The following is a 288,358-nucleotide window of genomic DNA, read 5'->3' on the forward strand; positions in this document are numbered from 1 at the left end:
TTGCCAGATTATAGCTGGACACCACTACACAATGATGGTTTCTAAACTCCACTAGGTTTTCAGTGACTCTTGACTAACTTGTTGCTCTAGCATCTCACACTGGTTATGCAAAATTTCCACCACTTTCCTAAAATCTTCCATCTCACTTCAGACCCTTCTATTGTCCATGTTAGCTTCCTTCAGTGGTTTGCTTCTTGCCTTCACCCGAAAAACCTCCTGTATCCGTTCCCAGCACCAATCATCCTCCAGTACTTTTTTTTTTTTTTTTTTTTTTTTTGAGACAAAGTCTCCTCTGTCGCCCAGGCTGGAGTGCATTGGCCCGATTGCGGCTCACTGCAACCTCTGCCTCCCGGGTTCAAGCGATTCTGCGATTCTCTCTGCCTCAGCCTTCCGAGTAGGTAGGATTACAGGCAGGTGCCACGACGCCCGGCTAATTTTGCATTTTTAGTAGAGACTGGGTTATACCACGTTGGCCAGGCCTGGTCTTGAACTCCCGACCTCAGGTAATCTGCCCGCCTCGGCCTCCCAAAGTGCTGGGATTACAGGCCCGAGTCACCCGAAGAATGCCTTTTTAGAGTATTTGGGCCGGGTGCAGTGGCTCAAGCCTGTAATCCCAGCACTTTGGGAGGCCAAGGCAGGCGGATCACCTGAGGTCGGGAGTTCGAGACCAGTCTGGCCAACGTGATGTAACCCCGTTTCTACTAAAAATGCAAATTTAGCCAAGCGTGGTGGCGCTCGCCTGTAATCCCAGCTATTCCGGAGGCTGAGGCAGGGAGAATCGCTTGAATCCGGGAGGTGGAGGTTGCAGTGAGCCGAGATCGCGCCATTGCACTCCAGCCTGGGCAAGAAGGGCGAAACTCCCTCTCAAAGAAAAAAAAAAGGTCACTCTTCCAGGCCTTAATTGCCTTCCCCCCTCCCTGCACCCCCGCAGCTCTTTGCTGCAGAAATATTGTTCTGGGAACCTTACTGGTTCCAACAGACGGGTGGACCTCCCTCCAGACTGTGAGCTAGTTCCTCAAAGGCAGGCATTCTTTTTTCTTTTCCTTCTCTCCTGAGCGCTCCTGCAGTTCCTGGGGCGTAGTAGGGGATGCACAAACGTTTGTGACCAGTGAAGTTCTTTACAAGGGTGAGATCTGGACGGGAGGACTCGAGCGAGGGTCTCGGCTTGCCAGGAGGCCGGGGCTCTCCGGGAATTGTGGAGTTCACCCGCGCACTCGAAGTGCCTTTGCGAAGTGAGCCACGGGAGGGAGGAGCGGTCCCCGAGCTGGGCGAGGCCTGGGGCCCAGTGCGTCCAGAGCGGAGGGTGACGGGAGCTGCCTGTGCTGGAGGAATCACTTTTTAGGCGCTTGTTTTGGACCATTGCACAAACCCGGGTGCAAACCCCAAGCTCACCAGCGTGAGTCAGCTGGGCCAGCAGCAGGGAGAGGGGAGGGTGGGCGAGGAGGGCGCCGCGCACCCCGAGGCCCGGGTGGGCGGTGGCAAGATCCTGGGGGCGGCTTTGGACAGCCCCGGCAGCGACCCCTTCCCCAGTCCGACAGGTGAGCGCCAGGCCAGCTGCGGGGTGGAGCCCGCTGTGCCCACCAGCCACCCTACCCGGTGCTACCACCACCGCGCAGGTAACTTCCCTCCTGGGCCTGTCCCAGACCCCCAGGGCCTTGGCGCCCGGGCCATCCCACGTCCCCAGGGCCTCTCTGCCCTGCACCCCCAAGCCTCGGTGCACTTGTGAGGCTGGGCTCCTTTGTCCCCTCTCTGATGGCGCCGGCTCCCTCCCCAGCGCTGAGTCCAGAGTCCGGCCGCCAGCCCCGCGCGTCCCGCACCCCGCGCTCGCAGACCTCGGCTGCCGGGTGTGGCGCGGGGACTGGGGAACGCTGGCCCGTGCCCAGTGCGGTCGGAGCCTGTCCCGCGCGTCCCCGGGACGCGCTTCTTCCCGCCCCCGCCCGCGCCAGCGCCCGCACCCGGATCCCCACTTCTCCCGGCCCTCGGGAACCCGAAGAGCCCTGAGATGGCGTTGGCGGAAGTGAAGCCCCAAGCGGGGGTCGGCGAGGCTGGTGATCAGCGCCGGTAACATGGCCTTTCTGTTCTCTCCCCGGTCCCAGTGCACCCCTTAAACAACAACCCCCGCGTTTTCCCCGTACTAGATGGTTAGGGCGCGTAGTGCCGAACTACGCTGCTGCTACAAAATAGCTTTTTGGGGGCAACATAAAAAAAAATTGTATGTATAGTTTATATTCAATAAAATGCCCCATTTTCAGTGTGCAAATCGACGGGATTTGACAAATTATACACTCCTGTAACCGTTATCCCAAGTGGACATTGACCATTTCCTTCACCCTGCAAAGTTCCCTGGTACCTCCTTCCTGTCAATCCGCCCCAGGCCCCTCATGCAACCCTGGTTCTGATTGTTATCATAGTTTAGCTTTGCCTGTTCTAGAACTTCATAGAACAAGATCATCAGGTAAGTACTCTTTTGTGTCTAACATTACTTTTTAAATGGCCATCACTGAGAAGGTGTCTCTGGGTGCTCCTGGTGCTTTTATTTGCTCTAGGCCTGCCTGGTCTAATGTGGGAGCCACTGGTCACATGTGGTTATTGAATACTGGAAATGTGGCAAAATCCTTACTGAGATGTGCTCTAAGTATAGGCACCTGATTTCTGAAAGTTCAGTACACAAAAAGGATGTAAAATATTTCACTAATAAATTCTTACATTGTGTGTTAAAAGTGATAACATTTTTGGCTACATTGGGTTAAATAACATATATTAACATGGACTTCATTTGATTCTTTTTACTTTTTTAATATGGCTACTAGAAACTTAAAATTACATACCTGGCTGTGTAATATTTTTTATTATATAGTGGAGACGGCACAGCTCTACACGGTGCTATTCTATAAACACTTGGTTCTGCTCACTGTATGTAAGAGTAAATGAAAAGCTTGTCTTGACACCAGAAACCATCCCCAATGGAGAAAGTGATCTAAAACAGGGCCAGCCTTTCCCTGCACCTTTGAAACTTTGTTAAAGTTACTTGTTTGCTTAAAAGAGGTAAAGGGCCGGGCATGGTAGCTCACGCCTGTAATCTCAACACTTTGGGAGGCTGAGGCAGGAGGATCACGAGGTCAAGATCGAGACCATCCTGGACAACATGGTGAAACCCCGTCTCTACTAAAAATACAAAAATTAGCTGGGAATGGTGGCACACACCTGTAGTCCCAGCTACTTGGGAGGCTGAGGCAGGAGAATTGCTTGAACCCAGGAGGCAGAGGTTGCAGTGAGCCCCAGATTGTGCCATTGCACTCCAGCCTGGTGACTGAACACAACTCCATCTCAAAACAACAACAACAACAACAAAGTAGAAAGAATTAGGTGTCTCCTTGGTATTAAGTTGCATTCTTACAAAAGGTCTCTAAAATATCCAATGTGCTTTAAAAAGGTATCTTGTGTTTTTGACAAAACAGAAAATGAGTAATTGCTTATGTAGGGGAGGAAAGAACTGATATCATAAGGGTCACGGCTGACAGCCTTAGACAAGAGACAGATTAACAAGAGAGAAGCATAACAATTTGTTGAATCGTAGGTTTATGTGACATGGAAGCCTTCAGAAATGAAAACCCCTTAAAGATGCAAGGGAAATGATCTGATTTTATGCTTGGAGTCCATGAAGCAGGGACGGATGAGCTGATGGAAATAGACGGAGTGGGGAAACCCAGCAAGGCTTGTCCACATTCTTCTTGGCCTCTGTGTTGTAGCTTTTCTTCCTCCCCGGTATGGGGTAGAACCTCTTTGGAATGAGGGTCTTCATTTCTTTATGGCCAGCTGTTGTATAGAAAGGTGGTTGAGAAGAAGGTTAGAGTCATATTTTTCGACTTTCTGGCTGGCTTTGCAGGGAAAGGGGTTCTAGTTTCTATGACTTGCCTTGGGGGAGTATGAGGGGTGACAGGCAGGAGGGCAGGAGAAGGTCAGAGAGAAACTTTGCTTCTGAGGCCTTCATTTTGGGGTTTTGTTTTCTTGAGCCCCAACACAGACAACCTAATCACCTAAATATATTAAGATATAACATGGTGTATCTTTGACCAAATAAAGATGGAATTTTTTTTTTTTTTTAGACAGAGTCTCACTCTGTTGCCAGGGTGGAGTGCAGTGTCGCAATCTTGGCTCACTGCAACCTCCACCTCCTGGGTTCAAGTGATTCTCCTGCCTCAGTCTCCCAAGTACCTGGGACTACAGGCAGGCGCCACCACGCCTGGCTAATTTTTGTATTTTTAGTAGAGACAAGATTTTACCATGTTGGCCAGGATGGTCTTGATCTCTTGACCTTGTGATCCACCCGCCTTGACCTCCCAAAATGTTGGGATTACAGGCGTGAGCCATTGCACCCGGCCATAAGATGGAAATCTTAATGGTGACTATTAACAGTTAGATCTTAATTTAAAAAAACATAGTCAGTAATATATTCAATGTTATAGTCTGCTCTCTCTTTTTCAGGTAACGTAAGCATTTTCTTTCTTTCTTCCTTTTTTTTTGAGACAGAGTTTTGCTTTGTTGCCCAGGTTGGAGGGCATTGGCACAACCTCCACCTCCCAGGTTCAAGCAATTCTTGTGCCTCAGCCTCCCGAGTAGCTGGGATTACAGGTGCACGCCACCACACCCGGCTGATCTTTTGTATTTTAGTAGAGATGGGGTTTCCCCATGTTGCCCAAGCTGGTCTTGAACTCTTGAGCTCAGGCAATCCGCCCGTCTCGGCCTCCCAAAGTGCTGGGATTACAGGCATGAGCCACTGTGCCCGGCCACATAAGCATTTTCTTTTTTCTTTACTCTTTTTTTTTGAGATGAAGTCTTGCTCTTGTTCCCCAGACTGGAGTGCAATGGTGCCATCTCGGCTCACTGCAACCTCTGCCTCCGGGGTTCAAGTGATTCTCCTGCCTCAGCCTCCCAAGTACCTGGGATTACAGGCACCTGCCACCATGCCTGGCTAATTTTTGTATTTTTGGTAGAGACAGGGTTTCACCATGTTGGCCAGGCTGAGGCCAGGTTTCACCATATTGGCCAACTGCCCGCCTCAGCCTCCCAAAGAAGCATTTTCTTATATAAAAAATTATTAGGCATAATGTGACTTCGCACGAATGTATGCCAGTTTTCTTCACCATACCTCTACAGCATTTTTCCATTTTGGTAACTTTTACAAAGAGAGTCATTTGAACAGTATGACAGTGCCAGAATAAGGTATAATTAAAGCACAGTTTATTTGCCCCTTAATCCTGCAGGAAAGGTGAAGTCCAGTGGGACATAGACCTTGTCTTTTTGTTTATCTCCATATCCCTAGGACTTGGAAATATGTCAAGCATGTAATAGATGTTCAAATAAACATTATATATGTAATATACGTATATATATAATTTATTTTTTTATTTATTTGAGATGGAGTCTCACTCTGTTGCCCAGGCTAGAGTGCAATGGTGTGATCTTGGCTCACTGCAACCTCCTGCTTCCAGTTTCAAGCGATTCTCCTGCCTCAGCCTCCCTAGTAGCTGAGACTACAGGTGCCCACGACCACGCCAAGCTACTTTTTGTATTTTTAGTAGAGATGGAGTTTCACCATGTTGGTCAGGCTGGTCTCGAACTCCTGACCTCAGTGATCCACCCACCTCGGCCTCCCAAAGTGCTGGGATTACAGGCGTGAGCCACCGCGCCCAGCCATGTATATATATTTTAAACATACGAGGCCTCGCTATGTTGCCCACAGTGGGCTTGAACTCCCAGGCTGAAGCATTCCTTCCGCCTCAGTCTCCCGGGCAGCTGGGATTAAAAGTGTGCACCACGACACCCAGTTTATCAATAAACATTTGTGAGCTTATTGACTGAATCATTATGTAGGCGGCACTGAAAAATGGTAATAGCTAAGCTTAATTTAGCATTTAGGCACTGTCTTTGTAAATCCCTGCTAACTCTCTAAGGTAGGTACTATCATCATCCGTAAATACTGTATGGTTTGTAAAAATTGAGGTTTTGAAGTGTTGAAGTATTTGCCGAGGATCACAGCTATAAGGGACAAGAGTCAGGATTTGAACCCAGGCTGTCTGATTCTCCTGGACAGGCACTTATCAAAATTGAACAAATCAGGCCGGGTGGCTCAGGCATGGTGGCTCACACCTGTAATCCCAGCACTTCAGAAGGCCTAGGCGGGCAGATCACCTGAGGTCGGGAGTTTGAGACCAACCTGGCCAACATGGTGAAATCCTGTCTCTACTAAAAATACAAAAATTAGCCAGGCATTGTGGTACACACCTGTAAACCCAGCTACTTGAGAGGCTGAGGCAGGAGAATCGCTTGAACCTGGGAGGCGGAGGTTTCAGTGAGCCGAGATTGCGCCACTGCACTCCAGCCTGGGTGACAGAGACTCTGCCTAAAAAAAAAAAAAAAAAGAAGAAGAAGAAATCAACAGTGGGATGAATAAGGTAGGGCTGTGAGGAAATTATCGCTGTAATGATTACCTGGGGCAGTAGAAGTGGAAAGAGGAATATTCAGATACATTTTGGATCTCCAGGAGGAGTGGTCTGGGTTTGGATTGAGGATGTTTTAAGTTATAAACATAGGTCAGATAGGCGGGTGCTCCGGTGGCTAGTGAAGATGTGCAATGGCATTGAATGTGATCAACTGTGTTGTGCAGAGAAAGGCAGGCCCAGGGACTTAGGGATGCTATCTGGGATGGAACATGTATATTTTGAATAGCTTCAGTTTACTCACCCTGACCATGGTCAGCTAGTTCAAATGGAATTCATAGCTCTGAAGTGCGATAACTTTAGTTAAGATAGTTGTTTTGAAAGGTAAACAGAGGAAACCACAAAATCAGAATGGGCATTCCTTTGAGGAGGACAGATAAGAAGTGGGTAACTGAAATTGTTCCTACCCAAATGCATTTGTGCTGAATTTCCAAGTACTTAAAAAAAAATTGTGAAATTACAAATGAAAGCGAGATTTATAGTTATTACCTTCTGTTAGTTACTGTCTCTCTCTCTCTCTCTCTCTCTCTTTTTTTTTTTTGGTACTGGGTCTCACCCTATCGTCCAGGCTGGAGTGCAGTGGTGTGATCTCAGCTCACTGCAACCTCCACCTCCCGGGTTCAAGTGATTCTCCTGCCTCAGCCTCCCATGCAGCTCGTGTAGCTGGGACCACAGGCACACACCACCATGCCCGGCTAATTTTTGTATTTTTAGTAGAGACATGGTTTTGCCACGTTGACCAGGCTGGTCTTGAACTCCTGACCTCAGGTGATCCACCCACCTTGGCCTCCCAAAGCACTGGGATTACAGGCTTGAGCTACCACACCCGGCCTCTTTAGACAGGATCTTGCTTTGTCACCCAGGCTGGAGTGCAGTGGCACAATCACTTGGCTTACTGCAGCCTCGATCTCCTGGGCTCAAGCAATCCTCCTGCCTCAGCCTCCCCAGTAGCTGGGACTACAGGTGTGTGCCACCACACCTGGCTAATTTTTTATTTTTCTTTTGTAGAGAGGGAGTCTCACTATGTTGACAAGGTTGGTGTCGAACTTCTGACCTCAAGAGAGCCTCCCGTTTCAGCCTTCCAAAGTGTTGGGATTACAGGTGTGAGCCACCATGCCTGGCATTATTTTTCTCTTTCTGTAACTGTAATTTTATATTAGTGGTCTTACTCAGTTGCCCATTTGCCTGCCATGAGTACATAGATAATACTGTTTATGGTCTACTTTCACATACATGGTGAAATTACAAGAGCAGAAGGCCCCTGTACACACTCAAGGGAAAAACAGTAGTACTCAAAGTAAAGAAGATCAAGAGTTATTGGGCTTCCTATAAAACAAAAGGGTTTGAATCAGACAGCAGCAGAAAAGTCAAATAAATTTTCCGTATGACTGTCAACTTAAAAAATCACAAGATCTATATATTTAGAAAGGAGACTTTCTTTTTTAAAACATTTTCTTTTCTTTTCTTTTTTTTTGGGACAGAGTCTCACTCTGTTGCCCAGGCTGGAGTGCAGTGGCATGATCTCAACTCACTGCAACCTCCGCCTCCCAGATTCAAGTGATTCTCCTGCCTCAGCCTCCCGAGTAGCTGGGATTACAGGTGCATACTACCACGCTTGGTAAATTTTTGTTTTTGTTTTTGTTTTTGTTTTTGAGACAGAGTTTTGCTCTTGTCACCCAGGCTGGAGTGCAATGGTGCGATCTCAGCTCACTGCAACCTCCGCCACCCAGGTTCAAGCAATTCTCCTGCCTCAGCCTCCCGAGTAGCTGGGATTATAAGTGCCCACAACCACGCCTGGCTAATTTTTGTATTTTTAGTAGAGATGGGATTTCACGATGTTTGCCAGGCTGGTCTCAAACTCCTGACCTCAGGTAATCCACCCGCCTTGGCCTCCCAAAGTGCTGGGATTACAGGCATGAGTCATTGAGCCCGGCCAAGATTTTTCTTACTTTCTCAGTCAGTCTCACTCTGTTGCCCAGGCTGGAGTACAGTGGCACGATCTGGGCTCACTGCAACCTCTGCCTCCCAGGTTCAAGTGATTCTCATGCTTCAGCCCCACAAGTAGCTGGGATTACAGGTGCCTGCCACCACACCTGGCTAATTTTTTTACAGGGTTTCACCACGTTGGCCAGGCTGGTCTCGAACTCCTGACCTTAAGTGATCCGCCTGCATTGGCCACCCAAAGTGCTGGGATTATAGGCTTGAGCCACTGTGCCTGGTGACTTTATTTCTTTTTTCTTTTCTTTTTCTTTTCTTTTTTTTTTTTGAGACAGAGTCTTGCTGTGTCACTCAGGCTGGAGTGCAGTGGCACCATCTCGGCTCACTGCAACTTCTGCCTCCTGGGTTCAAGCCGTTCTCCTGCCTCAGCCTCCCCAGTAGCTGGGATTACAGGCGTGCACCACCACGCCCAGCTAATTTTTGTATTTTTAGTAGAGACGGGGTTTCACCATGTTGGTCAGGCTCATCTCTAACTCCTGACCTTGTGATCCACCTGCCTCGGCCTCCCAAAGTGCTGGGATTACAGGGGTGAGCCACCGCGCCTGGCTTACTTTATTTCTTAAAAAGGGTTACAGCCTGCAAAGGGGCCATCCCACAGGCTGGGAAGCACACGTTTTAAAGAGACAGGGTCTCACTATGTTGCCTAGGCTGTTCTCAAACTTCTGGCCTCAAGTGACCCTCTTACCTTGGCCTCCCAAAACCAGAGGCAGTCACTCTGAAGGAGGAGGGTTCAGCTTTATGCTGAACAGGTTGACTAAACATACATATTCAACAGGTTACAGAAGGAGCTATGAATATTTATGAAGGTGGTCCTGACTCATGTGTATTGAATAAACATGCAAATAGCATATGACCCCTGTTCACTTTGGGGTGGAGACTTAACATTTAAATGAATTTCAGTTAAGCCCTATACATCAAAAGTTCTTTTCAGGACATGAAGGCACGCAAGTCCGCAGCCTCTGTAAACTGGCCAGAGCCAGTCTATGGTTGTGGTCTTATCAGGAGAAAGTTACTGAAATCAGTCTCTTGTCCAATAAATGTTGTAGTTTTGACTGGTGTAACAGGATTCAGACAGTCAGCATCTGTGAGCTAGATGAGTTGTAATTGTTTTAATATTGCTTATTTAAAAACAGTTTTTGTTTTTTATTTTTTTGAGACAGAGTCTCGCTCTGTCGCCCAGGCTGGAGTGCAGTGAGCCACTGCACCCAGCAAGACTTTTTTTTTTTTAAGAATAATTTTAGGTTCACAGAAAAACTAAGCGGAAAGTACAGAGTTCCCATACACCCTCTCCCCTACCGCTATGCCCAACCTCCTATTAACATCCCGCACTTGCAGAGTGGTACATTTATTATAATCAGTGAACCTACACTGACGCATCATTTTTGCCTAAGATTCATAGGTTTTCATTTTGTTTCGTTTTTTTGAGACGGAGTTTCGCTCTTGTTGCCCAGGCTGGAGTGCAATGGCATGATCTCGGCTCACCGCAACCTCCACCTCCCGAGTTCAAGCGATTCTCCTGCCTCAGCCCCCTCGAGTAGCTGGGATTACAGGCATGCACCACCACGCCTGGCTAATTTTGTATTTTTAGTAGAGACGGGGTTTCTCTATGTTGGCCAGGCTGGCCTCGACCTCCTGACCTCAGGTGATGTGCCCGCCTCGGCCTCCCAAAGTGCTGGGATTACAGGCGTGAGCCACCGCACCCAGCAGAAAGTCCGTAGTTTATTTACATCAGGGTTCACTCTTCCTGTTGTCCATTCTGTGGGTTTGGATAAATGTATAATGACATGTATCCGTCATTACAGTACTATACAGAATAGTTTCACTGCCCTAAAATTCCCTTGTATTCTGCCTATTCATCCCTCTCTCCCTCCTACCCGCTGACAACCACTGATCTTTTCACTGTCTCTCTAGTTTTGCCTTTTCCAAAGTGTCATATAGTTGAAGTCATACAGTATGTAGCTTTTTCAGATTGGCTTCTTTCACTTGGTAATATGCACTTGAGATTCCTCCATGTTTTTTCAAGGCTTGGTAGCCCATTTCTTTTTAACATCAAATTATATTCCTAGAGATTGCTGTTTTTTTCCCACTTTACAGATGAAGGAATAGGCACAGAAAAGATAAAGAACTTGCCCAAGGCCGGGCGTGATGGCTCACGCCTGTGATCCCAGCACTTTGGGAAGCCGAGGTGGGTGGTCACTTGAGACCAGGAGTTTGAGACCAGCCTGGCCAACATGGTGAAATCCCATCTCTACTAAAAATACAAAAATTAGCCCAGCATAGTGGTGCATGCCTATAATCCTAGCTACTTGGGAGGCTGAGGCATGAGAATCATTTGGACCGGGGAGGTGGAGGTTGCAGTGAGCCGAGATGGTGTCACTACATTCCAGCCTGGGCAACTGAGTGAGACCCTGTCTAAAAAAAAAAAGAAAAAATAAATAAAAAAAAAAAGAACTTGCCCAGGTACAGTTTGTACAGATCAGTCTGACACTGGAGTCTGAGCTCTTAAACATTTTAGCATGCCTGTGAATCCTAGAGAAATTTGGTTTATCATGATGAAGTTTGTTGCATTAGATAGAGTTGAGGTCTTTGGAAACCCAGGGCAACAGACCTAGGCACTTTGCTTGCAGAAGGTATCCACAGCTTTCTGTATAGTGACAATAATAAAAAGCCTAGAAGATAAGACTCTGTTTCAAAAAAAGTTCAAGTATTTAGTTTAGATAGAAAACTGCTGTGTGCTTTTGAAATTTTGGTGAGATGAAGCATGGTGGCTCACTTTTGTAATCACAGCATCTTGGGAGGCCAAGACAAGAGGACTGCTTGAGCCCAGGAGTCTGAGACCAGCCAGGGCATCATAGTAAGAACCTGTCTTTACAAAAATGTTTTAAGAATTAGCTGAGAGAGTTGGCACGTGCCTGTAGTCCCAGCTACTCCAGAGCCTGAGGCAAGAGGATTGCTTGAGCCCTGAAGTTCAAGGTTGCAGTGAGCTATGAACATGCCACTGCACTCCAGCCTGGGTGACCTAGTGAGACACTGTCTCTTAAAAAAAAAAAAAAATTCTGAGCTAGGGGCGGTGGCTCATGCCTGTTATCCCAGCACTTTGGGAGGCTGAGGCAGGTGGATCGGTTGAGCTCAGGAGTTGGAGACCAGCGTGGGCAACATGGTGAAACTCTGTCTCTACAAAAAAAACACAAAAATTAGCAGGATGTGGTGGTGCTCACCTACAGTCTCAGTTACTAGGATGCTGAGGTGGGAGGATCGCTTGAACCCAGCGAGCAGAGGTTACAGTGAGCCATGATTGCACCACTGCTCTCCAGTCTGGGAGACAGAGTGAGACTGTCTTAAAAAAAAAAAAGAAAAAAAAATTCTGGTTGAATGCACTGTCTGCTTTACTAGTTTCAAATATTTCTCTTTCCTTATCCATAATTTTATTGCCTTTCAGATTATATCTGGGTGTTGGCACCCAGCCACTATTCTGCCAATGAAGTACATCCTGGTCACGGGTGGGGTCATCTCAGGCATCGGTAAAGGGATCATTGCCAGCAGCATTGGGACGATTCTAAAATCATGTGGACTCCGAGTTACTGCCATCAAAATCGACCCCTATATTAACATCGATGCTGGCACTTTTTCACCTTATGAACATGGTACGAAAGAGAACCACTTCCCCCTTATAGCGCTAGGCTCAACTGCATTTTTTTCTTCCGCTTTGGGTAATTTCTTTAGGATGTAGTTCCAGATTTAGAGTGACTAGATTGCATGCTATGAATCCGTGAATTTTCTCATGGTCATTGACACATTGTTCATACCTCTGATGACATTCCAAATTAATCAACCCTTGTGGAAACATTGTACTTTTTGTACTATGGATTCTGTTTTATTTTTATCATAAAGGTAGTATGTTTCTCTTAACATTTCCCACTGCCTGTAGTAACTATTATTAATGGTGACATTTTGATGTATGAGTGTATTCTATTTATTTTTAAAATGGCTTTAGCCCTTACATGCTATTTAAAAAAAAGTTTTTATGAGGCCGGGCGCGGTGGTTTATGCCTGTAATCCCAACACTTTGGGAGGCCGAGGCGGGCAGATCACGAGGTCAGGAGATCGAGACCATCCTGGCTAATACGGTGAAACCCCGTCTCTACTAAAAATATAAAAAATTAGCTGGGTGGGCCGGGCGCGGTGGCTCAAGCCTGTAATCCCAGCACTTTGGGAGGCCGAGACAGGTGGATCACGAGGTCAGGAGATCGAGACCTGGCTAACACGGTGAAACCCCGTCTCTACTAAAAAAAAAAAATACAAAAAACTAGCCGGGCGAGGTGGCGGGCGCCTGTAGTCCCAGCTACTCGGGAGGCTGAGGCAGGAGAATGGCGTGAACCCGGGAGGCGGAGCTTGCAGTGAGCTGAGATCCGGCCACTGCACTCCAGCCTGGGCGACAGAGCGAGACTCCGTCTCAAAGAAAAAAAAAATTAGCTGGGTGTGGTGTCATGTGTCTGTAGTCCCAGCTACTCAGGAGGTTGAGGCAGGAGAATCACTTGAACCTGGCAGGCGGAGGTTGCAGTGAGCCAAGATCAAGCCATTGCATTCCAGCCTGGGCGACGGAGCGAGACTCTGTCTCAAAAAAACAAAACAAAACAAAACAAAAAACAAAACAACAACAAAAACCAACCAAAAAAACCTTTTTATATGCAAGCAAAAAAGAGCATAAATTGTAAGTGTACAGTTGGATGAATTTTCATTAAATGAACACACTGTGTAACCAGCCCCTGATCAAGAAACAGAAATGTTTGTGTCCCTTGCTATTCTGTCTTCTTGTTTTTGTTTTTTGAGACAGGGTCTCACTCTATCACCCAGGCTGGAGTGCAGTGACCAAGATCTCGGCTCAATGCAACCTCCCCCTCCTGGGCTCAAGTGATCTTCCTGTTTCAGTCCCCTGGGTAGCTGGGATTACGGGTACGCACCACCACGTCTGGCTAATTTTTGTATTTTTTTTTTAATAGAGCTGGGATTTTGCCACGTTACTCAGGCTGGTCTCGACCTCCTGGGCTCAAGCAATCCTCCTACCTCGGCCTCCCAAAGTGGTGGGATTACAGGCATGAGCCACGGCGCCCGGCCTTGAATATTTTGTTTTAAACTTCACTAACCGGAGAATAAAACAAACAAAAAGAGGGTATCTTATTGTTTTAGTTTAGATTTCTTTGATTTTGATTTTGTTTGTGAATGACTTATTCAAGTCTGTGGTAGATTGTATTTTTGCTTCAAAATATCACCCACCATCCCTCTGTGGAATACATTTCCCTGCCCTTTGACCTTGGAGTTTGGCCACGTAGGATAGTTAACTTGTCTTGGTTTGTTTGGAATGTTCCTGATTTTAAAACAGAAAGTCCCATGTCCTGGGAACCCGCTTAGTCCTGGGCAAACCAAGCAGGTTGGTCACTCTGGCCATGTGATTTGTTTTGTCCTATGGGATGTTAGGGAATATTAACATATGCCTTGTTGAAGCAGAAATGTCAAGTGCATCTGCGTGGTTTGGCTCAGTCTGTTTTGTGGTTCTGCCCTCCACCATGAGAACAGCTTGCTTTTCAGAGATTTCTCGTTCAGCCTTGGTCTTGGAATGAGAAGAAACAAGTGACTCACAAGTGACTCACAGCCCCCGTGTAACATGAGGGAGAAATAAATAAATGTTTTGTAAGTTGCAGAGATTTCGGGGTTGTTGTGCGGCACCATTGACTAATGCCATGTGTTACACTAAATTTTCTTTGGATTTTTTTTATGAATTTTTTTTTTTTTTTTTGAGACAGTCTCACTCTGTCATGCAGGTTGGAGTGCAGTGTGTGACCTCGGTTCACTGCAACCTCCGCCTCCCAGGTTCAAGTGATTCTCCTACCCAGCCTGGCAAACATGGTGAAACTCTGTCTCTATTAAAAAAAAATAATAATAGGCTGGGCGCAGTGGTTCACGCCTGTAATCCCAGCACTTTGGGAGGCCGTGGCAGGTAGATCACGAGGTCAGGAGATGGAGACCATCCTGGCCAACGTGGTAAAACCCTGTCTCTACTAAAAATACAAAAAAATTAGCTGGGTGTGGTGGTGGGCACCTGTAATCCCAGCTACTCAGGAGGCTGAGGCAGGAGAATGGCTTGAATCAGGGAGTTAGAGATTGCAGTGACCCAAGATCGCGCCACTGCACTCCAGCCTGGCGATAGAGTGAGACCCCATCTCAAACTAATAATAATAATAGTAATATAAAGATTAGCCAGGCATGGTGGTATATGTGTGTAATCCCAGCTACTTGGGAAGCTGAGACATGAGAATTGCTTGGATCCAGGAGGTGGAGGTTGCAGTAAGCTGAGATGGCGCCACCGTGCTCCAGCCCGGTTGACAGTGAGACTCTGTCTCAAAAAAAAAAAAAAAAAAAAAAAGAGGAAGAAAAAAAAGTATTGTGATATCAGTTTGCTTTTTTCCTTAAAATTAATTTTCTAGACCACAGTTATGTACCTTAGAATGGATAAGTAAATGAGGAGATAAAAGGTTTCTGATTAAGTTTGTAAGTTAGTCAACCTTCTTTTTTCCTGTGGACTTCTAGCAGTAGGAATAAATGATAGTTCCCTTAATAGAGGAAAGGTTTAATTCCCACAAGGTGGCTTTAGAAATATACAACTCTCAGTCAATGCCCTGAAGTGACAATAGAGATCTACAGACGTGTCTAGTAAAGTGGGTGCTTCTCATGTGATGAAGTCGGCACCTGTCTTTTATGACAGTGCATTGTGCACATAGCTTATGGCACACACAGGCTTTTTCCCTCACTTTCACCAAGTTGCCTTATGGGTTAGCTGTGGCCTTGCTTTGTCACCTACTGTCTAATTGTGGCTTCAACCAAGATGAGAATCAAGTAAAAGTTTCTTATCGCAATTCCAGAGTCCAGGATACTGATGCTTTGAAGTAAAATACTGTTTGTTTTTAAAATTGCTGTTTTCAAGTCCTTTTTTTGTGTGGCATATGTTGAGTTTGGAAAAGCTAAATCCTGAAGACAGAATTTCAGTAGATAAAAAACAAAAACCACAATGGAATACTATAAATAGAATTTTCTGATGCATTTTCTTGGATAGAATTGAATTATTTTCTCCACCAAAAAGGAGATGGTGATAGAATATGGCTTAGAAATACATCTTTTACCAACTTTTTAACAAAAATATATCCACCTTTGAAAAATCTACTGGAAGCAAAATTTTGATTTTTCCATTGCCTTTTTAATCCTAGGTGAAGTCTTCGTCTTAAATGATGGTGGAGAAGTTGATTTAGACCTTGGAAATTATGAAAGATTTTTGGATATTAATCTTTATAAAGACAACAATATCACCACGGGGAAGATATATCAGCATGTGATCAACAAAGAGAGGCGTGGCGATTACCTGGGGAAAACAGTGCAAGGTATTATATTCCACAGACATTATGGAGCCCTGTGTGCTGAATATCTTTGTGCTGCTCAAAAGTAGAACTGAAGGCCAGGCACGGTGGCTCACACCTGTAATTCCAGCACTTTGGGAGTCCAAGGCCAGCGGATCACCTGAGGTCAGGAGTTCGAGACCAGCCTGGCCAACATGGTGAAACCCCATCTCTACTAAAAACAAAAAATTAGTTGGGCGTGGTGGCGAATGCCTGTAATCCCAGCTATTTGGGAGGCTGAGGCAGGAGAATCATTCAAACCCAGGAGGCAGAGGTTGCAGTGAGCCAAGATCGTGCCACTGCACTCCAGCCTGGGCGAAAGAGTGAGACTCCGTCTCAAAAAACAAAAATAAAAACCCACATAGAACTGAAAATGTCACAGTCCCTGCGCTCTACAAGTTCTAATTCTTTTAAACTTGTTGCGTTTTTTTCTTTTCATTTTCCAAAAATGTCAGGGTGACTTGCCAGGTGACTTTCAGGTGACTGGGGAGGCCTAAAGCACATTCTTTTCTCATGAACATGGAATAAACTTTTGTATTAATACTTCTTTCTACAGTTGTCCCTCACATTACTGATGCTGTCCAGGAGTGGGTTATGAACCAAGCCAAGGTGCCGGTGGATGGTAATAAGGAAGAGCCCCAAATATGCGTTATTGAGGCAAGCACAGAACTTTCTTTATAAAATTATATCCTGCTGGGTCTTTGAGCATCTGATCTTCATTTATTTGACAAATACTTACACACACCCTCCTGAGTGCTGGACACTGGGCTAGGAGGTGGGTCACAGCAAGAAACAACATAGATGGCTTCTGTCTTTGTGGTCACAAGTGAGTGGGCAAGATGTGCAGTGATCTGCTTGTGGAGACTGATCAGCTGCTGATAAAGTCAATGTGAGGGCCTCTTCTGTGCTGGGGCCTGGGATGGGCACAGTCTGTACCCTTGGGGAACTTGCAGACAACCCTGTCCACACACGACAGACTGCACTCTAGTGCATGCTATTTGAAAAGTATTTCCGAAGTGCTTTGGAAGTGTAAAGAGACACTGGGTTAGGGAAGTCAGATGGTAGAGGTGATAAGTGATTAGTATCAGCTGTTTAAAGAAAGCAGCTAGTGGCTGGGCGAGGTGGCTGATGCCTGTAATCCCGGCATTTTCAGATGCCAAGGTGGGAGGATTGCTTGAGCCCATGAGTTTGAGATAGCCTGGACAACATGGCGAAAACCTGTCTCTACAGAAACTACAAAAATTAGCTAGGCATGGTGGTACGCACCTGTAGTCCCAGCTACTTGAGAATCTGAAATGGGAGGATCTTTTGAGCCCGGGAAGTTGAGGCTGCAGAGAGTCATGATTGCACCAGCATTTCAGCCTGGGCGATGGAGCCAGACCCTGTCTTAATTTAAAAAAAAAAAAAAAAAAAAAAAAGTAGTATTTGAACTTGCCGTTTGTTCACTTCCTTCACCTTGTTCCCTTCCTCTCCACTTGCAGAATGAGAATAACATCCATATCCTCCTCCTCTAAATGTCAGTTGGCTTAATTGCCCAGCGAAAGAGCAGAATAATGACCAATTTGGCTTTTAGAGTCAGGCTGCCTTGGTTCGTATTTCTGCAGTGACCCCTGAGCCATGTGTAGCTCAGTGATTAAGAGTCTGGAGGCAAACGGGCTGGGTTTGTAGCCTAGCAAGGTTACTTACAGGGAGGAGGGGGTGACCTTGGGCAAGTTTGCTCAACCTTTCTCTGCCTCTTTAACTCATTTACCTCATTTGTAACTCATTTAACTCGTTGTTTTGAAGATTAAATAAGTCTCTACACTTAGTGCTTAGAATGGTGTCACAGATATAGTAAGTGCTTAAAAATTATTAACTAGTATTCAGATGCCTGTATGACTTTTGGAAAATTCTCACAGTTTTAACGTCCTTATTTGTAATAATGTGGTAATAATATAATATTGTAATAATAAGATAATGACAGGATTGTTTGGGGATTAAATGCAATAATAAAGAGCACTTTGCAATGTCTGGCATTTAGGAAGTGCTCAGTAAATGTAAGTTAGCTATTATTATTGTCATCAATGTAAGTGTTAGCAGATATCATGATATGTAGAAGATCCATTTTGTTAATAGTAGAGCTGATAAAGTTACTGGTTATTTATTTATTTTTTATAGATAGGGTCTCGCTATGTTGCCTCGGGCTGGAGTGCAGTAGCTAGTCACAGGTTCGATCAAAGCCCACTGTAGCCTCAAACTTCTGAGCTCAACCAATCATCTTGCCTCAGTCTCCCAAGTAGCTGGGACTACAGGTGTACCACCACGCCTGGCAAATTTTTTTTTTTTTTTTAAACGGAGTTTTGCTCTTTTTGCCCAGGTTGGAGTGCAATGGCGCGATCTCGGCTCACCTCAACCTCCGCCTCCCGGGTTCAAGCGATTCTCCTGCCTCAGCCTCCCGAGTAGCTGGGATTACAGGCATGCGCCACCATGCCTGGCTAATTTTGTATTTTTAGTAGAGACGGGGTTTCTCCATGTTGGTCAGGCTGGTCTTGAACTCCCGACCTCAGGTGATCACCCGCCTCGGCCTCCCAAAGTCCTGGGATTACGGGCGTGAGCCACTGCGCCTGGCCAACCTGGCAAATTTCTAATTTTGTTTCTTATTCTACCTTTGGATTGACTTGTTTGCCTTCACAATGATTAATTTAGCACTTAATATGTACTAGCCCTGATGATAGCTGCTAGGGATGTGAGGTTGAGTGTGATCTGACTCCTGCTCTCCAGGACCTCATTGGCTGGATTTTAAATTTTATGGAAACAGGGAAACTGACAAACAGAACCCCTTCTCCATTATAACCCTGATGTTTATATTTGATTATTGGATACTAGTGGTCAACATCTTCTTTGGTTCATTGTAAATTGTGTTCAACAGCTGTGTCTGTGCACCATTTAAGCTTTTGAAGAAGGACTGCCAAAGCTGATTTTCAGTTTTAATCATAGAGGAGCTGTTGAAATGTCTTCAAAGCCATTTTATGAGTGAGACCTCAACTTCTCAGACCAGTGGAGCTGACAGGTTTTATTTATATTAGTACGAGTTATCTTGGCATGAACCTGAAATAAATGATGCTTGTCTTAAAGGAATAACATGTTTCTTTCTCTCTTCTTGTTTATTTTCCAAAAAAGAAGACTCAGCCAGGTGTGGTGGTGCAGGTCTGTAGTCCCAGCTACTTGGGAGGCTGAGGCGGGAGGATCACTTATACCCAGGAGTTTGAGGCCGCAGTGAGCCATGATCTCATCACTGCACTCCAGCCTGGGTGGCAGAGCGAGACACTGTCTCTAAAAAAAAAAAAAAAAAAAGAAAAAGACTCCTTTCATTAAAGACAGGCAAAAACAACTTTGCACATCTCATAAATTTGCTGCTGCTTCCATTTCAGCATAAAGTATTGTTATGGGTGATATTTTCCCTTTTATTTGGGGCAACAGTTAACTTCAAACTTTTCCAATAGTTATGTTGAAAGTTTCTGAACACAATAATGATGGTGACCTAGAGGTATGGTAATGGGAACTTCTGAATTAGCAGAGAGACTGTAGTACCACTGTTGACCACGTGAGGGCAGAAGCGGATAATGTTTAAAGTTGGCCTCCTTTTCGCATTCACTATTATTGACACCCCAGAGAACCCCCATCAAAACACAGGACGGAAGCATACGGTTTAGTTTAAGTGCAGACCTGTTTTTCCTTAGAGAAAATAAATGATTTTAAAAAATTAGATTTTGGTGCCTTGTATTTAGTGGGTACTTACACTCACTTCTTCACTCCTGCCAAGTTCCTGATTGCATGTGATGTTTTCATTTCGTTGAGTTGTTGTTGTTTTTTAAAGAGACAGTGTCTCACTCTGTCCCCTAGGCTGGAGTGCAGTGGCATGATCATGACTCACTGTAGCCTGGACTTCTCCAGGCTCAAGCAATCCTCCCACCTCAGCCTCCTGAGTGTCTGGGACCATGGGCGCTGTGCCACCATGCCCAGCTAATTTTTTATGTTTTTGTGGAGGCAAGGTCTCACTTTGTTGCCCATGCTGGTCTCAAACTCCTGGGCTCAAGTGATACGCCTGCCTCTCAAAGTGTTGGGGTTACAGGCATGAGCCACTGCACCCAGCCCTGGCTTTGGTTCTGTTGTAATTTTGGTAACAGGTGCTAGAACACCGTTACTTAGGGCTTATATTGAATTTCAGGACCTTTCTGTCCTGTCCTGACTACTAAAGTAAACCTCCAGTGCTGCCTGCAGGGTACTGGGCTCATGCCCTCATGGGGCTTACAGTCTAGTGGGGTAGAGAGCCAGGAAACAAAGACGGAAATGAAATAGAGGCAACTTGTGCTGAGTTCCTAGGATGCGTACAGTGCTGTGACAAGGGCTAGTGGGATGTAGGCTGCTTTAGGTGGGGGGGTGGGGTCAGAGTCCGCCCTCCAAGGAGGATGCATCTCTCTTGGACTGGAGGATAAAAAGAAGTTGCTGTAGATGAAGAAGGAGGGTAGGAGGCCTTGAGGGGCAGGAAGGAAGAGCATAGAGTACCCAAGAGGCCAGTGGGGAGGGGACCGGATGGCACTGGAGACTCAGTGCAAGGGCCAGGTCCTGAGAGCCTTTTGTTGGCTGCATTAAGGAGATTTGATGTTAGTTGTTTTTTTTTTTTTTGAGACGGAGTCTTGCTCTGTCATCTAGGCTGGAGTGCAATGGCATGATCTCGACTCACTGCAACCTGTGCCTCCCAGGTTCAAGCGATTCTCCTGCCTCAGCCTCCCGAGTAGCTGGGACTACTTGGGTGTGCGCCACCACATCCAGCTAATTTTTGTACTTTTATTAGAGAAGGGGTTTCACCATGTTGGCCAGGAAGGTCTCCATCTCCTGACCTGTGATCCGCCCGCCTCGGCCTCCCAAAATGCTGGGATAACAAGCATGAGCCACTGCACCTGGCCTCGTTGTTAGTTTTAATGAAGCAGTGGGCTACCGAAGAGTATACATGTGGTGAAATCTTTTATGAAATTTTATTTTTTATTTTTATATTTTTTCAGAGACAGGGTCTCGTTCTGTCACCTAGGCTGGAGTGCGGTGGCATGATCACCACTCACTGCAGCCTTGACCTCCTGGGCCCAAGTGATCCTCCTGCCTTGGCTACGAAAGCTCTGGGATCACAGGCGTGAGCCGACACACCCAGCCACAATTGAGTGATTTTGAATGTATTTATAAACCTCTGTGTAACCATCAAACTTTAGTTCTCATGCTCACTTTATTAAGAACTCTTTTTATTAGCTTGTGTACTGTGGGAGATGTGTGGTCATTTGTCTTTTTTTGTTTGCTTTCCATTCCCAGCTGGGAGGCACCATTGGAGACATCGAAGGAATGCCGTTTGTGGAAGCGTTTAGACAATTCCAGTTTAAGGCGAAGAGAGAGAATTTCTGTAATATCCATGTTAGCCTTGTCCCACAGGTGGGCTTTCCAGATAAGTATGTGGACAGCAACTTTGATAAGTTTTCTGGTGATATTCTATGTGTCCCGCATTTGAAAGTGGGGCACCGTTAATCATCAAGAGGAGCTAGTGTCCAGTGTGCTGACGGGACCCCATTTTTTTTCAGCTCAGTGCTACCGGAGAACAAAAAACCAAACCCACCCAAAACAGTGTCCGCGCGCTGAGGGGGTTAGGCCTGTCTCCAGATTTGGTGAGTTGAGGACAGTGGGTAAGTCTATCCCAAAGGTCTCTGGGAGCAGGCCCTTCACTTCTTTTTTTTTTTTTTTTTTTTTTTTTTTTGAGACAGAGTCTTGCTCTGTCACCAGGCTGGAGTGCAGTGGTGCAGTCTTGGCTCATTGCAACCTCCGCCTCCCGGGTTCAAACGATTCTCCTGTCTCAGCTTCCAGAGTATTTGGATTACAGGCACATGCCACCACACCTGGTATTTTTAGTAGAGACGGAGTTTTGTCATGTTGGCTAGGCTGGTCTCAAACCCCTGACCTCAGGTGATCTGCCTGCCTTGGCCTCCCAAAGTGCTTGGGATTACAGCCAAGAGCCACCATGCCTGGCTGCCCTTCACTTCTTTATCTTTATCATCATCTAAGTCCTTTCTCATTCTCAAACAGCTCCTATGACAATGAGGTTTTTCTGTCTGGGAGCTGGAAAAGGCTTATTCCCTTAGCCTCAAGTGTTGCTTCAATCCATTCTTCCCTAGGCTCTCATTTGATGGGCCACATTGATAGTTGGGCAAGTGTGATGTCCTATCATTTATATGATTCCTGGATTCTTTAGAATGAAGGTGAAATCTTGGGATTTTCCTGTAACCCTGCTATCAGTGATAACCCTGTGATGGGTTTTCAGTGCTCTTTTTTTCTTTTTGAGACAGGGTCTGGCTCTGTTGCCCAGGCTGGAGTGCAGTGTTGCGATCTTGGCTTACTGCAACCTCTGCCTCCTGGGCTGAAGCGATTCTCCCACCTCAGCCTCTTGAGTAGCTGATACTAGCGGTGTACACTACCACAGTGCACTAATTTTTGTGTGTGGTGTGTGTGTGTGTGTTTGTAGAGACAGGGTTTTGCTATGTTACCCAGGCAGGTCTCGAACTCCTGGGTTCAACCAATCCTCCTGGCTTGGCCTCCTAAAGTGCTGAGATTGCACCACGCCCAGCCCATTGCTCTTATTTTTAGTCTAAACAGTGATGTGTCCTTATAGCAGGTGATCCAGTCATCACCAATAGTCTCTGTCAGAGGTTGACAAATAACAGCCCACAAGTTGCGTGCCTGTTTTTGTAAATAAAGTTGTATTATCATACAGTCACGCCCATTCATTTACATATTGTCTGTAGCTGCTTTCACACTGCACCACGATTGAGGATCAGGACAGTGATTGTGTGACCTGCAAACCTAAAATATTTCCCATCTGGCCCTTTTGAGAAAAAGTTTGTTAACCTTGATCTAGCTCTTTTCTGATAGTTAATGAAGCAACACTTATGAGCCTGGACTCTTTTCACCAGAGACGTCTCGATGTTTCGAGTTCTTACTGATACACTTGTGCTGAATTTGATTATACTTATTTTAGTGCTCAGACCAATTTCTAATAGTCCAGTGGAATGTCCAAAGTGAACAAGTATATACTTGGCCAAGTTTCTTGTAAAAAGAAATGAATGTGGCATCCTGCTGAAAACGAATCCTGTTTGCTGACGCATAACTGGCTTTGACAGATTGTCTGCCGAAGTTCAACGCCCGTCGAGATGGCCGTGAAGGAGAAGATTTCTATGTTTTGTCACGTGAACCCTGAACAGGTTGGTGCTGCTCTTTAGATTTTATTGTCTGGCAGGCACTTCTGCTGATGCCAGTGTTTTGTGCCTCTTCAATGATCATCATACTACTTTTCACGACATTTATGCAAGCGCCGGGCACCCTGATCCAATCATGACTCCCTAGCCCTTAAATGAGATAGGATGCATGTTTCTTTGCATGATTACTCAACTTATGTCACAAAACCAGGGTGGGCTTTATTTCTTTTCTTGAGACAGAGTGAGGCTGGAGTGCAGTGGCACGATCTCAGCTCACTGCAACCTCTGCCTCCCAAGTTCAAGCAATTCTCTTATTTTAGCCTCCTGAGCAGCTGAAATTACAGGTGCCTGCCACCATGCCTGGATACTTTTTTTTTGTATTTTTAGTAGAGGTGGGTTTTCGCCATGTTGGCCAGGCTGGTCTCGAACTCCTGACCTCAGATGATCCACCCGCCTCGGCTTCCCATAGTGCTAGGATTACAGGCGTGAGCCACCGTGCCCAGCCTACCAGGGTGGGCGTTTAACTCACAGTCAAACCTCTAGAGAGAGAACCACATGAAGCCTACTTATCATCTCTTTATCTTGTCTTTCCTTCTGGGACACTTACTGCTTTCACTCATTTCTCCTCTCTACCTGTGGCAGCTTAAGTCACCCCAAGCACATTGGCATTCACACTAGCTCTTCTGACTCCATCAGTGGGCTCAGTTGACTTCATTGGTACAGAAACCCTACTGTGATTTGGGCTTAGGTTCTCTGCTCTGCAGGGCTTTCCATCTCAGTATTCTGATAATTCGCTTTTCTTTTTTCTTTCCTTCTCTGATCTCTGTCTCTTGATTCCAATAAGGCTTGGGTATAAGGGATTGGAGTTGCCTATAGTTTAAAGAGAGGGATATAAATGGCACACAGGAAAAGGGTGAGGTTTGGCAGAAATCTTTTCTTCAGATTATAACTCTGGGTTCTCTGAAGTCTAAAAACGATCACATTGAATTTTGGCATCTTGGAAAGCACTCTGATGGAGAGCCCCCGCCTGATGCCTCAGAGTCATTGCCAAAGTCTGAACTACTTTGAAAAATGTGATGGCAGATTGAAGGGACACTTCTGCATTTGTATGTTGTCATGCCATTTTGTTTGCATCCAATCTTTTTTTTTTTTTTGAGACAGAGTTTTGCTATTGTCACCCAGGATGGAATGCAGTGGTGTACTCTCAGCTCAGTGCAACCTCCACTTCCCGGGTTCAAGCGATTCTCCTGCCTCAGCCTCCTGAGTAGCTGGGATTATAGGTGTGTGCCACCATGACTGGCTAATTTTTGTATTTTTAGTAGAGACAGGGTTTCACCATGTTGGCCAGGCTGGTCTTGAACTCCTGACCTCAGATGATCCACCTGCCTCAGCCTCCAAAAGTGCTGGGATTACAGGCGTGAGCCACTACACCTGACCTGTCCAGTCGTTTTGTGTACACTTCTTCTTCTTCTTTTTTTTTTTTTTGAGATGGAGTCTTGCTCTGTTGCCCAGGCTGGTATGCAATGGTACGATCTCGACTCACTGCAACCTCCACCTCCTGGGTTCCAGCGATTCTCCTGCGTCAGCCTCTTGACTTGCTGGGATTATAGGCGCATGTCACCGTTTTTGTGTTTTTAATACAGGTGGGGTTTCACCATGTTGGTCAGGCTGGTCTCGAACTCCTGACTTCAGAGTTGGAGAAGTCAGAGTTGGAGATCTGCCCGCCTTGGCCTCCCATAGTGCTGGGATTAGTTTTCTAATTAAATGAAGCTAACCATGTGCAAATTCTGATGCTAGTTTTGGTTGCTGGGTTTTTGTGTGTATGTGTGTGTGTGTGTGCGCATGCGTGTGTGTGTGTGTGTGTGTGATATCAGTGTAAATAAACTGTCAGTCTCTCCTGAATTTTGTCTCATTCTTGTGGTGGCATATTTGAGTAGATCCATCTAAGTAAGGTGATTTCTCATCATCACTTAGGTCATATGTATCCATGATGTTTCTTCCACATATCGAGTTCCTGTGCTTTTGGAGGAACAAGGCATTGTCAAATATTTTAAGGAGAGATTGCACCTGCCCATTGGTGATTCTGCAAGTAATTTGCTTTTTAAGTGGAGAAATATGGCTGACAGGTAAGCGAAAGGAATTACTTGTATGATCTTTAACAATTCTTGAGTTTGGGAGTAGAAATAAGACCTACTTGAAAGGGTAAGCATGTGTATTTGGCATTTTGCATGTGCACATTTTGGTCTGGATATGTCTAAAGATGGAGCATACTGTTACGGTGCTTTGCTGTATTATTTGAAGATTTCTGGAGCCTTTGATTTTGTTATACATAAATCAAAGTGAATTAAAGGAATTTGAATTCTGGAAGGAATGTTTTTAACTCTGGAAGGATTTTGATTTATTTACTAGTTCATTTTTTAGTTTCTGAGTATTTTAAATGTTTTTGTTGTTGTTGTTGTTGTTTTGTTTTTTGTTTTTTGAGAGTCTCGCTCTGTCGCCCAGGCTGGAGTGCAGTGGCACGATCTCGGCTCACTGCAACCTCCACCTCCTGGGCTCAAGTCATCCTCCCACTTCAGCCTCCTGAGTAGCTGAGACTAGAGGCACGCACCATCACACCCGGCTAATTTTCTTTTTTTTTTTTTTGTAGAGACGGGATTTTTCCGTGTTACCCACACTGGTCTTGAACTCCTGGGCTCAAGTGATCTGCCCACCTTGGCCTCCCAAACTGCTGGGATTATAGGCATGAGCCACCATGCCTGGCCTTAAACAGTTTTAAATGTTGCAGGTTTTTTGTTTTGTTTTGCTTGTTTTTAAGATTTGGCTAACTTTTCCTAAAGGAAATCATTTTGAATGGGAACTTTTGGCTATGCTATTTTTGTTTCACCCTGCGTTCATTAACTATTCAGCATAATTATTAAAATTCCTGATGGATTCTAACTTTCAGACAACCATATTAATTTAAGCAAAGTTTCTCTAATTTGAAGTTATATGAAAATTAAGCTGTGTGCAGTGGCATTTACTTGTAGTCTCAGCTACTTGGGAGGCTGACGTGAGAGGATCACTTGAGCCCAGGAGTTGGAGGCCAGCCTGAGCAACATAGCGAGACCCTGTATCTTAAAAAAAAAAAAAAAAAAAAAAAAAAGGGGAAATTAAGTCTCTGTTACTTGTTTTCTTTCTTTCTTTCTTTCTTTCTTTTTTTTTTTTTTTAAGACAGAGTGTTACTGTGTCACCCAGGCTGGAGTGCAGTGGCGCAATCTCGGCTCACTACAACCTCTGCTTCCTGGGTTCAAGCAATTCTCCTGCCTCAGCCTCCTGAGTAGCTGGGATTACAGGCGCCCGCCACCACGCCCAGCTAATTTTTTGTATTTTTATTAGAGAAGGGGTTTCACCATGTCTGCCAGGCTGGTCTTGAACTTCTGACCTCAGGCGATTCGCCTGCCTAGGCCTCCCAAAGTGCTAGGATTACAGGTGTGAGCCACTGTGCCCAGCCCTGTTTTCTTTTACTAAATGTAGTTGAGATGGGACTTCTTGGGCAGCTTAGGTCATACAGCAGAGCCGGTAGGTGCAGCTGTTACAAATGTAGGTTCTAGATTCAGATCCTGACCTCTCCTCTTACCAGCTGTGTGAGTTTGGGTGATTACTTAACCTCTCTAGGCTTGTTTTCCCATCTGTATATAATAAAGGGATACCAGTGCCTACCTAGTGGCAATTATGAGAGGAAACCTGTAAAGACTTAACATTGAGTCACGTACTATAATGAGTATCAGTTGCTGATGTTGGTAACTATAATTAAAATGATGGTCACAAAATCACTGACCCTTGGTAGGTGACTAATCAGATTGACGTTCTCTTGCCCTTTCATTTACAATTTTAAAAAATGCTTTAGACTTTCTGGGGCAAGTGGAATCGGGAAAAAAGAGCAGTTTCTGAGCTTAGATCCTCTAAAACCCTTGTTAGAGTGCTTAAAGTGCCAGTCATTTCGTAGGAATTTTCTAAGTAGCTTGGGGCTGATACACTTTAGGCACTAGAAGTTTTAATATTTTAACTCTTTTTATTGGAAATAGCTCTAAATTATACTCTATGCGTTTATGCTTTTTTTCGTTTTCTTTCTTTTTTTTTTTTTTTTTTTTTTTTGACACAGAGTGTTGCTCTGTTGCTCAGGCTGGAGTGCAGTGGCACAGTCTTGGCTCACTGCAGCCTGAACCTCCTGGGCTCAAGTGATCCTCCCGCCTCAGCGTCCGCAATAGCTGGGACCACAGGTGCGCTCCACCACGCCCAACTAATTTTTGTATTTTTAGTAGAGACGGGGTTTTGCCATCTTGCTCAAGTGATCTTCCTGCCTCAGCCTCCTAAAGTGTTGGGATTACAGGCATGAGCCATGTGCCTGGCGCTTCTGTGCTTTTTAAAGCAAAATGTTTGGTCTTTGTATTAGCCTCCTGGGGGCTGCCATAACAATGATCACAAACTGGGTAGCTTAAAAAAACACCACAGGAATTTATTCTCTCATAGTCCTGGAGGTCAGAAGTGCAAAATCAATGCATTCACAGGGTTGGTTCCTTCTGGAGACTCTGCAGGAGAATCTCTGCCACACCCCTTCTCCTGGCTTCTGGTGGCTGCCAGCAATCAGTGGTGTTCCTTGGCTTGTGGCCGCATCACTCCAATCTTGTCCTCCATCTTTTATTTCTGTTATTTTTTTTTTTGAGACGGAGTCTCACTCTGTCACCCAGGCTGGAGTGCAGTGGTGCAACCAGGGCTTAATGCAACCTCGAACTTCTGGGGCTCAAGTGATCCTTCTGCTGTGTCGCCCAGGCTGGAGTGCAGTGGCGTGATCTTGGCTCACTGCAAGCTCCACCTCCCGGATTCATGCCATTCTCCTGCCTCAGCCTCCCAAGTAACTGGAACTACAGGCGCCTGCCACCATGCCCGGCTAATTTTTTTTTTTGTATTTTTTTTAGTAGAGACGGAGTTTCACCGTGTTAGCCAGGATGGTGTTGATCTCCTGACCTTGTGATCCACCTGCCTTGGCCTCCCAAAGTGCTGGGATTACAGGCATGAGCCACCATGCCCAGCCCTCTTCATCTCTCTTGAGACCCGACTGTTGGGGGCGGCCCTGCAAAGAGGACTCCCCTCCCCCTCCCACAGCAGCTTGAAGTAGTATCAGATGCCTGCCTCACATTCGGTGATGGCTGATGGCTGAGTGGGGCACATGAGGGAGACACTTGGTTGCTCTCGGAAGTATAGGTCCAAGGGGGAATGAGAGCTCCCTGGTAGGTGTGACCCAGTGGACTCACCTGTACCACCTGCTGCCCAGTGACTCCTCCCCTGGGAAGACCAGCCGTGAGTGAGTCGAAGGCGGAACCTGTGATACTGACCCCAGTGCTGCTTCCTTCCGGAGGCACAGCTGATGTATCTTCCGTCTGTGGAGGAGGGAGAAGAGGGTGAAGCCAAATCTGCTATGCTCAAATGTGGCTGTGCCTGCCTGCCTCTGACATCTCTGCTACTTGGTGTGCTGTCATCCTGCTTTCTGTTACCTGCATCCTGTTTTTTTTTTTTTTTGGAGACGAAGTCTGGCTCTGTTGCCCAGGCTGGAGTGCAGTGGCGTGATCTCAGCTCACTGCAACCTCTGCCTCCTGGGTTCAAGTGATTCTCCTTCCTCAGTCTCCTGAGTAGCTGGAGGCATGCACCACGACAGGCATGCACTACCATGCCAGGCTAATTTTTGTATTTTTAGTAGAGACAGAGTTTCACCATGTTGGCCAGACTGGTCTGGAACTCCTGATCTCAAGTGATCCACCCGCCTTGGCCTCCCAAAGTGTTGGGATTACAGGCGTGAGCCACCACACACGGCCTGTTACCTGCATACTGTATGGAGAGGTGGTGTGAGGTACAGACAGCTGTGGAACCTCCAGAACAACATAAAATGAAGTAGCGAGTTCAAGGGTTAGCAGTCTTGTCTCAGCTATTTTAGTCACCTTTCTAGAAAGTTACCTTCCCTATCAGTTTTGACTTCTTAGCTTCTTGTGCATTTTTCCTGCACACAGCCTGTTTGTGATCAAGTTTCTCTTGTACTCTTTACAGATGTGTGTGTGTGTGTGTGTGTGTGTGTGTGTGTGTTTGTGTGGAGATAGAGTCTCGCTCTGTGGCCCAGGCTGGAGGGCAGTGGCATGATCTCAGCTCACTGCAACCTCCGCCTCCCGGGTTCAAGCGATTCTCCTGCCTCAGCCTCCTGAGTAGCTGGGATTACAGGTGAGTACCACCATGCCCAGCTAATTTTTGTATTTTTGTATTTTTAGTAGAGACAGGGTTTCTCCATATTGGCCAGGCTGGTCTCGAACTCCTGACCTCAGGTGATCCACCTGCCTCGGCCTCTCAGAGTGCTGGGATTACAGGTGTGGGCCACCGTGCCCAGCCACTCTTTGCTGATGTTGATATTGAAGAGGGATATTCATCATCATGGTAATATTTTTCTAAGGTGTTTGGGGAATGGTTTGCTTCAAAGCCCTAAAACATCTTCAGCCCCAAGATGACATTTCCACGTACCTAATACCAGACCAGATATTTTTCATGTTCTTTGAACAGATTTCCTGACAAAAGCAACACTAAAAATTGTGTCTCTAATGGTAAAATGTGATTGAGTGTCTTCTGTAGAATGGAATTTTTCTCATAAAAATGATCTAAATGGCTAGTAATATTTTAAATCGTTCTCTTAGCACCATTCTTCAGGCATGCCATGAATAACCAGACTTTTGTGGGTCAGCTGGGAATGTAACCATTTTAAATGTAGACACTTCGAATGCATTTTCTCACACAATGTCACCTTACAAAGTTAATATTGGAATGTTTTCTATTGACACGCAGAATGCATTTTCTTATACAATGTCACCTTATTAACCAATGTAAGAACAGCTCGTATTTATGAGATTGGGATAGCTTTTCAATTTTTACTTTTAATGCTTTTAACTTTTTCTCTGATATACTTGAACTTTTATCTGTACCTGCTTATGTAAGCCAACGTTGGGATTTCTTTTTTGTTTTTTGAGACAGTGTCTCACTGTGTTGCCCAGGCTGGAGTGCAGTGGTGTGATCATAGCTCACTGCAGCCTTGACCTTCTGGGCTCAAGTGATCCTCCAACCTCAGCCTCCTGAATAGCTGGGACTATAGGCATGCCCCACCACGCCTGGCTAATTTTTGTATTTTTTGTAGAGACGGGGTCTAACTATGTTGCCCAGCCTGGTCTCAAACTCTTGGGCTTAAGTGATTCTCTCGCTTCAGCTTCTTGAGTAGCTGGGATTACAGCTGCTCCTAAGGTTTTAAAAAGTGCCTTGGAATAAGAGCAGCAGCTGCCATTGTTCTGTCTGTGATGTTCTGTTACATGCATATAACCTTTGAGTTTGTTTTCTTTCCCAGGTATGAAAGGTTACAGAAAATATGCTCCATAGCCCTGGTTGGCAAATACACCAAGCTCAGAGACTGCTACGCCTCTGTGTTCAAAGCCCTGGAACACTCAGCCCTGGCCATCAACCACAAGTTGAATCTGATGGTGAGTCCTGGCCTGGTCTTTTGGCTATCTCAGTAATTCATGCCAATAGCACATGTTCCAGAGGGGCAAGTTTTGTTAAAGGGTCCCTGAGATCATCTCCAGGACCTATGATTCACCAGAAGAACTCACAGGACTCAGCATATAGTTATACTCATAGCTAAGATTTATTATAGCCAGACAATGCAAAGCAAAATCAGCCAGGGAAAAATCGTGCAGGGTGAAGTCTGGGGTAACGAGGCGCAAGCTTCTAAGCGCCCTCCCCTGGTAGAGTCCAGTGAGTTGTGATAATACATGCAAACTGCCATCTACTAAGGAAGCTCATTGAAGACTTGAAGCCCAGGGTTTTTACTGGGGGCTGGTCACATACGCACCCTTTGCTTAACACTTCCCAAAATGCCAGCCTCCCAGAAGGAAAGCATGCAGCAGAAACTATGTTGTCTGTACAGACACTTTCAGCGCAGTGAGCTTCTCCTATCAGTTCTTGGAATGATGGGAACCCTCCCAAAGTCAGAGTTTCCAGAAGCCAGTCAAGGCTCAATCTTGTAGCAATCCTTTCCAAGGGCAGCAGCTAGGTTTGCTGTGTAAACGGTTTTCTTTTTTCCTTTTTTGAGACAGAGTCTCCCTCTGCCGCCCAGGCTGGCGTGCAGTGGCACGATCTCGGCCCACTGCAACCTCTGTCTTCACCGTTCAAGCAATTCTTGTGCCTCAGCCTCCTGAGTATCTGGGACTACAGGCTCCCGCCACCATGCCCAGCTGATTTTTGTATTTTTAATAGAGACAGGGTTTCACCATGTTGGCCAGCTGGTCTCGAACTCCTGATCTCAGGTGATCTGCCCGTCTTGGCCTCTCAAAGTGCTGGGATTACTGAAATGAGCCACTGAGCTTGGCCTGTGTAAACTGTTTTCTACATGTAGGTTTAAGGCACATTTCTGAAATTAGGCTTTGCACATTCAGATGAATGAGCATGCTTGTCATGCTCCTTCAAGTACGTCATAATTGGCTAACAAGAAAATAATAAGATATTTTTTTCCTTTAGCATTGGAACGGAATCTAGATTTTAAAAATACTATATTCCCCTCTCTAACTTGGAAGAATGATAGCTAGCAAACAGTGATTGTTTTGGAAACTCAGTATTGTGGAATAACAGAGGTGTAGTTATCTTATATAGCTTGAGTATATTCTTCCATATAAAAACGGATGTAGTACATGTTTAGAGTAAAACATTTAAACAAAGCATAAGCCAGGTGAAGTAGTTCACACCTGTAATCCCAGCCCTTCCAGAGGCTGAGCCAGGTGGGTTGCTTGAGCCCAGGAGTTGAAGACCAGCCTGGGCAACAATGGGAGACCTCATCTCTATAAAATCTTGAAAGTTAGCCAGGTGTGATGGCATGCACCTGTAGTCTCAGCTAATTGGGAGGCTGAGGCAGGAAGATTGCTTGAGCCCAGGAGTTTGATACTGCAGTGAGCTATAATTGCGCCACTGCGCTCCAGCCTGGGTGACAGATTGAGACCCTGTCTCCAAAAAACAAAGCAAAACAAAATAAAGCATAAGTCTAAAATGCAGAAAGCAGATTCCTCCTCCCTGATATCCCACTTGTTACCAGTTGGATACGTATGTTTATATATCTATCTCACATTTATATTTAATTATATTCAATATGAGTATATCATTTTTTAAGCAAGCCTTATCATCTTGACTTAAATGGCAAAAACTTTGTATAATGAGTAAAAAGATCCATTTATATGTTAAAGAAATTTAATGACTTCCACTTTGGCACCAGCTTAGACTTCCAGTTTGACCTAGCTGCTGTTTCTCTCTCTTCTTTTTAGCCTCCTTTCCTAATCACTTTAAAAAATTTTTATTTTATTATTTTTTAATTAATTAATTTTTTTTAGACGGAGTTTTCCTTTTGTTGCCCAGGCTGGAGTGCAGTGGCACAATCTCGGCTCACCGCAACCTCTGCCTCCTGGGTTCAAGTGATTCTTCTGCCTCAGCCACCCAAGTAGCTGGGATTACAGGTGTGCGCCACCACGCCCGGCTAATTTTTGTATTTTTATTAGAGACAGGGTTTCTTCATGTTGGCTAGGCTGGTCTGGAACTCCCGACCTCAGGTGATCCACCTGCCTTGGCCTCCCAAATTGTTGGGATATCGTGCCTGGCCTATTTTAAAATTTTTATAGAGATGGGGTCTTGCTATGTTGCCCAGGCTGGTCTTGAACTCCTCAAACAATTCCTCCTGCCTTGGCCTCCTAAAGTGCTACGATTACAGGCATGAGCCACCATGCCCGGCCCCTAATCACTTTTTATTTTTGGCTTTCTAAGGAATAGTTTACTTCCCATTCCTCCCACTACTTCAAGTTGCCTGCCCCGTTATATAAAAAAAGAAAACAGCAATGGGAAAATTGCCATGACATATATATTTTATAAAGCCTTTAAAAATTTGTATCATAAAGTTTATTTGGATAGTCTTTTTTTTCTTTTCTTTTCTTTTTTTTTTCTTTTTTCTTTTTTGAGACAGGGTCTTGCCCTGTTTCCCAGGGAGCAGTGCAGTGGTGCGATTTTGGCTCACTGCAACCTCCGCCTCCTGGGTTCAAGCAATTCTTGTGCCTTAGCCTCCCGAGTAGGTGGGATTACAGGTGCCTGCCACCACACCTAATTTTTGCATTTTCAGTAGAGACAGGGTTTCGCCATGTTGGCCAGGCTGGTCTTGAACTCCTGGCCTTAAGTGATCCACCTGCCTTGGCCTCCCAAAGTGCAGGGATTATAGACATGAACCACTGCGCTTGGCCAGGATAGTCATTTTTACAGAAGAAATACTAAACTAATATAGATAGAGAGGGACTGTTATATATATAGGAATTGGTGCACATGATGCTTCATCTGATAGGATTCATTGACATTAGCTTCTCCTAAGTACTATTTGAATTGTTGCCTTGTCATCTTCCTTCTAAGGTTGAGCTGCATCTGTCTATCTCTCCTGGTTTGCTGCAGCTGCAGCGGCTTCCAGGCTGGTTTCCAGCTGCCAATCTTCCCTGTCTTTGCCACACTCTACCAGAGTGATCTTTGTAAAATCTTTCTCGGTTCTCTTTGTTCCTGTCATCCCTTTACTTAAGATCTTTCAGTGGTGTCTCAGTCTGTTCAGGCTGCTGTAACAAAGTACCATAGATCAGGTGGCTTACAAACAACTGCCATTTCTCTCTCACAATTCTGGAGGCTGAAAGTCCAAGATTCGGGTGCCAGCATGTAACCGGGCTCTGGTGAGGGCCCTCTTCTGGGTGCAGAGGGCCAACCTCTGGTTATATCCCCATGTGGCAGAACGGGTGAGGGAGGTCTTTGGGGCCTCTTTTATAGGGGTACTAATCCTATTCCTATGTGCTCTGCCCTCTTGACCTAATCATCCCTCAAAGACCCCACCCACCTCCTAATACCATTTCTTTGGGAGTTGGGATTTCAACATAGGAATTTTGGGAGATCAGAGACATTCAAACCATTGCAAGTGCCTTCAAGTGTCAACTCTGTGTCATGGCTTCTCAGCCTCGTCCCTTGCCTTCCTCCAACTAATTAGGTCTGTCCTCTCGCTGGGTGGGGCTTTTTTTGAGGGTCCCAGAGTGGCTACCACTTTCTGTCTTTTTCCTCTGAGGTTTCATATAAGTGGCTCCTTTGCTAGATATTTCTTTTTATTTTTTATTTTTTATTTTTTGAGACGGAGTCTCGCTCTGTTGCCCAGGCTTGAGTGCAGTGACACAATCTAAGCTCACTGCAACCTCTGCCTCTTGGGTTCATGTGATTCTCCTGCTTCAGCCTCCCAAGTATCTGAGATTACAGGCACCCACCACCACGCCTAGCTAATTTTTATGTTTTTAGTGGAGACGGGGTTTTGCCATGTTGGCTAGGCTGGTCTTGAATTCCTAACCTCAGATGATCCGCCTGCCTCAGCCTCCCAAAGTGCTGGGATTACAGGTGTGAGCCAATGCGCCTGGCCTGCTGGAGATTTCATACCCTTCTCCCCTCCTCTGTTTGTCTCCTGCATGCCTTCCCTGCTGTGTCCCATCACACACATGCTTATCTTGCTTCTGCTCTCCTCTCGGCTGGCTTCTTGAATATTACCTCCCCAGAGCTCTTCCTTGATGTCGATCCTTCCTGTCTTTCCTCCAGTGTCCGGTTCTAGTGATCTCCTAGTTGCTTTTTTTTTTTTTTGAGACAGGGTCTCACTCTGTCACTCAGGCTGGAATGCAGTGTCAGAATCGGGGATCACTGCAACCTGGACCTCCCAGGCTCAAAGGATCCTTCTGCCTCAGCTTCCCAAGTAGCTGGGGCTACAGGCACGTGCCACCCCACGCAGTTAACCCCTAGTTACTTCTGCATCATTCTCTTCTTTGTCTGTCATAGCCATTATCATAGTATAGTATGGATGCCCATTTATCTGGTTTTGTAATCTTTCTGAAAGATGATAAGAGCTACAAAACACAGACTATGTTTTCTATCCCTAGTGCCCAGTACAGTGTTTGCATAATAAGTAATTATTGAATAATGTGTCATAGTATTAGATGGCTGTAGTATTTTTGAGTGTTTATTTTTCTTAAATACTCCTTTTATCTGTTGGATGTTTTTTAGTACATAGACTCCATTGATCTGGAGAAGATCACTGAAACCGAGGACCCTGTGAAATTTCACGAAGCTTGGCAGAAGCTATGCAAAGCTGAGTGAGTACCAGGGCCCATGCACACCAGTTAGGACAGGACCATTGTACTTTTTCTGTAATGATTCAGTCTACCCTAATTGCTAACTTTCATGCATTTTGGAAGGTAGTTTGGAGTACTTGTGGTCTTTGCAGGTGGTTGTGCCACAATCGTATGCGTTGATTGGAAATGTGCCATGTTAATGCTGGTGGCATGTGCATAGAAATGGTTTTATTTGGGGAGGATGGGGATACTGTACTGGAGGGAAAGTGTGCTGATTCTCCTGAAAGATGCAGAGATAAATCTTATGTATACAAAGTTAAAGTATAAGAATGACAGCTTTTTTTTCTCTCTCTCTTTTTAAAAAGTGAAAGCAAATTTATTAGGAAAGTAAAGGAATGAAAGAATGGCTACTCCACAAGCAGAGCAGCCCTGAGGGCTACTGGTTGCCCCTTTTGTGGTTATTTCTTGATTATATGCTAAACAAGGGATGGATTATACATGCCTCCCCCTTTTAGAGCTTATAGGGTAACTTCCTGATGTTGCCATGGCATTTGTAAACTGTCATGGCACTGGTGGGAGTGTAGCAGTGACGATGACCAGAGGTCACTCTCATTGCCATCTTGGTTTTGGTGGGTTTTGGCCGGCTTCTTTACTGCAACCTGTTTTATCAACGAAGTGTTTATGACCTGTATCTTGTGCTGACCTCCTATCTCATCCTGTGGCTTAGAATGCCTAACTATCTGGGAATGCAGCCTGGTAGGTCTCAGCCTTATTCTACCCAGCCGCTATTCAAGATGGAGTTGCTCTGGTTCAACATTTCCCCTCTCCCTTTTATAAGAGAACTCTTATTACTAAGGGTTGCAGAGGGACAAAGCTCCATCTTCTGTAACTTCTTTGTGTTGAATAGGGGCAATGACATTCCTCCCTAACTTAGAGTCTCTTGTATTTGGGGTAGAGAAGAGGTCAGTCAGAAAGCCTCAGATGGTGAGGGCCATTCACAACTCTGAGTTCCAACAAAAGGTGATATCTGGAAGATTAATAAATGTTTAATTTAAGAAAACATTGAGTAAGCTTATTCTGCATTCCTACACGAAGAGTACAATAGCAATATATTCCACAACAGTAAAGCAAAAAATTACCCCAAGTAAACTAAAGTAGAAGGCTTTCCGTGAACTGAGCAACTATTGGAACCAAACTGATATGCGGTTGCTAGCTGATTTCAGTACATGCCCAGAATTAGAATACTGATCCCAATTAGAATTAGAATTAGAATTAGAACACTGATCCCAATTTTTACATTACCCATCCCTCTTTTTTTTTTTCCCCCCGAGATGGAGTCTTGCTCTGTCTCCCATGCTAGAGTGCAGTGGCATGATCTCGGCTCACTGCAACCTCCGCCTCCCACGTTCAAGCAATTCTTCTGCCTCAGCCTCCCGAGTAGCTGGGATTACAGGCATACACTACCATTCCTGGCTAATTTTTGTATTCTTAGTAAAGATGGGTTTCACCATGTTGGCCAGGCTGGTCTTGAACTCTTGACCTTGTTATCCACCCTCCTTGGCCTCCCAAAGTGCTGGGATTACAGGCGTGAGCCACCACGCCCAGCCCTGCTCTTGTTTTTTTCTGAGCTGCAGTCACAGATCACTGATTGTTTCACAGGAATAAGCAGGGTCAGTCTAAATTGCAGAAAAAAACTTCAAAAACAACCAATGCATCTAGAATCTGTAATAATAACAGATAGACCATAGTTCTTGGAACATAATTTTTTCTCTCTCCAGTTTCCCATTTTTACTAAAGACAAATCATGGTAAGAACAGTTTGCTTTATTATACTTGGCCTGATTATTTCTATAAAGTGCAGCAAGAATAATTATTTTTCACATGAACTTTTAAAATTGGCTTTGATGGAACCTTATTCCATAAGGAATCTCAGATAAGACCTTTTTTAAAGCTAAGCCTAGCCATGGGTTTGTACCCTCAAATACCTATGAATTGGGTAAATTCCTCTCCTTTTGAGGTCCCAAGATAACTTGAGGCTCCTGGACCTGTCAGAAAGTGACATTCTTTAGTTACCACAGGTCAGAAACCCTGTATAGGGACTGTGTAGACAAGGTATGAGGCCAGTTTTCCCAAGGGGCTTGTATTGGCTTTATAATTCAAGTTTGATTCTTTACAGGAAAGCACACCATTCCAGTCAAAGCCTTGGTAATATAACCAGTTTCTCCCTCCAATTGTGTCCTGTTGCAAAATAAAAAAGATTCTTATTGCACTTATGCAAATAACTATATTGCCATAAGTTAAGAATAATCACAAATAGTTTCCAAATTCTGGACAAATCAAGTAGAAAGAAACAAATATGCTCCAAATTTTGTTCACAGGAGTATACTTTACTCAATTGTTATAAGCTGCATATAGCTGAAAAGAACAGTTTTCTTGACTCTGAAAAATAAAACAAAAAGGATCAGCAACATTTTAAGCAAAGTAAAAAATATTAATTTTTTATTAGTTCATTCCATGGAGCTAACTCCTGTTCTACTTGATAGTAATGAATATTTCAGCTCTCCATGAGAGTCCTGAAAAATTTTCCTCTATTCTGCTGTCACAATCTCCAAAGTGATCAGAAACCTACATTTAAGAACACCTGTTAGAGTTCTATAGTTGATTATTAACTACCTTCTGAAGAGTACCAAAACAATACAATTGTCTGTGGGTGACAAAATGTTTTAGGGAAGCCACTCTTAAAGCCACAATTGACTAGGAATTTGTTACATCTGTGGCTTACAACAATTTTACATAACAATGATAATTATTAATAACATACACTAAGTCATATTAGAATTATAGAAGTTTCTCATAATTTTGGAACACATACCAATAACATGTTTATACAAATACAGCCCAAAGAAAGCCAAACACTATTTCATATTTGACAGTGCTTTTTGTATAATTTTTATACCAAATATACCAAACTTCACCATTGCATTAGTGCATTAAATTGATGTCAAACCCAATTTTTAATAAAACCTTATAGATAAATCTATCCAATTTTAATTAGTTTGACCATAAGGTAAGATTTTTACAAACCTTCTATAATCCTTCACAAGTTTTTTTTTTTTTTTTTTTTTTTTTGAGACACAGTCTCTTGCTCTGTCACCCAGGCTAGAGTGCAGTGGTGTGATCTTGGTTCACTGCAACCTCCGCCTCCTGGGTCCAAGCAATTCTGCCTCAGCCTCCCGAGTAGCTGGGATTACAGGCACCTGCCATCATGCCTGACTAATTTTTTTCGTATTTTTGTAGAGATGGGGTTTCACCATGTTGGCCAGGCTGGTCTTGAACTCCTGACCTCAAGTGATTCGCCCACCTCAGCCTCCCAAAGTGCTGGGATTACAGACATGAACCACCACGCCCGGCTCCTTTATAAGTTTTTGTTAAAGAGCAGATCAGCGCTCTAAGAGAAACCTGTTGTGCTTTCATTTCAATGTTCAATTTATGGAAAACCTGAATATACGTTTAACTTCAGCCAATGTCCACACGCATAATTTCTTTTATAAGATTACTCTTTCACAAACCTTCTACAACTTGCTCAAACTTTCAGCTTTATCTTATCTAACTTAAAAGAATCCGTTAGCTGGATGCGGTGGCTCACGTCTGTAATCCCAGCACTTTGGGAGGCTGAGGTGGGTGGATCACCTGAGGTCAGGAGTTCGAGACCAGCCTGACTAACATGGTGAAACCTTGTCTCTACTAAAAATACAAAATTAGCCAGGTGTGGTGGTGCATGCCTGTAATCCCAGCTACTTGGGAGGCTGAGGCAGGAGAATCGTTTGAACCCAGGAGGTGGAGGTTGCAGTGAGCCGAGATTGCACCATTGCACTCCAGCCTGGGCAACAAGAGTGAAACTTCATCTGAAAACAAAAACACGAAGCAAAAAACAATCCTTTAACCTTTTATCTAGGCAAAAAAAAAAAAAAAAAAAAAATCCACATTTCCATGCCTTCTTATAATCTTTTACTAAAAACACATTTCATTTTCCTTATATAACTTGCATGTAAAACTGTTTCTTCAGTAGTCTCAATTACAGGTTACCCTGTTAACTCTCAGCAACTTTTACTTTTAGTGAAAAATCTGGTTAGTAAGCAATTTTAATTATGTACTAGGTATGGAGCCTAGGACACTAGATAAGGTCTGACCTTTTCTAGCATAGCTAGGGGGCATGACTTTCAACATGTCCCCAGGCCTTATCTAGAATCTAATGCTCCAAAGTAGGTAAATTGAACAATTTTCTTTTTTTTTTTTTTTTTTTTTGAGACGGAGTCTCGCTGTGTCACCCAGGCTGGAGTGCAGTGGAGCGATCTTGCTCACTGCAAGCTCCGCCTCCCGGGTTTATGCCATTCTCCTGCCTCAGCCTCCGAGTAGCTGGGACTACAGGCGCCCGCCACCTCGCCCGGCTAGTTTTTCGTATTTTTAGTAGAGACGGGGTTTCACCATGTTAGCCAGGATGGTCTCGATCTCCTGACCTCGTGATCCGCCCGTCTCGGCCTCCCAAAGTGCTGGGATTACAGGCTTGAGCCACCGCGCCCGGCAATTGAACAATTTTCAAAAGTCAAAGCAGTTTATGACCTTAAAGCATTGAGAAAACCTAATCTGACCTGCCTAATTTAGAACAAATGTCTTTATTTTCCCAATAATCTTTAAAACTGTTTTTATTACCCAAAGATTACTAAAGTTATGTGAACTAAAAGTCATTACAATTTTTACTTTTCTTACAAAATACTTGATTTAAGCCTTACTATTTTTAAACCAATTAAAGCTTTTTTTTTTTTTTTTTACATCACACATACAATACATATAAATGCACAGACAGAAAGAAGATCCAGTAGTTGTAAGCACCCAAATATCAATCAGAGAGGCTTATCCCCTAAACTAGGAATTGAACCCTGAACCCAGGTTGCCATTGTGATGGTGGAGACCAAGAGAAAGTACTGCCACATGGTTACAAGGTCAAGCTCCCAAGGACATGAAACAAGATGAGAGGGAACCCTTATCCAGTTTTTCTTCAGGGACCTACAGCAAAGTTTGTGATTGACCAGTTTGCTGGGATGGCTTGAACAGCAGGCTCACAGGGGTCCTAGGCCCACATCCTATCCTAAGATACCCCTCGTTATAACAGAACAATACGGAAAGACACACAAAGCACACCAGATTCACTGTAGCTTAAGAGTAGCCTCACAAATCCTTTTTACCATTAATCAAAACTTTACAGAGGAGATAAACAGTGATTTTTACCATTCATTCAACCAATTTGCACAGAGAGAAGCCAGAAGTCTGACTAGTAAAAAATTCTTAGCCTTTTGTCAGTATGCTAGGCTTCTGGGTTCCCTTTCCTTGAGCAGCCCTAGTGACCCGGCTGGCTGCACCACAGCCCTGGGGGCCAAGCTGCAACACAAAGGAAAATTATCTTTTCCTGTTCTGGCCAAAGCAAAATATGTGTGACAAAACGACATTAGCCAATCTCCCTAGCACCCAGTATCTTACTGGCAAGGCTCAAACTTGTCCCCGGTTGGGCCCCATCATCATTAATCCAACCTCTGACCAGGAATTTCAACTTGTCTCTGGGCAAGATGGTCGCCTTGAGCAATAGAAAAGATAAGAAAAGGAAAGGAGAGAGGGAGAAAAGCATTGCCCGCGGCATTTTGGGGAAGGCAAAGCGCTCAGGGAGTCCAGAAAGACACACCCATTGCAGCGACACTGAAAAGTTCAGGTGGCTGCTTGTCAGTCCGGAAGGGATCTTTTCCAGGAGTCTCATCAGCTCTCAAGTTTCCCCTTTTGGGGAGGAAAAAGCTCCCCATGTCCCATGGTCCTGTACATGCCTAGTTCTGTCACCCATAACTATCAGCAAAGAGTGCAAGGCAGAATAATCCAAAGAGAATAGCAGTTAACATCCCATAGTGCCAAACCCATTCTTAGCAGAGAGGGACTTTACTGAGGAAAAGTCCCTTTACTGACTCTAACCTTCCTAAGTTGTACCTCGAACCCAAGGTCAGTCAAGCATCCTTGCCTTTTATTGAGAGGAGCCTTTAACCCTCTCTGTCTTAGGAGAGACTCTAACTCTGCTAAATTGGGCCTCTAACCCAATCCCATCCTTTACCTGGGTATATGCACCCCACTTACCCAAAGTCAGCCAACTGGTGCACACAGATGATTTTCCTTTGGGTACGGAGTCTCTTCAGTGTTGTTCCTTCCGTGTTTCGCTCGAAAGATGTTACTGGAGGCCGGGCATGGTGGCTCATGCCTGTAATCCCAGCACTTTGGGAGGCTGAGGTGGGCGGATTGCCTGAGCTTAGGAGTTCGAGGCCAGCATGGGTAACATGGTGAAACCCCATCTCTACTAAAATACAAAAGATTAGCTGGGCGTGGTGGTGTGCGCCTGTAATCCCAGCTACTCGGGAGGCTGAGGCAGGAGAATTGCTGGAACCCAGGAGGCGGAGGTTGGAGAGGGCTGAGATCGCGCCACTGCACTCCAGTCTGGGTGACAAGAGCAAGACTCTGTCTCAAAAAAAAAAAAGAAAAGAAAGATGTAACTGGACCCTACCACGTACTCAGTATTGTTCCTTCTGTGGTCGCTAGAAAGATGTTACCAGAAAGGGGTCCCAATCCAGACCCCAAGAGAGGGTTCTTGGCTCTCGCTAAAGAAAGAATTCAGGGTGAGTCCATAGAGTAAAGTGAAAGCAAGTTTATTAGGAAAGTAAAGAAATAAAGAATAGCTACTCCATTGACAGAGCAGCCCTTTCTCTCTTGATTATATTTTCTTTTCCACATGTCTTAGATTTTAGGTTTTATTTTGCAAGTAATTGACAGAACTCTTGGGGGCAGCATTGCATCATGAGGTTAGCATGATCCTCCTGGGTTTTCTGTTGAACTGTGTTGCTGTTGTGTTTGCCTAGGTCGCTAAAGTCTTCTAGCCAAGAAATTTTCATTTGCCACTACTTAATTAGCATTTGAAATCTTAGGCTGATTTTTCCAATTTAACTCTTTCTGATGATGTAAGAGATCTTAACATTTTTATAATAGTGCTTTAAAAGAACCTTAACCTATTTTCATTCAGTTTCTTTTCCCAGTGCCATTCTTAATTGAATTGGGTTTCCCAGTTAGTAGGCTCTGATGCCACAAAGACTTATCATACAATATATATTGAGGTCAGTTGTGAGAAATTGTCACAATTTCTTCATAACATTGGGAAGATTTCAGAAAAAAAGTTCAGGGTGTGAAGTCGTATGATTGATTCTGAAAATAGAGCTTGAGCATAGTCACTAGTGATTGGAGCAAGCGTTGCATGAATGGCTGAAAACACTAGTTAAAAAAAAATAATGGATAGTCAAGTTTACCCTCATTTTGTGTTGATTTCAGTGGTATTCTTGTGCCTGGAGGCTTCGGAATCAGAGGAACATTGGGAAAACTCCAGGCGATTTCTTGGGCAAGGACAAAGAAGATTCCTTTTCTGGGTAAAACTCATGTTTATTGACCCTGACTATGAGTTTATTAGATTTTTGACACCTAGGTGGGGTAACACTAAAGGTTTGTTATCATAAAGGTGTGAACTCGGATTTGAAAGTTCAGGTGCCAAATAGTCTGCTATAGGGTCAACAAACTATATTCTAAATTTGGCCCACAGCCTGTTTTTATAAATAAAGCTTTATTGGAACACAGCCACACCAATTTATTTATATATTGTCTATGGCTGCTTTTGTGGTCCAACGTCAGAGCTTCAGACCCTACAGCCTAGAAGATTTACTATCTGAAAGCGGCTAGAATCTTTACTATCTGACCATTTACAGAAAATGTTTCTCACCCTAGGAGAACATGCTGCTATTCTGGCTGGGTAGCAGAGGCTGGGAGGAGGCTCCATCTGCAACTGTGCTTATCTTCTCCAATTCCCACCTCAATCTCCAGAGTAGCTGGGACTACAGGTGCACACCACTGTGCCTGGCTAATTTGTGTGTGTGTGTGTGTGTGTGTGTGTGTGTGTGTTTTAGAAATGGGGTCTTGCTATGTTGCCCAGGCTGGTCTCAAACTCCTGGGCTCAAGCAATCTGCCTGCTTCAGACTCCCAAAGTGCTGGGATTACAGGCTTGAGCCACTGTGCCCGGCTGAGTTGAGCCTTTTTAATACTTTTTTTCAAATTGTGAAGTATGGCTTCTGTACCAGGGAAACCAGAGGAAATGAGACCTTGACGCGGGAGAGGCAGCCCTGTAGCTGGGGACTCAGGCAGGAGGGGGAGTGTGGAGAGGCTGTGTTTCCCACTGTGCAGTGGACGGCTGGGTGGGTTTATGAGCCGATTGGACAGGCTTTTAGTGCCAGCAGACCATTTATTTCCCCCCATTACCTGCTCTTTGATTAGCTTCTTAGACTCTCTCCTCTTAGGATCCATTTTCAAAATAGAAGCCTGGAGTAGTTACCTGGATACCTTGTTTTCTTTTACTGGTCTAAGCTCATCGGGAGCCATTGTTTTCTTTTGAAGTTTCTGTCTAAATGTGGGTAATGTTCCTCAGATTATTTTAATGGTATGGAATGGTTTGCAGGTCTTTAGCTTTTCCTCTAGCATAGCATCTCTTTATGTCCCAGCCATATGGAACTTTCTGAAATCCCCCTCACCGCCACCCCCACCCCCCAGCATTCAGCTGTTTCCTGCTTATTGACTTCTGTTCTGGCGTCCCTGATATATTGATTGCTCCCTTCTTTGTTTCCCCTGTGTACTTCTTATGTATCTATTGGAGGAGCATCTGGGATGCTCTTTGGCATGTGTTTAGTGGAGAGAATTGGTGGACTGCAGTGAAGGCAGAGCTGGGTCTGGGAGCATCCCTGTGGCAACAGGCTTGGGCGACACAGGTCTGCCTGTCTTCATCACCGAGCACTCTGTTCAGTCCCATTGCGTGTCTCCTTCCCTGCTGCCCACCATGCTCAAGCCCACTGTGGAGTCTCCACCCCCCACCCCCCACTGCTGCTTTTCCTTACAGTGAAGGTTATGGGGCTGTCCTGCAGGTTAGCAGCCTGACGTCCAGTAGGCGCTTACCCTCTGGCCAATCCTGTGTTTGTGGCTGTGAAGTCACCATGAGAAGGAGTGGGAAATCTTAGCCCAGGAAACTCCCTCCGAGTTGGGGTGTTAGATGTTCTCTGAAGGAATCAGGCACTGCAGCCCACTGAGATGCCTCAACTCAGGGACAAATCTAGAAAGTGACAGATTTGTCTCAGGGACTCTTTCTTTCCTTCCTTCTTCTTTCCTTCCTCCTTCCTTCCCTTCCCTTCCTTCCTTCCTTCCTTCCTTCCTTCCTTCCTTCCTTCCTTCCTTCCTTCCTTCCTTCCTTCCCTCTCTTTCTTTCTTTCCCCCTTCCTCTTCCCCTTCCCCTTCTCCTTCCTTCTTCCTTCCTTCCTTCCTTCCTTCCTTCCTTCCTTCCTTCCTTCCTTCCTTCCTTCCTTCTTCCCTTCTTCATTCCTTCCCTCCTTCCCTCCTTCTTCTCTCTCTCTCTCTCTTTTTTTTTTTTTTTTGAGACAGAGTTTCACCCTGTTGCCCAGGCTGAAGTCCAGGCTGGAGCACAATCTCTGCTCACTGCAAGCTCTGCCTCCTGGGTTCATGCCATTCCCCTGCCTCAGCCTCCCCAGTAACTGGGACTACAGGCGCCCACCACCACGCCCGGCTAATTTTTTTGTATTTTTTTTTTTTTTTTTGGTAGAGACAGGGTTTCACTGTGTTAGCCAGGATGGTCTCGATCTCCTGACCTTGTGATCCGCCCACCTCGGCCTCCCAAAGTGCTGGGATTACAGGCGTGAGCCACTGCACCTGGCCCCTCCTTCCTCTCTTTCTCTTTTTCTTCTCTTTCTCTCCTTCCTTCCTTCTCACCCAGGCTGGAGTACAATGGTGCAATCTCAGCTCACTGCAACCTCTGCCTCCTGGGCTCAAGTGATTCTCCTGCCTCAGCCTCCCAAGTAGCTGGGATTACAGGTGCACGCCACCACACCTGGCTAATTTTTGTATTTTTAGTAGAGGCATGGTTTCACCATGTTGGCCAGGTTGGTCTCGAACTCCTGACCTCAAGTAATCTGTCCACCTTGGCTTTCCAAAGTGCTGAGATTACAGGCTTGAGCCATTGTGCCCGGTTGACTCTGCACTTTTCTGACCTTGTGTTCCTTCTTTGTCAACTTTGGGACTTAGGTGGCTTCTTAATAGTCTAAGCCCCTGCCCTGCTCTCTGCCAGGGATTGTTCTGAGGGGACAGCAGGGATCAAAACAGGCAGAGTCTTGCTCTCTGGGACTCTGCATTCTAGATAGGGGAGGCAGGCAGCCAACAAATGAACAAAAAATATGAACAAATACAAAGTGAGTTCATTTGCTTTGCATATGTGCTTTTTAAAATAGGAGTTTGTCTTGGGATGCAACTAGCAGTGATAGAGTTTGCAAGAAACTGCCTTAACTTGAAAGGTAAGTTTGAGGTTTGCTAATGACCATTTATTTTAAAAATTTTCTCTCTTCAAATATTTTTCAGCATTATTGGTGAATTACTGAACTCTTTTCTTAATCTTCAGATGCTGATTCCACAGAATTTAGGCCAAATGCCTCAGTTCCTCTGGTAAGTGGCTTGTTTATCTTTCTGGGTCCAGTCATTGTCACTTGGGTCCTGGCTCTTGCCTAAATTCATAAGGGGCTATTGGCTGGGCGCCGTGGCTCACGCCTGTAATGCCAGCACTTTGGGAAATCAAGGCAGGCGGATCACTTGAGGTTAGGAGTTCGAGACTAGCCTGGTCAACATGGTGAAACCCCGATCTCTACTAAAAATGCAAAAATTAACTGGGTGTGGTGGCAGATGCCTGTAATCTCAGCTACTCGGGAGGCTGAGGCAGGAGAATCGCTGGAACCCGGGAGGTGGAGGTTGCGGTGAGCTGAGATCGTGCCACTGCACTCCAGCCTGGGTGACAGAGTGAGACTCCCTCTCAAAAAAAAGGGGGGGATCTATTATTTTTTCTTTATAGCACCAGAACATTTTAAATTATATTATTCTTATATTAAATTCCTTTGTTCTTGATAGTCCATCTTCTCAGCTATGCTTTAAAGACAGTCACAATCCTGGACTGATTTCTCTTTGTCGCAGCTTTCAAGCTTAATGTTTAGGAAAGGATTAAATTGACTGTGACAACAATTTATAACATCTACTATAAATAAATGAGCTGTCCTGTCTCCAGACTCATCGCCAGTCTGCCTATTTTCCACACTGGTGGTCATCTGTCTTTCTAAAACAAAAGTGACAGTGATTCTGCTGCCAGTCCTCATCTTCCATCAGTTTCTTTTCCCTTAAAATATTCAGTCCAGGATTCTGGGCTGGGTCCCAAAGCCATTGTGCTCTGTCACCTGCTGCTTTGCTGATTCATCCCATGGCATCCTGATTCCTCCCAGGCTTTGAGGTTTTTTCTGTTTTGTGTTTTTTTGAGGCAAGGTCTCACTCTGTCACACAGGCTGGAATGCAGTGGCATGATCGCAGCTCACTGAATCCTAGACCTCCTGGGGTCAAACAATCTTCCCACCTCATTTTTTGATTTTTTTTTTGTAGAGACAAGGTCTCACTATGTTGCCCAGGCTACATGCTTTGAGTTTTACGTTTGGACAGTCTGAACTAGTTTTCAGATGCAGTCTGAGGTTTCCCATACCTGAGATGTCCACCTGCCTAAAATCCCTTTCCCCCTGGAATCTCAATGAAACCAATGAAGAATTTAATTAACAACAACTCAGGCCGGGCGTGGTGGCTCACGCCTGTAATCCCAGCACTTTGGGAGGCCGAGACGGGCAGATCACGAGGTCAGGAGATCGAGACCATCCTGGCTAACACGGTGAAACCCCGTCTCTACTACAAAAATACAAAAAACCTAGCCGGGCGAGGTGGCGGGTGCCTGTAATCCCAGCTACTCGGGAGGCTGAGGCAGGAGAATGGCGTAAACCCGGGAGGCGGAGCTTGCAGTGAGCCGAGATCCGGCCACTGCACTCCAGCCTGGGTGACAGAGCGAGATTCCGTCTCAAAAAAAAAAAAAAACAAAAAAACAAAAAATAACTCAGTTACCAACAACTTCCTATTCACCTGAGGAAGGCTTTCCTGACCTCTTTTCTTTACCTGCCTCTGCCCTCTGCCCCATGCTACTGTGCTCACCACTAACAGAGTGAGCTCTGCAAGATGATGGTTGGCCTTCAGTCAGGCTGTTTGCCAGCCACCCATGCACACCCAATCGTGTACCTGCTGCTGGGCACCTCCTTCTAATGGAGCTCGCGCCTCACAATCGTGATTGTTTTTTTTAAACAGCTTTATTGAGATATAATTCATATACCACAAAATTTAGCCATTGAAACTACATCATCCGGCCAGACATGGTGGCTCACGCCTGCAATCCCAGCACTTTGGGAGGCCTAGATGGGTCGATCACTTGAGGTGAGGTCAGGAGTTCGAGACTAGCCTGGCCAACAAGTTAAAGCACCATCTCTACTAAAAATACAAAAAATTAGCCGGGTGTGGTGGTGCATGCCTGTAATCCCAGCTGCTAGGGAGGCTGAGACAGGAAAATTGCTTGAACCCGGGAGGCGTAGGTTGCAGTGAGCTGAGATTGTGCCATTGCACTCCAGCCTGGGCAACAGAATGAGACTTTTTCTCAAAAAACAAACAAAAAAACTGTATAATCCAATGTTTTTTAAGCATATTCACAGATCTGTGCCACTCTCATTACAAGCAATTTTGGGCCATTTTCATTACTCCAGAAAGAAATCCCACACACCTTAGCTGACACCCCCAAACCTCCTATCCCCACCAGCCCCAGGCAACCATTAGTCTACCTTCTGTCTTTATAGATTTGCCTATTTGAATCATTTCATGTAAATGGAATCATCCAATATGTAGCCTTTTGTGACTGATTGCTTTTACTTAGGATAATGTTTTCAAGGTCTGTCTATGTTGTAACATGTATCAGTACTTTGTTTCTTTTTATTGCTGATTAATATTTCATTATATGGACATGCAACATTTTATTTATCCATTGATGAACATCTGCATTGTTTCTACTTTTTGGCATTGTGAGTAATGCTGCTGTGAACATTCATGTGAAAATTTTTGTGTGGACATATGTTTTCATTTCACCAGGAGTGGAATTGCTGGGTCATATGGTAATTCTGTGTTTAACCCTTTGAGGAACTGCAGGACTATTTTCCAAAGTGGCTGCAACATTTTAATTTCCTGCCAACAATGTATGATGGTCCTAATTTGTCCATATCCTTGTGAATATTTGTTATTTCTGTCTTTTTGATGATAGCCATCCTAGTAGATGTGAAGTGGTATCTCATTGTGGCTTTGATTTGCAGTTGCCTGATGGCTAAGGATGTTGAGCATCTTTTCATGTGTTTATTGGCCACTTGTATGTCTTCTCTGGAGAAACGTCCATTCACATCCTTTGTCTATTTTAAAATTGGGATATTTGTATTTTTATTATTGAATTGTAACGGTTCTTTATATATTCTAGATATAAGTTCCTTATACATAATCTGTGCTATCGACATTTGGGGACACATTATTCTTTGTTGTGTGCGGGAGCTTCTGCCCACTAGGTGCCAGTATCACTCCCTCACCCCTGCCCAATTGTGACACTAAAAGTACCTCCAGATATTGTCAAATGTCTCTTGGGGACAGGAGCAGAATCACCCTGATTGAGAACCACTGATTTAGAGAAATCTAGTTCTATTTCTGTCCCCTGTAGCCTGTTCACTCCCTTCCCTTATGGCAAGCATTCATTCTTTTTTTCTTGGTTTATCTTCCCATTTTTTAGATATAAGTAAAGCTGTATGTCTTTGTAATCCACTGCCCTTCTTAGGGAGGTGGTAGCATACTCTGCACAGTTTTGTCCTGCCTTGTATTTTTCGCTTAACACTATATGCTGGAGATCACCCCATGGAAGCACATAGAAGCATTCTCCACTCTTTTTTTATAGCTTGTAACTCTAACCATAATGAACCATAACTTACCAGCCAGATGGTACTTTTAACTCTTATGCTCAGAAGGCCTAATGCCAATGAAGGGTTCCTTATGAGCCTTTAATATAAACATATTTCCTGACTAATAGCTGAAATGGTTGTGCCAGGAAAACTATGGGTTTTCTTTTCTAAGATACACTTTGGGATAGGAAGCGATTTTACCAGTAGGTGCCACTGTTAGATAGTGTTGGCAAGGTTAATTCTTTGATGATTATTCTTTACTGGGGGTATGTGTATGTGCATTAAAACATTTTTACACACGGCTGGGCGCAGTGGCTCACGCCTGTAATTAGCATTTTGGGAGGCCAAGGCAGGTAGATCGCAAGGTCAGGAGATCAAGATCATCCTGGCTAACACGGTGAAACCCTGTCTCTACTAAAAATACAAAGAAATTAGCCAGGCATGGTGGCACGCGCCTGTAGTCCCAGCTACTCGGAAGGCTGAGGCAGAAGAATGGCGTGAACCCGGGAGACGAGCTTCCAGTGAGCCGAGATCGCGCCACTGCACTCCAGCCTGGGCTACAGAGCGAGACTCCACCTCAAAAAAAAAAAAAGAAAAAAAAAATGTTATACACAGGGTAAAGAAGTTAAGCCCTGCGGAAAAGGGACAGAACTCTCTCTCCTTTGCCACCACCTCCCTTCAGTTCCCTTCCCCAGTGGCAAGTACTTTGATCCATTTCTTTCTTTCTTTTTTTCTTTTTAAAGAGATGGGCCGTCTCACTATGTTACCCAGGCTGGATATTCACAGGTTTGATCATAGCACACAACAGCCTCGAACTCCTGAGCTCAAGTTATTTTCCCACCTCAACTTCCCAAGTAGCTGGAACTACAGGAGCTCAGCTGATGCATTTCTTTAGTTATTTCAGAGATTTGTGTGTGTGTGTGTGTGTACCCACTTAGCCACACACGTATGAATATGTATTCCCTTTAAAAAAAAATCTTGACTGGGTGCAGTGTCTCATGCCTGTAATCCCTGTACTTTGGGAGGCTGAGGCGGGAGGACTGCTTGAGTCTTGGAGTTCAAGAGCAGCCTGGGAAACATAGTTACACCTTGCCTCTACAATAAATACATAAAATTAGCTGTGCATGGTGGCATGCACCTATAATCCTAGCTACTCGGAAGACTGAGGTGGGAGGATCACTTGAGCCCGGGAGGTTGAGCTGCAGTGAGCTGTGGTCGCGCCGCTACACTCCAGCCTGGGTGACAGAGCGAGACCCTGTCTCAAAACAAAACCAAACAAAACAACTTTGTAGCATGGTCCAGACACTGTTCCCACCTTGCTTTATCTACTGATCACTCCACATCAATGTGCAGGGATATCTTTGGTGTGCTTGCCCTGCTGTATGCTATATGGCTGCATCTTTATTTATTTAACCAGTCTCATATTTAGTTTGTGTCCATTATTTTGCTCTTTAAATTATGCTGCAAATTAGTATCCATGTACATATACCCTTGCACCCATGCGTGAACACATCTGCAGTGATAAATTCCTAGAAGGGGAGTTGCTAAGTCAGAGGATATGTGCATTTTACATTTTGATGGATCCTATACACATAAATGAGATGAGAACAATAAAAGCTAATTGCTATTGAACATCTTTATGGCCTGCAATCAGTTTGTTGGAGAAAAATAGCCTTAAGAGCCAGCTTTTGTATCGATGTCAGAAGTCTTATTAAAAAAAAAGACTAAGGAGATAGAATCATAAGGCAGCAAGCACCATGAAGCCTGCAGAGTTACTTAAGCTTGAACAAATAACAGTTACTTTGTGGGAATTGGTCATTCTGACTCTTCTAGCTAGGAAAGTAAACAGTTTGGAAGCCAGGAGCCTTCTATAGGGAATATTTACTCCTAAAATCTGTTCAGGGGCCATCATAACCCTCCTTTGGCATGCATGATTAGTGCTATGGCTGATTATGAAATCAGTAGAGACACTGGCATCCAGAACAGATCCAAGAGAAGGTGTCTCTTACACACATAAAAAGAGAAACAGATTTTTCCTTAAGGGTTAAGGTAGACTCTTTCTGCGTCTCAGAGTGCCCAGGAGAGAATGAGTAAAATTTATTTTATTGTGTCATTTCTCTGCTCAATCCACAAGGTGAAATTGAAGGCTCTGGGACTTTGCAGAATACTTAAGGTTCTATAGCAACTCTGGTTTTTTGCCCTGCCTCAGAGTAGTCTCAGCTGCCTTCTAGATGGTACCTAACCAGGAGCGTAGCTGTTGTTGACTTACATTCTAACTCTCTATCAGTCACATGGCTGCTGCTGACATCCTTGACCTTGAATTTGGCTTCAGATCTCTCCAGTTCATCTGTAGGGTAGTTCACAGCATTTTGGACCTTGTGTTTTGAATATTTTCAGGTTTTGAGGCATATATATATATATGAACAATCTCTGTCTAATGTGTAGGCATGTGAATATGCTTAACTCTAAGCATTTCTTTTCTGTTTGTTGAAAAAGGTAACTAAAAAATCTGAATTTACATAAGATATTACACCCTGAAGACAGAATTCATGTTCCACCTTCAGAAGACATCAACACACACATGCACACTTGGATGGTGGTATTGGAAAGGAACAGGGAGAAATTCAAAGCATTTTAACAAGATGCAAATGGATATTTGAGATTTCGGTATTTGATATTATTTCAATTTTCATTATTTATCATAGGTATGACGTCATTTATCCCTTTTTGATCCAGGAATTTTCAGGGTTAAGTGAATTTTACATCTACCATCGTAGATTTGTGAAACAGTCACATAATTAAAAGCTGATTTGGGTGAAAGTTGATTTTTGTTATACATTAAGTATAATTAATTAATGTATAACATTTTCCTGCCTTTAGTTGAAGCCCTGTTTAAAATATTTTCCTCATCTATATTATTTTTCAACAACTTCATATGGAATGGAAATTAAGAGGTGTTGAAAAAAACCCAGACGGCCCACTTAGAGTTATCTTTTAGGCAATTTTGATTACTTTGAGGATTTGTTTGCATTTAGAGTGTTGAAGTAAGCATCTCCTGACTATTAAAAAGATCATATAGAAATCACTTGGAGGTTAGTTAGGGCTAAAAAACGTTTTTTCCACAAAAGCAGTCATTAGGAATACAGCTATAGGCCAGGTGTGGTGACTCACACCAGTAATCCCAGCACTTTGGGAGGCTGAGGCTGGTGGCTTGCCTGCGGTCAGGAGTTTGAGACCAGCCTGGCCAACACAGTGAAACCCTGTCTCTACTAAAAATACAAAAAATTAGCTGGGTGTGGTGGCGGGTGCCTATAATCCCAGCTACTGGGAGGCTAAGGTAGAAGAATCACTTGAAACCAGGAGGCAGAGGTTGCAGTGAGCCGAGATCGTGCCATTGCACTCCAGCCTGGGCAACAAGAGTGAAATGCTCTCTCAAAAAAAAAAAAAGAAAAAAAATACAGCTATAATATGGGTTAAATAGCTTGTTACAGATCACTCTGGGAGCCTAATACTCCTCTGATACTGCCTCTGTGGGGATAGCAGGTTTAGAGTTGACATCAGAGTGTTGGCTGAGGTAACTTTTTTCTACTCAGAGAAAGAAAAGTTCTTGCCTGGGCACGGTGGCTCACACCTGTAATCTAAGCACTTTGGGCAGCCAAGGTAGGAGCATCGCTTAAGCCCAGGAGTTCAAGACCAGCCTGGTCAACATGGCGATACCTCATGTCTACAAAAAAATAAAAAAGTAATCCTGGCACTTTGGGAGGCTGAGGCAGGTGGATCACGAGGTCAGGAGATTGAGACCATCCTGGCCAACATAGTGAAACCCTGTGTCTACTAAAATACAAAAAAATTAGCCGGGCATGGTGGCATGTGCCTGTAGTCCCAGCTGCCTGTAGTCCCAGCTGCTCAGGAGGCTGAGGCAGGGGAATTGCGTGAACCCGGGAGGTGGAGGTTGTAGGGAGCTGAGATCGTGTGACTGCACTCCAGCCTGGTGACAGAGCAAGACTCCGTCTCAAAAAATAATAAATAAATAATAAAAAATAAATTTAAAAGTTAACTGGGCATGGTGGTGTGCACCTGTAGTTCCAGCTACTCAGGATGCTGAGATGGGAGGATCACCTGAACCTGAGGTCGAGGCTGCAGTGAGCCATGATCATGCCACTGCACTCTAGCCTGGGTGACAGAGTACGACTCTGTCTTAAAAAAAAAAGAAAGAAAGAAAGAAAGAAAAATTCTCCTGAAAGGGAACCCTTGCAAACTCTTGGTGGGAATGTAAATTGGCATTGCTATTATGGAAAATAGTGTGGAGGTGCCTCAAAAAATTAAAAATAGAACTACCATATGATCCACCTACCCCACTACTGGGTATCCAAAACATACCAAAAGATATGAAACTAGTATGTTCAAGAGATATCTGCACTCATGTTTGTTGCAGCATTATTCATAATAACCAAGATACATAATCAATCTAAGTGTTCATAAAGAAAATGGAAAATGTGGGGTGTGTACTACTTAGCTTCAAAAAAGAAGGAAATTCTGCCATTTGCAACAACATGGATGACCCTGGAGGACATTATGTTAATAACCCAGGCACAGAAGGACAAATACTGTATAATCTCACTTATATGTGGCATCTAAAACAATCAAAGTAGAAGCCGAGGGTAGAGTGATATTACCGGGGTGAAACGGGAGTGGGAAAAATGGGGAGATGTTGGTCAAAGGGCACAAACTTGCAGTTATATTAATGTACAGCATGAGGACCATAGTTAATAATACTGTAATCCCAGCACTTTGGGAGGCTGAAATTTGCTAAGAGAGTAGATCTTCATTGCCCTCATCACACACACACAACGGTAACTATGTGAAGTGATGAATATGTTAGCTTGCTTCTGGTAATCCTCCCACAGTGTATACATAGATGAAAATACCTTGTTGTACACCTTGAATATATACAATTTTTTTTGTTTGTTTTTGGTCATTCTGTGACTCCTACACCTTCTTACTCCCTTTGTGACCTTGGGTGGACTCAGTATGGCGACCAAAGACTTTCATGATCTGAAGCGGGTGTGCCCTCTTCATTCCTCATACTTGACATTCCACCCCAAACATGGTGTGCGCGTTCTCTGAATGGCCTTGCATTTGGCATGATGTGTTTGCTCGGGCTATTTTCCCTCTCTCTGAATGCCCACTGCTGCCCCTTTCCTGCATGCTCCCCTCAAGGTTCTGTCTACAAAGTGCAGTTGAAATGCTACTTTTCTGAGGAATCCTTCCCCTGACCTGGTCCCAGACTTACTGACTTAGAATCTCAGAGGTCTGGAAATTTGTATCTCTCATGGCATCTCGTATAGTGCCTTGCCCATAATAGGTACTTTATATATGTTGGAATTGAAATAGATAATGTATATTAACTCTGCGAGGGGCTAATTGATACCTAGAACGAACCTAGGCTAAAATGAGAAGCTAGCATGAGCTAGGTATTAGAACCGAACAAAACACACACCGCAAATAATAAAAACCCAAACCATAGACTAACGTTGGTTAGGAATGAAGATGTGAAAAATCTCAAATAAAATATTAGAACATCCAATTTAACAGCATTAAAGAATGATCATGACTGGGTAGTATGTTTATCCTGGAATTAAATTAACACATTATATTGATTGAACAAAAGAGAGAAACCGTGTAGCGTCATACATGCTCAATATCAAAACCTGGTGCCCGTAGTCTCACAATGAACTAGGAAGAGACCAGTGCTTCTTGAAGAAGAAGAAGAGTATCTTTCACAAAGCAATAGCTGACAGTCAACTTCATGGTGAAATAGTAAGGGATTCTTATTACAACCAGCAACAGATAAAAAATGTGCACCATCATGAACAAAACAGTTGTTAAAATGAGACCAGCAAATGCTCTCTGGGGAGTGAAGCTGGCATTCTCCTTCCTGCCTGTAGAGTTATGAATCCATACAACCTTTTGGGAAATCAGTTAGGTGGTCTGTTTGACAAACCATACAAACATCCATACCCTCTGACTCAGACATTTACTTCTCAGAAATTCTCCTAAGGAAATCGGAAATGTTGACAGAAATATGAATAGGTACTCATTACATTTAGAAGAATTAGCAATGACAACAGTCTACTCATCATAACATTTGGAAGAATCGGAAATGACAACAATCTAAATGCCCCACAATGGGGAAATAGTTAAGACTATTATGGGGTATCTGTATAGTGGAATGTAATGAGTCATTAGAAATATTTAAGAGTTTTAGTACCATGAGAATGCTCTTGTGTTGAGTTAGAATGATACAAATTGTATTTAAATGGTCCCTCAACTGTTTATAAAAATCTCCTCTGTTTCTTGGTGAGTTAGAAATCACTTTTTTTTTTTTTTGAGATAGAGTCTTGCTCTGTCACCCAGACTGGACTGGAGTGCAATGGCACAATCTTGGCTCACTGCAACCTCCACCTCCTGGGCTCAGGTAATCCTCCTGCCTCAGCCTCCCGAGTAACTGGGATTGTAGGTGTGCGCCACTATGCCTGGCTAATTTTTGTATTTTTTGTAGAGTTTCGTCATGTTGCCCAGGCTAGTCTTGAACTATTAGACTCAAGCGATCCACCTGCCTTGGCCTCCCAAAGTGGTGGGATTACAGGCGTGAGCCACTGCGCCTAGCCACTTTTCTATTTTTCTAGTTAGCTTTCTAAATGTTTGAAATGGCTTCCAATGAATTTCATTTTATTATTAGGGGAAACTTCCATACTTATTTTCTTTCTTCCCAAATCTCCACAAGTATACTCTCCTCCCAAAATTTAGATAGTTGTATTTTTCAGATGGTTCCAAATAAGAGTGCTGAGAGGCTAATCACAAAGAGCAGCAGCCAGAACAGCCAGAGATTTACAAAGTGTTCTCTTACCATTGAACATTTTCATTTATTCTTTTTTTTTTTTTTTTTTTTTTTTTTGAGACGGAGTCTGGCTCAGTCGCCCAGGCTGGAGTGCAGTGGTGCGATCTCGGCTCACTGCAAGCTCCGCCTCCCGGGTTCACGCCATTCTCCTGCCTCAGCCTCCCGGGTAGCCGGGACTACAGGCGCCCGCCACCTCGCCCGGCTAATTTTTTGCATTTTCAGTAGAGACGGGGTTTCACCGTGTTAGCCAGGATGGTCTCGATCTCCTGACCTCGTGATCCGCCCGCCTCGGCCTCCCAAAGTGCTGGGATTACAGGCGTGAGCCACCGCGCCCGGCTTCATTTATTCTTTTTGATAGGACACACATCCATATGACTCAGAAATCAAAATGTCCAAGAGTTTGTCAAGTGAGTAGTAGCTCTCTCATTCCTGCCCCCGCCATCTGCCCAGTCCTCTTGAAGTACGTAACCAATGATAATAGTTTCTACTGTGCACTTGCAGAGATCTTCCAGGAAATCTCAAGCACCTTGCCTTCCAAGTCACTATATACCAGCTACTCATCTTGTGCGCAATTCACTTTGGTCACCCTGTCCCCACCACCCCTGTGCTTACATCAACCGCGACTTCTCTCTCTCTGAGCTCAAACACCCCAGAGAGAAGCCTGGCCCTGCCCAGCCTTTTATGGGTAGATGAGGTGGGAGTGTGGGTATGTGCTCCTCTGCCCACTTCAGAGAGTCATCCAGCTTCTGGAAAAATGACAGCAGCCAACTTGACAGAAGAACCCAGCATACACATTCAAGTTCATTGGATTAAAAAAAAAAAAAAAAAAAAAAAGGCCAGGCATGGTGGCTCATGCCTGTAATCCCAGCACTTTGGGAGATGAAGGTGGGTGGATTGCTTGAGCCTACGAGTTTGAGACCAGCCTGGGCGACACAGGGAGACCCCTGTCTCTACAAAAAGTAAAAAAATAAAAATTAGCCAGGCATAGTAGCACATGCCTGTAGTCCCAGCTACTTGGGAGACTGAGGTGGGAGGATCCCTTGAGCCCAGGAGGTCAAGACTGCAGTGAGCCCTGAAAATGCCAATGCACTCCAGCCTGGGCTACTGAGCAAGACCCTATCAAAAAAACAGAAACAAACAAAAAACAAAAAACAAAACCGAAAACAACAACAACAAAAAGCAAAAAAACACAAACAATCCCTAAAACTGAAAATAAGTCAAAGGCAGTACTTTGCAGGCAGTGATTTTCAGTTTGAGGGTAGGGCTGTATAGCGGAAATGATCCGATATGTTTCTGATGTCAACTACAGGAAGTGTATAGTGTGGCAGTCTGGGCTCTAGAGAGTGAGGTAAAAATAATAAACGGCTTGAAGAACATTGTTCAAAAGCATATCATGTCACTCCCAAGGGGGTTACAATTGGGTTTTTGGTGGGGAGGGCAGCAGTGGGGTTAAAAAAAACTTCATGTCTAAAGCACAGATATGCATACAGCACATAAACAGATGCACAAGGCATCTCTGGAGTTAAAATTTCCTGGAGGGTGGCGATTAGAAACAAGTGTTTAACAAGGCTCCTTAGGAGGGTGATAATGGCTTAAGAAAGGTTGAGAGAGGCTGGGTGTGACCTGTAATCCTAGCACTTTGGGAGGCTGAGGCTGGCAGATCACCTGAGGTCAGGAGTTTGAGACCAGCCTGGCCAACATAGTAAAACCCTGTCTCTGCTAAAAGTACAAAAATTAGCTGGGTGTGGGGGCACACGCCTATAATCCCAGTTACTTGGGAGGCTGAGAGGCAGGAGAATTGCTTGAGCCCAGGAAGCGGAAGTTGCAGTGAGCCAAGATCATACCACTGCACTCCAGCCTGGGCGATAGAGCAAGACTCTGTCTCAAAAAAAAAAAAAAAGAAAATAAGAAAGGTTGAGAGAGACCGTTCAAAGGCAATGGGACCCAATACTGATACTTTAATACTTCATGGGTGTTTTGTGGAGGAGAGTTGCGAGGATAAAGAAGAAATAAAAATCTAGCTTCTGGGGCACTGCTGTGACCAGGCTATTGGGGTCAGCTTGAGCCATTGGTAACTTGGACAAACTTGAAGTTAACATTTGAACTCTTATCTGGTAAGGGGTAGCAGAAAGTTCCCTTCCCTCCTCTGCGCTTCGTGCCTCCATATTCCCCACTGTCGTCACTTCACCCCCTGCATCCCCCAGCTGGACACAAAAAGTGGAACTTGAACTTGAGGGCTGGCTGTTTTGTCAGGATACAGGATGCCAAGAGTTGAGAGGGCCCAAGGTCTTCCTGTGATCTTTTATATTACACGTCACATGCCAGAACCACAGCGTTAGGCTGGTAGACGCGAGGCCACCCGGTCAGTGATGAGTGGGGCCGCCTCTAGGTCCTGTGTTCCTTCTGTAGGGTCATTCATTAAGAAAGCACAGTGAGGTCTGGGAGATAGCATGATATCAAGTGTCTGTTTGTGAAGTGTTTTTCTCACTCGCTGGTGGATAGTGTGAGATCACGATCTCAAATTGGAGATGACCCGAGCACTGAGGAGTTAAGGAAGGAGAGCAAGCAACAGGGTGATTCTGGAAGAAAAGTGGAGCAAGGGAGTTGGTTTGGCATTTCTGGATTCTTTTCAGGTCTCCCACACCATCTTTGTAGTTTTGGGCAGGATCACAGAGCTATCTTGGCCCTCACATTTCTTTCTTTCTTTTTTTTTTTTAAGACGGGGTCTCCCTCTGTGGTCCAGGCTGGAGTGCAATGGTGTGATCATGGCTCACTGCAACCTTGACCTCCGGGGTTCAAGTGTTCTTCCTGCCTCAGCCTCCCTCTCTCTCTCTCTTTTAAATCTATAGAATTAGTTGAATCAGACTAAGGTCACTTTCAAGTCTATTATGTTATGAGGGTCAGTACTTAACAAAGTAAGGTATGTCTAATAATTTCTTTATTAATAATAACTGACCCTCACAGCCAGATCATTATAATTGCAAAGAATTAAACCAGAGACTTTGGGGGATTCCACATAGGATAAAACCACAGCACAGGCGCTCTTCCTTCAGTGCTCAGGGCTCTATTTTGTTTTCTCCTTCACTGGGATATCTTTTTTACTAATACTTGGAATTCTTCAAAACTAACTTCTCCATCTCCATTCTTGTCCAGTTCTTGAAAGAGATCATCTAGGGTGTTTGGACCCTGTTTTAGATAAAAAAAAGAATGGGACAGGGGAGGGGAGAAAAAATGAATCAGTTACTGCTACACATTCTCAGAAATCAGAGGCCTTGGGTCTGTGTGCGAAGGCGGCAGCCCAGGTTTCCAGTGACATGCATCTAATAGCTAACAGAGGGAGACCAGCTCTAGCTGTCATGTTGCTCTGTGTCATAGAACTGGCTACCTTCCCCCCCGCCCATATCACACATTTATTATTTTAATACAATGTGTATTTTAATACAGTTGTTTTCTTGTGTAATCTTGGGTCTTTTTCTTTATGCCTCTAAAAACATTCTTCTGAGAAGGGATCTTTGGGCTTCACTGGATTGCCCATGGTGCACAAACAGTTGAGGACCCCTGCCCCAAGGTTTTCCTGGGAGCTGGGTTTGTCTCCTGCTCCAGGGCTAGGGCTGACATATTACATGAGGCAGCAGGCTGGGAGGGCTCCTTCTATAATCCTTTCGACCATGCTATGAGGGAGATCTACTTTACAGGTGGGGAAACAGGCTCAGAGATAGCCGGTCACTTGCTTGAGCGTCCACAGCTGGTTAGCAGAGGGGTTGGGGTCCACACATTGACTCCAGAGCTCAACCCCTTAACTAACCACTGCCCAGTTTTTCCCAAACGCTGAGTTATGCAAAATGACTTTGGCTCAATGCTTCCCATGCTTTAGCATGCATCAGAATCACACGATAGGCGTGCTGGCCTTAGCAAATACAGATTGCCAGCCCCACCTCCAGAGTTTCTGACTCACTAGGCCTGGGGTGGGGCCTGAGAATCTGTACACAAGGTCTTGCTCTGTCACCCAGGCTGGAGTGCAGTGGCATGATCACAGCTCACTGCAGCTTCCACCTCTTGGGCTCAGATGATCCTCCTGCCTCAGCCTCCCAAGTAGTTGGGACTAAAGGCATGCACCATCACACCCGGCTAATTTTTGAAAATTTTTAGTAGAGACAAGGTCTTGCTATGTTGTCCAGGCTGGAGAATCTATAGTTTCAACAGCTTCCCAGGTGGTGCCAATGCTGTTGCTCTGGGACCACACTTGGAGAACCACTGCTTGAGATGTCATGTGAGATCGTGTGCAGGCTTTTTGACTACTGAACTTCCTGCACTGTCTTAAGCGGACTTAATTTTTGTCTCTACCATAAAACTCTAACCTTAAAGCCATTACTACTTGGATTTTCAGGTAGGAGTCTATCTGTGCAAAATACTACTTAGAAAACCGATTGAAATAACAGTTCAGTTTGTCAGTTTCAAATTAGACTATATTACGTATATGTATATATAAATTGTGGTAAAAAACACATAACATTGAATTTATGCTCTTAATCATTTTTAAGCATACAGCCCAGTAGTGCTAAGTAGATTCACAATTAGGTGCAACACATCTCTATGGAAGATCTGTTTTAACCCCTAAGATTCCTACAAAAACACTCAGCACTTTGCTTTGATTACAAGACCAAACTGTAAGTTACTTATTCAGCCTTTGATTTATGAATATGAAACACTGTTTTCCTGAAGCCTTTACTAGATTCTAAACCATACATGGTGATGATATATGTAAACAGAGTATGGTGGAAAACCTTAGTAATGGAAACCTTATGGAAATATAATCAGGTACATGTAAGTACACTTTCAGAACTTACCATTTGTCTTCCTACCTTGTTCCAGATTATGTCTTATGTACTTTTTGTAGGAAGGACATAAAGTATAGAAAAAGTTACTTATATTACCTTTTGAGTTAACTTGTTTGAGTACATGGCCTAGGCTTTCCTGTTAGATGATTATTTTTCTTCCTTTTAGAAAAAAATAAAGGGTTTTTAAAAAATTTAAAATGTCTCACTAACTTGTTTTGCTTTTTAATTAAAAAGTCCATTTTTCTGCTAGTGATTTTAACTGTTTTTACAAGTTCTTCTATATTTCAGCTATAAGAAAATGAGAAAATATCAGATTATAGGGTCATTGAATTCAGCTTTTTTTCTTTTTAGTATTAAAAACAGAAGTCTTTCCAATTGTCATATTGGCAGAAGGGACATTTCTGGTTAAAATCTGGAGAGCTGGTTAAAATATTTGAAGAAATGTTCTCTCCTGAAGTTAGAGCTAAATAGTGACTGAGTCATAAAAACAATTGCATATCATTTCTGTTGTGAAGATGGCTTTTAATTGCAAAATGACAATGACTTTCTCCTTTGAGTCCCCTGCTTGACTAGACCCGACCTTGGGCTTCCCTCTCTGTCCTTGTATCTGACCACCCTTAATATCTGATCACCTGGCCTGCCTTCAGCTAGAATCCTATCAAGGCAATTTCACCAGAAACTCCTTATCCTGGGTATTTCCCTGGTAATTTTCCATCCATTGGACCCCCATCCTGTTCCATGATCATAAACCCCCACTTGTCCATTTAGGAGTTGAGCCCAATCTCTCTCCCCATGGCAAGAACCTATTTCAGTATGGATCGCCATGGCCCTCCTGGAGTGAGTTGCCTTACCATCTTTAGCAAATGTACTCAGTCAGTTTTTTCTTTAGCAAAAGGAAAGTACTGTATATTGGAGAGAGGAGGATCAGCTCTTCTCTCCACTCTGTTGCCTTGAATACATTTTGATTTTGACAACTCTGGGGCGATTTTGATGTGAAACTTTATGGCCCAGGAAATTTAGTCCTTTCTTGAAAGTTGTTTAGAAATGCATGGTTGCCTCATTAACACAAATTTAAGTGATGAACACAAATTTAAATGCTTTTGAAATATAAATGAGTGCTGACAAGGCAATTTGTCAGTGGGTTTTCCTAACAGACTGCTAAGTAAATGTTGGTCTTGTTGAGGGGTTTTACATATAAAAATGAAGCCCATCCAAGGCCAGCTAACACTATTTTTGCAATCCTCTTTGTTTTCCTAAAGCCTGGCACAGAATTACTGAATCCTTGCTGAAGGCCTTAGTGGGTTTGCTTGGTGACTTGTGGGTCTTCCAGGCATAATTTGGCATTGCTTCCGTTTACCATGGCTAGTCCTGCAGAGTCCTGTGCTGAGGCTGCGGGAGGGATAGAAGGCTTGGCCCTTGTTTTCTGAGAGCTTGCCTTCTGAAATGTGGCCTGACTTAAGGGGAAGAAAGCCCACCTGCACGTGTCCTCCCTCAAGCGATGGTCCCTATAAAGCTTTACCAGAGTCCTTTCCCCTCCCTCCCCTCCCACCATCAGTCCCATTAAGCGGGCTCTGCGGATGGCCACTTACTTTGAGTAAACTGGGGAATTCAGCCTGAATTAATAGCTTCAGTTCATCCTTTGACAACTGGTCTGGATCACCTTCTTTGGCTGCATATTTTTCAAAAATCCTCTTCAGTTCCTCAGGAGACCTTTTAGTACTCATTCTGGTGCCCTATAAATTGGGAAGAAAATAAAACTTACCAAAAAGCTGAAGCAGAGTTTTGTGCTGAGGGTTGTCAGCAGGATTTTAGTGCCATTGGGCCATTTCCTTGGCATAAATGGGGAAGAATAAGGAAAAGAGGACGTTGGGGTGGGAATGACATCAGTAACTGCCAACATGTTTTAAAAATAAGCATCTTAGGCCGGGTATGGTAGCTCATGCCTGTAATCCCAGCACTTTGGGAGGCCGAGGAGGGTGGATCGCTTGAGGTCAGGAGTTCGAGACCGTGGAAGCCTGGCCAACATGGTGAGACCCTGTCTCTATACCAAAATTAGCCGGGTGTGGTGGCACGTGCCTGTAGTCCCAACTACTTGGAAGACTGAGGCAGGAGAATCGCTTGAACCCGGGAGGCAGAGGTTGCAGTGAGTGCGATGCCAGTGCACTCCAGCCTGGGCGACAGAGCGAGCCTCCGTCGCAAAAAAAAAACAACAACAACAACAAAAAAAAACATCTTAAATAGTATGTTGAATGTCTGTTCTTAGAGTATATCTGTTAGGAGATGGGGGGATGGTCCCTGGAGCCAAAGATTTTCATTAGCAATTAATGGCATTCTTCACTTTTTATGTACCTGATCTGTACTCTGCAGGCTGTGGTCTTCAAGAATACTTGACCACAGCTTCTAGCTTCTAAATTACAGGGAATATCTTCAGATGGCATAAACTCACCTTCTCCCCAGACCATTATCTTTCACACAATTCTGAAAGGAAGCAGAGTATTAATGCAAACAGAAGGAGCTCTAGGTAGTACCAAAATCACACTAACCTGGTCGCCCAATAGTGAAACAGCTAGAAGAATCAAAGAGGAGTTTGAAAAGCTGAGCAGAATCGTGAGACTTATATAGTCTTTACAGGCACACCACCCTGATTATGAAAATATCCTTTTGTTGGCCATTTAAGGGTAATTATTAATGGTTTTTGACACCCAGGCTTAAGACTGCATGAACTCCATCCATAATTAAGGGCAAGATCCAATAAAGGTCCATCTCAACGGTTGCTTCATGGTTCAGAGTCCTAAGTGTCAGCTTGAATTTTTTTCCCCTGAGATTATGTTTTCCCTCCAATGTATAATTATGATATTTGCTCACAGTTCACATTTCATAAAGCTTAGATATAGAGGATTATTTTCAATTTAGTTGCATATTTAGACTTTAAAAAATAACTTTCTTCATATCCAAAAAAAAAAAATGCTGCCCTGTTCAGTAGCTCATGCCTGTAATCCCAGCACTTTGGGAGGCTGAGGCAGGAGGATGGCTTGAGGTGAGGAGTTTGATACCAGCCTGGTCAACATAGCAAGACCTCATCTCTACTGAAAAATTTAAAAAATCAGCCAGGTGTGGTGGTACATGCCTGTAGTCCCAGCTACTGTAGAGGCTGAGGTGAGAGGATTCCTTGAGCCTGGGAGGTTGAGGCAAGAGTGAGCCATGATTGTGCCACTGCACTCCAGCCTGAGTGACAGAGTGAGATCCTGTCTGTAAAAAAGAAAAAATGCTGTCATAGAAGGACAATATTACATAGTTTAAAAAGTTACAGTATGGCCGTTGAAGTCCTTCTGATGTCTTTACATATTAGCAGTTTAAATATTTGAATACATGACTGAATGAATGGAAGTATTGCTTCAGAAGCAGGTTTAAGAAGTGGAAAGAAGATACTCAGTACTTTGTGGTTTTATTTTGCAAATCAAAATATTGAGTAACATGGTCATTTTTTCAGTTCTTTTATTATTTGTTGGTCCCATGTCTGCTTTTTATTTCTCATTATCCTTTTCCTTACCAAATATATTTTGTTACCATTCGAAAAACTTGTGAGAACACTTGACTTACTCTTGTTCAATTGGAAATACTTCAAACTTTTTGGAACTGCCGTGATTTAAAATTGCCAAGGAAATTGATTTCTACTGGAAAGAGTTCCATGAAATAAGTAGGACATTTCCAAGGGACATTGATCTAATGCTGATTGTAACTCACAGGAAGGGGTTCCAGGTGGATTTTAAGAGCACTTTACAGCTTTGAAACACTTGTACACTTCCACACTTAAATAATTTTCTCTGACTCTGCCTTATATCACCTACAAACTGAGGACTGAACTATTGGGACTGTATTGCTCCCTGATGTTTCTCAGCTCTAAAATTCTAGGGCCTTATTTACATTGGAGAACAAATGGGAAATCTAATAGAATTCCTTAAAAGCTTCCCGCCAATCTTGAGCATTTATCATTCCATGCGTCTTTGCTGTCTTGTATATATTCTTCTTGTTTTTATTACGGATTCTTTGACTCTGCTATGTACCAATATAGAATATGTATTAACTCACTGGTTGGAGTAAAGACAGGCGTTTTATTTTTAGTTATAAGATTTTACACAAAAATATTCTGATTTTGGCAATGCATTTTAATCAAGATTTTAGAAAATTGCCAGTGTTTTTACACATATGTTCTGTTTTCCTGGGAGGAAGTAGGCTTTTGTGCTTAATCATAACAAGAACTATCTTTTTTTTAACATCTTTTAAAAAATATTTCAAATCTACAGAAAAGTGGCAAGAATAGTGCAATGAACGCCAGTCTGCCATTCAACTAGATTCACTAATTGCTAACATCTCCACATTTGCTTTCTCTTTCTCTGGACAGACACTTTCCTCCGCCCCTGAGTCATTTGAGAATGAATTACAAACATCCAGATGCTTCCCCCCTAAACACCTCAGCATCTGTCTCCTAAGGACGAAGACATTCTCCTATGTAACCACAATGCCATTATCGTAGCCCGTGTCAAATCTCCCCAGTTGTTGAATAGCATCTTAAATCATCTTTTCTCTCAAATTACCACTTGTGAGCTAAAATCAAATGGGGCGATTATTACATTTCTTGCATCTGGTTTTTTTGTTTGTTTTTTTGAGGCCGCTTCACTGTGTCACTCAGGTTGGAGTGCAGTGGTGCAAACACAGCTCACTGCAGCCTCAACCTCCCTGGGCTCAGGTGATCCTCCTACGTCAGCCTTCCAAGTAGCTGGGACTACAGGCATGCACCACCACGCCCAGATAATTTTTTTTTTTTTTTGTATTTCTTGTAGAGAAATACAACATGGGTTTTGCCGTGTTGCCCAGGATGGTCTCCAACTCCTGGGCTCAAATGATCTGCCCGCCTCAGTCTCCCAAAGTGCTGGGATTATAGGCGTGAGCCACTGCATCTGTATTGAAGAAATGATTTTAATAACTATATGTCATCTTAGTAACGATACATTTGATGAAAGATAACATGTTCTATATAACACACCCATATATTACATATGACATGTGTGTATGTATATATGTAAATTATCTCTAAGAAAAACTTTTGGAGCAGTATTGGTTAATAGTCTTTTAGGCTACAAATCTCTTATTTCAAGGGACAACTTCTGATTAGAATTGGCCCAGTGTGGCCGGGCACGGTGGCTCATGCCTGTAATCTCAGCACTTTGGGATGCCGAGGTGGGCAGATCACCTGAGGTCAGGAGTTTGAGACCAGCCTGACCAACATGGAGAAACCTCATCTCTACTAAAAATACAAAAATTAGCCAGGCATGGTGGTGCAGGCTTGTAATCCCAGTTACTCGGGAGGCTGAGGCAGGAGAATTGCTTGAACCCTGGAGGTGGAGGTTGCGTTGAGCCGAGATCGTGCCATTGCACTCCAGCATGGGCAACAAGAGTGAAACTTTGTCTTAAAAAAAAAAAAAAAAAGGGCCCAATGCTGCCTATTGTCAGAATTTATACTTGCAGCCAATGCTAGCAAAACTCGAACCTGAAAAACAGCCTGTGGGGCTTCTTAAGTTTTTACTTGTTCACTTCTACCAGTCACATCTCTTGTCTCTTATTTTTCTCTTTACCCATAGACTTAAAAGCGTGAGGGTAAACTTGCACTTGGAAACATGAAAAATCCACTAATAGATACTCTCGTGAAACATTAACTAAAAATGTATGGAGACAAGTGATAAATACAGGGTGTGTTCACAAGAGTGCGTTTTGAAACTAGAGAAGGGGGGAAAATGTCAGGCACAAGGGTGGTACTGGAAAAATGGAGAGGCAAAGGTTATTTATCACCTCACTGTTCTATTGTTTGATCTTTGGACAGACTTAATTTTTCCTAGGAAAGCCAAGAGTAACATATTTTAAGAGCTCTGGGCACCACAGGCTTCTGTGGGTTATTCTGCTTGAAGTTGACAGCACGGAGTATCTTGAAAAGCACCTTCAGGAAGAGGGTACAGTGTTAGTACCTGGTCCCTGCGAAACAAAATGGGTGTGAAATCCTATCCATTGGTTCTTACTATCTTTGATCCAGAAGTTTAAAAGAGAACTTGAATACTCAAACGCAACTTTCCCAGAAAGTATAGCTTGCTTGTCACCTGACCTGGTGTCTACCTTCCCTGGACCTTCAGACAAAGTTCACTTCCAACCTTTGCCTGGGCTGTGAGGCTCACTTCTTTTGGGTCAGCCTGTGCTCACCTTCAGCAGTTGAGTTCCCAGAGGCCTCCTGACCATAGCCTATGCTTCTTGAGGGCATATTTTTACCATGGGCAGTGTGCTGACCTAGGCATCCAACTCCCAGGGCCTCAAATCCTTGCTGCCAGTTTATGAAGTGGATGCTGTTGGTCCCCCCAGTCTGTAGAGACATCCAAGGACCTGCTCAAGGTCACATTGCTGGTCAGTAGTAGAGCTGGGATTCAAGTTCAGGCCCAGCCTGCACCCTCAACCACCATGCCACATGCCCCTCCCAGGAGAAGGGCTTCTCTGAGGACAACCATTGTATGTTAACATTAGGACCACAAGTTGTATCACACTTAAGTGTTTTGTTTACATCTGGAGGTATAAGAAGGTTCTTTTCTGAGGTGTAAGAAAGTTCTTTTCCTGATGAAAATGATATAGGCTTTTGTCTGTTTTGAGCTGCTATAACAGAGTACCTGAGACTGGCTAATTTATAAAGAAAAGAAATTTATTTCCTCACAGTTCTGGAGGGTGGCTGGGAAGTCCAAGTTCAAGGTGCTGGTATCTTGTGAGGGCCTTCTTGCTATGTCATCATGTGGTGGAAGGTATCACATGGGTGAGAGAGAGGGAAGGGGACTGAACTCATCCTTTTACCAGGAACCCATTCCCATTGATAACTAACTATTCCAATGATAATGGCATTAATCCATTCATGGGGGCAGAGCCCTTATAACTTAATTGCTTCTTAAAGGTTCCAACTCTCAACACTGTTGCACTGGGGATTAAGCTTGCAACACATCAACTTTGGGGAATGCATTCAAACCATAGCAGCCTTCTTTTACCAGTGGGGAAAAAAACAAGTTTAAAAGACTGGAAAAATACATATGTACTTACGGGACTGCTCATTGGTTTCCCCATTGTAGATTCCATTCTCACACTACTTGGTGACACAACGCAGGTTGGAAGTCAGAAATGGGAAAAAAAAAACTGCTTTAGGTTAGAGGCAGGACTCTGTCAGGCAGGACTGGGCATAGTGTGTACTCGGCCTCTGAGCAGGGCACCATCCCTCCCTTCCCGTCTGCTGAAGTGACTTACCTGCAACTTGGGACATCCATAAGTATCTCAGACACACCTCTGCTACTCTCTGGCCCACTGACCCATCCCTTAGTCTCCTTTGTTAGTTTTTAATACATTTAAAACACTGGGAGATTCCATTATTGAGTACTTGATCTGAACTTGACACTGTGTTGAACTCCTCGGTGGAGATGGAAAATAAAAAGATCTAACCCTTGTGCTTGATGAGCCTATACTTAATTTTTGAGAGGAGATGCATTTATGAAATAATAGAGGAAGTTAAAGCTGTTTGTAGTAAATAACGGTATTAGATTCCTATGGTTGTTGTAACGAATTACCACAAACGCAGTGACTTGAAACACATACACATTTCTTCTGGAAGTCAGAGATATAAAGTGGGTTGGCAGGGCAGTGTTCCTTCTGGAGGGCGTAGGAGAGAATCCATTTCCTTGCTTTTTCCGGCTTCTAGAGGCCACTTGCACATGGCCGTCCTCCATCTTCAAAGCCAGCAGCATAGCATCTTCCAGTCTCTCTGGTCTCTGCTTTGTGGTCATATCCCCTTTTCTGACCCTGACCCTCCTGCCTCCCTCTTTTACGAGCCTTTGTGATTACACTGGGCCCACCCTGATAATCCAGAATCTTCCCTCCTCCAGAGCCTCAATTTACAGGCTGGGCATGGTGGCTTATTCCTGTAATCCCAGCACTTTGGGAGGCCAAGGCTGGAGGATCATTTGAAGCCAGGAGTTCAAGACCAGCCTGGGCAACATGGCGAAATCCCATCTCTACAAAAAAATACCAAAAAATTTGCCAGACATGGTGGTATGCACCTGTGGCCCCATCTACTTGGAAGACTGAGGTGGGAGGATCACTTGAAGCCAGGAGTCAGAGGCTGTAATGAGCTGTGATCATGCCACTGCACCCCAGCCTTAGAGACAGAGTGAGATCCTGTCTCAAAAAGAAAAAAAAAAAAAAAAATCCTCAACTTAATCACATCTGCAAGTCCCTTTTGCCACAGATTCATAGGTTTCAGGGACTAGGATGTGGATAGCTTTGGGGTAGGGGAGGCATTATTCAGTCTCCTATAATGAGTTACTGAAAATGAATTGACAATGTATAGGTTATTTATTTGGTAGGCTGAGCATAACAATGGCATTAATTATGAAGCAGTAAGGGGAACTGGAGGGGGCCCCTAAAGCCTGAGGAATGGGAGAGAGAAGGCATCTTGGAAAAAGTAGAGAAGGAGGCGGTCCATGTGTAGTATGGTGGTGGATAGGAGAGTGGAGGTGTCATTGACAATGGCCCCAGCTAGCTGAGGTAGAAGCTACAGGTTAGAATACACGAGGAGGGCATGGCTAGTCTGGGCTCCTGTGTGAGGTAGGACCTGAGAGCCACCCAGAAGAGTTTAGGTTTAGTCTGTAGGGATGGAGGCTGCTGGAGCTAGCAGTGTAACCCAACATTAGAGAAAGTAATGCTGATGTAAAACTGCTTGATACTTTATGTACAGCTTGGATATGACTTATAATCAAAATCAGAATCAGGCTTGAAAACCTAATGAGTAGTAGGAAAGGAATGAGTTGGAGAATACTTGTAAAGAATACTACAGGAAGGCCGGGCGCGGTGGCTCAAGCCTGTAATCCCAGCACTTTGGGAGGCCGAGGCGGGCGGATCACGAGGTCAGGAGATCGAGACCATCCTGGCTAACACGGTGAAACCCCATCTCTACTAAAAAAATACAAAAAACTAGCCGGGCGTGGTGGCGGCGCCTGTAGTCCCAGCTACTCGGGAGGCTGAGGCAGGAGAATGGCGTAAACCCGGGAGGCGGAGCTTGCAGTGAGCTGAGATCCGGCCACTGCACTCCAGCCTGGGCGACAGAGCCAGACTCCGTCTCAAAAAAAAAAAAAAAAAAGAATACTACAGGAGGCCAGGCGTGGTGGCTCATGCCTATAATTCCAGCACTTTGGGAGGCCAAGGCGGGCGGATTGCTTCAGCCCAGGAATTCAAGACCAGCCTGGGCAACATGATGAAACCCCGATGCTACAAAATGGAAAGAAAAAATGCTAGAGGAAATTGCTGTGTGTTGCCTAAGAGTCTGGAAATAGAAATAGCTGCTGGTGAGTAGGCTTTCCCTTTGTCTCCAGGTGAAATATTCAAAGATAAGGAACAAGAGGAAAGCTGGGCTTACCAGGGCAGGTCAGGTAGGTCCCGTCAGGAATTTCACTGTTGCTAAGAGAACCTCACTCCTGTAGACTTTGTTGTTTAAGGCACTTGGGATGCTGTAAAGTCTTGAACTCATTACGCTTTTATTATGGGCTGCAGAAAACATCGGTAAAGGTTAATTAGTGCCATATTTATCCTTACATGCTGCTTTTACATCTCCTGATCCTTTCTTTTTTTTTTTTTTTTTTTTTTTTTTTTTTTTTTTTGAGACGGAGTCTCGCTCTGTCACCCAAGCTGGAGTGCAGTGGCCGGATCTCAGCTCACTGCAAGCTCCACCTCCCGGGTTCATGCCATTCTCCTGCCTCAGCCTGCCTAGTAGCTGGGACTACAGGCGCCCGCCACCTCGCCCAGCTAGTTTTTTGTATTTTTTTAGTAGAGACGGGGTTTCACCATGTTAGCCAGGATGGTCTCGATCTCCTGACCTTGTGATCCGCCCGTCTCGGCCTCCCAAAGTGCTGGGATTACAGGCTTGAGCCACCGCGCCCGGCTATTGATCCTTTCTTATTTTTCTTGTGCTATATGGCTCAGTTCCAACAGAGAGCAGATCTGGGGATCAGATGACAGCCAGTATTTAGGCTGAATTAGAGGAAGCAAAGGCAATCCTTTTGCAATGGAAGATGCGTTTTCCTTTCAGATGCATCTAGATCTAGAGTATTTTGGAAATGTTGGTGTTAAATCTAAGGCATATTTGAGATTATTTCTTTAACCACCCCAGTAATGATAAAATAGGTATGTTTTGAAGCTGTGATGTTCTTCTGTCTCTCAGGCTTTTAGTAGAAGGAATGCAGGGAAGAAAGACATTTTTGTTAATTTTTGCTGCTGAATCAGGTTGCTTATAACCCAAGAGGCAGCCACCCATCATCATCTTGTAGGATCATCTGATAACTCTGCAAGACAGCTGGTGTGTCAGGCTTGGGCACCATAGTCTCTGCCCTCCCCTGACCTTCCCCTTCCTGAGTGTTGGGGTTCCACCAGCTGGTGCCTGGCGGTGTTCTTCTTTGCCTGAGTATGCAATGGTGATTCCCAGATGAGACCTCCTAAGCTAGGTCCACACAGAACCCTCCCGTCCCCTTACTCCATCAGTGACTTGCCTATCAATTCTCTCCCTGCTTTTCTCCTTTCACTGATGTTCAGGGCAACATTTGGTACTGGAGACCTATTTTCACCTGCTTCCCACCTCTTCTCTAGCATTTTTTGCATTCTCCAATGGTTCCTACACTAGCATGTTTTAATCAGAGGATCACAGTGGCGTTTATACCTTGGATTTTCTTTCTGTGCTATCATTTCAGGAGAAGGTAGTGTTTATTACTTCTGAAAACACCAGGGATAATGTGAACTAATACCCTAGTGTAAGGCCTAAATACTACATTTTACTCTTGATGACTTAAACTTGTATTTTCATTGGTAAAATACTATGTGCAAAGTTTAAAAAGCCAACAGTTCTGAAAAGTCTATAATGACAAAGTCATTAATCCTCACTCCCTCTCTACCACTCTTTAGCTTCTTCTAGCTCTTTCTCCTAGTGTTTGTCTCCATGTTGCTAAATAATCTCATAGTATTCTTTGAGGACTTTTTAGACTTCTCTCACTTTGTTCAAGGAGTTTTTAATGCTCTTAGGCAGCCCCTATGCCTACTGCATTTTCCTTCTCTCCCCACCTCCCACCTCCCAACCCCCTACACTTGACTTTTGGAAATATTTTCTGGTCTTAAAGTGCTTGTCAAGTTCATCCCAAGTAAGCAGTAAGGCAGGTTTCCTGTTCTTTTTCTTCACATTTTTGAGACAAGGTCTTGCTTTGTTGCCCAGGCTGGAGTGCAGTGGTGTGATCATAGCTCACTGCAACCTCTGCCTCCTAGGCTCAAGCAATCTTTCCACCTCAGCCTCCTGAATAGCTGGGACTGCAGCCTGTGTCACCACACCCAGCTAATTTTTGTATTTTTTTGTAGAGACCATGTTGTCCAGGCTGGTCTTGAACTTCTGGCTCAAGTGATCTGTCTGCCTTGGTCTCCCAAAGTGTTGGGATCGCAGGCATGAGCCACTGCACCTGGCCTCCTGTTCTTAGTTGGCTAATTTTACTCTAATCTCAATGCTTCACACCAGAATATTTCTTGAATACCAACCTTGCCAGTAACTGAACAAACTACATGTAGAGACTCTTCTTGGGTATTGGAACCCAACACAGTGAGGAAGGGTAGACTGAAGAGTCATAGTGTACTTCTATCAAGAAATTAGGGGAGGTTATCCCTGTAGTCTGCCTGGATGGTTCAGGTTGTCTGAAACTTAAATGGAAGTTCAGGCTCTGAATACACGTAGGACTTCTGAATCTGTGGCAGGTAGTGCAGTCTTACCTGATTTAGAGAATACATAGAGAGGCCAGGCATTTATGTGCAACTCAGCTTCATCAGCCAGAAGGAATGCCCTCTCTCACCTCACCCCAGTAATACTTAACCTAGCCATAATTAGCCAACCAAAGATAGGAACAAGATGCCAAGGCCAAGAGCACTTGAGAATTGAGCACTCCATCTAACAAGGGAGGTCATCAAGTTTCTTCTCCACCCTTTCCCTGAAGTAACTCTTGGAGCAAGCTCGGGACACTGGGTTCAGATGGCTCAGAAAGTTCTGGGGCACTGATAAGATCAGACATTTTCTTGGGAATTTTTTACCTCAGAAAATTCCAGTTGTCAAAGATTCCTGTAGAGCAATATGTGGCAATTACAGTATGGAAAAAACAACAACAACAACAAATGAAAGGTTTTATGAGAGGGAAGCTCAAGCAATTCCATTAGAACAGGTTGACTCACCCAACTGTAGTCTGTTCTAACAACTTTAGAAAAGAAGATGAAATGAAACCATGAGATCATAGTGAACAGAACGGAGAAAACGGATGAATTATGAGACAAGCTTTTCATAAAAATCACCTGTTTCTCAATTTCTGCGGTGTGATTGCGGTCATAAACATAAAGCCACTCCGGCTCTCAAAGATTGACTGTCTCTCCCACAAAGCACTCGCCAGACACAAACTGAGAGAAGGGCAGGGATGGGGAAGAACCTTGTTCTGTGAGGACACAGATAGAGGACCCTGACTCAGCTACGGTTCCCAGAAATACCAGCCCCTGGAGTGGCTGATGTTGGATAGTTCAGCTAAGATTTCAGGGTTAAGGATGGTTTCATTTGAGGAATGGGAGGAGATTGTCCAGGCAGAAGGCACAGCATGTGCCAAGTCACCATGGCAGGAAGAAAGGAGATGCAGTTGAAAAACTCAAAGAACCAGCTCTCAGGATGAGAGGGGCAGGGAATATAAGATAAGGCTGGAGGGTTAGGCTGGCCCGATACCATGAGGTCAAGGGTTTCAAGCAAGAAAAAATGCCGCACTAAGATTTGCTGTGTGAATGGACCACTCTGCCTGTAGTAGGCAGGGTGTGCTGGGGCCATGGGAATGTTGAGTGGCCAGTCAGTGAGCCATTGCTGTAGCCTGGGGGAGGGCTGGAGAGAAGTGGATGGATGCGGGAATTTTGGAGGGGGTGAATCCATAGGACTTGACAGAGTGGCTATGAGGGAGAGGGAGCGATCAAGGATGCCACTTAAGTTTCTTACCCACAGAGTGTGCTAGACTGGATGATACTACTTTTTCTTTTTCTTTTTTCTTTTCTTTTCCTTTTCTTCTCTTTTGTCTCATCTTCCTTCCTTCCTTCCTTCCTTCCTTCCTTCCTTCCTTCCTTCCTTCCTTCCTTCTTTCTTTTCTTTTCTTTTCTTTTCTTTTCTTTTCTTTTCTTTTCTTTTCTTTTCTTTTCTTTTCTTTTCTTTTCTTTCTTTCTTTCTTTCTTTCTTTCTTTCTTTCTCTTTCTCTGTTTCTCTCTTTCTCTCTTCTTTCTTGGAATCCCTCTAATGGTTTTCTATAAATAGGTTCTTTTGATATACCTTTCCACAGTACAAGTACTGATAGATTTGCTTATGGAAAATCTTTAGGGAATGCACTGGGCAGTGGGAAGAGGGTTATCACGAAAGATGTGAACACTGATGTGGGAGGCCTCAGCAATCCAGATATTGAAGTGGGAGGACTACTTGGAACTGACAGTTTGAGTAATGGCAGGAGGGACATCATCAAGATGCTCCTGATACATTATTTATAAGTGATTTAAATGAAAGATGAGAAGCAGATGGAAAGGAAGTACAATGTGCGGTGTGTCTACATCATGCCTGTATTTGAACATGATCATTGGAAAGACTGATCAAATGTTATAGTTTAGGGACCATGCTTACCCAATGATCATTCCTTTAAAAGTAAAGCTTGAGGCCGGGCGCGGTGGCTCAAGCCTGTAATCCCAGCACTTTGGGAGGCCGAGACGGGCGGATCACGAGGTCAGGAGATCGAGACCATCCTGGCTAACATGGTGAAACCCCGTCTCTACTAAAAATACAAAAAAATAAGCCGGGCGAGGTGGCGGGCGCCTGTAGTCCCAGCTGCTCGGGAGGCTGAGGCAGGAGAATTGCGCGAACCCGGGAGGCGGAGCTTGCAGTGAGCAGAGAGCGGGCCACTGCACTCCAGCCTGGGTGACAGAGCGAGACTCCGTCTCAAAAAAAAAAAAAAAAAAAAAGTAAAGCTTGAAATTTGGGAAATGACATTTTTACAAGATGGCAAAACTGGACTTGTTTTGTTTTCTAAGGTGATTGATATGCCTGAGCACAACCCTGGCAATTTGGGAGGAACAATGAGACTGGGAATAAGAAGAACTGTTTTCAAAACTGAAAATTCAATATTAAGTAAGTTTCCCATGTTGTTTATTTTACAAGACGTCAGATGTCGCTCATGTGACTGCAGGTGCCCCACACTCTGGGTGGTGGAGACTCACCCCTGCCCCTTCCAGCATCCTTGGAGGGCCCTGATTCTCCCTCTTCCCATCTCCCTTACCCTCACTGACCCTCTGCTCTGGGCATTCCTCTCCCTAGTAAGCTTGTCCCTTGGGCTGGCCTCAGTAGAACACACTGAATGCTCCTCCGCATTTGATCTGCATGACTACCTGTTCATTGGGCTGTTTTGTGAGTTACCGATGCTTCTGGAGATGAACTTGGACTGGGAGAGAGAATCCTGATTCACACTCAGTTCTTTTGAATCCATGGTTCTCTCCTTTATATTTGAACTGGTTCCCCGTTTAATGTCTGTTTACCTGGTCTTAGTGACTCACAAATGAACTTCAAAGCAGGAGGGCAGTTGTGCATCTCAGAAGCATATTTCTCTGTTCCCTGGCAGCCCCAGTGTGGGGAGACGGCTTGCCATTTGATATTTGCTGATCTTTCCACTCCCTGAAAGGTTAATTCTAATTTCTGTGGAACTGTTTTCATAAATTAGCATATTACATAAGAATAACTTATTGTTTAAAACAAACCAAAGCCTTTAATTCAATTTAATAAATGTATCTTGAGTGCCCACTCTGTGCCATGTGCAGATATAATAGTGACCAGGACAGATACCAGCCCTGCCCTCCTAGGGCCTCAAAACAAGCGGAAGAAATGTGACAAAAGGAGAAGGCAGATTGCTAAGGGGACCGGATGCTCAGGAATTGTGAGTGTTCAGTGTAATTTTCGTGAAATTATAAGAATCCCTTAGAATCCTGTGAAGTTATAAGAATTCTTTAGAAAATGCCTTCTTAACTCAAGAAAGAGTAAGACCAGAAATATGAGCTTCTCCTTTAAAGATGAATATAAACCTTCTAAGCAATAGAAAGCTTCCCAGCCAGAATGAAATTTAAAAATGAAAGGCTTCAAAGTGAATACAGTTTCCTCCTTTCTCTGCATAAAAAGCCATTGTTCTCTAAGTCACTAACATTTTTCCTTACAAATGCTATATAAGAATTTTTTTTCTTCATGAATGTTAGCAATTCTATAGCTTTCAGGTGTCTTCAGATACTATGAAACTTTGTTCAAATAATTGCCTACGTGACAAAAAATGGTTAGTGAAAAATTAATGTCCTAAAATTATATCTATTGAGAAAGATTCACTGATAATTGTACTAACTTTTTAAAAAGAGCATTGTACTCAATATAGTTAAAAATTTGATAGATATAAGTCTGATTTAAGATTTTTCTTGGCCAGTCGCAGTGGCTCACACCAGCACTTTGGGAGGCCGAGGCAAGCAGATTGCTTGAGCCCAGGAATTCAAGACCAGCCTGGGCAACATGGGGAGACACTGCGTCTACAAAAATTACAAAAATTAACCTGGCATGGTGGCTCATGCCTGTGGTCCCAGCCACTGGGGAGGCTGAAGCAGGACGATCCCCTGAGCCCAGGAGGTTGAGGCTGCAGTGAGCCATGATGGTGCTACTGCACTCCAGCCTGGGTAAAAAGATTTGTTTTTCTTAGTGCTGGATGTGGTGTAATGTGCCTGTAGTCCCAGCTACTTGGGAGGCTGAGGTGGGAGGATTGCTTGAACCCAGGAGTCGGAGACCAGGCTGGGCAACATAGTGAGACTCCGTCTCAATTTAAAAAACAGAATTTGTTTTTCTTCACAGTAGACATAAAAATATTGATGATTTGATTATTTTTATGAATCTTAAACACAGCACCAAAGCTTGTTTTGAAAAATTTTGAAAACAACTTTATTGAGATATAATTCATCATATAATTCATCTATTAGTAGTGTACAATTCACTGATTTTTTTTTTTTTTTTTTTTTGATATGGAGTCTCACTCTGTCGCCCAGGCTGGAGTGCAGTGGTGCAATCTCGGCTCACTGCAATCTCCGCTTCCCAGATTCACGCCATTCTCCTGCCTCAGCCTCCCGAGTAGCTGGGACTACAGGCACCCGCCGACTACTTTTTTTTGTATTTTTAGTAGAAACGGAGTTTCATTGTCTTAGCAAGGATGGTCTTGATCTCCTGACCTCGTGATCTGTCTGCCTCGGCCTTCCAAAGTGCTGGGATTATAGGCGTGAGACACCGCACCCAGCCCAATTCACTGATTTTTTTAGTGCATTCAGAGTTGTGCAACCATCACCGCAATTTTAGGACATTTTCATCACCTCCTGTAGAAACCCTGTACCCATTAGCTGTCACCAACCCTACTCCCCGCCAGCCCCTGGCAACCACTAATCTACTTTCTGTCTATAGGCTTGCCCATTATGGACATTTCATGTAAATGGAACCATATGATTTGTGGTCTTTTGTGTCTGGCTTCTTTCTTTCTTTTTTCTTTTTTTGAGATAGCCTCACTCTTTCGCCCAGGCTGGAGTGCAGTGGCGCCATCTCAGCTCACTGCAACCTCCACCTCCCAGGTTTAAGCGATTCTCCTGCCTCAACCTCCCGAGTAGCCGGGATTACAGACACCCACTAGCACGCCCGGCTAACTTTTGTATTTTTAGTAGGACGGGGTTTTGTTGGCCACGCTGGTCTCGAAGTCCTGACCTCAGGCGATCTGCCCACCTTGGCCTCCCGAAGTGCTGGGATTACAGGCGTGAGCCACCATGCCTGGTCTGTCTTCTTTCTTTTAGCATGATGTTTTTTTGCTGCATCCACATTGTAGCATGTATCACTACTTCATTCCTTTTAATGCCAAATAATATTCCATTGTATGGATAGACCACATTTTGTTTATCCATTCATCAGCTGCTGGACATTTGGGTTGTTTCCAGGCAACAATTTCTTTAATTTTTTCTCCTTAATTTTTTAAAAAGTCCTTTTTCTAAAGGGAAAGAAAATTATGTTGCCTTAAATTTAAGTTGTGCTTCATAGTTTCCAAGAAGCATGTGATATATGAACTTGTGCCCTCACCCTTGTGCAGCACCGTCTTCCACAGGTCTCCAAAAAAGGCTATGCCAGAGATAAGAATGTGACCCCTGTGCGAGGCTCTACTGAGTAGCATAAAAATATCAAAACATATAGCATGATAGTGGGTTTTTTTTTTTGTTTTCTTTTGTTTTTTGAGACGGAGTTTCACTCTTGTTGCCCAGGCTTGAGTGCAGTGGCGCGATCTCGGCTCACTGCAACCTCTGTCGCCCAGGTTCAAGTGATTCTTCTGCCTCAGCCTCCCAAGTAGCTGAGATTACAGGCATGCGCCACCACGCCCGGCTAATTTTGTGTATTTTTAGTGGAGATGGGGTTTCTCCATGTTGGTCAGGCTGGTTTCGAACCCCCAACCTCAAGTGATCCACCTGCCTCGGCCTCCCAAAGTGCTGAGATTACAGGCATGAGCCACTGTGCCCGGTCAATAGTGTTTTATGGACCTTTTTTTCTCCTAGTCAACATATTTCTTTTGTAGAATTTTATGTATTTATTTATGTTTTTATAAGCTGGCACATTTCTTTTGGAGGAGTCCCCCATCCCCTATTGGCACGTTTCTTTTGTAGGCTTTTTTCTAAGTCAGCACATTTTTGCAAGAATGCTATGAACAAAATACATTTGCCTACATTGCCTGTGAAAACAATGAACAATTTTGACAGAAAGCATTTAAATGCTATTCATTTTTTCATTTAAATTTGACTTATAGGCCAGGAGTTACAATGATTGGATTAAATAGAAAAACAGGAAAGTAAAGAGTTCTCTAGTAAGAAACAATGCCTTGAAATAGGATCACAGCCTAAAGATATTGATAGCCACAGTGGATGGATGACTAGAGTCAGCCTATTTTTTTTTTTTTTTTTTCTTTTTGAGACAGAGTTTCGCTCTTGTCACCCAGGCTGGAGTGCAGTGACACCATCTTGGCTCACTGCAACCTCCGCCTCCCAGGTTCGAGCGATTCTCCTGCCTCAGCCTCTCCAGTAGCTGAGAGTACAGGTGTGCGCTACTATGCTTGGCTAATTTTTTATGTTTTATTTGAGGTGGCCAGGCTAGTCTTGAATTCCTGACTTCGGGTGATCCTTCTGCCTCGGCCTCCCAAGGTGCTGGGATTATGGGCGTGAGCTACCGCGCCCAGCCGAGCTTAATTTTTACATTCAAGAACAATTCCTCTTTTTTTCTTAATCACCTGTTAATTCCTTAAGGGTTATGAAAACTATGAATTCACTTTTTCTGAAGTGGAGATTATAGGTTTGAATTGATTTGGACAAAAGTACTGGTAATTATTTGCCCTGTTTATAAGCAGCGTGTTCCTAGAAATTCCCTTCCTGTGTTCTGTGTGTTGTCTTCCTCTGCAAAGTCCTTTTCCTATAAAAGGGCTAATGATAGTGTGTGTAGAATTATCAAGGCTGATTCAAGGGTCCTTAGAAATGAGACATTTTTGAGGAAGAGGGAGAGATTTGTTAAAGGATTCAAAATAATTATCCTGATTTGATCACTATACATTATATGTATTGAAACATGACTATGTGCCCCATAAATATGTACAATTATTATTTGTGAATTAAAAAAGAAAGAAGATGTTTTTCTTTTTTTTTTTTTTTTTTTTTTTTTTTTTTTGAGACAGAGTCTCGCTGTGTCACCCAGGCTGGAGTGCAGTGGCGCAATCTCGGCTCACTGCAAGCTCCGCCTCCCGGGTTTTACGCCATTCTCCTGCCTCAGCCTCTGAGTAGCTGGGACTACAGGTGCCCGCCACCACGCCCGGCTAGTTTTTTGTATTTTTAGTAGAGACGGGGTTTCACGGTGTTAGCCAGGATGGTCTCGATCTCCTGACCTCGTGATCCGCCCGCCTCGGCCTCCCAAAGTGCTGGGATTACAGGCTTGAGCCACCGCGCCCGGCCAGAAGATGTTTTTCTAAACTGTATTATCTATAATCCTCTACCTGAGTATTAATTGCATATCCATGGTCTTTTCCAGACTTCATCAAGATTAGTTTTTATATAGTCTTTTCTGGTAGTATCACTTTTTCCTGTATCCGGTCTTCCTGTCTATGATCTGTGCATTTAGTATTTAATTGCGTTAAGGAATCATATTCTGCTGATTCATTTCCTACTGATAAACACTTCACATGGTTTCTGGCATTTTGTTAGAAAAATGCTGAATTGAATATCTTGACACAGTGTTTTCGTTCTTTTGAATATTTCCTTAGGATAGATTTCCAGGAGTTGGATTATTAGGTCAAAGGGTACGAACACTTTTATGACTGATAATTCTGCCAGATTGTTGGAAAGAAGGGCTGAGCAAGGTCATAATGACAATCACTGTACTTGTGTTCCTGCTTTTCCTAGTCTTTTTGGTAGGATTATTTTTCTTCTTGCTCTATCAGCAGGAACAAAAAGAGCCCTATTTCTGTTCATTGCTACAAAGTGAAAACATTTGCTACCTCAAATGTTGATTTACTTGTGTGTATAGTGCCCAGGTCTGAAGTCTTTATTAGGACTTAACTATGGGTTGGTAAACTTTTTCAATAAAGGGGCAGATAGTAAATATTTTTGGCTTTGTAGCCATTGTGGTGTGAAAACAGCTAGAGGCAAATATGTGACTGAATGAGAATGGCTGTGTCCCAACAAAACTTTATCTATGGGCGCTGAAAGTTGATTCCATATCATTTTCATGTGGCATGAAATATTATTGTTTAATTTTTTCAACCAATTTAAAGTGTAAAAACCATTCTTAGTTCAAGGGCCAAACAGAAACACTCAGGGGGATCCCATGACTGTGGGCTGGTCCATAGTCTGCTGAATCCTGGTCTAAACAAGAACCTTTCAGCCTGGGCAACATAGTGAGACCCTGTCTCTACAAAAAAATTTTAGAAAATCAGCCAGGTGTGGTGGCACACACCTGTAGTCCCAGCTACTCAGGAGGCTGAGGCAGGAGGATTGCTTGAGCCCAGGGAGTTGAGGTTGCAATGAGCCATGATTGTACCACTGCACTCCAGTCTGGGCAACAGAGCGAGGCCCTGTCTCAAAAACAAAAGAAAACAAAAGAAAAGAAAAGAAAAGAAAAAGAGCCGGGCGCGGTGGCTCAAGCCTGTAATCCCAGCACTTTGGGAGGCCGAGTCGGGCGGATCACGAGGTCAGGAGATTGAGACCATCCTGGCTAACCCGGTGAAACCCCGTCTCTACTAAAAAATACAAAAAACTAGCCGGGCGAGGTGGCAGGTGCCTGTAGTCCCAGCTACTCAGGAGGCTGAGGCAGGAGAACGGCGTAAACCCGGGAGGCGGAGCTTGCAGTGAGCTGAGATCCGGCCACTGCACTCCAGCCTGGGCAACAGAGCGAGACTCCGTCTCAAAAAAAAATAAATAAATAAAAGAAAAAGAACTGCACATTGAATGAACTCCACAGATGAGGCAGTGAGCTATTCCCATCCTAGGCAGAGTTGAAGGACATCATCTCCCCACTTCTCTACTGGCTTGCATACATATCCTATTTCATGACAGAGAATAGGACTAAGGGGGCTTTCAGAAGCTAGTTGATCTAACCTCTTTATTTTTCAGCTGAGGAAATGGAGGACTGAGAAATGAAGTGGCACACAGTTGGGAGAGCCAGAACTAGGGCTGGGACACTCTTCCCATGTTATTTTCTAGTCTTCTAATAAAACATGCTGTCCTGGCTCCACCGTCTAGTGTTATAATCACTCTCCAAAATGTAACTCTTGGCCAGGCATGGTGGCTCATGCCTGTAATCCCAGCACTTTGGGAGGCCAAGGTGGCTGGATCACTTGAGGTCAGGAGTTTGAGACCAGCCTGGCCATCATAGTGAAACCTTGTCTCTACTAAAAATACAAAAATTAGCTAGGCATGGTGTTACACACCTGTAGTCCCAGCTACTCAAGAGGCGGAGGCAGGAGAATAGTTTGAACCCGGGAGGCGGAGGTTGCAGTGAGCAGAGTTCGCACCACTGCACTTCAGCCTGGGTGACAGAGAGAGACTGTCTCAAAAAAAAAAAAAAAGAAAGAAAGAAAAAGGTAACTCTTGAAATGCACAATTGTTAGACTCCTTGATGCTCTACCCTTCAGGTCTGTATATTTTATTGCATGTAAATTATATCTTAATTTTTAAAAAACTAATTTTTTTCCTTTTTAAAAAAAATTTTTAATGTAAAAAAATCTCTATTTCTAAACAAATGGTTTCTCTTTGTTGCCCAGGCTGGTCTTTAACTCCTGGCCTCAAGCAATCCTCCTGCCTTAGCCTCCCAAAATGGTGGGATTACAGGCATGAGTCACTGTGTCTGGCCTTAAAAAAGCTTATACTCTCTGGAAAGTTAGATAGTAGGGCTTGTCTCCTTATAGTGATGCTATTAGTCGATTAATTAACTCATTAGACGATTTTTGAAAAGCAGGGAGAAGCGGCACAGTGTGGGTAAGTCTTAAGTGGGGTGCTTTGAAAAGTAAGAAATACAGAATGAGGAGTGGCTAGAGATGGAGGGATCAGTCTCAGGTGAGAGGGGAGCCAGGGGAACACTGAGGAACTAAGTTATTAGATGGTTTTAAGACTCCAAAAATAAACTTTATTGTTTTGCTTGTGGCTCTCAACTGAGAGCACAAGAGATGGGAACATAATAAAGCACAAAGAAATTCAGACAAGGTTCAGAGCTCATTCAGGGATGGTCAATAACTTGATAGTGTCTCTAAAATATTACAAGACCCTGGCCTTAATTTGCTTGGTCAAGTCCCAGATGTGTTGCCAAGACATCCAGCGAGGGAGGCAAGACTTTGTCTGTGTTGAGTGTGGTTTCCAAACCACATTGCCACCTGCTAGAAATAACATGTTTTTCAGACCATTTCAGCTCATGTGTTTGAATACTGCACAATCTGGTGTGTGTGCATTTAGTAGGAATGCTAGCCCCAAACTTATTTATTTATTTCTTTATTTTAGAGACAGGATTTTGCTCTGTTGTCCAGGCTGAAGTGCAGTGGTGTGATCGTAACTTGCTGCAGCCTCGACCTCCTAGACCCAAGCAGTCCTCCTGCCTTAGCCTCCTGAGTAGCTGGGACTACAGCCACATGCCACCACACCTGGCTAATTTCTAATTTTTTTTTTTTTTTGGAGGTGGAGTCTTGCTCTGTTGCCCAGGCTGGAGTGCAGTGGCATGATCTTGGCTCACTGCAACCTCTGCCTCCTGGGTTCAAGCAATTCTCCTATCTCAGCCTCCCAAGTAGCTGGCACTACAGGCGCCTGCCACCATGCCTGGCTAATTTTTGTATTTTTAGTAGAGACGGGTTCACCATATTGGTCAGGCTGGTCTCGAACTTCTGACCTCAGGTGATCCACTCGCCTCAGCCTCCTGATGTGCTGAGATTACAGGCATGAGCCACTGCGCCCGGCCTCAAATTTTTGTAGAGATGGGATCTCTTTGTTGCCCAGGCTGGTCTCAAATTCTTGGCCTCAAGAGATCCTCAATGGCCTTTGGTACACTTTTTCAATAAGGGACCAGATAGTAAATATTTTTGGCTTTGCAGCCATTGTGGTGTGAAAGCAGCTACAGACAAATATGTGAGTGAATGAGCATGGCTGTGTCCCAACAGAGTTTTATTTATGGGTGCCAGAAGTTGATTTCATATCATTTTCATGTGGCATGAAATGTTCTTCTTCATTTTGTCCAGCCATCAACCTAATTTAAAGCTCCCAAATTCTCTGTGCCCTCCAAACCAGCACCCAAACAGTTAGGGAGCACTTGCCCTTAGAAGCAGGGGAATGCCACGAGGTGGAAGGGTGCATAGAAGGCCCACAGGCTCCAGGAGAGAGAGGAGGGAAGAGGTGGGCCTTGAGCATGGGGTTGTACTGTGGGCTCCCTATAGGGAGGTGTATCTGGTCCAGTTAAGAATGCAACACAACGTAGGGCCAGGCGTGGTGGCTTACGCCTGTAATCCCAGCACTTTGGGAGGCCGAGATTGGCGGATCACCTGAGGTCGGGGGTTTGAGACCAGCCTGACTTACATGGAGAAACCCAGTCTCTACTAAAAATACAAAATTAGCCAAGTGTGGTGGCGCATGCCTGTAATCCCAGCGAGGCAAGAGAATCACTGGAACCCAGGAGGCAGAGGTTGCAGTGAGCCAAGATTGCGCTATTGCACTCCAGCCTGGCCAACAAGAGTGAAACTCCATCTCAAAAAAAAAAAGGAAAAAAAAAAAGAGAGAATGCAACACAACAAACTTGAAGGAATTAGGAGCCCAGGGCAGTGCAGTTTATACAACTGGAGACCAGGACCTGGTGATTTCCAGAGTTCTGTGAACCTGGCCCTCATCCTCAGAGCAGATGACATGGGGACAGCGAGGTTTGATGCAGGCAGATGACAGCTGGCAGAGGAGGCCAGGGAGAGCTCCTCAGGTTGATGCCGGCAGGAACATGACACGACTCTGGGATACAAGACGCCAGTGGAGCCTTCTGGACCCGGCAAGTGGAAATGGAATGCTTTAAGAAAAGACTTCATTCCTTTCAGGGACCTTCTCTGCATTTCCTTGTATTAAAGAAGAACTTGACTAAAACGACCAGTTCTGCTTTAATGTAAGGGAAAAAGGGTTTTGTTGGGAAAGAACAGAGGCACGAGGCTGGTTAAAAAGATATTGAGACCCAGTGCTGGGAGTCCCGGTACAGTTTATGGCATTGCAAATGCAGAGTGGTTAAATCTAAAATGTGAAAGAGCTGAAAGAAATGGGGAGAAGTTTTCAGGGGCTAGAAAAATGGCTTTGGCTTTCTTGTCTCTTATCGAAGCACTGATATGGAAAAACAGCTTCTGGCTCCTGGTGTGATTAGATTAGGAAGTTTGAAAAATAAAACCAAAACCAACACTGAACATTCGTGAAACATTAGAGCAGGGAAAAAAAAAAAGAAAAACCACGTTAAAAAAAATCCTCGACTGAGCTAATGAGGTAATTTACATAACAATTTCAAAGAGGTCGCCAGGGATTTAGGAACCCTGAGAGTCCATGCCATGGTAATTTGTCATTGTGCTGAGACACAAATTCCAGAGGAGTGTGGCAGGGCTTCGTGAGAGCTGCATACCACTTGGCGAGCCTCCCCGCCTTCCCCCAGAGCCCAGGTCCACACTGCAGGGTGGCTGTCTTCTTACTGCTTCTTGCCTTTTACTGGGGAAACCATTCGCTAAAGCGTGTTTGTTAATATGGAGGTTCATAGGTCTGGGACATAGCACCTTTCATCCTAACAACAGATGGCATTGTGCCCCCTCTCTAGACAAGCACTTGTCCTTATCACTTCACTGAAGGGAACTAGTGGAGTGGTTAAGAGCCCAGCGCCTGGAGCCTCTGCTCACCGGAGGCCCCTTGAGCCTCAGCTCTCAGTCTCTGGCTGTGTGGAGCTACTTACCCACACCACGCCTCAGTTTCTGCATTTGAAAGACAGAGATAAGAGCGCCGACCTCATGGGGTTCTTGTGAGGGTTAAATAAATGATATGCGGGAGCCCTTAGAACAGTGCCTGGCACAGAAAAGGCACTGTTTAAGTGTGGCTGATGTTTGAGAGCATTGACCTGTGATCTTCTCAAAGCTCGGGGCAAACGTCAGTTAGTGACCTGGCATTAAGAATGAGGTCCCACTAGGGGAGTGGGAGGGAAGAAGAGACTTCCCCTTCCTCTTGCAAGGTTCTTTCTATTCTGTCTTTCTTGGCTGCTAGCTCCCCACCTGTCAATGCATAAGATCTAAGAAAAGAGATGCCAAGAACGAGATAAGAATACTAAATGGAGGCCGGGCGCGGTGGCTCAAGCCTGTAATCCCAGCACTTTGGGAGGCCGAGACGGGCGGATCACAAGGTCAGGAGATCGAGACCATCCTGGCTAACCCGGTGAACGGATGCGGCTAGTCTTAAAAGTGAAGTAAGTTAAGACACTGGTGCAAAAAAGACATTTGTGTAAAAGCAAGGCAGTTCTACCAAGAAAAGAGGTAATGAAGCCCAGCAGGTAGTGGTTTTACTTTTGTACCAACGTATTAGATGCTATGGGTGATTGCTTTAGCCCCCTGGAAATAGGAGATATGGCACCTGGGGAAAGGTAAAGATCAGAAGGTATAGAATGGGAGTGGACAGCTATGTGGGTGATAGCTTCCTGGGGAGCGAATGTGGGAGAAGAAAAGAGGGTACAGTCTTGGGCAGGGGTCCCCAGTTGAGGATGAGGAACAGGTAGATGGGGCAAAAAGTGCCTGGGGGAGCAGAGGTCACAGAAGGGGAAGGGTGGCAGCTGAAGACAGACCTGCTGGATTTTAGAGGGCAGTTCTGTAAAGTCACAGGAACAAAACCCAGGTTGCAAAGGGTGGGAGTGGGAGGTTTGAATAAAGGGTGAGTCAGAGCAAGAGGACATCGTGGACAAGAGTGGGGCTGGATGATTTTTGTTTTTTATTTTTAAAAAAATTGTGGTAAAATATGCATAACATAAAATTTACCATCTTAACCATTTCCTAGTGTACAGTTCAATTGTGTTAAGTACATTACATTGTTGTACAGTCTCCAGAACTCTTCTCATCTTGCAAAACTGGAAACTATACCCATTAAAGAGCAACTCCCCCTTCCCCGACCCCTGGGCAACCACCATTCTATTTTCTTTCTTTCTTTTCTTTTCTTTCTTTTTTTTTTTTTTGAGACAGAGTCTCACTTTGTTGCCCAGGCTGGGGTGCAGTGGCACAATCTTGGCTCAGCGCAACCTCTGCCTCCAGGTTCAAGCGATTCTCCTGCCTCAGCCTCCCGAATAGCTGGGATTACAGGCATCCACCACCACGCCCAGCTAATTTTTGTATATTTAGTAGAGATGGGGTTTCACCATGTTGGCCAGCCTGGTCTCGAACTCCTGACCTCAAGTGATCTGCCCACCTTGGGCTCCCAAAGTGCTGGGATTACAGGCATGAGCCACCACGCCTGGCCTCTGTTTTCTGTTTCCTTGGGTTTGACTACTCTAGATGATACGGACGGGAGACAGGGAAATACTGGGTAGAAGAGGCCGATTCTCTGGCAAAGGCCCCACCCTCAAGCCTGGAAGCCTGTGGCCCTAAATAAGAAAAAGCATTCCTGTTTTCACACCCAAATGTTGCCTTTTGGCCTGCCATGCCCCCTATCCTGTACTATATAAACCCCAAACCCCAGACTCCCTAAGCAGAAAAGCGGTGTGGCAGAGAAGGAGAGAAGAGAAGGAGCATCTGAAAATGGAGAGGAGTTCGGCTGGGGACCATTGGAGAGGAGATCGGCCGCTGGACAGCCAAACTCCAGGGGAAGATCATCTTCCCACTCCATCTCCTTTCCTCCTCCCCATCCATCCTGCTGACAGCCACCTCTACTACTCAATAAAATCCCCGCATTCATCATCCTTCAAGCCCATGCATGACCTGATTCTTTCTGAATGCCAGACAAGAACCCAGGCACCAAGAAGGCACTGAGCTGGCTAACACTTAAGCCGTCTGTGGATGGCAGAGCTAAAAGAGCACTGTAGCAAGACCACTGGAGTTTCTGTAGTCACAGGCACCTACTCCTAGACGCTACTGTGCAGCCGGAGCCCAAAAGTGTTCACCCTGGATCCTGCACCTGCCCGTCTGTGTGCTCCCCTTCCCATGAGGGGTTTGAGTGCACACAGTGGCTGAACAGATGAGCCACACCCGTGCTGCGCGTCCTGCGAGGGGGGTCAGGGAACTCTGCCATTTTATCGATGCCTCCTATAAGTGGAATCATACGGTATTTGTCCTTTGATGAGTGGCTTATTTCACTTAACATATTGTCTTCAAGGTTCATCCATATGGTAGCATGGGACAGGATTTTCTTCCTTTTGAATGCAGAATAATATTCCATTGTGTGACTGGATATGTACATTTTGTTTATCCATTCATCCCTCAGTGAACATTTGGGTTGCTTACACCTTTTAACTTGTGTAGCTTTTTTGGGGGGATATTTTGGCTCTCAAAAGGAGAAAGGAAAAAATTAGGTTCAGTTGCTAGGATTACTCACATGAGGGTAGGCATGGGCAGGACCATTAAAGGGGTAAAAATATATTCTGTATGAGGCAGTATCTACCCAGTAGCAAATTAGAGAAAGGTGGTTTTTGTTTCTGATAACCCTTTTATCCACATTTTTGGTGTCTTTCTGCCTGCATTGGGAGTGCTTTATAGGTCCTAAGACTTCTGTTGGTTTTCTTTCTCTAAAGCTTTGCTGACATTTACTTCTTAAGTGAACATTTTATTTTGTCTCCAAAAAGACTAGGACAGAAAGGAAGACTGAGTCACTTTGTTGTTGAGATTTTCCCCCATTCCTAGGATCATTGCATGCCACCTGTGACAGAGGACTGCTCTTAAGAACGTGGTGTGTAATCAAATCAGAATCAATGGTACTGGGGTACCCGGGCCACCCTTCCTTCCTTCCTTCCTTCCTTCCTTCCTTCCTTCCTTCCTTCCTTTCTGACAGCATCTCACTCTGTCACCCAGGTTGGCAGGTTGGAGTACAGTGGCGACATCTTGGCTTACTGCAATCTCCACCTTCCAGGTTCAAGTGATTCTTGTGCCCCAGCCTCCTGAGTAGCTGGGATTACAGGTGCGCACCACCACGCTGGGCTAATTTTTGTATTTTTAGTAGAGATGGGGTTTCACCATGTTGGCCAGGCTGGTCTTGAACTCCTGACCTTAAGTGATCCGCCCCCTCTCGGCCTCCCAAAGTGCTGGGATTACAGGTGTGAACCACCGCGCCTGGCCTTCCTGATGCTTCTGTGTTTTCTAACTGTATGTTATTGTGCTTTGTTTCCCATTTTTCTTTTAATTTTTATGAAACAATTGTTTTAGTTTAGGCTGTCCTGAATGACCCCTGTCAGTGGTATGTTGGCATTCTCTCAGAGGAACTCCCTGCCCCCACTGTCCTCTTTTTTCTAAAATACATACCTTAAATATTCACTATCATTCATATCATCACCTGGGAGCTCAGTCTCTATGGACAGAATTGCAAATACAAGTTCAGCTGTGATCATTGATCGTACAAAGTTGTATGAGAATACAACCCTTTTGTGTTTGCTTGATCCAAGTCAAAAACTCAAACAAGACACAAAGAAAGCATTTCTCTGGTTTTTCTTGGTTGAAACATCCTGTTCCAGCCTCATGATGTCTTTCAGAGTCTGATAATTCCCTGCCTGTTGAACTGAGCATGGCTCCCGATTCTGTTGGAGTTTGAACATGACTTCCAGCACTGTTATCTTCTTAACCCTTGGCTGTGTACCTGGGGTCTGCGTTTTGAGAGCTGGTGCTGTAGGAAGAGTCTCTGGCCTGCTCAGACTGCTCCAGTACTGGAACCTACTCGGTCCCTGGGCCATCCTGCTTCTCCACAGGCTCCAATGGGGGCATTCATTTTATTATTATTATTATTATTATACTTTAAGTTCTAGGGTACATGTGCACAACGTGCAGGTTTGTTACATAGGTATACATGTGCCATGTTTGTGTGCTGCACCCATCAACTCGTCATTTACATTACGTATTTCTCCTAATGCTATCCCTCCCCCAGTCCCCCACCCCCGACAAGCCCTGGTGTGTGATATTCCCAATGGGGGCATTCTTGAGAGGTTTTGGTGACGGATCTGACTCCTATTCACCTGACAATGAAGTCACTAGGCAGCTCGCTGATCGCTGTGCCCATCGCCACACTGGTCATGCCCAGGGTGCTGTGCTTAGCTGCAGTGCCTCAGCTATGTAGGCATGTTTAGGCAGCTCCCCAGATGATTCTCAGCCACACACCCCTGGTTAAGAGCTGTTGGCATAGATGTACTATCATTTAATCCACCAGTTCTTCTATTCTCGATGCTCAGCTTGCTTCTAATTGTTTGCTATTAAATAATTCAGCAGTGCACATCTTTGTGGCTAAGTCTTTGTCCTCATTTCTATTTTCTGGGATAAATTCTGAGAAGTCCAATTGTAGGATCATAGGATAGGTACATTTTTAAGCTGGGGTACATTTTGAATGTGGCCAGTACTGTGTGAAAATCTGGAGGGGGCTGGTGGAGTGGAGAAAGCATTGGGCCAGGTGTGAGGAAGCCTGGGCTCAAGAACAGGCTCTGCTGCCCAGCAGGGCAGGGCTTTGGGCAAGTCCCTTCCCTGTCCCCAGTTTTGTTTTCTTCCTTTGTAAATGAGCCTCATTACAAATCTGCACTGAAGCGATAGTGCAGACATAACCGTCTCTTGGTCCCGCAGGCAGGTGTATATAAGGAGGGCAGATCTGCTGGATTCTGTAGTGGACTTGTGTAGCATCTGGCTTCCTTTTATGCAATGGTGATGGCTTACTCGAGAATTGCTTCAGGGTTTCAAAGAAGCTATCGCCATCTTCTACTAGAAAAGAAGAAAATCTAGATGACTATGTGGAGTCTATTAGTTCGTTTTTAGTCCTCTGATAGATAGATAGCGATCCAAGCACCTTCCTCCACAAAGTGTCATGGATGTGCTTATAAAGCTGCTTACTCTAATATTAATCTCACTCTTGTATCTTTACAGGGAAACTTTATGGTGATGTTCCTTTTATAGAAGAAAGACACAGACATCGGTTCGAGGTACGGCTTTCATGCTGAATTACTGGGGAATATGGATGCTTAGTGTGAGGAACCCAGTGATTACAAGCTGAGCCTCTGGAAAAGGTGTCCAGCCTGGTGGTATTCACAGGGCTCAGAGAGAGCCAAATTTCCCACAGTCTCCCACTTCCAGAGGAGATGGGCGGTGAGGGGCGGGGAGGGGATAGGGGGTGGAGACTCTCATCTTTTTGGCTTTCCAAAGGTAAAATCTTTATGTACCTGCACACGGGGCCTATCAATGCCCTTTGTTACTCTAACTGCCATCTTCTAAATCATAATAAGGCCGTCATTTCTTATCCTTAGGCCCCACCCTTTATTTTGCCAGGTTTGTGGAAAAGAGGACTTGAATCTTCTGAGAAGGAACCAAGTGCCTTTTGGGATGGGGGTGCATCCCTGGGTATCAGAGGGTGATTGGTTTGAGAACCTCTTTGGAAATTTACATTAAGCTTGAGGCTTAGCATCACATGACTAAAAGGAGTTAATTATTGAGGTTGCCACATAAGAAACAGGTTTCTCGAAATGTAGATCGTCTGTGCCAGGATTAATGAGTGTGTCAATTATGATGCATTTGACTGTGAAGAACAGAATCCCTGCTCGTTATCACTCAAACCAGCCTAAACATTAAGGAAATTTGTTATCTCAGCCACCAGGTAGTCCAGAGGCTGGGCAGGCTCCAGGCATGGTACAACCAGGGCTCCTGTTGTCTCTGTGGTTATCTCAGCCCTACCCTTGTCTGTGTGTCTGCTTCGTCCTTTAGCTGGTCTCCCTCATGGTTCCCAGGTGGCTGCCAGCAGCATCTGGGACAACAGGCATCTCTCCAGACAGGGAAATCGACTTAGATTACCTGCCCATCTGTGAACTAGTAGCCATTTTCAGGGCAATGCTAAACATCAGTGGCTTAAACCTGGGTTCTTGCAATATTCATCTTCCAAGAGAGCTGGGTTTATTATGTTTGGCTTAGACCAGTTAGAACCAGTTTCTGAAATGGGACAGATGGCGTTTCCTGGTTCATATAGGGGTGGAGTGGATACCAGGACAAGCCTAGGGCTCTGTTTTGAAGGAGGACTTGTGGGAATCAATGCTGATTAGGCAATGAACAGTGTCACTATGACCAAGGAACATAATTTGGTATGTGTAGGACATTTTTGGTCTTATTTCCATTGGGAACGGGCCCAACTGGTGGGATAAAAATTATTGAGCTGCTTTGCCTAAGTGGCAATGAGAAGGTGCAAGAACTGCTATGTACACAATAGCATAGCCATTCATTCATTCACACCTATTTTGCATCTGGTATGCATTGGAGATAGAAAGGGGAAAGACAGACATGGTCTCCCTCTTGTTAGGGGAGGACAAAAAATAGATAACATAGTAATTACAGATTAAATCATGTATTGGTTAAGGGACTTGTATCTAAAATATATGAAGAGCTCATACAACTCAATAATGAATAGTTGCAAATGATATGAATAGATATTTCTTCAAAGAAAATATACAAATGACCAATAAGCACATGAAAAGATGCCCAACAATCATTAGTGATCAGGGAAACGCTTATTGAAACCACAAAAAGACACCACTTCACACTCACTAAGCTGACTATAATCAAACACAGACAATAATAACAAGTAGTGGAGAGGATGTGGGGTAACTGGAACCTTCATGCATTGCTGGTTGGAATGGAATATATTTCAGCCCCTTTGGAAAACCATCTGGAAGTTTTTCAAAAGGTTAGATATAAGAATTACCATATGACCCAGCAGTTCCACTCCTAGATATATATGCAAGAGAAATGAAAATATATGTCCACACAAAAACCTGTATCTGAATGATCATAGCAGCAATATTCATAATAGCCAAAAGGCAGAAATAACTCAAATGTCTACCAACTGGTGAATAGATAAGCAACATGTGGTGTATTCATTCAATGGAGTATTATTCAGCCATAGAAGGAAATCAAGTACTGATTTATGCTACAACATAGATAAGCCTTGAAAACATCACGCTGAGTGAAAGAAGCCAGACACAAAAGCCTACATATGTGAAAATGGCCATACTGCCCAAGGTAATTTATAGATTCGTTGCCATCCCCATTAAACTACCAATGACTTTCTTCACAAAATTGGAAAAAACTACTTTAAAGTTCATATGGAACCAAAAAAGAGCCCACATTGCCAAGACAATCCTAAGCCAAAAGAACAAAGCTGGAGGCATCGTGCTACCTGACTTGAAACTATACTACAGTATGGTTACAGTAACCAGAACAGCATGGTACTGGTACCAAAACAGAGATATAGACCATTGGAACAGAACAGAGCCTTCAGAAATAATACCACACATCTACAACCATCTGATCTTTGACAAACCTGACAAAAACAAGAAATGGGGAAAGCATTCACTATTTAATAAATGGTGCTAGGAAAACTGGCTAGCCATAAGTAGAAAGCTGACACTGGATCCCTTCCTTACTCCTTATACGAAAAGTATATTCAAGATGGATTAGAGACTTAAATGTTAGACCTAAAACCATAAAAACCCTAGAAGAAAACCTAGGCAATACCATTCAGGACATAGGCATGGGCAAGGACTTCTTGTCTAAAACACCAAAAGCAATGGCAACAAAAGCCAAAATTGACAAATAGGATCTAATTAAACTAAAGAGCTTCTGCACAGCCAAAGAAACTACCATCAGAGTGAACAGGCAACCTACAGAATGGGAGAAAATTTTTGCAATCTACTCATCTGACAAAGGGCTAATATCCAGAACCCACGAAGAACGCAAACAAATTTACAAGAAAAAAACAACCCCATCAAAAAGTGGGCAAAGGATATGAACAGACACTTCTCAAAAGAAGACATTTATGCAGCCAACAGACACATGAAAAAATGCTCATCATCACTAACCATCAGAGAAATGCAAATCAAAACCACAATGAGATACCATCTCACACCAGCTAGAATGGCGATCATTAAAAAGTCAGGAAACAACAGGTGCTAGAGAGGATGTGGAGAAATAGGAACACTTTTGCACTGTTGGTGGGACTGTAAACTAGTTCAACCATTGTGGAAGACAATGTGGCGATTCCTCAAGGATCTAGAACTAGAAATACCATTTGACCGAGTCATCCCATTACTGGGTATATACCCAAAGGATTATAAATCATGCTGCTATAAAGACACATGCACACGTATGTTTATTGCAGCACTATTCACAATAGCAAAGACTTGGAGCCAACCCAAATGTCCATCAATGACAGACTAGATTAAGAAAATGTAGCACATATATACCAGGGAATACTATGCAGCCATAAAAAAGGATGAGTTCATGTCCTTTGTAGGGATACGGATGCAGCTGCAAACCATCATTGTCAGCAAACTATCACAAGAATAGAAAACCAAACACTGCATGTTCTCACTCATAGGTGGGAATTGAACAATGAGAACACTTGGACACAGGAAGGGGAACAGCACACACTGGGGCCTGTTGTGGGGTAGGGGGAGAGGGGAGGGATAGCATTAGGAGACATACCTAATGTAAATAATGAGTTAATGGGTGCAGTGCACCGACATGGCACATGTATATGTATGTAACAAACCTGCACATTGTGCACATGTACCCTAGGGAAAAACTAAAAAAAAAAAAAAAAAAAAAAAAAAAAAGCCCACATATTGTGTGATTCTATTAATATAAAATGACCAGAATAGGCAAATCTATAGATGTGGGATATAGATTAGTGATTGCCAGGGGATCAGGTCAGGGTGATGAGGGGGTTGGGGGATGAGGTTAAAGGGTACAGGGTTTTTCAGTTGATTGTGGTAATGGTTGCATACCTCTGAATATATGAAAAATCATTTGTGTATTTTAAATGGGTAAATTGTATGGTATGTGAATTATGTCTTAAAACTGTTAAGGAAGGAAAAATAATTACAAATTACGAGAACTGGTACAATTTTAAAATGTAGAATAAAAGCTCTGAGGTTAAGATTGCAAAGAATAGGTGAGACCCCACCATAATTTTAGACAGGGAAGCACTTTCACTGAAGGAGAGGCTGAAAAGGAGTCCTTAAGTTTGGAAAAGGGCTAAGGTGAGATGGGGGCCAGAAAGGACCACAAGCCAGGTCATCAAGTTGCCGTCTATTATGATATTTTAGTAGAAAACTTGCTCCAAGCTTCTCTTTAGAACGTCTATGTAAGTGTGTGTAAAGAAAGCATTGGGGTTAGTCACAAGGGAAATAAGATAGTTTTAATCCTCAAGCAAATTTGTGATTTGGAGAGAGATAGGTAAGTACACATAACTCTAGGGAAGAAGCAAACATGGAAATGGCTATAAATAACCAGTCTCAAGGTTCCAAGTCAGAGTATCTGGGTCACAGGCCTACTTTTTGAATCTCACCTTTGGGTAATAGAAGGTGGGCTTCCCAGATTTAGGTGTTGCGGTTACATTTTATATCTCAGGTTCATCATGAGTTTAAAATTGGCTTTGAATATTGAATATAGACATTAACTACTAGAGGATCACTGAAACGGAAAACCCACCCAATTGATGAAGGACCTGGTATGGCAGCTGGTATTGCACTGTGGCCCATAAACACTTAATTTCTCGTTTTGCAGGTAAACCCTAAGCTGATCAACCAATTTGAGCAGAATGACTTAAGTTTTGTAGGTCAGGATGTTGATGGAGACAGGATGGAAATCATTGAACTGGCAAGTAAGTGGGCTCTTCATTTTTGAAAAGCTGCCTGATAACTGGCCTTTTTGTGGATCACAGACTAATTTGAGACGCAGTTTTTTTGCATTCTTTCTTTTCTTTTCTCCTTTGAAACAAATATGTAACTACAAAGTACATGAAAAAACAGACTGCTGGCTGGGCATGGTGGCTCACGTCTGAAATCCCAGCACTTTGGGAGGCTGAGGTTGGCGAATTACCTGAGGTCAGGCGTTTGAGACCATGCTGGCCAACATGGTGAAACCCCATCTCTACTAAAAATACAAAAATTAGCCAGGCGTGGTGGCGTCTACCTGTAGTTCCAGCTACTCAGGAGGCTGAGGCAGGAGAGTCGCTTGAACCCAGGATGTGGAGGTTGCAGTGAGCCGACATAGCTCTTCGTCTCAGAAAGACAGACTGCTTATAATCCTGACCATTTTAGGGCCTATTAGTCTGACTCCACCATAAAATGATATATTATTCCAAGTCTACCAGTTCTACAAGTAGTATGCTTCCTTACCAACTCCTCTCTTTCTGAGGCTACTTCTTTGTGCCAGCCTCTAGGTTAGGTGCTCTGGGAAAGGCAGAGTGGCACTGTTGAGTGGCACCCTGCCTGCTCTCCTCTTTTGAAAAAGAATAGCCAAGTGCCACCCCATTGTTGGTGACTGATGTTGATGTCTGTTGCATGAGGGACCTGGCTTCTGTCCTGCCTTTTTCCACTGTGCTGGGTGGTCAAGCACGGGTCAGTCATTTAACTTCTGAACACTAATCACTGTCCCCAGAGTTCTTTTTAAGAGCAAACAGAACAGAAATAAAGGCATCAAAATTGAGGAAGAACACTGAAGTTGTTGTTAGTAACCGGGCTGGAACACCCGTGAGCACATAGGCACAAACTACACATTTACTATTGATGAGACAGAAGGCAGTGTTATTCTCAGTCAGCTTTGAAAGGACATGGTAAGCTCATGGTCACAGCTGGTCTCAGCTCTTTGTCTTGATGTTCTAGCCTAGGGGTTGGCAAACGACTGCCTGTGCACCACGTCTAGCCTGCTGTTTACAGCTACCTTATGAGCTGAGAATGATTTTTACTTTTTTTTTTTTTTTTTTTTTTGAGACGGAGTCTCGCTCTGTCGCCCAGGCTGGAGTGCAGTGGCCGGATCTCAGCTCACTGCAAGCTCCGCCTCCCGGGTTCATGCCATTCTCCTGCCTCAGCCTCCTGAGTAGCTGGGACTACAGGCGCCCGCCACCTCGCCCGGCTAGTTTTTTTGTAGTTTTAGTAGAGACGGGGTTTCACCGTGTTAGCCAGGATGGTCTCGATCTTCTGACCTCATGATCCGCCCGTCTCGGCCTCCCAAAGTGCTGGGATTACAGGCTTGAGCCACCGCGCCCGGCCGATTTTTACATTTTTTAATGGTTAAAAAAATTTAAAAAAATACCGTCTGTGACACGTGAAAATTGTATGCCATTCAAATTTGTGTCCATAAATAAAGTTTTATTGGAACACAGTTTAGGGGTAGAAAGGTGTTATCTGTGATCTTCTTACCCATCATAAGGGTCATGACCAACAGCCCTGTAACAAGACAGGTTGACAAGAGAAAAGCATAACAAATTTATTTAATCGAAGTTTTATGTGGCACTTTAGTCTTCAGGAATGAAAACCCAAAGACTTGGGGAAAACTTATGCTTAGGTTCGATGTACAGTGGACAACCATGTAGCAATGTGATTGGGCAAAAGGGCATACTCTAATGGTAATAGACTGACGGGGAAACTCAGAAAGGCCTGTCCACTCAGATTCTTCTTGGCCTTTCTGTGTAGCATCCCATTCCCCCAGGTCTAGAGCAGGACTCATCTGGAATGAGGGTCTTATGACCTACTTTCAGGAAAGGTAGGTCAGATAATTTCTTTATAGCCAGCTTTCACACGGAAAGGCTGGGGAAACATCAGAGTGACCTTCTTGCTTTGGGAAGTTGAGGCTGCAGTGAGCCATGATCATGCCACTGCACTACAGCCTGGGTGACAGAGCAAGACCCTATCTCAAAAAAAAAAAAAAAAAAAAAAGTAAGTCCCTGGGGGGCACATTTGGTGGAGAACAATTCTCCTACACTGTCAGGCTAGAAATTTCACATATTAGCTCTTCTTCCCCTTCAGATCCCAACTAGCAGTGAGTTGTTAAGTCCTGCAGATTCTGCCTCTGGAAAGAAAGCTGGTGTTTGGAATTGCACTGCGGTACCTAGAACACTAGTCCCAGTGCATGCCAACTCCAGCTCAATCTCCTTCCTACTTCCAAGCCATCCCTTCTCCATTGCCTCCTAACAAGAACAGAACTCTGCAGTGCGTGACACTAATTTGTTGGATAAACCACTCTCGTATATTGAGTACTAAGTGTGTGCAGGATACTGTAAAAACGGTACCGTGATATTCCAGAACCTGCATTTCCAGGCTATATGCTTGAGGCTCCAGATAAACTGGATTACCTCTGCATCTTCTAACCTCCCTCTTCTTTGTCCATCTTAGCTCGTGTCACTATTCTCCATTTCAAATACCTTTTCTCTGTCTCTTTTCCTTTTTGTCTCTAATCTGTTCAAGTACTTCCAGAGTCCTGAGCAGAGGGGAGAATTGAAGTCTAAGAAGGCTCCTTTGAACAGAGCAGCATTTTACCTAGACTTGAAAGAAGAAAAGCAATGGACATTTAGTGTGCACTTACTGGATGCTTGTCACTAGACCTCTTGCTAGGGACTTTGCATACCTTATGTAACTAACAGAGCAGATGATGCTATTCCCACTTTACAGAGGAGACCGGAGTGCAAAGAGGTTAAATGACATGCCCAGGGCCATCCAGCTAGTAAACCCAGGTGGTTACCTCCTTCTGCCACCACTGCTGTGGGATTTGATTGTTTCTCTTATTTTCACATTCTACCTAAAGTGAGCAATTCATGCCTAGAGTTTTGAATGAGAATAGTAAGTACGCATTTCCAGGAGTCTTTCTGATGGAAATGCCCATCATTTAGAATTAAAGTGTGGATCGCTGTTGGTATTGAAGCCTCTTAAATCTTCCTAGCATGTGAGAAGGCAGAAAATTTCTTAAGCAAATTACCATTTGTTTACTTTGTTTAAGTACTTATTCACTTTTAATTCTCCTGGTTCTCATTATTGTCATCAAATACTTAGAAGGTTCTTTCATCATAAGGATTTAGATTCCCCTTGGGGCTTTCAAATTTCATGTGGATTGAAAAGGAAATGAGAGCTGCGTAAAACCTTGCAGTTTTTAAAAGCTGACTGCAAGCAGTTATTAAGGAAAATTCCCCAGAAGATGTTGATCTTAGATACCCTTGGAAACATATCCACGAATCTCCACTGTTCCTGAAGGGTTCCGAGAAGAACAACAAAACTTGGGATTAATATTATATAATGTCAGAATTTGGTTTAAAGCAATCCACGGCATTATTTTAAAGATAATTGTATCTAACTGATAGAACATCATCAAAACAAAAACTTTTTACTTTCTCCTCGTATTGGCATAGAGGATTTTTTGGATAAAGTGATTCAGAGCAATGATCCATTCATTCACATATTCTATCCCTGGCTATTACATGATTACATTGCTTAGCATCTGTCTGTAGTGAAACAAAAGCACAGTTAGTGTCTGCTTTTTTTCCCAAAGATGTCCCTAGATGTTATGCAGTAAGATTTATTGTCTCTTAAATTTAAATCTACATTGCTTAATTTCTTCTCTAAGTGTGGATGATTTCTCTGCATTTCTTCAGGGAATACATTCCTGGGAGATGGTGGCATTCCCCTTATCAGGCTTTCTTACCTGCATATTCCTCTAATTCAAGCAGGTTTCTTCCTAGATGTAGAGGATTTCTACACTGGATTTTTCTGGAATCAGAGCTGTCCTATAGAACTCACTGGAGTTTTCTGGGATCAGAGCTGTCCTATAGAACTCACTGCAATGATAGAACTAGTCTACCCTATCCAATATGGTAGCCACTAGCCACATGTGACTTTGAACATGTTTCAAATGCAATTAATTTTAATGAATTTAAGTAGCTACATATGGCTAGTGGCTACCATTTTCTGTAGCAGAGCTTTTTTTTTTTTTTTTTTTTTTAAATAATTTCAACTTTCATTTTGGATGCAGGGAGTACATGTGCAGGTTTTTTTTTTTTTGTTTTTTTTTTTTTTTTTTTTTTTGAGATAGGATCTCACCCTGTCACCCAGGCTGGAGTGCAGTGGCATTATCATGGCTCATGGCAACTCCACTTCCTGGGCTGAAGCGATCCTCCCACCTCAGCTTCCCAAGTAGCTGGAACTGCAGGTGCATGCCACCACATCCAGCTAATTTTTGTATTTTTTGTACAGACAGGGTTTCACCATGTTGCCCCGGCTGGTCTCAAGCTCCTAGACTCAAGCAGTCTGCCCACCTTGGCCTCCCAGAGTGCTAGGATTACAGGCATGAGTTACTGTGCCTGGCCCATGTGCAGATTTGTTACATGGGTATATTGTGTGATGCTAAGGTTTGGGGTATGGATCCCATCACCCAAGTACTGACTAAAGTGTCCAACAGATAGTTTTTCAACTCTTGCACTCCCCTCTCCTTCCCCCTTCTGGTAGTTCCCAGTGTCTATTGTTCCCATCTTTATGTCCATGAGTACCCAATGTTTAGCTCCCATTGATAAGTGAGAACATGCAGTATTTGGTTTTCTGTTTCTGTGTTAATTCACTTAGAATAATGGCCCCCAGCTGCATCCATGTTGCTGCAAAGGACATGGTTTCGTTTTTATGGCTGCATACTATTCCATGGTATATATGTACCACATTTTCTTTATCCAATCCACCATTGATGGGTATCTAGTTGATTCCATGTCTTTGCTGTCATGAATACTGCTGCCATGAACATGTAAGTGCATGTGTCTTTTTTGTAGAATGATTTATTTTCCTTTGGGTATATACCCAGCAATGGGATTGCTGAGTTGAATGGTAATTCTGGTTTAAGTTCTTTGAGAAATCTCCAAACTGCTTTCCACAGTGGCTGAAATAACTTACATTCCCACCAACAGTATGTTTTCTTTTCTCCACAGTCTTGCCAGCATCTGTTGTTTTTTGACTTTTTAATAATAGCTATTCTAGCAGGGCTTTAAATGATTACCTTAGGAAAGTAGACATTTGCATTCAATCATAATTTCCTTATTACTGTAGTAGTAGCTTTGGATCTTTGGTGGTAAGTGATGGGAATTTGTGATTCTGAATTCCATACTAGATTTTAGATCATTTGATAAAGCACTTCATTGAAAGTTTTAAAGTTATATTTACTTCCCCCTCTTAAACTTATTATATTTTATTATCTTTAGCTTGAGTCATAGCCAGGGACAGGATATTTGAATGAATGGATCATTGCTCTGAATTACTTTGTTCAAAAAATGCTCAGTTTTATGGTGCTATGAGTAATACCCAACTTAAAGCTGTGACTAGAAAAGCAATTGTCCTCATTGCGTTCCCAAGGGTAGCCCAGTGGGTCGACATTGTGCTGGTTTATCTCAGGGGACCCTTACCCTGGGAAAGGAGAAGACCTTGCAGGAAATGGCCTGAAGCCACCTAAAAGAAAGAAAGACCCAGGGTTAGCCCAAAGTCCAAGGGAAATTGAACCAACATAAATCTACAAAGTGCCTTCAAAAAGCAGGCAGATTTGAGGAAAGCGGAATTCTTCTTGCCGTTCAAAAATTTTTGCTTGACTTTGCTCACTCTGACACCTTCCACACGTAAAATTTCCAAGATGTGTTTTACAATTTCAAATTCCACGCAGGAATGGATGGATAGTGAAAGTAACTGACTATAATGATAACAAGTTAAAGAATCATCTTGCCATTTAATGAGCTTTCATACTCAAAGATAAGATCTTTAAAGCAGTTCTCCTGTTTGCCTGCTTTAATGGCATCGTTATTGTTCTCATTTCAGATCATCCTTATTTTGTTGGTGTCCAGTTCCATCCTGAGTTTTCTTCTAGGCCGATGAAGCCTTCCCCTCCGTACCTTGGACTGTTACTTGCAGCAACAGGGAACCTGAATGCCTACTTGCAACAGGGTTGCAAACTGTCTTCCAGGTAACCAGCTTACTGCTTTTAGCAATAAATCAAGATGCGTAGTTATTAATATCTTAGGGTTTCTTACAAAAGTTAATACCATTATAGAATTTTTAAATGCGAAGAATCAGTTTTTTTCTCTTAAACGTAATTTTCTCCTCTTCATGAAAATGATTTAATCACACCTATGGTAGTAATGTGTCAGCTTTCCAAATCGTGATGACACTGTGTATTATTTTAGAAATTTTTTTCATTTTGATAAGTGAAAAGATTTTCTTTTGTTGATTCTTTGATTAATATATATGAATTTTTATATGTTTATTGGCTGTTTGTTTTATGAATAGCTTGTTCACATCTTTTCTTTATTTTGGTATTGTATTATTTTCCTTACTGATTGGTAAGCTCTTTATGTATAAAGGTCATTAATCCTTTGTTAGGCTGCAAATATTTTTCAAAGTGATTTTGCTTTCCTTCTAAATTGTTAATGGTAGTTTTGGTTCTCCCTAAAGAGTTTAGTCCTAGGCCAGGCTCAGTGGCTCATGCCTGTAATCCCAGCACTCTGGGAGGCCGAGGTGGGCGGATCACGAGGTCAGGAGATCGAGACCATCCTGGCAAACACAGTGAAACCCCGTCTCTACTAAAAATACAAAAAAATTGGCCGGGTGTGGTGGTGGGCGCCTGTAGTCCCAGCTTCTCGGGAGGCTGAGGCAGGAGAATGGCATGAACCGGGAGGCGGCGGAGCTTGCAGTGAGTGGAAATCGCACCTCTGCGCTCCAGCCTGGGCGACAGAGTGAGACTCCGTCTCAAAAAAAAAACAAAAACAAAAACATAAAGAGTTTAGTCCTTTTTATGTTTTTTAAAAATGTATGTAGTCAAATATTTTACTTTTGTGGCTTCTGCCTTTATGCCTAACATCTTTCCTTTTGGAAAGATTATATAAATAATAACCCCTGTGTTTTCTTTTTTTTTTTTTTTTTTTGAGACGGAGTCTCGCGCTGTCGCCCAGGCAGTGGCGCGATCTCGGCTCACTGCAACTCTGCCTCCCGGGTTCACGCCATTCTCCTGCCTCAGCCTCCTGAGTAGCTGGGACTACAGGCGCCTGCCACCGCGCCCGGCTAATTTTTTGTATTTTTAGTAGAGACGGGGTTTCACCATGGTCTCGATCTCCTGACCTTGTGATCCGCCCACCTCGGCCTCCCAAAGTGCTGGGATTACAGGGGTGAGCCACCGTACCCAGCCTACCCCTGTGTTTTCTTCTAGCATTTTTATGGTTTCAATTTCATAGTTTAAATCTGTAATCGATATGGATTTTATTTTCAGTGAAACCTGTGAGGTTGGGATTTGGCTCCCCACTTCCCTGCCAAATTGTCAACGAGTTGAGTAATTTGACTTTGTTTCAGGGATTTCTATTTTGTTCCTTTGATTATTTTATCTCTTACACCTGAATCTTTACCATCCTTTTCATTTTCATAGCATTATTATAAATCAATACCTTATCGATTCTACTCCCACCATTATTAACATTTTTAATGTATTTTGCTATTCCTCCAAGCAAACTGTTGTTTATTTATCATTTTCTTAGAGACAAGGTCTGGCTGTGTCACCCAGGCTGGAGTGCAGTGGTACAATCATAGCTCACTGCAGCCTTGGACCCCTAGGCTCAAGAAATCCTCCTGCCTCAGTCTCCCAAATAGCTAGGACTACAGGCACACACCACCATGCCTGGCTAATTTTTAAAATTTATTATTTTTGTAGAGACAAGGTCTCACTATGTTGTCCAGGCTGGTCTTGAATTCTTGACCTCAAGCAATCCTCCTGCCTTGGCCTCCCAAAGTGCTGGCCTTATAGGTATGAGCCACTGTGCCCAGCCTGTACAATGATTTTTAAAAATCAAGTTTGAATAAAAAATTCCTTAGGGATTTAGTTGAAATTTTATTTATTTATTTATTTGTTTGTTTGTTTGTTTAGGGACAGGGTCTTGCTCTGTTGCTCAGGCTGGGGTGCAATGGTACAATCTCAGCTCACTGCAACCTCCACCTCCCAGGTTCAAGCGATTCTCCTGCCTCAGCCTCCCAAGTAGCTGGGACTACAGGTGTGCGCCACCACGCCTGGCTAATTTTTGTATTTTTAGTAGAGACAGGGTTTCCCCATGTTGGCCAGGCTGGTCTCGAACTCGTGACCTTAAAGTGATCTGCTTGCTTTGGCCTCCCAAAGTGCTGAGATTATAGGCATGAGCCACTGTGCCCCACCAAAATTTCATTACATTTAAATACTAGTTTGGGGAGAGTTTATTTTTATTTCTTCTCATCCAAGAATATTGTACCTAATAACTTTAAAAGCAGAAGTAACCATCCAGAATATCATAGACTTTGGTGGGGGTTATTACCACAATAACCAAATATATGTTGTACAGAAGATTACCACTGCCAACCCTCATTCTGGCAAACAACCCTTGCAGTGTTGCTGTTGAGGGCTGGCAGGATCTGTGTGTGGTGTGCATGTGTGTGCTTGTTACACAACCCTACTTATTTGTGTCATTACCTGCTAGGAGAAGCTCACAGCTCTCTAGCATTTCCTTTCACCACATGTTCATATGGGAACAGCTTCACGTAATTTGCAGTTTGGGCATCTTACTGTATTAGTGTTCACCCCTTTCAGTGCACTGACTTTCAAACTGTGCCCTCGGAACTGGAGTCTGGGCTGCTGCGAAAGCAGGCCATGGGGGCTCCGGGCTCTTTCCTGCTTCAGCTGAGCAGCTCCACTTTATCTAGCTCATGTGCCATGGTTCTTCAAGAGAGATTTCATCCGAAGAAGAGCTTCCTGTGTTCTGCGACTGCACGGCTTATGCCACTGATTGGACATCCCAATGTGGTCCCTTGTCAGATATGGGCTGTGACCCTTTGTAGCCATTTTACAATTCCCATTATTCTAGATTCTCACACCGAAAGGAAGGTGATAGTGGGACAAGTTAGATAGCTGGAAGAAATAATTCATTTGTAACTATCTGGCTGTTTGCAAATACCAACTAATATACAAATCCCGTCTGGCTCGTGTGGACTGCCCACCTGTGTGTTGTATGGCCTGCCAATTCCTGCATGGCGCGTGGTGGTCTCTGGGTAGAGCTTCCAGCAGGGTGTGGTGGCTCACGCCTGTAATCCCAGCACTTTGGGAGGCCGAGGTGGGCAGATCACCTGAGGTCAGGAGTTCGAGATCAGCCTGGCCAACATGGCAAAACCCCGTCTCTACTAAATGTATACAAATTAGCCTGTAGTCCCAGCTACTAGGGAGGCTGAGGCAGGAGGATCACTTGAACCTGGGAGGCAGAAGTTGCAGTGAGCTGAGATTGCACAACTGCACTCCAGCTTGGGCGACAGAGCGAGACCCTGTCTCAAAAAAAAAAAAAAAAAAAAAAGCTTCCTAGTAGTTTCTGAGAAAACTGATTGCTAGTGACTCCTGAGTGAGATATAGTATGTCTCAGAGAGAAGGAACAACCTCTTAACCAAACTCTGATACTGACACTGGAATTATAGCTGACTAGTAGGCTTCCATGACACTGAGGGAATTCCTATGTATATCAACCACAAACTGGTACATTCCTTAAGGCCAGCCAGCATCTTATTTATCTTTATCGCCCTGGCTCCCTTGCACCCAGGGGTTGTTTATTACCCATTAAAGTAATAAATGCAGGTAGCAGGGGAGTCTAATCTTGACACATTTCAGAGAGTTTTCCGACTAAGGATGGTGACTATGAATTAATCCAGTGATAGACACCAGGATTCCAGCGGAATCTTGCACTTCAACTCCTCTCTGCCCAGCTCCATGGGATTAGTGAGCTTTGAAAAGCAAAATGACTCCTCTGATGCCAGGCTCTAATGTGAGCTGAGTTGGGGCTGTATTTCTGTCAAACAAGATTACTGCTTGTAATCAACCCTAAAAAATGTGACAAGGAATACGAACGCTAGAATAATGACTTCCTTTCCCAGAAGTTGGCGCTGATGATATTCAACTGTATGGCACGTGTATGACCAATGTCTTGAAAGCATGGAGTGTAAAAATCCTTGGCTTCGCGTTAAGCGTACCTGAGCTGTAACCTCTGCATTCTGCCTAGTGGAGAACATTTATCTTTTAGGGCCTGGGAAGTTGCAGTAAGACTATTATTTTGGGATTTACAGCTAGTGAGCTAAATTCTCAGCAACTTCATTATCTACAGGATGGCAGCAGTTAGGAAGACCAATTTCACCTGGTTTTAGGCTTGTTGTGGTCAGTTCAAGGGCACAATAGCTTCAGGACAGTATTTTTTAGGTTTTTATGAGCTATTTAAAAATACATGCAAAATCAAACCAAGAGTCTTGTTTAGGGGGTCCCCCCAAGACTGCTCACACTTTGGTGACTTGCTGAAAGTAATCAGAATATAGCTGTACTCATAGCTAATATTTATTTATTTATTTATTTAGAGATGGAGTTTCACTTTTGTTGCCCAGGCTGGAGTGCAATGGTGTGGTCTTGGGCTCACTGCAGCCTCTACCTCCCGGGTTCAAGCAATTCTCATGCCTTAGCCTACCGAATAGCTGGGATTACAGGTGCCCGCCACCACGCCCAGCTAATTTTTGTATTTTTAGTAGAGATGGGGTTTCATCATGTTGGCCAAGCTGGGCTCGAACTCCTGACCTCCGGTGATCCGCGTGCCTCCACCTCCCAAAGCGCTGGGATTACAGGCGTGAGCCACTGCACCCAGGCTTATAGCTAATATTTATTACGGTGGCAAAGTAAACATGCACAGCGAGATCAGTAATGGGAAAGATAAGTGGAGTCTGGAGAAATTCATTTCCATGTTTCCTATGCTCTCTTTCCTGTGATAAGTCACATCGAGGTCGCCTTCCTTCCAGCAGTGAAAATGCAACTATGCCTATGTGATGTTTCTGCCCAGATGAGCCAGTTTGAGACTCAAGAGTTTAGAGATATTTCAGCGGCTGGTCGCATAGGCATTTTCTGCCTAGCAACCACCAAAATTCCAGACTGCCAGAGGGAAAGCAGGTGTTCACCATAGATCACATTGTTTGTATAAACAGCCTAAGCCCAGCAAAATGACCTTATCAGTTAGTAATAGAGCACACATTCCGAAAGCCATGTTCCCAGACACCAGCCAAGAACTAACCCTGCAAGCAGGCCCTTTGAAAGACAGCAGCCTCGGCCGGGCGCGGTGGCTCAAGCCTGTAATCCCAGCACTTTGGGAGGCCGAGACGGGCGGATCACGAGGTGAAGAGATCGAGACCATCCTGGCTAACACGGCGAAACCCCGTCTCTACTAAAAACTACAAAAATCTAGCCGGGCGTGGTGGCGGCGCCTGTAGTCCCAGCTACTCGGGAGGCTGAGGCAGGAGAATGGCGTGAACCCGGGAGGCGGAGCTTGCAGTGAGCTGAGATCCGGCCACTGCAAAAAAAAAAAAAAAAAAAAAAAAGAAAGACAGCAGCCTCAGGCCTGCTGTTAACTCTTTTTTTACATGAGTCTAACTAACAAACCATTTTGAAAATAAATAAATCCGCCGGGCGCGGTGGCTCAAGCCTGTAATCCCAGCACTTTGGGAGGCCGAGACGGGCGGATCACGAGGTCAGGAGATCGAGACCATCCTGGCTAACCCGGTGAAACCCCGTCTCTACTAAAAAATACAAAAAACTAGCCGGGCGAGGTGGCGGGTGCCTGTAGTCCCAGCTACTCGGGAGCCTGAGGCAGGAGAATGGCGTAAACCCGGGAGGCGGAGCTTGCAGTGAGCTGAGATCCGGCCACTGCACTCCAGCCTGGGCGACAGAGCAAGACTCCGTCTCAAAAAAAAAAAAAAAAAAAAGAAAAGAAATAAATCCAATGGGAAATGATGGTCCACTAAATAAATCATTGCAATTCTTTGATGATCTCTCTCCTCTGGTATCTAAACAATTTGTTTCACATGTAAAAGGCAACCACAAATTTGCATGGTCTTGCTGACACATAATGTAAAAGAATGAGACTGCTTCATGTAATTATAAGAAATAAATTTCAGGAGAATATATGAAGGTGCTTGTAATTGCAAGTTTTTTTGTTTGTTTGTTTAAATCTAGAAACAGAGCGTCTAATCTCTTTCTGGAATTCCTTTTTTTGTTTGTTTTTTTTTTTGTTTCTCAGGCTGGTCTCAAGCTCCTGGGTGCAAGCCATCCGCCTGCCTTGGCCTCCCAAAGTGGTGAGATTACAGGCATGAGCCAATGTGCCTGGCCTGAGGCCTAGCATTCCATTTTTAAGCAACGAGAGAAGGATCAGAGTCTAAAGTTCATAGATTGTTTTTTGGCATGTGTGTCTCTGTGGCTGCCTGCAAGGCTCTTAGGAGCAATCACTACACACCAAGTTTAGGCACAACTTCCAGTTTTTATTTGTCAGACCAGAGTAAAACTCTCTTCCTTGGACGGTGCTTGATGTATATCAGAAAGCAAAAACTTAGATGGGGTTCAGTTTGCAGTTTGCAGAAATGCAACTTTTTGGGAAACATATTTTTAAGCATAAAACCAGAATCTTGAATCATTTCAGAAGCATTTTATTCTGGTTTTGGAACTTTGGATTCCATGTCTCCATCCAGCAATTACTGTCTCTTGTGCAGATAAATCATCTTTTTGTGGCAAAACAGGAAGCAGGGTGGTACAAAAACAATAGGAGGGAAAGGTACTCAGTGATTCACTGTATTTGCTTGACTGTTTCAGACCAAACCCAAAAGCTGAAACTACTTTGTAATAAGAGAATCTTTAAAGGAAGTACACACCTGGAGCCGGTTCCTTCCGTTTCCTCTTTCCTTTGTGTTCCCCTAGGATCTAAGTCCATTCTCTCCTCCGTGCTTAGCCCTTCCCTCTATATTTGTTGAGTCCTGGCAACAGTCAGGGTGAGAAGGAACCCATTTCATTCACCATTGTCTCTGGTCTCTCTTCTGTGACAATATTATTATCGAGGTTTTCCTGCTAAGTAACATGCTGACTTCTAGCCTGGGATGGTTTTGTTTTCTGTTGACTTCTACATGTAGCATTACAGAAAATTTAGAAAAGAGAGAGAGAGAGAAAAAAAAGGCACCCGCAAACCCACCAGCCTAACATAATTACTGTGCTCATTTTCAAATATTTCCTGTGAGCCTATACCTGTATATGATTCTTTCTGTGGTTGTGATAATAATAGTGAGTGTATCTATCTATCTGTCTGTCTATCTATCTATCTATCTAGATATATATACACACACCCCCCAAACTCTTTTATTTTGAAAACTTACAAACCTACAGAAAAGATGAAAGAGTGATACAGTGACGGTCTGGAGATCTCCTTTGCAAAGGAACATTTTTCTCTATTTTGGTTTTATTTATTTATTTATTTATTTATTTTTGAGACAAGTCTCGCTCTGTCACCCAGGCTGGAGTGCAGTGGTGTGATCTCGGCTCACTGCAATCTCTGCCTCCTGGATCAAGCAATTCTCTGCCTCAGCCTCCCGAGTGGCTGGGATTACAGGCGCCCACCACTACGCCCGGCTAATTTTTTTGTATTTTTAGTAGAGATGTGTTTTCACCATCTTGGCCAGGCTGGTCTTGAACTCCTGACTTCATGATCCACCCGCCTCAGCCTCCCAAAGTGCTGGGATTACAGGCGTGAGCCACTGCGTCCGGCCATTTTGGTTTTTAAATACCAAAAATTTGAAAGGAACTAGGGCTCCTGGAAGAAATGGTTGATTCCAGGGCTGGGGCAGGGAGAGTACAAGATGAGCCTGGAACATATTGCTGTATTTAAAGCAAAGAACAGCTGAAAATGAATGGGGTATGAGTTTTCCAAGGTCAAAGAAGCCAGATTGAAAGGGCTCCCACTGGCCTTATTTTGGACAATTTGAACATCAAAAAGAACAATGACAGTATTAGATTACAACACATTTCATTTTCTGAAATTCCATGCGTCCATAATAATACTCAGAAAATACAAAAGTAAAGAAAAAAAAGCCAATTAAAAATGTAGACATCATCTCCGATGTAATAATGGATTCAAATAAGGGTCGTCAGTGGATGCTAAAGCCACTGGGTGAAAGTTGTAAGAAACAGAATATTCGTATGTTCTCGGAATAGCACCATAAATTCTTTATTAATTACAGAAGCTTGTATTTTGAACTTAACACCTCATATGCATTTTTCCAAGTTGCATGAAGTTCATTTTTAATGACTGCACACTTCACTATTCACTCAACACACCCCCTATGTTAAAGCTTATTCTATCCCAGTCACTGTGCTGGGTGCTTGAATAAGCGCTTGAATAAGAACATGTTCCCTGACCTGGGGACTCATCAGGTAGTATAACTGTTCTCTAAATTTTGGGAGGTGACAGACTTCCGAGATTGTGATCAAAGCTGTGGGCCCACTTCCTGGAAAACTGCCCAAACATACCACTTTGTAGTTTCCTTACATTCATACCCCCAATGTTACCCCCCTCCCCTGCATCCATAGACTTTCTTCTAGGGGTCTTCAGCTACAGACCTTCCCATCCAGGAAAGGGCACAGACCTGCAAGCGCACAGTCCCAGCAGTGTGGGAAATGCTGGCATTAGAGCTTGTTCTCTCTTTCGTGGTTGCAACCCAGGGAATGCTCCCAGGTTGCCAGGATTAACTAACATTAAGATTAATATCTTCCTGCAAGTGGTACCATCACCCTCACAGTGTGACCTGCCTGGACTCCCCTGGGGAAGCTCAGATTCCTCCTCCCTCATCCCCATCGCTCATAGTCAGCAGGTGCTGTCAATTCTTGTTGTTGGCATTCACTCCATCTTTTGTCTATTTTCTGCCATGCTGCAAGGGAGTATGGCCCGGAGTCAGGACTCTAGCTGAGTCAACCGAGTTCAAACTGGCTCTTTTATTTCCCAGCTGCCTGTGACCTTGCTCTTCTGTGCATCGCTTTCTTTATAAAAAGGGGATGGTAATAGTCCCTACTTGACATGGCAGAAATGAAGATTAAGTTTCACACTAAATGTAAACCACTTAGCATAGTGCCTGGTCTATGGTAGGAACTTAAATGGGAATTATGATGATGATGCTATTATTATTACTTTTCCTTTAGTTCCAGTATCTATCTCTTGCCTACTGCAAAGCCTCCTACTTGGTCTCTCTGCCTCCAGCTTGCTTCCTCCCAATCCATCTTCTGCTGTTGGAATGATCTCCCCACATTATTTTGGAACTTAAAATCCCCCCATGGCTTCCCTTGGTTTATAGGATAAAATGCACACAAATCCATATGGAGCAGCTTGCAGTTCCCTGAACTCCCCAGAGGGTTTTGCCTGTTGCCTCTTTTTTTTTTTTTTTTTTTTTTTTTGAGACAGAGTCTCGCTCTGTCGCCCAGGCTGGAGTGCAGTGGCCGGATCTCAGCTCACTGCAAGCTCCGCCTCCTGGGTTCATGCCATTCTCCTGCCTCAGCCTCCCGAGTAGCTGGGACTACAGGCGCCCGCCACCTCGCCCAGCTAGTTTTTTGTATTTTTTAGTAGAGATGGGGTTTCACCGTGTTAGCCAGGATGGTCTCGATCTCCTGACCTCGTGATCCACCCGTCTCGGCCTCCCAAGTGCTGGGATTACAGGCTTGAGCCACCGCGCCCGGCCCTGTTGCCTCTTGATACACATTCCTGACCTGCTTAGCGAGAGGGGAATAGGGATCTATATCCTATTAGAATGGTTGTTCACGGAATCGTTGGGTGAACGAGGTGAATCAGAGGTGACAAGGTGGTGAATCGAAGGTGAATTATTAGGTGAATCGCAGGTGAGAGTGGCTCCTCCATTGTTCACAGAGGGTGCATTTCACCCTCCCAGGCATGCTTCTCTTACGTTGGGTGGCTCTGCTGTCTCTCGGACTTGGAGAGTAAGGTACTCTTTTCCCTTGCACAAATCCGACATTCTGTTTCCAGCACTGTTTGAAACTTGGAATCACTTTGTTTCAAACTTGGAATCACTTTGCATTTTGACTTTTGAGTTGCATGGTTGATGTTGCCACGGGACATTCCTGCACCATGTGGTGCAAAAATATTTTATTTCTGTGGGGACAGTATTGACGAGTAGGGTGGATGCTATGGATTTGACTTCTGGGTCTGCTGCTTATTGAGTAATTTTGTCCAAGTCACCACTCCTAAACCTCCTGATCCTCCTTCTTAGGGTCGCTGTGAGGAACAGTTGAGGTGGCGCTTTATAAACTCAACTGCTATCAAAATGCCACTTTCCCCGCTTTGTTACACTTCAAGCAAAAGTGAACTGAAATTAACAAAAGATTCTATTTTGCTTTCTTTCAAACAGTTCTTTTAAACATTTAAAAGAAAACGTTTACCCCTGTGATTATTTGACTTCAACTCCATACCTTGAGATATTTTTTAGGGTAAATTATTGTTAATGAACCACATTTGAGTATACCTTCCCTTGGGGCGGGATAAATGTTGGTTAAAAGGTGCTCCTTTTAACTAGATCATGGTGCACTGCAGTGTGGATGGTGTGGTGCCAGACAGGAATGGAGTTAATAGTACTACAGACTACCGTGTGCTTTTACCACCCTGCCTGGGTGGTATTCTACTGTTTACTATGAAATACAAAACTCATTCAAAGCAGACTAGGTTTTTGTTCCATTGCTCTTATCTTTTATGGCTTCCAGGGGCCTTTGTGAAGGAAATAAGTATAGTAGTAACACTGCTTTGGGGAAAACTGTGTACATGACAACCTGTTTTTAAAACATGCTGTTTCACAGGAAACGGATTTTAATATAAAGTATTGCAAGGAACTCATGCATGCTGGGAATCCCAATAATGCCACTAGGCATTATTAGGTTGGATAATAATTATTAGGTTGGTGGTTGGAATTTAAAATCTTTAAATTCCAACCACCTCTTTCTGTTAATGGAGAAGAAATGGCTTAACAGCTGCCTTGGGGTAGTGTAAAGGTGGACTATATGAGGCATTCCTATACCCTTTCCCTAGCACCTTGGAATATCTGTTTTCTTATGTGGGGAATTTATTGGGAACCAGAAGTCCTTGACAAGCAAACTTCACTATGACAAACATTTCGTTTGTCAAGAGCCACATGTTGGCCGGGCACAGTGGGTCTGTAATCCCAGTTTATAATCCCAATGCTTTGGGAAGCTGAGGTGGGCGGATCACTTGAGGTCAGGAGTTCAAGACAAGCCTGGCCAACATGGCGAAACCCTGTCTCTACTAAAAATACAAAAATTAGCTGGGCGTGGTGGTGCATTCCTGTAATCCCAGCTACTTGGGTGGCTGAGGCACGAGAATCGCTTGAACCTGGGAGGCAGAGGTGGCAGTGAGCCAAGGTCACACTACTGTGCTCTAGCCTGTGTGTCAGAGTGAGACTCTGTCTCAAAAGAAAAAAAAAAGGGGGCTGGGTGCAGTAGCTCACGCGTGTAATTCCAGTGCTTTGGGAGGCCAAGGCAGGCGGATCACCTGAGGTCAGGAGTTTGAGACCAGCCTGACCAACTTGGAGAAACCCTGTCTCTACTAAAAATACAAAATTAGCTGGGCGTGGTGGCACATGCCTGTAATCCCAGCTACTCGGGAGGCTGAGGCAGGAGAATCACTTGAACCCAGGAGGAGGAGGTTGTGGTGAGCTGAGATCACGCCATCACACTCCAGCCTGGGCAACAAGAGCAAAACTCTGTCTCAAAAAAGAAAAGAAAAGAAAAAGAGAAGAACTATATGTTGACCATTGTGGTAAAGTCTTGTCAGTATAGTGATTCTTCTGTGTTGCTGCTGGTGATTTTGGTTTTGCCTTGCAAGAAAGGTACCATAAAATACTTTTTAAAAAGAGAGTTTTCATGATTTGGGAGGCACATGCATGCATAAGAGATATTTGCTGTGATTTTAATTAATGGTAGATAGACCTTTAAAAAAAACTTTTGGCCAGGCATGGTGGCTCACACCTGTAATCCCAGTACTTTGAGAGGCTGAGGTGGGAGTATTGCTTCAGTCCAGGAGTTCTAAGGCAGCCTGGGCAACATAGTGAGACCCCATTCCTACAAAAAATAAAAATAAAAGGTTAGCTGGGCATGGTGGCGTGCGCCTGTAGTCCCAGCTACTTGGGATGCTGAGGTGGGAGGATCGCTTGAGTCCAGAGGTTGAGGCTGCAGTAAGCTGTGATCGTGCCACTGTACTCCAGCCTGGGTGACAGAGCAAGATCCTGTCTCAAAAAAAATTTTTTTAAAGGAAATGACAAGGACCATTGCATGGTGACTGTAGTTTACTTTTTAAAAATCATTATTCATTTGTTTTTAGATCAGTACTATCCAATATAACTTTCTGCACTGATAGAAATGTTCTATCATATATGGTATCATATATGGTAGGCACTAGGCACATATGGCTACTGAGCACTTGCAGTGTGACAGGTGCAAGTGAGGAATGAAATTTTAAATTTTATTTCCTTTTTTTTTTTTTTTTTGAGACGGAGTCTCGCTCTGTCGCCCAGGCTGGAGTGCAGTGGCCAGATCTCAGCTCACTGCAAGCTCTGCTTCCTGGGTTTATGCCATTCTCCTGCCTCAGCCTCCCGAGTAGCTGGGACTACAGGCGCTGCCACCTCGCCCGGCTAGTTTTTTGTATTATTTTTAGTAGACACGGGGTTTCACCGTGTTAGCCAGGATGGTCTCGATCTCCTGACCTCGTGATCCGCCCATCTCGGCCTCCCAAAGTGCTGGGATTACAGGCTTAAGTGGCGGGTGAGCCACCGCGCCCGGCCCTTAAATTTTATTTCATTTTAACTGATTTAAATTTAGATAGCCACAGTGGCTTGTGGCTACCATATTGGACAGTGTAGTTTAAAAATTTTCCCCTCTTCTTGGGAGGCCGAAGTGGGCAGATCACTTGAGGTCAGGAGTTTGAGACCATCCTGGCCAACATGGAGAAACCCCGTCTCTACTGAAAATATAAAAAATTAACCGGGCATGGTGGTGGGCGCCTGTAATCCTGATTACTCAGGAGGCTGAGACAAGAGAATTGTGTGAACCTGGGAGGCGGAGGTTGCAGTGAGCCCAAATCATGCCACTGTACTCCACCCTGGGTGAAAGACTGAGACACTGTCTTAAATAAACAAATAAATTAAAAATTTCCCCTGTTCAAATGTAACAAGACACATAGGGACATGTCTGTATTTTATGCCACTTCATACAATTTAACAGGCAAGACTCTAATATCTGATAATTCTTCCCTGTGAGAAACATGTGTATGTGTTTGTGTGTATAAAAGATTACTTAAAAAGATAGGTTAGTCCTAAGATACAGCTGGATGTCTTGAATTAAATGAAGAGATACCCAGATACATCTAGCTTTTGACTTAAGTTTGTTCTGTGTGAAACAGAAATGAATCCGGCATAGAGTAGCACTCACAGCCCATATGCAGCACAGAATACACTCACATTTTATTGCATGTGCAAGAGCCACTGTTGGTCTGCATTCAGATGACCCACATTTTATTTCTAGCAGTTGTTTTTTATTGGCAGATGAATGTCCTAAAATCAGCAAGTTCAGCAGTAACGTATATTTTGATAATTCTGTTCTTGAGTGTCATGGGTGATTTTATTGTCCTACCCCCAGTCTCTGAACACATATGAAAGACAATTAGTGAACCCAGTCATTAACCTTGGAGATGAATAAATTCAAGCTGAGCTTCATTTTGTTAAACTCAGCCTGTGCCATTTGGATGTGTTGGCAGAGCTTGGGGCAGACAGCCATCAGATAGGAAATGAGAGCTGTTAGGTTAGAAACAGGCCCGCCCAAGTCCACTTGCTAATGTGGGTAGGAAATTATACTTGGCATAGGAAACAATTCAGAAAATCATACACTTAGCAGTTTTTATTGGTTCTTTGTGTTTCCATGACTTTTTGAGGAGATACCAAGTTATGAATATATAACCCCCATCAATAGCAACATCTTATATTTTTGTATAGTTTTCAGAGTAAGTTTATACAGTTTAATTTGACTCTCAAAACATTTTGGTGAGTTTGGAGGTATTATTGCCACTTTTTCTAGACTCAGAAGTCAATGACTTGTCCAAAGGTACGTGGCTCATAAATAGTACAACCAGGAGTGTCGGGGGAAGACATGAGCCCACTGTATTCTTCCCTAGGCTTGGAGATGGGGATGGAAGTGGGTGTAAAATCTGGCACCCAAGCAAATGAAGTTTCCTCAGTCCTTTGGCCCTTGTCACTTGTGTTAGGGGACATGCCCTAGTGGGTCCTACTGCCCTACCTGCAGCACAGCTTAAACCCCACCCTGTGCCCTGAGCTAGTATAATGGGAATTCTGGCTTCACCTTGAAGGATCTATGTGCCAAGTAAGTCACTTGAACATCCTTGACCTTCATTTCATCTCAGATAGGGAGTTGAGTGCAACTTCCAAATCCCCTTTCTTGGCTAATTCTATGACAAAATGTTGCATGGAACCAGGAAGGATTCTTCATTTGAGCAGGGAGAGTGCATGGATAGGATGTATCAACTTTTTTGGCTGTTGTTTTTTCCCCCCAAATATTGTTCAGTTATTCCTATGTACCAGTAGAAGTGATTTCTCTGAACTAAAGCCTAACTAGGAGGTATCTTTCTACTTGATTGGTTTTCAGGGTATGTTGTTTTATATGTTTATCTAACATATGTTGTCTTTTCTGCCAATTCTGAATCTTCTGTCTCCTCTGTTTATTCTAGTGCTCCGTCCCCACCACCTACGCTGTTTTTGTTCAAAAGTCAGAGAAGGGAGTGAGCATGCAAATCAGGAAACAGATTGTCTTTTTGTCTATACAGATTTGTCTATTATTTTATTTATTAATATTCAGTCAGTATGTTTAGAGTGAAATCTTTCTTTTCTAGTCTATCAGCATAGGGTTTCTCCAATTGTTCCCTTTCCTCGAAAAAAAAAAAAAAAAAAAAGGTAACATTTCACCTGTTAGGGAATTCAGACTTTTTTTTTTTTTTTTTTGAGACAGAGTCTCGCTCTGTTGCCCAGGCTGGAGTGCAGTGGTGCGACCTCGGCTCACTGTAAGCTCCGCCTCCTGGGTTCACCCCATTCTCCTGCCTCAGCCTCCCGAGTAGCTGGGACTACAGGTGCCTGCCACCACGCCTGCCTAATTTTTTGTATTTTTAGTAGAGACGGGGTTTCACCATGACAGGCAGGATGGTCTCGATCTCCTGACCTTGTGATCCGCCAGCCTCGGCCACCCAAAGTGCTGGAATTACAGGTGTGAGCCACTGCACCTGGCCGGGAATTCAGACTTTTATTGCTATAAATCAGCAAAAGTTTGGCCAAGGCTGGGGATGGGTCAGGCATTAAACATTTCCTTGTAATATCATCTCCATAGATCAGTAGAACTCTAGTGGAGTGGATCAGTGTGCTGATTTATTTGGAACTGAGTAAGAGGAACCACAAACAGAGCCCACAGCTCAGAGGGAAAGTTGAGTTGCAGAGCTATCTCATGGAGAAGATGTATTTCTAAGGGAACCCAACCTGGCGATATTTATGTCAATAATTGGTCCTATTTTGAATAGTGTCTGTGACTCAAGGTAATCAGGACATTCCATATATTTCTAATTTTGAAATTTGCGTGATTGTGAAAATTATTTCTCCAACTCTTGGACCTATGAGAATGTTGGAAGGGAAAACTTTCATGCTGCTGACCTACAATCATAGTGAAAACATGATGTGAAGGAGAAGAGATTTCAAGGCAAGTGTAGAGAGTACGTTCACATTTTTTCTGGCACTGCAGGGTGTTTTCTGGGTCTTGAGCCAATATGCATGTCTTAGTCCTCATGACCACCAAGTTCAAGCTCCTGTGCAATTTGCTGATTGTAGATGACTAGTTCCTCTGTAATGAGGAGGCGCTGTGATCCTCCAACACAGAGGCCAGCACAGATCTGGATCTAGGGAGGTGCTGTGGTCCTTAAAACACAGAGCCAAAAGCCAAACTGCAGCTGAAAATAATTATAGCATTTGGCTAATGTAATCAGGGATACACAGCTGTGTTCACTGTTCTCTAGTCCTTTCATGTTGCTAGAGGGGAGAAAAGAGTTTTTCCTTTACCCATCGTAGGTTCATGGCTGAGGCCCTGATAACAAAGAAACAGATTAACAAGCAAAAAGCATACAGTTGGGCACAGCAGCAGGTGCCTATAATCTCAGTTACTTGGAAGGTTGAGGTGGGAGGATCCTTTGAGGCCAGGAGTTGGAGACTAGCCTGGGCAACAGCGAGGCACCACCTCCCCACCCTCACACACACACTCCGGCCCCATTTCTAAAAAAGGGAGAGAAAAGCATACAAATTTATTTAAGTATTATGGGAACCTTCATCAGGAAATGAAGACTCAAAGAAACAGGTAAACTCTAGTGTTTCTAAAACAGACCTGATGAAGACTAGAGACTCGTGGAGAGTTATAATAGAGCAAAAAGAGTGTGATCTCATGGTAATATAGTAGGGGAACTTAGTAAGGCCTGTTTATTCAGATTCTTCCCTGGGATCCTGTGTCTTCAGAGATAAGGATGCTCGTTTCCTCTGGTTATGGGGGTTGGGGATACCTCTCACCTGAGGGCCTTTTGACCTGCTTCAGAGAAGGTCAAAAAATCCTTCCTGGGTGTTATGACCTGCTTCGGGGGGTAAGGTCAGAGGAAGGTCAGAGAGAACTTGCACACGCCGTCTCAAATTCCTTCCGCTTCATGCAATGTATACGTGGGGGCTGTTATGGTTAGAGTCACAATAGTCTAGGTCAGGGGTTGACAGACTTTTTGTGTAAGGTTAGAGAGTAAATATGTTAGGCTTATGGGCCATATGCAATATGCCAAGATGCCATATTTTGGGGTAGTGTGTCCTGAACTCCCTCATTGCCAAAGGAAACAGTTGTCATCAGAAGAGTGAAGAATGAAAAAAACAAACAAACTGAAAATCCAGATAATATCGTATGCTATGTTATTACATTGAAGAACAAATTGACATCAGTAGGAGTAGGACTAAGTGATGCTGAACCTCAGATGGACTGAGATTTAGGCCCTAGTATGACAAGAGTAGATTCACAGAAAATAAATGGGTCCATCAACTCAGGCTTTCATTTTAAATCAGTTTGTTAATATAACACATCTAGTAGAAAGCAAGCAATAGCTATGGTGGCAGGAAGGCAATCTACTTTCAAGGCTTTCACTCAAGTTTAGAAATGATCAGTGGTCTTCAGAAGATTATAAATTTCAGTCTAAGTTGAAATGCGTTTTAAAATTTTCTGAATAAGTAACTTCCAGTTTATGATGAAAACAAGTGATCAGTTTCTCTGACCAAAGAAAGAGGCCGTTGCATGTGATTGGACTGACCTCTTCCTGTGGTGATTAGAAAGTGCTAAAAGAATGTTCCTTAGTATTTTCTCTCATACTAAGGGGTTAATATGGAATGTGTTTGAAATTGCAAATTGAATAATTGTCCCGGTTTTTTTTTATACCTTGCTAAATTAGTTCTTCTTTTAATCTAGTGATAGATACAGTGATGCCAGTGATGACAGCTTTTCAGAGCCAAGGATAGCTGAGTTGGAAATAAGCTGAAATGAATACATGACTGGGAATAATGGGGACTGCCTGTGAGGGTAAGATGGAATCTTCGAGGATTGTTCATTTCTCTCATGGACAAGCTGTATTCACCTTGGTATTGAGGAGGATATTATAGGACTTGCCTCACAGGATCTTGCTCCTTTGAGATGCTCCCGTTTGACTGGTAGTTAGCAGGACAGGCATGACAGCCCATGGTGCTGTCCAGAGTTAGTGTTTGGGGAAAATGGAATGCACCTTGGACCAGGAAAAAAATATATAAGTGCACCTATAAATGTATACGTGGGGGCTGTTGTGGTTAGAGTCATAATAGTCTAGGTCAGGGGTTGACAGACTTTTTCTGTAAGGTCAGAGAGTAAATATCTTAGGCTTATGAGCCATGCAGTTCCTGTGGCAACTACTCAATTCTGCTGTTGTAGCAGGAAAGCAACTATAGACAGTATGTAAGTGAACAGGCATGGCTGTGTTCAAATCAAACTTTATTTACAAAAACAGTTCACTGATCCCTGGTCTAGGCCACTCATAGAAGAGCAGATTTCCTTGGATTTGTATAAAATGAAATGAAATAAAATAAAATAAAATAGTATTTGATTTCTTTGTAGGGAGATGCAAGAGACAGGCTTAGTATCCAAGGGCAGCTTATTTTTCTATTGCTCTATTATACACTATTAGAATACCAGCCTGGATAGCTTCAGTAAATTTATGCTCAGTGGCAGATAGTGCCTGGATTGCCCTAGGCATTATGGCAGGCCTTCACTTGTATAAGTTGTTCTTTAGCAGAGACAGCAGCTTTTGGAAGACTTGTAAAGCGTTCATTGCTTTCCTGTGAGATCTCTTCATGTTCATCAGGGAAGATGCAAAGCTGTGTCTATTTAATTTTTCCTCAAACATGGAGATCTTTTGGAGCAAGTCAAAATGGTCCAGAGGTTAGCTGGAGATATTGAAATACTTGTATTATTCCGTTCCTGGTGTTGCTAATATTTATATTCTTTTCTTTTAAGCATCTGAAATAATTGAAGGCAAGATGAAGGAACTATCTGAAGAAATCACTACACTCTTACAGAATCCCTCTGTTCTCCGGCAAACATGGGATGTAAAGCCTCACGGGGAATCTGATAATACATACTTCTGTGAACCAGAACCAGAGGGGTAGTTTTCTTTTCCCTCCAGAGGCAGCCTTTGGTACTTAAATATCTGTAGCTGATTAAATTTTTCCCAACAACCTCGCTGGGGAGAAAGTGTGTTCATATTTTGTCCAGTGGATCAGGATGTTAGGATGACGATCAAGAGTCCAGGTCACTGTGCCTTTGCTGTGATGTATGGAAAGGATGGCAGGGAACATGCCGTAAGTAATTTTGAGTAAGAAAATGAGTCACTGTGTTACCTGGAACTGAGCCACAGATTTGTGTGTGGTCCAAGATCATTTCAGTTTCTTACCCTGTTTATTTCCTGGTAAAAGTAAAATTGAATAGGTCCAAGACTTGGGGGTATAATGCTTTGCCTCAGACACAAAATTTAAGGGGGTTCCAAAAAACTCAGGAATCAAGATCAGTAATACAGTTTGAGTATCCCTTATGTGAAATGCTTGGGGCTGGAAGTGTTTTGAATTTCAGATTTTGGAATATTTGCATATACATGAGATATCTTGGGAATGAGACTCAAGACTAAACATGAAATTCATTTATGCTTCATATACACCTTATACACATAGCCTAAAGGTAATTTTATACAATATTTTAAATAATTGTGTGCATGAAACAGAGTTTCAACTGTATTTTGACTGTGATTTCTGGAATGAGATCAGGTATGGAATTTTCCACTTCTAGCATCATGTTGGCATTCAAAAATTTTGGAATTTTGGAGCATTTTGGATTTTGGATTTTCAGATTAGGGATGCTCAACCTGTATATATACATTTTAATCGACGTGAAATTCACATAACATAGAATTAACCATTTTGAAGTGAACAATTTGGTTGCATTCACTGATGCTGAGCAACCACCACCTTTAACTATTTCCAAAACATTTTCATCACTCCAAAATAAATGCCTGTACACACTAGCAGTCACTCCCTGTTTTCCCCTCCACCTGTCCACTGGCAACCACTGATCTCCTTTTTATTTCTGTGGCTTTTTCTATTCTGGATATTTCATGTAAGTGGAATTATACAATATATGTGGTCTTTTGTGTCTAGCTTCTTCTGAGACAGTAGGAAGGGGGCTTGGCTTTGGCTCATCTCCACTAGAGCATTTTTTCATGCATTCCCACTGATCATAAAACCCATACTACTACCTCATTGACACCATACCTGCTAACCTCGAGGCTTTAGCCATACAAAGAAAATGGCCTTTCTATATTGTTCTTCTGTGCTCTCATAATGCTTAACCATGTCTTTTACTTAAAGAATTCCAGGAACTGGCCTTAGGAGATCCAAAATAGGGAGCCAAGATTGCAGAGTGTCCCATCTTGGGAGGGAATGCTGAATAATTAATTGATTTACAGCCTTGTTGCTGCTGGCCAGACCACCTGGTGGCCCATTACTCGAGATAATCATCACAACCGGATGATGCTAACCTATATCCTCTACCCTTCGCGTGCTTTGTCTGGGAAAAGTCTTTTGGCCCCATGTCAATTTCTACTGCATTGAAAGACCAAGAGCCCCTGGTCAGTCAGGCTTCCATTTAGCATGATGTTTGCAAGGTTTACCCATGTTGTAGCATGTGTCAGAACTTCATTCCTTTCTATGGCTGAATAAAATTCCATTGTATGAATATACCACAATTTGTTTCCACCTTTTGGTTATTGCGAATAGTAATACTTGAACAATCACATGCAAATGTTTGTTGGAGTGCCTGTTTTTAATTCTTTTGAGGTGTATGCCTAGGAGTGGAATTGCTGTGTCATATGTAATTCTAACTTCTGAAGAAGGATCAGTAATATTTTAATGCAATATTATTTAAAAAAATCAAAATTAGGCCAGGTGTGGTGGCTCATGCCTGTAATCCCAGCACTTTGGGAGGCCAAGACGGGCAGGTCATGAGGTCAGGAGTTCGAGACCAGCCTGGTCAACATGGTGAAACCCCGTCTCTACTAAAAATACAAAAATTAGGCGGGCATGGTGGCCCATGCCTGTAATCCCAGCTACTCGGGAGGCTAAAACAGGAGAATTGCTTGAGCCCAGGAGGCGGAGGTTGCAGTGAGCTGAGATCCCACCATTGCACTCCAGCCTGAGTGACAAGAGCAAGACTCTGTCTCAAAAAAAAAAAAAATCAAAATGAAAAAATCCACATTTGAACACAATATCAAATTTTCAAATAAAGACAGGATCCAGCCCTGCACCTCCTTCACCTCCCCCAGTCCTTACCCCATTCCCTGACATTCTTATCTAGTATACTTTCTAATTTTTTCCATTGGATGTGCTTGAGATGACTTAGTTGTAGCTTACAGTTAAGCTTTCTAATACTAATTTAAATATTTTAATTGTTCAGTTAATTTATTTGTGATGGTTTTGCCCACCCCCTCCCCTACTTTTTTTTAATGCCATAAGGTATTACGGCCTTATTTTGTAAGATGCCACAGAAAATTCATCTACCAAGCCCATACAAAAATGCAATGAGTAATTCTGGTAAACAAAAAAATTAAAGAGCTTTAGGGCCCCGCTTGCTAAAATTACAGCTTGAAGATCACAAGAGGCTCCAAATGAAAAGCCCACATGCACGGTAGGTTAAAAGCTGGAATAGGCCTCATAGAGAGGGGTTTGGAAGCTCAGAGGCAACACTTTTAACATCACAAAGGGGTAGTCAGTCTGGCTTAAATGGAAGTTTTCAATTTTAATGATTGTGATTTCTAAAGTCACTTGTAACAGAGTGCTTTCCTGTGGGCTAATGATGCATGTAAACAGGACCAGAAAGACAAGGACGAGCACTTAAGAAACAATAAACCATCCTGTCTCCTTGAACTTGGAATGTAGGGAGGCACAGAAGGACAGTAGCATGGCTGTTTAGAATACAGGTACTGGAACAAGAGTGAGACATGAGCACATAGAAAGTTACTATAAATCATTACTCAACAAATGTTTCTTGAGCCAGGCATGGTAATGGGGTCCCAATCCAGACCCCAAGAGAGGGTTCTTGGATCTCACGCAAGAAAGAATGTGGGGCAAATCCATAGAATAAAGTTTATTGGAGAAGTAAAAGAGACAAAAGAATGGCTACTCCATAGACACAGCAGCGGCGCGAGCTGCTGACCAGGTATACTTGTGGTTATTTCTTGATCATATGCTAAATAAAGGGTAGATCATTCATGAGTTTTCTGGAAAAGGGGTGGGGAATTCCTGGAACTGAGGGTTCCTCCCGGTTTTAGACTACATAGGGTAACTTCTGAACACTGCCATGGCATTTGTAAGCTGTCATGGTGCTAGTGGAAATTTCTTTAAGCATACTAATGCATTATAATTTGAGTATAATGAGCAGTGAGGATGACTAGAGGTCACTTTTGTTACCATCTTGGTTTTGGCTGGCTTCTATACCGCATCTTGTTTTATGGTCAGAGTTTTTATGACCTGTATCTTGTGATACCAGTCCTGCCAACCTCCTATCTCATCCTGTGACTAAGAATGCCTAACCTCCTAGGAATGCAGCCCAGTAGGACTCAGCTTCATTTTATCCAGCCCCTATTCAAGATGGAGTCACTGTGGTTCAAATGCCTCTCACAGTGTCAGGTGCCGGGGGTGCAGTGGGGAGTAACCTCAGACAGAATAGAAAAGGAACTCAGTTCCTTTTTCACATATTTTTTTTCTTCTTTTCTTGCCTCACTGATCACAAGACCCACAACACTGCCTGGCCAACAATCAGTTTTAGATAAGGCTTTAGGCTTACAAAGAAAATAGCCATTCTTCTGTGCTCTCATAATGTTTAACCATGCCTTTTACTTAAAAGAATTCCAGGAACTGGCCTTAGGAAATCTAAACATCAAACTGAGGTTGCAGAGTGTCCCATCATGGGAAGGGAAGGAACCCTGAACAATTCACTTGCAGCCTCCTTACTGCTGGCCAGACCCCCAGGTGGCCCATTACTCAAGATAACCATCACAGCTAGATATGCTAACCAGCGTCCCCTACCCATTAGGTGCTTTGCACAGGCCAGCCTGCATACCCTACCCATGATACCAATTCCTGTGTTTGCCTAATAAAAAAATCCCTACCACCTTTTCAGGGAGTCAGCTTGAGGGTCCTTGTACGTCTGGTGTCTCCCCTGCACTCGAGCACAAGCCCCAAGATAAAAGCCTTGTCTGAGAAATCTGGTTGTCCCCATGTTAATTTTTATTACATGATGGGCCCAAGAGCCTGTTGTCTGTAATAAACCTGCCTTCAGACCTGACCACCTCTTGGGGGAAGGCAGGCTTTAAACAAATTTCCCTATAGAGGGAAAGAAGTACTTAATTATATTAATAATTGTGATATATTTAGAGGCTATGACATGATCAAAGAACAAGGATAAGGGGGTTTGAGAGAGAGTGTAAAATGGGGTCCCATCAGAAACTAGAGAGCCAAGGACAGCCTCCTGAACAAAGCAGGTCAATATTTTACCTGGTTTTGTGTGTGGTCACACAGTGCAAAGACAATGGGCCGAGAGCTCTGAGACCCAGTGGGGATGTGCTTTTCCTGACTGACAGGACAGTTGGGTGAATGGTGGCACTGTTTCAATGCTATCTTCATCTGCTTGATGTCAGCCTACAAATGTCAATCAAGTGAAAGTGTAGGCTAAGTGACAATTAAGAATGGAGTTAGGGTTGGGCATGGTAGCTCATGCCTATAATCCCAACATTTTGGGAGGCTGAGGCAGGAGGATCACTAGCTTGGCAATATAAAAAAAAAAAAATTAGCTGGGCATGGTGGTGCATGCCTATACTCCCAGCTACTTGAGAGGCTAAGGTGAGAGGATCACTTGAGCCTGGGAGGTCAAGGCTGAGGTGAGCTGTGATGGCGCCACTGCACTCCAGCCTGGGAGACAGAGTGAGACCGTCTCAAAAAAAAAAAAAAAGAAAAAAAAAAAAAAAAAAAAAAAAAGAAGAGCTAGATGGCTTATGGAGAAAACAAACAAGCAAATAAGAATGGGTCCCTTCCAATCTAATTGTCACTTTTGTTGATGTGTTTCCTTCTTGCACTTTCTATTTTGTTAAAATAAGTACTAACATACACATCTGTACTCTGTTAAAGTCAGTGCCAGACATTGGCCCTCACCACCATTTCTCCTACAGCTAAGGTTCTGCAACCCAAAGGTGCCATAGAAAATCAGGTAAGATACTTAGAAATGTGTAGGGGAGGGCTGGGTGTGGTGGCTGACGCCTGTAATCCCAGCACTTTGGGAGGCCGAGGCAGGTGGATCACGAGGTCAGGAGTTTAAGACCAGCCTGGGCAACATGGTGAAACCCTGTCTCTACTAAAAACAGAAAAAAATTAGCCAGGTATGGTGGCATGTGCCTGTAGTCCCAGCTAGTTGGGAGGCTGAGGCAGGATAATTGCTTGAACCTGGGAGGTGGAGGTTGTAGTGAGCGAAGACCACGCCACTGCACTCCAGCCTGGGCAACAGAGTGAGACTTCGTCTCAAAAAAAAAAAAAAAAAAAAGTGTACGGGAGGAAAAATATTGTTTTTCTCTTTCCATTCTAAGTTCATGGCTGAGGCCCTATAACAGAAGACAGATTAATGAGAGAAAAGTGTACAAATTTTTTAAAGTTTTATGTGACACATGAACCTTCATAAGAAAATGAAGACCCAAAGAAACAGTTAAAGCTGAGCGTTTTTTATAGTATGTTTGGTGAAGAGTGGAGATTGTGAATTCCGAAAATCTGAGACAGGTCTCAGTTACTTTAGAAAGCTTATTTTGCCAAGGTTGAGGACGTGCACCCATGATGCAGCCTCAGGAGGTCCTGATGACATGTGCCTAAGGTGATCAGAGCACAGCTTGGTTTTATACATTTTAGGGAGACATGAGACATCAATCAATATGTGTTAAGATGTACATTGGTTCAGTCCGGAAAGGTGGGACAACTCGAGGCAAAGGCGTGTTGAACCCAGAAAAATTTGAGACAGGTCCCAGTTAATTTAGAAAGTTTATTTTGCAAAGGTAGAGGATGTGCTCATGACACAGCCTCAGGAGGTCCTGACAACATGTGCCCAAGGTGGTTGGGGCAGAGCTTAGTTTTATACATTTTAGGGAGACATGAGACATCAATCAATATATGTAAGAAGTACATTGGTTTGGTCTGGAAAGGCAGGACAGCTTGAAGGAAAGGCGGGACCGCTTGAAGCAAAGGCAGGAAGACTCAAAGCAGGGAGGGGGCTTCCAGGTCATAGGTAGATAAGAGACAAATGGTTGCATTCTTTTGTGTTTCTCATTAGCCTCTCCAAAGGAGGCAGTCAGATTTGCACTTATCTCAGTGAGCAGAGAGGTGACTTTGAATAGAATGGGAAGGCAGGTTGGCCCTAAACAGTTCCCAGCTTGAATTTTCCCTTTAACTTAGTGACTTTGGGGCCCCGAGATTTATTTTCTTTTCATATTTTCCCCCTTTTCTTTCTAAAAATCTTTTGGAGAAAGCATTTTAGGAGAAAATGAGTCTCTGGTTTCAGGTTTCATGTGATCTCTCATGGCTAGGATGGTTTATTCCTAGATGGGTAGGTCCCCAGTTATTAGGAAAGTTCATTTTTAGCAGGTTGTGAAGTCTCATGTCCTATGAAGAGAAAATGGGGGAGGAAGGGATAAAAACAACAATAAACAAAGAACAATCCTGGAAAATCGATATAGGCCACATTACTCTGGAGTTTATATATCAGTAGGCAGGGATGAAAGTGGCTTATGTACGTAAGTAGGTTGCTGATATTTTCTTCTAAAGTTTAAACTGTCTGGCTTCAGTTTGCAGGGCTTTCCAAAAGCACAGCTTAGTTTTCAGTGACTCGAAATTAGGAAAAATGGGGGAAAAAAGAAGGAAAAAACTTGAAAACATTATTTTGAAGACTTGTAGCCAAGAAAAATTAGAATTCAGTCCAAACTGTAAAAAATAATAACAATTGAAAAACATTAGGCAAGGCTAGAATCTAACAATAGGTGTACTATAGTTTTTGAAACATAATTTTTCTCTCTGCAGTTTCCCATTTTTACTAAAGAGAAGTCATGGTAGGACCGATTTGCTTTGTTATACTTGGCATGATTATTTCTATAAAGGGCAGCAAGAATAATTATTTTTTTACATAGGCTTTTAAATTGGCTTTGATGGAAATTTGTTCCATAGAAGGAATCTCGGATAAGACTTTTTAAAAGCCAAGCTCAGCCATGGATTTGTATCATCAAATACCTATGAGTTGAGTGAATTCCTCCCCTCCTGAGGTTCTAATATAAACTTGGGGTTCCTGGGCCTGTCAGAAAGTGACATGCTTTACTTACCATAGGTCAGGAACCCTGTACAGGGACAGTGTAGACTAGGTATGAGGCCAGTATTTCCAAGGGGCTTTTATTGGTTCCTTAAAGGAAAGGACACCATTCCAGTCAAAGCCTTGGCAAAATAACCAGTTTCTCCAATTGTGTCTGAAAACAGATTCTTATTGCACTTATGCAAATAACTGTGTTGCTATAAGTTAAGAATATTCACAAATAGTTTCCAAATTCTGGAGAAATCAAGTAGAGAGAAACAAATACATTTTAAATTTTGTTCATAGGCATATACTAAATTGCTAAACGCTGTCAGTAGCGCAAAAGAAAAGTTTCCTGACTCTGATAAAACAAAACAAAGGATCAGCAACATTTTAAGTAAAAAGTCAAAAAGATTACCTCAGTCTTGTATTGGTTCTGTCCATGCAGTTAAGTCCTGTTCTGCCTGATATTCATGAATATTTCACTTCTCCATGAGTCCTAAAAGTTTTTTCTTCTATTCTGATGTCACAATCTTCAAAGTTATCAGACTTGTACTCAAGAGCACCTGTTAAGAGTTTTATAGATGATTATAAAACCACCTTCTAAAGAGGACCAAAACAAGATAACAATTGTCTATGGATGACAAAAAGTTTAAGGGCAGCCATAGTCAAGGACACAATTGACATGGAGATTCATTACCCCTGTGGCACACAATAATTTAACAACAGTTATAATTATTACTGATAATGTACACTAAGTATATTACAATTATAGTCCCATAATTTTGGAACACATATCAATAACATATTTATACAAATACAGCCCCAAAAAACCCAAACACCATTTCATATTTGACAATGTTTCTTGTATAATTTTTATACCAAATAAGTCAAATTATGTTATTTTTGGACTTTAGGGAACCTGATATCTTAAAGGATTAATTAGGTCAGAAAAAGACATAATTTACAATTTGATTTTGGAAAGTCTGTCAAATATCAAAGGTTTAAAACACTTGATCTCACAGGTCATTGTAAAACAAGTCATTCCTTTGACCAAAGTGATAACTCAAGGACTTCAAAAAAAGGAGAAAACCTTCATTCTTTGAGAAAGGAGACTTAATTTTCCAAACAATAAGCCCCAATAAAAACATCATAAAGTCAATTATATTTGTTTTTTGAAATTTTATAAACAATCTATAAAAATTTTAATCTTGACCATAAGATATGACTTCCATAAGCCTTTTATAAACTTTATGACCTTTATTAAGCAGTCGGTTAATGCTTCAAGAAAATCTTGTTAATTTGACATAGGGGCACATATGCTGGTCTTGCATCAGTGTGTCTTTGACATTAATGATTAATTTATAGAGAAATAGAACTTACTTTATCTCTCAAAATCAGCCCTTACAATCTCACATGTCCATGTCTTCCGTGATAGTCCCTGGGCCTTGAGGCGTTGAATAGCTTTAATTTCTGGCCCTGTGTCTCAGGAATGCAGTTTATTTTGATTGACATCTTCTACCAGGCCTGAGGATGAAGCTATAATTGCTGTCAGTGTTTAAGATTTAGCAGGACTTGGTATCCTTTTTAGACCCGGAGTCAAAGCCCTGTAACTCAATGTCACAAATACTTTAAGAAGCACACATCTTTCTAGATATACAGATGTAATAACCTTAATTTAAAAAAATTTTAATCTCAGTTTTTTCCCTAAGCAAACAGAAACTTAACTGTCAGGCCTCTGAGCCCAAACCTGCATGTATACATCCAGATGGCCTGAAGTAACGGAAGAATCACAAAATAAGTGAAAATGGCTGATTCCTGCCTTAACTGATGACATTACCTTGTGAAATTCCTTCTCCTGGCTCAGAAGCTCCCCCACTGAGCACCTTGTGACCCCCGCCTCTGCCCGCCAGAGAACAACCCACTTTGACTGTAATTTTCCACTACCTACCCAAATCCTATAAAACGGCCCCACCCCTATCTCTCTTCACTGACTCTCTTTTTGGACTCAGTGCGCCTGCACCTAGGTGATTAAAAAGTTTTATTGCTCACACAAAGCCTGTTTCATGGTCTCTTCACATGGACGCGTGTGACAACAATAATGGCATAGGTATTGTTTCAATAAAATGTAAAGTCTGTTAGGCCAGTTACCAAAAGGCAAAAGAAAAGGTCTGCAATGCACAGAATATTATGTTGGAAGAAAACATTTCCTTTAGACCTTTAAGAAAACATTGTTAGCATTAGTCCACAACAAACAGAACTTAAGGAAAAAAACTTCCATGAGCTAAAAATGAGTTGAAGGAGAGCTTTACTGTGTCGCACCTTTTAAAAGGGGAGAGAAAACAGAAAATGGTCAGATGCAATAAAAGTTGAACTTCATTGCTTCTAACCTCCAAGCTGTCCTTCTTTATTCCTGGGCATAGGCCAAACTAACTTAGGGAGGAACTTAGTTTATAGTTTAGCTTTGAAACAAAGACGTTAACAGTCCCTTCCCAAAACAAACCTTACTTGCCCAAGGACTAGACTGCCTAAAGCCACACAATTAGAAGTCATGGTAATCTTACTAAATCTAAGATGTAGCTATTTTTATTTAAACCAATATCAATGTCTTATTTATTAAAGTTTACACAAGCAAATATTGTTCTGTTTTGGACTGGGTTTATACTTTTGTAATCCTTATGCCAAATTTTGATACCTTATATTATTTGGCAGGGATAAGTATGAAATTGCTTGATTAATAAATGCAAACGAAAATGTATGCTGGAAATTCTTAAGACATTTCTAATATTACTTTACCAATAATTTTAAAGCTAGCTTATTTATTAAAGATTTTACTTAAGTTACATAAACTTGAAAAAGCATTTGACTAGTGTTTTCTTTTTTCTTTATAAAGTATTTGATTCAAGCGCTTTACTTTTTTAAGCCACTTAATTAGAGCTCTTTTATATATCTTCAGTAAACACTGTGTACGCAACACAAATACATAGACGTATTAGGTATGCTGATAGAAATACATGTTACAGATTCATAAAAACCTTTTTTTCCCCCATCTTAGACTTTCAAATTCTTGATAACCTGTTTTATTACCCTAGGCAGTTGTCAGCTAATTAGCTTTAAATTTGCATATTAAAGGAAACAACTCAGGTGAAAATCAAAAAGCAAAATTTACATCCTAAGGTACGGAGAGAAAAAGTCTGGTGTGCTAGAGGGAAATTAAAATGGATTTAATTGCCAATTAAACATAAAATTATAGAAATTATAAAGGCCTTTCAAATACACACACACACACACACACACACACACACACACACACACACACAAAGATCCTGTAGCTTTTACTTCAGAACTTTAACCATGAGAACTTTAGCCATGAGATAAATACAAATTCACAGGCTTGCAAAATAAACCCGTTTGATCCAAACAGTGGTTTTCATCTTAATAGAAAAATAACAGCAGATTTAAAGTAGGCAGAAAAGAAAAACAGAGAACAAGAGAACTTAGGAACTCTATAGTTTGCAGGTCAACCTTAGGGCTCTTTTTCCTTAATGTAAATGAGCACAAAAACCACATTACTTCCATTTTACATAAACTCTGGCAAGTAGAGGTGCCATGAAACCTAAGGAGTGCTCCAAAGGAGGTCATTCTCCTTGTTTTCTCCTCAGTTTTAGATTGTCTCCCACATTTTTTTTTTTTTTTCTTAAAAGGAGGAACTGAGCTGTGGCCTAGGGGTTTTGTGTGGTGGATCAATGTGTGCTACTTGTGGGCAGGACTCCACAGTGTGTCACCACTGAGTTGCTTCCACCCTCTTACCTGTGTCAGCTTCTCTCTCCAGAGGTCTATGACCTTGAAGAAGGCTCAAAATGCCTGGTGATCAACCCTTATGTGTGTTTCCTGGATGGCCTTTTCTTTTTCTTTTTTTTTGAGACAGAGTCTCGCGCTACCGTCCAGGCTGGAGTGCAGTGGTGCGATCTCGGCTCACTGCAAGCTCCGCCTCCCGGGTTCCCGCCATTCTCCTGCCTCAGCCTCCTGAGTAGCTGGGAGTACAGGCGCCTGCCACCACGCCAGGCTAATTTTTTGCATTTTTAGTAGAGAGGGAGTTGTGTTAGCCAGGATGGTCTCGATCTCCTGACCTCGTGATCCGCCCGCCTCGGCCTCCTAAAGTGCTGGGATTACAAGCGTGAGTCACCTCGCCCGGCCAGAGCCTTTTTAAAAAATTAATTTTTGTTGGGGATTTCCCTGTGGGGCTACTGCCACTGGGGTTAACCCCCGAGACACTCCCATGAAGCCCCTGATCACCTGGGGCACCTTTTGGCTGGGAGGAGCCAATGTCCTTTGTTTTTGGAGCTGAGAAAACTCAAGTCTCTCATTTACCTATGAAAACAATAGTTCAGTTCCTGACGCAAATGAGCACAGACAAGCTGAATTGAGATTAATTTTGGGAGAAAAAGCAATAGAGAAGACCCCTTAGAATGCAAGCCTGAACTAGAATTAAGATCCTTAACAAATTCCTAGGAGAGAAAAAAAACCAGCCAAGACCACTTCCTGTAAAATGTGCTTAGCCACCCCTACTTTGTAGCTCTTGTCCGCCATTACACACACCAAGGTCAAATCCTCTCACACTATGTGGTAATCTCTGGTACCGCCAAAGCCAAAGAGGTCAGGCCAGGCAATACAGGAAAAGAGAGCTTTCATCCCGAGAAGAATCTGTCCATGACTCTTGAAACTCCACAAAGGAAACAGAACACCCCCCACAAAGAGGTAAGTGGCACCTTTGTTCTGAATTCTTTAAAGGGGTTCAAGTCATTAGAAGCCTTCTCTAGGTTTTTTGGTACTGCAGATGGCAAAGGGAAGGAGGTATAAGGTGGAAGAAAAGTAAACAAAAGAACTGTTTTGTTTTTTTAAAGACAGGAAGCAAACACAGAAACCAAGGGCATCGTTTTTTGTTTTTGTTGTTGTTGTTTTGTTTTTTATTCCTCTTTTGCAGCTGCAAGGAATTTGGGCCAAATTAGAGAGGCTTTGTTACCCATAATTCAGAATTCTCACTCAGATTTGACTAAGTCAGGTAGAGTTAGTCAAATCTGATGGGAGAAAGACCGGAACAAACAACAACAACAACAAAAAACCCTCAACATGATCACTGAGTGCTCTAATGGTGAAGAGAAATTAAGACGAGCTGGTAGTTAAACTTTAACCAAGACAAAACCCCAATTCAGCTACTTACCTAGGGATGGGTCTCAGGCTGAAGACTGCTTTCTACCATCCTAGAAGCAGGGAAAAATCCCTCAAACTCATCTTCCTTGCTGGGAGTAAGTCAAACTCTTTAAAGGAGTTACCTGCCTTCTATTGTCATGGAAACAGGAAATCCTACCTTCCCTGTTGGAAGCCAGGAAAACTCCAAAAAAAAAAAGGAGTTGTATAGCAAAATAAACTTTTGATCTTAAGCGCAAATTTTGGGGATTCTCTGGAGGGGGTGCTTCCAGACCTCAGGTAATTGTCCTATTGATTTGAGCCATAAAGTTAGCTCAGGCTAACCAAGCACTGATAGGAGATTTGCCTAAGGCTAGGGGCATCTCCACGCAGAATTCCTTCATGATTGCCAAAATATGAACCCCCAAAGTCTGAGACAAGTCTCAGCTAATTTAGAAAGTTTATTTTGCCAAGGTTGAGGACATGTGCCCATGACACAGCCTCAGGAGGTCCTGACAACATGTGCCCAAGGTGGTTGGGGCACAGCTTGGTTTTATACGTTTTAGGGAGACTTGAGACATCAGTCAACATATGTAAAATGAACACTGGTTCCATCCGGAAAGGCAGGACAACTGGAAATGGGGAGGAGGTTTCCAGGTCACAGGTGAGAGACAAATGGTTGCATTCTTTTAAGTTGCTGATTAGCGTTTCCAAAGGAGGCAATCAGATATGCATTTATCTCAATGAGCAGGGGGATGACTTTGAATATAATGGGAGGCAGGTTGGCTCTAAGAAGTTCCCAGCTTGACTTTTCCGTTAGCTTAGTGATCTTGGGGCACCAAGATTTATTTTCCTTTCACAAGATTAATGGAGGAATATGATAGGGCAAAGAGTATGATCTGGGGTAATGAACTGGGAGAACTTAGCAAGGCCTGTTCATTCACATTCTTCTCTGTGTCCCTGTGTCTTCAGAGATAAGAATGCTCCTTTGCTCCAGGTCTAGGGAGGGCGCCTCTCACCTAGGGTCTTACGACCTCCGTCAGAGGAGAAGGTCAGGGAAAGGTCAGAGACACCTTCCTGCTGTTGTGGTTTCCTCAAATTTCTTCAACTTCAAATACTTGATATGCTAAAGTGACATATTTTGGGGTAATGTGTCCTGAACCCCATCATAAGCAGCTTCTTTTTTAAAAAAATAATTTCAACTTTTATTTTAGATTTGGGGGTACATGTGCAGGTTTGTTACTTGGGTATATTCCATGATGCTGAGGTTTGGGGTACAAATGATGCCATCACCCAGGCAGTGAGCATAGTACCCAATTGGTAGTTTTTCTGTGTTTTCTCCCACAGTCTCTCCCCAGTCTAGTGGTCCCCAGTGTCTATTGTTCCCATCTATTTTCATATGTACCCAATACAAGTAGCTTCTGATCTTTGAGACTGATATCCCTGAATATCACTAAAAGATGACGGCAAATTCCGTGGACGTCATTCAGTTTCATTGCTCCTGAGTGAGGCCCACTTTCCATCCCTGTGGCTTTGTCAGTATTACCTGCTTCCTCTGGGAACAAGTAACAGTGAAAAGCTGGAGAATCCAGTTGATACCATTTGATCATAGAGCTCATTTTTAAGCTTGAGTGTTGTCTTAAACTTTCATCTTTCTCTTCAACAAGAAATTGTTTTGAAGATAGATGTGTTGCTTTGATTTGTTTTCTCTGAGGGAGACTATGCTTTTGGTCAACGTGCTGGGAGAATTCTGTAGAGTAAGATAAAAGCCTAGAACCTGGAGGTTGGAGCCAGCATCCCAGGAAACTAAAGTTTTCCAGGCTGAATCATCCTCTCAAGGGGATTCTCTGAGCTAGAGAAACCTCGTCACATGCCACAGACTAGGGTGATGAGTCATGATAATCACTTCTGTAGAGAATTTAATGGTAAGAGATTGATATTTGGATAATTTATATGATCTACATTTCTGGAATAGCAGTTTCTGAGTTGATTTGCACAAGTATATATTGTTTCAATGTTTTCAGAGGTACAAAGATGCAAAAGTAATTTTCAACCCAGAATGAGACTTCTTTGTTGCCACCATTGATTCATACCAAGATTTCTGATAGGATATTTTTTTCGTGGCTTTTGAAACATCTTTGCTTTTCTGAGGGACTATCACAGACTCCATGGTTTTATCTCATAAACTAGATGTTTTTCTCCTGTTCTACCATTATCTTTCCTTTTTTCCAAACTTCCTAAGCATAATTCTTTTTTTTTTTTTTTTTTTTTGAGCTGGAGTCTTGCTCTGTTGCCCAGGCTGGAGTGCAGTGGCATGATCTTGGCTCACTGCAACCTCTGCCTCCCGGGTTCAACAGTTTCTCCTGCCTCAGCTTCCCAAGTAACCGGGATTACAGTCATGCACCTCCGTGCCTGGCTAATTTTTTCTATTTTTAGTAGAGATGGAGTTTCACTGTGTTGGCCAGGATGGTCTCGAACTCCTGGCCTCAAGTTATCCGCCTACCTCAGCCTCCCAAAGTGCTGGAATTACAGGCGTGAGGCACTGTGCCCAGCCCTAAGCATAATTCTTTACTTGAATTAAAAGATTTATTTTAACCTGTTTAAGAATGAAAAAGTAAAGAGCATGATTACAAATTCTGTATTGTACAAAGGAGGCGTTCTTTAAAGATGTGACTTCCCCCCACCTCCTACCGCCAACAGGCTCAAGCCTGCCTATTTTTGTAAATAAAGTTTTATTGGAACACAGCCACACCCATTCCTTTATGTCTTGTCTATGGCTGCTTTCATGCTACAAAAGGAGAATAGCTGATACAGAGATTCACAAAGCCTAAAACTTTTACTATCTGACCCTTTACAGGAAAAGTTGGTCAACTGCTGATCTAAAGGGTGTGATGTGAGAAAATCTTTTTCAAGTCTTCAATAGAATCCAAGTTTTAAAAACCCTTTTTCTATATAGTGAAGATAGTCTCTTAAAAAGGTTTTAAAAGAATGTACGACATGAGGTTCCAAAATAAAAGGTCACAGAAAAGTCTCTCGTTACCTCTGTCCTCAATTACTTTGTTCCCTTCCCTGGACATCATGTTACCAGATTGTTTTGGGTTCTTCTAAAGACATATCATGCAAAGATGATTTTTTTTCCATATTGTTTGAGCAGCATTCTTATTTCAGATGAGATTCTACTTCTTTATTTAGTGAAAAAGATAACTATGAGAGATACTAAGGAAAAATGTACAGGGAAAAGGCTAATAATTAGTTCAGACTGTCACAGGTATTGTGTACACACTGATGGGCTTGACTCTGAGTGATGCAGCAGAGAATACAGAAGACCTGTAAGATATGATCCAGCTGGGGAAGGCCTTAATACAATGCTTGAACCAAATCCTGAGAGATGAGTAGGAATTGAGTAGATGCATCATTGTATTATAAATGCAGGCAAGACCAATTATTGGCTAGCATCCCAGACACTTCCCAAAGATGCTCCTGAGGCCCAGTGTGTCCAGCTTCTCAAAAAATGCTGCCTAGAATCAGCATCCTGAAAGTCATGAGTCACTGTGAAAGCTGTCACTCTTCTCGTTAACAGGCAGAGACATCCCAGGTTTTAGAAGAGCTCCAAGATCCCCTTTCTCTTTCCTTCTTTATGCTAGCTGCTCTGTAGACCTATGCTGTCCAAAAAATACAATGTGAGTCACCCACATGCATTACTCTAAATTTTCTAGCAGCCATGTTAAAAAGTAAAAAGAAACAGGTGGGTCGGGCACAGTGGCTCATGCCTGTAATCCCAGCACTTTGGGAGGATGAGGCGGGCAGCTCACTTGAGGTCAGGAGTTCAAGATCAGCCTGGCCAACAGGATGAAACCTCATCTCTACTAAAATACAAAAACTAGCCAGGCGTGGTGGCACGCACCTGTAGTCCCAGCTACTCGGGAGGCTGAGGCAAGAAAATCACTTCAACCGGTAGAGGTTGCAGTGAGCTGAAATTGCACTACTGCACTCCAATCTGAGAGACAGAGGGAGACTCTCTCAAAAAAAAAAAAAAAAAAAAAAAGAAAAAGAAAAAGAAAAGAAACAAGTGAAATTACTTTTAGTAATTGAGTAATTTTAACTCAATATATTTAAAACATAGATTCCAACATGTAATCTATATAAAATTTACTAATGGGATACCTTACATTCCTTTTCCCATATCAAGTCTTCAAAACTTGGTGTAAATATGACACTTCTAGGATATCTAAATTCAGACTAGCCACATTTCAATGCTCAGTAGCCACATGTGGTAATGAAATGGGAAAAGTTCCCTTGTACCCCTTGCAGAGTGTGCCATAGGGTTGTGGCTTGCTTCTTCGGTGCCCTGCTTGTCGTACCCCTAGGGGAAGCATGCAGATGGGCAGGTCGTGGAGAGGGTGGGCTCCGACCCCACAGTAGCATCTAGGGTTGAGCGTTTACAACTCCCGAAGTCCCAGTGGGCATGTGTTACAATGTGCTCTTTCAGTTTTGCCATCCACAGGTGGCTGGTGTTAATCAGCTCAATTAGACCCTCTGTCTTATTGCAAGGACAGAGGGCTTTCTGTATCCCCAGTTCTTGCCTTAGTGTACTGGAAAAATCGGATCACATGTGGGCTTTATTGAATGGCAGAAGTAGCTCTCAGCAGATGGATGGGGAGCGAGAAGAGGGATGGAGTGGGAAGGTGGTTTTCCCCTGGAGTCAGGCTGCTCCGACTGCCCTCCACTGAACTCCGCGTCATCCCATCATTCTGCAGTCCATGGCTTGCCAGAGTCTGTCAGTGTGTTCTGCTGGTGCGTTTTTCTGCCCCTCTGCTTCTCTAGATGTCCAACTGCTTGTGTGCTCTTCTGCTGGTGTGTTCCTAGCTGCTTGTGTCTCTGCCCATCAGGGTCTCAGGAGTTTTATGGGCACAGGATGGGGGCATGGTGGGCCGGGGCGGTCTTGGGAAATGCAACATTTGGGCATGAAAACAGAAATGCCTGTGCTAACCTAGGTCCATGGGTACAGGCCTGGGGGTGGAGCCCTCGCCAGGGACCCCAACCTTCTCCTCCCAGCACTTCCCTGTCCTCCTACCATGTCAGTAAGTAACAACAGATTGAAAAGCACAGCTTTAGACTGTATAAAAGGGATGTGGAGTGTTAAAGAAAACTTATTCAATGTCACTTGTTAAACAACAATAAGGAAGGGCCTGGCGCCATGGCTCATGCCTATAATCCCAGCACTTTAGGAGGCCAAAGCAGAAGGATTGCCTGAGCCCAAGAGTTCGAGACCAGCCTGGGCAACATGGCAAAACTCTGTCTCTATACAAAGTACAAAAATTAATCAGGCATGGTGGTGCGTGCCTGTAGTCCCAGCTACTCGGGAGGCTGAGGTAGGAGAGTCACCTGAGCCCAGGGAGGTTGAGGTGCAGTAAGCCATGACTGCCCCACTGCACTCCAGCCTGGGCGACAGAGTGACACCCTGTTTCAAAACAACAACAACAAAAAGAATAAGGCAGACTTTATTCAAGGGGAGGGGGACTATCATGATAGGTGTAGTGATCACCGCTATGGGGTCTTGCTTTGGGGGAGAGAGATTGGGCTCAACTCCAACAAGGACAAGGGGTGATTTATAACCAAGGGTCAGGGTGGGGTCAGTAGATGGAATATTAGTAAGAGGAAACACTGGGGTAAATGGGATTCTTCTAGACCCAACAGAATTCTTGCTGAAGGCAGGCCAGGGTTGTAAAATATCGAGGGTGGTAAGACACCAAGGGTGGAGGGTTTTCACTAAACTGACTTAGCAGGATTCTTGTGCAAACTGAATTCCACAAGGACAGAGAGGGAAGCCCAAGGTCAGGCCTAGTTGAGCAGAGGGTTCAGAGGAGCTTGACTGTAGTTAAGGAGAGAGTCTTTATCAGCAGATCTACCACTTGCTCATGGCAGAATCCCAGGGTATAATTCACAGAGCACGAGAATATATACTAAAATCCTAAGTCATCTAACCTTTGGTTATGTATATTTCTGTGTTTGGGATGAAACCAGTATAAAATGGCCATGTATGAGGCCTGGTATTAGGCCCAGTAATCTGTCATCTTTCTTGTTTCTTCCAGCAGCTCCCCAGGACCCCTAGCCCTACCACACAGCCTCTGGGTTTTGAGAAAGTGCTTGCTTCTCTTAGAACTCTCTAGATGCTGAATAGCATTTTTTTTTTTTTTTTTTTTTTTTGAGACAGGATCTTGCTCTGTTCCCCAGGCTGGAGTGCCGTGGTGTGATCTAGGCTCACTACAACCTCCACCTCCTGGGGTCAAGTGATCTCAGTCTCTCAAGTAGCTGGGACTACAGGTGCATGCCACCATGCTCAGCTAATTTTTTAGGGTTTTGTAGAGACGGTGTCTCACCGTATTTCCCAGGCTAGTCTGAATAGCATTCGTGAAGAGGAAAAAGACATGGGTTAATTGAGTTTGCTGTTCTAGCATCTGCCACTCTCTACCCAAGATCATTGTAGGGGAAATTTACTTGGCAGGTTCTTTCAGAGTCCCCTTAAGAAGGTTTGCAAGTAACGAGTACTTTCTGCATTCAAAGGAGAATAAGCATTTGACAGCAAAATCTACTGATTGCCAGTGTTTTATTTCTGTATTTCATCCTTGATTTGGGCATAGTTTAGAAAAAGCCAGGCTTTTTGGCAAGCTTCAGATGGAAACTACCATTGATGAGCAAATTTGGCCCTTCTCATCCTTAGGACTAAAGAAAACGGAGGTTTTTAACAAAGAAATATTGAGACACGTGGATCATTCAGTTCATCAACAAACCTTTTTTTGAGTCAACTTTGCCAGTAGGGTGCTAGACAGTGTAATACAAAGGTGACTTAGACCCCTGTGTTCAGAGAATTCTGTCTTATTTTCAGGGCAGATAGGGAGAGATTCACATATGAGTAACATCTGAATCTTTCAAGAGTGCTTCAATGTGGTTGGGTGTGGTGGCTCATGCCTATAATCCCAGCACTTTGGGAGGATGAGACAGGAAGATCTCTTCAGCCCGGGAGTTTGAGACCAGCCTGGGCAACATATGGAGACTCTGTCTCTACAAAAAAAAATGAAAAATAAAAAATTAGCTGACCATGGTGGTGCATGCCTGTAGTCCCAGCTACTTGAGAGGCTGAAGTGGGAGGATGGCTTATACCTGGGAGGTCAAGGCTACAGTGAGCTGTGATTGTACCACTGTACTTCATCCTGGGCAACAGAGCAAGACCCTGTCTAAAAAAAAAAAAAAGTACTTCAGTAGAGGGATAGAATAATGGCTTGGCATCTTACTGGGTAAGTAAGTGATCATGTGGGTGACAGGCTTTCAATATTACTGAGAAAATCTGTGTAGCTTTTCACATACATGTGGACATGCACAAGAATGATTTACTCCAACCTAGGATATAGATTGGTAGATTTGTGGAATTGTGACACGGTTTATGAAAGGATTCTATAATAACAATTTTGGCACTTTCAGCATTTATTAAATTAGTAAATTGCACAAGAACCCCTTCCCATGGCTCTCCTGATTCCTGGCTACTTCTGGCTTGATAATAAGTGATTGTATATTAGCGTAATTTTTTTCTAAACTAAAAGAGAATAATGGTAACCTAGGAAGCCTGCAGCAAGTGGGGAGTCCCTAATGTTAATAATCCAATCAAAGTTGTTTTACTATGTCAGTTAACAAGGCAAACCATAATTGTAGAGTAGAAAATCATTCAAATGTCTATGTAAATGATGTCTTTCTTAATTTAGAAGTGATATTTGACATTTATTAGAAGTTTGTTTTACATTTGGTATGTAGTCTGGGTCTGTTGACCTCAAGAAGGAGGACATTCTCTCTGGTATGCCAGACCACGTGGCTAGTCCCACAGAAGTAGGAAGCCTGGTGTCTGCTATGGACTGCATGTATGTGTCCCCTCCCAAATTCAAGTGTTAAATCCTAATCCCCGATGTGACGGCATTTGGAGGTGGGCCCTTTGAGAGGTAATTAGGTCATGAAGAGGGAGCCCTTATGATGGCATTAATGCCTCTATAAGAAGAGACACAAGAGAGATGATCATTTTCGGCCAAAGGCAAGGTGGCTATCTGCAAACCAGAAAGAGAGGCTTCACCAGACACTGGATCTGCTGGCACCTTGATCTTGAACTTCCCAGCCTCCAGGACTGAGAGAAATAAATTTCTGTTGTTTAAGCCATCCAACCTATGATATTTTCGTTACAGCAGCAGAGACTAACAGAGTATCCAGAATACATCGTTAGTAACACTATGAAGTACATATATATAATGTTATTTCTCTGTATTGATTAGGGGAATATGAGGGCAAGAATAACCTAATTTCTGGGTTACATCTTGCAAACCCCGGATTCACCAAGGATCTGGTAGCCAAAGCCCACTTCATGGAGAAGTGATACCTTTTTATTTAAGAGAGATGGGCTTAGTCCTCAAACAGGATACCACTGGCCCAGAGAAGAGCAAATTGCCTGCCCAAGGTGGCTGCCCTGGAAAACTACTGAAGTGATTTGGATAAAAGTCAGCCTCTAATATCACAGCATCTTCTTGATCTGAGTGTGGTAGTATGTTTCTATTTTCTCTTCATTTAATCTGAAGCCATGCAATATGAATTGACTGGGTTTAAAATGGCAATTATTTGCTCTTGGTATCTTTCTGGTCTTATAAGAACAGCCTAGCTTAAACTGAATTCTGGCTCCAGGCAGAAATAAGAATTCAGAAAGAGCATCATAGGAAAAACAGTATGTAACCTAGAATACCACTTAGAAATACAGCACACGTCAGGTAAACACTTAAGATGTTTTTGGTTTGTTTTGCCCTGTTTTCTTGGCTTCCTCAATTGCAGCTTTACTCTTATGCCCCTCAGGAAGGCAGCCATGACAGCATTTTAGGGGTAAAACTACTTAGAGTTTAAGCCCTAGGAATAGGTTTATTGTGAAGGCAAAACTGCTGTTGGTGGGATTCCACAGCTGTAGGAGAATGCGGAATGCTTATAAATTGACAAGGCAATCAAGATAATTTATTTATGGTCCACACCTGAGGGTATTTTTAGCACTAAATCTTTTGATGTGAAAAGAAAATAGTGAAGAAGGTAAACATCATGGTGTACACTCGTTAAATAACTGAAATGTCTTTTTTTTTTTTATAAGGCATCTTTATTTCCCCCAAAACACACCTGCAAGTGACCTTATTATGCAAGTCAGCAAATCTGGCTGCTGAACACTTTTTAAGCCCCTTTGCCATAGCTTATCTAACCTTAAGAAATCCTATTTTATGACAGTAAACAAAAACAAAGTGGGAAAACTGTAAATAATTTATATGTAACATAGCTATATAAAAAGTAGTAGAAGTATAAATCACCTGTATGTAAAATAGCTATGTGAAATAACTTTAAAAAGCATTCCGGTGAGAAAACATTAGGAATATTAACAATGGTTATCTTTGAGTGGTGGGGAACATGGGTGAACTTTTTTTTCTTTTTCTAAATTTCTTTCTTTCTTTTTTTTTTTTTTTTAAGAATCATCCAGAGTGAGTCAGTAAAATATTTAACTTGTGTTGTTTATTTAATTAAAAAAAAAAAATCTCTGACACAGACAGCTTAGTTCATCATGCATCTGCATTTATGGCTTACATATTTATGGTCAGTCTAAGCCTCCTGTTTTTGTTTCTGTATTCTCCCCACCCCACCATGTTCTTTTTTTGTTTTTCTGAGACAGAGTCTCGCTCTGTCACCCAGACTGGAGTGCAGTGGTATGACCTCGGCTCATTGCAGCCTCTGCCTCCTGGGTTCAAGCAATTCTTCTGCCTCAGCCTTCTGAGTAACTGGGATTACAGGCACCCACCACCATGCCTGGCTAATTTTTTGTATTTTTTAGTAGAGATAGGTTTTCACCATGTTGGCCAGGCTGGTCTTGAACTCCTGACCTTAGGTGATCCACCCGCCTCAGCCTCCCAAAGTGCTGGGATTACAGGTGACAGCCACCACGCCCGCTCCATGCCGTTTTTTTTTTTTTTTTTTTTTTTTGAGACAGAGTCTCACTTTGTCACCTCGAGTGCAATGGTATAACAGCTCACTGCAGCCTTGAACTCCTAGGCTCAAGTGATCTTCCCACCTCAGCCTCCCGAGTAGTTGGGACTCCAGGTGTGTACCACCATGTCTGGCCAATTTTCAAATTTTTTATAGAGACAAGTTCTCACTCTGTTGCCCAGGCCGGTTCTGGACTCCTGGCTTGAAGCAATCCTCCTGTCTTGGCTTCCCAAAGTGTTGGGATTACAGGTGTGAGCCACTGTGCCCAGCCCCCACCATGTTCTTGAAAAGATAATGTCCCTGAAATATTGATAGTGTTGTTTTGTGCATATATTTGTGTTCTATTTACCAAAATGGCACTGTGCTATGGTTTTTATTAATATGCTTTACTATTATCACTTAACACCATGTTTTAAGTCTACCCCATTGCTATATGTACATTTAACTCATTGCTTTGGGCTGCTGCATAGCATTCCTTAGTCTAGACTCATTACCTTTTACTTATATATTCCGCGAGTTACCTCCACCCTCCTGCTACCATAAACAAAGGCTATCCTTTAACACATGCCCTAATGGAGCTATGTGTGAGTTTCTTTAGAATACACATATCCAGCAGTGGAATTGCTGGGCCATGGAAATAGGCACACTTAATTTAGCCAAGACCAGTCAGTTGCTTTTCTGGAAAGTGGCTGCACCAGCCTGTCTATGCCAGCGGGGTCCCAGGTCCCCATGTATTTGCCAAGCATTATCCACCTTTCTAGTTTTTGCCCTTCTAATGGGTGCAAAGTGGTATCTCTCTTTTTTTTTTTTTTTTGAGACAGAGTCTTGCTCTGTCACCCAGGCTGGAGTGCAGTGGCGTGATCTCGGCTCACTGCAACCTCTGCCTTCTGGGTTCACGCCATTCTCCTGCCTCAGCCTCCTGAGTAGCTGGGACTACAGGCGCCCACCATCACACCTGGCTAATTTTTTTTGGTATTTTTAGTAGAGACGGGGTTTCACCGTGTTAGCCGGGATGGTCTCGATCTCCTGACCTCGTGATCTGCCCACCTCGGCCTCCCAAAGTGCTGGGATTACAGGCGTAAGACACCGCGCCGGGCACAAAGTGGTAGCTCATTGTTGTTTTAATTGACATTTCTGATTGCTGGTGATGTTAACCATTCTGATTTCTACCTTTGTGCACTGCTTCTTCTTAACCTTTGTTTTTTCCCCTTTGACTTCCAGACTTTAAAATGTGTCTGTGCATATATATATATATATATATATATTTAATAGCCTTATTGAGATATAATTCACATACCATACAATTCACCCACTTAAAAAGCATTGATTGGTTTCAGTATGTTTAGAATGTTGTGCAACAATCACCACAATCGATTTAAGAACATTTTTGGCCAGGCGCGGTGGCTCACACCTGTAATCCCAACACTTTGGGAGGCCAAGGTGGGAGGATTGCTTGATCCCAGGAGTTCAAGACCAACCTGGGCAACATAGATCCTGTCTATGAAAAAACAAACAAAACAAAACATTTTCATCAGCCCCCCCAAAAATGCCATACCCATTAGCAGTCACTTCCCATTTCCCCCAATCCTCCTAGTTCTAGGCAACTGTTTTCTGTCTGCATAATAGATTTTTCTGTTCTGGACATTTCAATAAATGAAAATATACAATATGTGGCCTTTGTGACTGGCTTCTTAGCATAAAGTTGTTTTGAGAGAGAAGAATTGAACTAGGAATTTTAACATTTATAAAGTATTTACAATTGCTAGATCCTGAGACCACAAATAGAAATATGTATAACAGATACTGGTTTTTTAGACCATCTAATTGATAAAAGTGACGAAAAAGAGAAAAGAAACAAAACACATAACTTGTAGAAAATATCTATAATATTAAGCCAAACAAAAAGGTTAACTCACAGTAGTGTATAATATTAGCCCATGTATACTTGCATAAAACAAAGACAGGACTGATGTAAAAGAAAATGTTATTGGCCAGGCGTGGTGGCTCACGCCTGTAATCCCAGCACTTTGGGAGGCCGAGGCGAGTGGATCATGAGGTCAGGAGTTCAAGACCAGCCTGGCCAAGATGGTAAAACCCCATCTCTACTAAAAATACAAAGATTAGCTGGGCGTGGTGGCGCACACCTGTAGTCCCAGCTACTTGGGAGGCTGAGGCAGGAGAATTGCTTGAACCCGGGAGGCAGAGGTTGTGGTGAGCCAAGATCATGCCATTGCACTCCAGCCTGGGTGACAAAAGCAAAACTCTGTCTTAAAAAAAAAAAAAAAAAAAAAAAGAAAATGTTATTAGTGTTTATAGTTGCATGGCAAGATTAAGGATAATTTATTTTTCTTCAAAATTTCTATAGTGAACCTGTATTTTTTCAACAAACAAAAAATCTAAAGTGATAATAAAATGATAGAAATGTAAACTTAAAACCCATCTTTAAAAGTAATAAATCTTTCTCGGCTATAGTGCTAAATTTTTTTTTAAAGTAGCAAGTCTTTTTATTATGGAAACTTTACAAGGTTACACAAAAATAAAATGAATGTACAATAAACCCTCAACTCACAACACTCTTGTTTTATATATGCAAGTGTTTTTCAAAGTTGAGTGTGCATCAGAATTATCTGGAGGTTCTGTTAAAATACAGATTGCAGGGTCCCACGCTCAGATTTTCTGATTTTATGGATCTGGGTTGGGGCCTAAGAATTTGCATTTCTCAGGCCGGGCGCGGTGGCTCAAGCCTGTAATCCCAGCACTTTGGGAGGCCGAGACGGGTGGATCACGAGGTCAGGAGATCGAGACCATCCTGGCTAACACAGTGAAACCCCGTCTCTACTAAAAAATACAAAAAACTAGCCGGGCGAGGTGGCGGGCGCCTGTAGTCCCAGCTACTCGGGAGGCTGAGGCAGGAGAATGGCGTGAACCCGGGAGGCGGAGCTTGCAGTAAGCTGAGATCCGGCCACTGCACTCCAGCCGGGGCGACAGAGCGAGACTCCGTCTCAAAAAAAAAAAAAGAAAAAAAAAAAAGAATTTGCATTTCTCGCAAGTCCCCAGGAGATGCCTGTACTGCTGTCTGAGGACTACACTTTGAGAACCACTGACTGATCACTGACTGATCTATACCCTCACCTACTTCTACTGCTACCTGGATTATGTGTAGGAAATCCTCAAAATCATTTCATCTGTAAATATTTCAATATGTATCTCTAGGGAATAAATATAACCGCCATACTGTTATTATATATTTTAAAACGCCTAGGCCAGGCGTGGTGGCTCACGCCGGTAATCCCCGCACTTTGGGAAGCCAAGATGGGCGGATCACGAGGTCAGGAGATGGAGACCATCCTGGCTAACACGGTGAAACCCTGTCTCTACTAAAAATACAAAAAATTAGCCGGGCGTGGTGGCGGGCGCCTGTAGTCCCAGCTGCTCGGGAGGCTGAGGCAGGAGAATGGTGTGAACCCAGGAGGCGGAGCTTGCAGTGAGCCGAGATTGCGTCACTGCACTGTAGCCTGGGTGACAGAGCAAGACTCCGTCTGAAAATATATATATATATTTTAAACACCTAGTGATTCCTTAAAATAATCAAACAGCCAATCAGTGTTCACGCTTCCCTGTCATATATATATATATATATTTTCACAGTTGGCTTTTTGAACCAAGATCTATTCTAGGCTTTGTCTTGCTTGGTTGATCTGTCTCTTAAATTTCTTTTAATCGGCTTAAAAGATTAAAATCTGTCTGAAAAATAAAGGATGAACATGGTGTGGTCCTTGCCTCTATTTCAGAGGATGAGTGCACACATCATGCAGGTCAGACTCTGCCAGATCATCTAATCCAACTACATTGTGAATTCACAGCTCAAGGAGGCATGTTTAGATTGGGCATTCCCTGTGACCTTGTTGATCATACAGCCCTGGGCAAAGGGTCCATGGACTCTGGTTGCTCAGGCCATGGTTTCTGTCTTCCACAGCTTGATTGTTCACTTCCCTTGGATTGTGTGAGCTTCCTCAGTGTGCTTCCCGTGAATCTCCCTGCAGCCCCTGCTTTTCTTTTGTTATTGCTAGCATTGGTTTTTGTTTTCCAGCAACCGAAAGAATGTATATTAAGTCAGAAATTTGTACCTAGAAGAGGGATTTTGCAAGCAACAGACCCTAGAATGTGAAATGAGTTGTGGCGAATGGCAGAGTCCCCATTTTGCTATAATAATAAAGTGCAGCAAAACTGTTGATCAGTCTATGGCTTGTTTCCTCCTAGGACTGTGTACCTGCCTGTAAAAATGTAAGGATGTTTCCCAGCCTAGGCTATGTCTTTCTGCCTTTCTCGAGGTGCTTCAAGAGGGAGAGCTAAGCATTGGCTCAAGATGGTCCATATGACAGCAGAGAATGAGACTGATGTATGGTTTCATTAAGATTTTTTTTCTTCTAGAGTTGGGGTCTCACTATGTTGTCCCAGTGGTCTCAAACTCCTGAGCTCAAGCAATCTTCCAGCCTCAGCCTCCTAGGTAGCTGGGACCACAGGTGCAAACCACCATGCCTGGCTATGGTTTTATTAAGGAAGTATACACCCTGACCAATGATGCACATGTCAAGGGTCTGTCAGTCATGCTGTCTTAGAAAGTGGGCTGCTAAGGTGATATAGTGCCCAGCAGGGGAATCTTCCCCACTGCCTATCTCAGGTGGGGCCTTGGAGGACCCTGGGCAATAAAAATCCAATGGGCACAACCTGAGTTGACCAAGAACCTTTCTCCATGGCTATGGAAGTAAGTTAGTGAGTGGACATTTACAGAAAATGGTCCGGAAGGATCATGTTCGTTGCTTTTCCTTTTACTGACCATTTTTGGTCCCCACTCCTCACACTGTATATTGGGGTAACATTCAGCCCGCAAATTGCAAGATCATGGGAAGACACATCTCATCTTGCCTGAGACATGGACATCACCAAAAGATCCTTTACTTGGGAGCTGAATGGGAGCTTGGCTGTGAATTTGGGTTGTCTCCTAATGGAGAGGGGGTCAGTTCATTTTTGGCTGTATGTGAGATAGCTGTATTGTATTAGGTGGTAGCATTTTTTAAATGTGTGCATGGGAATAAAGGGGTGTGTGTGTGTGTGTGTGTGTGTGTGTGTGCTGAACTACCAAGGATAGACTCTTATATTTATCGTTCTGTTTTCCCAGAGCAGGGAAGAAACCTGTGTTAGTCAGGTTTCTGCTGTGCTAGTGGTACATAACAACTAACCTCCCAAATCACAATGGCTTACAAAAGCAAACATTTATTTCTTACTTATGGGTCTGCAGGTGGTTTCGGCTTTGCAGCATATGGCTTCTGGCTGCAGGTTGGTTTCTGGTCTGCTCCATATATCATCAGTGGCTACCCACAGTGTATTCTTGTGTCCAGTGGCAGAAATGTGGAAAAGAGACCAAGCCAAACCTCACAAGCAGAATTAAAGCTAAAGCTTTAATTTGCGGCTAAAGCAAAAACAGGACCACGCCCCAAATAAATGAGGGTTGGGATTTATTCTCGGCCCACAGCAAACCCTGGAAAAGGAGGGGAAGGAAGACTCGAGAAAAATATAATCCATTCGACTATACTCCCCGTTCTGAGAAATCAACCATGTGGTTTAAATGTGTTTCCTTTCTCAATAGACTGCATTGTTACCCATTCAATTGCTCATGTCAGTAGCCTAAGATAAAAGAAAAGTTCTGGATTGGGAAGAGAGGAGCATTTGTCCAGTGTGAGATCTATGGAGTATGAGGTGAGTCTGGGATAATCAGAGAGGTAAGGAGACTGTTGGCTATACAGATCTAGAGTGAAGCCATTTTGGTTGTTAATTTTCCTACCCGAGTTCCTACAAGTTTCATGAGTGGGGCGAATGACAAATGTTGCTGGTTTCTTAGGGTCCTCTCACTAAAGTGTCCTTATTTGGTTACCCTCGTGAAGTTACTCTGGGTTCTGAACAAACACTGGTCCTGTTTCCTTTCAAATGTAATTCTGTGTTATTAAATGCCACATCAAGGTTCTCTGTGTGAAATTCTACGCAGGTTTTTATTACTTCAGAGAAGTTCTGTGACCAAAGAGCATTGGCAGGTCCTATTTTTCAGTTTCAGCCTGTTTTGGTTCACTGTTTGTAAAGATTCTCCTGAAAAAGGAATTTCTGTGTTTGTGTAAATACACTTGAGTCATCATATCTTGTGCAAATTGTCTGTATTGATTAATGGTCTCTTGTTTGCTTCCTTTCGCTTGTTGTATTTATAGCTCACATTACTTATAATTGTTGGACAACATAATATGGACCAGATGGCTTCATTATTCTGAGTTTCACATTTTGAATTTTAAACATTGTATTGGACTGCCTGTGGCCAGCTGTGTCCTGGAAGAGATGATGAGGCCAGACCACAGTTCAAAGATCTTGGGCCAGATACCATGGACATTAAGTGCTTTTGAGGTTATTAGCATTTGAGGTGTCCTCTGGTCCCCTGCTGTGGTTTCACTTGGAAGCTCTGACCGGAGAGCCAGGGAGAGAGAGGGAGGGAGGGAGGGAGAGAGACAGAGAGAGAGAGAGAGACTGTGCATGAAGATCTTCTGATCATGTGAATGTCCTATGATTGCATTGTATTTGAAAAAGCTTTTCACCCGTAAGCTCATAGAACTTACTATACTTTAGACATTTTAAGTATAGCTAGTAATATTTAAAAATAAGAGTATAAATCAGGGTCCGTAGGAAACAGGTATCATACTCAAATAGGATAATAGAACAATGATTACCTGAGGGACGATTACCTGAGGGACTATTTACAATGGTATGTCCATTGAGAGTTGTATATCTGTGCAACAAAATGGATGAATCTCACAAATTTGGTGAAAGGTAAAAGACATCAGATACAAAATGGAGCATACTGTATGGTTCTGTTTATATAAAATCCAAACATAAACAAAACTAACTGATGGCAGTAGGAGTAAGAATAATTGGTTACCTCTGGGGAAAGTGATGATTTGGAGTGGATATGCTGGGGGCATTTGGCACTAATAACATTCCTTATTTTGCTCTGAGAGTGAGTACATGGGGTAAATTCATTTTGTGGAAAGTCATTGAGGTGTATACTTTTGATTCCTGTATTTTTCAGTATTTATGTGGCACTTCAGTAAGAACTGTCTTGAAAATGCCATATGTTTGGAAATTAACTAAAGAGTGTCTATAATCACGATTAAAAAATAAATTATGATGGAAATACAGCTTAATGATGACAATACTTCGTGACAAAACCTGCAGGAAGCAGGTTAAACAGTACTGTAAGGAAAATTTTCAGTCTTAAATGCTTACATTGGAAAGAAAGAAAAGCTTAAAAATTTGAATCAAGCATCCAAATATAGCAGTGAAACTTATTATTTTTAACTTTTATTTTAAATTTGGGGGTACATGTGCAAATTTGTTACATAGGTAAACTCATGTCACAGGGGTTTGTTGTACAGATTATTTCATTACTCAGGTATTAAGCCCACTAACCAATAGTTATTTTCCCTGATCCTTTCCCTCCTTCTACCCTCCACTCTCCAGTAGGCCCCAGTGTATGTTGTTCCCCTCTATGTGTCTATGTGTGCTCATCATTTAGCTCCCACTTATAAGTGAGAATATGTGTTATTTGGTTTCCTGTTCTTGCGTTGGTTTGCTAAGGATAATGGCTTCCAGCTCCATCCGTGTTCCTGAAAAGGACATGACCTCATTCTTTTTTATGGCTGCATAGTATTCCATGGTGTATATGTACCACATTTTCTTTATCCAGTCTAGAATTGATGGGCATTTAGGTTGATTCCATGTCTTTGCTACTGTGAATAGTGCTGCAGTGAACATACGTGTGCATGCGTCTTTATGATAGAACAATTTATATTCCCTTGGGTATAAAAGCAATAATAAAAATAAAATAGAAAACAAAGATACAATTTTAAAAAACAAAGACCGAAAGTTCAAGAAAACAAAGAGAAAAAGCACAAATATACAACTTTAAGGATGGAAGGGAGAACATAACCGTAGGAGATCCAGGTGTGTCCAGTTGCACAGGGTTTTCTAAAGATTACCTGTGTGGGGAATCTTTTGTAGGGATCACGGGTAGATGCAGACAGGCCTGTTAAGAGTTTATTGCTGTAATCCAGGTGAGATGAAATGGTAGCTTTTACTGGAACTAGAGTCTTGCTTAGGAAGGATGGTCACATTCTAAGGTTATCCATTGATTCTTTTATTCTAATATTTTTGAGAGTTTTTATATATAAAACAGTAATCCTCATTTGGAATTAAGAAAACATAATGTGAGGTAGAGATGTAACGTTTCTTTTCAGATGAAAAACCATTTATACTGGCACAATTTGTTTAAAAATGAATTGCAGTACCATCCTTGTTGCATAGTAAGATTCCATATTTACTTGAATCTATTTCTGAATTCTCCATTCTTGGTTCTGTCATCTATTTGTCTCTTCCTATGCAGATACTATACAGTAAGTTTTACAGTAAGTTTTAAATCTGGAAAGGTATATTATCCCCTTACCATTTTTCTTTAATTTTTTTTTGGCTTTCTTACATTTTTTCTTCCATATGAACTTGAAAACCATTTCAGGCACTAAAAAATTCTCATCTTCACGCTGATTTGAATGGCTTTTATATATTAGTTTTAGAAGAATTGACACTTATCTTTCCTTCCAGAAATATATTCTAATTTTCCATTATTTGGGTCATCTTTTTTTTTCCATGAGCATAGGTAATCAAAACTTGACTGCACTTATGTTCAGTGTTTTATGTGTTTCATTTGAATATCTGAAGGTAATATTCACTTTATACTATGTAATTAAACAAGCAAGTAGTGCTCAATTAATTAATCTAAACGTTTCCAACATTTTAAGTGTAACATTTTGAATATGGAAATTCTTCTTGCTCTGTGACTACTGAAAGCCTCTGATTCAAGAATAGTTGGAGAGAAGAGAAAGTATTAAAAGTAGGTTAATCAATTTTATATAATTTTTATTAAAAAATTTTTTTACCTGGCCGGGTGCGGTGGCTCAAACCTGTAATCCCAGCACTTTGGGAGGCCGAGATGGGCGGATCATGAGGTCAGGAGATCGAGATCATCCTGGCTAACATGGTGAAACCCCGTCTCTACTAAAAAAAAATACAAAAAACTAGCCGGGCGAGGTGGCGGGCGCCTGTAGTCCCAGCTACTCGGGAGGCTGAGGCAGGAGAATGGTGTAAACCCGGGAGGCAGAGCTTGCAGTGAGCTGAGATCTGGCCACTGCACTCCAGCCTGGGCGACAGAGCAAGACTCCATCTCAAAAAAAAAAAAAAAAAAAAAAATTTCTTTAGAGATGGTGTCTCACTATATTGCCCAGGAGGAACTCCTGGGCTCAAGCAATCCTACCAGGTAGCTGGAACATGGGATGTGCCACTGCATCCAGCACAATTTTATATAATTTAACAGATACTCAGTGTAACTTTTGAATTGGTTATACACCATTGTCTCTTATATCAATTCCCTTTTCCAGGTTTTGATTTCATCACACAGCAAAGCAATGGCAGAACGGTTTTGAAATTTGAATCAGATTATCTTCATATTTTCTGAGTGAATCAGGATTATAAGTCCATCCAGAATTACTTAACAATGGAACTTCTAACATCCTCCTCTCCCCCACCTGAGGTGGTATGGGGAAGAAACTCAGTCCTGGCAGACAGGTGGCCTGGTAACCCAGGTCCCGGTGGCCTCACATGTCCCAGCATATTCCTCCTCTGCCGTTTTGCCTCCCTTAACAAACCAATCCAAGTCATGTAGCAGGAAGGGAGACCTCTCCTAATTTAACTGACCAGGCTGAATTCCTAACCATAAAAGGAAGAACCAAACCATTTATCTCTTTGGGTGATGCTTTCTGAGGTTGCTTAAGCAAGACTCTGGCATTCCCAATAAGGACCTGACCAAATTCAGCTGCCTGAAGACAAGATGGACTTCAGTGCGGACCTTTCATCAACTTTTTCTTCATTATACTTTCACTGTAATACTTAACTCTCTGCCCAAGGTGGGTCTTATCTGCCGTTTTCTGGTCATGCAATGCATGTTAGAGCATGATGTCTCACTGTGCAAGCATAGAAAAGACCCCACCTGATATGGTTTGGCTGTGTCCCCGCCCAAATCTCAGCTTGAACTGTAATAATCCCTATGTGCCAATGGCAGGGCCAGGTGGAGATAATCGAATCATCTGGGCAGTTTCCCCCATACTGTTCTTGTGGCAGTAAGTAAGTCTCACAAGATCTGATGGTTTTATAAATGGGAGTTCCCCTGTACAAGCTCTCTTGCCTGCTGCCATGTAAGATGTGTCCTTGCTCTTCCTTCACCTTCCACCATGATTGTGAGGCCTCCCCAGCCATGTGGAACTGTGAGTCCATTAAACCACTTTCCTTTATAAATTACCCAGTCTTGGTTATGTCTTTATTAGCAGCATGAGAACAGACTAATACACCACCTAAACATTCTTGGACCCCACCTAAACATCCCTTTTCCCACCTCAACTTCCTTAAAATGACAAGAACTGATTCCCTCGGGATCCCTTTACTGTATGCTGCTCCCTTGTGGGCTGGAGGCACAAGCCTATCAAACCTTGCCTGAGAAAATCTCCTTGACCTGGTGTAATTTTCTACCTACATAAGCGCCAAAGAACTTGGGGTCTGGGGTGCAGTAGCACAATCACCACCACCTTGTTGCTTAGAGAAGAGAGAGATTACTCTCAAATAGTAAGACTCCCAGTGAGTGAGAAGGCTCAAGACATGACCAACATTAGCATCTATTTTCCTTTCTCGTTTTAGTGAGATTTGGGGATGCAGCCCCTATTTATTACCTGGATTTTCTTACAGAAATGGTTCTAGGAGCACCAGCAGGCTGGTACCCTTATCTGGGACAGAGGATGCATGGAGATGGAGGAGGTTAGGGTTAGTGGAAAGGAAGGAGAGTGTTGATTTGTTCTCTTGATCTCCACTCAGGGCCAAGAATCAGTGCTTCTTGACTGTTTTAACCTCTTCTCTGTCCTGCTAAGGACAAATCCAGTTTTATCTAGAGAAGGGGCTAACCAGAAACTGCAAAACTGTGAAAGGGAACTATTTTGGGAAAACATTCTTTTCTCAATGCTAAAACTGCCTTTGCAGAATTATAAATAATGAGGTAAAGCTAACATGACTGACTCCATCTTGCTTCTAACCTCACAGGCTAAATTGTTTTTTGTTTGTTTGTTTCTGTTTTTGTTTTGCTTATTCTAGCACAGTGGCCAAGATAACTACGAGAGGAATTTAGTGGACAGTTGAATTTTGAAGCAAGGGAAACTGACCTTCCTCCTTGTCCGGAGATTGAAGCTGCATTCATAAGGCAAGGTTAAAATTATGGTAGGAGCTTGGACTTTGATAAAGAATAGGCACAGTTAAACAATGACCTGCTATCGCTTAATGTGTTTTCCTGTAAGTTGCTTACTGCCCCAGAGTCACGTAACCAGGGTCACATGGTTTGTAACTTCCCGGACTATTTCTATAGATAACATCATTATTGTGAAACCTAAAGAACTGGTCTTTGAGGTATTTTTCAGATTTTGCATTTCGGTAGACCAAGAGATACCACCTGGTCCTGAGAACCCCCTCACTCCTGGGAACTGACTCACCTGCTCAAAGAATTTTAGACCACCCCGTGATTTCATCCCCAGCCAATCAATTGTTCCAGTACCCTAACCGCCTGCCCACCAAAGTGCCCTTAAACAACCCTAGCCTCTGAATTCTCGGGGAGATAGGCTTGAGAAATTTCTCCCTGTTCTTCTCACTTGGCCAGCCCTGAGATTATTTAACTTTTTCTTTGCTGCAACACCTGCTGTTCACACTGGTTTTTTTTTTTTTTTTTTTTTAGTAAGGGGCATCAGGCTGTGACAATACCTTTATTTTAAAATGAAGCAGGTAGGAGAATGTGAGGGGAAACTCTAAATATGATCTGTTTGTGGGGAAGGGATGGCATGATTAACTTTTAGTCTAGTATTTAACTCAAGCAAGATGTCTGCTCTAGCCACACTGGTGGAGTGGGGCTTCTTTGTGGCAGGGGGTCACACCCTAGTCCACACCTCAGAATCACCTGGAATGATATGAAAAATGCTAGTGACTCGGCCCATGCCTCAAAAGGTTCTTACATAGAATAACACCAATTGGTGGTCTGGGATTCGCCCTGGGCATGGGTCTTTTTTAAAGTTTAACAGTGATTCTAATGTGGGCCAAGGTTAAGAACACTGTTTTGGGGAAATTGCTGAGGGTCTAGGAGGATCCGGTTTTTTAGCAATGTGTGAAACAAAATCACAAGAAGATTTGACTGAGGATTGTAAAATGATGTGTAAACAGAGAGTGAGAGACCCCTGTTTTAAGTCATTAGGGAACAACCAGTGTCCTGCTAGTTAAGCTCGTGGGCCTGTTTTTTCCAATTTGGATTTTTCATGCTGAAATAATACAATTTTTCCTTCCAATGAAGAAGAATGTCATTCTGTCACATTTGTCATTATGTGAAGTCATATCTTGTGAAGCAATGCGTGCCTGCTACTGTTATAAGCTGATTTCAACAAAGGCTATATCAAAAATAGGAATTTTGGGGTCTTTTTTTAGCCTAACTGTGAGCAATATAAGCCACCCCCCTTTTTTTTTCTTTTTGAGATATGATCTCACTATGTTGCTCAGGCTGATCTTAAACTCCTAGGCTCAAGTGATCCTCCCACGTCAGCCTCCTGAGTAGCTGGGATTATAGGTGCACACCACTATGCCTGGTGATGGCGGTCTTCTTTTCTTCCTAAAACATATATGACCATATTAGTTGCTTCATGAAAAAACTTTTTGGTCTTATTGCAACCTGAATGTTATAATTTATTAATATATTGGAATAGAAAAATCATTAAACCTTCTGGGATTCATCTAATTGCTCATTTACATGTTTATTTATAAAGTACAGTGTATTACAGATATTTCTAGTGCCTTGTAGGCCTCTTATTTTCCCCGGCTTCCAAAAGAGTTCTTACTAATGTGCAGATAAAGCCAATATTAAACTCATGATTCTGATTATTTGTTATTATTATTTTTAAATTAACAAGTTATTACATTGGCTATGTTCTCGTCACTTTTCTCTGATGATGTAATTATCCAGGCATCAAAAATCATAATGAGGGGGACAAGTTGAGGTTGGTCAACAAGTATAAAGTTACAATTAGATAGGAGGAAAAACTCCTGGTGTTCTATTGCACAGTAGGGTAAAAACAGTTAACAACAAGGTAATGTATATTCAAAATAGCTAGAAGAGAGGGTGTTGAAGGTTTCTACCACAAAGAAATGATAAGTGGTTGAGCATGGGCAACATGGTGAAACCCTGTCTCTACAAAAATTACAAAAAAGTAGCTGGGTGTGGTGGTGCTTGTCTGTAGTCCTAGCTACTCCGGAGGCTGAGGTGGGAGGATTGTTTGAGCCCAGGAGGTGGAGGTTGCAGTGAGTTGAGATCATGGCACTGCACTCCAGCTTGGGCAACACAGAGAGACTCTGCCTCAAAAAATAAATAAACAAACAAACAATAAATGTTTGAGTTGTAGATATGCTAATTACTGTGATTTGATCATTATACTTTGTATACTTGTGTACGATTATTATGTGTCAATTAAAAATAAAAAATCATAATGAAATGATTAGAGAGAAGAATATTACGAAAACCTTCTGGATAACATTGGGGTATTGACATATGTAATAAAATTAGCTTTCTGATCTGGGAATGTGCCTGCATGATATATAGGACATTCTCTTCTACGAGAAGTTGAGTCCAATTTTTAAACTAAACCTCCAATAGAAATTGTTGTGCTTCTCACTTTGATGCCTTTGAAGTCTGAGGGGAGCTTTCTAGGGCTCGAGTGATGCTTCTGCTCTACAAGTCATCAGAGGCTCAGGCTACATCCAGCTCTCTCTCCCCTCTGCCATCCCTGGGGCATGGCCTCATCCTAATGGTTCAAATAAAGCTAGAGTCATCACATCAACATGTTAATCAGATGGATGTAGGAAGGTGAAGGTGGTGAGAGAAGGGGCAAAACATGTGCTCTTGTTGTTAAGAAAGTTCCTCAGATAAGATCACTAGATAAAAAAAAAATCACTAGATGACATCACATCTCTAGCTTATTGGCTAGATCTTAGTCACATGGCCAACTTTGCTGAACGGGATGCAGGGAAATGTAACCCTTACTCTGGTGACCATGTGCCTAGCTGAAAATCAGGGGTTGTAAGAGAGGCAGAATGAATGTTAGAGAACAACCAACAGTCTATGCCTTAGGCAGCATAAGATGGGTTGGATAGTCTCTGGGGAATTATTTTTCTATAAACTTACTTTCTGTCAGAGACTTCGCCACACATTACTACTTAATTACTTTTCAGGATTTCTTCTCTTTGTGTTTTTTTCCTCTGGGACCATGATGGGATAAACAAAGAGAACACCATAGAAATTAAACTTAAAAGGGACATCCTGCAGAGAAGTGTATTTATATTCTAACCTATCCCTTATTCAAATAGGCAATTCACATTTTTATTAGGATCTTCTCAAAGACTGATACAAGATAGAAAAGGTAGTTACCCAAAGAGAGGGATTTGACAGGTGCCACTAAAGGCCTTCCTACAAAAAAATGTCTGCAGTCTTTTCCATACATCACCGAAGATTTCACTAGTAATAACAGTGCTTTTTAAAATGCAAAGTATGTTGAAGGAATTGTAAAGCATTAAGCTCTTTTTAGCTATTTATGCCTTAATATATGTTAGTTTGCTATATACATAAGATATAGCTGGAGTAGGGACTTTGAGAGGTGAGATGAGCGGGAAATATAAATTAGGAAAATGTTGGGAAGACCTGGGTGGGGCCACAAAAGGGCTTCACCTGTACCTCCTAAGCATCCTCCATTCCAGTATATACCATTGCTTTCTACTGAAATATCAGGACACTGGTTGGGAATGTTGAAGGAATTTGCCAAAAGAATGGGAGATGGCAGAGTGACAAAGACAAATATCACCACTTCAGGCTCCAGTTGAGAAAGATACTTACATAATTACTTAATTTTACTTAAATCATTTCATTATCTAACATTCATGCAAACTCAAATAAGAGTAAATCATGTTTTGACATCAAAAGTTTATGACAAAAAAAAATCATACTGCATTACTAGAAATCTCACTTTACTTGAGGTCAAGGTATCTGAATCCATTATCACTTCTACAGACATTTCCTTTCTTGCTAATGGATTTTTTTTTTTTTTCACTTTTGATGATTAATGGGAATTTCCTTGTAAATCCAGAATGACAGTGATAAAATTCATTGGGATAAAGCAAGTTGTCAAAATGGCGGGAAGAGTGTTGGAATTAAATGTCATCTACCACGTCAGCAAACAGTGATGCATATCACATATATTTCAGTGACGTGTATGTTCTTTGCCTTCTCTGCTTATGTTCACTAGGTTACAGGAATCCTTATGCAATTGTTCCCAGAGAATAGAAGAAGCAGAGCCAAATATGCTGGGTGATTGGAGTGCAAGTTAGTTGTGTTATGCCAGTTCGATATTTTACGGGAAAAGCTCCATCAGGGGCTAGTGCAGGAGAACAGTCTAGGCTGAACGGGTCTAGGGTATTCATCATAGCAGGTGAAAGTAGTGCACCACCCACACTCGGAAGCACTCAACTTTCCAGTACCCATTAGTGCCAGTGGCTTCTTACTGGATTCACTTGCAACTCTACCTGAGGGCTTTCTCTGGCTACAGGGGAGGGCCTTGTGCAGGGTGGGTCAGAAGTGGCAGGATCTGAAGGTCCCCAGGGGATACCCTCAACCAATGATGGAGAGGTTGGTGGATGAATACCTCAGCTTTCTTGCCCCTGGAAAGGCCTGTTTGACACGATCTCCCAGAGATCCCCTGCAGGATAAGGTCCCATTTGCCCCTGGTGATAAACTGCTCACAAATGCATTCTATATTGGCTTCTTTCTGTTTCCTATTTCATGTTCCCAACTCCCCTGCCAGAGCTTCCTGGGATCACCTCCTAAATTAGCTGCTTGCATTCAAATACCTATCTCAGTGCCTGCTTCTTGGGGGAACCCTACTTGAAGCATAGGCAATAAAAGCAATAGAAAACTGAAGAAAACATAAAACCTATCAGTGGTAGAAACTGGACTTCAGCATGTAGAAACCAGGTAGTGCTTTACATAATTTACTCCTTACAAGGACTTTAGTGAGGGATTGTGAGAACAGTACAAGGGGATATTGACTCTAAATTCGGAAATGATCCTACTTGGATAGATGGACTGAGATAGAGATAATTTAATGCATCAGAGTTCTTCTTTATAAGAGTGCTATAGTTGTTTGGAAGTCTTGCCTGCTTGCAATAGTGACTGGGAAATCCTTGATGACTGTGCATGAATGAGAGAGAGGGAGAGAGACAGACACTTTTATGAATAAATTAAAATCTGGGGTTGGGGAGTGGGGAGATCATCCATGCAGGGTGAAGAGGAGACACTGAGACAGGATTCCAAAAAGAGAGAATAAGAGATAGGAGAGGTTCTTGCACGTTCACGTGTGATCTCTTGCCGCAAGCTCTTAAACCTTGAAAATATTATATTAAAACTCACAAAATGCTTGAAGTGAGTGGGTCCTTAATGGGAACTGGTGAATGAACTAATTTTTGCATAGGGGGGTGACTTGGGACAGATCAGAGATGGAACAGGTGAACATCACAGCCTGACCTCAAGAGAGCAACTCTGGGAATAAGCAGAGACCACAGGGAGAATTCAGGACTTGCTCAGGCCATGACACTGGTTGGGGTACGTGGGCCTTTCTTTCTGGCCTCCTATTTGCCGAGGAGCCACAGCTGGCATCTCTGAGATGGGTTGTGCATCAGAAAGGGGAACAAAGGAGGTGGTAGAAGTGCCTCCAAAATGCCTTTAAATTTTTCCTTTGAGTCAGTTAAGTGTTGCTCGTTCCTGGAACAGATAATTGGTTTAAATAGTTTTTAGAATTTCTTCTGGCTTGATTTATGACTCTGGGAAAGGAATCTGAAATTATAAGATAGTTGGGTATTTGAAATTTTTTCTTGGAACATTCTAAAGAAATAGAAATAGGCAGAAATGGACTTTAGCTGATTTGGGATTCTGTTTTCAGCAGCATGTCCAGCAACTGCCTAATTCTATCTTTTGTATAATTGTTAAATATCCATTTTCATCCTGTATCTGAAATTCATGAGTCACATTCTTTTCTTCTACATTTCCATGACTGATCCTTATCTTCCACCTGAAGAATTTTTCCTTTTCTTTCTTGTTTTTAATTTTCCAAGAACCTTCTTAGAACTCAAGGACTTAATGGCATTTTCTGTCGATAATGTTTTTATTTGATTTGGTTCTATAATTCCAAGAAAGACATTTCTGTCCAGAAATTTGGAGATTTCCTGCTGTCGCTTCATTGCTGATCCTTGCCTGGCATAGGACAGCAAAAGTTCCAAGGGTAACAGCCTGCAGAAGCCCACCTCCTGGCCCAATGGCTGAAGACAGCAGGCTTTCTCTAGAGCTACCTTTGTCTGTGCCCTCTCTCCATTCTGGGTTGCAGGTTACCCCAGAGCTTGAGCTATATATAGATATATAGAAGTAAATATATCCATGTATCTATAGATCTAAAGATTCCTATCTCTCTCTCTCTCTCTCTATCTATGGAAGGAAAAAGAAAAGAAAAAACCTAGGAAACTCACTTTCAGTTCATCTTTCAAGACCTGGGTTTCTTCTTCTTCTTCTTCTTTTTTTTTTTTTTTTGACAGTGTTTTGCTCTTTTACCCAGGCTGGAGTGGAGTACAGTGGCCCAGTTCACTGCAACCTCAAAGTCCTGGGCTCAAGCGATTCTCCCACCTCACCCTCCTGAGTAGTTGGGAGTACAGGTGTGTGCTGCCACACTTGGCTAATTATTATTATTATTATTATTATTTCATTTTTAGTGGAGATGGGGTCTTGCCATGTTGCCCAGGCTGGTCTCAAACTCCTAGGCTCAAGTGATCCTCCCATCTTGGCCTCCCAAAGTGCTGGGATTATAGATGTGAGCCACCATGCCTGACCTAAGACCTGAGTTTTCTTTTCTTTTCTTTTCTTTTTTCTTTTCTTTTCTTTTCTTTTCTTTTCTTTTCTTTTCTTTTCTTTTTTCTTTTCTTTTCTTTTTGAGATGGAGTCTCACTCTGTTGCCAGGCTGGAGTGCAGTGGCATGATCTCAGCTCACTGCAACTTCTGCCTCCCAGGTTCAAGCGATTCTCCTGCCTCAGCCTCCCGAGTAGCTGGGACTATAGGTGCACACCACCACGCCCAGCTAATTTTTGTATTTTTAGTAGAGACGGGGTTTCCCTTTGTTGGTGATGGCAAATCCCCCAAGATGGCAGCTGGGTCACTGTTGGTGGCATTCAAAATGAGGCCAGGCTTGGCACGGTGGTGTGCACCTACAGTCCCAGCTACTTGGGAGGCTGAGACGGATGGATGGCTTGAGTTCAGGAGTTCTGGGCTGTAGTGTTCTATGCCGATGGAGTGTCTGCATAAAGTTCAACATCAATATGGTGATCTCTCGGGAGAGAGGGACCACCAGTTGCCTAAGAAGAGGTGAACTGGCACAGGTTGGAAAAGGAACAGATCAAAACTCCTGTGCTGATGAGTAGTGGTATCTCAACTGTGAATAGCTGCTGCACTCCAGCCTGGGCAATATAGTGAGATCCTGGCTCTATTATACAATTATTAAAAATTAAAAACAAAACAAAATGAGGCTAGAACTGATGTTTGTCTTGAAGCTGCTCAAGTCCCGTGCCCCATGCTGAGGGCACCGATGCCTGTCCTAGGAAGGCACAATCTACCTTTACTGCAAGAGCCATGGGCAGTGGGTCCTGTTGCCCATGAAAGGAGTTACCACAATTGACACCTGGCATTTCAGCTCTCATGGGTTTTGCTAGCTCCTTTGCTTTAGCCCCTTGGTTCTGGAACTGCATCGTAAATCCAGACGATCTGAAGACCTGCCTCTTAGCTTGTCCATTGTCCTAGTGCCCAAATTGTTCTTTATGAATCTCTTTCCTTAGGATGAGGCTCCTTAAAGGCACATTTCTGGATGTCCTCAAGGACCCCCTAATCTACCTCCTAAGCGCCTAAATATTCCTGATTTCTGTGGTGAACGAAATTTAGGTTTCAGCTGAGTTTCTTGCTATACTAAGGAGAATATTCTAGATTACATTTTTTCCTCCTTTTCACCCTGCTTAGTGTAGCGTTAAGTGATCCAGTGAGTACTATCTATTTTAGTTTTAATAATCAGAAGTCTGGCATACAAGAATAGGTAGTCAATGAATATTTGTTGAGTGAATGAGAACTTTTATTTGCAAGGAAATAAAAGTTCTCTCATTTTGAGAAAAAAGGCTGAGTCTTTTTTCCAGTGCACAAATCAAGGTCAATTTCAATTTTTGTTCAGAGCATCTGTTCCTTTTGGTGTTGGCATCAGGTGTCTGAATAGGGGCAAGGCACAAGCCTGCACAGCAGGATAGTTAAGAATAGAACAAACCTGAGGCAGCATAGTGATAGGATATGTTAATTAAATTTTCTGATCTCTTTCCTCATTGTGTAATGGGAACAACATCTAAGCATAGGGTTGTGTGAGGATTAAATGAGGTAGCAAGTCTTTAGCATTTACCTGTCACATAACATTTGCCCAAGAAATGGTAGTAATTTAAAAGTACTATTAATATTTCTAGAGAAGGAAAAAGAATATCAAATGTTTGAAAATCATTTGAGTTTGTCACTGTTATCTGAGTGTAGAGCTTGGAAACCATAAAATATCAAACCTTATGCAAGGGTATCAAAATGATCCCCAAATTTTGTATTTATATATACATATGTATATATACACACACACACACGTATTACATACATACATATGTATTCCCATATATGGATGGGAATAAGGACATTGCAGCCAAATGGTTTGTGGCTCAATGTATAAGAGGGTTTTTGTTTGTTTGTTTTGGTCATGAATGTTTCTGCTTATATCATTATTACCTATTTGGAGGTAATAATGGGACCAGAGGCTATTTAGCTTTCTTGATCCCTAAAGTACATACATGAAAAAATTTCCAGGAGTTCCATAAATGTCTAGGAAATTGTTGCAACAAGAAACCCATTTCTTTTTTTTTTTTTTTTTTTTTTTTTTTTGAGACGGAGTCTTGCTCTGTCGCCCGGGCTGGAGTGCAGTGGCCGGATCTCAGCTCACTGCAAGCTCCGCCTCCCAGGTTTACGCCATTCTCCTGCCTCAGCCTCCCGAGTAGCGAGGACTACAGGCGCCCGCCACCTCGCCCGGCTAGTTTTTTGTGTTTTTAGTAGAGGCGGGGTTTCACCGTGTTAGCCAGGATGGTCTCGATCTCCTGACCTCGTGATCCACCCGTCTCGGCCTCCCAAAGTGCTGGGATTACAGGCTTGAGCCACCGCGCCCGGCCGAAACCCATTTCTGAAATTCTGTTTTGTCTGTTAATTGTAGATGAAGAACAAATCAAAGTCACTGCAAAATTATTGTCTAGGAGAAACAAAAGTTTGGTAGTTGTACTATATAAAAACTGCTCAGCAATAAAGTTTGTATTATTTTTAAAAAGTAGTTATGCTGATATCTGGGTGTCAGAAAACTATGTATATTTTTGACATATTACATATTGAGTTAAAATAACCAGAAGAACAAAGCTCTAGTTATACCAGATTAATGTGGTGAGTCAATAATTTTTCCAGGTTGCTACTCTCTCATATAATTGACTAAATGCACAAGCCAGTACCTATCTGTTGATATTCTTCTAGATGCAAAACTCTTTTGAAGGCAGAGAAATATTGTTTGGACCAAAACCAACGTGGGTAAATTTTATTTTCTTCTTCAGACACGTATCTTAGTTAAAACCCAGTTATGACCTATGATTGTAAAGACCTACTTATGACACCACAGCAAGCAAGAGGATCAGACAATCCTCCCAATACAAAACAAATGGAAGTGCTGAATAATCTATAGCTAGCTTCATTTCGGATATAGAGCTGAGTTCACAGGAAAGTAAAGAAAATCTTTGGGGGAGAGGGAGGGCAAAAATAAAGAGAAACCAACACATTCCACAATCCCAAGACTGACAAATGGAAACTGAAGCTTTGGATGTTCTCAGGAAGGTTACGGAGAGGGGTTGCCAGTCCCAAGAACCATGAGAATTGGGTTTTAGAGGCTTTGTACAGACAGGAGAGGAGGCTTTGGAATGATTCAAGGTAGGGAGATGGAACTGAGACACTATCATAAATCTGGAACTCTAGAAGAGTTCAAGGAAAGTTTTATCAGAAAATAATCTCTTTTCAACTGTCACGAGAGACAATAAGGAAATGTGTCTATTGTGTTTTTGCCTTTTGTGGGGAAACAAATTCTCTTGAGAACTTGCAACTATTGGCCTGCCTCCTTGTAATTTGGATCTTGAATTTACATTACCTGTATTGAAAGTGAATCCCCAACTCAAGAAATAGGCAAGAAATGTGGTCCAGGTTGATAATATCTTGGGGTTCCTGATGAAAACTCTCTGGAGGGCCACATCTTCAACCTAAGCAACGTGTAATCTCACAGATAAAAATCCCATGGAACAGGAGCTGATAATTTGAAATTTAAAAAACTAGTGGAAATCCATGAAGAGCAAGAGTTAGCAGACATAACAAGCAGCAAAATTAGAACCCCAGTAATTTCAGATTATAGAATTGTTGGATAAACATTATAAAAGAAGTGGCCTAAGACATAAAGAAATAATTGAAAACACTAGAAAAGACTAAGTCTCTATATATCTAGGCAGATTTAAAAAAGACATGTAGAACTTCTAGAATGAAAATATATGTTTGTTGAAATTAAAATCTTAATGGACTTTGACAGCATGTTAAACGCTGCTCAGAGAGAATCAATAAACTAAAATACAAATCTGAATAAATTTCTCAGAAAGTAGCACAGAGTGTTAAAGTGATGAAAAATATAAAAGGAAGAAAAGCAAAGAAATGGAAAAGCAAATGAGGACTTCTAAAATATATACCCAGGAGAAGTTCCAGAAGAAGAAATGACTGAGAGAGAGAGAGAATGGGGAAGATGTTATATTCAAAGAGATAATGGCCCCAAATTTTCCAGAATTGGTTCTGGGTAAAATAACTAAAAAAATAAATCCACGCGAGGACACATAGTGGTCAAATGGCAAATGAAGTAAACGTTTAAAAGGGACCAGAGAGGAAAAAACAAAAATAGGTTACCTATGAAAGAAAGACAATTAGATTGAAAGCAAAATTAGATTGAAAGCAGATGTCTCAATTGCAACAAAAGAAGTCATAATGTACTACAATATTTGTCCTGCTGAGGTAAAGTTATGATCAATCCAGAATTTTATTTTATTTTTATTTTATTTTATTTATTTATTTATTTTTGAGACGGAGTCTTGCTCTGTCGCCCAGGCTGTAGTGCAGTGGCCGGATCTCAGCTCACTGCAAGCTCCGCCTCCCGGGTTCACGCCATTCTCCTGCCTCAGCCTCCTGAGCAGCTGGGACTACAGGTGCCCGCCACCTCGCCCGGCTAGTTTTTTTGTATTTTTTAGTAGAGACGGGGTTTCACCGGGTTAGCAAGGATGGTTTCGGTCTCCTGACCTCGTGATCCGCCCGTCTTGGCCTCCCAAAGTGCTGGGATTACAGGCTTGAGCCACTGCGCCCGGCCCAATCCAGAATTTTAAATGCAACTAAACTATCATAGAAGAATGAAAGTCAAAGAGAAATGTTTTCAGAGAAACAACAATTAAATCTACAATTCACATACTCTCACTGAAAAAGCTGCAAAGGTATGTACTTCAGTAAGAAGTAAGTTGAATCCAGAATGAAGTAAGATGCAAGAAGGAGTGATGATTAAAAATTGGTAAACAGATGGGCAAATCGAAAATACTGATAATGTGAAATAACTATAAAAATATTAACTCTTGGAAACAGAAGAGAGGCAAAATTAAAACGGTGATCCAAAGCAATGTAAAAGAAGAGTGAAGATGATCAGAAAAGAACACTTCTGTGACCTGGGCACAGTGGCTCATGTCTGTAGCCCCAGCACTTTGGGAGGCTGAGGCAGGAGGAGTGCTTGAGCCCAGGAGTTTGAGACCAGCCTGGGCAACATAGTGAGATCCACCTCCATCTCTACAAAACATTAAAAAAAACAGCAGGGCATGGTGGCTTGCACCTGTAGTCCCAGCTCCTTGGGAAGCTGAGGTGGGAAGATCGCTTGAGCTTAGGAGGTGGAAGCTGTAGTGAGCCGTGACTGCACTGCTGCACTCCAGCCTTGGTGACAGAATGACACCCTGTGTCAAAAAAAAAAAAAAAAAAAAAAAAAATCCTATGGATTACATTGCTTTAGAATAAAGATTTTCTTTTTCTTTTCTTTTTTTTTTTTTTTTGAGACAGAGTTTTGCTCTTGTTGCCCGGATTGGAGTGCAATGGTGCGATCTCGGCTCACCGCAACTTCCATCTCCCGGGTTCAAGCGATTCTCCTGCTTCAGCCTCCTGAGTAGCTGAGATTACAGACATGCACCACCACACCTGGCTAATTTTGTATTTTTAGCAGAGGCAAGCTTTCTCCATGTTGGTCAAGGTGGTCTCAATCTCCCGAACTCAGGTGATCCACCTGCCTCGGCCTCCCAAAGTGCTGGGATTACAGGCATGAGCCACCGCGCCCGGCCTAGAATAGAGATATTTTAATTTAACTTTGTTAAGCAAGATATGAATGTTAAAATATTAAAATTTCAAGGAAAAAATCACTAAAGTAATAGTATCTATAGCTTCCAAACCAGTAGGAATAAAGAAAGAAAGCCTTAATTAAGAAAGGAAGTAAAGAATTTAAAAAGAATAAAGTATAGAAATACCTTGCAGTTTATGAAGTCAAACACTAAGAATTAGATAGCTTAAGGGAAAAAGAAGGTGGGGAAAGATGATATTTAGCCATAGTCTATGACAGACAATAATATCTAACCAGAGGGAGAATTATAGAGAGAAGAGAAACAATCACATGAACGTATAATTGCTTAAATCTGTGTGGCAAACTGTCTTTAATAAAACTAGCTTGGTCTTGTTTAAACATCGGATGACTTATTATTTATGTCATTCCACTTCCCTCTATTAATATATTTAATGAAATGAACTTTTTCTTCACAGCATTGTAAACAATGAGGGTTAGAGGGAGAAAAATAAGAGAACTCAGAGAGGCAAACTGCTTATGCATGTTTGTCTTTCTCTTTGGAGATGGAGATGGGGGGCACCTTCCTACATTCATCTTAATTGAAATTCAAGCATAGGGAAGAACTGCAGAGACTGGAAGCAATTTCAGATTCTTCTGTGAAATGAATCATTTCAGAAAGTTCATGTGGATTTTTCATGTTGGGGTGAGGGAATAAGGATGCATGATTTCTTGAAGAAAATAGAACAGTGTTGCACTCAATGAAAATGAAATATGTTGGAGAAAATAAAATAGTGAGCATGCTTTCAATCAGAGGTGGCATTCAAAATATAGAATAATCTTTTTGGTACTGTGCGGAGGATGTAGTTTCCACAGGTGGCCATGCAAGGGCAACTGCTAGAAAGTGCGAGCCTGCAATGGTGGGCCACAGCCTTGGAGACCAGATGGACACTTGAACATTTGTTCAGTGGGTGCCAACATTGCCCACTGGAGTGTCATCTCCCTAGCAGGGGATTGAGCCTTCTCTGGCTAGGAGGATACATAAGGATGGATGATGGTGCATGGGTGTTGTAGTGGGCTAGCTTGAAGGCCAGTGGACACTAAGTGCCCAGGCAACACCCATTTGGGGCTCTCCAGGGCTAGGGTGGTCAGGCTAGTGTAGTAGGGAGCACTCAAAGGGGCTTGGAGAAGCAGGTACTGCTCACTCCCAAGTCCCTTTGCTTTGACGAAAGATTAAAAATCCCCCTCAAGGAGCAAAAAGGCTCATTAACTAAGATAAATTGTATTGCAAACATAAATGTATCTCATTTAGTGTTAGCCTTTAAGGGAGGTGTCCATGAAAAATTGTCTGCAAAATTAATTTATGTAAAGGGATAAATTGATTTCAGCTAGTTATGTTTTCAGAACTAACACTTTGGAAAATGCGATAATGATTCTGGGAGTGCACAATAAAAGATATTTTGCTCCAAATAAAATGTACTGCTGCAAAAGACTTCCTAGTTTCAGACAGGCAATGAAAAGTAGTGCTTCCTATTATCCATTGTGAAATTGGCTAATTTACGTAGTAGAATAGACTTGGATTTGAATTCTCCAGGTCTTACTCTTTAGTACAAAATTGTCTGCCCTTTGAGGCTTCTACCCACCAAGCAGTTATTTATGTTGATGAGACATTGCAGATCAACTCAGCTCCAAGTTCATGCCACAAAGTGGGTCATGCCAAGGAGCCCTAGACTGAGATCCACAGCACTTGACTTCTTTCTTTTAATCAAATACAGGAAATACAGGACAGAGGGACATGTTAAACAGCACCATGGCAATTTAATCAGCAAAATACAGAATGAGGGATTTCTGTAGAACAAACAGCTCTATATCCTTAATAAGTGAAAGATGAAAAAACAGAGAAAAAGGAAGCAATATATTAAAGGCAGTGTAGAGATATCACAATCAGCCAAATTGTGGATTTTGGTTCCTATCAAAATAAGCCAATTGTTGAAAATAATTTTGAGTATTCAGAGAAATATGAACACCAAATGGATATTTGATGTTATTGTGGAATTTTTGTTCAAGTTTTTGAAATGGAGAAGGCTGTCCTTGGGAGAGAGCTCCAAGCAGTAAATGGATTTCAAAGAACTTCCGTTAGTAGTTTCAGATTGAGGTAAATGCAGAAAGTATTTGATTATTTTGTCACTGTGCAGTATCTTATTTCATCTCTCTTTTTTCTTTTAATTTTTAATTTCAATAGATTTTTGTGGGAACAGGTAGTGTGTGGTTACATGATTAAGTTCTTTAGTGGTGATTTCTGAGATTTTGATGCACCCATCACCTGTTCAATGTACACTGTACCCAACGTGCAGTCTTTTATCCCTTGCCACCCCTTACCCTTTGCCCCAAGTCCCCAAAGTCCAATGTGTCATTCTTATGCCTTTACATCCTCATAGCTTAGCTCCCACATATGAGTGAGAACATACGATGTTTGGTTTTCCATTCGTGAGTTACTTCACTTAGAATAATAGCCTCCATTTCCAACCAGGGTTGCACAGCACTTGACTTCTTTTTTTTTTTTTTTTTTTTGAGATGGAGTCTCGCTCTGTCGCCCAGGCTGGAGTGCAGTGGCGCAATCTCGGCTCACTGCAAGCTCCGCCTCCCGGGTTCACGCCATTCTCCTACCTCAGCCTCCCGAGTAGCTGGGACTACAGGCGCCCGCCACTGCGCCCGGCTAATTTTTTTCTATTTTTTAGTAGAGACGGGGTTTCACCATGGTCTCGATCTCCTGACCTTGTGATCCGCCCGCCTCGGCCTCCCAAAGTGCTGGGATTACAGGCGTGAGCCACCGCGCCCGGCAGCACTTGACTTCTAAGCCCAGCTCAGCCACCAGGTGACTGTGGATGTTTGAAGTCTTTGTGTTTCAGGAAGAATCTAAGTGAGCTTGTCACTTTGAGGTACCTAGTGCCCTTGTTTTCTTGACCTGCCTGGACTTTTCCAATTTATTTAGCATAGGAATTCCCAAGTTAAAAGTCTGCAAAATATGTGATGTAGAAAATCACTGCATATATGCTCTTCAGTGTTTATGGGGTGAAATTAGCACATCTCAAACAAGCCAGCCCTTTCAAATGACAATTTCTTTTCAGTATCTGCAGAGACACCAGAATGGTGGTAAGGAATCATGCAAGTCAATGAATATGCATTCAAATATCTGTTTATTGGAACATTATGGCCTCCCAACACTGTGGTTGCAAAATGTTTCACTGCCCACTACAGAGTTAGCCAGACAACCCTTCCCAACTTAAACTGAGGTTGATGAAGCCAAACAGTAGTTTATAACTCAAAAGCAAGAACAACAGCAAGAGAAAATCTTACCAACCTCAAGACACTTTGATAATGCAGCAAAAAAAAAGCATCCTTCCTCCAAACTGGGGGAATGTTATCAGCATGTGCAAATGTGCAGAAGTGATTTGCTGTGTTCCTGGGGATGGGGACAAGGCCCATATAGGAGGCTTCGAGTCCCCTTGAAACTCAGGTAAAGGGCAAATTCTAGGGTGTGAACACTAGATTTCAGTAACTTTATTAAAATCACAAGTAAACAAATAGTCTTTTATTTAAATGAAATAGAAGTATTTGGAGTCACCCTTTCTTCTGTAAGCACCAAAGAAATGGTTGTATTTCTGCAGCAGCACTTTCCTCACCTCCAAGTGTAGCGGTTGACATTTTCTTAGTGTTTCCTATGTGCCAGCTTCAGATATAACCACTTTACATGTATCATCTCATTTACTCCTCAAAATGACCCTATCTGGTAGACAGTGCTAGTATCCCTGTTTTAGAAATGAGGGAACTGAAGTTCAGAGGTGTTAGAGAACTTGTCCAAGGGAAACACATCAACACATCAGGGAGGGATGCAATTTCAGGCAGTCCGACTCCCAAGTTCATGTGCCTAGCTTCTAGGCAGCACTGATTTCAGGGGCTCCTGGATCAGCCTTTGGTATCCTCTGGCTAAGATCACATTTTCATAGATAACTGTAAGGATTGGAAATAGTTGACCCAAGAGTCTGGAAGATAAGATAGAAGATAAGAGAAGTCTGAAGCATCACCAGCCAGGATCAAATTCCAGCAGGCTTTGCTCGCTTTACACTTCGGTAATCCATTTCCACGGTCTGGACACCCTTTGGAAATGACCTTCTTCTTAAGGCCTATGCTCTATTATCCATGCCCTCTGAGCACGATCTCCTGGCCTGCCTGTTCCCATACTCTTTTATTTCTAGAACATCTGCTTTCCTAACTTATTTGCACAATTCCTTTACCCCTCCCTCTCTCTCAGGTTTTTACCCCCTTCCTGGACTCAATTCCTTCCCCCTTCCAATGGAGATTTCATAGTACATCACTTCACCATCCTCCTGCCACTATCCTCAATGCCATCCCATTCCCGTCTTTCTATCTTGTCCGCCCTACAAAGCCCAGACTAAGATAAATGCAACCTTTGCTCTCTTCATCTTTCCACCTGGGTTGTTGAGGCCTCTTAAGAAAACTGTGTAAATCTGTAGATTTGCACCATGAAGGAACCAGCAGCAAGGCAGACTGAGCCAATGTGACCCCAGTGCCCACTCCACTTCACTACAATGTTGGTTAAAATGGTATAATTTCAGAGCTGAACTAGAAATAAGAAAGGGAAATCACCAGGTGCCAGTAACAAGAAAAGAACTCATAGCACCCAAGCTGATGTTCGGGTGGCCCAAAGGACTGGGTGCAAGCATCGGATATAGGGGCTACCATTGAACATCCACAACCTAGAAAAATATCCAGGTTACTAAGTCCATTTTGCCACTGCAAGGAATGAAGGCAACCCAGGCTGGCAGTCCAGGAGGACCACGGGAGGCTAGGCCCATCCCCTCAAGAGAGGTGGTCTTGGCTGTGTGGGAGGTGAGGAGCTGGAATTAGGATCCCAGACCAAAGCTGCCACCTAGGAAATAAAGTTTTCTAGTGAGAGTAACTAGAAAACTCTGCCATAGGGCTAGGAAAGAAGTGATCTTGTCCCAGATGTAGTGTGGGATGAAGAAAAATAAGTTTTCTGTGAGAAACTGAGACCCCAAATCTGCTTCATATAAGGTATAGTGGTCTCCGTGTGGTGTGGCACTCCCCTGCCAAAGAATTAATGTAAGACTAGCCACAACCAATGCCACAAGGCAAGGAAAATAAATAAGAGGCACAACGTTTATAAAGGAAGAAATGAAACTGTCATTACTTGTAGGTTCCATGAATGTGTATCTACCAAATCTAAAATAATTATCAAACTATTAGAATTAATGAGTGAATTTAAGTGAGGTCACTATATTTATGTGCAAGAACAAATAAACTAAATGAGACTAAAATCTTTGCCTCATGCCTCAAACCCACTGTCCACTCCATAACTTGGCAGATAATGTTGTCTTATACTGCAGAAAAATGAGGCCCTGAGGTTTGAACTCCCACAACTTCCTGACCTCATGACCTCAAACTTACCTAAGTTGGCCCCCACCCTCACTGCTGTTCCTGTATTCATACGGGCACATCCTTTTCCCTTCTCCTCTTACAAACCAGCCCTTTTCTCTGTGCTTTTAAGTCTCTTCTCTCCCATCTCTGCTAGAATAAGGAGAGCTTCCTCTGATATTTCTCTGATAAGAAAATGTGTTCAACCTGGTATCTTCCCTGTAGCCTTTAAAGATACTCAAGCTGCTATTACCTCAAAAAACAGAACAAAACAAAAGAAAAAACTATAACAAGACTTGACAAATCACCTCTAGCTATCATATTTTCAAAAGAACAGACTAAGCTGGCTGTATCCATTTCTTACTTCTTAAAAACACTTAAGCCCATTTAAATCAGATTTCCCTTCCCATCACTCCTCTGAAGTGGCTTTCATCAAAGTGACCAATGACTTCCTTAACTGCTCAATTCAATGGGCTCTTTCCACTCCTCTGGCACCCACCACTGGATTGCTCCTGTAGCTCAAGAGCTCTACATATATCTTGACCATGAACTCCTGGGCCCTTGTATAGGCCTGGCTGGTTCCTTGACTCTGTCCTTTATATTCAGTCTTATTTCAGTTCCTGTAATCCTTGCCTAAGGTTGTCTACATTCCTCATGATGGCAACAAGGGCCTAGGAACTTGGATATTTTTCTAGGTGAAAACGTAGAATCAGGGTAGGCAAAAGTCTGAGATGTAACCTATGGGTTAGAACAAGACTGTGGGGCTGAGCACAGTGGCTCACAACTATAATCCCAGCACTTTGTGAGGTTGAGGAGGGAGGATCGCTTGAGCTCAACATCACCGGAGTCGTGTTGCCCAGGCTAGTCTCGAACTGCTGAGCTCAAGCAATCCTCCCACCTCAGCCTGGCCCACATATAGCTATTTTTTATTGTATAAAATTAAGGTGTACAACATGATATACACCTTAAAATCTTTGCCCCACGTACAAAATGATGTTGTACACCTTAATTTTATATAACTTATGTGGGCCAGGCATGGTGGTTCATGCTGTAATCCCAGCACCTTGGGAGGCCGAGGAAGAAGGACTGCTTGAGTCCAGGAGTTTGACACCATAGTGAGGCAATGTTTCTAACAACAACAAAAAAAATGCTGGGCATAGTGGCATGTGCCTGTAATCCCAGCTGCTACTTGGGAGGCTGAGGTGGGAGGATTGCTTGAGCCCAGGAATTCAAGGTTACTTTGAGCTAGGATTGTGCCACTGCATTGCAGCTTGGGCAACAGAGTGAGACCCTATCTCAAAAACAAAAAACAAAAAACAAACACACACACACATACACACACACACACACACACAAGACCATGGCACAGTCATTGAGAAGTTATTAAAGAGGCTTTAATATGGCTTCTGTTTTGCTTCCTGATGAATGTATGTAACCCAGGAGGCAGGAAGAAATTGTGAAACTGCCCAGTGGGTTCATCTTGCTCACTGCCTAGATAGAGCTGATTTATCAAGACAGAGGAATTGCAATAGAGAAAGAGTTTGATACACATAGACCTAGCTAAACAGGAGACTGGAGTTTTACTTTTACTCAAATCAACCTCCCTGAAAATTTGGAGGCTAGGGTTTTTCAAAGTTTGGTGGGCAGGGGGGCTAGGGAATAGGTGCTGTTGCTTGGTTGGGGATGCAATCATAGCGGTGTGGAAAACAGTTCTTTTGCACTGAGTTCCCTTCTGGGTGGGGGCCACAGAGAAGTTGCTGGTACAAGTGGGGTCATCTGGTCTTCAGAAATGTAAAAGCCTGTAAAGATATCCCAAAAGGCCAATCTTAGTGACATGGTTTGGTTCTGTGTCTGCTTCCCCTTCTGCCACGATTGTAAGTTTCCTGAGGCCTCCCCAGCCATGCAGAAATGTGAGTCAATTAAATCTCTTTCCTTTATAAATTCCCCAGTCTCAGGGAAATTCTTTATAGCAGTGTGAAAACAGACTAATACAGTTAATTGGTACCAGGAATTGGATACTGCTATAAAGATACCTGAAAATGTGGAAGCGACTTTGGAATTGGGTAACAGGTAGAGGCTGGAACAGTTTGGAGGGCTCAGAAGACAGGAAGATGTGGGAAAGTTTAGAACTTCCTAAAGATTCGTTGAATGGTTTTGACCAAAATGCTGATAGTGATGTGGACAATGAAGTCCAGGCTGAGGTGGTCTCAGATAGAGATGAGGAACTTCTTAGGAACTAGAGCAAAGGTTACTCTTGCTATGCTTTAGTGAAGAGACTGGTGGCATTTTGACCCTGTTCTAGAGATCTGTGGAACTTTGAACTTTAGAGAGTTAATTTAGAGTATCTGGCAGAAGAAATTTCTAAGTGGCAAAGCATTCAAGAGGAAGTAAAGCATAAAAGTTTGGAAAATATGCAACCTGACCATGAGGTAGAAAAGAAAAACCCATTTTCTGGGAAGGAATTCAAACTGGCTGCAGAAATTTATGTAAGTAGCAAGGAGCTGAATGTTAATAGCCAAGACAATGGGAAAAATGTCTCCAGGGCATGTCAGAGACCTTCACAACAGCTCCTCCCATCACAGGCACAGAGGCCTGGGAGGAAAAAATGGTTCTGTGGACTGGGCCCAGGACTCCCCTGCTCCGTGCAGCCTAGGGACTTGGTGTCCTTTGTCCCAGCTGCTCCAGCTCCAGTCGTGGCTAAAAGGGGCCAAAGTACAGCTCAGGCTGTTGCATCAGAGGGTGCAAGCCTTGAGCCTTGGTGGCTTGCATTTGGTGTTGGGCCTGTGGGTGCACCTAAGACAAGAATTGAGCTTTGGGAGCTTCCACCTAGATTTCCAAGGATGTATGAAAATGCCTGGATGTCTGGGCAGAAATCAGCTGCAGGGGCAGAGCCCTCATGGAGAACCTCTGCTAGGGCAGTGCAGAGGGGAAATGTGGGGTTGGGGCCCCCACACAGAACCCTCACTGGGGCACTGCTTAGTGGAGCTGTGAGAAGAGGGCCATCATCCTGCAGACCCCAGGATGGTAGATCCACCAAGAGCTTGCACCATGTGCTTGGAAAAGCCACAAGCACTCAATGCCAGCCTGCAAAGGAGCTGCCCAAGGCTATGGGAGCCCACCACTTGCATCAGTGTGCTCTGGATGTTTGACATGGAGTCAAAGGAGATCCTTTTGGAGCTTTAAGATTTAATGACTGCCCTGTTGGATTTCAGATTTGTTTGGGGTCTTAGCCCCGTTTTTGGCCAATTTCTCCCTTTTGGAAGGGGAGAATTTATCTAATGCCTATACCCCCATTGTGTTTCAGAAGTAACTACCTTGTTTTTGATTTTACAGGCTCGTAGGCAGAAGGGACTTGACTTGTTTCTGATGAGACTTTGGACTTTGACTTTTGGGTTAATGCTGGAATGAGTTAAGTACTTGGGGGACTGTGGGAAGGCATGATTGGTGTTGAAATGTGAAAGACATGAGATTTGGGAGGGGCCGGGATGCAATGATATGGTTTGGCTCTGTGTCCCCAGTCAAACCTCATCTTGAATTGTAATCCCCATGTGTTGAGGGAGGGAGCTGTAATCCCCATGTATCAGGGAGGAAGGTGATTGGATCATGGGGACATTTTCCCCCATGCTGTTCTTATGAGTGAGTGAGTTCTCATGAGATCTGATGATTTTATAAGAGGCTTTCCCCCCTTCACTTCTTCTCTCTCCTGTTGCCTTGTGAAGAAGGTGCCTGCTTCCCCTTCTGCTGTGATTGTAAGTTTTCTGAGGCGCCCCCCCGCCCCCACTGGCCATGCAAAACTGTGAGTCAATTAAACCTCTTTCCTTTATAAATTATCCAGTCTCAGGGAAGTTCTTTACAGTGTTGTGAAAATGGACTAATACACTTAGGCTCTAGTAATTGGGGAAGTTGCAAATCTTGTGACCTCTGGAATAATGGCTGATAATCATTTAACTACATCTATATCTTAGCAGAATTAAGGCTCCTCTCATTCTCCTAACCTGGTGGCCTTTTATTAGTTTTACAAAGGCAGTTTAGTTTTGGGAAGGGCTACTACCATTTAAACTATAAAGTAAATTTCTCCCAAAGTTAGCTTGGCCCATGCTGAGGAATGACCAAGGGAAATTTGGAGGTTAAAGGCAAGATGGAGTTTGTTAGGTCAGATCTCTTTCACTGTCATGATTTTATCACTATTACAATTTTTGCAAAGGTGGTTTCAGTTGTAACTTATGGATTACTGGACTTCTCAGTTGTAAACCAATGAGAACCAATGACTAATAACTGGTTTGGTGTTGGGACATTTTACAACCCATAGGGAAGGGAGGGGAAGTGGGCACAAATGATTAAGATTTGGATTCTTGCCAGCTGGGAGGAACTAGGGCTCAGAGTCCAATTTAGGTTGACTTAAAAACAATTTAAAAGTGTGGCTTTTTGTGCACAGTTAAATTTGCTAGCTGAGATCCACACCTGTTTCTTATTAAAAATGTCCAATAAATGGTATCTTTTAGTGTAGGGAATAATTATTTACCTCCCTGAATCTGTCCCAGTGCACTGAGGGACTCTCAGCTATTGAAACAGAAATGATCTGATGCACTAGATTGCCAAGATGGATGTGACCACTTCTGACTGCAGAGGAAGCAGAGAAATAAAGATTCGTGTGCAAGAGAGGGGAGACTCATAGGGTTATTTGACCTAAAGAAGGGCACCTGAGGGACTTGGGATTTTGCAGTGTGCACAGACTGGAAAAGAAAGACATTTGGCTCTTAGCAGCACTGAAATAAATTTACTCTGAGCAGTTTCTGCCCAACTGTGTTACCTAATGCAGGAACAAAATTTGAAACTTCAGCTCATTATCGTTCCACTTTTGGCAGCATGATTTTTCCTGAGGCTTTTAATTCTTTCCTTAAAGTCCTCTATATTAACTTTGAATCACTGATGTGTTTTCAAATATTGGCTTAAAGCATTTCAGGTTGTGATTTTATTTAAGTGAATAAATTGGCTGTCTAGATGTATCCTATTTCATATACAAATGCCTATTTTCATGCAAATAAACAAACTTCTATAGGAAAGTATTAATGATGTAAGGTATCATAGGAAGGTCTTGAATATTTATTTACTTTCAGAGTTCTGGCTTTTTTATTACATTATTGTTAAATCATTTGTTTATATCATTACCTCGTTAGTAGTGGGACTAAGTATCCTAAAGCATTCCTTTTCTTATTTTCATCATTCCCCTTTTCACATACAAACAAATTTTAAAAATAAAACTTTGTTGATGTATATACAAGAAGAATTTCTCCAGCTTTAATGATGTCAATGACAAAGGATCCTCTTTTATACTTTCATTCTACCAATCTCAATCTTTTTTCTTTCAAATTCCCTTCCACTGGACTCCCAGAGCCTTTATTATATTGTCAATGACTTTCCCTTATTTTTGGGCAATTACAGAACTGAAAGTCTGGAAGGTACTTTAGAGCCTTGCTACTTAAAGTGTGGATCGTTTCACCTTACCTCTGTTAATGATTGAATCTCAATCTCTATTCTTAATCATCTGTGCCCTAAGTGCGCCAGATATGATTTTCCAATAGCTTTTTGGATATCTCTGTGTGGATGTCAGCTAGTATAGCAGAGTCAACAGGCCTTTAATTTTATTTTTTAAAAATAGAGATGAAGTCTTGCTATGTTTATGTTGGACTGGTCTTGAACTCCTGGGCTTAAGTGGTCCTCCCACCTTGGGCTCCCAAAGTGTTGGGATTACAGACGTGAGCCACTGTGCCCAGCCTCAACATGCTTAAAATCAACACACACACAAATACAGCAAAACACATTTAACTCATCATTATCCCCTTCACATGACTCTTTTTCTAAATTCCATTTTTCTTTGATGATGATATTGCCATCTTCATGGTCATCTCAATGGGACATAGAAAAAGCATTATAATATAGCTCTCTCAATACCACCCCCAATTTAATCAGCCCATAAATCCTGTGAATTAAACTTCCATCAAGCCCTGGGCATAGATTCCTTCTTCTCTACTCATTGCTGCTGTTCTGATTTATATTTTCATTATCTCTTGCCTTGCCTAATGCCAACTCTCCTAACTTATCTCTTTGCCTTCTCCAGTCTCTCTTCCTTCTCTTTGTAATTTTTAAAAAAAATTTTAGATTCAGGGAGTACATATGCAGGATTTTTACATGGATATATTGCATGATGCTGAGGTTTGAGCATTTATTGAACCTGTAACACAAATAGTAAACATAGTACCCAATAGGTAGTTTTTCAATCCTTGCTCCCCTTGCTCCCTCCTTTTGGAGTTCCCAGTGTCTATTGTTTCCATCTTTGTGTCCGTATGTACCCAATGTTTAACACCCACTTATAAGTGAGAACATGTGGTATTTGGTTTTCTGTTTCTGTGTTATTCCTTCTTAGTTTTTTCATTGACCCACTGGTCATTCTGGAGCACATTGTTTAATTTCTATGTGTTCATATAGTTTCCAAAATTTCTCCTGTTACTGATTTCTAGTTTTATTCCATTGTGGTTGGAGAAGATACCTGATATAATTTCAATTTTTTTTTGAAAATTTTAAGACTTGTTTTGGTGTCCTAACATATGGTCAATCCTTGAGAATGATCCATGTACTGAGGAGAAGAATGTGTATTCTGCAGATCTTGGAGGAAATGTTCTGTAAATATCTATTAGATCCATTTGGTTTATAGTGCAGATTAAATCTAATGTTTCTTTGTTGATTCTTTGTCTGGATGATGTGTCCAATGCTGAAAGTAGGGTGTTGAAGTCTCCAGCTATTACTGTATTGGAGTCTACCTCTCTTTAGCTCTAATAAAATTTACTTTATATATCTGGGTGTTCCAGTGTTGGGTGCATATATATATTACGATTGTTATATCCTCTTGCTGCAGTGGCCCCTTTGTCATTATACAGTGACCTTCTTTGTCTCTTTTTATAGTTTTTGCCTTGAAATCTATTTTAGTTTAGCCACTCCTGCTTGTTTTTTTTTTTGTTTTTATTAGCATGGAATATCTTTTTCCATCTCTTTATTTTCAGTCTATGTGTGTCTTTATAGGTAGGTGTGTTTCTTGTAGGCAACAGATTATTGGGTCTTGTTTTTTTTTTTTTTAAATCTATTCAACCATTCTATGTCTTTTGATTGGAGAGTTTAGTCCCTTTACATTCAATTTTATTATTGATAAGTAAGGACTTACTCTTCCATTTTGTTATTTGTTTTCTAGTTATTTTGTGGTCTTCTCTCCCTTCTTTCCTTTCATCCTGTCTTCCTTTTAGTGAAGGTGATTTTTTATGTTGTTATGATTTAACTTCTTGCTTTTTATTTTTTGTGTATCTGTTTTAAGTTTTTTCATTTGAGATTACCATGAGGCTTGCAGTACTATCTTATAACCTATTATTTTAAACTGCTGACAACACTGATTGCATAAACAAACAAATTAACCAACTAGCAAAGAAAAAAACTAAAACTCCACACTTGAACTTCATCTCCCAGCTATGTTTTTCTGTGGACTACTTTTTTTTTTTTTTTTTTTGAGATGGAGTCTTGCTCTGTTGCCCAGGTTGGAGTGCAGGGGCATGATCTCGGCTCACTGCAACCTCCACCTCCCAGATTCAAGCGATTCCCCTGCCTCAGTCTCCCAAGTAGCTAGGACTACAGGTCTGTGCCACCACGCCTGGCTAATTTTTTTGTATTTTAGTAGAGATGGGGTTTCACCATGTTGGCCAGGATGGTCTCAATCCCCTGACCTCGTGATCTGCCTGCCTTGGCCTTCCAAAGTACTAGGATTACAGGTGTGAGCCACCGTGCCTGGCTGTGGACTTACTATTACTCATGAGTTTTGTAGCTTCAGATAATTTCTTATTGCTCAATAATGTCCTTTTCTTTCAGATTGAAGAACTGTCTTCAGGATTTCTTGTAGGACAGGTCTGGTGTTGATAAAGTCCCTCAGCTTTTGTTTATCTGGGAAAGTCTGTATTTCTCCTTTATGTTTGAAGGATACTTTCACTGGATATACTATTCTAGGGTAAAAGTTTTTTCCTTCAGCACTTTAAATGTGTCGTGCTATTCTCCCCTGTCCTGTAACGTTTTCACTGAGAAGTCTGCTTCCAGATGTATTGAAGTTCCTTTGTCTGTTGTTTCTTTTCTCTTGCTGCTTTTAGGGTCCCTTCTTTATCCTCAACCTTTGGGAATTTGATTATTAAATGTATTGAGGTAGTCTTCTTTGGGTTAAATTTACTTTGTGTTCTATAATATTCTTGTATTTGAACATTGGTATTCTGCTGTAGGTTTTGCAAGTTCTCTGTTTTTATCCTCTTAATTAACTTTCTACTCTGATCTCTCTCTCTGCCTCCTTTCTAATGCCAATACCTCTTAGATTTGCCCTTTTGAGGCTATTTTCTAGATCTTATAGGTGTGCTTCATTCTTTTTTGTTCTTTTTCCTTTTGTCTCCTCTGACTGTGTATTTTTCAAATAACCTGTCTTCAAGTTCACTAATTCTTTCGTCTGCTTGATCAGTTCTGCTGTTAAGAGACTCTAATGTGGCCAGGCATGGTGGCTCATGCCTGTAATCCCAGCACTTTGGGAGGTTGAGGCAGGCGGATCACGAGGTCAGGAGATCGAGACCATCCTGGCTAACATGGTGAAACCCCGTCTCTACCAAAAATACAAAAAAAAATTAGCTGGGCGTGGTGGTGAGTGCCTGTGGTCCCAACTACTTGGGAGACTGAGGCAGGAAAATGGTGTGAACCTGGGAGGCGGAGCTTGCAGTGAGCCGAGATCATGCCATTGTACTCCAGCCTGAGCGACAGAGCAAGACTCTGTCTCCAAAAAAAAAAAAAAAAAAAAAAAGAGAGACTCTAATGCATTCTTCATTATTCAATTGAATTTTTTGGTTCTAGAATTTCTGACCGATTCTTTTAAAATTATTTCCATCTCTTTGTTACATTTATCTCATAGGATTCTGAGTTTCCTCTCTGTTTTATCTTGGATTTCAGTGAGCTTTCTCAAAACAGCTATTTTGAATTCTCTGACTGAAAGGTCACATATCTCTGTCTCTCTGGGATTGGTCCTTGGTGCCTTATTTAGTTTGTTTGGTGAGGTCATGTTTTCCTAGAAGTTCTTGATGTTTTTGGATGTTTGTTGGTGTCTGGACATTGAAGAGTTAGGTATTTATTGTAGTCTTCACCATCTGGGCTTGTTTGTATTTATCATTCTTGGGAAGGCTTTCCAAGTATTCAAAGGGACCTGGGTGTTGTGATCTAAGTGTTTGGTCACTGTAGCCATATCTGCATTAGGGGCTATCCCAAACCCAGTAATGCTGTGGCTTTTGTGGACTCACAGAGGTACTGCTTTGCTGGTCTTGGGTGAGATCCAGGAGAATTTTCTGAATTGCCAGGTAAAGGGTCTTGTCTCCACTTACTTTCCCTCAAACAACTGGAGTCTCTCTCTGTCCTGAGCTGCCTGGAGCTGGGGGAGGGGTGACACAAGCACCCCTGTGGCAACCACCACTGGGAGTGTGTAGGGTTAGATTCAATGCCAGCACAGCACTGGGTCTCATCCAAGGCCTGCAGTGACCACTACCTGGTTAATGCCTATGTTCACTCAAGGCCCAAGGAGTCTACAATCAGTAGGTGGTGAAGCCAGCCAGCTTGTGTCCTTTCCTTCAGGGCATCAAGTCTCCCCCCTGTCCCTGGGTGGGTCCAGAGATGCCATCTGGAAGCCAGGACCTAGAGTCGGGAACCTTAGGAATCTTCCTGGGGCTCTATTCTACTGCAGCTGAGCTGGTACTCAAGACACAAGACAAAATCCTTCCCACTCTTCTCTCCTCTTTCCTCAAGCAAAAGAGTCTCTCCTTATGGCTACCACTGCCTCAGGCCCATAGCAAGTACTGCCTGGCTACTGCTGATGTTCACTCAAGGCCCAAGGGCTCTTCAATCAGCTTGTCAGCTTGTGGTGAATGCTTCCAGGCCTGGGTCTCTCTCTTCAGAGAAGTGGGCTCCCATCTGGCCCAAGGCAGGTCCAGAAATGCCATCGAGGAGCCAAGGCCTGGAACCAGAGATCTCAGGAGTCCACTTGGTGCTCTACCCGACTGTGGCTGAGCTAGTACCCAAGCTGCAGGACAAAGTTCCCTTTACACTTTTATCTTCTTTCCTGAAGCAGAAGGAGTCTCTCCCCATAGCCACCACACCTGGGAATGTGCTGGGTCACCCCTGAAGCCAACACGGAACTGGGTCCCATCTAAAGTCCACAACAAGTACTGCCTGGCTACCACTGCTGATTATTCAGGGGCCCAAGGTCTCTTTAATCAGCAGGCGGTGAATCCTGCCAGCACTGGGTCTTTCCCTTCAAGGTAGTGGGTTCCCTACTGGCCCAGGGTGTGTCTAGAAATGTCATCTGAAAGTTAGGGCCTGGAATGGGGGCCTCATGGCTCTGTCTGGTGCCCTATTCTACAGTGGCTGAGCTGATATCCAAGATGCAAGACAAAGTCTTCAGACATGGTTTGGATCTGTGCCCAAATCCCATGTTCATTCGTAATCCCCAGTGTTTGAGGTGGGACCTGGTGGGAGGTGACTGGATCATGGGGGCAGTTTCTCATGAGTGGTTTGGCACCATCCTCTTGATGCTGTCCCCACAATAGTGAGTTCTCACATGGTCTGGGTGTTTAAAAGTCTGTAGCACCTTTCCCTTTGCTCTTTCTTGCTTCTGCTCCCACCATGTAAGACAGCTGCTCCCCCTTTGCCTTCCACCATGATTGAAAGCTACCTGAGGCCCCTCCAGAAGCAGAAGCCACTGTGCTTCCTCTACAGCATGCAGAACCATGAGCCAGTTAACCTCTTTTCTTTATAAATTACCCAGTCCCAGGTATTTCTTTAGAGCAATGTGAGAAGGGAATAATACAGAAAATGGCTAAGCTGGTGTCCAAGATGCACGACGAAGTCCTCTTTGCTCTCCCCTCTCTTGTCCTCAAGCAGAAGGAAGGAGTCTCTTCCAGAGTTGTGAGCTGTGCTGCCTGAGGTTGGGAAGAGATGACACAATCATTCCCTTTGCTGCCTCAGCTGGTGTCTCACTAGGTCATATGCACCCCAAGTTCACTGGCTCTAAGCCCAGTCCAGCACTGGAACTTGCCTAGGAATTGCAGTCCTTGCGATCTAGACTGTCTTTTAAGTTTATTTAGGACCCCAGAGTGCTTGCCTTTATCTCGCAGTGATAGGGCTTGCCAGAACACAGATTCCAATTGTGAGGGTGGATGATTTGCCTCTGGCTAGGGCTGGTCTAAATGTTCCCTCCGGGGGTGCTGGCTGAGTTCTGCCCCATGTTTCTTTCTGCTGTGACTGGGCAGCACTAGTTCCAGTGCAAAGTACCACAATCACTGGGCTGTCTCTCCCCCAAGCACACAGATTCTCTTTCTGTGCCATGTTGTCATTGTTAGGGAATGGGGGAGGGGTGGCATCAGCAATTCAAGACTGTCTTTCCCACCCTCTTCAGTGCCTGTTTCCGTAACATAATGTTGAAACCAGGTACTATGATCGCTCACCTGAGTTTTAGTTCTTATGAAGGTGCTTTTTTTTGTGTGTGTGTGGATAGTTGTTCAATTTAGTATTCCTGCAAGGGGGACGTTCACTGGAGGCTTCTGTTCAGCCGTTTTGTTCCACCTCCCACTCATGTGGTTTTTAGTAGGCCTCAGTGTTTTACCACATGAGCCTTGACACAGGGCTGCCTTAGCACATGGAAGGTGGCTTCTCCTGCAGAGTAATTAGAGAGAGAGTGAGTCTCCCAGATGGAAGTTGCAGTCTTTTTATTGTGTAGTCTTGAAAGTGAGATCCCATCTCTTCTGCCATATTTTATTCATTAACAGAGTGTCACTAAATATAGCCCACAGTCAAGAAAAGGGGAACCAAGTTCCATCTCTTGAGGAGAGGAGTATGGAAGAATTTGTGAATGTATCTAAAAAACCACCAAAATCTGTTCTCTGGCCACAAATTATTTGTCTTCGTCCCACATGCAAAATACATATCAAATAATTTGTGGGCATATATTTAAAACTAGTACACCATCTTACGCTCCACAGAAACTGGGATCTTGAGACATATCTTTCAGGGACTCCATTTTACGTACATGGAAGGGCTCAAACTCCCCAGATCCTCCACCATCTGGTCCTAATTACATATTTTCCACCACTTGCTTATGAATCCTGCATACAGTCAAATCAAGTGATTCACCATTTCTTTTATTTCTTTCTTTTTTAAAAAAAGAAGATTTACTATATATTTAATTATAACTTTTTGTAAAAAATACAAAAAACCCCGAGGCAGTGGGATATGCCTGGGTTCTCTGCAGGCAGCACATTTTGAGGGCAGGCTGGGGTGGGGGAGGGACAGAGCCATCATATTAACCATTCTGTATTGAGTACCTATCACTTTCTTTTTTAAAACTTTTATTTTAGGTTCGAGGGTACGTGTGCAGGTTTGTTATACAGGCAAACTTGTGTCATGTGGGTTGCCTGAACAGATTACTTGGTCACCCAGGTACTAAGTCTAGTACCCAATAGTTTTTTTTTTGTACTCTTCTCCCTCCTCCAACCCTCCACCCTCAAGTAGGCCCCAGTGTCTGTTGTTCCCTTCATTGTGTCCATGTGTTCTCATCATTTAGCTCCAACTTATAAGTGAGAACATGTGGTATTTGGTTTTCTGTTCCTGTGTTAGTTTGCTGAGGATAATGGCCTCCAGCTCCATCCACATTCCCACAAAATATGTGATCTCATTCTTTTTTATGCCGGCATAGTATTTCATGGTGTATATGTACCACATTTTCTTTATCCAGTCTATCATTGATGGACATTTAGGTTGATTCCATGTCTTTGCAATTGTGTATAGTGCTGCAATGAACATATGCGTGCATGTGTCTTTATGGTAGAATGATTTATATTTCTCTGGGTGTGATATGGTTTGGATCTGTGTCCCCATTCAAATCTTATGTTGAATTGTAATCCCTAATGTTGGAGGTGGGGCCTGGTGGGAGGTAACTGGATCATGGAGGTGGATTTCCCCTGGTTGCTGTTCTTGTGATGCTAGTGAGGGTATTGTTGTGAGATCTGGTTGTTTAAAAGTATGTGGCACCTCCCTCCACACTTCCTCCTGCTCTGGCCATGTAAGACATGCCTGCCTCCCCAGAAGATGAATGGAAGTTCCTATGCTTTCTGTACATCCTGCAGAACTGTGAGCCAATTAAACCTCTTTTCTTTATAAATTATCTAGTCTTAGGTATTTCTTTATAGCAATGCAAGAATGGACTAATACAGGGTATATACCCAGTAATGGGATTGCTGGGTCAAATAATATTTCTGTTTTTACATCTTTGAGGAATTGCCACACTGCTTTCCACAATGGTTTAACTAATTTACACTTCCACCAACAGTGTATAAGTGTTCCTTTTACTCCACAACCTTGCCAACATCTGTTATTTTTTGACTTTTGAATAACAACCATTGTGACTTGTGTGAGATGGTATCTCGTGGTTTTGATTTGCATTTCTCTAATGATCAGGATTCACCTTTTCTTAATCACACCCTAAATCTACCATTCTCTGTACCTTCATGGATGCTCTTACCCCAGGCTGGAAGGTACTTCCTTATCTTTCTTTTCAAATCCTCCACAAAAGTCCTACACTTATTTTCATAAATTACCTTCTTCATAAAGTATGACAGCACCCCTAAAATAGAATGTATTTACTGCGTTTGATTGTAAATTGCTAGAGGGTAGGAAGCATACCTTGCTCATCTCTGTATCCTTCAAAACAGGATGCCTATTTCATTGGGCCCAACCTGTGTTCAACAAATGCTGAATGAAATGATGTGAAGACAGCATTTCTCCATTTTAGCTGAGACAAACACTTTGAGATTTTTGTGCCCATGTGACACATCAACATCATTATAGCATTTTATTTGTTGCATAAAATCTGTCTTTCAAAGACATAATCCAAAATTGCCATGTGGAGGGCATCCTGACAGAACTGGTGGTAAAATTTCCAAATTATATCAACATCTTCAAAGTCCCAGCCTTCTGTGGCTATATTGGAGGGCCAAGAAAAATTCAGTTACCAACATGTTGAAGTACCACAAAGATCCCACAATATGAGGAAGAGTGAGCTATACCGTTAGCTGTCTTTAGCTATGCTGTAGTAGGATATCTCTTGCTTAATTTTTTAAGCTTTTTTCTTTCTCCCCACACTTTCTCCCCACACTCTTTTCCTTCTTCCTTTCCTCTCTTTCTCATTCTCTCCTCCCTCCCTCCCTCCCTTCCTTCCTTCTCCTTCCTTTCTTTCTTCCTTCTTCCTTCCTTCTCCACATCACTTTCTCATCTGACCTCTCCTTGTTATTCTTGCTCTAAACTCTGTGAGGTTCTATATGAGTATTCTGATGGGATTACTATCCTTTAAATTAGTCAAATAGAAGTTCTGTCTTTGCTAACAGCTTTACTAAGGTATAATTTACATACCATAAAATTCATCTATTTTAAGTGCACAATTCAATGATTTTCGGTAAATTTAGAGTTGTGCAGCCATAACCACAATCTAGTTTTAGAACATTTCCATGATCCCAAAACGGTCTCCAGGGCTGACTGAATTTTTTAATGTATATATATTTTTACCTTCTCTTGTTATAAAAACAATAGAAAGTTACTTTAAAGCTGGGCATCGTGGCACATGCCTGTAGTCTCAGCTACTAGGTAGGATGAGGTAGGGAGGATCACTTGAGGCCAGGAGTCTGAGGCTGTAGCGAGTTATATCATGCCTGTGAATAGCCATTGCCCTCCAGCCTGGGCAACATAGAGTGACCCCATTTCTTAAAGTCACTTCAGATAATTTAGAAAATACATAAAAGCAGAAAGAACTAAATAATAATAATAATAAAAAACCTTCATTCCACAATCTACAGGCAACCACTGCTATTTTGGCTTATATTTAATCCCTCTCTCTGTCTACCTATTTATTTCCATCTTAGAAGGGAAGCTTCTATTTAGGCAGCCTGAGAAGTTGATTTGCTCTGGGTACACAGCAGCTATATATTAACAACTTAAACAGAGCAGGGAGGATCTCTTTTTGTCTTATTGACTTAAGATAATTTGACTGGACTTTTGACTTTCAAATTACCACGTTCAATATCTATTTATGTGTGAGGGTAAGAAGTCAATTACGGCAATTGGTTCCTGGACCAAACTGAGGGTCGGGCTGCTATTTCTCGAGGCCCAGTAACGAGATGCAGATGAACTGGGGAGGAAGATAATTTTTATTTCTGTAACCAGTTACAGGGAGAAGACCCGGAAAATATCACCAGGCCAACCTCAAAATTACAAAGTTTTCCAGAGCTTATATGCCTTCTAAGCCATATGTCTACGTGTAAGTGTGCATTCATCTAAAGACACAAGTGATTAACTTCTTTTAATCTATAACTTTTATTTTTTAGAGAAGATCTCACTCTGTTGCTCAGACTGGAGTGACTTCAGAGGTCTGAGTCCTGAACACCTTCCTCTGAGAGCCTCAGTAAATTTACTTAAGCTAAATGGGTCCAGGTGCTGGGGTGATTACCCTTATCTTGTTTCCTGTTAAATCATGCAGGTTTGGGGAGTTCCTTCAGACCCCCAATAAACTTGTTTGTGGAGGCCTGGGGAGTTTCTTGACTCCCCCAATAAAACTTGTTTAATTCTAAATGGGTTAAGGCCCAGGAAAGGTCTAGGCAAAACTCTTGGTGGGCTTTTGTTCCATTCCAGCCTTTGTATAGGGCACTGGTTCTTTCAGCTTTTGATATTTAACTGAACCCCTCAGTCTGTACTGAAACAGTTGTATGGAGGCCTGCATTAGTGAGACCTGGCCCGCCACACAATCACTAGGCCATTATGTGCTGGGGATTGCAATGTGGATTTGACATGTGTGTGGGGTGGGAGTGGATAAGTGGGGGAGGGGATACAGTAATAACTGCCTAGAGGCCTGATAGAGGACCCTAACTACAGAAGCTGTGTGCTGGGGTAGTGGGAGGGATGTGAGCTTGAGAAAATCAGAACTCTTGCAAGGAAAAAGCAAGCTGGGCTTCAAGCGCCTGCCTTGGGACTCCCCAGCATTTCTTTGAAATGGTAACATGAGGGGAAGGTTGAATAAAAAGGGAAGGGCATGTGATAATGCAGAAGGGGATGAGCATGTCAGGAGATTTCTGATGAGCCTGGTAGAGTGCATTGCCCAGACTAAGTGTCAAAACATGTACCAGTAAATGGGCAACAGAGCTAAGATATGGAACTGGATAATCAAGTTGTGGGTGGGGCTACGGGGATTGCCCATTCCTGGCTGAGAAGTTGGCAGTTTCTGTTTTGTATTAGCAAAGAAGTTGGTTAAAGTGTCACCCATGGCATTTTCTTTTTTTTTTTTGAGATGGAGTCTGGCTCTGTCGCCCAGGCTGGAGTGCAGTGGCCGGATCTCAGCTCACTGCAAGCTCCGCCTCCCGGGTTTACGCCATTCTCCTGCCTCAGCCTCCAGAGTAGCTGGGACTACAGGCGCCCGCCACCTCGCCCGGCTAGTTTTTTGTACTTTTTAGTAGAGACGGGGTTTCACCGTGTTAGCCAGGATGGTCTCGATCTCCTGCCCTCGTGATCCGCCCGTCTCGGCCTCCCAAAGTGCTGGGATTACAGGCTTGAGCCACCGTGCCCGGCATCCATGGCATTTTTGGATCAAGACCACAGATCTACTGAAGCCAAAACTTTGGGAGAATTGGTAGGTAAACAAGTGAAGATGTTGGAATATGCTGGTGATTTTCTGTGGTCTCCAATAACTTTTACAAGAGAAAAGCATCTCAACTTGGAGCTATTTCAAAGCTTTACTATTAGAAGTCGTTTGGCCTGCAGCCAGTAGTTTAAGTTGTCTGAGAGTCAGGAAATCACAACACATGCAGGATTGGAAAAAGTGAATTCTTTGTTAGAGACTAAAGTGAAAAGAGAGAGGCAGAAAACAAAGTTGGTAATGAAACTGGGGCCTGGGAAGCCTCCACATCCCTGCCTCTGCTGGGCATCTTCTGCTGTATGTTCCCTGCCTATCAAAGGTTTAGAACATGCAGCCTGGGAATACAGAGTATCTGGGCCTCCCCAATTCTGCTATTGTTTTGCAGATGTCAGATGTCAAGATGTCAAGATGTAAATCAGATATCAAGATGGAGGCCATTAAGCTGGAGGCTGCAGGCAGAGCACTGAGATTTGTTTTTGAAAGACAGAAATTTTTAGTTTAGGGTCTGGATTCATGGACCATGACCTGATAAGTTTTTGCTTATATTCATTCAGTGGATTCTTCCAGCTAAGAACCAAAGTCAGGAGATCTTGTCAAGTAAGTAAGTTGTATTGCAGGAGAAACCCTAGATCCAATGAGTAAAGATCATGATCTCCTATTTTTTTTTTTTTTTTATTATTATTAAACTTCAAGTTGTAGGGTACATGTGCACAACGTGCAGGTTTGCTACATATGTATACTTGTGCCATGTTGGTGTGCTGCACCCATCAACTCGTCATTTACATCAGGTATAACTCCCAGTGCAATCCCTCCCCCCTCCCCCCATGATCTCCTATTTAACCTAAAAGGTTATTTTCAGGCCTCCACACCTGCAACAATGAGGATTAAACTGCTAAAAGGTGCAGTCCCCTAATAGGAGACTCCCCCACTAATGCCCACCTCAGCTGCAGGTGTGAAAGACGAGGAGTAAGGAAGCTTTTCCCAGAGAGCAAAACCAGGGGCAACTGGTTTTCCAGGGCAGGGAGTTGCTGAAATTCTTCTCAAGGAGGATATATTATTGTGTACGATCATTGTGTTTTTTCTTCCCTTTTCTTTTTTCAAATGGGAGCTTTTTCTCTAAAGTGGTCCTGTTGTCCGTGCAACTTCGTACACTGGGTCTGTTGGTTGTGGCTAAATAACTTATCTATAGACTTCCAGACAATAAGGAGCTGCATTTAGACTTGTCTGGGAGACATCACTGAGATATCTTGGGTATAATAAGTTAATGAGACTTAGCATTGGAGTATATTCTTTTGGGAAGAGGGTAAGTGCAATTTTGGCAGTCCATGGAACAGTTGTATAATGCTGGGAGGATACATTTTAAAACCCGTATGTATGAAAAAAGGGTGTATAAATTCTAGGAAGTCAAGGGGCAAACTGTAGTGAGTCCCAATAACATTATTTGATACAACTGTGAGTAAAACGAGAATTCCTTGCCTGTACTTTTCAATTAATCAAGCTAACAAATTCCCTTTTTAGTTTAAGTGGGTTTGAGTTGGTTTTACTATCACTTTCAACCACAAACGCCTGACTGATATAACACATATATATTTAATAAATGTGTCAAATCTTATATGTAGATAATTTATAAGGGCAAATGGTGTTAGTAACTAAGAAAGTACATATATATTTACAAGTAGATCAACTTATTTTCTAGAATGTAAACTACTTTTTACAAATTTATCCTTTGAAGAGAGGGAATATTTCCTGCTGTGTTTACATCCAAGCATCTAATTATGTTAATTCATGATTAATGTATTTCTCAGGTTTTAGTCAATGATCATTGGCACATGTGGGTTTAAACATAAGGGGATCAGATAAAGTATTTTTAAATTTATATTTTCATTATTGGTAGATATATTTGGGTGTGGCAATCCAGTCTTTATGGTCATGTAGACTTACTGAACATAGTAGATTAGTAGATTAGATCCTTGGCCAAGGAAATTTTACAAATAGTTTCCTAAGCTATAAACTTTGCCTATGCAATTTACAAATATCTAATGATATGTAAATGATGTGTTAATACTGACAGATAATTACTTGCACTCATAAAGTAACAATTTCTAATAGGTCGTTAAATCTTACTTTGCTGTTTAGACACTAAAGACTTTGTTTCATGCACCTGTTCACTACAATGCACTGTTTTTTTTGTTGTTGTTTTGAGACAGAGTCTCACTCTCTTGCCCAGGCTGAAGTGCAGTGGCACAATCTTGGCCCACTGCAACCCTTGCCTCCCAGGTTCAAGCAATTCTCCTGCGTCAGGCTCCTGAGTAGCTGGGATTACAGACTCATGCCACCACGCCTGGCTTATTTTGTATTTTTAGTAGAGATGGAGTTTTACCATGTTGGCCAGGCTGGTCCTGACCTCAGGTGATCTGCCCACCTCGGCCTCCCAAAGTGTTAGGATTACAGGCATGAGCCGCCATGCCTGGCCTACATGCCACTGTTAATAGTATTATTTTTCAAAGAACTCCTCTAGTAGTAAGCATAGTATCCCCCAACTTCCAAAGTTTTGATATTTTTTTCCCCTTTCTCTTTGCCTCTAGTTAAAAATAAATCTCTTCTTGATAATTTTAATGTGGTTTGGGGAAGAAACAAAAGTAGATGTGTTTTAAATCTATAATTTTAACCTGGAAGGTACCATTATGTCTTTAAAGTGCCTGGCCCAGATTAGGTACACGATAAATGGTAGTGATTATTATTGTGGGGAGGAGGGTGGTGGAGCATCAGGAATCAACTTATGCAGGGGTCCCCAACCCCCTGGAACTGGGCCCCACAGCAGGAGGTGAGCAGCGGGCCAGCGAGCATTACTGCCCGAGCTCTGCCTCCTGTCAGATCAGTGGCGGCCTTAGATTCTCATAGGAATGCGAACCCTATTGTGAACAGTGCATGCGAGGGATCTAGGTTGCACACTCCTTATGATAATTTAACAAATTCCTGATGATCTGAGGTAGAATAGTTTCATCCCCAAACCGTCTCCCTACAACCCCCACAATGGTCGCCCAGTCCATGGAAAAATTGTCTTCCATGAAACCTGTCCCTGGTGCCAAAATGGTTGGGGACCGCTGAACTAATATTACTTCCTTCATTTCATTTCTTTTTTTTTTTTTGAGATAGGGTTTCACTCTGTCACCCAGGCTGGAATGCAGTGGTGGGATCTTAGCTCACTGCAGCCTCTACCTTCCCAGACTCAGGTAATCCTTCCACCTCAGTCTCCTGAGCCATTGGGACCACGGGTGTGCACCACCACACCCAGCCAATTTTTATATTTCTTGTCAAGACAAGGTTTCACGCCATGTTGCTCAGGGCGATCTCAAACTCCTGAGCTCAAGCAATCTGCCTGCCTCTGCCTCTCAAAGTGCTGGGATTATAGTCCTGAGCCACCCCCTCATGCCTATTTCATTGATGTCTCTGTATGAGATTGGACTTCTTATAAATGTGGATGAATCTATTGTACTCGGTACATGTGAAATGCACACATATTTTATGCTTTAGTGAATGTTTGGGTTCTTTGTCTCCTTTTAGTTTGGTAATGAGTGTTCAATTTGAAAATCCCGAGCTTATCTCGGCAGAAATACAAGGAAACAGGAGCTCCTCAAGCATTGCTGACATTATTAGGGTCATCTTTGTGGTATCAGACCTGGTCCCTACCATTAGTTGTGCTACAGTACAGCCCTCATCTTAGTTGTACATCTGCATATTATTTCAAATTCCCTTTTCATCTATTTTTGTTTTACTGAATTAATTTCGTCATTATGGCTTCATCCCATGATAAAAAATATTTCCTGTGGAGCTGGGGGAAGTTTTGGTGAACACCAAAGCACATCCAATTCTGCAGTCATTTATTGTTTGGCATCTTGCAAATGCCAGACCCTGCAGGAGAAATATCAGTATGAAGATGGAATCCCTGTTCTCTGGCAACTAAAATTCAGTAGAAAGGATAAGGTAAAATGCATAGGTCACTAAAATGAGGCAGAAAATAGCAAAATATATACCATTATACAAAATACTCTGTGCCAGTCACTCTTTTAAAGCAGTTTAAAAATAGTAAATTCATTAAAACCTTAAACAATTATTATTATCTCCATTTTCATATGTGGAAACTGAGACACAGAGAGGGTAAGTAATTTGTCCAAGTTACCAAAGTAGTAAGTGGCAGATCTGGGATTTGATCTACTTGATCCAGAGAGTCCAATTCTAGAACTGGCATGCTACCTTGCCTAGGTTAAACCAAAGTTCCATTCATTTGAATGTTCCTATTCAAGTGAGTGAGTGATTCTGTGTGCTCATCTATGAGTGTGCATGCATGTGTGTGCATGTGTGTATGTAGGGAACAGAAATGGGATTTAAAAGAGGTTGTGGCATTTGAGCTATGTCTTTCTAGTTTTATGTCATTTTATGTTCAATTTGTTACATCTTGATCTTTTCTTAACATTCCAATTATACTCTGCTTGAAACACTTCAAAACTCCTGGACTTCTGATTTCTCCCATTATCTATCCAAGTCTAACTGGCTCAGAACTTCACAACTTTGGATCAAAAGCCTTTGCAAAATTTGGGCAAAGTGGAAGTACCTTATGTTCTTCAGAAAAGGTTATAGGTTTTCAGACAGAACAGAATGAAAGTCACCACGTCTATGACCACACATTATAGTGTCGGCTTTATGATGGTAATTATCAGACCAATTCATCACTGTATCCAATTGACTTCAGTGTCCCAAATCACTTGGGCTCTGTTTTTTGACGTCGGCTGAGTAAAGATAGGGAGTGTGAAAGATGTGTGTGTGTCTTTGTTGGATAATAGGTGAACTGAGGATGCCTGCCTGGGCCTAAGCTGTGTCCAGCCCTGTAATTCACAAATATCTGGGAAAGGATGATGAATGGGCACCAAAGGTCTATAAGCAGGAGAGTTTGAGGAGGAATAAGGACAAGAGAGCTCAAGGATGATTACTGGAAAATACCCGAGAGGACAGCATGGTGTCTGTCTTAGACATGCTCTCCAAAATGGCACCATGGGCTCATGGTGGAGGTCTGTGGTTGGCGGGGCCATAGGCAGAAGACGTGAGAGAGGCTTTTCCACAAAGGATTTGTGACACAGGGGCACAAATCCTTGTGATCTAGGTGCCCATGTGAGGAAGTGTGACCAAAGTGGGGAAGAGGACATTTCTTTCCCTTCCTGTGGTACTCAGTGTAATATCAGTGTGGTAAGAACCCCGGAGGAAGAAGGGTGACCCTTACCGGAAACAGTGGATGCTGGGGCTGAACCAGCTCAATTGGCAGAGACCTGACTGACTTGTTTGCAGGTTATGTGAGATACATTAGAGTATTCCCGAAAATGACTTAGAGGAGCCTCAAATGTAGGAACACGAGGGAGTGAGATGTGGCTCATGTTCTGCAGAATACCCACCAGCTAGAGCAGCCCAGGAAATGGGTTATGTAGTAACTTCTGTTTTACAGACTAGTTCTTGAATGAATTCTACTGCATGAATTTATTAGTGTTAGATGACTCCACCACAAGTTAGCTACTGCTCTAAATTTATAGGATATGCTGTTTTCGTGGTATGGGTTCCCCCCAGAAAGAAGATATTGAGACAAGATTCTATGCAAATTCTATAGTTCATTGGTAAGTTACTTCTAAGAAACACTGGTAGGGGAGTGGGAAAGTGAGACAGAAATAAGAAGGTAGCCAGTAAAGGGTGAGTTATTAAGCCAGTTACTACTGCAGGCAACTGGGGTGCAATCTCACTGGGGGAAACCGTGGGAAACATTGTAGAACACACATCTCAGAGTCATCCCACTTGAGGGGCAAGGAAGCTGGTGTATGTATCCACCCACTCTTGTCAGTTATTGGTTGAGGGCTCTTCCCAGGGGGATCTTAATCCTTCAGCACTTCCAGCAGAAAGAGCTGCTCTAGCAGCCAGAGAAAGTCCAAGGGCAGACAATCGCAGGTGCTGGCAGTTGGAAGCCAGGTTGGTGTGCGTGGAAATACTAAGTGTGGGGAATATGGGTGGGGTGCAGACAGTGGCTGCTACTCCTATGACACACGATGTCTTCTAGCTTGTTGGTTCCACAGTTTGACATTGTCTTGGTCATGTAATGGATTTACCTGCTGATCGACACTTGAAAACTTCTCATGCCTCCCCTGCTCCTGGTTGCATTTGGTGTTCCCCTTCCTCCTTGTCTTTCCACTTCACTCAGTTCATCTCCATTTGCCTTGGCTTTGGCATCAAAGACCTGTGGAAAGCTATTTCCTTTTTGAGCCTCAATTTTTCGAATCTCAAGGTAAGAATAATAATATGTTTTTAGGATCTTTGTGTGGATTGAAGAATGTGTTAACATATAGAAAAAACCATATGTCATAACCTGTGTTCGAGAAGGGCTAGCTCTCTTTCTATTGCCATACTTGTTTTTCTCTTGGCAAAGCCAAGAACTCTTGGAGACCTTATCTTTCTGGGAACCCCCCCAAAACTGAGATGTGTAGATAAAGGCTAAGTTTGTCCTCTAACAGAAAACTATGCATTTTGTTATTTTTCTAATAATTTTATCTAATTTAAAATGATTACATGTTTACTTTTGATATTTAGTGGAACAATATAAGACATACTTCACTGATGTCTAAGCATATTGCATTTACTTTGCTGTCTTTCATCACTTAACTTATCCCACAAATAATTAGGATAGGAAGTAGAGACTCGGCTTTATGAAACTATAATCATGGCTCTGCCCTGAGCTTAGGCCAATCTCAGAGTCATTTATGTGTCTCAGGAGACTGTGATGTTTTGTATTCCTGGCCTTTTGTGCCCTGTGGTATCTATGTTGGCTGTTGATTCCATGAGTTGCCGTTATTTGCTCTGAATTATTTAGGATGGAGGGAAGGAAAGAGAGAAGGGAGAAAGGAGAGGGGAGAAGGGAGGAGGAAGGAGAGCTGCTATTGTTGGCTTCTGAATAACCTGTAGTTTTCATAGTAACACTTTCCTAGATATATACATGCTGTATATAATTACAAAGTACTCTTACATATATTTAAAGATTTAATCCTCATAACTATCCCGTAAAATGAGCAGGAAGAAAAAGATCTATCAAGATCAGATTTGCACTAATCCTTTGGAGGAGGCAACTGTGAAGGAAAGGAAATTCAGAGAAAAATAGGATGCCATGTACCAAGGCAGTAATATTACGCCTTTTGTTTGCTTAGGGAAAAAAGAATGCACTCATAGGGTCCATTGCTTTTTATGTTGTCGAGGTGAAAGGGGTGGATTACTGAGGTTTGAACCAGTCTTGACCCTAGCAGTTCTGACATGAGTCATGTTGAGAAAGGTCTCTTATCATCATGAGCCCTGCTTTCCTTATCTGCAAAACTGAGGTAAAAATACTTGCAGGAGAGACCAGCTATCACATGGAGGTAGCTGTAAGAATTTAACAAAATGTGCATAAAAGCACTGTGCAAGCTGTAAAGTACTGTACATAGATACTACACACTGATACTTCACTGAAAATGAAGACATGATTTTGTAGAATCAGGAGAGTATAAAATATCAAACTTAAAAGTTGACCTCCTAATGGGAGGTCATTATTGGGAATCCAAAGTTTATTGACTTGGAGGTTTAAAATTTGTCTGGCAGAGGCACAGAAAGACGAATATTGCATGTTCTTACTTATTTAGGAGATCTAAAAACCAAAACGATTGAACTCATGAACATAGAGAGTAGAAGGATGGTTACCAGAGGCTGGGAATGGCAACGGGGGGTTGGTGGGGAGGTGAGGATGGTTAATGGGTACAAAAAATAGAAAGAATGAATAAGACCTACATTTGACAGCACAACAGGGTGACTATAGTCAATAATAACTTAATTGTACATTTTCAAGTAACTTAAAGCAGTAATCCCTAACCTTTTTGACACTGGGGACCGGTTTTGTGGAAGACAATTTTTCCATGTTGAGGGGTGAGGGATGGTTTCAGGACGAAACTGTTCCATCTCAGATCATCAGGCATTAGTTAGATTCTCTTCTTCTTTTTTTTTTTTTTTTTTGAGACAGAGTCTCATTCTGTTACCTAGGCTGGAGTGCAGTGGTGTGATCTTGGCTCACTGCAGCCTCTGCCTCCCAGGTTCCAGCAATTCTCCTGCCTCGGCCTCCCAGGTAGCTGGGATTATAGGCATGCCCCACTACACCTGGCTAATTTTTGTATTTTTAGTAGAGATGGGATTTCACCATGTTGGCAGCTGGTCTCGAACTCCTGACCTCAGGTGATCTGCCTGCCTCGGCCTCCCAAAATGCTAGGATTACAGGCGTGAGCTACTGTGCCTGGCCCAGTTAGATTCTTATAAGGAGTGCGCAATCTAGATTCCTCACGTGTAGTTCGCAATAGGGTTCATGCTCCTATGAGAATCTAAAGCCACCACTGATGTGACAGGAAGCGGAGCTCAGGCGGTAGTGCTTGCTCGCCCACCACACTTACTTCCTGTTTTATGTCCCGGTTCCTAACAGGCCACAGACCAGTACCAGTCCAAGGCCCGGGCACTGGGGACCCCTGACTTAAAGAGTGTAATTAGATTGTTTATAACTCAGGGGATAAATGCTTTTTATTTATGTTATTATGCATTGCATGCCTGTATCAAAACATTTCATGTACCCTCCATAAATATATATACCTACTATGTACCCACAAAAAATAAAAATAAATTTTTAAAATTTCTAAGTGAAACATTAACAGATTAAATCTATATACCATAAACAAGAATTCATTCCACCATAGGAAATCTCATATGGAATATTATATCAAAATAAAAGAGAAAAGTCAAAATGATTTTTAAAAAGATTTGTCTCTCAGAAGATTGTTTTTAAAAGTAAGATGCCAATACAAATTTATTTGTCCAGTGCCTTTGTTGACAGTGGAGGGGTAATATTGGAATATTTTGGAGGCGCCTTTATCCAAGTATTTTAAAGTAATGCTTATGCAATGTAGAATTGTCATGAATTTGCCAGATAATGGCAGGAACTTTCACTGTGTTGGACTGTTAGGTTTTGAAAGATCCATGTTTAAGTCCACATTCGGCCACATAGTAACTGTGCAGCATGAGGCTTGCTATTTTATCATTTGTAAAAAAAGGATAAAAGTTCTTCTAGGGAATCATTGTGAAGGATGGAATGAGACATTGGGTGAGAAAATTCTCTGAAAATCATAAACAACTCCATATATATAAGATGTATAGTTTTTATCGTTACTCGTGTTTAAAGAAGCGAAACCAAAAAGCAAATGTTCAATGACACAGTTTAGAGAGAATCAAGTCAGAAATTAATGAGGTGTAGTCAAAAAGGAGACACAGATTGCTTTCTGATAATGATTTCTTCCCATATGGCTTTGATAAGGGATGTTTATGGGTGACAAATGGGGAACTATGCAAATGTGATGCATGTGCACGAATTTATTTTAAGATTCATAGCTTGCCTTGCTGGCAAGCTATGGACTTCTAAGAGCTTCAGTCAGACCTGCTCACTCCATTGCCTGTTTCAGACTTAGAAGACTGTAAATAAATTTGATTCAACCCCCAACAACTCTGTAAGAAAGTCAAAGGGCTGACTGACCTCAGGTGTCAAAAGGCAGCATAGGAGTTCTAACTATGCAGAAGGAGCACCTGGGTGGGGCCAGGTGGCTAGCCAGGAAGGTTCTCCATAGGATACCCTTATTGTGGTAAATTTGCCACAACCCACTTTCTGGGTGTTAGCATTGTAGCATATAAAATCCAATTGTGTCAGCGTATAGAGAGTAGATCTTTCTCTCTGGAGTGCGGTGACATTATTCCTACTCATCATGTGAAGTTTAAGACCTAATACCAGTTAGTTAATTTTAATGACAAACATAGTTACCAGGAAATCCAGAGTTTCTAGCTAACACACGAGAAGCCAAATTACCATCATAAAATTCCTTGGTGAGCTTGGAATCTGAACAGGCATCATTAGTCACCTGATTTGAATGTTAAAGGGTTTGTCCGTCAAGTTTCTTGAGTGCAGGCAACAAAATTCTCTATTGACTTACCTAAGCAGAAAAGAAATTCATTGGTACTTCTTGGTCAGTACGCAGAAGTGATAGGTAGGCTGGAAAGCCAGGCTCAGAAGACGGTGGGAACCAAGAAAGGCTATGAATGGCAGACACATTGTCATCAGTTCAGTGTTCCACTGCTGTCGGAAATCTGAACAGTCGATGCTGCTGCTACCTTTGGACTCTCAATGCTGATGCTACTGCTGATTTTTTGGAAATGCTCACACCACCATGTAAGCTTCTCAGCTGTCCTTGCATCTTCGTTTCTTTCCTTCAAGATCCAAAGACCTGGGTAGGAACATCTGGTTGCTGAGTTCAGGTCATAGCATCTACACAGCTATTGGGATGCTAGAAGAGGAAATATATGGCCCCCAGACCTGTGCTTCTGCAAGTGTAATCTGCAGACTGGTGCCAGGCCATGGAAAGATCATTTTTATTTTGTGATGAGGCAAGGAACTCATGCTCCAATGTAAATCAATTTAGTGCTTTTTCTACTTAGGCAGCTTTGCTATGGAAAAAGTGTCAGTTTAATTAAACAGTGTGCTACTAAACAGAGCAGCACTTTCCTTGACTTCATCATGGGAGGCTAGGACCTGACATCTGGGGGTTCCCCACAAAAGAAGAGTGTTTGGAACCCATGTTGTAAAAAAACAACAAATATCCACCACAAATAAGATCAGGCTGAGTAAGTCTGATGTCTACTACTCCATCATAGAGACATTTTTGCCATCAGTAATATGTGTGTTATGTGCATCTAGACATACCCTCACCTGGCTGGTGTTTGGTTGGATATGGTGATTTTGACTGTCACTATTCTCTTTCCCACAGGGCAGGTTACTAGCTACCCTTTTGGGAAAGGAAAGGTTGGGGGAGACAGTTTCATGCCCACCCAAGTTGGCTGGTTGAGATTCTTCACTGTGATGGTGGGCCAGTGACCCTCAGATGACCTTGGAGTGGGGGTTATCTTCTGTCCATTGTGAATCCTGTCCTTTCTGTCTTCCATAAGCCAAATACTCATAGCACCTTGATGGAGTAGTTCTTTTTCCAGTGGTCAGGAAATGATCACAATTTAAATAGTTGGGGAATGGTGTTAGAAGGAAAGCACGTATTGCAACTCTGATTTAGCTTCCTTGGTCCTTTGTATTATACATAGAGGCAAAAGCATCACTCTGTAAGCCATTAGAGTATGTCTCATGTGAATTCCCCTTGTTCTCTTGCTCTTCCACTTCTCCTTCAGTCCTCTCTTAAGATCTTCCTGTTGAGTGCCCCTCCCAGCACCTCCCTAGAGATTGCTAACCCTCCCTACAGAATAGTAAAGTTCCCATCTCTTCTTGAGACTTTCGAATTCAGACTCCCCAGTAGTCTGCTGGATGTAGAGGGCTTTTCCCTTCACTTTAGCTGGTTGTCAAAGTATGGGAAGCTCTGGTCTTATGAATGGGGCGGAGAAAAGATAGTAGAGTGCAGAAGAATTCCTTTTAGGTTCCTAAAATTGAGCACCAGTCACCATCTCATATGGTTTGGATATGTGTCCCTGCCCAAATCTTATGTCAAATTGTAATCCCCAGTGTTGGAGGAGGGGCCTGGTGGGAGGTGATTGGATCATGGGGGTGGAGCTCTCATGAATGGTTTAGCACCATCCCTGCCTTGGTACTGTATAGTAAGTGAGTTCTCATGAGATCTGGTTATTTAAAAGTGTATGACATCTACCCACTCTCTCTCTTGGTCCTGCTCCTGCCATGTGATGTGCTGGCTTCCACTTCGTCTTCTGCCATGATTGTAAGTTTCCTGAAGCCTCCCCAGAAACAGATGCCACCATGCTTCCCGTACAGCCTGTGGACTGTGAGCCAATTAAACTTTTCTTTATAAATTACCCAGTCTCAGGTATTTCTTTATAGCAACGTGAGAACGGACTAATACACCATCTAAGAGATGAATGGCCTTCGAAAGACTACTTAAAAATTGCACAATAGTATCAATATGACCTCGCTCCTCCTTATTAAACTAAGCTACATTCATTGCTTATACATCTTGAGTTTCAGTATACAACTTCCCATGATAATGGACTATGAATGGTGCCACAGTGAAGTTGCTCTTCTCCAAAGCTCAGTGTTCTTTCTGCCTCTAACTCTGATCACGAAGGAAAGGAATGTTGGGGAGAAGTTTTAGTTCAACCTACCTTATCCTTCTACACTAAACCAGATCAAAACTGGTTATAGCTGACAAAACTCCAGTTCTCATAGATAGATTAACCCTCAATCAGGTTACAGACACATCTTGTAGTTTGAGAACAATTCCATATCTCTAATATGACTTAGAAAGTTCTGATATTATAGACTAATCTGAGCTGCTTACCATGTACCCCACCAAGAAAAGCTATGAAAAAATGCATGTTAAGTGCTATGGACTTGAAAACAAGAAATAAAAGAGGAAGAAAGGAAGGGAAAAAGAAGGAAAGAAAAAGGAGGTAGGAAGGGAAGAAAAAGAAAAAATAACTCATATTTAGATAATAAAAGATTATCTTTTGAAATATTATATAGTGGGTAGGTTAAAATAATTGGAATTTTCTGGTATAATTAACTTACAATAGAATGGCAAATATCCTTCATCTGTCATTGGATTCATGCCATAATTATTTATTTTTTCTATAAAAAAAGAACTGTAAATCTGTTTTATTTATTTTTATTTTATTTAATTAATTTATTTTTTTTGAGATAGAGTCTTGCTCTGTTGTCCAGGCTGGAGTGCAATGGCATGATCTTGGCTCACTGCAACCTCCACCTCCCGGGTTCAAGCAATTTTCCTGCTTCAGGCTCCCAAGTATCTGGGATTACAGGTGCATGCCACCACACCTGGCCAATTTTTGTATTTTTTAGTAGAGATGGGGTTTTGCCATGTTGATCAGTCAGGTCTTGAACTCCTGACCTCAGGTGATCCGCCTGCCTCAGCCTCCCAAAGTTCTGGGATTACAGGTGTGAGCCACCGAGCCCTGCTGAAAATCTGTTAACTTTAGTATGTTAAGTGCAGCCTCTTTCTGAAGGGATTTACATTCTTAAAGAAAAGGAAGGATTTTTTACCTGAGGCAACCTAAAGGCAAGTGTGTTTAGGGTTTCAGTAAAAAGTGATCTTTAGCTTCTACATCCCATAACTCCAGGTTCAAGGGCTTTGTTTTCACTGAGTTGATCTGGTTTAGTGTTTTAAGGTGAAAGTGTGGTAAGTTACTATAGAAGAAAGGAAAATTAAAGAAGAGTGGGGATGAAGGAAGGTTGATGGTGCATGAGAGGAGAAGAGAGGGGGCACACACCATCAGCACATCTGAATGTAGGAAGTGGGGAAGGTAGGACTCCGTGATCACACAGTGTGAAATTTCTCCAATGTTTCACATGTATGGGACAAAAATCAATGAGTCACTCAGCAAGCATTTTAATGAATATTATGCATAGAGCAATGGGGGAATTGGAGATATTAAAATGTAGACACACAAAATTATTTTAAAATTCTATATTGTAAATGCTAAAGGCTGAGTAGAAACAAGAAGTGTTAATAGCTCTGAGAGGTTAGTAAAGGTGCCTCTAATTCCTCCTTGGAGTTAGACCTTGGTTAGGCATTGAAGGATGGAATGATAATGTCAAGAATTGTGAAAGGTCTGAGATTTGACCCTACTTGCAAGCTAACAAGTTAGCTTGCCACAGTTTCATGGATACTGGCAGAAGATATAAGACCCTCAGATCAGAAACAAAGACTTTATTGCTCACAGCACAGCAAGCAGAATGAGCCAGAATCTTTTTTTCTTGTTTTGAAAGAGAAATTTACAGAGGGAATAATAGAGGAAAATAAAGAGATCAGGAAGTACAACTTGTTCCTGACAGAGTAGAAAGTGAGAATCCAAATTGGGTTTTGACACAGCAGATGTGTAGCCCAGACAGTAGAGCTGGCTACACACACACAATTATCTCTAAGAAGAAGGCTGGCTTCCGGTTCATTCCTTATTCCTCCCCCATGGCTCACTCCTGCTGGTTTTGGTCTCTGGTTTCTATAAGAGCACTGGTTCAGTTGCTAAATGAAACATAGTGAATAAGGGGTTGTTATCCAAGGGTCTGTTTTTTTTCCCAGGGTCATCTTTCCATAGTCCTGTGCTGTTCATTCAATACTGCAGTCATGAGCTACATGTGGTTATGCAGCATTTAAAATGTGGCTAAACTGAAATGTGCCGTAAGTGCAAAATACACGCTGAATTTCAAAGACTTAGTGAGAGGGAAAATATTTCATTAATACTTTTTATATTGATTACATGTTGAAATAATATTTTGAATATATTATTTTAATAAAATATGAACATTAATTTCACCTATTTCTTTTTACTTTTTAATATATGGCTTCAAGAAATTTTAAATTACATATGTGGCTCACATGTGTGGCTCATGTGATATTTCTCTTGGATAGGTACATTTGAGCAAGAGAGGAGCCTCCCTGAGGTTCTCCTTATTATACTCCAAAGGCTGTGTTACTGATTTCCTGTTTTCTTATGGACCTCAACTGGGCATGGCCTGGGCCATTGACCTGCATTAAACTGCAGTCCTCCTTGATGTACTCTACTGCCCCTAACCAGAGTGTTTTCAGATGGGAGAAACAGGGATATAGTCAAGACTTACCTTTCCTCTCATGACCTTGTCCTCCACTTGCCTTTACAAAGTTTTGCCACTCACTTTGCCACTCACAAAGTTTAGTAGGTGACTCAGGCTTTATGGAAGGGTCAAAGAATGCTAAAGGGAATTACAGCCTATGGGGGAAGGACTTTCAAACTGTGTATGGATTGCATCTTATTTCCATGGTGAAAAATGTACTCAGGCGATCCCTTTGAGCATCCTTAACCTTGCTCTTCTGACCTTGAGTTTTTACCCCTCCAGGAGACTACCATCTTCTAATATCTGTCATGACAATCTGCAACTCATTTTTTTTTTTTTTTTTTTTGGTGATAGAATCTTGTTATGTTGCTGAGGCTGGACTTGAAACCCTGGCGTCAAGTGATCCTTCTGCCTCAGCATCCCGAGTAGGTGGGACTACAAGTGGGTGCCACTGCACCTGGCATGCTATGCATCTTGTATGCAACTCTACCAAGTACTCACAGGGATGGTCTTATCTAAGGATATCCACCCCCAACCCTGTTTTCCACTCCCTTTGAATGCTGGATTCCTGAGAATACTACCCAAACAACCTGTTGATAAGACAAAGTTGAGTTTACTCTTACCGCAGTAAGGGTAAGCATTACCTCAACACAGTCTTAGTGGCTTCCTTAGGGGAAAGGGCTAAATTGTGATGTTTATGAGGCTTCAGATACTAGTTTAAAGTGGGCCTTTCATGCAGAGGATAGATCATCATTGGATAAAGAATCATGATATAGTTGTTTAAAATTGGTGGACACAGCAAGGGGAGATTTTGAGGTGAATGTTTTTATTAAAGAGTCTTAGGGAGTAAATAGCTGTTGATGCTGTCTATTGAATTGAACAGTTTGATTTTCATTTAAACAATTTTCTTGGGGAAGGTTTCTGGAAAAACCTTATTTGCAACTTTTATCCTCTTAGACAAAAATTTTTTTGGAATAGTAAAGTCAATGTTGATAAAGACAGCAGAAATGTAAAGTGATGTTAGTAAAGTTAGTAAAGTGGGCTGAATAGGAAAGGCATGTTAATGCAGACAGTAAACTGTATAGGTCTAGGTGGTATAGTTCTCACCCACAGCAAGACATGCTCCCATTCTGTGTTACTCAGTTTTCAGGGCTCCAGAAGGGTAGTCTTGGGTGCTCTATGTCTAAAGATATTATAGTGCACATCTGCTTACCACACGTACACACGGACATTTATTGTCCTAGTTTGGGTTTCCCTCAAAACAGACTCTGAGACAGGGATTTGGTTTATTTGGGATGTGATTGTAGGAAAAGCAGGAGGGAAGGTGGAAAATCAGTCAAAAGTGCGTGAATGAGCAGGTTACCACTGTAGGCAACAGGGACTTAATCCCTCCTGGAACCTTCTAAAAAACTGTGGACTACTTTGAGGGGTAGGAAGTTGGGGTCCTCATCCACTTCCATCCTGGTACTTCTGGCCTGTCCCAGACAGGGTGAGCACACTCCTTTAGAGGTTAACAAACACCTTCAGAGGGAGTCCATTAGCCTGTAAAAGAATTCTCTAGGTGGCCTATGGGAAGATCCCAGGGGTATGGCCTTGGCAGATTTCAGCACCTGCTATACAGCCCAACATGGTGGTAGATGCATAGTAGGTGCTTGATAAATATTTATTGAATGAATGAATAAACACACATTGTTTAAAGATGAGCTTTACTTCTCAGACTATAGTCTAAACTTTGATGATGAGATAGACCTTTTCTTAACTACCCCATAATTATAAGGCTGGTCCTCTCATAATAAAGTTAGCACCTCACAATATTATACATCCACCTCCTCTGCCCTCTTTTCTCCCTGTAGCCCTGCCAAGAATGAGAAAAGGGTGAATCACGGATCCTTTTAATAGCAACTCATTTAGCTTCATGAAGACTGACTGTGAAGACTGGAAATTAACTTGCAAAGGCACAGTGAAGTTCTTAGATGGAAAATACTACCTTCTGCTGTCCCTGCTAGTAGAGAGGTTGGGGAGTTGGGGGGTGGGATGACAAGTGTGTTCTTCAATTATAGAGTTGTTTGTTTTGACATCTGTTGTCCCTGGTTTTGGTTCCTTTTTACTCTGGAAACTATGTATTAACCTAAAGGAATGGTTATCTTGGTGGGAATGTCAGGGATGGCAGCAGGCCTGTGGGTGGTTAGGAGGCTAATTTGGAACAAGTTGGGGGTGGGGGAGTAGGCTGCGATTCCTCAAATCACACAAATAAAGGCCAGATCTGCAGTGTGTGAAGACCTTGCTTGGCAAAAGGTAGTGCCAACATCATTGAGAAAGAGTTGATTTAGGCTGATGTGAGCTAAATGTACATGAGAGGGCTCCACTGACCAGAGGTAAGACTCCCAGATATAAAACATAACAGAAAAAGGACTACTTAACAAGCAAAAATTTATCAAGCACCGACTATATATTAGGTATTGTGCTAATGTTACACTCGCAGCCATAACACAGTAAAACTACATTGGTATTGAACTAGGGATTGCTAGTTAATTTATTTATTATCTGTTACTTTCTTTGGGACTAATTTGGGGGAAACCAAATTTTCTACTTTAGTGTATAAAGTAAGAGAAGAAATGTTAAAAGATACTGTTATGGACTGACTGTGTCCCTCACCCCCAGATTCCTTTGTTGAAATCCTAACTCCCAGTGTAACGGTATTAGAAGGTGGAACCTTTGGGAAGTGATTCAATGTAGATGAGATAATGAGGGTGGAGACTTCATGAATGGAATTAGTGCCTTTGTAAGGGAAGACACAAGAGCTTGCTATGTCTCTCCCCTCTTACCATGTGAGGATACAATGAGAAGACAGGCTTTCTGCAAATCAGGAAGAGAGTCCTCACCAGAATCTGAATCTGCTTGTGCCTTGATCTTGAACTTCCCAGCCTCCAGAACTGTGAGAAATTGTTTGTCGTTTAAGTCACCCAGTCTATGGTATTTTTGTTATAGCAGCCTGAACTAAGATATACTCTTCTAAGAAATGTTAAAACCAGGACAAAAATAAAGTGAACACTTATAAAATATCTTATTTATCAAATTAATTACTAAGGGAACCAGTAAGACTTTATAATTAGTTCAAAGGAGAATTCAAAGAACATATCACGAATGCTTAGATAAATTCAGAAACAGATGCAAAACTGCTTGATGTTCATTCCGTTCCACTGACAATTCATTTGCATTTCTATGTACATGAATCGTTTACATTATTATCTGTTTTTTCCTACAACGCACTGAGTTGTAAAATAGTGTGAAGGCATCAAAAGGCACAAACCAGGCTGGGTGCAGTGGCTCACACCTGTAATCCCAGCACTTTGGTAGGCTGAGGCTGGCAGATCACCTGAGGTCAGGAGTTCAAGACCAGCCTGGCCAACATGGTGAAACCCTGTCTCTACTAAAAATACAAAAATTAGCTGGGCATGATGGCACCTGCCTATAATCCCAGCTTCTTGGGAGGCTAAGGTAGGAGAATCGCTTGAACCCCAGGAGACAGAGATTGCAATGAGCTGAGATCACACCACTGTACTCCAGTCTGGATGAGAGTGAGGCTCAGTCTCAAAAAAAAAAAAAGGCACAAACCCCTATGGAATCAGATAACCTGAAAGAATGTACCAGACAAGACACTCAGAAATATTTTTTTGGTTCATTTCAAAGTCTTTCACAAGTAACTGATAGAAGTAATGTTTTCTGAGTAGTCTTTCTGGAAGCAGAAAGTAGACCGCAGACTGGCCAAGTCTTTTGAATCAAAAGAAAAGTAGTTTCTTGTGGCAACATTACATACTACCCAGGAGATAAGTGAGGAATCATTTGGGACTGCATCTTCTAAATACAAGAGTACCGATCTATATTGGGGAAAGAACAATTGAAGGAAAATTTAATGAAATTTGCCCCATGAAGAGGAACAGAATCAATTTAGCAGGCGCTTCAGTTACAGAATGTTCAGCTACAAATAAAACCTATTGGGGGAAAACACGAAGTTCGTGAAACTTCCTTTTTTATGAACTCCCTGGTTCAGATTTCATAATGAATTGTGACAAGAAGTGGGAAGAAAATTACTTTTATTTATTTATTTATTTTTGAGACAGAGTCTCGCTCTGTTGCCCGGGCTGGAGTGCAGTGGCGCAATCTCCGCTCACTGCAAGCTCTGCCTCCTGGGTTCACGCCATTCTCCTGCCTCAGCCTCCCGAGTAGTTGGGACTACAGGCGCCCGCCACCACGCCCGGCTAATTTTTTGTATTTTTAGTAGAGACGGGGTTTCACTGTGTTAACCAGGATGATCTCGATCTCCTGACCTCATGATCCACCCACCTAGGCCTCCCAAAGTGCTGGGATTATAGGCATGAGCCACCTTGCCCGGCTACTTTTATTTTTTAATAGCTATATTGAGATATAATTTACATACCATACAATTCACCTATTTAAAGTATATAATTAATTTTTTTGTTATTTTCACATGATGTAGAATCACAATCACAGTCTAATTTGAGAATGTTTTCATTCTGCTAAAAGAAACTTGGTACCCATTAAAAATCACTCCTCATTCCTCACCCCATTACCTCCTTTAGCCCTAAGAAATCACTAATCTACACTCTGTCCCTGTAGATTTGCCTAATGTAGACATTTTCTAGAAATAGAATCATATAGTATGTGGTGTTTGTGGCTGGATTCTTTCAACTAGCACTTAGCATAATGTTTTCAAGGTTCACTAATCAATACTTCATTTCTTTTTATTGCTGAATAATATTTCATCGTATGGGTATAGCACTTTTTATTTAACCAACTGTCAGTTGATGGACATTTAGGTTGTTTCTACTTTTTGGCTATTATGAATAGTGCTGGTGTGAATATACATATTTTTGTTTGGACATGTGTTTTCATTTCTTTTGACTGGACACTTAGGTGTAGAATTGCTAGGTCATTTGTAACACTATATTTAACATTTTGAAGAACTGTTTCCCAAAGCAGCTGTGCCCTTTTATATTCCCACCAGCAGTGTATGAGGAAGGTTTCAGCTTCTCCACATCCTCACCAACACTTGTTATTGTCTGTCTTTTTGATTACAGCCATCCTACTGGGTGTGAAATACTGTCTTATACTTTTGATTTGAATTTCCCTGATGACTAATGATGCTGAATAACTTTTCATGTGCTTATTGGTCATTTGTGTATCTTTTTCAGAGAAATGTCTATTCAACTTTTTTGCCCATTTTTAAATTGAGTTATTAGTCTTTCTATTATTGAATTGTAGGAATTCTTTATACATTAAGGATACCAGTTAGATACATGATTTTCTGTTTTTTCTTTTGTCACTTGTGCTTTTGGTGTCATATCTGAGAAATCATTGACTAACCCAAGGTCATGAAGATATGCTCCTATGATTTCTTTTAAGTGTTTGATAATTTTAGCCCTTACATTGAGGTCTATGATCCACATTAAGTTAATTTTTCCATATAGTGTGAGGAAGAAGTCCAACTTCATTCTTTTGCATGTTGTCTCAGCATCATTTGTTGAAAAGACTATTTCTCCCCGTTGAATTGTCTTGGCACCCTTGTCAAAAATCAATTGACCATAAATGTAAGGGTTTATTTCTGGACTCTCAATTCTATTCCATTGGTCTATGTGTCTATCCTTATGCTAGTGTACACCATCTTGATTACTATAACTTTAAAGTAGGTTTTGACATTGGGAAGTGTGAATCCTCCAACTTTGTTCTTCTTTTTCAGATTGTTTTGACTATTATAAGTCTCTTGCATTTCCATATGAATTTTAGAATCAACTTGTCAACTTCTGGAAAAAACAAAAGCCAACTGGAATTTTGATAGGGAGATCCAAAGATTACTTTTAGACTTTAATGAAAAGATTGCTAAACCAAATTTTTGTTTTCAGGTTTTTGAGTTTCAGCCATTCTCATGTAAATTGTTAATATGTTTATTTTACTCTATAAATAAAGTAGAGCTGTTAAGATCTTTGCTGTTAGCACATTGGTATTTATTTCTATATAATTCACATTTCACTAATGTGTTAAATGTTATACATCCTCCTTAGTTTTTTCAATTCATAATGATGCAGTTGTATAGACTGTATAGAAAGGCAAAGGACAGGAAGAAGGTGATAAGAATTTGTTAGAGAAGTAGTATAACATGGTCTGGTAGTGAAATAACCTGTCTTTTGACTATACATTCATGTTTTAATGTGCTTTATCAAACATGAGATGCTAAATAGATTGGTAGTTTCATTGAGCTTTCCTCATCATTATGCAAATGGATATAATGAATTTTAATGCCAAAAAATGTTTTCAGGGAGATTCAATTGCTTTTTTATTCAGATGTTACGAAATTGGGAAGTACTGTTTTACTAAAAAGTATTTTAAATGAACAATTATAATCACCCCCAACTCCAGAAAAGCAAATGTATTTGAATGAAAAAAAGTTATGTTTAAGGGTCTAGGATTATAAACCCAGAGGTTATGTCATGGATATGTGGGACTGTGCTTGATTTTATAAAGAAGTTGCCAGATCAAATAATTTATTATTGAAGATGCTACAAGTTAATCTGGGAGTACAAAAGCAGTTATTGTAGAAATAAATATTTTAAAATGTTGTTCACAAGCTGTCAGTCATGATCCTACCAAAAGAACGAGACATTTAGGCTACAAAGACAAACTTAAAATGCCTGTAACTCAGACTGGTTTGGCTTTGAAGCAGGTTGGACTTCTAGAGCTACTCAGAGAGGAAGTGGTACACAGTGAATCAGGCAGTACTTGGGTCTGCACATATGACTCAGTAATAAAGAGGAATTAACATCTGCAACACAGTGCCTTAAAGAAATCACAAATTTCAACTGAGTTGGCATTGAACTACTTGGACCTGGCTGGAAATTTGTGATTGGGGGAAAATTGTTAAAAACTTGTATCCCAGGCCAGGCGCAGTGGCTCACGCCTGTAATCCCAGCGCTTTGGGAGGCCGAGGTAGGCGGATTACCTGAGATCAGGAGTTCGAGATCAGCCTGGGCCACACGGTGAAACCCCATCTCTACTAAAAATGCAGAATTAGCCGGGCATGGTGACACATGCCTGTAATCCCAGCTACTCGGGAGGCTGAGGCAGGAGAATCGCTTGAATCTGGGAGGCAGAGGATGCGGTGAGCCGAGATCTCGCCATTGCATTCCAGCCTGGGCAACAAGAATAAATCTCCATCTCACCAAAAAAAAAACCAAAAAAAAAAAAACAAAAACCAAAAGCCAAAAAAACTTGTATTCCAGAAGATAGAGCTATTTGGTATGGTGCAGCTGTAGAGTACAAGACTATCTTGGGGTTATGGCAGCATGAATGACCAGGAAGAGGTCTCATTTCTGAAATCAGGAAGGTGACATGCTTTGCTCAGAACAGGGCTTGGGTGCAGCAGGGGCTCAGGAACTGAGGGAATAGGTTCATCATGCAACCTGTTCAAATGAACATCAGTCCTGATAAGGAAGGCTGTACTTCATAAGCATGTTGCGGTCAAGAGTTTTTCAAGCCTATAGCCTATGGTGACCCATTTGGTTCTCTCTCTTTCTGTTAGTTGAAGTCTTGCCTTGAATAAGACTAGATGGTACTAAAAGTATTGGCACATTTTCTGGGTTAGACAACAGCCGATATTTCTTATTGAGGTAACCAGAACCTCATTGTTCATTCAGTTATTAATTTAAAAAAGTAGTGATCATTACCGTGTATTGGATCCTGTGCTAAGAGTTGGGGAGATGGAAATGAATGGGACCTAGGGCTCATAATCGGGTGAGGAGACCCACATGCCATATTTTTGGATGGATGCTGCTACTATTGATTGAGCAACGGAGATTAATGGAGGAATCTCTGGTAATGAAAGATTAACGGAGGAAGAGCAAGTTTTAGAGGACAAGGAATTTCATTTTGGAGATAAGTTTGTGAAGTCTGTAGGGTATTGAAGTGGAGATGCCTAGTGGGCAGTTGGAATTGTATCTGACTCTCAGGGAGGAAGTCCAAATGGGAAGTCTGGATTTGAGAGCCATCATTTAAAGACGATAATTGAAGTCATTGAAGGGAGAAGGATTAGAACTAAACCCTGGAGAAGCCTTCCAGTTCAGCAGTGACATCTGATGAATGCTATTGTCTGAATACATATTACTCTCACATCAGTTAATTTACATTTGAAAAGCATGAATAAACTTGCAAAAAACACATTCAAAAGGAAATTATCACCGCAAATACAGACCCAGAACATTTTCAAAGTAAAGATTTAAAAATCAGGCCAATAATAAAATCCAAAGTACCTTCAGAATCAAAGAGGAAGTTTAGGTATTAACTATATTAAGGCAGTAATATAGATAAAGTGACCAGAGTTTCTGAACCCAAAGTAAGCTCTAATAAGTTTGATTGTTCTTGTGGGAACTATGGGACATAATAGTTGAAATAAAAACTATCTGGAATGCATGACTGAGATTAATATAGAACAATGAAGTAACAAAAGAACAACTCAAACATAAAAACTAGGAAAATTAAAAGGCTATATAGGATCCAGATTTGTTGATATCCTTGAGTGAGATTGGTTGAATTGATAACCAGAGTTGTCTCAGTTATCTCTTGCTGTGTATAAAAAATCCCTCAAACCTTAGTGGATTAAAACAATAACAGTCTATTAATTCTCATGGATTCTGTGGATTCACTGGGCTCAGCTAGGTAGTTCTTCTGCTAGACATGGTGTTGGCTGTATTCATCTGGGAACTCAGCTTGGGATGGAATGTCTAAGATGGCATACATACATGTCTGGCCTCAGCTGGAATGGCTAGGGCCTGGTTATGCCTCTATCTTCTCATTTAGTGGCCTAGCCTGAGCTTTTTAACCTATCGGCTGATTCCAGAAACACAAAAGCGAAACTACAAGTGTTCTTAAAGCCTTATAGTTCTTGTAGCTCTTAGGAGTACTAGAACATCACTTCTGCCTCATTGGATTGGCCAAAACAAGTCATGAGACCAGTTCAGGAGAAAATAGACTCCACCTCTTGATGGGAGGAGTGTACAGAGATAGAAGGATTGTTGGTGGCCACCTTTGGAAATGATCTACCACAAGAGTTGATTTCCATTTTCAACTTGGCTGCAAGTGCAGTTTTCTTTCTGCGGGACACTGAGTAGGATACTATGCTTGGTTCTTACTTCCAGGTAAATACTAAGAGTTTGTGATGGCATTGTAGTTCCTATAACTTTCTAATATATTTTGCCAAAAAAGTCTACCGGAAGGGAAGTCTATAAACATTTTTAAGGTGTTCTCAAAACAGAACTTTGACACTAGTTATCTAAGTTTTCTCTTTTCTTTTCCTTTATCTTATGTTTACCAGTTCCCCCCGCCCCCGCCCCAGAATCTATCTTAGTCTTGTAATAAAGTTAAGGAATTGTTATATTGTGAAATTCTACAAGTACACCTTTTCCAATTACACGTATGCAAGTGTTGGGGGGCTGAGGGTAGAGGAAGAGAAGTCTTTTTTGAGTTATTTTAAGAGTAGCAGAGCAGGTGGTTTCGGTGACTTGATCTGGGCCTGGCTGTACCATTCACTGGATGCTCAAGGGGTGCTAGTGACCACTGCCCTGCTTCAGATGTGAAGTAGGTATGTACCTTCATCAGGAATCTGGAGCTGAGCAATAGCTCCCAAGCAGATAAGGGAGGTTTAAAAAATAATAAGGTTGGGTTTGTGAACATTGCCATTTTTTTCTGTGTGCTGAAGAACAGGCAGGGTTTAGTGATCACATAGCTTACAGGCAGGTGAATAATTAGGAAGAATGGCTGTCAGATGAAAATACGACATTTAGACATTCACAGCCTTTGGTTTTTTCCTGCCTGTGACAGGGTGTTCAGGAAAGGCACAGGTTAATGAAGGAGAGGGAGAGAAAGAGAGGGAGGGGAAGTGGGAAGGAGAGGGAGAGAGGGAGAGAGAAGTGTAGTGGTTTGTAGCACAGACTTTGTGATATTTTGGGAAGTGACATATGGGATGATTTGTGGAAGAGAGAGTTAAGAGTAGCATGGTAAGAGAGTAACTTCTCAGATAGGATAGTGAAAAATTTCTGGGAATTTTGGGATGCCTGAAAATGGGAGAGGAAAGAGGATTTTAGTAAGAGTTGTGTGCTCTGTATCATTGGATCCCTTTATGTAGGGATTGGGGTTCCTGTTTGGATGGTACTTCTTTAACAGCAGCACTTCTCAGGCCCACTGCTTTAATGACATTACCTACTTAGGGAATTTTGGACTCCAAATCTTCACTTGGGAACATTGACTTTTTTGTGCTATTCTTATCTTCTTGCTTTTTTTTTTTGTTTCCCCTCTCGGCAGTTTATAATGCAATTTGGGAAAATGTCAGTCTGCTTCCACTCTGCCATGGAAACACAAAGAAAACGGTTTTCGCTGAATTGTTCAGCTAGAGAACAAGGGAAAGGGTATCCTGGAGGAAAGCACAGAAGTAATCAAAATGAGAGAACAGAAAGCTGAATACAAAGCTCAGGGGTGAGAGGGTTGGCTTCTTACCACGGTTATCACTATGCTGCTGTTAAATTCCAGTCAAGGGCTTTTCTCTGCCTCTTTCTTGACCTGGTTTTATCTGACTACTGTCTTCTTACAGCAGTGGTTCTTAGCTGCAGCAGGGGAGGCTGCATGTAGTTTGGAGAAGTTGCATGAGTGATGCTGATTGAGAAGGATTGTGCCAGGGGCTTCCCATCAACTACTGAATGACACATCAACTCTTGTATTAAACATTCAAGGATCTTCTTAATGTGGCTCCCCAGACCATACCTCCCACTCGCCTTCCAGCCGAGCCTATTACTGTGGCTGGATCAGACTCTCTCTGACTTCAGGGCACCTCACACTCCTTTTCAGCCCCTGCTGTTTAACACCAGTGTGCTAGACTGTGCCTACAAACGGTTTTGCCATTCCTCAAGGCCCCACTCAGGTCTTTCTTATTTTATGGAACCTTCCATAAATGCTCCAGCCACACTGATTGGATCTTGTTTCTGGAATGGGAGTTAAATGGGGCCAGGATTGGGAGAGGAGGCTGTGAATGCAGGGAAATAAACAGATTATTTATATGGAAATCTGTCAACAGCTTCTTATATAGCTGAGTTAATCTAATGACATCAATGCTTTGGACATAGGTTCCCAGTGGTACAAACAATTTTTTTCCTCAAAGAGTCTTCTGAAATCCCCTCTGCCCTCCTAGCACAACAGTTTGAATTTCTTAATGAAGGAAATGTGCAAATTGACCATGTGGCTACCACAACCAAGTGATTTATCCCCACAAACTTGAAAATGCAAATCATGGAGATTGGCTGGGGGAAGCAGGAGGAGAGCAAAGATATCTCATCCAGAAGACAGATTATCAAAGGCTCACAGGCAAGTGAGTGAGATCATATATGTAAGAGCAAGTAATGTTAAGAGGCTGTTCTTAGTAACACTTTGCTCAAATAATATCACAATAAGTATGCAAATAGCTACCTGATAGTTCAATGTTTAGAGATACAATAATTTTCCTCCACTATTCCCCTTTGGATATTCAGGTTGTTTCTAGAGTTTTTGTTAGCATAAAGAACACTGTGGTGGACATCCTTACTCATATCCATTTGCATACTCTTCTCTATAGTTCATGGTCTCCCCCTCGCCCCACCCTATCTAACTCCATGAATACAAGCAAGCTATTCAGGACTTCTTTAGGTCCACACCTGCTTAAAAAAATTACCTATAGTTTCATAAATCCATCAATGCCATGGTTGATCAACAAAAAATTGCGAACTTGACTAATTGATAAGGCGTTATCACACTTACAGAGCCGTCTTATTATAAATCCACTAAATGTTCTAGCATTTTGAAAATCTGCCAGGCTTATTTCAAGAAGTTAATTTGAAACTACCGGGCTAAATCAGGAGCGGGTGTGGGAAAGAAATAGCTGAGTAGGTGGAAAAAGTCAGAATGAAGTAGACAAAGGGCAATGGTTAATAGTAATTAGTAAATATCAAAAGCAAATAAGGATAAGGATAAGGCATGCCTAATGATTGTGCTAGAGGTAGGGTGGGCAAAGTGAAAGTAAAGTATCCAGTTATTCTTCAAGGGCTGTTTAGTCAAGTTAACTGGAAGATATGACAATAGTTTGCTCTATGAGCTGAAATCATGAAGGCAAAGGCCAAAGATGAAAGTTGTGTTTAAAATTCCCATTAGCTGCATGACTAACAGGGCATGAGTGATCAAATGAATCACCTTAGGCAGTTGAACAGCTTTACTTGTCAAAACTATTAGCCATGAACCTTTCTTAACATGAGGCAGTCACCTTCAGCAATCTGCTTTTCAAAAAGTAAAATAAGCCCCAGATGGCCACTTACTAACTTCAGTAAGACTTGACTCTTCTCATGTTGCAAGACAAAATTGATGGAAAATGGATAAAATCTTACTCCAGTTTATCAGTACAATAGCCTGTGGTTCTGGAATAAGTGATATAAAAGATCCTGGACTATTGTTCTGGTATTTAGACATCAGGAGATCATACTGGGGTGGTCGGATGTATCTATTTGTCCAACATCATTTCAGAATTTCTGGAACCATAAAATTAATGAAACTTCTTTACATAATATAAATAGTATATATTTTTTCTAATTATAAAATATCACGTGATTATTGAAAAAAGATAATAAAAGGTATAGCAAACTTCAAAGAAGCGGGATCATCTTCTACTCCACCATAATCAATCCAGTTATCTGGCCATTTCGGGTGTTTTCTTCCTGTTTTTTAAAATGCATTATTTAGAACATAGTTGAGATCATACAACATATAATGGATAAGATCTATATTCAATCTAAAGTTATTTTAATTTATCCACATAAGAGCAACCATATATTATGAAAACAATGATCTGAAACAAAGAAATGGAATGTTTGACAAAATCAGGCAAAACAAATAAATAAATAAATAAAAGCAGGCCAGTAACTCCTTGTTTTCTCTAACCATTGACTCATCCCTTTCCTTCCTCATTCTGTTTATTAAGTCTTGAATATCCCTGGCTCCTCTCTTCCCTCTGAAGTCTCCTCCTTGAATGTGCCTATCATATTGATTTTTCACTTCTCTATTGTCCACTAAATTTGAGAATTCATTTACATGTAGTCTTGCTTCTAATTTTTTTTTTTAAATGATTTATATGTCTTAACTCATCTTACTTTTTGAGGTCAGGGGACATTTATTATAGTTTTTATACCCATCCTAATAAGTAGCAAACAGCCAGGAACATAGTAGGAGCTGAAGAAATATCTAGGGTTGACACAAAAAGTGTTTTAACAAATAGTTGCATGGGGAGATGTAATAGTTGAATTATCCAGACCTGTGCAGACAAAGAAAAACTATAGCTGCACTGTTCAATATGGTAACCACTAACCATGTGACTGTTGTGCATGTGAATTGTGGCTAGCATGAATTGAGATGTGCTCTAAATATAAAGTACATTAGGCATTTCAAAGGCATAGTATACAAAAAAGAATGTAAACTATCTCAGTTTTTTTTTTTAATTATACTTTCAGTTCTAGGGTACATGTGCAGGTTTGTTACATATGTATACATGTACCGTGTTGATGTGCTGCACCCATTAACTCGTCATTTACATTAAGTATATCTCCTAATGCTATCCCTCCCCCTTCCCCTCACCCCACAACAGGCCCCGGTGTGTGATGTTCCCCTTCCTGCATCCAAGTATTCTCATTGTTCAATTCCCACCTATGAGTGAGAAGATGCGGTATTTGGTTTTCTGTTCTTGCGATAGTTTGCTGAGAATGATGATTTCCAGCTGCATCCATGTCCCTACAAAGGACACGAACTCAACCTTTTTTATGTCTGCATAGTATTCCATGGTGTATATGTGCCACATTTTCTTAATCCAGTCTGTCATTGATGGATATTTGGGTTGGTTCCAGGTCTTTGCTATTGTGAATAGAGCCGCAAGAAACATACGTGTGCATGTGTCTTTATAGCAGCATGATTTATAATCCTTTGGGTATATACCCAGTAATGGGATGGCTGGGTCAAATGGTATCTCTAGTTCTAGATCCTTGAGGAATCGCCACACTGTCTTCCACAATGGAGGAACTAGTTTACAGTCCCACCAACAGTGCAAAAGTGTTCCTATTTCTCCACATTCTCTCCAGCACCTGTTGTTTCCTGACTTTTTAATGATCGCCATTCTAACTGGTGTGAAATAGTATCTCATTGTGGTTTTGATTTGCATTTCTCTGATGACCAGTGATGATGAGCATTTTTTCATGTGTCTGTTGGCTGCATAAATGTCTTCTTTTGAGAAGTGTCTGTTCATATCCTTTGCCCACTTTTTGATGGGGTTGTTTGTTTTTTTCTCATAAATTTGTTTGAGTTCTTTGTAGGTTCTGGATATTAGCCCTTTGTCAAATGAGTAGATTGCAAAAATTTTCTCCCATTCTGTAGGTTGCCTGTTCACTCTGATGGTAGTTTCTTTTGCTGTGCAGAAGCTCTTTAGTTTAGTTAGATCCCATTTGTCGATTTTGGCTTTTGTTGCCATTGCTTTTGGTGTTTTAGACATGAAGTCCTTGCCCATGCCTATGTCCTGAATGGTATTGCCTAGGTTTTCTTCTAGGGTTTTTATGGTTTTAGGTCTAACATTTAAGTCTTTAATCCATCTTGAATTAATTTTTGTATAAGGTGTAAGGAAGAGATCCAGTTTCAGCTTTCTACTTATGGCTAGCCAGTTTTCCCAGCACTATTTGTTAAATAGGGAATCCTTTCCCCATTTCTTGTTTTTGTCAGGTTTGTCAAAGATCAGATGGTTGTAGATGTGTGGTATTATTTCTGAGGGCTCTGTTCTGCTCCATTGGTCTATATCTCTGTTTTGGTACCAGTACCATGCTGTTTTGGTTACTGTAGCCTTGTAGTATAGTTTGAAGTCAGGTAGCATGATGCCTCCAGCTTTGTTCTTTTGGCTTAGGATTGTCTTGGCAATGCAGGCTCTTTTTTGGTTCCATATGAACTTTAAAGCAGTTTTTTCCAATTCTGTGAAGAAAGTCATTGGTAGCTTAATGGGGATGGCATTGAATCTATAAATTACCTTGGGCAGTATGGCCATTTTCATGATATTGATTCTTCCTATCCATGAGCATGGACTGTTCTTCCATTTGTTTGTGTCCTCATTTATTTCATTGAGCAGTGGTTTGTAGTTCTCCTTGAAGAGGTCCTTCACATCCCTTGTAAGTTGGATTCCTAGATATTTTATTCTCTTTGAAGCAATTGTGAATGGGAGTTCACTCATGATTTGGCTCTCTGTTTGTCTGTTATTGGTGTATAAGAATGCTTGTGATTTTTGCACATTGATTTTGTATCCTGAGACTTTGCTCAAGTTGCTTATTAGCTTAAGGAGATTTTGGGCTGAGACGATGGGGTTTTCTAAATATACAATCATGTCATTTGCAAACAGGGACAATTTGACTTCCTCTTTTCCTAATTGAATATCCTTTATTTCTTTCTCTTGCCTGATTGCCCTAGCTAGAACTTCCAACACTATGTTGAATAGGAGTGGTGAGAGAGGGCATCCCTGTCTTGTGCCAGTTTTCAAGGGGAATGCTTCCAGTTTTTGCCCATTCAGTATGGTATTGGCTGTGGGTTTGTCATAAATAGCTCTTATTATTTTGAGATGCGTTCCATCAATATCGAATTTATTGAGAGTTTTTAGCATGAAGGGCTGTTGAATTTTGTCAAAGGCCTTTTCTGCATCTATTGAGATAATCATGTGGTTTTTGTCTTTGGTTCTGTTTATATGCTGGATTACATTTATTGATTTGCATATGTTGAACCAGCCTTGCATCCCAGGGATGAAGCCCACTTGATCATGGTTGATAAGCTTTTTGATGTGCTGCTGGATTCGGTTTGCCAGTATTTTATTGAGGATTTTTGCATCGATGTTCATCAGGGATATTGGTCTAAAATTATCTTTTTTGTTGTATCTCTGTCAGGCTTTGGTATCAGGATGATGTTGGCCTCATAAAATGAGTTAGGGAGGATTCCCTCTTTTTCTATTGATTGGAATAATTTCAGAAGGAATGGTACCAGCTCCTCCTTGTACCTCTGGTAGAATTCGGCTGTGTCTGGTCCTCGACTTTTTTTAGTTGGTAGGCTATTAATTATTGCCTCAATTTCAGAGCCTATTATTGGTCTATTCCGGGATTCAACTTCTTCCTGGTTTAGTCTTGGGAGAGTGTATGTGTCCAGGAATTTTTCCGTTTCTTCTAGGTTTTCTAGGTTATTTGTGTAGAGGTGTTTATAGTATTCTCTGATGGTAGTTTGTATTTCTGTGGGGTCGATGGTGATATCCCCTTTATAATTTTTTATTGTGTCTATTTGATTCTTCTCTCTTTTCTTCTTTACTAGTCTTGCTAGCAGTCTATCAATTTTGTTGATCTTTTCAAAAAAACCAGCTCCTGGATTCATTGATTTTTTGAAGAGATTTTTGTGTGTTTATCTCTTCAGTTCTGCTCTGATCTTAGTTATTTCTTGCCTTCTGCTAGCTTTTGAATGTGTTTGCTCTTGCTTCTCTAGTTCTTTTAATTGTCATGTTAGGGTGTCAATTTTAGATCTTTCCTGCTTCTCTTGTGGGCATTTAGTGTTATAAATTTCCCTGTACACACTGCTTTAAATGTGTCCCAGAGATTCTGGTATGTTGTATCTTTGTTCTCATTGGTTTCAAAGAACATCTTTATTTCTGCCTTCATTTCATTATGTACCCAGTAGTCATTCAGGAGCGGGTTATTCAGTTTCCATGTAGTTGAGCGGTTTTGATTGAGTTTCTTAATCCTGAGTTCTAGTTTGATTGCACTGTGGTCTGAGAGACAGTTTGTTATAATTTCTGTTCTTATACATTTGCTGAGGAGTGTTTTACTTCCAACTATGTGGTCAATTTTGGAATAAGTGTGATGTGGTGCTGAGAAGAATGTATGTTCTGTTGATTTGGGGTGGAGAGTTCTGTAGATGTCTATTAGGTCCGCTTGGTGCAGAGTTGAGTTCAATTCCTGGATATCCTTGTTAACTTTCTGTCTCGTTGATCTGTCTAATGTTGACAGTGGGGTGTTAAAGTCTCCCATTATTATTGTGTGGGAGTCTAAGTCTCTTTGTAAGTCTCTAAGGACTTGCTTTATGAATCTGAGTGCTCCAATATTGGGTGCATATAATTTAGGATAGTTAGCTTTTCTCGTTGAATTGATCCCTTTACCATTATGTAATGGCCTTCTTTGTCTCTTTTGGTCTTTGTTGGTTTAAAGTCTGTTTTATCAGAGACTAGGATTGCAACCCCTGCCTTTTTTTGTTTTCCATTTGCTTGGTAGATCTTCCCCCATCCCTTTATTTTGAGCCTATGTGTGTCTCTGCACATGAGATGGGTCTCCTGAATACAGCAAACTGATGGGTCTTGACTCTTTATCCAATTTGTCAGTCTGTGTCTTTTAATTGGAGCATTTAGCCCATTTACATTTAAGGTTAATATTGTTATCTGTGTACTTGATCCTGTCATTATGATGTTAGCTGGTTATTTTGCTCATTAGTTGATGCAGTTTCTTCCTAGCCTCGATGGTCTTTACATTTTGGCATGGTTTTGCAGTGGCTGGTACCTGTTGTTCCTTTCCCTGTTTAGTGCTTCCTTCAGGAGCTCTTGTAGGGCAGGCCTGGTGGTGACAAAATCTCTCAGCATTTGCTTGTCTGTAAAGGGTTTTATTTCTCCTTCACTTATGAAACTTAGTTTGGCTGGATATGAAATTCTGGGTTGAAAATTCTTTTCTTTAAGAATGTTGAATATTGGCCCACATTCTCTTCTGGCTTGTAGAGTTTCTGCCGAGAGATCTGCTGTTAGTCTGATGGGCTTCCCTTTGTGGGCAACCCGACCTTTCTTTCTGACTGCACTTAACATTTTTTCCTTCAGTTCAACTTTGGTGAATCTGACAATTATGTATGTTGGAGTTGCTCTTCTCAAGGATTATCTTTGTGGGTTCTCTGTATTTCCTGAATTTGAATGTTGGCCTGCCTTGCTAGTTTGGGGAAGTTCTCCTGGATAATATCCTGCAGAGTGTTTTCCAACTTGCTTCCATTCTCCTCATCACTTTCAGGTACAACAATCAGACGTAGATTTGGTCTTTTCACATAGTCCCATATTTCTTGGAGGCTTTGTTCATTTCTTTTTGCTCTTTTTTTCTCTAAACTTTTCTTCTCACTTTATTTTATTCATTTGATCTTCAATCACTGATACCCTTTCTTCCAGTTGATTGAGTCGGTTACTGAAGCTTATGCATTTGTCATGTAGTTCTTGTGTCATGGTTTTCATCTCTCTCAGGTCGTTTAAGGACTTCTCTACATTGGTTATTCTAGTTAGCCATTTGTCAAATCTTTTTTCAAAGTTTTTAGTTTCTTGGCACTGGGTTCGTACTTCCTCCTTTAGCTTGGAGAAGTTTGATCGTCTGAAGCCTTCCCTCACCTCGTCAAAGTCATTCTCTGTCCAGCTTTGTTCCGTTGCTGGTGAGGAGCTGCGTTCCTTTGGAGGGGGAGAGGCACTCTGATTTTTAGAATTTTCAGCTTTTCTGCACTGCTCTTTCCCCGTCTTTGTGGTTTTATCTACCTTTGGTCTTTGATGGTGGTCATGTACAGTTGGGGTTTTGGTGTGGATATCCTTTCTGTTTGTTAGTTTTCCTTCTAACAGTCAGGACCCTCAGCTGCAGGTCTGTTGGAGTTTGCTTGAGGTCCACTCCAGACCCTGTTTGCCTGGGTATCAGCAGCAGAGGCTGCAGAAGAGTGAATGTTGCAGAAGAGTGAATGTTGCTATCTGATTATTCCTCTGGAAGTGTTATCTCAGAAGTGTACCTGGCTGTGGGAGGTGTGAGGTATCAGTCTGCCCCTAGTGGGGGATGTCTCCTAATTAGGCTACTCGAGGGTCATGCACCCACTTGAGCAGGCAATCTGTCCATTCTCAGATCTCAAACTCCATGCTGGGACAACCACTGCTCACTTCAAAGCTGTCAGACAGGGACATTTACATCTGCAGAGGTTTCTGCTGCTTTTTGTTTGGCTATGCCCTGTCCCCAGAGGTGGAGTCTACAGAGGCAGGCAGGCCTCCTTGAGCTGTGGTGGGCTCCACCCAGTTCAAGCTTCCTGGCCGCTGTGTTTACCTACTCAAGCTTCAGCAATGGTGGGTGCCCCTCCCCCAGCCTCACTGCTGCCTTGCAGTTAGATCTCAGACTACTGTGCTAGCAATGAGGGAGGCTCTGTGGGTGTAGGACCCTCTGAGCCAGGCGCGGGATATAATCTCCTGGTGTGCCATTTGCTAAGACCCTTGGTAAAGTGCAGTATTAGGGTGGGAGTGACCCGATTTTCCAGGTGTTGTTTGTCACGGTTTCCCTTGGCTAGGAAAGGGAATTCCCTTCCCCCTTGCACTTCGCGGGTGAGGCGATGCCTTGCCCTGCTTCGGCTCTCCCTCATTGGGCTGTACCCACTGTCCTGCATCCACTGTCCAACATGCCTCAGTGAGATGAACCTGGTACCTCAGTTGGAAATGCAGAAATCACCTGTCTTCTGTGTCACTCATGCTGAGAGCTGGAGGCTCGAGCTGTTCCTATTCGGCCATCTTGGCACCACTCTCTCAGTATTTTTTATGTTGACTACTTGTTAAAATGATAATATTTTGAACATAATTGAATTAAATAAAATGTATTACTAAAATGAATTTCACCTCTTTTTATCCTTTTCAGTGTGCTAGTAGAAAATGTAAAATTACATATGTGGCTTGCATTCTACATATATTTTGTTGGATGTTGCTGTCTTGTATGGCAATGAAATGTAATGTTTGAGATTATTCTTTTTACAGGGCAGAAATTCATTATATTTCCAGTTACAGTATATTTGCATTTCAATAGATAATTATTTGCATTACTAACAGTTTTCTATAGCTTAACTTCCACCCTTACAGAGTTATAAAATAACCTAAGTAATGGGAAGACAATCAGTCAAAGGCGCATACCTGGATAGAGCCAGACAATCCTGGGATGGTCACTTGGATAATAAACAGCACTTCACTGAAAAGACACTCAATAATCTTTTGCCCATTTCCAAGTCTTTGGCAATTTTTCCTAAGAGCATCTTTCCATATTCTTTTATTACTGTCCCATGTGATTATGTAGGATCACATTTTCTTTTCTAGTTAATATGGACAAACTGTACTTGCAAAATTCATACTTAAGCCAGAAATCAATGTTTTAGGAACTATGACATTCCCAATAATAAGGATAAAAATGTTGGGAGTAATGCAAATACTTAAAGAATCATATAGAATAGAACCAAACACACTTGAAATGATTGAAAAGATATTGAAATTAAGCGCATTTCATCATGACTCCTTAGCTTATCACACTGTTGTCGAATGGGTGGAAGCCATAATCTTTTTTGCTATTTAATTAGCTGGAAACAAAGCCTGGCTATTGGTTGACTGGATCTGGTATAAATCTCCTCTCCTCCATTTTTGATTAATTAAACTGCCATTCCTTATTTATTTATTTAAATTGACAAATAATTGTGTATATGTTTATGGTGTATGGCATGAGATTTGGAATTATGTCTACATTGTGTGGAATGGCTAAATTGAGCTAATTAATATATGCATTACCTTAAATACTTATTTTTTTGTGGTGAGAACACAAAATCTTCTCTTAGCAATTTTCAAGTATACAATATATTGTTATTAACTACAGTCACCATGTTGCACAATAGACCTCTTAAACTTATTCCTCCTGTTTAACTAAAACTTTGTACCCTTTGACCAATATCTCCCCCACACCCCCACCCACAGCCCCTGATAACCACCATTCTATTCTCTGCTTCCATGAGTTCAACTTTATTAGATTCCACACATAAGTGAGATCATACGGTATTTGTCTTTGCTCTTTCTTTTAAAGGAAATAAATTCTTCTCCTGTTTAAGTCAAAGGACTTTCTTTGTGATTTTTGGGTCTGTTCATTCTGCTATGGAGATTAACAAATATTAATTAGTGGATGACTGCTGGGAAATGAAACTCACAACCAATGAAGTGGTTAATTAAAGTTGAACTTTTTGATTGTCATTTCTAATATTTATATATACATATATATATGTTTCTTTAAATTATTGATTTAAACACCTGTCTTAGTCCGAAAGAAGATTAAAAAATGGCTGAAAAGGGATTATAGAGATGACTTTTGTTTCAAATATTTTTAAAACATCCAAAATTTAAAGTAGATAACTATCCCTCAAAGTTAGCTGCTCCAAGCTTGATTTGACATTTGACGTTCCTGATGCTCTGGCTCAGATCAGAGCAGTTCCAAGAGGCTTGGTGGTGGGGATGGGGGTTCGGTGAGAAGTGTGGCAGGGAGGTCTAGATCTGGCCCCGCCCTTACCCCAGGACACCCCCTTTTCTGTGCGCCTTGGACTCCAATGTCAGTTCTTCTGGCCCAGGGAGGCTGTGGAATTGAGGGCAAGTGTTTGCATTATTGATGAGGGTAAAAAGGACTCCAGAAGTTTTGAGGCTTTGCTTTTTCCCTTAGCCCTACAGAGTCAGGCTTTCATGCAGAAATTGGCCTGGAAATTCTCCATCGATTTCATAGCTGCAATGTTTTTGAGGTGTTTTTTAGATAACAAAAAACTAAATAAAATTCTCAAAGCTTATTTTGTTTGCTTTTAGAGTACACAAGACAATTCTGCAAAAATTACAATTATATATATTCTACTTGCTACTAAGACTGTATAACATTGGTAGGGATAAGAGATTATAAGTTTTTTTTGGCCAGGCACGGTGGCTCACGCCTGTAATCCCAGCACTTTGGGAGGCCGAGGCGGGCGGATCATTTGAGGTCAGGAATTCGAGACCAGCCCGACCAACATGATGAAACCCCGTCTCTACTAAAAATACAAAAAAAATCAGCCAGGTCTGGTGGTGCATGCCTGTAGTCCCAGCTACTCGGAAGGCTGAGGCAGGAGAATTGCTTGAACCCGGGAGGAGGAGGTTGCAATGAACTGAGATCACGCCACTGTACTCCAGACTGGGTGACAGAGTGATACTGTCCCCCGCAAAAAAACAAAAAAACAAACAAAAAAATAAGTTTTTTTTTCCTAAAAATATCTACTTAATGCACTCTTTTAATTTTTATTTTTATTTCAATAGTTTTGGGGGTACAGGTGGTTTTAGTTACATGGATACATGTAATTTAGTGGTGATTTTTGAGATTTTTGCTGTACTCATCACCCAAGCAGTGTACACAGTATCCAATATGTAGTCTTTTATCTCTCACCCCCTCCTAACTTCCCCCTCCACAGTCCCCAAAGTCCATTATATCATTCTTATTCCTTCGCATCCTCGTCGCTTAGCATCCACTTATAAGTGAGAATGGTTTTCCCTTCCTGAGTTACTTCACTTAGAATAATGGCCTCCAACTCCATCCAAGTTGCTGCAAAAGACATTATTTTATTCCTTTTTATGGCTGAGTAGTATTCCATGGTATATATATACCACATTTTCTTTATCCACTTGTTGGTTGATGAGCACTTAGGTTGGTTCCATATCTGCAATTGCGAATCGAATGCACTCCTTTTAATAGTCAGTTTTACTGTCGATCTCTTTCCCTATTTAATTACTTGAACTATTGGACCCTGAGGATCTGTCCCAAACATCTCCTAAGAAGTGCTCCAGCAGAGCGAAATCTTGAAAGTCATTCACGAAAATGTTGTTAAGAAGTGGCTTGAGCCCTTCTCTGAGCTGGCAGAAATGAAGGAGAATTACAAGAAATTCTATGAGGCATTCTCTAAAAATCTAAAGCTTGGGATCCATGAGGACTCCACTAATCAGGGACGTCTGTCTGAGCTGCTGTGCTATCACACCTCCTAGTCTGAAGATGAGATGATGTCTCTGTCAGAGTATCTCTCTCACATGAAGGAGGCACAGAAGTCCATCTGTAACATCACTGGTGAAAGCAAAGAGCAGGTAGACATCTCTCAAAGCGGGGTTTCGAGGAGGTATACTAGACCAAATTCACTGATGAGTACTGCGTGCAGCTGGTCAAGGAGTTTAATAAGAAGAGCCTGGTCTCTATTACCAAAGAGGGTCGAGCTACCTGAGGATGAGAGGAGAAGAAGAAAATGGAAGAGAGCAAGGCAAAGTTTGAGAACCTCTGCAAGCTCATGAAAGAAATCTTAGATAAGAAGGTTGAGAAGGTGACAACCTCCAATAGGCTTGTGTCTTCCCCTGCTGCACTGTGATCAACACCTGTGGCTGGACAGCCAATATGGAGTGAATCATGAAAGCTCAAGCAATTGGAGACAACTCTTTAATGGGCTACATGGTGGCCAAAAAGCACCTGGAGATCAACCTGACCACCCCATTGTGGAGAGGCTGCAGCAAAAGGCTGAGACAGACAAGAACAGCAAAGCTGTCAAGGACCTGGTGGTGCTGCTGTTTGAAACTGCTCTGTTTTCTTCTGGCTTCTCCCTTGAGGATCCCCAGACCCATTCCAACTGCATCTACCACATGATCAAGCTAGGTATAGGTATTGATGAAGATGAAGTGACAATAGATGAACCCAGTGCTGTTGTTTCTGATGAGATACCCTTACTTGAGGGTGAGGAGAATGGGTCTCACATGGAAGAAGTAGACTAGGAGTTTATATTTGGAAACCTTGTGCCCTTGTATAGTGTCCCCATGGTTCCTTGAGTGGCTCTGTCCCGTGGCCTTGAGTGGCCTTATCTCACCTGGCTCCCTCTGCAAATGTCTAGTGTTTTTTCTCTCCTGTCAGTGTGTCTAAGGCAGGAAACAAGAGCCTTAAGCCCCATCCTCTTCCTACTTTTATAACAGGATATTGGATGTTGTGTATTGTGCTTTTTTGTTTATTTTGTTCTGAAATGAAAGTATACCAAATAAAGCAGATGCCGTTTTTATGTGGAAAAAAAACACTTGCCTGTTCTGTGTGTTGTCTTTTGATTTTCTTGATGGTAACATTTGCAGCACAAGCATTTTTAATTTTGGTGAAGTCCAATTTGTCTGTTTTTTCTTTTGTCACTTGTGCTTTTGGTTGTGCCTAGACCTGGTTGGATCTAAGGAGCCATTGTCTAATCAAGTAGTTAGCTTTCAGTGTCTCCTGAGAATAAGGGCCATAGAAGAGGCTGAGTAAAGACTTGCAACAATGATATGTAATTGCGTGTGCGTTTTAAAAAATAGACTATTTTTAGAAAAATTTTCATTTTACAGCAAAATTAAGCGGAAAGTATAGAATGTCATATGTCCCTTTCCCCTGTACCACATCTGGCCTCCTCCATTACCAACATCCCACACCACAGTGGTTCATTTGTTACAATTGATGAACCTACATTGACATGTCATTATCATCCAAAATGTAGTTTGCATCAGTGTTCGCTCTTAGTGGTGCACATTCTATGGGTTTGGACAAATGTATAATGATATGGATCCACCATTACAGTATCGTACAGAATACTTTCACAGCCCTATACATCCTCTGTGCTCTGCCTATCTCATCCCTCCCTCTTCCCAACCCCTGGAGACAACTGACCTTTTTACCACCTCCATAGTTTCACCTTTTCCAAAATGTCATATAGTGAGAACCATACAGTACGTAGACTTTTCAGATTGGCTTCTTTCACTTAGTAATATGCATTTAAGGTTCTTTCCTGTCTTTTCATAGCTTGATAGCTCATTTCTTTTTAGCATTGAAAAATATTTCATTGTCTGGACGTACCACCATTTATCCACGTACTGAAGGACATCTTGGTTGCTTCTAAGTTTTGGCAATTATGAATAACGCTGCTATAAACATCTGTATGTAGGTTTTTGTGTAGACATAAATTTTCCTCCTGTTTGGGTAAATACCGAAAAGCGTGATTGCTGGATTGTATGGTAAGAGCATGTTTAGTTTTGCAAGAAACAGCTGAACTGTCTTCCAAGGTGGCTGTACCATATCGTAGTCCCACTAGTAATGAATGAGAGCTCTTGTCGTTCCACATTCTTGCCAGCATTTTGTGTTATCAGTGTTTTGGATTTTCATTATTCTAATAGGTATGTAGTGCTATTTCATGGTTGTTTTAATTTGCATTTTCTTGATGACAGATGATATGGAGCATTTTTTCATATGTTTATTTGCCATCTTCATATCTTCTTTGGTGAGACGTCTGTTCAGATCTTTTGCCCATTTTTTAAACTGGATTGTTCATTTTCTATATTGCTGGATTTTAAGGGTTCTTTGTGTATTTTGGATTATAGTTCTTTATCAGATCTGTCTTTTGCAAACATTTTGTCCTGGTTTGTGGCTTGTCCTCTCATTCTCTTGAAGTGATTGTATTTCCTTGAATTATTCACTTCACATTCACTTACTGAGCATCTTCTATGGTCTAGGTTCACCACAAGGGTCTGGGTATACAGAAGTGATTAAGACATAACCTTGCTTTTAGGCACTTTTAGCGTGATGAAGGAGAAGGATGAGTAAATAGGTAATTAGAACACTCTTCTAAGGTAAACAGTCTCAGGCTTCTTGGAAGAGGAGGCTAAGACATAAAGAAAAAGATATCGACAAAAAGCACAGGTGGGCAGAGCCTTCTGGGTGAAGGGAACACTACATCACAATGACAGAAGTAAGTTCTTGTCAATATGATAATTAGCTATTATTGCTATGGTAATAGTTTGTCTAGGCTAGAAGTAGGCACACTATGGCTGTGGGGCCAAATCTGGCCAGCCATCTGCTCTTGTAAATAAAGTTTCATTGGAATACATTCATGTGTATTTATACATATATTTTCTGTAGCCACTTTTGTGCTACAAGTAGTTGCAAAAGAGACAGTCTTGCTTGCAAAGCCTCAAATATTTACTCTCAGGCCCTTTACATGTGGGGCTCAGATTGAAGGGGCAAAGATAGACTGCTGCTTTAGTGAGATACTTTAGTGATTTTTCCATGGCAAAACCACATGGCAAAAGTCATGGACAGGTGGAGAATTGATTCCAATCACATGTCTGAGGGCATGGCAAGCTACACATATTTTTCAGGAGTAGCAGAAGTTTCATTCATGGCTGGTCAAAATTAAAGTCTGTTAAATGACAGCGACTTTCTCCCCATTTTCTGTGTCTAAGAGGAACTACACTGTAAAAAACTCCTGGCAGGCAGCTCTGACATTTTTCTTTTTTCAGAAAGGTAATCAGATGTAGATCACTTTCTTTCTGATTGTCCCAGAATAATTTGAGATGAGAAAAGAGGACATGACCTGGGGCACTTAAAGACAGGTTGCTTTTCACTAACAAAGCTGGAGGACTTTTTGAGTTCTTCTAAATTATAGGTTTATTATGGCTGGAAAGACTTTCTTTTCAGATAAAGATCAAGAGGGCATCTCAATTTCTTTGTGAGATATGATTAGCTTCCTGGAATTGCTGTCTATATAGCTCACTCGTGATGCTTACTTTTTAGGCGTTATCTACTTACATCATATTTTTCATTTCTCCCTTAACATAAGTATGCTGGGAAAAAAGTACACCCACATGCATAATTTATGTATATAATTGTATAAGTGCATATATATATATATATATCTCCATTTGTCCTGAGACTGGGCCAGGTTGTGAGGCTGCTAAGTGTGAAGTTGGTAGAAACTACCTTTGAGGGGTCTTTCAGTTTTCCTTCGGTCTGTCTTTTAATCAGCCACCGATCCTGCTTTCTGCTCCCTAACTCATTTCTTCTCCCATATCTTCCCACCCCTTCCTGGGCACGGGCGTCTTTTGGGCTTGTCACCTCTCTGGAAAGTACACTATGTGATAAACACATATGTACTGACAAGTTAAGTTTATGGCTTTTCAAGTGGGACATGAGAAGTGGGTACGACTCAACCAAAGGAAAAAAATACTCTGATAATTGAATTGTAGACAGTAACACAAAAGAGGTATTATGTTTATATTGGGGATTTTCCTAGCACCTCTCCCTTTATATTATATCACATAAACGATTACCCCCTTCATCAAACAGAACCTGCCCTTGGACTGGGCACAATGGCTCACACCTGTAATCCTAGCACTTTGGGAGGCCAGGGTAGGGGGAGGATCACTTGAGGCCAGGAGTTCAAGGCCAGCCTGGGCAACATAGTTTTAAGACCCTATCTCTAAAAAAAAAAAAGAAAATTACCCAGGCATGGTGGTGTATGCTTGTAGTCTCAGCTACTCTGGAGGCTGAGGCAGGAGGATCACTTGAGCCTGGGAGGTCGAGGGTGCAGTGAGCCATGTTTGTGCCACTGTACTCTAGCCTGGGTGACAGAGCAAGGCCGCATCTCAAACAAACAAACAAACAAACAAAAAACAAAAACCTGCCCTTGTTTTATCAGTATTATTTTGGTATTTACATAAAATATTAATTGATTATATTATATTGTTATCATCATCATCATCTAAGCTTGAATTTATTAGGCCTGGAGGGTAAACCATTCTAGGACTCTAACTCTTTAGTGGAAATTATAGCTCCTTAATGACAGCTACAAGATGTCGTGACTCAACAAACCCAGTGTATGGCGCAAGAGCAGAAGCAACCCTGTATGACATATGCTGGAGAGATATTACGATTTATTATTTCCATTTTACAGGAGAAAGTCGAGACTTACAGAGTATAAATGCCACACCCAAGTTTGTATGGCTACTTGAGGAGAGGAGGAAGAGTAGGATCTGATCTCTTTTCACCCCAAGCCCAGGACTCTTTCTTATATCAGGACCTCAGAACCCCACACAGCTTCTTCGGGGTTCCACTAAAGCGATTCAACCTAGGTTGCCCTGCCCAGGAATCAAGTGGAACAGGTGGCTTGCTTGCAGGGATTCTGAAGAACCTGCGCGATCTGCCCCCAGCAGTTCAGTTGGTAGGATCAGACTTGCTTCAGTAACCAATTCTGGCCCCTAGTGGTGAGATGATTTGGGGCTGAATTTTGCCCAAGGTTGGGGCACTGAGGGAATTGTATGTCCCTCTGAGGCTTGCAAAGGAACCAGAGTTCTTTTGAACAGCTGCATCACAACTAGGTAGCAGTGCTGCCCTCAGACCAGGACACCAGGGGCCCCTGCCCTGGGCCCCACACCTTAGAAGACCCCATACATCATGAGCAATGAAAGACAGTGATGTTTGGAATTTTTTTGAACTCATAAAATTTGAAGTGTTTTAAAAGTTTGATGGATTTTTAATGTTTTTAAAGACGTTTTTATAAGTGCGATAGCTGATTAAGTTACTGGGAATTACAGGAGAGAGATGTACTCTCCTAGGCCCCCAGGCCAGAGGATTCTGGGCTGAGAACTTGTAAGTGTGTGTTAGGCTGAGAACTTGTAAGTGTGTGTATGTGTGTGTATGTGTGTGTGTGTGTGCGCGCGTGCGCACGTGGTGGAAGGTTAGGGGACCGCTTCCACCCCAGGAAACCAGAGGAAGAGTGGCTGCTTTCATTTGAAGATGGCCATTCTAGTCTGGCACAGTGTGGTACACCTGTAGATCCAGCTACTCTCTTGAACCCAGGAGTTTGAGGCTGCAGTGAGTTATGATCAGCCATTGGACTCCAGCCTGGGTGACAGAGTGAGACTCCATCTCTTAAAAAAAATTAAAATTAAGAAAAAAACACATTAAGTTGGCTGTTCTAAATCACCCAACGTGGGTGATTAGGCAGATGGGGTGCCCCAGATAACTGTTCCCTCCTCCCCCTCTGCTTGGGTGGTGGTGTTTTGGAAAATGCTTAGAACTGCCTGGAAATCTTGAACTGTGAAAGTGTCCTTCCCGGCTCCTTGGGGAGCTTGATTTGGTCGATCTGGGGGCAGATCCAGTCACCCTGACACTGCCTAGGCATCCTTGACTTGGGTCCAGCTTCCACCATGCCCTGTCCTACAAGACCCATTCTGGTATTTAGACTCACAGACACGACTGACCTTGGGGTAACTTAGGTTTCTTTAGCCTATCCAAGGGAATGGTGGTCCCCAGGATGTGGGGTTCTGGGTGGGAAGGTATGCCAAGCTGTTGGCGTAGCTTGATTTGTAAATTCTTTATCTTTAGACTACGGTATGTGAGACTGCATTCATATGCTTGCTCCAGGCTCTGCAAATGTTACTTTGCAAAGCTGTTATAGTAGCTTTGCAGGCTTTATGATCTCTGCAATAATGTTTTGAACCCCTTATCTGGGCTACCTTCTATTATGGGTTGAATTGGGTCCCCCCAAAAGATAGGTTGAAGTCCTAATCCCTAGTACCTGTGACTATGACCTTTTTTTTGGAAATAGGGTCTTTGCAGATGTAATCAAGGTAAAATGGGTCATTAGGGTGAGCCCTAATTCAATGTGACTGATGTCTTTATAAGAAGAGAAAAACACCATGTGAAGACAGAAGACACACGGTGAGGAAATGACCATGAGGAGATAGGGCAGAGATTGGAGTGATGCTGACAGAAGCCAAGGAATGCCTAGGGGGACCAGAAACTGGAAGAGGCAAGGAAGGTTCCTTCCTACAGACTTGGGAGGGAGTATGGCTCTGACAACACCTTGATTTTGGACTTCTGACACGCAGAACTGGGAGAGAATAAATTTCTGTTGCTTAAATCCACCAAATTTGTGGCACTTTGTTATAGCAGACCTAGAAAATGAACACACTTATTCAAAGATGTTTCTGTCTGTGGCTTTAAAGAGCAGGATTGGGATGAGAGTACAGTTCTTGCAGTTCTCAGTTCTAACGTCATAGAGACAGCAGGACCACTTTAATTCTCCTGAGTTAAAGTGACCGCGACATTGTGTACTGACGCTACCCATTCAGTTTTAAAGACAGAATTGGAACAGATGTGATAACTAACTATAACCCAGGGTGATATTTTTTTCCTTGTGGTATCAAATTAATTCACTTTTATAGAAATATGCTGATGATTTGCCTTTCCAAGGGGAAGTTGTTAAACTTTCTTGGGCGAACAGATTTCTTTAGCATATAAGGTTACAGGTTGATGTTATAGACTTTGAAACTGTCAACCAAGGCAATGTGTCTCTGTATTTGCATCTATTGCCTCCAGAACATATGAATGTTTAAAGAAGATTTTTAAAATTCCAATTCAGCCCCTCCGAAGTCATTTTCAATCCTAGGAAATGGAAATGCAGCTTACACCTGTATTTCCCAAGGAATTGATGTAATGCAATTTGTATAAAATAATCATAGAGAGTAAGAGCAAAGAGTGGATCTTTGCATTAAAGTGAAATCAGCCCAGAAATCACTCTTCTCGGGGTCTGCCTTTCAGAACCCCGTTTAGCTTTTAAATAAGACTCCTCTTTCCTGACTTGCTTTGATGAGCCACTCTCATCTCAGTGATTACTCCTGACATTTAGCTGTACAATTAACTGGGGGTCGTTCTTTTCTCTTGGAGAAAGGCCATGTGCAGTGAATATGCATTTTCAAAGTGTTTCTTTGACTTGGGAGAGTGGCTGTGGATAAGTAGTTAAGATGATACCTGGAGTAAAGTTTGTGATGGAGACCCCAAACACTCACCCTTAGCAAAGCTGTGAGTGGCTATCAGCACATACTCACTCCACCTCCCTTGTAGTCCCCAATGAAAGCTCATTGAGTTACCAGGTAAGCTGGTAATTTCTTATGTCAAGGAATGAAAAATTAAATCTGATAAACTTCTCTGAGGATTGAGAACTCCATATGTAGCCCCTACAGGTGATTAAAAAAAACCCAAGGAAATGACTCACAAAAAGGATTGAAATTTTTGCAATGAGATTATAGATAATCTCATTGGGATTATCTATGGGAGTTATTTGTTCCCCTTGGCATGACTGTGCCTGGGCTAAAGCCTGGGCCAGCAGGTAGAACAGGCAGGGATGGAATAGATCAGTGAGACTGTAGCAGAGAAAAATGACTGCCTAGCAAAGATTCTGCTCTTCTTTCTAGCATAGCACTATAGTTGGGACTACATTCCCCAGATTGCTTTACATAGCAATGGGGCTACATAACATTTTATTGCCATGGCCTGTGAGTGGAAGGGTTGGTTGTGTATCACTCTTGGATGGAGGCGACTGAGAAGCAAGTGTGCCTTCTCCCTCACTTTCCTAGTCTACTGAGTATCTTCAGAGGACTGCGAGCTCCTGGGAAGGTGGAGCCATGAGATGGAAGGAGCCTGTCTCTGAATCACTACAAGGAGGGAAACTGCAGTACCTTTTTATGACCTAATCCCCAAACTCACCACCCACAGTCACTTCAGCCACATTCTATTTGTTAGAGGTGAGTCACCAAGTCCAGCCCACACTAAAGACGAGAGTTAGGCTTTACCTCTTGAAGGGAGGCATATCAAAGGTTTTGTGGACTATCATAGGTTTTGTGGACGTTAAGAAAAAAAAACTACCGTGAAAACTTATTCCAAGGTTGTCATTTTTAACCGTCACTGAAGCATGTGCTCAATACCAATTATATTTAGTGTTCAAATAAGACTGTAGACATATTTATTTTAATGTACTTTTCAGATTGATATTCATAGGGCATAGAAATTCATAGGGCAGTTTTCTTAAGTCAGTGAGCAACTTTCTTATGTCATGAGTCCGATGTGACGCTGCCAAATTTATAACTGAGTCCACTGGCAGTTAACAGGAAAGAAGATGGAGAACCTGTCATATTTGTTAGTTTTTAGTTTGTGATATTATGTAGCTAAGTGTTCACCCTGCCCTGCCCTTTCCTTCTCTGCCTTCTTGAGTAGAGAGTGGACTGAAATGGTCAAATACACTTCATCTGTGATTCATGTCTTCCAATTTCTTTTGTTCCCCTACCTGACAAATGTATCTGTTCTTTTTTCTGACAGTGGAACAGTTCTATAAGAACGCAAGCATGGTGTGTGCCTTCCTGTAATAATAGTTTTCTATTTGGAATATAAGAAAATATAAGTATTTTTTTAAATACACATTTTGTATATTTGAATCCTCATTAGTAATAATAGTAATTATATCAAAATGCCAATAATTTATTAGGGTTTAGAACATCAAATTTCTAATAGATCACATTGAAAGATGAAGTATAATGTTAATGGAGAGGACCATGGGAATGTGGGGTACATGTTTTGGAAATGTACTTTTTTCTTAAATACAGAAAGACACTGCTTTAATTGATCATTTGCTAATGAAGGAACTGGATTTAGAGAGGCATATGTGCATCCTCTAAAATACATGCACTGAAAGAAAACGAACAATTATGTTGTGAGCCTCCATGTACTTCATTGTCCTTGAAGATTACTTTCTTTTTTTTTTTTTTTTTTGAGACAGAGTCTCGCTTTTCATTAACAAAACTATGGGTGCAGGCTTTGGGAGTTCAATAAAGAACCCATCATCGCAGAGCATTTTCAATGACAATGTGACGTTTGACACTCACAACAACTCTGCAAGATACATATCACTGCTGGCAATTTACATATTCAGGAACCTAAGATTAGACGTTAATGACTTGGCTTGGACCATGTACCTAGCAAGTGGCAGACTGGTGTTTTTTTTGGGGTGGGGAAGGGGGGAGATTTTAAAAATTCAAATTGGTAATGACACATTGACATAGTTCAAAAACTAAAAAAATGTTTTAAAAATACAGACTGATAAGCTTTCTCCTCATTTGCCTCTTGGTTCCTTCTTGCCTCCTATGTAACCCCTTTCATGAGGTTTTAGAAAGAATCTTGCCAAAAACATGCAAGTATGAATATAGTTTGTAATTTACCCCCTTCTTACACACAAGAGTATATGATATATAATACTGTTTACCTTGTTTTTTCCACCTAACATTATTTCCTGGAATTCTCTCTGTAGCATTAGGTGGACATCTCCCTCATTCTCTTTTTATAGCTGCATAGTTTTCATTGTTTTTTTCTTTTCCTTCTCCTTCCTTCCTTCCTTCCTTCCTTCCTTCCTTCCTTCCTTCCTTCCTTCCTTTTTTTTTTTTTTTCAGGGTCTTGCCTTGTCACTCAGGCTGGAATGCAGTGGTGCAAACATGGCTTACTGCATCCTCGACCTTACGGGCTCAAGTGATCCTTCTGCCTCAGCGCCCCCAAGTAGCTGCGACTATAGGCGCAAGTCACCATGCCTGGCTAATTTCTGTATTTTTTGGAGAGACGGAGTCTCCCTATGTTACCCAGGCTGGTCTTGAACTCTTGGGCTCAAGCAATCTGCCTGCCTTGGCCTCCCCAAATGTTGGGATTATAGGTGTGAGCCACCACGCCCAGCCCATTGTTTTTCTTTGCATGATGTACCATGGCTTATTCAATCAGTCCCCTTTTGATGAATACTTAGGTTATTCTCATTCTTTTGCTGTTAAAAGCCCTGCTGCGATAAGTAATGTTACAGACATGTTATTGTGGGCATAAGCAGTTGGGTCTGGAGGCTAGCTGCCCAGAAATGGAGTGAACTGGGTTTTGAACCCATGACTGAATGATGTAGCGGCTCTCTCCCCACACAGCCCATGTGTGCTCACTCTTTTCTTAGCTGCAATTTGCCCTTTCCAGTGGGCAGATAATAAAACACTGTTTTGATTCTCATTTGTGATTTTTTGTGTGTCTAATTCCCTTAGGAATCTCAAAAAGGGAAAATTGAGTGAGTAGCTAGGCAGGATTATGGCATCCCAAGCCCCTTGACCTCAATACCATCAATTCTGGTTGTTAAATCCCATCTTCTTTTCCTTGGATCAGCAAGGGGTAATTTTTAGAGCAGGGCCTGGGCAAGCCAGAGGAGTTGGGAAATGCAGCAATGGCCAAATGCCATTTGGGGGATATTTTTAGTTACCTAAATAAATTGTATTTCCACAGTGTCTGCAGAGCTTATGGTTTGTGTGCAGTAAATAAAATGATGGAATGCCATGAGGGAGCCTGGCCAGATGACTCCATTTGTGTGCATTCTGTTCCAGAGGAATCCCTTCAGCAGCAGACGGCTCCATGTGATTCAGTGAAGGCGCACAAGCTGCTCTCCAACCGCCGTGGCTTCTTTCCTGTTCTGGTTATTGCATGCCAGTTTCACCACACCACACTCAGAGCAGTTTCCCAGAGAGCGTGGGTGTTAATGATCAGGAGGAACAGAGTTCTGTGATCAAGTGAATTTTGGAAATGCTACGTCGAACAGAGTTAAATAAGGTTCGTTCCCATAGAATATGTTAGCACTGCTAATAATGTATATCAAGAGGGTGGTGTGTTAAGTAGGGTTTTCCAAACTTATCTGAACACAAACTCCTTTCGTAGTTAAAGAACAACCATTAATATCAATCTTTTGTCCCTCAGCTCCAAATCTGCACTTTGTTGCCCGGATTTTGATTCTGGGATGTTTGCTCCTTGCCGAATGGCGTGATGCTGAGCTTTGTTGGTAGAGGCTGCTGGGGTGACTCGGGAGAAGGGCAGGGCTTCTCTTTCTAGTGTTGGTATGCTTTGCTTCTCCTTGTTCCCATGGCAGTGGGCTGGGCATGGGGGATACCCAGTGGAGCTCATGCCAGTGAGTTTCAATGGCACCTCCGTGGGCAGCTTCATGGCAAGTTTTGCAGGTGCCCCAGCTGTGGTGGGCTCAGTGACAGCCTCTTCCATAGGTGCCCTGGCTGACTTCCCCATGCGCTCAGCAGGACCCCCTGCAGGTGACACCTTTGTGACTTTCTGGAGAGTCTAGCCATGCCAGCTTCCCAGAAAATTCAACAGCATTCCCAAAGGGAAGCTTTGTCGTGAATTATCAGGACTCCAGTGGGCAGTTTCCTTCCCACCAGCCTTGGCCTGATGGCCCATGTTGGGGGATTCCAGCTTGCCAGCTGTGGCCCATAGTTTCCGGCCAGGGCTCTCACTACACAGACCAGCTGTGGTCCAGTGCAACCCCAGGACAACCTGACACACTTCTCCTCCACCAAGTGGGCTGTAGCCCATCTTCTCCAGTGAAGGCTGAATCCTAGCCTTGGGGAGGCCTCTCTTGCATCCCATTTCAAGTTTGTTTCTTCCTTAGTCTCCCTTAGCCTGAAAGCTTGCTTGCTTTCTTCCTTCTTCCTTTCTACTTTCCTTCCTCCATCCCTCCCTCCCCCTTTCCTTCCTCCTTTCCCTCCCTCCCTCCCTACCTCCCTTCCTTTACATTTGAGATATAATTCACATACCATACAATTTACCCTTTCAAAGTTTACAAGTCAGTGTTTTCACAAAGTTGTGCAACTATCACCACTATGTAATCCAGAAGATTTCCATCTCCCCAAAAAAGAAATCCTGTACCCATTAGTAGTCACTCCCCATTCCCCATTCCCTGCACCAACCCTAGCTCCTGACAACCACGAATCCACTTTTAGTCTCTAGAGATTTACCTTTTCTGGGAAGTTCATATAAATGTACTCACATGTACATGTTTTTTTGTGTGTGTATGTGTCAGGCAGCTTTCACTTAGCATAATATTTTCAAGTTACATTCATGTTGTAGGATATATCAGAATTTCTTTTTTTTGTTTGAGACGGACTCTTGCTCTGTCGCCCAGGCTGGAGTGCAGTGGCTTGGTCTTGGCTCACTGCACGCTCTGCCTTCCAGGTTCATGCTATTCTCCTGCCTCAGCCTCCCGAGTAGCTGGGACTACAGGCGCGCACCACCGTGCCTGGCTAATTTTTTTGTATTTTTTAGTAGAGACAGGGTTTCACCATGTTAGCCAGGATGGTCTTGATCTCCTGATCTCGTGATCCGCCCGCCTCAGCCTCCCAAAGTGCTGGGATTACAGGCGTGAGCCACCGTGCCCGGCCGATATATCAGAATTTCATTTCTGTTTATGGCTAAATAATATTCTAGTGTATGGATATGCCACATTTTGTTTATCCATTCATCAGTTGATGGACATTTGGTTTGTTTCCACCTGTTGCTTATTGGAATAGTGCTGCTGTAAACATTCATGTACAAGTTTTGGTGTGGACATATGTGTTCATTTTTCTTGGATATCTACCTTAGGTGGACTTGCTGGGTCATATGGTGACTCTGTTTAACTTTGGATTTGACCAAAGAGAGTGTCAGGTGGTTAATTGTCTTACTGAAAGATTTATCCCAGTCGTATTTTAATTAACAAACAGCCTTGGTACATTTAAAAAAATATTAACTTGAGGCCAGGCATGGTGGCTCATATCTGAAATCCCAGCACTTTGGGAGGCGGAGGAGGGTGGATCACCCGAGGTCAGGAGTTCGAGACCAGCCTGGCCAACATGGTGAAATGCCTGCCTGTACTAAAAATACAAAAAATTAGCCAGGCGTGCTGGTGCACGCCTGTAATCCCAGCTACTCAGGAGGCTGAGGCAGGAAAATTGCTTGAACCAGGGAGGCAGAGGTTGTAGTGAGTCAAGATCATGCCACCGCACTCCAGCCTGGGTGACAGAGTAAGACTCCATCTCAAACAAATAAAACAACAACAACAACAACAAAAACATAATTTGAAACATTATTGTGAGGTGCAGATAACATGGGCTTTGGAGCCAGGCAAGCCAGGGTCAAATTCCACCTCTGCTGTTTTTACCTGAGATGGGGTGATGGACTGAGGTAGAATCCCCCCTCTACCATTATTAGCTGGGCTGTGGCACATTCTGATGGGGGAAAGAACAGAATATGGTCTTCCCTGCTCAGGGTGGAATCCGATCAATGATTTTTTTTTGTGACTTGATGTACTAAACTTAGTTAAGCTACACATGGAAATGGGTTCTTCTGGTTAATTAAATATTCTGGCTGAGAGAACAATACCATAGACCCAACATAGATGAATTCTTTTAGAAAAGAATTTGATCACAAAAAACATCAACTCAGTACTAAAAGCACATCAATAGCTCTTCATGATGGTTTAAAGTGGATTTCTAGAAATCAACAGTGATTCAGAGTGTCACAACTTGAGGGACCAGAAAGCAGGGCCAGATGCCACTTGGTGATGAGATGGGAGTTCAGCTGACGTGGGACTGAGAGGAGTTTTCTCAGCCACTCCAAGACCAGACACATGCGCCTTTGGGTATTCTGAATATTTGGGACTCTAAGGTCATCAAAATGGGTTCCTTTATCTTCTTGTCAAAATATATATTAATAAATTGTGTATATGTTATGTTAGGGTACACTGTATAGTCATTCATTACTTGTGATTTAAATCAAGCCAGCAAAAGTCTTAGGAGTAGCTCTGAAGATTAGCTTTTGAAAATTCTCAGCAATTTTCTCCCCCTCAATCAAAGGACTTTCTAATGGTGAAAACATTTCATACAGTAAGTGCATTAAAATGCTTTCTCAGATTTTACTACTCCAATTAATGATTCCATTTTCTTCACGGGTTATTGACTGAAATGAGAGTGATTTCCATGTGGGAGGCATGTTCACGTACTTAATATCTGAGGGCTGCCAGCAGCCTAGCTTAATGCTGTGTTCTTTGAACTTGCAACTATTAGGACCAGAGCAAGTCCATAATTAAAGCAGGTCCACACTGTGATGCAGTTTCTCCAGCTGTGGAAATTTCTAGGGCTTATCAATATCCCATGGAAAATGAGTCTCTACGAAGGCACACATTTACTGTGCAAGTGACAGACAAAACTGTCACTAATTCTAATGCACCTGGAGTAAAGCGATGTGCATATGCATTACACATAATCCTAAATGCTCTGGCCACATGTCATCCATCTGCACCTTCTGTGCTACCAGCAGATCATGCTGAATGATCTCAGAAATTCAGATTATTATTATGCAATATGAGAAGGATCTAGGTAAAGGCAGGTGGGGTGGATATGCTTACAAATGTCTTCCCATATATTCTATTCGCATATATTCTGTTCATGCCTAAAGTGAAGCACAGGTTTATTTTAGGGCTCATTTTTCACGGATCATTGATCATAAGCTTTTAAAATGCCTGCAGAGTGAAATCCAAAAATGCCCAAGAGCCAGTGCCACAGCAACAACATCTGCCTCACAGACATACATTGCCTATTATGTGCCATCCAGTGTATGTTAAATAGTAGATATTATATATCAAATATTACTTGTTGTATATCATAATCTTGAGTTTTAACAGCTTGCAGCTTCAGAGAGTAGAGTAGGAAGCTTGGCTGCATACAGTATGTGGGATGCTCAGATAGGAAATATGTAAACACTGATGAAACACATGCTTATTCTGGTCAATAATCTCGTGTATATAACAATTTTGAAATGCTACCGTAGGTGATCTTAAAAGGTTTCCTATTACATACATTCATACATCAGAATAAAATCTATTACATCTCCTCTTCAGTGTTGTGATAAATGATATTGTGAAAATCACCTTATTGCCAGGCTTTCTAAGTAATCATGAGGAGTAGGAGAGGGTTCAGGAGAATAACAGGTAAGAAGGTCCTATGCAGCCATAAAAAAGAATGAGATAATGTCCTTTGCAGGAACATGGATGGAGCTGGAGGCCGTTATCCTTAGCAAACTAACACAGGAACAGAAAACCAAACACCGCATATTCTCACTTATACGTGGGAGCTAAATGATGAGAACACATGGACACATGGAGGGAACAACAGACAATGGGACCCACTGGAGGTAGAGGGTGAGAGGAAGGAGAGGATCAGGAAAAATAATAATGGGTATTAGGCTTAGTACCTTGGTGATGAAATAATCTGTACAACAAACCCCTGTGACATGCTTTTACCTATATAACAAACCTGCACGTGTAACCCTGAACTTAAAAGTTTAAAAAAAGACAACCAAATATCTAAACAAACGATGGTACCTTGGTTCTTGAAGAGAAAAGCCATGAATTCCCCAAACTATAGACTGGTGAATTTGATATTGATTCTAAGCCAGAGGTCAGCAAACTTTTCTCAAAAGTGTCAGAGAATAAGTAGCTATTTGAGGTTTGTGGGTCACATGGTCTCAGTCACAACCACTCCACGCTGCTGCAGGAGTGTGAAAGCAGATATTGACGGAGGCCGGGCGCGGTGGCTCAAGCCTGTAATCCCAGCACTTTGGGAGGCCGAGACGGGCGGATCACGAGGTCAGGAGATTGAGACTATCCTGGCTAACACGGTGAAACCCCGTCTCTACTAAAAAGTACAAAAAACTAGCCGGGCGAGGTGGCGGGCGCCTGTAGTCCCAGCTACTCCAGAGGCTGAGGCAGGAGAATGGCGTAAACCCGGGAGGCGGAGCTTGCAGTGAGCTGAGATCCGGCCACTGCACTCCAGCCTGGGCGACAGAGCCAGACTCCATCTCAAAAAAAAAAAAAAAAAAAGGAAAGCAGATATTGACAATGTGTATGTGAATGAGCATGGCTGTGTGCCAACACAACTTGATATTCAAAAATGGATGGAGGGCCAGATGCAATATTCTAGAATAGGCTTAAAAGAAAAAAAGACTGTGAGTCCTTAAAAAGAGATGTGTTAATCCCCAGGAGTTTGCATGAATGCAGTGGTCCTCAGCCCCAGCAAGGACAACATTAACCTAGCAAGGCTACACATTGGAATCACTGGGTGAACCTTGAAAAATCCTGGTGCTCAGCCTGTATCCCAGACCAGTGAAATCAGAATCCCTGGGGTGGGGCCTCAGAAGTTCATCTTTTTTAGAGGATTCATAAGTGAGTCCCAATGTGAAGCCACAGTTGAGAACCACTGCATGAAGTCGTGAAGTAGTGCCAGGTTAACCTCACTTCTTTTTCCTGAAAAGCCTCTGATAGTTGCTATTTGGCATTTTGGAGAATAATTTGCTGATCTCTGGCTTAGAATCAATATCAAATTCATCAGTCTGTAGTTTGGGAAGTTCATAGACTTTCTCTTAAAAAGTACACCATTGTTTATTTGTTTTTTATTTTTGTTTTTAATATTTGGACCTTCCCACCTGTTATTCCTTTCCTTCCCTCCTTCCTTCCTTCCTTCCTTCCTTCCTTCCTTCCTTCCTTCCTTCCTTCCTTCCTTCCTTCCTTCCTTCCTTCCTCCTTCCTTTTCCTTCCTTCCTTCCCTCCCTCCCTCCCTTCCTCCCTCCCTTCCACCTTCCCTCCTTCCTTCCTTTCTTCCCTCCTTCTCCTTTCTCCCTCCCTCCCTCCCTCCCTCCCTCCCTCCCTCCCTCCCTCCCTCCCTCCCTTCTTCTCATCTTTCCTTTCCTCCTTCTTCTGGATAAAGTAGCCAGACAGCTCTATTAGGGAAAAATAGTAGACGCTGTTCATGTGGATTTCCACCAACCATTTGCCAAAACCTTTCATTACTGTTCTGGTGGACAAATTAGGACAATGTGGTAGATGACAGAGCCGGGCTCTGATGAATGGAGTAGATACTATCCAGAATTCTTTCATGGCCTCGCCCCTCCCCAGTGGTGATTGTATAACAGGCATCCAGTAAATCTTTGTTGTGGGGACTGGAAATCCAACCTATAAGAAATGGTTGAGTGAGCTAGGAATGTTTAATTTGCAAAAGAAAAAAAAAATTATAGTGGAATTTGAAGAGGGGTAAACATAACAATTGTCTTAAGATGTTTGTTGGGCTGTCATAATGAAGAAACATTTCTTTTGAATTTTCTAGAGTAGAAATAGAATCATTGTGGGAAGCCACCAGGAGGCATTCATTTGATAAATATTTTTTGAGCAACTGCTCTGTACCAGGCACTGTTTAGGCCCTTGAGACCTACCTATGAACATGACCTAAGACCCATGCCCTTGTGGAGTTTATGGTCTAGAGACTTATTTTCATGTATCCGATTATTGTCAGAAAATAGAATGGGCTGCTTCAGAAGGTATTGATTGTAGGTTGAATAATCACTTATTTGAGGTCATTATTGTCAGGCCTCTGAGTCCAAGCTAAGCCTCATATCCCCTGTGACCTGCATGTATACGTCCAGCTGGCCTGAAGCAACTGAAGATGCACAAAATAAGTGAAACTAGCCAGTTCCTGCCTTAACTGATGACGTTCCACCATTGTGATTTGTTCCTGCCCCACCCTAACTATCAATTGACTTCGTAAAAATACGCCCTCCCTGCCCTTGCCATAGTGTACTTTGTGATATTCCCCCACCCTTGTGAATGTACTTTGCCCAATACACCCTCCCCACCCTTGAGAAGGTACTTTGTAATATCCTCCCCAACCCTTAAGAAGGTACTTTGTAATATTCTCCCCACCCTTGAGAAGGTACTGTGTAAGATCCACCCCCTGCCCGTAAAAAATTGCCCCTAACTCAACCGCCTATCCCAAACCTGTAAGAACTAATGATAATCCCACCACCCTTTGCTGACTCTCTTTTTGGATTCAGCCCGCCTGCACCCAGGTGATTAAAAAGCTTTATTGCTCACACAAAGCCTGTTTGGTGGTCTCTTCACACGAATGCGTGTGACATTTATAAGCCACAAAAATCCAATAAGAACCTTTATCCCCGAGTATCTCTGAGTCAAGGAAAGTGACTTCCTTCCCTCTCTTTGCACTCATCCTCCCTTCCCCCATCACTCCCCTAATCCCACACTCATTTTCAAGGTAGCAATGTCAGAAGTTTACAGTTTGATCTGGCAATCCCGCAGCTCCAGGCAGGACAGTCACAGGCAGTGAATAAAGCTGTGAACAAATTGCCCCTCTCTTGCATGACAAGGCCAATGGAGGCAGAGAGGAGCTTGCTCCCTGCTTTGAGTTTCTGGGACTAGTTTTATGTTAGTGTCATCCTGCACTTCCTATACAATGGGAACTGACAATGTCGTGTTTGGGGCCATAAACAGTTAAATTATGTGTCTTTGGAGTCTTGGGGTTTCAAAGACCACTGGCTGGCTGGTTGATACATAGTACTACAATGAAGTTTTCTGTTTCTACATGGTTTTTCCTTTCAACTCTTTGCCACAACCAGATACTAGTAATGGGTTGAGATGATGGGAAAGTTGTGAGGAGGAAGGATGCTGTATTTTCTTTCACTGACCACAGTGATGCACATACATATATATACATACACGTATATTTATATACAAACACATACACACGTATGTGTGTGTGTGCGTGTGTGTGCGCGCGCGCGCGCGTGTGTGTGTGTGTATATATATATATATATATATATATATATATATGAGAATATTGTTTGCTCTGTGGTTGGTGGGCCAAAGAATGAACACAGTGAGAGAGTGGAGGCAACAAAGTGGCCCCATGAAGTGTGGCACACTCCTATTTCAAATGCCCAATGCTGACCTTTCAAGAAGAGCAGAATGCAAGAATTTCACCATTTGGGGAGAGTGAAGTTAAATTTGAGGGCAGGAGAAGCAGGGACAATGTGGAAGGCAGGCTCCTGAGAGGGCTGGCAAGAGCAAGAAAGGATGCCAGCTTCAGAGAACCTAGGCACTACACCTAGGCACTACAAAGGCAGGCTTTGCTTCAGGCTGAGGGGAGAGGACAGGCTAGCACGGTGAGTGTGTTGGGGGGCATGACACAAATAAGAGATTGAGGGTCATGGGACCCTGAGTTTTAGAGATAAGGAGGACCACAAGATTTTGTTTTTCTTTGTTAAGCACAGAGCCCAGTAGGCTTACTCACATTACCCAGTTATTTTTTATTGCATGTTATGGAGGAAATTATAATTTTTGTGGTATTTCTCAACTTGAGGATTCACAAGAATGTAAATGGTCTATTGTCAATAACTGGATTCAAGTTTTAGAAATATCTTGATGGCGTAAATGATTTAAATGTTGCAAAACAAGAAAGTTACCATCACAGGATTAAAATGTCCCCTTATCTGAAGATTGCAGTTGTTTATAATTACTAGAGCTGAATCATCGTTGTTCTTTTGCCTAATGTTACCTAGAGTATTGAGCTAAAGCAAGCCTGACAGATAGTTTCAATGTCACTGTGTAGGGTTGTGTTTGTTCATTGATGTTTACCCAGAACCTCCCTGAAAATGCAGGCTGGGAGCTTGGCCCCAGAGTCAGGAGTTGTTGGTGTAAAAATCAATGTTAAGACATGGCCATTTGGCAAAGTCTTTTCTGTTTTCAACATCAGTTGAGAAGAAGTAATTTAATAATGATTTAAATTAGGTCAGAGGACAACAGGGCTTCTCTGCAGAATTACATATCATATAGATTTTTCTCTAGAAGCAAGATAGTGTTGTAGGAAAGTTTAACCAATTCCCATTGCTGCTACATGGTTATCTTTTTCTTTTTTTTTTTTTTGAGATGGAGTTTCACTCTGGTTGCCCAGGCTGGAGTGCAATGATGGGATCTCGGCTCGCTGCAACCTCCGCCTACCAGGTTCAAGTGATTCTCCTGCCTCAGCCTACCGAGTAGCTGGGATTACGGGCGCCCGCCACCATGCCCGGCTAATCTTGTATTTTTAGTAGAGACGGGGTTTCTCCATGTTGGTCAGGCTGGTCTCGAACTCCCGACCTCAGGTGATCCGCTCGCCTTGCCTTCCAAAGTGTTGGGATTACAAGCGTGAGCCACCGCACCCGGCCATGATTATCTTGATATCAGAAAGATTCTGTGTGTTTATTTCACTGCAGAAACATGGCTGCTTCCTCCAGGAGGCAGCATGGGTGACTGGGGTGCAGATGTCTTGCTCCTCTTCGGTGTTTTCCTGCCTCAGTCCTTGGTGTAGTGCCTAGGTTCTCTGAAGCTGGCATCCTTTCTTGCTTTTGCCAGCCCTCTCAGGAGCTGGTGTGCTTCCATGTCTTGCAAAGTTCTTAAAGCTGGCCTGGGCATGCCCCCTTTCTATTGAGATAGCAAGAGGCAACGCCTCCAAGGCAATAGTTTCCAACCCTGGCTACACTTTAGAATCTGAATGCAGATGTGCAAGCCCACTTCCAGAGATCTTGAATTAGTTGGCCCACAGCGGGTACTGGGGATTCTGATGTGCAGTTCAGGTTGAAAATACTACTTTAATCAGTTGTAATTTTGGTTCCAGCCCCTTTGAGTTTCACCCAATGTTAGAATAAACTTTCAGGAAAACCCTCTAATGAGGACTGTATAACTAGATTGGGTCAACAGGTTTGGGGATATTTAAATGGCGGTCACAACAGTTCAGCAATTGAAGTTACAGAATGATTGCTTCCGAAGGGGGTCTAGAATCATTTTACTGATACTTACATACTTCTGTGGTTGATACAGTGAGTAGTTCTTTGTTGGCCTGGACTAGGCTTTGAAAAACACTCATGTGAGCATTAAATTTTGTCCTCTATGGCTCTGGGTTTTTGGAGGCTGCATAGAACTGACAGGTAGACGAGCAGGCCAGGATCATAAGCTGTGAAAGTATTAAAATAGGCTTGAAGTTTGACAGCTTGCTACATTCATTCAAGCTCTGGGAAGATGCTTATATTCGGGAGGTACTGGGTCATTATCTGCAGAATACGTTTGTCATGATCATAAATGACTTATTTCTTCAGTTTAAAAAATACTGTTGACAGAGGAGAGCCAGTCAGTTTTTTCTTTTTTCTTTTTCTTTCTTTTTTTTTTTAGTGGAGATATGATGTGATAAAAACTGTGGTTAAGGATTGCTTCTATAATAATACAGTCATGCCCCACGTAACGTTTTGGTCAAGCCTGAACCACATATACAACAGTGGTCCTGTAAGATCATAATACTGCATTTTTACTGTGCTTTTTCTACATTTATTTATTTATTTACTTATTTAGAGACAGAGTCTCACTCTGTCACCCAGGCTGGAGTGCAATGGTGCGATCTCAGCTCATTGCACCCTCTGCCTCCGGGGCTCAAGCAATTTTCCTGCCTCAGCTTCCCAAGCAGCTGGGACCACAGATGTACGCCTTCATGTCCGGCTGATTTTTGTGTTTTTTGTAGAGACAGGGTTTTGTCATGTTGCCCAGGCTCGTCTTGAACTCCTGAGTTCAAGCGATCCACTCACCTCAGCCTCCTGAAGTGCTGGAATTACAGGCATGAGCCACCACACCTGGCACTTTTTCTATGTTTAAATGCAAAAAAAGATACTTACCATTGTGTTACAACTGCCTATAGCATTCAGTAGTCACATCCTGTGCAGGTTTGTAGTCTAAAGCAGTAGGTCATACCACATAGCCTAGGTGTGTAGGTTTGTACACTCTATGATGTTTGCACAATTACAAAAACCACCAAAAGAAGCACTTCTCAGATTGTATTCCCGTCGTTAAAGGTTTGTAGTCTAAAGCAACAGGCCATACCACATAGCCTAGGTGTGTATAAGTACACTCTATGATGTTTGCACAATTATAAAAATCACCGAAAGAAGCATTTCTCAGATTGTATTCCCATCGTTAAAGTGACCCACACTGTGTATTGGATGGATGGCAGGAGAGGGAGAACCCCAAAACGGCGGTTCAACATTACAAATTATACCTCTAAATTGAGACAAGGGAAGTGGCACTGTGGCCAGAGGGTTTGAGGAGGCTTCATGGAGGGGATGGTTGGAAATTGATCTGAACCTTGAAGGATGCACAGGATATTTGGAGAGAGGTGAGTCATTCCAGGGTGGGAGACATTTATGAACTGTTATCCAGTCATGTTAAGAAATAAACAAATTGGCTGGGTGCGGTGGCTCATGCCTGTAATCCCAGCACTTTGGGAGGCCGAGGTGGGCGGATCACCTGAGGTTGGGAGTTCAAAACCAGTCTGACCAACATGGAGAAACTTACTTTATCTCCACTAAAAATACAAAATTAGCTGGGGTGGTGGCACATGCCTGTAATCCCAGCTACTCGGGAGGCTGAGGCAGGAGAATCGCTTGAACCCAGGAGGCAGAGGTTGCGGTGAGCTTAGATCGCGCCATTGCACTCCAGCCTGGGCAACAAGAGTGAAACTCTGTCTCAAAAAAAGAAAATAAATAAATAAATAAATTAATAAATTAATTAACAACTTATTTTGAACTCCTTCTCATTGCCCATTCACATTCTGGGCAATTGTCTCACTTCTACTGCTTCTTGCATGTAAAATCTGTACTCTATGCCAGGGCCTTGAGTATCTTGTACAACACATTCAAAAAAATCTCTATAAATGTCTCTTCCCAAGTCTCTCAGCCATTCAATTTCCCAGCTCCAGCCTGGACACCACTTATCCCTTCAGGCGGCTTCTCCCCTTCTTCCATTCCTCCCCTCGTAAGATTTCAGCCCTGTCCTGGTTTCTTTCTTTAGTCTTGTTACTCCCACCCAACAGGCAGGATTCCTTAGGTATGGAGAGGCCATTTTGCTGAGGATAAAGCATTTGGAGTACCTCCAGCTCTCTGCACCCGCCCGCCTGCCGTCATAGAGTGAATTGAAGAATTTTTTTTTTTTTTTTAATACTTTAAGTTCTAGGGTACATGTGCACAACGTGCAGGTTTGTTACATATGTATACATGTGCCTTGTTGGTGTGCTGCACCCATTAACTCGTCATTTACATTAGGTATATCTCCTAATGCTATCCCTCCCCCCTACCCCCTCCCCAGAATAGGACCTGGTGTGTGAAGCTCCCCTTCCTGTGTCCAAGTGATCTCATTGTTCAATTCCCACCTATGAGTGAGAACATGCGGTATTTGGTTTTCTGTTCTTGCGATAGTTTGCTGAGAATGATGGTTTCCAGCTGCATCCATGTCCCTACAAAGGACACGAACTCAACCTTTTTTATGTCTGCATAGTATTCCATGGTGTATATGCACCACATTTTCTTAATCCAGTCTGTCACTGATGGACATTTGGGTTGATTCCAAGTCTTTGCTATTGTGAATAGTGCTGCAATAAACATACATGTGCATGTGTCTTTATGGCAGCATGACTTATAATCCTTTGGGTATATCCCCAGTAATAGGATGGCTGGGTCAAATGGTATTTCTAGTTCTAGATCCTTGAGGAATCGCCACACTGCCTTCCACAATGGTTGAACTAGTTGACAGTCCCACCAACAGTGTAAAAGTGTTCCTATTTCTCCACATCCTCTCCAGCACCTGTTGTTTCCTGATTTTTTTAATGATCGCCATTCTAACTGGTGGAATATTTTTTATAAAGGTGCTTTTTGCTGTGCAGCTTAAGTACAAACATGATCCCTCACTGTAAGAAGCTTATGATCTCACTGTTGGGTGGGGCTATAGAAGACTGAAGAAAGAAGCCGGGACATGGGGAACATTTTCCACATAAGTAGGGTAGATGGTGATATCTGAGCTGGAGGAAAAATATGAGCCCAGGAGTTGCATGGCTCAGAGAAAAGACTTGGGGAGAGGCATTTATAGGAAATTTTATGAGATGTGCTATGTGCTGTGCAATGTAAATTTCTTATTCATCTCCTCAGGAGACGATCAATGGATTTTCACTGATTCTTTAGTGCAAATGGATTCTTTATGGTGTCTGAGGAGAGTGCTCAGTCCTGCTTGTGGTGAGAGGACAAAGGCTGCTACCTGTGAGGTTGGACACAGGGACTTTCTTGCTCTCCTGCTTACTCTTGGCCCAGCATGGTGGAATACAGGCTGGATGCCCAGTAAATACTTCTGATTCAAATGTATTTTTATTTTTACAACTTCCCTTTGAGACCCACAATTTTATCCTTGTTTTCCAGATAGGAAAACCATGAGCCTGAATTACCATACTTCTGCTTCCCAGATTCTTGCATACTATAGGAGAGATATTAGAGGATTTATGCCACATACTGTCTTCTACTTTATACATTATATCTGAATGCACAAGTCTTATTTCAATCACACAGCCTTCACTTTTGTGTTTCATTTTCACTTTTCAGCACAAAGATTATGTATTATATCTGGGTAATAAAACCAGAGGTAATGTTTGGCTCCACAAAAGCAAACTTTGATCTACCTATGTTAAAATTTTACCCCTTTTCCACAATAGTTCAATAGCCATAAGACTCATGCCTAAGGAAGCAGTGATAAATAAGAGGAACGTGTGTACAAAACGTTGGTTAAAGGCACAAAGCCTTGGGTGCTCAAGGAATTCAGAAATATTTGAACTCATCAAGAATCCTGTTGGAGTTCTATCAGTGTTTGCTGGACTTCATGATTAGTGATGGTTCTCACTGCTCTTTGAATTACAGTAGACATTTGGAAAAGGGGCTTATTGTAGAACAGAATGCCGTATTTAGATGAATGTTGTAACCACTTCCGAATTCAGGATCTTGTTTCTTAAAACAATACTCGATGTTAAGGGTGGAAGGAGCCTTAGAGATGGGGAAGCTGAAACCTCAAATAGTGAGTGAATTTGTTCCAGAGTCCAAATCTCCTGAGGCCCAACTTGATGTTCTTTTCACTGGATGTTCTGTTGGCACAGTGCAGGACAAAGGGTTGAATTGACAGAGAGAAAGAAAACTTAATATTTCATCTGGGAGTATAGATTAGATGGCCTCTCAGAACCTAAAAGAGTCCATAGTCCAAGAAAAAAACACCAGATTCCACATGCCATGAAAACAAATGAGGATGTTTATTCCTCTTTAACTAAATTTCTTAAAATTTTACGGCATCTTATCGCTTTGTAAGCAAATATCCTTTTGAAAATCATGTAGAAGATGATTGACAAATTAACTTTTGACTTATTCACTTGAATTTGAGGCTGATCAAGACAGAAATAAGCATACTTTTCACCTTTTTCAGGGTGGAAGAAAACAAATTTACTGGGGATGTGGGAAGGCTGCCCTGAAGGTAACCCATAACTGGGTTGGACTATCAAAGAAAGGGAGTGGGTGGAGACTTCTGTTTGGAAGTCTAAAGAGGGAAGGAACTTGATTCTTGGGTGCTATGGATCCTGGGGATAAGGAAGAGGGACCAGGATGGAAATTCCATAATCAGAAGACAGTGGCACTCACAGGAGTGTAGCACTTTAGATGTGGAAGGATCATAGAGAATGCTCTGTTGATGGTGGAAAGCATCATGGTTAGCAGGCATTGTAGCAGCTGACCAGATCAATGGTGCCCAATCAGTGATGGGGGAACTGTTCACCAGAGGTCTCAAGACATAGAAGGGAGAAATAGCTCAGCACTGCTACAGCACTGGGAGCCTTTGAGGAGGCACCAAGAAATTGATGCTTTAGTTTTCTGCCAATACCCGTTCAGCTGAATGGGTGCTCAAGCCATATTTTCTTTGATTTAGACAAAGCCATGCGTTGTAGCTATTTTCCTAGTACCAAGGAGTAGTTTATACCTGTTTTATTATTAATAATTGTGATAGTAATACTAGCTATCATTTGCTTACTGTCTTTTGTTGTGGAATGAATTTTGTGTCCCCTGAAATTCTTATGTTGAAGCCCTAACTCCCAATGTGATGATATTTGGAGATGGGGCCTTTGAGTGGTAATTAGGGTTAGATGAGGTCATGAGGGTGGGGTCCTCTTGATGGAATTAATGCCCTTATAAGAAGGGGAAGAGAGAGAGATCTGTCTGCTGTTTGTCTGCAACCCAAGGAGAGAGCCCTCACCAGGAACTGAATCAAACGGCAACTGGATCCAAGACTTCCAGCCTGCAGAACTGTGAGAAAAATAAATTTTTGTTGTTGAAGTCACCCATTCTGTGGCATTTTGTTATGGCAGCCTGGGCTAAGATACCTACCATGTGCCAGGAACTTCCTATATGTTGTTTTGACTAATCCTCAAAACAACTCTTCAAAGTAGGTATTTCTACCTGGCAAAGGAAACAGAAACAGAGAGGTTAACCACCTTGCCCAAGGTCACACAGCTAGCATGTGAGAAAATGTTTATAAAATGCTTAGTGCAGTATCTAGTACAGAATAAGGCCTCAATAGAGAGCTTTTTATAACTCAAAAGCTCATGTTGTTTTCAATATACATTCAGGTCACCATTTTGTCTGAGCTTGTAAGCTCTCTTTGTTCTTTCCACTCCATAGCTACCAGTTGACACAGGGATTCTGACCTTATTGTGACATTCTGGAAATTAAGTTCAGCCAAAGGTGGTTCCTGACCTAAACAGAGAGCCCAACCTCATTGTTCCTTAAAGTCTCTCTGAAGTAAGAAGCCTCTGGCATAATAACCGGTAGTGATGGAATCCCAATCAGGAACCCAATGGGGAACTTTTCTTGAGAAACTCTTCCCCTAAGGCCTGAGCCTGGGTGCTACTTGACTGCTGCTCCATGGCTTACTATGGGCAAGGTCTGGAAAGCCTTGGAGAAGTCTAGGCAGTCACAGGTAGCAGCCAGTGTAGAGGATATTAGAGGACAGAGTCAACATAGGAGGTGGGTTCATAAGGCAACAGGCTGGGGACAGACTCCTGGCTCTTCCTTGGATGGGTCCAAATCCCAGAGCTGGCCTTGCATTGGGAGAGTGATCAGAGCAGGAGGGCCTTTTCCCAAGTCCTATCTGAGCCACACAGCAAACCCTGGGGAGTGTGGAGGGAGCAATGTACCTTTAATCCCAAGGTTGACCATATATCCATGCCATTGAGAGGCAAGACTAGCTGGAATTTCCAAGGCTAAGAATCCCTCAGCCTAGCTGGGAAGGTGACCGCACCCACCTTTAAACAAGGGCCTTGCAACTTAGCCCACACCCGACCAAACAGAGAGCTCACTAAAATGCTAATTAGGCAAAACAGGAGGTAAAGAAATAGCCAATCATCTATTGCCTGAGAGCACAGCGGGAGGGACAAGGATCAGGATATAAACCCAGGCATTGGAGCCAGCAACAGCAACCCCCTTTGGGTCCCCTCTCCTTATGTGGGAGGTCTGTCTTCACTCTATTTCACTCTATTAAATCTTGCAACTGCACTCTTCTGGTCCGTATTTTGTTACGGCTGGAGCTGAGCTTTCGCTCGCCGTCTACCACTGCTGTTTGCCGCTGTCGCAGACCGGCCGCTGACTTCCATCCCTCCGGATCCAGCAGGGTGACCTCTGTGCTCCTGATGCAGCGAGCCACCCACTGCCACTCCGGATCAGGCTAAAGGCTTGCCATTGTTCCTGCACGGCTAAGTGCCTGGGTTCGTCCTAATTGAGCTGAACCCTAGTTACTGGGTTCCACAGTTCTCTTCCGTGACCCACGTCTTCAAATAGAGCTATAACACTCACCGCATGGCCCGAGATTCCGTTCCTTGGAATCTGTGAGGCCAAGAACCGCAGGTCAGAGAACACGAGGCTTGCCACCATCTTGGAAGTGTCCCGCCGCCATTTTGGAAGTGCCCGCCACCATCTTGGGATCTCTGGGAGCAAAGACCCCCACAGGTAACACCATACCTGGGGTTTCTGCCATTCAGGGGTTCTGGGGTCCAGCAGCAAGGGTGAAGTGAAGAAAACAGGAGGAAGAAGAGAGGAGAGGGAGAGCAGGGTGTTTGGAAGCCTCAGGATCTGGTAAGAAGAGGAGAAAGCAAAGAGCAGCAGGAGGCACGAATGCTTCATTTCCTTCTCGTCCTCCCTGCCTCATTCTTGAATGAGGATCTTGAAGTAATGAGTGAGAAAGATTTTCCTAGTTACTAGCATAAGGGAGCATAAGAAAATAGTATATATTAGCTCTGGAATAAAGTCCAGAGCTAATAAGAAGCACCTTTACTATTGAATTCTTCTGAGAAAATTTCAGAAGTAAAATTCCTAGGCAAATTTTAGTTTATGTTCCATGCTAGGGAAATGTCAGCCACTCTCCTCTAATTAACATTGCTAAAAGCTTAGAGCAAAGGCTTTCATTTCCTGTTGCTTTTTACATGGACTTGCCACAGCAATCAATGTCTGTGTAGCTTTCATTCCCTCTGCTCTTGATGTTCTTTCTCTGACATTAAGAAATTCTCTTCCTCCATGGAACAAGTGTTATTTTGTTAAAACCAGATGCCTGTCATTTATTCCTTGCAACTGTAAACCAAAAAGGAACTGAGACACGTCTCAATCAATTTAAAGTTTATTTTGAGGGCTGGGCGCGGTGGCTCACGCCTGTAATCCTAACACTTTGGGAGACCGAGGCGGGTGGATTGCTTGAGCTCAGGAGTTCAAGACCAGCCTGGGCAACATGGTGAAACCCATCTCTACTAAAATACAAAAAATTAGCCGGCCGTGATGGCACACTCCTGTAATGCCAGCTACTAGGGAGGCTGAGACAGGAGAATCGCTTGAACCTGGGAGGTGGAGGTTGCAGTGAGCCAAGATTGTGCCATTGCACTCCAGCCTGGGTGACAGAGCGAGACTCTATCTCAAAAAAAAAAAAAAAAGTTTATTTTGAGAAGGTTAAGGATGTACTCATGACACAGCCTCAGGAGGTCTTGAAAACATGTGCCCAAGGTGTTTGGGCCACAGCTTGGTTTTATACATTTTAGGGAGACATAAGACATCAATCAATACATGTAAGATATACATTGGTTTGGTCTGGAAAGGTGAGACAACTGGAAGTGGGGGCTTCTAGGGCAGAGGTGATTTCAAAGATTTTCCAATTGGCAATTGATTGAAAGAGTTCTTCTAAAGGCCTGGAATCTTATAGGAGGGAGTGTCTGGGCTAAGATAAGGAGTTATGGAGACCAAGGTTCTTATTATGCCGATGATGCTTCCAGGTAGCAGGCTTCAGAGAAAATAGATTGTAAATATTTCTTATTAGACTTAAAAAGGTGCCAGACTCTTAGTTAATTCTCTCCTGGATCAGGACGAAGACCTGGAAAAGTAAAGGGATTCTCTCCAGAATGTAGATTTTCCCCACAAGAGACAGTGTAGAGTCAGGCTGGAATTCGGTGTCTTATTGCTACAGTCTTAAGATGTCTGTTGTAATGTGAATGCTGGTCGGTTGTGCCTGAATTCCAAAGCAAGGCGGTTATAACGAGGCATGTCCAACTACACCCCCTCTGCCCCCCACCCACCAGCCCCTAGATCCCATCATTGCCTGAACTAGTTTTTCAGGTTCTTTGGAATGTCCTTGGTGAGAGAAGGGGTCCTTTCAGATGGTTGGGGGGCTTAGAATTTTTTTTTTAGTTTACACAACTAATAGAAATTTTATCAAAGGTTTCTGATGGTTCACAAAGAAGTCCCACAGTGTAGTTCTTCACTGGAAGACATTTTTATTTCCTAGGGCTATTAATTGGCTTACAATAAAAACTTTAAAGCACTTTTCTTTCCTGAGAAAATTGCTCTCAGAATCAATGGGATTGAGTATAGATAATGGAAGAGACAGTAAGATCTTCTTGACTGTAACCAAGCTCCCGTTTAGCGCTTAGTTTGTCTGTCTAACCTGGAGAATCGTGGGATGCCCCAGGAACTATAACTGAGATTTAAGTTTCACATTGGGACTTTAGGATTGTTTCCTACAGATTGACTCTTCCCAGAGGGGGTGATCCATCCATGGAACAACCTTGAGTGGGCCTGTGGGTGCATCCTTAAAACAAATGAGGGCCCACTCTGAATATAAGGCAAGGTTTTTCAACTGTGTCACTATTGACATTTTGGACTGGACAATTTTGTGTTATGGGAGTGTCCTGTGCAATGTAGGATGTTTAGCAGCATCCCTGGCCTCTACCCACTAGATGCCAGCATCCACCCCCAAGTTGTGACATCCAAAAATGTTTCCAGACACTGCCAAATGTCCACTGCAGGAAAATGTCACGCCCTGTTGAAAATCACTGATCCAAAGCACCCACAAATATTTATTCTGGTACAGTTGTAGAAGGCCTTGAACACTTTTCTTCAGAGGGCTGTACAGCCTTAAGAGACCACTAGAGGGCGAGCAGGGCTGCTAATTTGAGCTGCTTCATAGAGGTGTCACTGCGGGACCTGGCAGAAGCAGGGGGCAAAGGGACTCCCCTTGGGAGCTTGATGGAACCATTGATAAGAGCAAGTCCTGCCATCCTAAGAACATTAGGGAAACAGCCACCAGTAAGAACACACCCCTCACCCCAGGAGCTGAGAAGACCATGGTTATGAGGTGACTGTCAAGTGATGGGCTCCATCACCCAGGGTGAGGTAACCCTCTGTGAGGAGGGGTCAGCCAGCCTCTTCTGTCTCCTTGATGTGGTGTACTCATTGCAGAGAAGAAAGAGATTATTGGTCTTATCTTGATTTTTCATGAAGGGGTGATAGCATTCACTTCAATAAGCATTTATTTCACATCTGCTATTTACTAGGTTCTGAGTTTGATTATGGGGATATTGGTAGATTGCATAAATGGCCACAAATTATTTACCTGTCTGTCTCCATGCTTTGGGCAGTCCCCTCCCACACTGACTCTGGGCATAGCCGTTTGATTTGCTTTGGCCAATGGGTCAATAGCAAATGTGATGCAAGCGGAGACCTGAAAGCTCTTGCTCACTGGTGCTTATCCACTCTTGAGGCTCTTGAGACCCTGCCACTGCTGTCGTGTGAGGAAGCCCAAGCTAGCCTGCTGAATGATGAGAGATCTGTGACCCCAGGGGCTCCTATTACCTCAGCCTTCAGCCAGCCAACTTCCAGAAGCTGAGACACCTAGATGACCAGCAGCCAACCGGCACAGCTTAACTAAGTATAGCAGAAGACCAACAAAACAAAGGCCCAGCCCAAACTGCCAGCCCACAGAATTGCAAGTCACGTAGTTGGCTGTAGTTTTTAGGTCACTAAGCTTAGGGTGGATTGTTATGCAGCAAAAGCTAATGAAAACACAGATGAATGAGACATAGTTCTTGCCTTCAGGACACCATAGTCTAAGAGACCAGTAATTTGCTCCCAAGGGAGGCTGCTTGTGTAATTGGACCCTTAGAGCCATGCTAGACAGTAATAACAGTCACGTTTGCTTTTCACTCCTGGAATACTAGTTAAAAGCATGAACTTGAAAACCAAAGCACTTGAATTCAAATCCCAGCTCGATCACTTACTAGCTGTGTGACTCTGGGTACGTTCCTTAATCTTCATGTCCCTATTTTCTCGAAAAGGGATAATAATAGAACCTACCTCATGGAGTTGTTGAGGGGATTAATAGATACACATTTCTTATGATAGGGCCTATGATTTAGTAAGTGTTTTGAAAGTACTATCAATATATGTTTGGTCTAAAATGGAATCAGCATTAAAGTGTTTTCTTTTTGAATAACACCTTCCACTACATATAATAGGAATACATGTTCTTTGTGTAAAGCTGAAAAAAATACAGGAAAACTATAAAGAAGAGAACAAATGTCATCCCTTAGATTTTGTGCCAACTTTAGAAATAACACATTTTGTTTTAAATCAAGCTACTATGATCGGCTTTGGAGAAAGGTCATTCAAGATACTCAGGGAATAAAGGTATCAAGTGCTTAGCCGAGTGAAGCCCTTTATATAGACTTTGCTCAGCATACATTTCTCCAGTTGGATTGAAAGAGATCAAGTAGTTCCTTGTCCTACAGCATCTGGGATATAATTTGCAGATCCCAATGGGCTAAATTAAACACTGGAGCAAAGTGCAAAGGAAAACCAGAAAGGAAGGCAATGATTAGCAACTCTGGACCCATGGAGCATTTTTAACTAAGGAGTATGTTCTTATTTCATTTTTATTCATATTATTTTTAATCAATAAATCATAATTGTACATATTTATAGGGTATAATGTGATATTTTGATATTTGTATAGAATATGGGATGATTAAATCAAGATAATCAAGATAATTAACATATCCATCACCTCACTTATCATTTTTTGTTGTGCGACATTTGAAATTTACTCTTACTTTGAAATATACATTATTATTGATTATAGTCACCCTGCTGTGCAATACATCTCAAAACTTAGTCCTCCTGTCTATCTGAAATTTTGTACCCTTTGACCAACAGCTCACCATTCTCTCTTTTCCTCCACCACTAGTCCCTGGTAACCGTCATTCTGCTTTCTACTTCCGTGAGTTTAACTTTTTAGGATTCCACATATAAATTCGATCACATGGTATTTATTTTTCTGCACCTGGCTTATTTCACTTAGCATAATGTCCTCCAAGTTCATCCATGTTGTTGCAAATGACAGAATTTCCTTCTTTTTATGGCTGAATAATATTCCATTGTGTATATATACTACATTTTAATTATCCATTCATCTGTTGATGGACACTTAGGTTGATTTCATATCTTGGCTATTGTGGACAGTGCTGCAATAAACATGGAAGTGCAGATATCCCTTTGACATATTGATTTCAGTTCTTTTGGCAATATACCCAGAAGTGGGATTACTGGATCATATGGTAGTTCTAGTTTTAGTTTTTTGAGGAACCTCCATATCATTTTCCATGATGGCTGTACTAATTTACATTTCCACCAACAATGTAAAAGCATCCCTTTTCTCTATATCCTCACCAACACTTGTTATCCTCTATATTTTTGACAAAAGCCATTTAAGGCTTGTTCTTAGATGTTCTTATATGCTGCCTCACTTGATGTGCAAGGCTGTTTAAGTTTGAAACGGCATGTGTTATTAAACTGACTTTTGCAGAAGCAGAAGCTGTATCTTAGAATGGTATAGTAGCTGGCCAATGTAACACAGGTAGTGATTAGCGGAGCTGGGCCCAGGCTACTGACCTAACCTCCAGGGTGTTTTGTGTCTGGCTTCTTTTACTGGCATAATGTTTCTGAGATTCATCCAAGTTGTAACATGTATCAGTGCTTTGTCCCTTTTTATTGCTGAATGGTACTGTGTTGTATGAATATACCACAGTTTGTTTATTCATTGATGAACATTTTAATGGCTTCTACAAGTCTTGTAGAGACATATGTCTTATATGAACACATATCTTCATTCATTTCTCTTAGGTAGATACTTAGGAGTGGAATTGTTGGGTCCTGTGGTGACTCTCTGACATTTTGAGAAACTACAAGACTGTTTTCAAAGTAAGTGTACTATTTTACAATCCTGCTAGCACTGTATGAGGATTTCCAGTTTCTTCACATCCTCATCTATACTTGTTACTGTTTGTCTTTTATATTATAACCATTCTAGTGGTTGTGAAATGCTATCTTATTTTGATTTTGACTTGCATTTTCCTAATCCCTAATATTGTTGAGTATCTTTTCATTTGCTTATTAGCTATTTGTATATATTTTTGGTAAAATGTTTTTTCAAATCTTTTGCCTATTTAAAAATTTGGTTATTTTTCTTCTTTCAAATTATTTTGTTGTATAAAAACTCAACATGAATAAAGGACTGGGAAAGAGAGAATGGCAACTTGGAGAACCTGGTGGTTAAATATACCTATAGCATGAATCTTATTAGAAGGCTAAAGAGGTAGGCATAGTCCTGACCTTGTATAATTGCAGTATCCAGTATGGTGGCCCCTAACCACATGGGGTTATGGGCATGTCAAACATGGCTAGTCCAATTTGAGTTGTGCTGTAAGGGTAAAACACACACCAGATTTTAAAGACTTCCTATGAAAAACTGAATGTAAAGCATCTCATCAGTAATTTTTGAATTATTGTATATTAAGATGATACTATTTTGAAAATATTAACTAAAATAAAATACAGAATTAAAATTAATTCTATTTTTTTAAATAAAAAAATGGCTACTATGAAATTTAAAATTACATACATGGCTCCCAATATATTTCCATTACATAGCAATGTTCTAGAACCTTGACCATCAATAAATTAGATCTTGATATGTAGAGAAATGGGAAGGCTTTGATAGGTTTTAAGCATGAGGAAATTATGACCGCTTTGTAAAAAAGAGATTACTTTCGATGCACTGTGGAGAATAGATTGGAGAGGACAGGGAATGCCTGGCCAGGAAAGAGTAGGCAGCTTTGCGGTAGTCTAGGTGATGGATGATAGTCACTTGATAGTGATACGGAACTCGATAGTCACTTGATAGGGAAAAACAGCGTTCTGTTCAATATCTCAAATCTAATCACAATTTTGTAGAAAATATTAAAAATTTATGTGTCTGTCAGGGCTAATATCATCTGGAATATACTTTAAGAGGGAGCTACTTAAAATTCTAGACTCTTCTGTGCCTAAGGTGAAGACCACAGGTTACCTGGATCACATACCCTTGTAGGGAAGAGCCACTTAAATAGCAACTCTATAGTATGCAAATGTGGTGCTAGACCATGGTAAAGATTTGGCTTTGACCCTGAGTGAGGGGAACCATTGAAGGCTTTGGAGCACACGAGTGATGTGACCATCAAGTCATTGCTTGTTAATTGGATAACACTGGCCACTGCACTGAGAATAGACTGAAGGGAGTGAGGGTGGGAGACAGAGGGCCCTGTGATTTAAGCAATTCTTTATTGTTAGGCATTTTCATTGTTTCTAATTTTCTCTAATTTTAAACAACAGAGTAATCAATGTTGTGCAAAATTTTATTACATCCTTCATTCATTTTCTTAAGACAAATTCTAAGAAAAGTAACAGTCGTGGTCAATGGGGACATCTGTTATTACAGCTTTTGATATATCTTGCCAAATTGCCTTCTAGAAATTTGGACACAGCTTAAATTGCCACTGCTGTGTAGGAGAGTGTCTGCTTCCTTCTTCTTGTGCCAGCCCTTGGCAGTGTTACTCTTTCTTAAACTTAAGCAAGAGTTCCAAGTATGCCTTTAAAATAATTCTCATATGAATTAGTCTATATTTTTCTCCATGAAACACTTTTCCCCATTGTGTCCTAGTTCAGCTATTTTATTAAACTTTAGGTAAATTATATATTCAATCACTTCAGGCTAGTGATGACAATTTATTATATTTTTTCTGTTCCTAAAGGTGGGAAGATCTTGTCAAACTGGAACATAATTTGATTTCTACTTTTTAAATATTTTTAAAAGGAATGAAATGATAAACCCAAAATAAGTAGAGAAAAGCAAGCTCTGAGCACTTTTTTTTGAACTTGTGAGATATTAAACTTTTGGTGAATTTCTAATTGAAGCACATATACACCATGGAATACTATGCAGCCATAAAAAAAGAATGAGTTCATGTCCTTTGCAGGAACATGGATGAAACTGAAAGCCATTATTCTCAGCAAACTAACAAAGGAACAGAAAACCAAACACTGCATGTTCTCACTTAGAAGTGGGAGTTGAACAGTGCGAACACACGGACACAGGGAGGGGAGCATCACACACTGGGGCCTGTCGGCAGGGGCAGGGGAGAGGGCAAGAGGAGAGAGAGCATTAGGACAAATACCTAATGCATGCGGGGCTTAAAACCTAGATAATGGGTTGATAGGTGCAGCAAAACACCGTAGCACATGCATACCTATGTAACAAACCTGCACATTCTACACCAGAACTGAAAGTAAAATAAATAAATTTTTTTAAAAAAGCAATCTAGACTTATTTGTTGGGAGAAAAAGCATAAAGGTAAACAAACTATGTTTATAAATGTGCATGCATATATTTAAGTATAAGTTCTATTTCTCTCTGTTCCCTGGAAAGTCACAGGATGAAATAAATTTTAAGAGAACATTGACCAAGTCTTTTAAAGGTTAAATTAAACTGAGGGGTGCTACTGCAATTTGATTATGTTTTCATCTTTTTGGATTAGTCATTGAATACAGATTGAAAACTTATTTTCATGCATCTCTATAGGACACCTAAATGGCTTGTTCAAAATTCTAATTTTTTTTTCCCTCATGAATAATTTCCCTCAAAAGGTAACCTTTCTCCTCTATTGGCATAATAAAAATGTTTATGTAAAAATAGCAAAGGGAAATGGATTATATTTTGTAACATATTGAGTTGTAAAGCAGAATTATGCCTTTGTACTGTGAAGCTGTTCTTTTCTTTTTCCAAATGTGAAGGTTTAGAAGAGAGGTGACCCGCTATTGTAGCTATGTGAAGAGGGGGAGAATCAGGGCTCCCATTACATAGCATAGGAGGGATGATGAATACCTTGGTGAGGTTTAGTGCCATTCAAGAGCCAAAAAAATTTCTGTCACAAACCTACCCCTGCTGTCTCACATTTCTGATATTAGCTCCCATTGATTGTTTCCTTGCTCCTCATTGATTCTTCCAGAAATTTCTTCCTCCTTCCTAATGTCCTTCGGCTTTGCATCTCATGCCATCAGACTTCACCAGTTTTTCCTCTTTCTTGTTGCAGTCATCTCCAGTCCTGGGTCACTCTTCTTTCTTGAAGAGTGCAAGGAAGAATGCTTCCTGTCATTCTTTCCAGCACTGCTCCAGCATAATTCCCGGTGATTTAAATACAGTTGATTCTCATTATTTGTGGTAGTTAGGGTCTATAAACTTGCGATGAACACCAAATCAGTGAATACTAAACATCGTTCCTAGGGGAAAAACAGGTTCCTGCAAGCTTCTGGTAACTACATTGTCATGAATAGATCAAACATGACCCTGTTTTATATGTTTCTGTCTAAAGACACCTTGTTTAAGATATGTTGTGGATTCATTAACATTGAACTTACAGCTAGAAGCACTATAATGCATGCTTGAAGAAGCTTTTCTAACACAATTTTTTTTCCCCCATAAGGTACATCACAGCCTTCTTGTACTTAGGAGTGCTAGGTAGCACTAAGCTTGAGGACCATTTTTAGGTTTTTTGTTTTTTTGAGACAGGATCTCACCATATCACCTAGGCTGGTGATATGGTGGCACCATCATGGCTCACTGCAGCCTTGACCTCCCTGGGCTCAGGTGATCCTCCCATGTCAGCCTCCAGAGTAGCTGAGGCTACCGGCGCTTGCCACCACCAGGCCTGGCTAATTTTTTTTGGTATTTTTTGTAGAGACGGGGTTTTGCCATGTTGCCCAGGCTGCTCTCGAACTCCTGGGCTCAAGTGACCCACCCGCCTCAGCCTTTCAAATTGCTGGGATTACAAGTGTGAGCCACCCTACCCAGTCATTGGGGACCATTTTGAACAGCAAAATCACCAACAAAAAGCATGAAAATGCAAAAAACATGGCACTAAATAGTGAAAAGAACACTTGTTTATAGCCTGAGAGCTGAAACAAGAAGGCAGAGTATCGCCTCATTTGACTTAGCTGGTGGCATGCATGTTGGGCAACTCAAATTTTTTGCTGCTCTGCACATGTCTGCAAATGACTGCTAAAGTTCCAAGCGTATTGATTTTTGGGGCTGCAAATAAATTTTAGAAAGTAGACAAATTTGCAAACAGAGAATCTGTGAATAATGAGGATTGGCTGTGTCTATGTTGATGATCTTTCTGATGATATGAGCACTGCATTTCTTGACTTTCTCTCTAATAATGATCTTGTCTACCATACTATTTTAGCCATGTACCCCCAAGATCTTGCCAAATGTGATGAAAAGACAGTATTTCCCATCCCAATACCTGTTCTTTATACAGGGATCTGAAAGTGTCAGAACCAGGGCAATTTTTTCTTTGATGTCTCATCCCCTTTGTGTTTACACCCCCACCTCCCTATCCATATGCTGAAACCCTAACCCCCAGTGTGGCTGTGGCCTCTAAGGAAGTGATTAAGGTTAAACGAAGTTATAAGGGTGGGGCCGTGATCTGATAGGATTAATGTTCTTATAAGAAAAGACACTGGGGTTGGCCCACACACGCGCTCGCTCATGCTCATGCGCGGTCTCTCTCTCTTTCCCCCTCCTTGTACACTGAGAGGAAAGGCCATGTGAGGATGCAGGAAAAAGGCAGTCATCTGCAAGCCAGGAAGAAAGCTGTGGCACCACTAGAATCTGCAATCTGCTGGAACCTTGATCTTAAACTTCCCAGCCTCCAAAACTGGGAAGAAATTTCTGTTGTTTAAGCCACCCAGTCTATGGTACTTTGTTATTGCAACCTGAGCTGGCTAAGACACACTTTTAAGGTATTTTTCTCTCTAGAAGAACTCTCATTGTCTCACCTAAGTGCGCTGTCCTAAACAGGTATTCTGTTCTTCAAACTTTTCCTACCCACCACCAAAACATACCTTTTAAATATTACCCAGTACTTTACTTTTCTAAAATTGATTCACTAATAAACCAATTGCCATCAATTAGTATTATTTTTATTATCTGTACTAACATTTTAACTTTAAAAGTAGATATATGTTCACTTTAGGAAATTTGAAAATGACAGAAAAGCATAAAGTAGAAAATAAAAATTACTTTAATTCTAAAATGTTGGCATTTTGATATATTTTTCTTCAGTCTTTTTTTTTTTTTCTGTGAAAACTTGCCGGAGTTCTTGGTTGCAAATCACATTAAACTACCCTCATTACCTTGATGAGAAAAGAAACTTATTGGTAAGATATTAGGCAGCTCAAAGAAATATGGGACTCTTGGAGAACCTGACTGGGAACGTGGTAGGAGGCATCCATATTAAACTCAGCTACCAGAACTTCTTTCGAGCGCCCTCTAGTGGAACAGTCTGATTTGGACGCTTCCGTTGCCACTGCTGGACATATTCTGTGGGTGACACTGCTGCACTGGATACTAGAAGCCTTGTCAGCACCACCACTAAGACTTTCTTTGGGTCATTAACTCAAGATTCAAAGAGCTGAGTGGGAGCACCTGATTGGCCAAGCTTAGACTGTGTGCCCCCCTCCTAGCGCAGCAGCCAGAGCTCAGAGAAAGCCAGAATCTGACCTTTTCTTTTGCAAGCGGGAGGAACTGCCTTCCCTAAGGCTCGCGCCATGGGAAATTCTCCAAATTTAAGGATAGCATCCAGATCCTGGGAAAAAAAGCAATTACAATTTATTCTTTGGCTACTTGATGTCCACATGTACTTTTCTTTCCATATTTTCATGTCACAGTAATCAAGGAAATGTGTAGAGTCTACTGTCACCATTTATATTTCTGCCACAAGGCAGCAGCTGGTATTTATAACTCCTACCTCTCCCTATTCCAGATCTGCTTTGCCTACAGCCTGTACCTCAGATTCTCAGTGTGTTTTACTTAGTAGAGTCACTCAAATCTTCATTTCTAAGGAAATTGAACTCTTGGTGGGCCTGCCTGGATTGTCCTATACTAGTATTTCATTAGTTTTTATTACTGGACAAGATAATACTAGGAGGAACCGTAAGACTCACCCAATTTCATTCATACTCAACCCTGCTTGTATTGAGTAGCAGCAACTCAACTGACCCTTAATAGTAAGATGATACTTACTCCTCACCTTTTTTTTTTTGGATGAGTTTTTTTCTCACCTTTTTTTCTCAAGGAAATGTGTGTGGAGGCCAGCATGGTGATGTGAAAGTTTTGGCTTCTCACTAAATGAAAATCATTCTTGTGGGAAATTTATTTCTTTAGGCACTAAAGCACTTTACATACATTAACAACTTTAGCCCTCCCCAAAATACTGTGGGATTTTACCTTTTGCAGATAGGAAAATAGAGGCACAGAGAGGTTAAGTAACTTGTTCAAAATCACACAACTAGAAAGCAGTAGAGATAGGGTTTGAACCCAGCCAATCTGGTTCCTGCTCTTCATGTCTTCTTAATATGATACAGTATTCAGGAATGTCCTCTACGGTGGCGAGAAAGTCAAGGTTCCTGCATACCAAATAGTGGAACAGAACTGGAAAAGCCCTGTGACAAGTTGATAAGATGTTCTACTATCCCTGCTAGGTAAAAGCAAAATGCTTCTGGTGTTTATCAGATAAGAGACAAAGATATCTGACTCTGCAAGGGTGGACATTTTTGTTTGTTTTGCTCACTTCACTGTACCTAGTACCTAGAACATTACCTGGAACATAGTAGTTGCTCAATTCACTGAAGAATGAATAAATACCAGACATCAGGGACTGGGTTATGTTTCCCCAGTAGTAGGCTACATCGATAAATGCAGCTGCAATTGGAATCACCCCCTCCTGAAGCACATGTCAATCCACCATCATTCTCTAAGAAGTCCCCATCCTCTGCACTGGACAAAGTGGAAAGTTAGGTGGGGATGTACTAGGAATCACCTTCCCTGCATTTCTTAAGATTTTCATGGTGATGCTAATTGCTATAATTTTCTCAGATATGGTATTGCTTTTTATTTTTTGTTTTGAGTGAAATGGGTAGTCCTAGGGGCTTCCATTGGACTTATTTTACCTGTGGTTCGGAGACAATGTGGGGATTCTAGCAGTGGCTAGATTTACCTATTCAAAGTAAATCCTTAGAAAACAGATAGATAAACTATCATGGGCTGAGTTCAGAGTGTTAGTATGTCCACTTTAAATTAGACTGGGACTGGGACGTAAATGCTATTGATCACCTGAATCTTGTAAGTCTCCACCCTAATTGGTGAGTGACAGTGTTGTTTACTCAGATTCAATGTTCGATAATCTCTGAAATGGGTAGGCATTTCCCTTTGCCCAATACACTGTTTCCTTGATAAATATTTACAAGTCTCTTTGGGACAGGATAGGAGGAAGATTTCCCAATATTTTTGTGAAGTAATTTCAGGACACTTCTTTAAGGCCCTGCCTGACTTCCCCTTCATTAGGGGATTCAGGGCCTGTGAAGGATAGTCTTCCTTATGCAAAGTAATTCTTATAAGGAAAGAGAGTTACAGAGTCTTCAGGTGAGTCGTGAGCTGCCTCAGACATGGGAAGAAGAATGGCTTGAGCTGAAAACCTAGGTTCAGTGGAGTTGGAGATTTGGGTGTTTGAGGCCTTGACACCCTCCCACTTAACACCATTGCAATTCTCAGGGTCTGCTCTTTCCTTATTGATGCTCTCACTTTCATATAAGGCCCTTGATGAGTCTGTGATTCAGTTGATGTTCTAAATTAGTCCCCACTGGAGTAGAGGATTGATTTTGGGTAGTTTTGTACTGCTGCTACAAAAAATAAGACATTCTTTTTTAGCACAGGGATACAAAATCCCCCTGGTTTCGGGTTTTGCTTTCAGCTAAGAACTAGGGATTTGAGTATCATTCTCTCTCTTTAAACTTTCCAGTATTAGCCACCTCATTCTCCAGTCCTGGTTTCTCATGCTGCTATATATGGCGCCACCAATGTGGGCCCCCGAGGCTTGCTTACAAACCACCAATGTGGGCCCCCAAGGCTTGCTTACAAAAAAAAAAATTACAGTATAAATTACAGTTTGATAAGTTGCTCTTCCACTCTGGGCCACTGGTTACCAGATTTTCATTCCTGAATGTTTGCTGCCCTTACCCCAACCAACTTATATAACCAATCCTGGATTCTCCTCAATTCCAGAAGATCTGCTGTCTGAAGTCCCTCCTGGTAACAATTTCTGATCCAGTTAGGATTCATGACATGAACAGCATAAACTGAGCTTGCTTATCCTAAGCAGAAAAAGGATTGATTAGAAGGCTATCAAGTATCTCATAGGACTGATGGGAAAGGTGTTGAACCAGGCTCAGGAAATGGACTAGAAACCTGTGGTCCCAAAACGTCCCAAGCCAGACTTTTTGGGTCCAACTGCTCTTCTCACTGGGCATTGAACGCTGTTGTAACTGACAATATTAGAAGACATTCCAGACTTCCTTCTTGGTATCCTGATTGGCTGAGCTTAGGTCATGTGCATCATCTTCCTAGCGCCTGGGTCCAGGGAAGGCAAGTACTTGGCCTTTGGTTTCTGTGGGGAGGGGACCCTACTTGCACCCAAGATTCAAACAGTGACAGATTCCTCCAATCTATAATGTGCGTATATATTATGACATTGGGATCACAATTGTGAGTAAAGGGTTAACCTCAGCACTGGGCTGATCCAGGCCTGCCTGTGAGAGCCACCGACCACAGAGTCCTGTTTCTTTGGAAACTGCAGTGATCAACAGATGTGGGATATTGCACCTGCCCTGCTTGCTATGAAGCCCTGCTCTGTGGGACTGCTCCTGGACTGGGGCTGCTGGGGGTTGACATGCAGGTTTGGGGCTTGTGTTACTGGAACCATATAAAAGATTGTTGGGAAGCTGTGACTGTGGCTTTTCTATGTCAAGGTGATTTTCTGACACTTTGGATGTCATTCTGTGGCAAACTTGCATTTCCTGTGTGGATGTGGGGGCAAAAGAAACTGTGCACTTGGGTAGCTGTCAGGCATTGCATTAGTTTCCTATCACTGCTGTAACAAATCATCACAAACTTAGTGGCTTGAAACAACATAAATTTATCACTTTATGGTTCTGTAGGACAGAAGTCTGACATGGTCTTACAGTAGCTAGGATCAAGGTGTTGGCAGGGCTGCATTCCTCTCCGTAGGCTCTAGGGGCGAATCTGTTCTCTTGGCTTTTCTCGCTTCTAGAGGCATCTGGCATGCCTTGGCTCATGGTCCCTTCCTCCATCTTCAAAGCCAGCAATGGAGGATTGAGCCCTTCTTACACTGCATCACTCTGACCTCATCTGCCAACCTCTTCCACTTTTAAGGATGCTTCTGATTACTTTAGGCTCATCTAGATAATACAGAGTAATTTTCCTATTTTAAGGTCAGCTGACTTACCAACTTTAATTCTATCTGCACCTTAATTCCTCCTTGCTATGTAATGTAACATATTAGCAGGTTCTGCGGATTAGGGCATGAATATCTTTGGGGTACTGTGATTCTGCCTACCACAGGTATCCTGAAGAAATGAAGGTGCTGTACATGCTATTTCCTGTCTTCTGTCTCTCCACAAGATCAAGTGAGTGAAAATTAAAGCCAGTAGTGCCTTGCATCTGATCACCAATTTGAACCTGCAACCACTGCTGTGTCAATACCCAGTAGGACACAGTTTGGAGAGGGTGGATATTTTATTGGAGACATTTTTACATGTTCAAACACAATTTATTAAATCTCTACAGGGGTATATTGTTATCTTGAAATGGACTAGTTTCTTAATTATGTAGCTCCTAGGATTTATTTTCTTTCCAAAACCTCTGAAAATAATTCTAAGATAGGATACTGGGAAATAGGTTTCTTGGACTCTTGTAACTATCCAAATCTCCAAAGCTTTAGGACTTTTCTTGGCTAACGGAAAGAGTTGAAAACTACTGTTTTCTTTTAGAGGAAAAGTGTTAAAAAACCTGTCTAATATAAATTTTAAATGAAGCCAATATCCTAGGCTGGACTGATGTAAAATTATTTTCATCATCACATTCATTGTGTCAACCAGATCTTTGGCTCCAAACATGCTGTCCTTGTAAAAACTTCATTTCAACTGTCAGGGTAATCAAAATGGTTTCAAAAACTTTTCTTGAATACTGAATTGAAATAAAATAATAAAACACACCATCAAATGCCAAAGTCTACAAAAGGACAATACCAGATATGGGCAGGTTTTACATTTTTAAAAAGTCAATTTTATTAAATTCTTTACTTGAATATAACTTTGGAGTACCTATTTCTAAAATATACAATTTCAGAATAAATCAAGTTGATTTTCCATCTGAAATCAGATTTGGTACTACTACATAATGAAACACACAGAATCGAAAACAATATTTCATTGATTTAAATTAACTTTTAATGGCACAGTTTATGTTGTGTAATGGTATTTTTATAATGTCATTACATTACATAGACAGAAAAAGAAAATATTGGCTACAAGTTTTATCTTTAAAATTTTGACACCACAGATCTGTATTTCTAAAAAACCATAAGCTACAGATGTCTGTAAGTTATAAGATCTTATTACTCTATTACAGAATGAAGATGTTGTTGAGGTTGTGGATGATACAGAAATGGATATGAGAAACAAATTTTGGAGTGAACACATTGAGTAGTCAAAGGGCTATACAAAATATTGTTCAAAAGATGCTTCTTTTTAAAATCATTACCCAGCTTAGTCACAGTTAAAAAACCCCAGTAACATATGGGAAGACCTTTTTTAGAGGCACTGTGGGGCTAAAAGTACATGTTTTGCTATTGTTTCAGTGTCTTAGTTCATTTACTATTGCTATAAAGGAATATCTGATGCTGGATAATTTATAAAGAGAAGAGGTTTATTTAGCTCATGATTCAGCTCGCTGGAAGGTTCGACACTGGGCATCTGGTGAGGGCCTCAGGATGCTTCCACTCATCCTTGGTGGAAGGCCCAGGGGAGCTGAGTGTGTAGAGATCAAATGGCAACAAAGGAAGGGAGATACCAGGTTCTTTTTAACAACCAGCTCTCACGGGAACTAATAGAGTGAGAACTCACTCACACCGTCGCCCCCAGTCAGCCTTTCTCCCTGCATTAGTGTTTTCATGATGGATCTGCGCCCGTGACCTAAAACATTTCCCATTAAGCCTCACCTCCAACATTGTGATCAAATTTCAACATGAAGTTTTGGGGGAAAAACATCCAAACCAGAGCAGTGAGTATCAGAGCATCAAGAATGTAAATTTTCATCTTCCCCATGCCTCTTCTTCAAGGAAAGTGTCTTGACAACCTTGCCCATCTGTCCCCAATTTCCTACCTCTGACCGCTTCTGTATTTGCACCTCACAATTCTTTCCTGCACTTGGTGTTCACCTATCTATTCGTCCTTCTTTCCAGTAGCCTTTCATTGAGTACCACTTGTAGGATGTTAATTATAAAAGAATTGATACAGTTGGGAATGATATTGATCTGTATTACCTAATAATTCAGACATAGGGAAAACTTCAAGGGAAAAGGGAATGGATTAATTCACCAGTTTCCAGAGTCCAGGCCTTGCCTTGCCATCAGTCATTCTTGTTGACTACTTGGATTGGTCACTGCATTAGGCAATGGCAGGGTAGTAAGATAAAAAGGACATACGTTAGCAGATTGCACATGGGGATCAGTTAACTGGGACAAGAATGGGGAAGGAAAGGGTAGGCTAGGAAAGAGGGGTTAGACCACATTGCAATGTGATTGGAATTTTCCATCACCATTTCATATGCCTAGAATCTGTTGGTAGCTACTCCTTTAAATTTCCGGGACATTCTATTTTTCTGTAACTAGTGAAGGAGCCCTTCACTCTGCACTCCCAGTCTCCACTGGGGGACCATGACTGTCTCTGTCTCTCATCTCTGGATGCTACCATTCTGGCATCTCTCATGAATGTGCCTTTTGTCCCACTTCATTATGGAAGAGTCCTGTTCTAAGGGCTGGTCTTTTCATTTGATTAGCCAGCAAGTGAGGATACATAAAAGGAGACATTCTCCTTGGAGGCAACATGGAAATCCTAGTGGCTCTAATAAAACTCACCAGATAGGCAGAACTTTTACTACCAAACACATCACACCATGTGAATAATTACCTATACGTGGTCTTGATATGCACTTTGCCAAAATACTGCTTCTAATTCAGGAGCAGCCAGTCAATGGTCCTTGCTGAAGTTTCTCTATAGTAAATGGCAAGAAGTGTATGTGAAGCTTCTGCTACACATGTCTTTTCCTGGAGTAGGGCACAGTGAATTCAGTTATATCAACAGCAGAACAGATCACAAAACTGGCCTCAATACTTTGCATCTCCTCCCATCAAGAGTTGGAGTCTGTTTCTTCACTCTTGAATCGGGCCTGGCCTTGGAAATGTGGTAGAAGTGGCATTGGAAGAGTTTCAGACCTAGACATCAAGGCGTCAAGAGGCCATGAGGCTTCTGTTTTCATTTGTCTTGAGACCCTGTGATCACCGTGTGAAGGAATCCAGGCAGTCTTGCTAAATGATGAAAGACATGTGGCCCTGTCTGAAAGACATGTGCTGCAGTCTGCCAACTGCCATACATGTGAATATGACTACCTTAGATGATCCAGCCACCAGCTGCTGGCCAGCTGACTGCAGATGCATGCTCAAGTTTAGCAGACATCAACTGATCCAGCCCAGATCAGAGGAACAACCCAGGCGACCTCTACAATTAGCTAAATAAATAGTAGTTGTTTAAACTACTAGGCTTTGGGGTGGTTGTTTACACAGCAAAAGCTAACTGATACAAGTATTCATATAAGAATATGAATATGAATATGTAATCCCAGCACTTTGGGAGGCTGAGGCGGGCAGATCATGAGGTCAGGAGTTCCAGACCAGCCTGACCAACATGGTGAAACACCGCCTCTACTAAAAATACAAAAATGAGCCAGATGTGGTGGTGGGCACCTGTAATCCCAGCTACTCAGGAGGCTGAGGCAGGAGTATCGCTTGAACCTGGGAGACAGAGGTTGCAGTGAGCTGAGATTGCCCCACTGTACTCTAGCCTGGGCAACAGAGTGAGACTCTGTCTCAAAAAAAAAAAAAAGGGGATGGGGTGGGGGGAATGGGATGGATTCATCAATAGTGTGGATTTAGATCTATAAAACTTGGCTTTGTAGCCTGAAGGGGAGAATAATTGAAAAGAATGTAAAGATGTGTATGTCTATAACATGGAATACTACTCAGCCATAAAAAGGAACGAAATAATGGCATTTGCAGCAACCTAGATGGAATTGGAGACCATTATTCTAAGTGAAGTAGCTCAGGAATGGAAAACCAAACATCGTGTGTTCTCACTCACGTGTGGGAACTAAACTATGAGGATGCAAAGGCATAAGAATGATACATTGGACTTTGAGGACTGGGGAAAGGGTGGGGGGTGGCAAGGGATGAAAGACTACACATTGGGTACAGTGTATACTGCTCAGGTAACAGAGGCACCAAAATCTCAGAAATCACTACTAAAGAACTTATTCATGTAACAAGACACCACCTGTTCCCCGAAAACCTATTGAAATAAAAAATAAAAAAATATATATATATCTAAAACTATCCAGAAAACTGAAATCTGTTTCTAATACTTGGTATGAAAAATCCATAGGGTATCTGAATAGGTTTGCGTAACATGCCCCCCAGCATGAAGGAAGACGTCCTGATTCTAGACAGCACTCAGCTTTTGTGCCATAGATCCAAGTTCAGCTCAAATTAAAATTCAGACATTGGTAACTTCACCAGGCATCTGTTTATATGTGTGATATGCCTGACTACCTTTTTTTTTGAAAAGAGAGGGAGTTCTTGGTTACTTGGCATAACCTGAATGCAACTGGGGTCACATATAGCTCAGTCTCTGAGCAGTGTTGCTTTCAAAACACAGCACTGTGGCAGGAAACAGAATGACAGCTATTCACATCTGTACTCAGTCTCTTGGGAAAAAAAAAGAAAAAGCCAATGGGAGAGTACATTCATAATGCCAGCAAAGTTCACTTAAAAGAACATCCTTTGTAGACGTCTTTATCGTTCTCAATCTTTCTAGTGTGCCCTGCAGTGGAACTTCTAAAAACTCTTTCTGGAATTGGCTCATGAAAATACAAAATGTTCTTTCCCCACACTATTGAGTCCTTGAAAACTCTTTCCTGAAAGCAAAATGCATGTCTCTTCTGCCTCTTGACTGTGAATTCCCACAGTCTTTTCCTCTCATCTAAACTCTTCCATAATCACTGTGATACTCCCTCATTCACTTCCTCTTTTCTGTTCCCATATTGTTCATGCATAGTGGTCCCTTCCTAAAAGCTAATGCTCCCTGCACCTGACCCTCCACGATGTATTCAGGCCTCTGGGTGGGGTGGGTAATCTGGTTTTATTTCCCTGAGGATCATCTCATTATCCAGATTCCACACGCTACAGGAGAAACTAGATGCTTAACTCTCAAGTAAGATTCCTTCTCCTTTAGAAATGGGGTTAAGGGGAGACAGGCTGAAATATTCATATATTAATATAGCCTTATGTGAATTTAGATTATATGAATATGAAATAATGTTATGTAAATATACTAACAAAGTCTCATTTCTGGAACAAAATTTGAAATAATGTGAATTTCCCCAAATGAGGAAAAATAATCAATAATTGTGTATGTTCAAAGGTGGACTGAGTGAATTCAGAGCTCTATTTGTGTTATTGCTATGGTAGCTGGAAGACAGAATGACCTGCTACTATTCTTTGCCAGTCCTATGGAAAATTGTTCTTGAATTACATGAGTTTTGAATTACGAAAGTTGTCCTGGAAAACATAAACTGACTTCAGTGTTCTGTTTTTTTATGTTTGCTTTTGTTTCTGCGGTCAGGGGAAAACGTTTGGGGAAGACTAGGAAAGGAGGGTCAAGTTTTGAGTCCTCATGAAGAAAGGCAGAACCAGGAACTGAATGGGCTGCTTGAGGGTCCACGTGACAATGGGCATCACTATGAAAGGACAAGAGCCCGCTAGTGTCTCCACTTCTCCCTGGCACCCAGAATGACTCTGGAATTTTCAAAACTGGCAACTCCAGGACCACAAGGAGATACGGACAAGGGTGTTCTCTGAGGCTCCTGCTAGTGACTGCATGAGCAGACACATTGACCAGGAGGGGATGGAGAGGAGAGAAAATACTGTGAAGACACAGTGACTGGCTGATACCTGGTCCATGCAGATAGGAGAGATAGCCTTTGAAGACTTTTAATAATATTTGGGGCCAGATGCGGTGGCTCACACCTGTAATCCCAGCACTTTGGGAGGCTGAGGGTGGCAGATTGCTTGAGCCCAGGAGTTTAGCCTGGGCAATATAGTGAAACTCCATCTCTACAAAAAATACAAAAGTTAGCTGAGCATGGTGGTGTGTGCCTGTGGTCCCAGCTACTTAGGTGGCCAAGGTGGGAGGATTGCTTGAGCCTGGGCAGATTGAGGCTGCAGTGAGCTGTAATCATGTCACGGTACTCCAGCCTGGGTGAAAGAGTGAGACCCTGCCTCTCTCTCTCTCTCTCTCTCTCTCTCTCTCTCTCTCTCTAAATATATATATATATGTGTGTGTGTGTGTGTGTGTATATATATGTATGTGTGTGTATATATATATATGAGTAGGAGAATTTTTTTGGAAGGCCTGTGTAATGACCTTGAATTTATGTCCACAGGCTGCTGAGGCTTGGAATTCTTATTGCTTCTATACACACCAGTATGCTGATTTTGGTCCTTCTTCTCTTTGTGGGATTAGACTATTTAAGGCCTTAAACCTCTGATTCCTCTTTTGCAGAATGGGGGAATAATAACTTTATGAGATTTTTTTGTTTGATGATTCAATGAACTGATGCAGGAAAGGAATTTAGCATGGTGTCTAGCCTGTATTGTAAATGCTCAATAAATGTGAGCTATTATTGTGTCATTGTCACATCCGTGGTCTTTGAAGTATACACTTTCAGTTTCACAGAATCCTTGGAGTTGTTAACATGGTTCGCTGACCAGACTTCCCTGATAGTATTAGTAACTTCTGGGTCTTGGATCCCTGTTGATCTTTAACGATTGATGTGGCAGGAGGCCACAGCTAATGATTCCTTATTAATCTCAGGCCCTCTGTAAAGGGAACTGCCATTGCAGTTGGCGTTTTCCAATTTTCTGCCACATCTTATGGGAAAACAGTAACTTCTTACTCAGGAGAGATGATATTTTATTAAGCAAAACCAAGCTATTCTGGGAGAGGAGAAATTACCCGTATGTTCTCATTCTCTGACCTTTTGGGAAATTTACTGCTGTTTGCATTCTTCTTCATTAAATGGTGGAAGCATTTTTCTATTAAAGAAATTAATGGAAAGCTAACTATATTAAAGCCACATTTGCTGTCTCTATTACAGTCAAAATGGCAGGTCGAATAAACCCTTGACAGTATGACTAGGGGTTTCCATGGCAACCAGATGGGGATGAAGAAAGAGGCCAAGTTCGGGCTTTAGGTAGTTTTCTCTGACTCATTGGGGACCCTAGAGATTCTCATGTTTGTGGTTTATGGGGTTGGCTAGAGGTTTCCTTGCCATGACTCCCAGCCCAGCCCAAATTTAGGGTTCCGTATGGCCCTTTGTACTCATGGTGGGGCTGACAAAGGTTGACAAAGTGACTGCCCCCATAAGAAATATTGCCAGAGATTGGATTATGGTTTCTAGTTCACAAAATATTTTTATTTACAATATTTCATTTAATCATGTTGCATTTACTGTAAGGTAAGTTGTCTGCATTCTAAAGGTAATGAAGCAGATTCAGAAAGGTGAAATGGTTTGCTAGAGTCAAGTGGCAGGGTCAGGGCCTGTATCATCCCACTCCAAGGCCAGTGTCCATTCCTTTGGGCCATGGTATGTGTTATAAGGTCTGCTTTATCCACTGTGGCAGGTTGGGTGGTTGGAGGGAAGGAGGTTTTACCTGTCCCTGTTGGAGGCTGTGCTAGAGAACAGGACACAGCTGTACGCACTCTCATGGAAGGCTTAGTTGCCTTAGATGAAGACGAACACTTTATGGAAAAAAGGAACATTGTACTTCTTCCATGATGCCTGACTCTTTGCTTATTGGAATGTGTAGCTCCTCACTGATTGTAGTAATGAAAGACACTCTTTTATTGTATCTACTAACACAACTGTTCTATAGTTTTCTTCAGTGACACTGATTATTTCCCATTATAAACTTCTTTTCTGAGCCCTTGCCTCAAGAAGCCTCTGCAATTTCATCTCCAATTATTATATTATTGTAAGAAGTGGCTCCCCAGAGGCACAATGGAATGGATGGGATTTATGTCATTTCAACTTCTCACATGAAGCATTCTCTAATTTTTGTTTGGGATAAAAGAGCTGGTTGCTGACTGGAGTTGGATGGGGTACATAAGTATCCTAGATCCTTAATTATTATGAAATAACTTATAATTATTTTCCAACTTTAGAATCATCTCTCTCTTTCACTTTCTACTTGCAACCTGCCACTAAGCATTTCCTTCCTCTGCAATATTTCTTGGCCCTCCTGCTTCCTTTTCATTCTTACCCCAATCCCATAATAACCAGTAGACCATCTTAGATCCACAGTGCATCATCTGCCTTCTTTCTGGTTTCTCTGTTTCTTGTCTTTATTCCAATGCATCCTACACATAGCAGCATGAATCCTTTCTTCAACTATTATTGGATTAGGCCACTCCCATTCTAAGAAGCCCAGAATAACTCTCAATTTCCTCTTGAATACAATTAAACCTCCTAATCACATACTCTAAGCTCCTTAGCCTGTAACCTCCTCTACCTGATGCCTCCCTTGCCTGCCTCAATTGGACATCCTACTGCAGCTACATAAGCCCATCTACACTTCCTGCCTGTTGTGTGTATTTACACCCACCAATTAACTCGACAAAGAGCCTTTGGGCATCTCATCTCTCCTGTTCAGAATGTCTCTCCTCTTCATTTTACCTGGGAAACAATTGGTTTGGTTTAATTTTGTTTAACTCAGTGTTTCCCAAATGTACTTCACCATGGAACACTTTTGCTCACAAGATAGCTGTTAAAACTGTACTGGATAGCTTTTGTCTTCTCCTTCTCCACCCACAACCCTCCTCTATTCTGCTGTGTGCCTTCTGAGGGAGGCAGACCTGTATGGTCTGCATCAACAGGTCCCCTTTGATCTCCATCATGGTTACTTTAATGTGTCAACTTGGCTAGGCTCTATTACCCAGTTATTCAATCAAACACTAATCCAGATACTACTGTGAAGGTATTTTGTAGATGTGTCTAACATCTACAATCAGTACACTTTAAGTAAAGCAAATTACCCTCCATAATGTGGGTGGGCCGTATCCCAATTGTTTGAAGGCCTTAAGAGCAAAAACCGAGGTTTCCTGAAGAAATTCTAGCTCAAGAAGGCAACATTAACTTCTGTCTGAGTTTCCAGCCTGTCCTATGCATTTTGGACTTGCCAGCTCCCCTTATCCCAACTCATCCCCCAAACAAACGAGCCAATTCCTTAAAATATTTCTGTCTCCCCACCTTCACCTGTCTTTCTCTTTCTAAATATTGGTTCTGTTTCTCTGGAGAACCCTGACTGACACACTCTTTAACTTCCAGTTAGTTTGGCCAGTGGGTGTTGATCTTATGATTAGGAGGAAGGACTTAGGATATTTATCCTCTGGGTCACCTACAGTTCACTGCATCTGTGGACAGAAGTCACAGTTCCTCTCTGGAGCCTTCTTTCTGTGACTGTTTCCTTCTTGCGTCTGGGTTCAGTAAACCACCCCATCCTCTTTTCCCTTCAGGACTGGGGACTTCCAGCTGTTACTAGACCTGGGATACTGACCTATTTCTTGTGGTTTCACTACACTCTGCCACATCTTTGTGAATAGCCCATTATTCATCTTTCCTCAAATTGCCCAATTCAAATGTACTGTTTCCTGACATGACTTTCACTAATATAATATCTCATGGAATTAGTTTTCCAAGGAGACTGTGCTCCAACTTCAACCTTTCTCTTACTAGGATGGCAAAGTTGTAGGGTTCACTGTTTCCCAAAACAGCCTGGGGAAGTCCGGACAAGCTTCACAGAAAAAGTGATTCCGGGTTAGGAGTTGAATCATGGGTAGGTTAGTTCCGCTGGAGAGAAGGTGGGCATGGCAACAGAGAGTGACTACTAACATTCGTATATTTGGCAGTTATAAACTTCGTCTGTATATCTTATCTCATTTGATCCTCTCAACAATCCTGTGATGTGAGCAATTATTCTTGTGTCACAGATAATAAAAAAAATGAGCAAACAAGCAGGGTGTGTTCAGGGATGCAGGAGAAATTGTTCTAATTAGAGTAGAGAGTTCTTGATGAAAAATAGGGAAGAATAAAGGTTTTAGTTTAGGCAGGGCCAAATGATGTGTGATCCAGAGGGTGGAGGAGTTTGATCTGATAAAAGAGGCTACAGAGAACTTTTGAAGGATTATTTCAAAACTTTTTAAATTGACTATATAAATAACACACATTCATGGTAGAATATTTGGGAAAGTAAAGTATAAAGAAGAAAATAAACATCATCTGTAATTTTATCACTGATATGATTTGGATCTGTGTCCCTGCCCAAATCTCTTGTTGAATTGTAATCCCCAGTGTTGGAGGTGGGGCCTGGTAGGAGGTGATTGGATCATGGGAGTGGGTTTCTCATGAATGGTTTAGCACCATCCCCCGTGGTGTTGTTCTCGTGATAGTGAGTTCTCCCGAGATCTGGTTGTTTAAAAGTGTGTAGCACCTCCCCGCTTGCTCTCTGTCTTGCTCCAGCTCCTGTCACGTAAGACGCCTGCTCCCACTTTGTCTTCTGCCATGATTGGAAGCTTCCTGAGGCCTCTCCAGAAGCAGAAGCTGCTATGCTTCCTGCAAAGTCTGTAGAACCATGAGCCAATTAAACCTCTTTTCTTTATAAATTACCCAGTCTCAGGTATTTCTTTACAGCAATGCAAGAATGGACTAACACAATCACCAGGTGATATCCTTGTTTCCCCCCGCTTAAAATTTGAGATCAATCAGCATTCATAACATTGTGCCCTGTTTTATTCATCTGACTCAGAAGTTTCTCAACCATGGTGATACTGACATTTAGGGCTGGAACATTCTTTGCTGTGGGGGCTGTTCCTGTGCACTATAGAATTTTTAGCAGTATCCCTGACCTTTACCCACTAGCTGCTGGTAGCACTCCTCTCCTTCCAGCTGTGACAACCAAAAATATCTCCAGACATTTTTATTTATTTATTTATTTATTTGAGATGGAGTTTTGCTCTTGTTGCCCAGGCTGGAGCACACTGGCATGATCTCACCTCACTGCAACCTCCGCAGTGCCTCACTGCAATTCTCCTGCCTCAGCCTCCCGAGTAGCTGAGATAACAGGTGCCCGCCACCACGCCCGGCTAATTTTTTGTATTTTTAGTACAGATGGGGTTTTATCCTGTTGGCCAGGCTGATCTCAAGCTCCTGACCTCAGGTGATCCACCCGTCTTGGCCTCCCAAAGTGCTGGGATTACAGGCATGAGCCACCGCACCCGGCCTAGACATTTTTGCCAAATGCTCCTTGGTGGGGAAAATAATCTCTGGTTGAGAATCTCTGATTTAACTTTATATTGTGAGCACTTTCTCCATATCATTGAGTAGTCATTTAAAAAATCCGTATGATAGACATACCGTACTTTCTTTACTTATGGCTTTTTTCCCCAAATATTTAGTTTGTTTCTTTTCTTTTCTTTTTTTTATTCATCATGAACAACACAGTGATGAGTATCCTTGCCTACACATCTTTGGTAGAATTTCTAATTATCTCTTAAGCACCAATTCCTAGAAGTACATTTCTTTTCTTTCTTTCTTTCTTTCTTTCTTTCTTTCTTTTTTTTTTTTTTTTTTTTTTTTTTTTTTGACGGAGTCTCACTCTGTCGCCCAGGGTGGAGTGCAATGGCACAATCTTGGCTCACTGCAAGCTCCGCCTCCTGGGTTCAAGCAATTCTCTGCCTCAACCTCCCGAGTAGCTGGGATTACAGGCACCCACCACCATGCCTGTCTAATTTTTTTTGTATTTTTGGTAGAGACGGGATTTCACCATGTTGGCCAGGCTGGTCTTGAACTCCTGACCTCGTGATCCACCCGCCTCAGCCTCCCAAAGTGCTGGGATTACAAGCATGAGCCACCGCACCTGGCCCAGAAGTACATTTCTGAGTCAAAAGACACGAACGTTTCAAGGCTCCTGGAATATTGTTCTGAAAAAGTGCCTCTATGTTATCAATCCTCATAAGCCCTGAGGATTATCCTTAGGAAAACTCCTGGTATGTATATAAGTTTTAAAAAGCGGACATCCTGTAATTTTAATTTGCACTTTTTGATCTTTAGTAAAGTTTTTCTATATGTTGCTGGAAAGTCTGGATTTCTTTTTGTTTATTTCCTCTTGCCTAACTTGTAGATTGTTGGATGTTTTAATCATTATGAAAGCAGTGTTTAGAAAGATACCATCTGACCTGTGTTTAGGGGGATTAAACTGGTTTGCATTTCTGTTTTTCAGGTCTCTTGTTTTTCCAATTTTCAGTTCTGATGTCAGAAATTTTTTCAACTTTGTAAGGAAAATCTAACTCCAGGCCGGGTGCAGTGGCTCATGCCTATAATCCCAGCACTTTGGGAGGCTGAGGCGGGCAGATCATTTGAGGCCAGGAGTTGGAGGCCAGCCTGGTTGACATGGTGAAACCCCATCTCTACTAAAAATACAAAAATTAGCCACGTGTGGTGGTTCGCACCTGTAATCCCATCTACTCAGGAGGCTGAGGCACGAGAATCACTTGAACCCAGGAGGCAGAGGTTGCAGTGAGCCAAGATTGCACCACTGCACTCCAGCCTGGGCAACAGAGTGAGACACTTTCTCAAAAAAGAAAAAGAAAAGAAAGTCTAACTCCATCCTCAAAAGAAGCATGGAGGGAAAGAAAGCAAAGAAAGACTTGCAAATAGACTTTTCAAACTTCTAGTTAACAACTTCAAAGTCCCACTTTCTGCATCCAAGTCTGCTAGTATTTTCTGCGTAGTATTATAAATGGATTGTTATTCACTGCTGTGCTCTCCTGGGGATGTAAAATTAGAACCGGAATCCAGTCCCAGCTCTTCCTCCAACTACTTCTGTAATCTCAGGCAATTGCTTCATCTCTCTGAACCTAACTCTCCTCATTTATAAAATAATGTGGTCAGTGAAGATTATCTCTCAAGGCCTTTAGAATTTGTGTTTAGAGATTTGTGTTCATGTAACGGGAAGAAAATAAATAACTAGATAGCAACAACCTGGGACCCTGGAGTCTTGTTTTGAGCAGGGGGAAGAAAAGTCATGTAATGTTAAAATACTACAATGAAACAAAATAATGGCAAAATGCAACACTTGTCAATTCTAATCGTTAATGAGCTTTATGTCTCTTACCTTTTACTATTCTGCAGCACTTTTGTCTACTAACAACAGGAATTTTCCTGAAGTGCCAAATGTTACAAAGGTAGTGGTAAAGTCGGGGGTTTACTTAGGGTTGCTGTTGAGACAGGAAAAGTTGCAAAATTGGCTTTTGCAGGTGATATAATCTATCTCATTGTATATATTTGTCTGTTTACTGTCTTCTCCGCTGGAGTGGAAATTCCATGAGGAAAGAGACTTTTTGTGTATCTTGTCCATCACGAGATCCTTAGTACCTAGATAGTGCCCAGCACATGGTATGTGCTCAGTAAGTACATGAAGAACAAATACATAAATAAATGAATGAACTGGAATATCTCTGCAGCACATACAAGTATAACTTACGAAAACAACTTACTCAAAGAATCGCAAGAGCTCTCCAATGTTAGTTTTGTGACCATGGAGTTTGAACCCTAATCAGGTTCCTCAAAATGTGCGCTCTGCAAATAAGTCCAGCAACTATAGCTTTTTTTTTTTTTTTTTTTTTTTGAGACAGAGTCTCACTCTGTCACCCAGGCTGGGAGTGCAGTGGTGTGATCTTGGCTCACTGCAACCTCTCCCTCCCTCAAGCGATTCTTGTGCTTCAGCCTCCCAAGTAGCTGGGATTATAGGCATGTGCCACCATGCCCAGCTAATTTTTATATGTTTCACCATGTTGATCGGGCTGGTTTCAACCTCAAATGGTCCACCCACCTCAGCCTCCCAAAGTGCTGGGATTATAGGCATGAGCCACCACGCCTGGCCAAATATAGCTATTTTAAAGTTAATTAAATGGATGAAATAAATTATATTTGAGAACGATTGACTGAACAAATGAATGGAGAAATAAAAAAAATGAAGGAGCAAATGATCTAACACACAGATTAAAATAAATTTGGCTAAAAAATTAATTTTAAAGGAGAATTTGGATATGAGTTGCCTTTGCCATCATTTAAAGCTTTTATGAAGATAATTTTTGGAATATGCTCATCAATATTATCATTTATTAGAACAGAGATTTATGAAAACAGATGCTATTAATTTTTTCTACCACCTAGAAGGCAGATTAATACATGTTCACAAATACAATAACAAGAAGGGTGATGTAACTACAGATATAGATATAGGGGAAGGAAGCCACTTCAGGACTGCAAAATAATGAGGACCTTTGAGCTCCATTTGCTGCCTCACCTGTAAAACGAGAATGGAAACTCTGTAAAGATGGTGAGGGAATAGCTATGATTGCTGTTTGCAAGGTATAAATAGATTTTGGGAAATTATCATTGCAGCAGCAAGCAGTTTCAAAATTATGTTAGAGAAATCCATTTTACTGTGAAGTTGTAGACAAGCAATGCCAAAAAACACCAACTTTTGACTCCATGTAATTTATGTGTAAAATTTGCTCTAGAAGTTCAGCAAGGTTGACATGTAGGTCCATAAGTTTGCCAATTGTCTTCAAATGTGCAGTCAAGATGTATGGGCCAGCCAAATAAATCCTCAAAAGTAGTAAGAGAAAAGAGAATCTGTTTGAATCACACTCTCTTTTCAGAGAAAAACTTCTTCAGTCTCTCAACATAATCTTAGCAACTTATGTTACTACTTCTTAAGATGAAATTATTGTTTTCTCTGGTAATTAAGTATTTAATTCCAATTCCTACAGTGACTATGTCTAACTTGTTTGTGGTGGAGACCATTGGGCTATCAACCATACTTGTTTCCTTTCCTCCTGGACACACAACTGAACTACATTTCCCAGCCTCCCTTGCAGTTATATACAGTTAGATGTGACAGAACACTGGCTAGTAGAATGTGAGTGGAGGTGATGTGGGCCATTTTCAGGCCTGGACCATTACAATTTCCCACACGATACTCTAAGGTGGCAAAGTCTTAGTCAGCCTGGGTCCCTGGGATACTCTGTGGAGCAGAGATGTGACCCACTTCCCAACCCTTAGCTTACTGGACAGTCTTTTAGAGAGCAATCAACTTTAATTGTTTAACCTGCTCAGATTTCAGGGCAACTAGCATCACACTAACTCACTCACAGGATAGACAATGGGAACGTTGTAGAACAGAAGCAACAGAAACACATAAATAATCATTACAATTGTAAAAATAGAAACAGTGAAAGTATGGAGGCATGCCTGGCCTTTCCCATTGCAGTGATCTGGGCCAGTCCATTTACAAAATATTATGCAGCAGCTGCCCACATACTGAAAAATAATTGAAGTGGAGCCTTAATGGGAACAAACAAATAATAACCATTCTGATTGTAAACAATTTCAGTTCAAAAAACCATTAAGTATTTAAGAACACTTCTCTATTTATAATTCAATGACAAAAAGTTTTTATTGCTTTTTTACTTACTATGGTATATCATTAAGGGGGTGAAGTCAGGGAGAGGGAAGAGAAGGAAAGAAGGAATGTAAGGGAATAGCTATTGGCTTTCTCTAACTGGCTTTGCTGGTGCGGGGCTTGATTCAAATGATCAAGATGAGTGGGTCATGCCCAGTGCGACCACTTGGGAAAGGAACACTGCAGCTGCAAGGTCTTCAGCCAGTCAAGGGCAAATCTTCTTAGTAATCATCACAAGAAGAGCCCTCAGGTACTCACGAGTGTGAAACCCTCCTTGAGCATCATTAAAATGTAGCACAGTGGGAAGGAATGAGAAATATGATGAACACAGTGACACAGCATCAAAACCTGTTCCCTGAAGCTACCAGGCAAAAAAGAAGAGAGAAAAAAGAAAAGATATTTTGTGCTGAGTGAAAACTGAACATCTCTTCTGTCTCTCTTATGAACTTATGATGTCTTCTCCATCTTATGATGTCATCAAAACTTCTGTTATTTTAATACAATTATATTTGTTCTGCGGAATAAACAATGGCATTATGTAATAATAGTCATATTTGATTATTACTTAATGATCAAATAGTTTAATAATGAAATAATATTTAGGTTATAAATTAGAATTAGGTTATAATTATATCTTCATATGTAAATTATAACTAGATTATCATATCAACCAGACGACCAAATCTACTAAAGAAGTATCTGCATCTACTTCAAAAGTGAGTTGTTATTTTTAAAAGTCCCTAGTTGAAGACAACAATGTAACCCGAACAGCTACCAAAGGTATCAAGACCTAGTACTCCGTGTAGCCAGGCTATTCATTTTGACCAAATAACTACTCTTCATTTGCTCATTTTCAATTCTAAATGTTCTGGTGCACATAACATTGCAGTTAATATGTCAGGTCAATTAGCAGAAGATAATTTCACAGACAGTTAAATGATGCCAGACCTGTATCAAAAGATTTCAGATGTTTCAAATGGAAAAGCAGTAAATACAAACTATGATTTTATCCGTCCATTTCATGAAATCAAAGCAAAGCTTTGGACATTCATTCTGCTAAAAGTGAAATACCTGACATGAATGCAATAACAAATTTGGTTATAAAGTTCAACACGGAAGATAAAATTATTTGGTTTTATGTGAATGTGTATATATTTCACACATATTTTACATACATTATATATATTTCATGGAGGACAGTGATGTGGAACAAACAATGGCATTATTTCATCAAGAAATGTGTGCAGAAGATATGTTCTTGAAATTGGTTTGCTGCATACATTATTCATGATTGTTTTCAAACAAGCAGGAATATTTTGTCAATCAAAATAGAAGCTGTAGCTGCCAAATTTCAACATGTTTTTATATATACTCAAAGTAACTAAACTACAATATTTTTTGTGACAAAAACAATGTTGAATGCAAAAAGAATTTGTCAACATGGCAGTGCATGCATTCTTTCTTTGCTACTCTCATCTATCAGATTGTAGAAATGTTTGACTTTTTGAGCCTTCCAACAGTATGAGATTTTTGTGTGTGTACAAAGAATCATTTAAATTTTGGTTGCATTTTTTTCTCCCCAAATCTATTGAACATCTTTAATCAAGGTATTCAAAAAATGGAAAACCAAAATATTTAAGCTTTTAATCAAATGTAATAATTAAAATAAGGAAATAATTAAAATATGGAAGTCATTAAAACATGTTGGTACAAGCACAAGAGAAAAGCCAAACAAAATAAATGATAAGAACTTACATCATATACATGGTTTAATTTGACATTCTGTCATTGTGTTATGGGATGGCTTGACTTGTGAGAAGAACCTTGGGATGGCACTCACATTATTAATTGGATAAATTCATATATTTTTCACTAGATGGATTTAAATTGATAAAGCCTACAATTTTACAGCATCTAAATTTGGTGACACATTCAAAAGAATCATAAAAGAGAGACAATTTTTGGTTGAGGTTTGTCTTATAAAAGTGCATGTTGAAGAAAGATACCTGGAAACAAAATGACAGTACCTATAAAAATTATTTGGGCTTGAATTCTTACATATTTGAATATCCACAAAAATAGAAATGAGAACATTCCCCATTTAGCAGAATTCACTCAGAATCTATAATGAGAGTAAATTCTCAATTAAAAATATTATGGTCTGGAGATAGCTGATGTATCAACAGTTTCAAACCAACAACCACAAAAATGCAACTTTAAAGAAAATTGCAACCAATTTTATGAAAAAAATTAAAACAAGACTATTAAAAATACATTCTTCGGGGGGAGGGGAGAGGGATGGCATTGGGAGTTATACGTGATGTAAATGACGAGTTGATGGGTGCTGACGAGTTGATGGGTGCAGCACACCAACATGGCACAAATATACATATATAACAAACCTGCACGTTGTGCACGTGTACCCTAGAACTTAAAGTATAATAAAAAAAAATTAAAACAAAAATAAATTTAAAAAATACATTCTTCAGGTAAACACTAATGACACAGTCTTAGAGAGTAATACAGTTGAAAACTAATAAAAACATGTAAATACAGTTGATTCTTGGACATCTCAAGGGCCAGGGGTACTGAACCCCCGAGCAGTCAAAAATTTGCATATAACTGTTGATTCCCCCCAAACATAACTACTAATAGCCTACTGTTGACTAGAAGCCTTACTGATAACATAAACAGTTATCACTTAATTTGTATGTTATATGTATTAGGTACTGTATTATAATAAAGTAAGCTGGAGAAAAGAAAATGTCATTAAGAAAATCCTAAGGAAGAGAAAATATACAGCATTTACTATTCATTAAGTGGAAGTGGACCATCATAAAGGTCTTCATTCTTGTCATCTTCATGTTGAGTAGGTTAATGAGGAGGATAAAGAGAGGTTGGTCTTGCTGTCTCAGAAGTGGAAGAGGCGGAAGAGGTGGAGGA

The 288,358-nt window shown here is 42.2% G+C and overlaps 2 protein-coding genes and 1 pseudogene across 7 annotated transcripts; 2 read left to right on the forward strand and 1 right to left on the reverse strand.

Moving 5' to 3' along the window:
• The first annotated feature begins 1,029 nt into the window (after positions 1-1,029).
• Positions 1,030-122,184, forward strand: CTPS2 (CTP synthase 2). 6 transcript variants are annotated; one of them, XM_073013860.1, is made up of 20 exons: positions 1,030-1,396; positions 7,509-7,601; positions 11,938-12,142; positions 15,758-15,928; positions 16,500-16,600; positions 21,284-21,400; positions 21,547-21,630; positions 23,137-23,217; positions 25,186-25,337; positions 30,620-30,752; positions 35,368-35,456; positions 42,842-42,936; positions 45,844-45,906; positions 46,011-46,054; positions 75,364-75,460; positions 90,981-91,036; positions 95,664-95,760; positions 101,714-101,858; positions 119,337-119,447; positions 120,411-122,184. In XM_073013860.1, the coding sequence occupies exons 3-19, from the start codon at positions 11,977-11,979 to the stop codon at positions 119,404-119,406; spliced, it is 1,761 nt and encodes a 586-aa protein (XP_072869961.1). In that variant the 5' UTR covers positions 1,030-1,396; positions 7,509-7,601; positions 11,938-11,976; the 3' UTR covers positions 119,407-119,447; positions 120,411-122,184. The 6 variants fall into 6 exon arrangements, with proteins under 6 accessions (XP_072869961.1, XP_007989322.1, XP_007989321.1 ...); XM_007991131.3 differs by lacking the exon at positions 7,509-7,601 and adding an exon at positions 1,531-1,616 and having other exon boundaries at positions 1,031-1,396; XM_007991130.3 differs by lacking the exon at positions 7,509-7,601 and having other exon boundaries at positions 1,031-1,396.
• Positions 59,402-62,906, reverse strand: S100G (S100 calcium binding protein G). The gene is made up of 2 exons (XM_007991128.3): positions 62,772-62,906; positions 59,402-59,530 (listed from the first exon to the last, which is right to left on the reverse strand). The coding sequence occupies exons 1-2, from the start codon at positions 62,904-62,906 to the stop codon at positions 59,426-59,428; spliced, it is 240 nt and encodes a 79-aa protein (XP_007989319.1). The 3' UTR covers positions 59,402-59,425.
• A 104,948-nt stretch (positions 122,185-227,132) lies between the features above and the next one.
• Positions 227,133-227,506, forward strand: LOC103231652 (putative heat shock protein HSP 90-beta-3; annotated as a pseudogene).
• Positions 227,507-288,358: the final 60,852 nt, after the last annotated feature.

The sequence above is a fragment of the Chlorocebus sabaeus genome, chromosome X (assembly GCF_047675955.1).
Source record: "Chlorocebus sabaeus isolate Y175 chromosome X, mChlSab1.0.hap1, whole genome shotgun sequence".
In the NCBI taxonomy this organism is placed as follows: Eukaryota; Metazoa; Chordata; class Mammalia; order Primates; family Cercopithecidae; genus Chlorocebus; species Chlorocebus sabaeus.

What these genes read in the sequence shown, in the direction of transcription:
- CTPS2 (XM_073013860.1), top strand. Translation starts at nt 11,977, where the DNA reads ATGAAGTACATCCTGGTCACGGGTGGGGTCATCTCAGGCATCGGTAAA. An exon ending in CCTGGGGAAAACAGTGCAAG is followed by an intron (nt 15,929 to 16,499) that starts GTATTATATTCC and finishes TTCTTTCTACAG; the next exon opens with TTGTCCCTCACATTACTGAT. An exon ending in GACACAGACATCGGTTCGAG is followed by an intron (nt 91,037 to 95,663) that starts GTACGGCTTTCA and finishes CTCGTTTTGCAG; the next exon opens with GTAAACCCTAAGCTGATCAA.
- S100G (XM_007991128.3), bottom strand. Translation starts at nt 62,906, where the DNA reads ATGAGTACTAAAAGGTCTCCTGAGGAACTGAAGAGGATTTTTGAAAAA. An exon ending in AATTCCCCAGTTTACTCAAA is followed by an intron (nt 59,531 to 62,771) that starts GTAAGTGGCCAT and finishes TATCTAAAACAG; the next exon opens with GGTCCAAACACCCTAGATGA.